A 288,358-nucleotide genomic window follows, 5' to 3' on the forward strand; every position below is an offset into this window, starting at 1 on the left:
ATGATGCAGCAAATTATTGCGTCCCATGTTTATTCTCGTCAGCTATCTATTAGATTTTTTTTTCACTAAACAGCATGGTTTCCCAAGAGATTTGTCACGTCAAACGCGCGTACTGAAATGAGTGATAGATCTGCACTTTTGCATGGACTGAAAGTTACAAACTGACGGTATCCTGATTTTTCAAAAGCGTTTGACCGCGCAGCTTATAGTTGCCTCTTTGTAGAATTATTCGCAATAAATTGAGATTCACTCACTCTATCCTGCCTTCAAAACTTTCTTTCTAGCAGGCATCAGTTCACTGTCGTTAACAATTTCTATTCGTCCATTTGCAATGGTTCTTCGCGTGTACCACAGGGGAGGGTGCTTGGTCCCCTACTGTTCCTTATATATATGAATGACCAGCCCCATAAGTGATCATCCTGAATGCGCACACACGCTGATGACTGCATTATTTATTGACCAATTGCCTGTCCTACACACCACAAGACTCTTGAAGATTATCTGAACCTAACTACGGATTGCTGTGACAAATGGCGAATGAATTTAAACTCAGCTAATTGAAAAGTACAGTGTTTTAGCAGAAGACATTCAAATTCTAGCTTTTGCTACAGTATAACAAGGAGAAGATTATCTAAGTCTCCTCATTTAAAGTATCTCCGCATCACCCTTACTCCGAACCTCTCCTTGTCTCCCCATATTACGAACCTGCGCGCTAAAGACCCCAGGTCATTGAGGTATTTACGTCGAAACGCCTTCTCTAATTCGTAAGCTTTATTTAGAAGCGTTGGCCCACCCACAACTCAAATTTTTCTCTTTGATTTGCTCCCCTCTCAAAGCTATTGATCTACAATGTTAGAAGCTATTCTAAATAGAGGCGGTCGCTTCATTTCTCAAAATTGTAACCACCACTCAAGCGTAACGCAAATTGCACTCTCTCTCGACCGTAGCTAAATAATCCCCGTGACATAGCGCTCTTGCGCTTATTTCATAAACGCGAGTGTCACTTTAACCGAAATCTCTTAGACATGGAAACGTCACCATACACGTCTCGTAGACTGCACAATAAACTTAGTTTCACGTGCAGTTACGGTGAATTCATTGGTGCTTCCATTTGACAATTCAATCTGCGAAAAGGCAATGAAATACCTTTCTCGATAGTATAGTGGCGAAGCTAAGCAAATTGTAATAACGTCCTCAGGCAGCCAGACCGGGAATGGAATCAGTTTATTCAGTGCCGGCGTACATATATATATAGCTATGTGATGTCACATGGATCATGGTAGTTGGCCCGCCCAGTACACATGCGGCATGACGAGCTGCGCTATCACAACTCCTTCCCGCTCAACTAAATACATGGGTTAGCTAACGCATAGTAAGATTAGGTAACGTGTAATTAACAAGTTAACATTAACACATGACTAATTAGGAGGCAATTACTTAAAGTCCTCAGATCTAAACCTGTCCGGTTGCCGGCGCACACGAGCACCTCGACGTAGTGGTGGTCGTTCCTCCGAGTTGGGTGCAGCTGAAGCCGCTCGCACTGGTGACTCTGCCAAGTCTTGCGGTACAGGCTGCTGTGTGGGTGGCGATGCTGTTTCGTCGTGCTCTAGTGTTGCTCTGCGGTTGGGGCCTGCCGGCATCCCAGGGCAACTGAGATGATCCTGGTCTGTCTGCCGTTGTCTTCGTGTCGGAGTGTGGTGTTCTGCCGGCAGCTCTTCTGGTGGCGTTTGTTTCACACCCACTCCCGCGTACGGGAGCGTCTCGCCGGAGTCAGCATGTACAGGTTGAAGGTGACTGGCGTGTGTGAACCGGAGTTGATCGTGTACTTTCACCATATATGCCACAGTACTGAGAACTTGGATCACAACACATTCTTCCCACGAAACGCGTTCACCACGCACAGTTTTCACCAACACCCGGTCCTCCACCACGAAGATGCGCTCCTGCCCACAAAACCAATCGCGCTGCTCTTTAAGTTTTTCCTGTTTGTCTGCCATGGTTTTTGCAAAACCAGGTGTGAGCAGTGCAAGCTTTATGCGTGGCTGGCTCCTCAAAAATAGTTCAGTTGGTGATTTGCTTGTCACACTGCTCGGTCTGTTCCGGTAAGCTATGAGAAAACTATCTATACTTTCCTATACTGTCGGCTGCTTACCCGTGGCATCACTCTCGAGCACCTGTCTCAGCAAGGCCTTTTTCACGGTTTGTACTGCTCGTTCTACAGCAGCATTGGACACTGCGTGATAAGGAGGAATGCGAACGTGTTTTACACCTTTGGTGCACATAAATTCTGCAAGATCCGCTGAGGTGAACTGTGGCCCGATGTCACTTCGGGCAAGCCATAAGCGGCAAAAGCACTCCGAAGTTTTTCCAATGTTTTTTGTGCAGATGTTGACGACATCGGACATACTTTGGCCCATTTTGAGAATGAGTCGACCAATACCAGAAAGACGTTCGTACCCTTCTGTGCAAAACCTACATGGACGCGTAACCAACACTGCACGGGGTATTGCCAAGGGTGAAGAGGTACCTGCCGAGAAGCTGCCTGAACTGCTTGGCAAATTTTGCACCTTTGAGCGTATTGTTCAATGGCCAAATCGATTGCTGGCTACCATACAAAAGTACTCGCTAGCATTTTCATGCGGGGGGCACCAGGTTGCTCCTCGTGCAGCATGTTTAGCAAGCGGTCCCTCAGCAGCTCCGGAATTGCGACTCTTACGCCCCACGTCACGCAGCCCTGCTCTAGTGACAGCTCATCGCTGTGAACATAGTAAGATTTCAATTCGTCTGCCTGCTGTCAAGGCCACCCCTTTAGCGTGTTTTGTGCCACGCAGCATAGAGTCCAGCTTCGCTTCGAGACCCTTGCAATCTCCTCTGCGGTCAGCAGGATACGCTAAAAGACTGACATGCTATACGATGGCTCGGCTTGCACCAGTCCTGCTTGGGACAGCCTTGGCAAGGCGTCTGCCACTATAGAATTTTTCCCCCTAAATTTTAGCTGGTACCTGTAAGTGGCTAGGGTTAAAGCCCAGCGTTGCATACGCGCGGCAGCGATAGTCGGGATGCGCTGATCGTCGTGCCATAGTATCCCGAGTAGTGGCTGGTGGTTTGTATATATAGTGAATTCTCGGCCGTACAGGTACCGGTGAAATTTCTTTACGCCAAAGGTTAACGCCAGGGCCTCACGTTGGCACTGCGCATACCTTTTTTTTTCTGCTTCCGACAGTGTACGCGAACCAAAATCAATTGGCTTTTCTTCACCCTCAGCCGCCTCGTGAAAGATAACGGCTCAAACCATATGGCGATTCATCGCAAAGCCTTGCGAGCGGTTTCTTGACGTCATAGGATGTGAGCACCTTCCTGCTTGTTAGCAAGTGATTCGTATCTTTAAACGCGATGCTACCCGCCGTGGTTGCTCAGTGACTATGGTGTTGGGCTGCTGCGCACGAGGTCGCGGGATCGAATCCCGGCCACGGCGGCCGCATTTCGATGGGGGCGAAATGCGAAAACACCCGTGTACTTAGATTTAGGTGCACGTTAAAGATCCCCAGGTGGTCGAAATTTCCGGAGTCCTCCACTACGGCGTGCCTCATAATCAGAAAGTGGTTTTGGCACGTTAAACCCCATAATTAATTAAAACGCGATGTTGCACTCCTTTGTCGAGGACGATTCTTTATGTTTTCTAAGTAGCCAATAAAGTGGCTCTGCAACTGTCGAAGCGTTCTTGGGGAACTTTGAGTAAAAATTCCACATTCCCAAATACGCCTTAAGCTCTGTAACTGTAGTGGGCTCGGGGCTTGTAAGATTGCGCTCTTTGTGTCGGTGGAGCAAATGCCTTGCTCAGACTGTGTGACCCAAGTGCGTAACATATTTTTGGAAAAACGGACATTTATCCTGGTTAAGCGTAATGTTGTATTCACTGAGGCGTTGCAAGACACGTTCTAGGGTCTCCTGGCAGTCGCCGATATGTGGTGATAACGTCTTTAATATAACACCTTGCGAGTGAGATGCCGTGAAGTACCTGGTGCATTATTGCCTGAAAGACAGCTGGCGCACTTTCCACCCCGTAAGGAAGGCGCTGAAATTCGAACAACCCAAGACTAGTGTTTACTGTCAAAAATGATCGTGACTGCGGAGTGCGTGGCAGCTGCTGGTATGCCGAAGAAACGTCTAATACAGTAAACACTCCTTTAGTGTACAGGGTCGTCCACATTTAGGGTGAACACGGCTCACCGTGGCCGCGCTCTGCGGGGCGCCAATGCGTCCGGCGCGGCGGCGCATCGAAGCGAAGCGGCGCACGCGCACACGCACCTAGTTGAGGCGCTTCGCGTCGTCTGCTACAGAGCTGGAGCTTGCCGCTCTGGCTTTGGTGGGAGTACATGTCACCAAACGCAGGCGATCGAGGTGGCTACGTGGGGAAGCGCACCTCACTCACTGGCGCATTTTCTGGCTGGTTTTCTCTACAGCTTGCGAACAGCCTGCTTAGGTTTGTGCATGAATAGAAACGAGCTTCTCACCACATAAATCACTTAGCATTTTTTGTAAGTGATGAGGGCAAAATAGTCAATTCTCGGTCTCTTTATTAGACTGGGGCAATTTTATTTTACTCTCACAGCACTTGGTGTAGTGCATACCGAGAAACCTATTAGGCATGCTTTTCTTCGTTAGAGTCATCACGTAATGAACCAAGCGCACCGTGTCGCGCATGTCTTGATCAAGAACGAATTTGCTTAATTGACTTAAGAAAAGGACCGAAACCCGCAATAAATTTCACAGAAAGTTAGAGAGGGATTGTTCACTCATGCATCATCATGTCTGCCACCGATCTAATCATTAAACCTGATTTTCTAACACTAAATTTCAAACCCAAATTGTTGCCTTCCTGCCGACAGATATTAGCCAGACGTGGCAAATCACTTTGCTTGTTAGCTAGCAACACAATGTCGTCCGTATAAAATAAACCTGGGAGCTGCTGCTCTATTACTGTACTAGCTTGTTTGTATGAGAGATTAAACCCGATATTACTTCCGTCTAGCGCCCTCTCCATTCTCACCATGTGTCATCATAAACAGCAGCGGCGATAAAGGGCACCCGTGCCTCAGTCCCTTGTTGACATGAACTTTCTCCTCGCTCCTCATCCCTTCCCGTTCAACGCAAGCAGTATTTTTAGGTAAATCTCTCTGAAAAGCTGTAGACAATCGTTACCTAAACCTTCCCCTTCCAGAATATCCCACGAAATGTTGAGATCTACGTTGTCGTAGGCTCCTGTAATGTAAAAAGGCCACATACAATGGTCTGCTTTCTGCTTTTGATATTTCAATACACTGAGTAAGAACAAACAAGTTATCATCCGAACCCGTACCTATTCTGAAGCCATTCTGAAGCTCTCCCAAAATGCCATTATTCTCTACCCATGCTTGAAGGTTTCATTTGGTTGCCTGCATTGCTAGCCTGTATATTACCGATATAAAGGTGAACGGTCTATACGAGTGAATTCTGTCTTTTTCCCCCTTACCTTTATAAATTAAATTCGTTCTACTTTGTCGCCAACTGTCTGGTAGTCGTCTATCTTTTAAAGTTTTTTCCACTGCTTTCACCCGAGCTTCCTTACTTTTTGGTCCTCGTTCATTAATCAGCCTAACGGGAACTTCGTCTAGCCCTGTGGCTGTGCGCTTAGGAATTTTCTCTTCCGCTTTCTTCCAGTTGAAATTTGTCAGCACCAGCTCCTTTTCCACTTGCGTTTCTTTCATGCTCTTTTTTTCTTCGAATACAACCTCGTTATTGCCATGGAAAGATTCGGCTGTTACTTTTCGGATGTAATTTATTGCCGCTTCTCCTTTCAGCCTGTTTTCATCTTCGTCTAGCGTATATTGTTGTGTTGTTGTTGACTTCCTGCCTAATAATTTTATGTGGTTCCAAAATATTCTAGGTAAAACCTTTTTTTTCTCACGTATTTCTGACAACCAACGTTCACTTTCCCCTTTTAATTTTGCTTGCACCAGTATTTGAACCATAGACTTTTTCTCCCGGAATATTTCTCATTTACTGGTTACTTCATCCTGCGGCAACAGCACCTTCTTTGCCTGCGTGTGCTCTCGAGGTGCTTTCTGTCGTTCGGCAATCGCTTCTCGTATCTGCTTGTTCCACCAGCTTTTCGGTTTCTTTTTTACTTTCTAACGAACATATTGTTTATCTTTCCGTATTTCTGTGGTTATTACACTTAGAAGCTCACCATATTCCCACTCTTTACTTGGCCATTTGCCAAGTTCTTCCTCAACTCTAGTGACTATATTTGCTCTTTGTTCAGCGTTCAAGTTCGAACTGGCCATTTTGCCCTCCTGGCTCTCTTTCCCAACTATATATCCCATTTTCAAAATGATGTGTTTATGGTCACTCCCTATGCTACTAAACCCTTACTCATCGATGACCATTTCTGTCAACTTATCATGAATTCCTTCTGTCATCAGACAGTAAGCAATGGTCGATTGCCGGTTTCCCACTTCCCACGTGATCTTTCCTTGACACTTCGGCCCTGTATTCACGATAACGAGGTTATGTTGCTCACAAAGGTCTAGCATAGACTTCCCGTCATTGTCGGTATAGCCATCTACATACTATTTGTGGGCACTCATGTCACCTAATAGGACAATTTCAGCATCATTCCCAAAACCCTTATTATCAGCGCTTATGCATTCCACTAACTCTTTATTGTTCTCTGTGCAATTTTTTCTGGTCCACAAATACGTAACACCTAGCCAAGTCTTTCCCACTCATTGTACTCGATAACCAAAGATGCTCTTGGCATTGTTAATTTACTCTTTTCCATTTGGCTCCCTGATGGATGAGCATTCCGACACCCCCTTCCTTTCTTTCCGACCGAGTTCTGTTGCACCCTTCCCAAACATAATTCTCAATAACTGGCGGCTCTTCTGAGTCTCTAAGGTGCGTTTGTGTAACCGCATACGCCCGTATTTGTTTTCTGTGTAACTGCTCCTCAATCTCTGCCCACTTTTCTTCTGCCGCCCTGCAATTTTGTGTAGCCTATTGCATGGCGAGCTCTTTTTCTTGCTTTCCTGTTTTTTCTGTTATCTACGGCGATGCTATTCTGATGTTCCCCCAGGGGACCTTCTTCATTACTATCTACTCTGACCTCCTGAGCGCCAGCGGGCCCCTCAAAAAGGCAACAGCGCGACCATTAAGTCGCCAGCCTACTTCTCGTGCCATCCTGTAATTGAAGTGGGTCCCGTCTCGTTTAAAACCACCACAACTTCTCACTTCTCTGTTTGCTTCGACAACTTCGAAGCCTTTCTCTCGGCTCATTTTCCATATTGCCTCATTAGCAGCCACTGCGGCTCTTTGTACGTGACTGTCCCGTACAGGCACCTCCGGCACCGTGCACACCACGATCTGCACCTGAGGCGATAGCTCGCGCAAGTCGTCTACCCCCTTCACCAAGCGCTGGGCTAGTCCTGCCCGTTTCCTGTTTAGGACGTCATTTAGCCCACCTGCTACTATGACAAGGTTGCGCACGTGGGCATTTTCCGCGAGCTTTTCTTTTGCTCGCTCCATGACAGAACCCAGTGTCCGCCCTGGAAATGTCCCTACCGCCACTCTTTTGTCGCCTTTTACCGTCTCCACAGTTGCTTTTGAGCACCCAGCCAGATTTGAGTCGCCAGCGATAATCACCCTTTCACTCTCGCCTACCTCGTCCTGCTACCCTTTGCCCTTTTCCGCGTGATTCGGACTCGACAAGGGGGATTCGGACTCGACGCGTGTGCCACGAAAACGCTAGATGCTCCGCCTTCCCTGTGACGCGGACCGCCAGGCAAGCCGTCAGGTCTGAACGGGCGCGCGCGCTCACCGCCTCGCCGCATTGAATATCCGCTTGGCCGCTTAGACGCTCCGCTTTCGGTGTGAATGTGCGTTTAAGGCACATTGTTCAAGTTTTTTTTTTTTTTTTTTCAAGTTTTTATTGCTTCATTCATTCAAGTCATCTGTACAAGTCCTCTGGTCTGGGAAGGGGGTATTGTTATCTTTTGAGAGAGAGATTTACTGTAGTTTTATAATCCCCACATAACCGGACACTGCCGTTTTCCTTCACAACTGCGACAAGTGGCGTAGCCCAGTCACTTAGCATTACAGGACGCAGCATGCCCTTTTCCACATGTTCTCGCAGCTGCCGCTCCCCTTTTTCCTGGAACGCAAACGGAACTGGTCTAGCATGGCAAAATACAGAAACTGTACACGGTTTCATAAAAATATTTGCTTCACAGTTTTGCATTGTCCCCAGCTTTTCAGAAAACACGAAAGGGTACTTCTGTTTTAGCACCGCAACTCTGTCTTCAACTGCAATCTCCCCAATTTCAAGCCACTCAAGCTTCCAACTTTCCAACCAATTTCACCCCATTAGTACAGGCGACTTCCTCCCGTTGTCTTTTACAACAATCACTGGTAGAGTCATGCAGTGACTGTTGTACTTAACCACGTCACACTGCCCTTTTAGGTATATTTACGTGCCAGTATACGTGCGAACCGCATTAGGAAAGTCAAGACGCCGTGGACAGGGCCCCACATAAGAAGTTCCGGGGGTCTGATAATGACACCAACAGGAACATGCACCGCCCGAAATCACATCGATGATTTCAACATTGTTGCGACTTTCGTCGTTCTCCCCGACTGCTGCAAATACCTTATCTTGGGGATGGATTTTCTACGAGATCAAGGCGCAGTCATAAACATTCCGGAACGTATGGTGACATTTTCTGTGAGACCATATGGCGACACGATGAATGACGGGAAACATGAGCGTTTGCGAACCGCCGACGATGTGACCATACAGCCACGATCCTTGCGCCTTGTCTCTGTATCATGCAAGAAGCCATACTACGGAGATGTGATCGTGGAGCAAATTCTTGCAATCTTGCTCACGCAAGGCATTTCCATCGTTAGGGACATACTCGACATGATCATGGGCATACGGAAGTCCTTCTTACGAAATTCAGCAACGAACGCCGTCACATCCAGAAGGGTACCGCAATTGCGTACTGCGGCGACATCACCGAAGATTGTTTCGCTCGACAAGTAACGACCGTGCCGCCCTCACCAACTTTGTCTGTCGACGTCAGCTCCACCCTGTCGCATTCGAACCGACAGCGCCTATTGGAGCTGATATACCAGTTCGAAGGTTGCTTTTGCACTACTTGAAAGGTGAAACAAACACCAAGGACCAAGGACCCCATCATCACGGATGCCACTACGAGGCCGATTCGACAAAGTGCCAACGCTGTAGGTAAAATGAACGTGAAGAGATTCAAAAACAAATGAAGAAGATGTTCGAGGATGGTTTGATACAGCCTTCGAAAAGTCCCTGGGCATCATCCGTGTTATTAGTCCAAAAGAGAGACAGCACTTTGCGATTGTGAATCCATAACCGTAAATTAAACCAGGTCACGAAGAAAGACGTCTGCCCGCTGCCACCCATCGACGATTCGCTGGATAGGCTGCAGCTTGGACGTTACTTTTCGTCAATGGACCTACGAAGCCGGTATTGGCAGATCGAGGTCGACGAAAGAGATAGTGAAAAAACTGCCTTCGTTACCCCCGACGGTCTTTACGAATTTAGGGTCCTTGCTTGCGGTTTGTGCTCAGCGCCTGCCGCTTTTCAGTGTCGAATGGACACCCTACTGTCAGGTCTGAAGTGGAATACATGCTTGGTCAATCTAGACGACGTCATACTGTTCTCAGATACATTTGAGGAGCAGCTAAGCCGGTTACTCACTGTTCTTCAATCTATACGCTCAGCTGGCCTGACGTTAAAACCAGAGAAATGTCATTTTGGTTTCGGTGAACTGTGCTTGTTCGACCAGGTCGTCAGTCACGAGGGTGTACGACCAGCTTGAGACAAAATAGGCGCTGTGGAAAAGTTCCCCACACCGTCGGACAAGAAGGCAGTGAGGCGCTTCTTGGGACTGTGCGCCTATTACCGACGCGTTATTGCGAACTTTTCATGTATTGCTGCCCCGTTAACACATCTTAAACGAGAAGATGTTCCCTTTCTGTAGGGGGAAAATGAGCAAGTAGAATTTAACGAACTACGCCAACGCCTGCAAACACCTCCTGTTCCTGTGCATTTCGACCAGCATGCTCCTACGGCCCTTCACACTGATGCGAGCAATGTTAGTATGGGTGCCGTACTGGCGCAGTGGCAAGACAGCTCCAAAAAAGTAATCGCCTACGCTAGCCGAACTCTCTCTCGTACGGAGGACAACTGCTCGACTACCGAGAGGGAATGCCTAGCCGTGGTGCGGGCGGTTTCAAATTTCGCCCTTATTTGTACTGCCGTTCATTCAAGGTTGTCAGCGGTCATCATACTCCTTGTTGGCTGACTTAATTGAAAGGTCCATCTGGCCGTCTGGGGCGCTGGAGTCTTAGGCTTCAGGAGTTGGACATGACCATAATTTACTACTCAAGGAAGAGTCACACTGACGGGGAATGCCTCTCGCGTTCACCCGTGGAGTACGCAGGTACCGATGATGTGGACGTGGACGCTACATTCTTCGGCGTCATCGACACCATCACCATTTCACAAGAGCAGCGCCACGGCCCAGAGTTGCTCCCACTGATTAATTTCTTGGAAGGCCGAAGTAAAGACGTTCCGCGACTTTATGCCAGGGGACTGCCGTCGTTTTGTCTCCGGAACGATGTTCTCTATAAGAAGAACTTTTCGGCGAGTGGCAGCACGTACCTCCTTGTCGTACCGGCATCACTTCGAACAGACGTACTAAAAGCATCCCACGATGAAACCACCGCAGGTCATCTAGGCTACACGATAACGTTGTCTCGACTCCCACGCAAGCACTACTGGCCAAAGCTATCCGTTACTGTAAGACATCACGTGCGTGTGCCGCCTGCCGAAAACGCAAAGCACCTCCAACTAAGCCGCTACGTCTCTGACAGGTCGAGGTGCCAGGCCAGCCATTTGCCCAAGTTGGAACGGATTTCATGGGCCAATTTCCAACATCTACAGCTGGCAACAGATGGATCAATGTTGCCACTGATTACCTGACGCGTTACGCGGAGACGAAAGCTACCGGAGCACAGCCACCGAAGCTGCTCATTTTTTCACCGAGCGCATCATCATTAGGCACGGTGCCCCAAAAGTCGTCATCACAGAAAGGGGAACTGCCTTCACTGCAGAACTCCTTGACTCGGTTCTCAGACTCAGTGGTACAAGTAACCGGAAAACAACCGCACATCTTCCCCTGAGGAACGGCCTAACCGAGCGTCTTAATAAGACATGCTCTGCATCTATGTCGACGTAGAAAATAAGAACTTGGATCAGATTTCACCTTACGTTACCAATACCGCACGACAAGAAACTACTGGAATGACACTGTTCAGCTTTGTGCACGATCGCGAAGTGACGACAACGCTGGACGCCATGCTGCCGCACAATTTCGACGACATAACTACCGACGTTAACGAATTTACCTAGCGCGCCGAAGAAGCCAGGCAGCTTGCCCGCGTACGTATCTGAATTCAGCAAGACCAAGATACGAAACGATACGATCTTCAACAGAGGTCCGTTTTCTGCACTCCCGGCAACAAAGTATGGGTCTGGATACCCATACGTCATCGTGCACTTTTCGAAAAACTCTTACAATGGTACTTTCGGCCGTACAAAATGATCCGCCGCCTGAGTGACGTGAATCACGAGGTCGTTCCTTACAATGGCAATAGTTCAAGTTGCCGAAAGCACTTACCTGAAGTGGTACATGTGGTATGGATGAAGCCGTACCTGTCAAACTAACTTTTGATTTATGTCTTTTTTATGTGGTTAACTCTGTGCCGTTATACAACGCCTTCATACGCTTACCATGCGCATCGGGACGATGCTTTCTTCGGAGGGACGCAAATGCCGCACCTGCACTCCGCTGAAGAAGACGAGAAGGCCAGTGTGCATGAGCATAATTGTAAAGGCGCAGTGAAGAAGAAGTCGCGGTTGCGCTCATACTCAAAACGGTGACCTGCTGCTGTGCCTCCTGCTCTACAACCTCTGTTTTGACATTGCGACAATATTATAACCGATCACTGATGTTTCCTAATACACTCTTGTCATACTGTGCCAATGTGGGTGCCTACAAAGACGAAGGCGTCGGTTTCATGACCCACATGACACGCATCTGATGCCATTCATGTGACAATTTGCCATTTAACTTCTTCCTACACTCTTGTCCTGCTTATGCCAATTGTGCCGCGTGCCATATTAGCCCTCTGTCAGGCGCGAGAAATCTACTCATGGTTTCTGCTATATCTATTCTGAAATAAACTGTGCCATTTGTAAAAACTTCAAAAATTATTGCTTGTAGAGAATATTGTTCGAAAAATCAGCGCGACAAACATGGCCCACAGATGACTTGAGGCCATCAGCAAACATGCAACAGACGTTGTCCCTCTATATACCTTGGGCTTTATCCTCTCAGGCTCTGAGCTGAATATGGCTTCATATGAAAGGGTTCAAAGCACCCAATGCAAACAGGCACTTCGCTCTACACACGCTTTGGGTGTTCTTCCTGCAAAGTCTTTGAGCACCATCGGCACTGTTGCGCGGAATCTTGGTGCACGAGTAGTGCCCTTGCCGATTGAGCCGAATATCTGTCGCACCGCTGTCCCGATTGAGCAGTTCTTGCTTCCTCTCTTTTGATATACTAGTGAAAGCTCCTCCCATTCATGAGGTGCTTGCTTAGTGTAAGGAACATAACGAACGAACGCACTGGGTCAGCAGCATCGGCAGCATAAAGTGCGCAGCAGAAGCTCGAGCTCGGGAACTGCTCGGTGCATCGTAGAAACGGCGGTCGCTACGAACCATAATAAATCTCCTTTACAAGTGGTGGAGCCGTGCAGGGTAACGTTCCACTCTACCATCCTGGAGCTCCGTTTTCGGACGCTACTCTCTGCCATGCCGGACGCCGATCAGCGGACTCTTCCACCGCCACCCGTCCCTTGCCCTGGCACAGTTCGCCAACGGGAGCCTCCCATCTTCAGCGGAACCGACGACAACGATGTTGAAGAGTGGCTGTCGTCCTGCGAACGGGTGAGCGTTCACAACAAATGGAATGACTCGGATAAACTGGCTTACGTATCATTCTATCTCGCGGGCGTGGCCAGTCTCTGGTTCAGAAATCATGAGAGGGATATCCGAACATGGTCGGCGTTCAAGACTTCGATTACAGAAGTATTTGACCGACCCGTCGTTAGGAAACTCCGAGCCGAGCAGCGTTTGCGTACATGCGCACAGTACATGGGTGAGACATTCACCAGCTATATAGAAGACATTCTAGATTTGTGCAGGCGCGTGAACGCTGCCATGGCGGAAGCGGAAAAGATCAAGCACATCATGAAGGGAATCGATGATGACGCGTTCCAGATGCTTCTGGCCAAGGACCCACGCACTGTTGGCGACGTCATCAGCTTGTGCCAGAGCTATGATGTGTTGCGTAAGCATCGAGCTCTGACAAGGCGATATCCCACACCAAATGCGACGTCACTCTGCAGCCTGACCACCGGCCCAGAACAAGCCGCCCTGATAACCCAAATCAAGGATTTCGTCCGCGAAGAACTTGCACGACAGCTATCTCTGGTGTCCGTTACTCAGGAGTCTGCCAGCACTTTGACGTCTCATCTCCGTAACGTGATCCATGAAGAGGTCGCAGAAGCGCTGCCGGCTGTTCACCAGCAAGATGTCCTGACTACACCGCTCACTTATGCTACGGTTGCTGCAATGGCCCCTAGCACTGTGCCCGTGCGTCGCTTCCAGCAGCCTGTGCACCGCCCTCCCCCTCCCGTCCCGTGGACCACCACTGCCGTCACTAACCCGTGGCGTACGCCGGACAATCGCCCTATATGCTTCGCCTGTAGGTATCCCGGTCATGTCGCAAGGTTCTGCCGCCGCCGATCGCAGGCTTTCAATGGCGATCGCCGCGCGCCCAATGGGCCACCTGATCCAACTGCGCCTTACGGATCCTTCGACCCATCACCAGCTCACTCCCAGACTGGTCGCCGTCCTCGCTTCGAACGCCTCCGGTCACCTTCCCCACGTCGCCGATCGCTTTCCCCTATTTGTCGACGACCCGTCTCTAACGAAGAGGGAAACTAGACGACGCAGTTCCTGAGGCAACAACTGCGCAAGTGTCGACATGCCGAAGTCCTCCTCCTTGACCTGCCAATGTCATTGATGTGTCTATCGAAGATGTCGCTACAGTCGCCCTCGTCGATACCGGTGCCGCTATTTCAGTTATGGGTGCAAGATCTTGCCGTTCGCTTCGTAAAGTGACGAAGTCTCTGTCTGGATTGTCGCTCTGAACGGCGAGTGCTCAACCCATTCGCCCTACCGCTGCTTGTTCTGCCCGTGTGACCATACAGGACGTTTTGTACACGATTGAATTAATAATTCTTTCATCGTGCTCCCACGCCGTTATTCTAGGATGCGATTTTCTCTCATGCCACAATGCCATCATCAATTGCACTCGGAGTGAGATTGAACTTTTCCACCTTGGTGACCTGGCCTCCATCGATGCTCATCCTGCCGCTAAAATTGCCGTCAAATAAGACACCTGCATTCCTCCGCGCTCTTCAGCATTCGTACCAGTCTTCTGTAGTATCATATCTGACGGGACGGTATTTTTCATGCCCTCTCATCACTTTGTTACCCGAAAAGCGATTCCTTTGCCCTTTACAGCTCTTGACCTTGCCGCCAGTGTCAGCACGATGCCCATTTACAATCATCTTTCATCGCCGCTATCACTGCTCCGCCGCGAATGCCTTGGTTACGTCGAGTCGGTCGATTTAACACGAATTGTCTCCGTCCTCGACGAAGTGCCTTCTACTGCCGCCCATGAACTGAGTGCCCTCTCCGTACCCCACTCAACATGGACTGGTGTGTTCAGCCCATTCATTGCCGAAGATCTGACGCATTCGCAGCGATCTCAACTTCTCGCACTCCTTCAACACTTCCGCCGTTCTTTCGACGTCGCGCAACCATCTCTTGGTCGTGCATCGACTGTCGAGCATTACGTCGACACTGGCTCTCACTTACCGCTGCGGCAAAGACCATATCGCGTGTCCGCTACGGAACGTGGCGTCATTGCAGACCAGGTCGATGACATGCTCCGTCGAGGCGTCATTCAACCTTCCCAAAGCCCATGGGCCTCTCCCGTGGTCCTCGTTACAAAAAAAAAAACGGTTTCATCCGCTTCTGTGTTGATTTTCGACGATCGAACAAGATAACGCTGAAGGACGTCTACCGATTACCACGCATCGATGATGCTCTGGACTGTTTACAGGGAGCCGAGTTCTTTTCTTCGCTGGATTTGCGGTCAGGCTACTGGCAGGTTCCGATGGCAGAGGCCGATCGCCCGAAAACTGCCTTTGTTAGACCAGACGGCTTGTAAGAATTCACCGTCATGCCTTTCGGACTTTGCAACGCTCCTGCTACGTTCGAAAGAAAGGTGGATAATGTTCGACGTGGCCTCAAATGGAAAATTTGTCTTTGCTATCTTGACGACATTGTGGTGTTCGCCCCTGATTTCGCAACGCACCTGCTCCCCCTCCGGCCCCGTACTCACTTGTTTGACCAAAGCCGGGTTGCAACTTAACCTGAAGAAGTGTAGAATTGCTGTTTGTCTGCTCACAATTTTAGGCCATGTCGTGTCAAAGGAGGGCATTCGTCCGAATCCCGAGAAGGTATGTGCTGTTACTGCGTTCCCAAAACCTACCACTATGAAAGAGCTACGCAGTTTTATCGGCCTCTGCTTTTACTTCCGATGATTCGTTCGAAACTTTACGTCAATTATAGCGCCTCTCACGCAAATCCTTGGTGGCGCTAGAGATCTCTCATCCTGGTGTCCAAAGTGTGACGACGCCTTCGCAACCTTGCGCCGTCTTCTCACGACGCCACCCATTATTCGCCGTTTTGACCCTCAAGCGCCAACCGAAATCCATACCGATACAAGCGGTGTAGGCCTTGGAGCTGTGTTGGCACAGCGTCAACATGGCCACACAGAATACGTCGTCGCATACGCGAGTGGCACGTTAACCAAGGCGGAAACCAATTACAGCGTTAAAGAAAAGGGGTGTTTGGCCATTGTGTGGGCGCTTGGAAAGTTTCGCCCATATTAATACGGCCGATCGTTTGACGTAGTGACCGACCGCCACGCACTGAGCTGGCTGTCGACGCTCAAAGATCCATCCAGCCGCCTTGCCCGCTGGGCATTGCTAATCCAAGAATATGATATCCGCGTGGTTTACCGTTCCGGGAGAAAGCACCCCGACGCTGACGCGCTATCCCGATAACCGCTTCCCCCGAAGGCCAGTCACGACTGTTCCTGCGAGAGCACATTATCCTCTCTGGACGTTGACACTATCGCTGCTGCACAGCGTAATGATCCCTGGACTGCATCTCTGCTCGACCTTCTCTCGGATACGTCGAAAGTTCCAGCGTCACGTAGGCTTCGGCGCCAAGTTCCTCATTCTGAGATTCGAGACCAGCTACTATATCGACGCAACTATGCCCCAGAGGGACGCACCTGGTTACTCGTCATTCCGAGAATCTTGCGATCAGAGCTCTGCTCCTCGCTCCACGTCGACCCTCAGTGTGACCACGCGGGAGTCTTCAAAACCTACGAAAGACTTCGACACCGCTATTACTGGCGGGGAATGTACAATTCCGTTCGAACGTTCGTCCGCTCTTGTCGTGAGTACCAACGCCGTAAAGCGCCACCGCACAACTCCGCCGGTGAACTCCAGCCTTTGCAATGCCCATCCCGACCATTTGATCGTGTGGGCATAGATCTCTACGGGCCACTTCCGTTGACTCCTACCGGCAACAGGTGGATAATCGTTGCGGCAGACAACTTAAGCTGTTATGCGGATACCGCTGCTCTACCAAATGCTACAGCGCAGGAGGTCGCCAATTTCGTACTTCAGCGTTTTCTCCTTCGTCATGGAGGTGCACGCGAACTTTTAAGTGACAGAGGCCGCGCCTTCTTATCTGAAGTCACCGAACAACTGCTTGCTGAATGCGCTATTGTTCATCGTAAATGCACTGCTTATCACCCACAGACTAACGGTACCACGGAACACTTTAATCGAACTCTTGGTGACATGCTCGCCATGTATGTTTCACCTGATCACTCCGATTGGGACCTCGTTCTTCCGTTTGTCACCTATGCCTACAACACCGCGACTCAGTGCACTACCGGATTCTCACCCTTTTTATCTTCTTTATGGCCGTCATCCTTCGCACACAATCGACACCATTCTGCCCTACCGGCCAGACCCATCCGAATGCCTGCCGATCTCGGCAGCCGCCAGACACGCCGAGGAATGTCGCCAGCTGGCCCGCCGATTCACCTTGGACGACCAGAACCGTCAAAAAGCCGTTCACGATGCCCATAACTCGACTCCCACTTTTGTCCCGGGCGCTCTCGTCTGGTTGTTAGTGCCACACCACACGCCTGGGCTCGCTTCAAAACTCCTTCCGAAGTACGACGGGCTATACCGCGTTCTGGAGACAACATCACCTGTGAATTACCTGATTGAGCCGCTAACGCCGCCGTCTGACATGCGACGTCGTAACCGCGAAGTCGTTCATGTTCAGCGTCTCAAGCCGTATCACCACTCTACCGTCCTTATAGAAAACTAAGTAGCCAGGATGGCTCCTTTATTTCCGCGGGGCCATTGTAAGGAAGATAACGAACGTGCGCACTGGGTCAGCGGCATCGGCAGCATCAAGCGCGCAGCAAAAGCTCGAGCTCGGGAACTGCTCGGTGCATCGTAGAACCGGTGGTCGCTGCGAACCCTAATAAATCTCCTTTATACTAGTATGACCCGAAAGAACACATATCATGCTATTTCTGTAGCATTGCTGCACGTCTTCAACCACTGCGTTAATCGCATTCGCAGGTAGCTGAAAACAATACCTCACTCTCAGGTAAAAGCTGTCTACAATTAATCTAACTGCATTTTTGAGTGGAAGAAGTATTTTTTGCACTTACCGCACAACTCTATCGTTGCGAAAGAGCAACCAAATCACGCGCCTGAACAGGGAAAGCAGCTAAAATACAAAACAGCAAGGAAAACAACTTCAACTACCAGCGAAACCACCACGATGTAGGCAGCTGTTTCTGGACATACATGACACGCATATCATGATATTGACGTGATGACCAATTCATTATATTCGCAATACAGACTTGTCATACTATGCCAGTTTAGGTACATACCAAGTTATCTAAACGACCGTGAGGGCGCCAAAACTTAAGCACCTAGATGGATAAATGGATGCTGTCGAAGTGGAAGAATGTTTGCCAAAAAATGCTTCGCATTTGAAAGCAACAATGACGGAAGATAAAGAGGCTATTTTGTTTGCATATTATAGACCTTATATGAACATATTGCATACGTGGGAAATGTCACTCAATGTTCAAAAATCAGGTGATATTTTCAAGGAAGCGCGTATTTCAGTAATGCACTCATACCTTGAGTAATATGGCATTAAAGAAGCTTGACGAATACAAATATTTAGGAATGTTAATGACGTCTGACTTAAGATGGAACAGGCACTTTACGTATATTAAGAATAAGGCAATAGGTTCATTGGGGCTCCTGCTGCGCAACTTCAGTAAGTTACCGCATAAATTAAAATAACAATTGTATTTCACTTCTGTTCGTAGTTTACTTGATTACTATTGTATGTGTTGGTATTGTTAAGAACGGCCCGCTGACGTGCAAGTTTTGCCAACCAGTTGCGACCGCGGGCGTCATCTCTTCCTGGAGCATCGCCGCAAACCTCTAGCCACGGCGTGCCTAAGCCAACTGTGTGTCGAGAACAATACGCGCGTCCTCACCTCTCCGAGGCTGGAGCCGAGTTCGACAAAGCAGGCTTTGTGCCTGCACTCGCCGCTGCCGCCCTGGTCTGCCGCGAGTGGGGAAGCGCCGCGGGAACGTCGACGGATACCCCTTACCACGCACCGTTCTTGCAGTAAGCCCCGAGTTCTACGAAGTCCGTGTGACGTCAGTTCCGGAGCATGAACCTGTGTTTGTGTGTTTGCGTGTGTGTGTGTGTAAGTCGTCCCGCGGAAAGGCGGCCTGTTTACGATGACTGGACGAACGTTTCCGTCACCTTGCAATCGAGGGGGGGACCGAGTGTTTATAAACCGCTGTTGTGCGGATGCCCGAGACTCTCTCAAGCAGTCATGTTAGACTGACGTACTTTCTCTCGCAGTCATGCTAGACTGCTGAACTGCATGTAAATACTGTAAATAAACCCATATTCTTCGTTCTCGATGAGAAGCAGTCCTTCCCTTCATGAACGCCCTCAGCGTGGATAAGTTGGACGACGGCATGGGCCAGCTACCTTCTAATTCATGCCGGACCCAAATCTTGACAACGGGTTGCGATCGATGGGATTGAGCCCCCAATCCTGACAGTATCCGTACATGGCTGATCTCATGAAACAGCTTGGAGGAATGCCGAATAGAACCTCTAGGTTTGTTCTTAATAACTATAGTAGAAAATTAAGTATGACAGAAAGTAAAATTAGGTTTTCGTGGCACGCATTAGAAGACTGGCTAAAAAATCTCAGGCTGAAATTTTTTACGCTGTTTATTATTCAAAAACAGGGATTGAGAGAGAAACATATATTAAGTCGCCTACTTATACGTTGTTGAGACGCAACCATTCACTGAAAGTCCGCGAGTTTCCTTTCAGGGGTGACATCTGTAGGTATTCTTTTTTTGTTCAATCTATAAGGAAATGGAATGCTCTTTCACCTGACATTGTTTATATTGAAAACAATGATGCATTTTGTCGCGCTTTATGTGGTGCATTTGGTGCAGCGTTTGATGATTCGCGTGGGGCAGACGTCCACACGGTGGCCCACTGTAAGGCATATGCTGCACGCCAGGGCCCTCGGAGTGTTTATGTAGCATCGGTATTCGGCCCCATAATACCTCAAGTAGCGCGGTACCTTGAGGCCGGCAAATGTAATGATGGCCGTGGTTGTTCGCCCCATCATGCGAGCATGAATGATTTCCACCCCAGGTGACAACAGATGGTGTAAAAGATCGGTTGGTGTAGTCCCTGTGTCGGGACCCGCGATGATTCCTTTGCAGGGATTATCAGGGGAGGCGAAGTATGTTGATATGGGGTAGCAATGCGGGCAAAATGTAAGGCTGGTTAGCGCTGGTTAGGATTCTTTCGCTTGGCGTGCTGATGAGGGTGATGTTTTGAGCACGTTGAACACGTAGGCGAAGTTCGTCGACCTCTGGTTCCTTGAGGCTTGCCTCGATGCTGATGGCGCTAGTAAGAGAGTGGTGAGGCAACTCACTGAACGCGAGACCGTTTCTCGGGCACAGAATGACTTTAAAATCATCAATGGGCAGATGTGGGGGCCTCTGGGGTCGTCGTGGTACAGTTTGGCTCGAACGCTGCGTCTCTTGGCGGCCGGCTGCGGGGTCAGACTTGGCGACGGCGCGACATCCCTGCTGGCCGCGAGCGGCGAGCCATGATCGAATCGTCTGGTCTTCTGGACATCCTTCTGGTGCTGGATCGTCGCCGTTGGTAGCTTCCACCTCCATGATCGTGGTTAATGGGTGTTCAGGGCGTTCGACAAGGTTGGCAGTCCCTGCGCACCGATCCTGACCACGCTGACGCTTAGCTCGAGCACGGCCTGCACGGTAGCTCAAAGACGCCGTCCCTGCTGCATCGATGGTGATCTTTACTTCGCCGTGGAAGGTCACTGAAAGCGTCCGTCGTGGTCATCGGAATAGGGCGAGGAAGAGCGCGCGAGACGCTGTAGCATCTGCTGCTGACGCGAGAGTGTCAAACCTCACCTCCACACACGGTGGTAGCTGCGAGTCTTTCCTCGAGAGACATCAAAGATCATCTTTGTCTTAGTGTCACCGCAGCCTTAAGAGGAAGCTTTAGCTCGGGTGCTCCTATCTAAATACATGTAAAAGGAGAATTCGTTTTTCTCGGCAACCACTGCACCAAATTTAACGGGGTTTGTGGCATTTAAAAGAAAAACTTAAAATCTAGTGACTGTTGGTTTCGAATTTTCGATTTAGGTCGTCAATTTCTTATTAAAAATTGGCAAAAATCGCAAATTCTGAGAAAACGAAACTATCAAGTTTACAACTCTGTAACTCAGCAAGAAAAAATGATATCGCAATTCTGTGAATTGTACCTAATAGCACATCTAAAGCGGACAAATTTGACATCTTACACATGAATCTCAAAAAATTTATTATTATGTAGTTACAACTTTTGCAGAACCCTCGTAAACAACGTAACAAATTCACGTAAGATGTAAAATAACATAGGAAATTTGTCCGCTTTGAATGATCTAATGGATGCCGTTTATAGAACCGCGATATCTGTTCTTGATGCAAAGCTATTAGTTTGCAAACTTCGTGCTTCTATTTTTTTCAAACTTCTGAATTTTTGAAAATCTTTTTAACAAAATTCAAGCCCTAAATCAAAATTCCGCTTCCAACAGTCACTAGAATTTAACTCTATCTTTCAAATGCAACAAATTTCATTAAAATCGGTCCAGGGGTTATCTCAGAAAAACGTTATTGCATTTTTACATGTATTTGAATAGGCCGCGTAGGAGTTGGGCCCGAGCTAAAGCTTCCTCTTAAGCTCTTACGCGTTGAATTCGCATGAACAGCTGCCTGTATTATGTGAAACATAGAAATGACATGACCTTAACATCGTAACTTCACCGCTGCATAGAAACAAAGAAAATTCCTATTGTAACAAAGAAGAACCACCGATTAGCCACGCGCATCACCAGCATATTATATACGGCGAAATAAAAAGGTTCTGGTCAGTCAGACGCAAAACCTGCGCTTTACAATTTCGCTTCCAGTCTTCGTTTCGTTTGGTATTCTACGGACGCGCTCCCCAGGCCTCGTGTTGCGGCTTATTGGTCAAGTATCAGGCGGTTTATTTCTGCTAAGCTTTGTTTAGCAGTTTCCTCTCATAATGTAGTTGATATCATTATTAGTGGTAATTTCCAACGCCATTTTTTTCTCCCGGCCACCGACTTTCTTCTGGACTGCTTCCCTTCCCGCTAATGATACCACTATAGAGGCTTTTTTGAGCAGTTTCATTCGCAGTGCTCAACTAGGCCTCGTGCCGAGCAATGGGGGATTTATCTGCGTGTTAAATTCAAAAGCAATTCAAGAAGGGCTGCTGAAAGCTAACCTTCACTTGAAGAGCGTAACCAATGTCCGAGTATTTGGTAGAAGGGGCATTCTATGTTGCTCGGCGGGCCAGACCTGTGTCTCCGACCTGCTAAAGTGTGGGCTGTTGTCGATAACCTTCGATGTGGTTGCACATCATGCAGGCATGTCTTGCGCTGAGTGATAACCTTAAGGTCTGAGCGGGTGAAAAAGGATAAATATATAGAAGTGTCAAGATTGAAGTCCTACACTCGTGCTAAAGCACGAAAGTACAGTTAATCGCACTGGATACGTACTGATAAATATGTGTGCCAATAGATAACATTGATCCCATAGTATGTTTCACAGCTAGGCAATGACCAATTTTTGGTCACTGCCTCAAAGTGGGTGAGTACGTGAATATCAATCAGAATAATGGGCAAACGCGATAATGTCGGAAACACAAGCACCTCACTGCAAAATGCAAATAAACTAAGCCGACTAGCATTTGACAGCCAATTGAACGAGGTTGGTTCTTCCCTCTTCTCCTGTTTGTCCTAATTGATCGTGCACTGAACCACAACCGTCGAGCTACATAGGTATGATGAATTCAACAACAGTGTTCGAAATTCGGCTTCATAGAATCGCGCCAAGTACCTTACATATACAGCATTTCCAAGAAGTACGTTTATGATTACGAGTTCATTTTGTCTAACATATAGATTTAAAATTCGCACAAGCAGAGAAAAGCCACAGAAATTCTGCGCATTCTTTTTTATTGTGAAAGTATTTGCCTCGGCTGCGACTTCGTTTTTGCTTAGTTTTTCATACATGCTTTTGTTAGCTTATGCGCGTCGACCCGTTACCTTTCTGATGACAAGGAATGCTTAGTGGATAATTATCAGAGCTTCTTGCCGCATCCGGCCGCTTAATGGAATCGAAACAAATGAACCGGTACGTCGGGGAGGAGCGCACCTCGACAGCGCAGTGGACAAAATGGGACACTTGCTGTCGCAGTAGTGCGTGAGGCGCTCTCTGAGGCGAGAGTGCATCGCAGGGATGCCCTGAAAATATCGCTGTCGCTCTCGCAAGCCTTGATTATGCGCACATTTCTTGTCCACTCAAGCTCTCGCCTGCGTTCTGACTGCGTCTCAGCAAGGCCCAATAAAAATGTGCCAACCATCTCACAACACTCGCTTTGCCGCGAGGTGTTCACAATTCTGAGGACACTGAGCGGCATTCTGTTGGATATTGGGCAACCCCAAAAACCTCAAGTGGGTCCAAACCAAAACTTGGAGTAGGCTCAGGAAAATTTGTTAAAGCCAATCTTGAAATTTCAAGTTTGCCCAACCACACATTTAGGTTGCGCCGAACACAAATTTCAATACCTAGACCCACCGCGAAATTGAAGTTGCTCAACCCCCAAATTTTGGTTGGCCCACCCACATATTTCAACTTGGCCCATCTCCAAATTAATTTTGGCTCGCCTCAAATTTGAAGTTGGTGCAGCCCCTAATTGGCCTACCTCCTCATTTTAGTTGGCCTGCCCGGAAGCTTGAAGGTAGCTCATCACCAAATTTGATGCAAAAGTCAGTATACGATGCTTAGTACAGATTCATTTGTTTTAATGTCGCATGTTGGTGTGCTGTAGATTGGTAACGTTTTCTCCTTTTGGATCCTCTTGGGAGTTGTATTTTGGTCAAGATCTGACACATATTATTAAGGGCCGACTATTCATAGATTGTTTTGGTTTAGTGGGTATCAGAACATACCGAAATACCACAGTACTGGTTAGCTTTTAATGCGTAGTCATTCTCTGCCGAGCTCCTCAGCCGGCTTATACGACAAGTGTACTGCTTTGTATCTGCACAAAATTACGTATTTTCAAACATATTTGATCTTTTCGATAGTGCAAATGTACATGATTGGTAGCTTTAAACGACAAAAAACAATTTAAAACAAAACTAAAATGATAAGATAATGCGCATAGAGATACTTAAGACTTCTTTAAAACTGTATGGGGGAACTGAGAGCGGGGGGGAGCAGCTGAAGTTTGAGGGTGGATCAACTTGAAATCTGGGGATGGGTAAACTTGAAATCTGAAGATTGGGCAAACTGATACTTGGGTAGGGCCAACATGAAACTTAGTGGTGCGCGAACTTATAAATTCAAACATGGGCGAAAGTAAATTTGAGGGCGGGGGGGGGGCGACTTGAAGTTTGAACGGGACCAAACCGAAATTGGGGATGGGCCAAGTTGACATCTGGGTTTCGGCCACCTGAAATTCGGGGTGGCTTGAAATTTGTGGGTGGGCCAAGTACAGTTTGGGAGTGGGACCACTTAAATCTGAGGGTGGGCCAACTGGAATTTGGAGGTGGGCAAATTTAAGTTAGGCAGTGGGCCAAAATACAGTTTGGGAGTGGGACCACTTAAATCTGAGGGTGGGCCAACTGGAATTTGGAGGTGGGCCAACCTAAATTTGGAGATGTGCCTAGTTGAAATCTTTGTGTGCGCCAACCTAGATTCGGGGTCGGGCGAACTTTATTCTGGGGATAAGCCGGCTGTATTTTGGTGGCGGGCCAAATGAATTTGGGGGTGGACCAACATCAGTTTCGAGGTGGGCCTACGTTAAATTTGGGTCTGGGACAAGTGAAATATTGAATTGGTCGAAGTTGAAAATTGGGGGTGGACCTAGTGGGATTTGTGGGTGGGCCAACTTAAAGTTCAGATGTGGGCCAAGTTGTCAATTTGTGTCGGTCCAATAACCGACTGAATGCTGCTGAGCAACTTTCGAGTTATGGGCACCTTGCGGGCAAGCGATCGTGTTCAATCGCTTGGCGTATTTTTGTTGTGCCTTACCGAGGCCCCATAAGAACACAGGTGAGAGCTTGCGTGGACAAGGAAGGCGCGCGTAACACAGGCTTGCGAATGCGTCAGTGAGGGTGACATAGCATCGAGGCGATGCACTCTCCCCCTCCCCTCCACGCACCGCCTCACGCACTACTGCGGCAGCTGGTGTTCCTTTTGCACTGCTTTGCTCCCACGAGACGTGCTCCTGCCCAGCGTTCCGGCTCAATGTGTATGACTGCGTTGAAGGGGCCGGATGCGGCTGGAAAATCAGACAGTTATCTACTAAAGCCTGCGCGCTCTTAGCCACCATAAATCCCACGGGAAGACGCGCATAGGCTAGGAAAAGAGAGTGGACAAAACTAATCAGAAACGAAGTCGCAGCCAAGCCAAACAGTGCAAACGCATCAAAAGACAATTCTCAGAATTTCTGTAGCCTTTTGCGCTGTTTGACGTCAACCTCGGGAGGGAGGTCTGTGGCTGCCATCTTCGTCATCTTCTAACTCGGACGTAAAGTGTCAGCCAAACATTTAGAAACAACAAAACGGAAAAGGCCTCTAACTGGCTTTTCATATCTATCACTGTGTGTCACTTTAATGCGAAAGAAACTGTCTCTCGGTTGGGTGAAATGCCAGAAAGGTCATCGTCTCCTCTTTAGAGAGTGACAATGAAGAATAGGTCGATGGGCAAGGGTTTCCAAAGTAATGTATTTGTTTCTGCAGCAGACTCCCAACGACTAGGGAGTTTGACCAGAGTGTCCTGTAGAATTTAACATGTAGAGCTGCATACACCAGCCATATATTGTTGCTTTAGGCCAATAAATAAATATGAGAAACTGGGTACAAAGTCACACAAATGAGAGATGTGGCGAGAAGACAGAAGAGCACACAAGGAAGAATGAAAGCAAAAATAACCACTCGGTGGGGGGGGGGGGATGCAGCTTGCGTTTAGCCGAAACCAAAGTGGTGGGTTGCTTCCACAGAGAAGTGCCAATGGTCCGACTGCAAGATCGGCTCAACACCCCGGATCCCTTTTTTCCGAAAATGGCTAAGCCGCTCGTGGCACGCACAAGAGATTTGAAGCACTCCGCTTTGGCGGCGACAATAAGTGCAAGACAACCAATTTAACTGTTTTAAATGCCAAGAATAAGACGAAAAATAATAACTTTGAATAAATGCCAGTGCGGAGGTGTGTGTAGTATATTTTCTGTAGCTCTGCAGCTTTTCTACGAAAGCGGCATTGCAGCGGGAGTTTGTCCCCAGTCGATTGTGCCTACACAGGAGCACGAGTAATGTGGCCTTTATACGAGTAGGTATTCGGCGTAATGGAGCTTCAGGGGAGCGCAAGCGCGACAGCTGTGGCCCAGCCATGTTCATTGGTCCTAGATAATGTGCGACGTGTTACTGGCATAGCTTATAGCTAATCATAGCAGGGCTTATGGGCGATATAAATGTTTTCGGGGACTCTCATATTCGCGCGGACGTCCGAGTCTAGGAAATAATACCCAGAGGTCCGGCAAACTGTTGTAATGCAGCGCAGAACTGTGCACCGTTAGCTCAAAGGACGTCGTCTCTTTTCTATTGATTCCATGTGTCGGATGTGAGGCGCTTTCTTTATATTTCTAATTTTACAGTTGAGCCAATTAGGACCTCTCTGTGTTTGTCTTTGCGTCCGCAACCTTCGTCGAGCTTGCGGAGAGCGAGCTCCCAGAGAGTGAAAGCAGAGTTAAAAATAGTACCGCGCAGCATAGTGACGCAGCGCGGGTAGGTGGAGCCTAGCGGTGGAGAAGGGGTGCCGCACATGCGAGCTAGGAACACGCCCCGGATTCGTGCTCTCCTGTGGCGCGTGAGGCACGGGGTCAGGCGAAGGCAGGGGCATTATTATCCGCAGGCTGCTAGGGTGCCTCGATGTCCTCCTGACCCTCTGCTCCATAAAATGTGGAGACAACTCTGGCATCTTTTATGGGCGTTGGCCACGCGAATGGCTGACGCCTTTGCTGGAGCTCGTATATTGTGTGGCCGCTTTAACACTACTTTGCGTGTCTAGCATTATAGCAGAGTTACGCCTAATTCTTTTCGCACAAGAAAAGAAACATTCACACTCTTAATAAACAATAGCATGGCCACTACGCGCATGGCTTATGCGTAATTTACTTGAACTGCTTGTTGCATTCGTCGGTCAGCGCAAACATGAGATGCTCCTAACGTCGTAACCTGTGCGCTGTAAAAAAACGTGAATATCTTTACGTTAGCAAGTTCCACAGGATGAAAGTAAAGGTGATTGATTTCATCGTCCATTCCGTCTTGTAGTACTTAAATATTTTCTGGCAAAGACCACCCTGCATCTAAACTCGCGCCTGTGTGTCCGAACTGCCATTTGCTTTATGCCATTCAAAATTTTCTTTTATTAAATTTGATTTATTACAATACAGAGCATTTCCAGCAAGACAGGTCAATCGAGGTGAAGAGCCTAATTTGCCGCTTAGTAGCAGCCACATATATTTTAACAATATTACTTTGTGTGGTGCAGTTGTGGTAAAATAATGGTTAATTCAATTGTACAATAATTTCAAGTTAAACTTTACCTACAGCCACAGTTTGTGCCTTTAGAATGATAGTTGCTGTGTAATAAACAGATAACCTTACTACAAAGCGAGGCAAAAGAATGAAAACATTCCCGTGCAGCTCAGGTAACAAAAGACAATTGTTTATTTATAAATGTATCACACGTTCAAATTGCAGCATTGAATGATGGAGGAGGATCATGAACAAAATTACATAGATCATAAAACGGAAAACGAACGGTATTACTGACTGCGAAAACATGTTATGCAATACTGAACACAGAACTTTACAAGAATTTTACTCAGTTCTTCGCGCGCAACTCCCCTTGCGGTCTTTGCGAAGTTGTTGAAGGCTAGTGCTTGTAGTTCACACTTCCACTTAAGCGCTTAAGCACTTCGCTGTCGTATAGACCAAATTGACCGTACAGCATTTTCTCGTTGGCCATTGCTTCCTATAATGATTCCTTGATGATCTGGGGTGCAGAGTGAGTTAATCATTTGAAGCAATTTTGTTTAACACAGGGTGTTAGAAAGCAAATTTCTCTGGGACATGTCGGTGTCTGTCCGCGTGTCAAAAGGGGCAAATTATCTTCTCCGTTACCTTGATGTTCTCATTTGGCAGTAGCCCCGTGCTTCTAGATGGGCTTCGGTGCCTACTGGAGTTCTACGAAACATGTTCAGCGTTGTTGGGCTAGGCTCTCAGTTATGAACCCTTGTTTCTGCGGCATTATCCAAAAATATATGCACATGCCCCAGCCAGTCCTCGGCGTTCCTGTAGCTGAACGTAGTAAACCTCGCATATGTTTTCATTCAGCCTTCAGGTTCAACGACGCCTGAATTGTTCTAGCACGAGAGCAAAGCTCGGGCGCTTTTTGTTCTTGGTTTTCTCTGGCAGTATTAAATACTTCTGCACCATTCCTTGCACTCGGTTCTTAGCTGGTTTATCTTAAGTGATAATGTTTGCCGGTCGTTGTCTTGGACAAAGAACGAAGCACCTCCATCAGATATGACGATGGGGGATGGTGTAGAGCAAGTCAGTGCCGACAATTTGACTCATTAGTCTAACTTGAGAAAAGCCTAGTAACACTTAAAGCACAACGATAGTCGCGAGGAATATCGTGAGTCGTCAGAAACTCATCTACGGATGAAGTGCGTCGGCCATTCGTACATGACACTTCATGCCTTCCAGCTCAATAGCTGGTGCTGGCATACCTTCCCGAAATGCATCTATTATACTGATCACGTCACGCGCGTAATCAGATTCGACAAGATTCTTTGTCTTTCGAGGGAGCAACCACATTCGTGAAGGTTCCTATGCATAAAGTTGCACCTTGAACCCAGTGCTAGCCCTTCTGCTAAATTTGTAAGCCGGTAAAAAGCCGTCACCGGTAAAACATAATCTTTATACTACGCACGTCTAACTTTACCTTTCATTATCAGTAATGGCTAGTTTTTGTACACAGAACATCTTTTTATTCTAGAATTCTCTGGTTCCCAGTGAGATTGTTACTTTGTGTAAAGGAGACCTGCGTAGATTAGTACACTCCATAAATTATTATTTTCGAAATTACGAACAAATTACAGATTTAAAAATGCATTGGACGCGCTCACAGCTGACCTACGTTAAGGTCAACGCATCTCTTTGTTTGCTTTTGTATTCAAGTAACGATGAATTTTCAACACAAACACATACCAAGCAGTTCACTGTACCCTGCTTCTTAGAATACATATGAGGTCACATCTACACTTCACATATGTACAAAATAAGGCAGAGCTCATGTGTAGAGGCTACAGGGTAAATAATGAATCATGGAATGTGTACTGAACACAACTTAGCAACAGTGCTAATTCTTTGCACTGTAGTAGATAACGTCACCGCGTGATTGCCACAACTAATATCCGTTCCTGTGTAGAGCTGATAGCAACTGTGAGGAAAAAAATACGAGAACAGTTTCTTCACGAGGAATGTTATGGATTAAATAAAAAAAATTTGTTTGTTGAGTAGAAAGTGCGATACTTCCCTAAGGCTGGTTATTACACAAGAGGGCAGAGGAACCATATTCTTATTTTTTCTTACTGTTCTTTTTACCCTTGCTGCTGGCAGCCCTCATAAGATCACCAAAAGGGCTACTGAGTACCGGATACCTAATTGGAAGGACTTATTGGAGGTCAAATGCGTATTTAAACTGAAGATGACTTTCAGCTCTTCGAACGCCAAGTCCACAACTTTCCTCCCGTTTTTCTGAGTGAAATACATGGAAAGGAGGGAATCCTTTCCATGTATTTCACTCAGAAAAACGAGACAAGCGAGTGCGAATCATTTCACCGTTCTTTGTTTCGAAGTCCTTTACTGAAGTTTTTGGTACATGATATAAGGCGTCGGGGATGGCAAGCGGTGATCTCATGTTGGAACTCCACGATCAGAAGCAAAATGAGAAACTGCCGAAATTTGTGTCATTTGGGAACACCCAAGTAATAATAAACCCGCACCCTACTAAGAACGCCAGCCACGGCGTCGTCTCGGACGATGACCTGCTGGAGCTCCCTGAGGCTCAACTTTTAGGAGGGCTTTAGTGAACAGTATGTCGTAAATGTTAAACAAATTAGGATGAGGCGGGGTGGTAAAGAGATGCAAACGAAGCACCTGGTACTCACCATCAGCTTAAGTGTCGTTCCCGAGTCCATCGAGGCTGTTTATATCAAACTTCGTGTTAGGCTATTCGTGCCCAATCCTCTCAGATGCTTTAAGTGCCAAAGGTTTGGCCACAGTTCACAGAACTGTCGAGGCTGGCTGACATGTGCCAAATACAGTTTCCCGCCACATACTCAGGGTCCTGCCCATCTTGGAAAAAAGAAAAAGAAATTGTGAAAATCAAAGTGAAAGCAAATATATATTTCATGTATGCTCGTAGCGGGTGTCATACTTGGCTAAAAGCTGCTTTGCCAATGTGGCGCGTGAGGGGCAGCCCCACAATGGCCTCCGGCAGCTACCCGGCCCACACAGAGTAAACCGGCAGTGACGTCACCTGTGCCCAGGGCGGCTGCAGCTAGCGCTGTTCTGCAACTCCAGAAGAAGGGACCGTCGACCTCCGGGCCGGTGGCCTCAAAGATCTCGTCCAACGTGCCAAGGCCTTCACGTCAACTGCAGCGCTCGGAAAAGCACGTGTCCAGCGCCTCGCTACAGGCGATGGACACATAAACCAGCCAGACGGTGCCACCAGTGCCTAAGGAACGGCGAGGCTCTCTCGATCACTTCGAAAAAAAAAACACAACTCGCGTCACGGCGCCTCGAAAGGGCCCGTGAGCTAATCCTCATCTCTTAAACACACAACACCTAACAGATTTGCCATAATGGACACACAATTACTACAATGGAATGTTAGAGGTCTTCTTTAAAACGTTGACGATATTATAGAACTCATTCGGAAACATAAGTCACAGCTGCTGTGTGTTCAAGAGACACATCTCAAAGCCACACACACAAACTTTCTTCGTCAGTACATAATCTATCGTAAAGACCGCAATGAGGCTAAGGCCTCCGGCCGCCTTGAAATAGTTGCGGAGTAGTCTGTAGCTTGTGAACAGATCACCCTCTAGACGCCCCTTGAGGCAGTGTCAGTTCGGGCAGTCCTTTTTCACAAATTGGTGAGTGTGTGTTCTATATGCATACCTCCTAACTGTCATCTAAAAAAAAACGATTTTTATACCCTGAATAATCAGCTTCCTGACCCCTACATACTCGTGGGTGATTTGAATGCCCACAACAATATGTGGCGAGATTCGCGATGCGACGCGAGAGGTCGATTGATTAAAGATTTTCTTCTGACTTCTAGTGCCTGCCTGTTTAATAAGAAGGAACCGACCGTATTACAGTGTCCAACAGAACACATATTCAACGATAGATCTAAGAATCGGTTCTTCATCTCTTCTGCTCACCTAGAATGGTCCGTGATCAATAAATTTCATGGAAGTGACTACATTGCTCTAACTTCAAACGTGATAACTCTACATGAGAACCCTCCGCATATTTCTCGATGGACTATAATATCGATGGCTTCGGAGCATTTTAAATAATCATCTTATTTACCTCGAGATTTTATGAATGATTTTACTATAGACGATGCTGTCGCATATTTTACCGCTTTCATTATTGACAAAGCCGAAAAGTTTATCCCGCAGACGAATAGTCGTTCGCTTACAAGACGTGTTCCCTGGTGGAATGACGACTGTAGAAAGGCGCAATAGAGACAGAACAAGGCATGGGGCGTATTGTGCAGATCGCCTAATGCGGCAAATCTAATTCAGTTTAAACAAGTTAAGTCACAGGGAAGGCGGACACGATGTTAGGCAAAGAGAGAAAGCTGGATGAGGTTCCTCTCCGGCATTAATTCATACACGCTGGAGGCAAAAGTTTGGAATGGATTAAGAAAGCTTAAAGGGGAACAAATCCATCCGTTGCCTCTGGTGAACGACCGAGGAAATACATTACAAGACAAGGCAGGCTCTGGCGAGCACTTTGAGCGTGTGTCGAGCTCAGTCTGCTATTCCCAATCTTTCCTTAAATACAAAGAAATAGAAGAACTTTAGTAATTCGTACGTAAATGCAGATACGACGAAGCGTATAACCGGCCATTCAGTATTGCCGCGTTGAGAGCTGCCTTGATCTCATGCAAGAGCACTGCACCCGGACCTAACCGAGTCATATATGACATGATCAAAAACTTACATACTGACACACAAGTTACACTGCTCCCACTTTTCAACACTCTTGGGCTTCCGGATTTGTAGTAATTCCAGGTAATATTCGCGGAAAGAAATATGCCCAGACATTAGAAATTGTGAAATATTGCAATAGTGTGAGTACTCAGGACTATGTCTTCATTAGGTGGCATAATATATTTTTTGGTCGGAATATAACAGCTTTTGTTTTATTTCCGTTTACACGCATATCATTTGCTACTGACCATCTCTCTAGCGTGTTCATTGTGTGATTACAAGTTCTTATAAGCTCGTGAATATGATGCCCTGAAAGAAGTATGCTTGTATCATCAGCAGATATGTATTTGGCCTCGCAAATAATATTTACGATGTCATTAAGATAGATGTGAAATAATAGTGGGCCTAGGATACTGCCCTGTGGCACTCCACACAGCAAAGGCTTCACTCCGGAAACGGAGCCGCTTATCTGAACGACCTGCTGTCTGTTTGATAAATAAGAGTCAATAAGCGTTAAGGCTTATCCACGAATACCAGATCAATGCAATTTATTTAACAATATTCACGGTGTACTAAATCAAAGGCCTTTGAAAAATCAGTAAACATACCAAGAACGAGTGCCTCATTTTCAAATTGTTTAAGAATATACTCATTTTGCTCCAGCAGTGCCAGTTCAATTGATTTAGTTTTCCGAACAGAAAATCGATGAGGTGTAAATAAATTATATTTATCAATGAAACTTGAAAATCATGTGTGCAGAATTCTCTCGAAGGCCTTTGAGAACACAGGCAAGATAGACACCGGTGTACAATTAACAAGGTATTTTGGTCATCTTTTTTGTAAAGCACAGTCACTTCTGCTATTCGCATATTTAAAGGAAAGACAGAGCTAGTTAAACCCATGTTAAAGATATCTGCTAAAATTGGCGCAATAACATCAGACACGTCTTTGACAGGACGTATTTGAATTCCGTCGATATTACAGCTGGCGCTACTTTTTATACTTTTTATTTTTGATAAGACTTACTGGGCGGTGAGAGGACGCAATTACAATGATTGAGCATTGTGAGCACCCACGTATTGGCACGCATCAGCCGGGGTTCCGGTCGTTATCATGTCAGTGAAAAAAAATATTAAATGCGTCAGCCAAACCTGATCAATCCATATCTATACCGTTTACTTCTTGTTTTGAAACAGCGGTGGTAAAGTCGCCGCGATGAAGGAGTGTGTTTAATCTAGATTACAATACGTCAGAAGAATTGCTAGGAACTTCAAGATATGTAGATTGATAGTGAGTTCTCGTGGATCGCAAGCGTTTTGTATGTTTGTTGCGTTTACATTTGAAGGCCAGCCGGTCCTCCGGTAAACGAGTATGTAGGAATGTTTGCTAAAGTTTATCTCTTGTTTTCATCAACATTTTATCATCTGGATACGCGCTCTCACAGACAAAAAGAAGAAGAAAAAAAGGGCATTCCATTCGGTGCCCCTCGGCGCGCTACTATGACTACGTGTGCTTCTCGCAAGTAGAAGAATGATGCAATTACACTTCGATACCGATCTATTTAGGAGATCGGTGCAAAAACTCGGTGTTGCACTAAGTAGCAATTATTTAGATGTGGAAGTCAAAACTGCGGTGCGCAAATTATCAAAACTACTCATTAGGAGAAACACAGAAGCGCATTTTTTCTCATAACAATTATCTTCATTTTTCAACTCGCGTTCAGTTTTTAGATATCGTCTTTATTCGGACATTTCAAGAAATTATTAAGAAAAGAGGCAAAAGGCGACAATCTGTCTTCTGGCTGGGCCTACTCTTTGCGCTGCACTTCGGACATGGACTCAGCAAAGCGGAACACAATAACAAACAACACTCTATGTATACAGAAGATTAGGTAATCATCATCAAGAAAATAAATGAACAAGCACACAAATTATCAGTAATACACAATGCATGTGTCCGTTACACAACTATGTGTGTCTAACATGTGGTAAATTTACATAAAAACAAGCAATTAGCAAAATACAACGACATATTCACAAATGTGGCAATAAGGGATTCGTACTTAATTTGATACATATATAGTATGAGACAACGCATTGCAGTTTGGGGTCTAGGTACATGCAGTTAGTTTATTCTTTAACATGCGGGCAATTTTTTTTCTTGAATGGCAGTATATTAGTGCTTTCTTTGGTATATTCTACCTTTTCAGGATGTTTAATAAATAGTGCAATAACTTGGTTATTTATTGACTGCATTGCATATTTGGTGCGACATGTTGGCCCGACATGTGCTACAACACGAAGATTATCTGACATATTTCTATTCAGGAACGTATGATTCGAGAACGTATAATGATTCGAGAACAGGCGTGAGTCAATTTTGTCGTAGAACTTCCTTTGTATAGCAATTCTTCTTTAGCCGCCTTGCTTGCCTAATGGCTATGGTGTTGGGCTGCTAAGCATGAGGTCGCGGGATAGAATCACGGCCAGGTCGGCGGAATTTCCAAGGGGGCTTAACATGAAACCACGCGTGTACTTAGATTTAAGTGCAGCTTAAAGAACCCCAGGTGGTCAAAATTTCCGGAGTCCCCCACTATCATAATGCCGGAGTCCCTCACTATCAAATTTACGGAGTCCCCCACTATCATAATCACATCGTGGTTCTGGCACGTAAAAAACTATAATTTAATTTTTAGCAGTTCTTTCTTGGTGCAAGTTCGGAAAGCCGCTTTATTCGTAGAGCCAAGCAGAGCATTACCAAAGACTTCAACCGTGATAACGTGATTTATGTGGTTCTATGAGACATCGTTGTTCAGCATGCCTTAAAATTTTCGACCGCGTCAATATATACACACTTCTGTACTTTCATTATGCTTTATGGACCCAGAGTACTCAACAATGAATATATGTTATTGAGCGCAAAGCTACCGAGTACATAAGTGCAGTAACTCACTTCCATGTTAAGCAATGCGAACGTGGTCGAGTGCTTCCTTTCTAGAAAACAAAAGGTGCTTTGGGCCTTTGTGTTCAATGAAGTATTAAAAAAAAGGTTAGAGAGGAACGTACGAAAAGCGCCCAAGAATTGAATTTAATAAATGCCGAAATCAACAAAAGGCACGAGGCAGAAACCTTAGCGATTTGCAGTCAGTGGTCAGCATTAGATGTTAAGAAACAATCTCAAGTCGGCCGTTTTGCAGCATTGCGGTAAAATCTAATTCCTGCGCCACGTAGCTCAGCTCAGTAATATTCAATGTGTACTCAGTTTTTTGTGTGCATCAGTTTACCTTCCATTGGGAAAACACATTGATGCGAAAGCGCCAAGTGCGAAAGCGTCAAGATGCGAAAGCGTCAAGAGAGCCGGCAGCGTCTGTAGCAGCAGCGAAGTAGCACCGCATTTTTCTATTGACTGTGACGCCACGTCAGCCCAGCCTGTGTTATCGGTGCGTTCTTTCACCGCGCAAGTTCTTGCCGGCGTTTTAACAGCGCCTTGGTAAGGCCAAATCGAAACGCGCCTTGCTTGCCCGCGAGGAGCTCATAACTTGAAGGACCGCTCAGAGGTGTTCAATTGTACATTATTGCTTTCACATTTGCAACTCCTCAGAAGTGCTTCGGTGTGCTGAGAATTTCTTGGCGGGCCCACTAACATCTTGACCGCCAGATAACAGGATGCGCGTCTACACTACTACCGGACAGTCATGCATGTTCGAGAAGTGTTTAAGGGTCAAGTGCCTAAGTAGATTATTTGTGCCATTTTTACACGAGATAGAAACCAAACTCAAGAAGATGGAGACAAAGGTAGCGCAGAAGCAGCTCAATAAATGAATTTATGCGCATGGCCCGAGGATTCAATGAGTTGGGTTGTCGAGCGGCAGTGAAGACGCGCTGCTCGCTGTCACTATTCATTATGATATCCAAGTGGTGGAAAGCTTCTGTCACACCAAAAAAAGACTGGGCCAAAAAACAAGTGATTACTCGAGAGAAAAGGTTTAAGAGGTAATCGATCCCGAGTTCACAACGTGGTTATCAGACACGCAATTGCAGTGCTCCACAACCTTTGCAAAATCTCTGCAAGAACAATCTTGACAATATTGATAGACTCCGTCTTAAGTAAATCCTGGGAAAGCTATGGAAGCTTCCATCCAAGTTAGGAGCAAAAGCTGGCTTCAGAGCTTGGCATCACTGCGGCCACATCGCCACTGCTGTAGGTAGCCTGCATTTTTCAGCAGTCGTAATTTTAAGCACAGGCTGTAAACTTTTGGTGGGGTCTTTCAAGCTATATTTTTGTAGGTTCCGGTCTTTCGAAGGCCCATTCTTGTGAACTTTGCGTATATTCTGCTCTAACATTTTGTCTGTACCGTAATCAATGCGTAGACCTACTTCTAAATGCCTCTTTTGCCTGAGCAGCGGAAATGCCGCCATGGTAGCTCTGATTGCAGTCAACGTCTCGTTACAGCAACTACATTCTGCTGCTTGTTTGCGCAGGACTACACCTAGCTTCTTTGAGGGCCGGTAGGGATCCGCGCATAATAAGCAGCTCTGCATGTATTCTAGCCCCTGCATTCCGATGGTCACGTGATCCTTCGCGGATTGCGATTGCAGGAGTGGTTTCTCCTGACGGATCCGTCATATCTTTAGGACGACAAACTCGATTGTGCGCGTACGTCCGGCCTAGCTGTGTACGCTACGTTTGTACTAATTATTGCCATACCTTCCTAACCTGCCATTGCTGGCTGGTAGCCTTGCTTTTTTACTCATTCTTGCCCCAGGCATTAGATTATGAATATGATTGGGGCGAAATGTAGAAATGCTCGTGTCTGGTGGATTGAGGTCACGTTAAAGATACCCTAGTGGTCAAAATTATTTCGGTGTCAATCACTACGGCGTGCCTTATGCTCAAATCGCGGTCCTGGTGTGTAAAACTGAACAATTTATTTAATTCTAGTCTTATTGTGAATCACGGGGTGCGCACGGACTATACATATATATATATATATATATATATATATATATATATATATATATATATATATATATATATATATATATATAGAGAGAGAGAGAGAGAGAGAGAGAGGGAGAGTGAGACGTATTATTAAGAACGTTCCCAATTATCGGGTCTTCCAAACAGTACACTAACAAATGTCAATACAGATTGAACCTTGGTTTCATTTTAGCCATACCGAATGCGGTCAAACTACAAAGTGATATAACATGCTCAAAAACCTGCCCATCTATTCTGTGCAAGCTGGGTTCTATAAAATTTCGGTTAAAATTAGAAAATTCCCTAGGAAAGAATTACGGATAAAAAGCAGAATCAAGCGCTTCGCCAGTCTTTTAATCAACTACAAAGCAGAGATTGATGACACAGGAATCATCCGAACTGCAATGCAGTGATATTATAGGAACAGGGAGAGAGAAACACAGAAAGGGGACACATTCGGCAGCCCACATTGAAAGGCCCCTGAGCAAGAAATGCCTACAAGAAATTGACACGTGCGCATTTTTTTAAATATCAGAACGTTGACATATATAAAGTCAATGTTCATATTCGTGTGCTCAAAATTTGCGAAACGTCTCGCTTCAGCAAAGGTTATTGTCGCCTCATGTGGTAATATGCACATCTAAAAATCTCTGACGCACGGAATGCCTAAACGGGCATGGACCGTGCAGACGACTTCTAAATTGTTTAACACGCACTACACGCCGAAAGGGGCACTGACACTAAGAATTAAGAGTGTGTCTGCTTAATCTACTAAAGTATTTCAACGCTTCGTCCTTTCTCGATTGCAGAGATGAGCAAAAGAAAAATTGAAGATTTGCCTTCCGAAACAAGCTAGGCTACCTTGAAAGCTGCGGCAGCTTTCGCTACTTCCTGAATTTACAGCGACTGTTGTGAGAAATAAGTAAAATCATGCATGTCTCTTAAATACAGGTTGTTTCAGCGAACACTTCCAAAATTTTGAAAGGTTGCCTGTAGCAGATAGCTCAATTTTATTTCATGATCTGGTCTACTCAAAGTAGCGGATGATACGTGCACAAAATATTGATATGCAAAATGTGCTGATTAACAAGAAATAACTAATAACTTTCCAACTAATTATCTTGTGACCCATATTGCAATTTACAAATTCTAGCCGTGGAGTTCGCTGGGCACATTCACTTGGAACGAATTCTCAGGAAGACACCAGTTTCGAGATACAAATTCCCCACCTTGCGGAAGAATACAGTGGCAGTCCAGTTACTTGTGTGGTTCAGTGCATTAAACGACGTTTTGTTAACAAATTAAGTGGGACGCCAATGCATTTCTCCGCAAAGTTCGGGAATTGATATCTCAAAACTGGTGTCATCTTGAACATTCGTTCCAAGTGGATCCGGCTTGTGAATTCCACGGCTAGAATTTGTAAATTGCAATATGAGCCATAATGTAATTACTTAGGAACTTAATTAGTGGTTTTTTATTAATCAGTCGATTTTGCATCTGAATTTTTTGTGCAAGCATTGTCCGCTGCTTTGTGTAGATGAGTCCAGGAACTAGAATTGTGATACCTACACACAGGGCAACTTTTAAATATTTTTGAAAGTGTTCGCTGAAATACCTGTGTATATTTTTTCACAGAAGGATATTTCGTTCTCAAATCATGCGCGAGAAAAAATATTCGTAGATACCTAAGCAATTCTTATGAACTGTGATTGCAAAAGCAGTGGTTTCCAACTCAATAACGCCGAGCGCGCTACGAATAATGATGTACCTTAGCGGTACGCGCTGCTAGAGCGGACAAGCAGCAGGAGCCTTGGGTGCCAGCGCCGCATGCCACCGACGCCCTGCGCGACAAGGCACCTAGGAACCAGCAGCAGCGTAACTTTCAGGCGGTAGGTGCTGGGTATACTGTGCCATATTGCGATTTAGTAGCAGAGTGCTTGTGAAATAAATTTTCACCGGGAAGGAAATTTCGCGGCGGGAGAGCAATGCGGTTGTTCTAAAAAAAATGTGATAACGTTAGCGGTTTTTCTTGTAGCGAATGCGATCTCTTCGATGTGGACGTCCCCGTATTGTCGACGCATCAAGATTGCCTATAAAATGGCCTTGAAGTTTTTGTTTACTGGCTACGTTATGTTTTCGTGGTGATGGTACGGCGATCATTTCGTTTGCTCGATGTCAATGAACAGGGATCTCAAAAACCCATGCTGCTTGAATATCAGGCATTAGAGCTAAGGACGCGAGCTGGAAAGTCGAACGAGCCTAACGCTTCTAGCAGTCTATTCCTATGTCCCAGAATCTATCTACTTTTATAAAAAGGAAAAGATCAGTCCATTTAGCGCTATGACAACGAGGAGGTAGTGCTGGCCGGTCAGCGATCTACAGTATGATCTCGCGACGTCAAGCGCAGTGATCTACCAAAGATACACACCATAGACCGGTTGCAGTAGAACCGATTGCTCACCTCCACGAGGTTTCGCAAATCAGCCTACTATGCAAGTGCGACCGTACCGCATGATGTATTGCCGTATCCGTGGTCCAGAGGTAATGCGTCACAGCTTATGGTGTGTTCTGATTTTGTGTCTTTGACCCGCTGAGGTGGAGACACGGAAGTTATTCAAGAAGGCGCATTCAAGAGGCTTTGGCATGACCGCGCGGATGGTGGCTTACCGATATCTTTGATCGCAACGGGGATGTAGCGCGTCAGCAGAGCAGCTCCGCTCTGTAGAGACAAGTTGTAACTATCGGAAAACGCAATGAAAGCTTTTCGCTCCCTGTTGTTGCTGCACCACCAGCAAAAGTTCACGGGTGAAAAGGACGCCCCAGGATTTCCCTGGTTGGGTCACCACGAGGATCTATCTCTTGGACAAGTTGGCCGTTTCTCGCAGTAGTGCACGAGAGAGGGCGTCTACAACCTCGTTGGGGATTCTTGTCCGATAAGCTGCTTTACAAACATATTTCCGAAGAGTCAATGCCAAGTGAGCAAGAAGGCCAGTGGTGTATCCAATGTAGAAAGCCAGGACCGAGCCTGGCGATGTGTTTGAATTGTAAATTGTGCGCCGCTAAGATAAATGCCAATTCGTGGGGCTTGACAAGGCATTCTTTTACCTCGGACAGCATACTTGCGTCACCCTGGCCGATAGTGTCTCGTTAGCCAAGGCAACTGAGCGCAGCTTGTTGTAATGACATTTCTGTAGACGGCGCCAATACCATACTGACTTGTGCCTGTTTGAACGACAAGACGCCGCTCGTGGTATCGAAGCCGCAAGTTAGTTATGTGCGCGAAGGCATGCGATAGAGACAGGAAATCCGTGCTTTCTTGATCTCTCCGGGACTTCTGTGCGCCTTTTAACAGCACCGGGCGCAGCGGCGGCCTACGGCCGGGCAGTACTGGTTGAAATAGCGCTAAAGCATGATCATATTCCGAAATCACCGCAAAATACGACATTCGCGGGAGCCGGACAGCGAAACATGGCTTTTAGTTTCGTCTTCGCTTTGCTCTACCGCGTCGTTTGTTTCTGGCGATTAGTTTGAATTTCTGAAGATTTATTGTGATGCCCGCGTTGTGCATTTGTTATGAAATTGACTACAGGTGCTGAAAATTATAGTTCTTAACGTAGCATCCGTTCTTCTCCTAAACTTCCGTTTGATACAACAGGGCGGAATTTGTCGAGAGAAAGCTAACAAAGGGCACAGCTGCGATGACACGATCAGAAGTCTACAGCACACTTGTTTACTTAGAATTTAAAGGAGCGAAACTCGATGTTTATGCATTACTTACGACGGACGTTGAGTTTGCATTTATACTGTTACGACCGCACATGAGGCGCCTGAGAGTTGACATCTCTTGGAAGGAGGAACTAACTATTGATAGTACAGCTCGTGAAGAGTCTAATGGAAAGGGCACGTTTCTTAGTGTAATTAAAAGGAAGACAAATGTTGCGAGCACATAACCTCATTTAATTTGGGTAGGGAAAGGGTAAAGGGAAATACGCACCTGTGATGTCGGCTATCTAGGTTCTCTTTAAGCTATAGGGCAGGGCAGTCGTTCGGTAAAAGCCTTACAGCCTCTACTTGAAGCAAAAAATGGGCTGAAAAATGAACTCCAGCAAAATCTGAGCGCTGGATTCATCGGGCCGTCAGCATCACCATTTGGCACTTCAATTACACTAATGTTGATGGAAGATGGCATACTTAAACTATGTACTGACTGTCGGCTTGTGAAGGAGCAGACCGATTCCTTCCCATTTCCAAAGCCGAGAATCGTCGACATTATTAGCCTAACAAGAGGCTGCCATTTCTTTAAGAATTTGTCTGTGCAAAGGGTAATGAGAGACACTTCTTCATGAAGAATACCAAAAATATGCAATAACATTATTAACCTAACAAGAGGCTGCCATTTGTTTAAGAATTTGTCTGTGCAAAGGGTAATGAGAGACACTTCTTCATGAAGAATACCAAAAATATGCAATACTTGGAACCCCTTCAGACGTGTACGTATAAAATAGACTACCATTTGGTTGGGAAAACACTGGAGCTTGGTTCAAGAAAATTTTTAGGAGTCCTAGAACATTTGACTGCTTATTCTTGAATTGTGTACATTGGCGATATAATTTTGTATTTTCGCCCTTAACAAGAGCATGAGCTTCACCTATCGAGAATTCTGTATGCAACAGGTAAGACGAAGCTTAAGATAGACCTAAAGAAGGATGAGTGCTTCCAGGTATGTATCGTTTATTGAGAAAGTACTTTTGACAGTTACACTAAAAGCACTAAGGAGAAATCAGTGAAGTGAATATAAAGTCAAGCAAATGCTCTCGACTTGGATTATTTGACAGTGTTTCAAGGTCTTGCTGGACATTTCAGAGTATTTATGAGATATTTTACATGTAAGATATGATCACATGCCGCTTTCACGAAGAAGGACGTTCTTTGTGTCGGGAATGATCAATGCGAGCGAGCCTAACCAGAACATGTCAAAGGAATTTCAAATCACGTGGTCTTACTGACCTGGCCAAATAAAATACGCACCGTCAGTGAAGGGCCCACACAATAATGTTTTTATAAATGAACAGGTAACAGTACTGAAGCGTTCAGCACAGTATATCCTTGATGATTAAAACAGAAGTACCAGCGTTATGCAAGAAAAAGTTATGTTAAATTTACAACAACTGTTAACGCCAGAAAATTGTCAGCACATGCTTCTATCAGAAAATATTTTGCCATTCCACCCTCTCCCCTTTCTGTATCCCGTGTATCCCGCCAGCAGTTTATTTATTCACCTCGAAATCATCTCCTCATGGTCACTATAGCTCGTAGCAACACCAAACTTCTGGAAACTCATTGTTTATAAAAACCGGCAATGACTGGAACAGCCATAGTTTATTTTGCACCGGTATTTCTGACCCACCCCTTTTCAGAAACGCGTTAACATACTTTTGTCGTAGATTTTCACATTATGAGTTGCTGTTGTGATGTTCTTTATTCGCACTGTACTGTTTTATTTGCCTGTGTATTTATTGCGTTGTCCGTCCCCTCTAAAATGCGCACATATGTGTACCCTGAGGTTACGAAAAATAAATAAATGAATAAATTATAGTCCTCGCGGACTACGGTAAACAATTCCAACTCGGCCGAAGCATCACTAACAGGCACCAGAGCAGTTTTCTATCAGCGCAACTCATCTTATGTACCAAGTCGTCAACTAAACGTAATATGATATTCCTCCTAAACTACCAGTAGATTGGGAGATAAATAAAACACCAAGAAAGGACAGGCCCTGCAATTGTAATGACATCGAGATGTTTTCAAAGCTGCCTTCAGGGTCAACAATTTAAGCTGTTAACTGATAACGGGACACTTACAAACCTCGCAAGGCTTGCTTTGCTGAGAGGCGGCATTGCAAGGTGCGTCAGTGAAATACAGCAGTTTTTAGTTGAATAGCGCATCTGGCACGAGACAAGCGTTCTAAGGCCTATGCCACGTCAAGATTGCACATAAAAACACCAGCAAAAATTAGGGATTGCATGTGGCGACCATTTGGGAGGGTAAGAAAGAAAGTTTAGTGATTGATGGAAGGTTGCCGGCATCAAAGACAAGTCGTAGAAATATTTTGTATGACAGCCCTGAGTCTCGGGGACACGACCGGTATCTTAAGACTGACATGAAGATTGAACAGCGATACATGTGGGAAATTCTGAACCAAGTAGTGCACAAAGACGTAAAGACGCGCAATCGAGGTCAAATGATGAAGCCTAGATACCGTCGAAGTCGAGAACAGATCGCTATTCCTTCGTACACCGACTTTCCTGTTGAAGTAACCCATCTAGAGATTACGGAATTCAAAAAGAAGTAAGTGGGCGCATGAAAAACACTATCTTTTCGGGTTGCAGACGATGTGTGCACTAGAATGAGAACTCAGAAAAAAATATGCCCATGAGGCTATGCACTCTTTGCAGAGAGCTACTTTCAAGCAAACAAATGGTATAGTCTCCGACAATCGACTAGGGTTCTGGAGCGAGAAATTGAGACCTTTGGCGAAACGTAAAGGGAACGCGCTAAGGTTTGTCATTGCATACCATTCTAGAAGGAAGATTTTAGCATAGTGGTTGATCAGAGACGTGAATATGTTTATAGGGCTGTACTCGAGCCTTCAAGGCGGTTTAAAATGTCCTCTAGAAGCAGCTGCGGACCACCACCAAGGCACATGCACTGCCGGTAGACTTAGGTGCCCTCCTCATTTTGCATCTTACGGAAATATGACTTGCTTACGACCTTCTGCGCCTATTACTAAGCAAAGTCTTGATTCACAAACTCCAAGAACTAGGAAGCAGCAAGACGAGTACAATCACACGATAAAAAAAAAGAGATTTCGATGGCAGACACTGTTTAAAAGTTGCAGAAGTGAGACTGAAAACTTTCGAAAGCTCAACATTTTCATTGGCTATATTATGGTCACCAAGACGATAAATCCACGAGGAGCCCTTATAAGAATATATTACGAAGACCATAGTGAGCAAGCCTGGCGCCAGCACCACCGTCAGCGTCACTTCATGCAACCTCAAGTGGGGTGTAGACAAAAGCCGCAGTAAATATGTAGTGTCAACGATAAAAAGAAAAGAATCATTGCGCGGCCTGTGACGAACTTGCGAACGGGGGAAAAGAAGAGAAGCGGAGTAGGAAGAAGAACAGTGAGGTAAAATAAATTGGCGGGATAGCCATTCACTCATGTTCGTCTTTTACAGGTAGGTTTGTATCTAACCGTTTCTCCGCCTACCAAGAATTTTCTGTAGACCCTGGTCGAATGGGCAGCGCACCGGGCTGCCGTACTGAGGGAACAGGGCTCGAAGCCAACCATCAGATGGGCTTTGGTCGCTGACTATGTGGTCCTATGTACATATGTGCCGCTGTTCAGCGAAGCTCGCTCGTGCTGACATTGGTCAATGTTAGACCTGGGGAACGAGTAGATAACGCCGTTCGAAGAAACAGCGCCGACTTCGAGCATTGGTTATGTGCTGCTTGGTCGGAGCTGGTCTTCAATGAACATCTTTGATGCCACGTTGGGTCGAAATCCCACAGGTAACGCCGGAATAAGTAAAGAAAGCCTTGGGAGCTATGCGAAGCGGGAAAGCAGCTGGGGAGGATCAGGTAACAGCAGATTTGTTGAAGGATGGTGGGAAGATTGTTCTAGAGAAAGCGGCCACCCTGTATAGGCAATGCCTCATGACTTCGAGCGTACCGGAATCTTGGAATCCTAATCCATAAGAAAGGGGACGCCAAAGACTTGAAAAATTATAGACCGATCAGCTTACTGTCCGTTGCCTACAAAGTATTTACTAAGGTAATTGCAAATAGAATCAGGAACACCTTGGACTTCCGTCAACCAAAGAACGAGGCAGCATTCCGTAAAGGCTACTCAACAATAGACCATATTCACACTATCAATCAGGTGATAGAAAAATGTGCGGATTATAACCAACCCTTATATATAGCTTGCATTGGTTACGAGAAAGCGTTTGATTCAGTCGAAACCTCAGCAGTCATGGAGGCATTTCGGAATCAGGGTGTAGACGAGCCGTATGTAAAGATACTGAACGATATCTATAGCGGCTCCACAGCCACCGTAGTCCTCCATAAAGAAAGCAACAAAATCCCAATAAAGAAAGGCGTCAGGCAGGGAGATACGATCTCTCCAATGCTATTTACAGCGTGTTTATAGGAGGTATTCAGACACCTGGATTGGGAAGAATTGGGGATAAGAGTGAATGGAGAATACCTAAGTAACTTGCGATTCGCTGATGATATTGGCTTGCTTAGTAACTCAGGGGACCAACTGCAATGCATGCTCACTGACCTGGAGAGGCAAAGCCGAATGGTGGGTCTAAAAATTAATCTGCAGGAAACTAAAGTAATGTTTAACAGTCTCGGAAGAAAACAGCAGTTTCCGATAGGTAGTGAGGCACTGGAAGTGGTAAGGGAATACATCTACTTAGGAAAGGTAGTGACTGCGGATCCGGACCAAGAGGCTGAAATAATCAGAAAAATAGGAATGGGCTGGGGTGCATTTGGCAGGCATTCTCAGATGATGAACAGCAGATTGCCATTATCCCTCAAGAGAAAAGTTTATAACAGCTGTGTCTTACCAGTACTCACGTATGGGGCAGAAACCTGGAGGCTTACGAAAAGGGTTCTACATAAATGGAGGACGACGCAACGAGCTATGGAAAGAAGAATGATAGATGTAACGTTAACGGATAAGAAAAGGGCAGATTGGGTTAGGGAACAAACGCGAGTTAATGATATCTTAGTTGAAATCAAGAAAAAGAAATGGGCATGGGCAGGACACGTAATGAGGAGGGAAGATAACCGATGGTCATTAAGAGTTACGGAATGGATTCCAAGGGAAGGAAAGCGTAGCAGAGGGCGGCAGAAAGTTAGGTGGGCGGATCATATTAAAAAGTTTGCAGGGACAACATGGCCACAATTAGTACATGACCGGGGTAGTTGGATGAGCATGGGAGAAGCCTTTGCCCTGCAGTGGGCGTAACCAGGCTGATGATGATGATGATGATGATGGGTCGCGAAAAAGATGGCTCAAATTTCTGCGAAACCAATGCACAGGGTGCGTGCTGCTCATCAGTGAGCCCACCACCAAATTGAGGGATCGAGCATACACTACTGGGTGCGCGAAGAGCGAGGGAACAATTCTCAGCATTCGCAGGCACCGGTGGGTGACGTTTTTCGTCCCGTGAGCCAAGCGATTGGTTGTGGACAATACTACTAGGTGGCGTAGCATGTGCAGAAACAAGGACGAGACAGGAGCCCGGTTACCGCTTGACGCTTACTTAAGCATTCTCACGTACCACCGTGCCGTGGATTCCGGAGGCTGCGAGCCGGCAGTTCTTAGGGAAGCGTGAAAGAATTCTGGTGCAGTAGGCTCCTTATACTAGCTCAATTGGACGGTTAAATGCATGGTGTTGCTACACTGACTGAAAGCTAAAGTTCCTATCGTCCATAGTCATCGTGAGATGGGCTCTTGTGATTTTTTTTTTCAAGGACAGTACATCAGTACATTTGGGAATTGGCTAGTGGTTTTGGAGATATGGGGGGGGGGGGTGCCCTGGCCATACAAAACTAGGATCCCTCAGATACCGGAGTTCTTTGTACATTAGTATATTTTCTCAAACTAGGTGGTAATATTTAGGACTTCCCTAGAATTAAAAAAAGTAAAACGAAAAACACGCAGTGGTTGTGGATGTGCTTTCGTGACAACGTGTTCTTTTATTTGTATTAGTTACTAAGCCATTCAAAATATTAGGCTTGAAATATGTCAACTAGCTCAGGTTAACCTACTCCTTAATATAGAACCTCGCTAATACAGTATACTCAGGTTCAAACTGAGGCAGAGGCTGTGTGTATTGGTTAGAGGATGAACAATGACCTCTGAAAAGAGTGACAAATGTCACGCTTAAGCAACAGCGCTCATTTCTTGCCCTATGCTGCGCAGTAATTTACGTCACTGGAATTATCATTTAATGCGTTGTGCTGTCCGCAGCTGCATGGATATAAGTAACGGCAGACAACTGCCATATAACGGTAAGTTCAGGAATGTATATATATGCGAAACTTGTCCAGTGGAAGGCGTGATCTTTCTCCCTGTGGCTTATAACACGATAGAACAGGGAAACCATGTTCTTATGCTATCTAACCTTTGTTTTTAACCTCGCTGCTGCCAGTCAACACAGTGCCTCTGAGCCTTTTAATTACGACAAGCCCAATTTCACTGATTTAATACAGGTAATTACATTTTACCAGTCGATATTATTTCGCGGCAAAATGTTGTGCTGTATGCCATAGGGTTACTGTAATATGACCCTTTCTTGGTTGTGCTTACATTATCTTTACTGTTTTTATCCATTTGACGTAAGTTACTGTCACTGAATAAAGTACTGCTTTGCACTAGAGCTTATATTATAATAATCTCTGCATATAAATAAACTGTACATTTGTTAGCTACCGTTCGCAGTTTTATTAGCTGCTCGTAAGACAACACGCTCGCAACGCTTCTGATAGCTCATTTCTGCTACTGCTATGCTTTGTATCGCGGCCACAAAGTAATTATTCGTGTCTAGCGTAATTTGTAGGCATACATATTACTGAGCAGCCCAGTTCACTTGCATTGTCTCTAGAGCTTTATCGATCTTCAATGCGATGCCGAAAAGGCTTGACTACTTTGGGACTTTTGGTGCATGCATGCGTAGCATATTTCTTTTACAAAAACTTGGAATTTTTTCCAAGTGGCACCTTTTGCCTTCAGGTTGTGTCCGGATGACTTGATTGCCTGTGGTACTGTTTCAAGTCCCGTCAGGTGAATGTCAAAACGTACGGACCGCAGGACATCATCCTAAATGTGAGAGGTCTGCCACTTCAGGTTTCTGAGTGCCACGTCAATCACGCGCTCGAATGTGGCAGGTGCCTAGAAAAAAAAAAAAAACACTGTACACTTGAATTCGAAGACTATGTCCGGCCAAATATCCCTAGTACTTTGCTGGTTCGTTTCAACATCTTTTAAGTTAGCCATAATTCAGATTCATCGACCGAGAATATTTTGCAATAAAGAGTCTAATCAGGAAGACTCGATCCACTTCCTTCTTGTGACTGTTTATTTGGCAACATTGGACACCTTGTAAAGGGGTATGGAGGCGAAATGCGAAAAAAACCCGTCTACTTAGATTTAGGTGCACGTTAATGATCGCCAGGGGGTCGAAATTTCCGTGTCCTCCACTACGGCGTGCCTCATTACCAGAAAGTGGTTTGACACGTAAAACCCGAGAAATTTTTCGTAAAGAAGTGTGTTCAACATTTCAGCGTGTAGTGTCAATCCTAACCGACAAGTCAGGCTATTTAGAACAAGTACACAGCTGGATGTCCGAGTGGCTTACACTTGCGCCAAGCAGTGGCCATCTGCCAGGCTGAGTGGTAGCGCTGCAGACATTGAATAGACGCGTTGACCGGCCTTGTCCGCCCTCTCTTCTCCTTTAATCCAATCACCCCCGTGAAAAAGCTAGGCCACCCTCGCGTATAACGAAGTGGAGACGAGCGGGTCATAACTTTCTCCGGCAGTCAACATGAACAACAACCCGTCCATGGGCGTGCATGTCGGTTGTGGGCATAAGCGGCTCTGTGAGATAGCTCGCATGTGAAGTCCGTTTGACGATGCGGTATGATCCGTCAAACTTTGTGAGAAGGTGTGTCGAAAGTTCAGACGTGATAGACCGCACGGACGACAAGTCAAGTGGGCCGGGAGTAAAGTTGGAATTGGTACTGCCACAACCACGATTGTATTTTTGTCATGGTCGGTCATCGGAGGTGAATGCTTGGTCTAATTGACGACCACCTCACGATATTATCTGGTAACGACCCAAACAGACGCACAACGTTGTGCGTCTTATTGATACGGTAAAGCCCTATCTATGGAATGTGAAGTATTTGGACCGTAGAGGGGAAAGTATACGGAAAATCCTGAAGTGCTTTGGGTAGCCGTATTATGCGCGCAAGTGACAAACGGGATACTGATGTGTGAGTATGTATGATCCAATAAAATGGATGTGGGAAGCCTGTAACCAAGGGTTCGATTGAAACTCTCCGTAAACCAATTAGTATGAGGATGGTACGCCGAGTCGGATCACTCAAAAACGCGGCTTTGAGCAAGGAAGTCTTCAACTGCCTACGACAGAAACACACGACCTCTACTGCTCAGCAGTTCCTAAGCTGGGTCATGACGAAGAATGAAATCGTTTGGCAGAAAGGACGCAACGACACTAGCGGTGTCTGCAAGTAGAGCAATGATTTCAGCACATGATGTAAGGTTATGGACTGCAACAGTAACATCCTTTGCCAGCGGGTGTTAGTGGTAGCACGCCGTAAAGGTCAATTCCCACAGGGTCGAAGGCACAAGCAAAGCACAGAATGGGCTGTAGTTAACCACGGAGATTTGCGGCGTTGCCATTGTCGGCGCAAGCGTTCAAATGTTTGGACAAAAGTAAAGATTTCTTGCCAAGAACAATGTTGTTGGGGGACCATACGACTTCCAGGTGGCTCTGTGCGCACATTTTCGGTCGGTGTGGAAAGATGAATTTATATCAGAACGCAAAGCCATCGCTCTAACACGGAAACCATCAACTACCATCAGTATGGTAGTTGCATGGATACAGGTCATCCCGGACGGCAAAATTGGCAGCTTGGTGACGCTGGTAACAGCAGATGAGAGATGCAGGCGATCTGGAAAGGGCATACAAAAAATGGGCACCCTTGCGCCATTTCGATGCGACGGTGTGGATGTTGGCCGAAGACACTGCCGCAGCGGTGGTGAGGGAGGCAATGTCAGCAGGTGATGGAGAGCGCGACATAGCATCTTCGTCATTATGCTGACTGCCGGAGCGTTAGACTACCCATTTGTCACAATCTTGAATGCGAAGATGCGACAGGACAAAACGTCCAGAAGGGTCTTTTAAAGAGGGTTACCAACAACTGAACAAAGGTGCGAAGTTACTACGTTGAAAGCGCGGCCATATATATAGGGAGAAACCTTCCGAGGGGCCAAACGATGGCCAGACATCCTTTTTCTGTGGCGCTGTAGTGGCCTTCCAATTTGGTCAGTGCACGACTTGTGTAAGCAACGATGTACTTACAGTTGCCAGGTTTCCGCTGCGCAAGGACAGCGCCAGGCAAATACAGCTGAACTCGGTGTACACTTTAGTTGGAGCGCCGGGGTAATAGTGCTGAAATATAGGCGCAGACGCGAAAAGACGGCTTCAGGCCACGAATGCAGTTTGGAATGCTGGAGACCAGGAGGATAGGTCGTAGGCACCGCTTGTTATATAATTTAGGCAAAGTTGCGATCAAGCCGTCTAAACTAAGGTTGGAGGGCAAAGAAGGCACGGTGTACATTGAGTTTCTTAGGTTTTTCAAAACTCTGCTACATCCAGAGGTTTTGAAGGGTGCGGAAAGATTCCGTCTTGGATTAGGCCGAGACCTGGAGTTGCAAGCTTGCGTGCGACAAACTTGCACTTTCTCAGGCTCCGATGTATGCCTGTGCTGGTCAAGTACGTCAAGATTTGCCTAAGGTAAAAAAAAAAAAAGATGTTTAGGGTTCACGTTTAAGATAGCATTCCCACAGAGGGAAAGTGGTCACTCCAGCCCTTTTCCCCCTGTTGAGTTTTTCTTTATCTCTCCCGCTAGGTGACGTGGCCCCTTTTTAGTGCAGTCCCACAGCAACTACACAGGATCCGCATAAGCAGCTTCACCCTCAAAAGAGAATCTATTTAGAAAAGCCAAACGCCTTGAGTGGGGTGAAGAATGCTTTGCAATAAATATCAGCGGCTGATACGTGCAAATTTTTGTCAGTAGCTGCGTAGCTGTTCTAGGAAAGTTAGCCGGCAGCTGGTTTGTGTCTCCAAGGAATTGCGCAGCTGTAAGCGCTCGAAGAATGTGCCCTTTATACGATGGACATGTGGTGCTACGCAGCTACGGGGCAGACGTAGCTCCGCAGATGAGTAGCAGCTGCGTGGCTGTGTTGCTTTGTCCGCAAAATTCTGCGACGTGCTGCCGTCAAATAATAATAATAATTAATGCTTTATTTGTCGTAAAAGCAGCAGATACAAAACGGGTCAGCCGATGCAAATGAGGTTTCTCCAGCTGTGCCCGGCAGTCAGTTGCAGGGACGCAATAAACTACAGGAGTGACGAAAAAAAGGAAAACGAACCAAAAGGAGAAAGAAGAAATTTAAGAAAAATAAAAGTGTATGCAGTAAATTGGGGTCCAATGCTACATGAAGAAATAATGAAAACAAACAGACATCAAACACCGTTAGATGAGTTTTCCCTTAATTTCAGAGCATGTTTCAACGAAGTGGAAAAAATTTCCGTGGGCACGGAATTAAATGTATCGGGTACATAGTAACTTCGCACAAAACGTCCAAATCGCGTATAACATCAGGGTGTACAAAACATGGGGTGACGCCTAAGTGGTCTTGTGGGCACAAGAGGATACAGAAAATCACTATTCCAGAGATGACAGCAAATAAAAGCCTGAAAAAAATATTGCATCAAAGGAAGGCAACTGTAATAGAGAAAACATGCTTGTATCACCACGAATATTACATTATAGGCAACATTTCATAGCAATGATTTTAATATACAGTTTATTTTTGAACGGAATGTGAAAGAAGAAAGGTAAAATACTGTTATACCGTATCTCAGCATACTGTAACGAAGGGCATGAACAAATATGTTGTGCACAGAAAAAGGGAGGACGAAGCCGATGTTGTATATAGTACATGATAACGCCGGCATTGTATTACAGAGAAGAGCTAGTTGACTGTTCCATGTCATAGCAGCGTGGAAGCTACTTGTACATTACATTCGGCTATGGAAGGAGAGGAGAGGATTGAGAATTGGTTTATCGTGAACCAGGAAGGAAGATTGGGAAAGCGGGATAAATTCGTCTATATGATGGTAGAAACAAAGCAGGTTTGTTTTTTGTTTGTTAATAGAGAGAGCTTCTGGAAAACCAGTTCATGACAGGCACAATTTCACTGTAGCATTGCAAGTGATGAAATGAAAACAGAGTGCGGGACAAGAAGAACAGTGTCATTGGCGTATTGAAATGTTTGACATTGACATGTAGCTATACACAGACCATTTCCATAAAAGTTAACTAGTAGTGAAGATAACACGGATCCCTACGGGACACCAGACTTCAAGAAAACTTTCTAACAATCGGGATCACCTACCTTGGCAACCTGTGAATGATTAAATAATAGTTAGTTTAGAATTGGTTCAAAGGCTGCCGAAATTCCAAGAGATGTAGTCTGCGCAAAAGTAATGTGTGCACTACGGAGTCAAAAGCTTTGCTTACACCCAGCAAAAGAGCCGTCACTACCTCCTTGTTATCGAAAGCCGAGAAGAATAAATCATGTAATTGTTGCAAGAGTACTTCAGCTTCCCATGAATGATGTCAAATTGAGAAGTTGATAATAAATTGTTTTGTTTTGAGAAAGCCAGTCATCACTGTAGATAAGTGTTTTTCCAGAACTTCAGTAATTGCAGGTAAAATTAAAATCGGCCTGTAATTGTCAACCTGATTGAACAAGCCGTTTTTCTGCAATGGTGTAACAACTGCAGTTTTTAGCTCATCTAAAAGAAAACCGAGTTCAACATAAGCGTTCAGCATAAAGAATTGTATACCATGAGTGTGAGCTGGCTGAGTAATCCACGATACTTTATTGAAGTGAACATTGAGATCTGTAACGGGAGATTCCAAATTATCGAAATGTTTCCTGAAAACGTCGACTGATTGGCCTAGATGGCGAACGAATATTTGTTTAATCATCGACCACATTTTTGAGCGTTGTGCCTATTTTCCTAAAATGATTTACTGTAATATAAGCGCCTTCCAGAACAAAGTAACGCAGTCACCCTGTTTCTATCAACTTTGCATAGATTCCTCAGAGCGTTGTTGCTAGGCGAGTTCTTACATTTTCGCCAAAGTTTATGTTTCTATTTTACAGCCTTAGGAATCCTCGGTGTAACCAAGGCCATTTAGCAATGCGTTTCTTTAATTTTTATTGCTTTCCGTGCCCTGTATTTAAATTTTTTAAGAACAATTACAAAACTAGTGTGAACACTTTGTGTTATGTACTGGGAATTACTTTATTCCGCACGTAGTGCACATAATGAACGTAGCCTTGTCGGGGAGATGACAACCACACAACATCACTTGGCGCGAACACACTGCCCACATGACTGTCCCGCAACAGGGCTTACCAGGGTTGTGGCGCCACCCATCGACACAGTAGTGAACGTTCACGTGTAGTCCGGACACTCCCACTATGCGGCTGCACCCGTCCGCATCCGAGGACCCTAAACCCGAACTCATCACGGACACAATACTTTTTCCCCCTTAGAAGTATGCCTTGTACCAGGTAGGCTGCCGTCTGATCCGTGCTGGTTGTTTTCGTATGCTCGATTCAGATTCGAGTGGACATGCCGGACAGGCCGCCATTGCAATATGAACCTTGCAACGTTTAACGCTAGAACGTTATCTAGTGAGGCGAGTCTAGCAGTGCTATTGGAGGAATTAGAGGGCAGTAAATGGGATATAACAGGGCTCAGTGAAGTTAGGAAGCCAAAAGAAGCATATACAGTGCTAAAAAGCGGGCACGTCCTGTGCTACCGGGGCTTAGCGGAGAGACGAGAACTAGGAGTCGCATTCCTGATTAATAAGAATATAGCATGTAACATACAGGAATTCTATAGCATTAACGAGAGGGTGACAGGTCTTGTTGTGAAACTTGATAAGAGGTACAAAATAAAGGTTGTACAGGTCTACGCCCCTACATCCAGTCATGATGACCAGGAGGTCGAAAGCTTCTATGAAGACGTGGACTCGGCAATGGGTAGAGTGGAAACAAAATACACGATACTGATGGGCGACTTCAATGCCAAGGTAGGCAAGAAGCAGGCTGGAGACAAGGAAGTATGGGAATATGGCATAGGCACTAGGAATAGCAGGGGAGAGTTATTAGTAGAGTTTGCGGAACAGAATAATATGCGGATAATGAATACCTTCTTCCGCAAGCGGGATAGCCGAAAGTGGACGTGGAGGAGCCCGAACGGCGAGACTAGAAATGAAATAGACTTCATACTCTGCGCTAACCCTGGCATCATACAATATGTGGACGTGCTCAGCAAGGTGCGCTGCAGTGACCATAGGATGGTAAGAACTGGAATTAGCCTAGACCTGAGGAGGGAACGGAAGAAACTGGTACATACGAAGCCGATCAATGAGTTAGCGGTAAGAAGGAAAATAGAGGAATTCCAGATCAAGCTACAGAACAGGTATTCGGCTTTAACTCAGGAAGAGGACCTTAGTGTTGAAGCAATGAACGACAATCTTGTGGGAATCATTAAGGAGTGTGCAATAGAAGTCGGTGGTAACTCCGTTAGACAGGATACCAGTAAGCTATCGCAGGAGACGAAAGATCTGATCAAGAAACGCCAATGTATGAAAGCCTCTAGCCCTACAGCTAGAATAGAACTGACAGAACTTTCGAAGTTAATCAACAAGCGTAAGACAGCTCACGTAAGGAAGTATAATATGGATAGAATTGAACATGCTCTCAGGAACGGAGGAAGCCTAAAAGCAGTGAAGAAACTAGGAATAGGCAAGAATCAGATGTATGCGTTAAGATACAAAGCTGGCAATATCATTACTAATATGAATGGGATGGTTCAAGTGGCTGAAGAGTTCTTTAGAGATTTGTACAGCTCGAGTGGCACCAACGACGATAACGGAAGAGAGAATAGTCTAGAGGAATTTGAAATCCCACAAGTAACGCCGGAAGACGTAAAGAAAGCCTTGGGAGCTATGCAAAGGGGGAAGGCAGCTGGGGAGGATCAGGTAACAGCAGATTTGTTGAAGAATGGTGGGCAGATTCTTCTAGAGGAACTGGCCACACTGTATATGCAATGCCTCATGTCTTCGAGCGTACCGGAATCATGGAAAAACGCTAACATAATTCTAATCCATAAGAAAGGAGACGTCAATAACGTGAAAAATTCTAGACCGATCAGCTTACTGTCCGTTGCCTACAAAGTATTTACTAAGGTAATTGCAAATAGAATCAGGAACACCTTAGACTTCAGTCAACCAAAGGACCAGGCGGGATTCCGTAAAGGCTACTCAACAATAGACCATATTCACACTATCAATCAGGTGATAGAGAAATGTGCGGAATATAACCAACCCTTATATATAGCTTTCATTGATTACGAGAAAGCGTTTGATTCAGTCGAAACCTCAGCAGTCATGGAGCCATTGCGGAATCAGGGTATAGACGAGCCGTATGTAAAAATACTGAACGATATCTATAGCGGCTTTAAAGCCACCGTAGTCCTCCATAAAGAAAGCAACGAAATCGCAATAAAGAAAGGCTTCAGGCAGGGAGATACGATCTCTCTAATGCTATTCACAGCGTGTTTACAGGAGGTATTCAGAGACCTTGATTGGGAAGAATTCGGGATAAGAATTAATGGACAATACCTTAGTAACTTGCGATTCGCTGATGATATTGGCTTGCTTAGCAACTCAGGGGACCAACTGCAATGGATGCTTACTGACCTGTAGAGGCAAAGCCAAAGGGCGGGTCTAAAAATTTATCTGCAGAAAACTAAAGTAATGTTTAACAGTCTCGGAAGAGAAGAGCAGTTTACGACAGGTGGTGAGGCACTGGTAGTGGTAAGGGAATACATCTACTTAGGACAGGTAGTTACTGCGGATCCGGATCATGAGACTGAAATAATCAAAAGAATAAGAATGTGCTGGGGTGTGTTTGGCAGGCATTCTCAGATCATGAACAGCAGGTTTCCATTATCCCTCAAGAGAAAAGTATATAACAGCTGTGTCTTACCAGTACTCACGTACGGAGCAGAAACCTGGAGGCCTACGAAAGGGTTCTACTTAAATTGAGGACGATGCAACGAGCTATGGAAAGAAGAATGATAGGTGTAACGTTAATGGATAAGAAAAGAGCTGATTGGGTGAGGGAACAAACGCGAGTTTCTGATATCTTAGTTGAAATCAAGAAAAAAAAAATGGGCATGGGCTGGACATGTAATGAGGAGGGAAGATAACTGATGGTCATTAAGGGTTACGGAGTGGATTCCAAGAGAAGCGTTGCAGAGGGCGGCAGAAAGTTAGGTGGGCGGATAAGATTAAGTTTGCAGGGACAACATGGCCACAATTAGTACATGACCGGGGTAGTTGGAGAAGTATGGGAGAGGCCTTTGCCCTGCACTGGGCGTAATCAGACTGATGATGATGATGATGATGATGATGGTGGTGGCATAGCTGGTGTGTTTTCCGCTGGATGACGGTCCATGCCCCCCGTGAGCGTTGCTGAGGCTTGTCTGTCCAGCTTAACTTCGCCGGTGCGCTTCCTGAGCTGGTTTTAATGGCGTCTCACAATTCTTCCTGCGCATTTCACAAGCCAAGATCTGTGGCCCATCCTGTTAACTAGAGTTCCTTCTGTCCAGTGTGGCGCCTTGCTGAATTGTTTTGCCCATATGGCTTCTCCTTGCATGAGTTGATGACTCTTGGGTAGGTCAGGTTGTGCAGCCTCCTGTCCTTCCGATGCAATGATGAGGTCCAACTGGTTTGGCTGCTCCCGTCCGTACATGGTACTTTAGCCGCTGTTAGCCCGCTTGACTGATGCACAGTGGTATGCCGCTGAAACAGAAAAATATGGACGACGCTTAAGCTTCGCTTTCAAGAGTGGAACGCGACAGCGTTAACGTCGACCCGCCAAGGGGTGTAAGACATTGCGCTATGGCGCAGCGATCATTTATGAGGCGCCCTGTATCGGGTAGACTGCCATCGTCTAGTCAGCGCATCTGCTTTCTGATAACGACTACCGGCACGGTACTGGAGGTCGTAGTTGCATGCTTCAAGAGTGGAACGCGATAGGGTTCCCGTCGACCCGCCAAGGGCTGTAAGACATTGCGCTATGGCGCAGCTATCACTTTTGAGGCGCCCTGCATCGGACTTTGCGGCCACCAATCACGCGGTGAGCGCCGAGCAATGCAGCGTTCGGCGCGGCAACGACACGTGCGCCTGAGCAAGCGGAACGAAGCAAAGAACTCGGTGGACGCTTAAGCTTCGCCTTCAAGAGTGGAACGCGATAGCGTTCCCGTCGACCCGCCAAGGGGTGTAACACATTGCGCTTTGGCGCAGCAATCACTTATGCGGCGCCCTGCATCGGGTAGACTGCCATAGTCTACTCAGCGCATCTGCATTCTGATAACGACTACCGGCATGGTACTGGAGGTCGTAGTTGCATGCTTCAAGAGTGGAACGCGAAAGCGTTCCCGTCGACCCGCCAAGGGGTGTAAGACATTGCGCTATGGCGCAGCGATCACTTATGAGACGCCCTGCATCGGACTTCGCACCCACCAATCACGCGGTGAGCGCCGAGCAATGCAGCGTTCGCCGCGGCAACGATACGTGCGCCTGAGCAAGCGGAACGAACCAAAGAACTCGGTGTCTCGTAGGGAGAAATTATCTACGTGAGCCAAACGTCTTGATCAGCACGGAAAGCCGGGCCGCGACATGAAGGCCGACGCGATCATGGGGCTGACGCCATGATGGGATCGTCCTCTATCTCACTTGGGAGATAGAGTACGATAGAGGCATTCCTCGGAAAAAGAAGGAAGAGGGTCCTGTGTAGCTCAGGTGACAAAAGGCAATTTTTATTTATTCGTAAATGTATCACAGATTCCAATTGGAGCATTTAATGATGGCGGAGGAACAACAAGAAAATTATATAGACCATAAAACGGGAAAAAATGGCATTAAAGACTGCAAAAACATAATATACAATACCGAACACATAACGTTACAAGAATTTTACTGAGTTCTTCGCGCACAACAACCGTGATGGTTTTGGCGAAGTCGTTGGAGCCTAGTTTTTGTAGTTCACATTTCCGCTTAAACGCTTAAGCACTTCGCTGTCGTATGGCCCAAGTTGCACATACATCGTTTTCTCGTTGGCCATGGCTTCTTATAATGCTTCCTTGATGGTCTGGAGCAGGGTGTGAGCATTTCATGCTGAGAAGTCTTGTTTCACATGTCGGGAGAACGAAAACTTCTCTACGACATGTCGGTGTATGTCGGCGTGTCAAAAGGGGCAAATCATCATCTCCGTGAACCCCGTGGCGTTCTCATTTCGTAGCTGCCCCGTGCTTCTAGATGTGATTCGGTGTCTAGGAGAGTGCTATGAATTATGCCCAGTGTAGTTAGGCTTGGCTCTCAGTTCTCAAATCTAGTTTCTACGGCATCATTCAAAGATAAATACATATGCGCAACCCTGTCCTCGGAGTTCCAGTTGCTGAACGAGGTAAACCTCGCGTATGTATCCATTCAGCCTTCCGGCTTTTTAAACGATGACCCCTGGATTGTTCTAGCACGACAGGCGAAGCCGCGGCTATCACTGTGTTAGTTGACTTGACCATGGCTTTCTTGATTTTCTTTGACAGTATTCCGTACTTCTGCAGGAATCCTTGCAGTCGGCTCTTAGCTGGCTGATCGTAGGTGATTTTTGCCGGTCGTGGTCTTGGACACACAACGAAGCACCTCCATCAGATATGGCGCTGTGGTGATGGTAAAGAACGAGTCAGTGCCAAAAATTTGACTCATGAGTCTAACTTGAAAAAAACCTAGTAACACTAAAAGGACAACGATAGTCGCGAGCAATATCGTGAGCCGTCAAAAACTCATCTACGGAAGTAGTGCGTCGGCTATTTATACATGACACTTCACACTTTCCAGTGCAATTGCTGGTGCTGGCATACGTTCCCGAAATGTATCTACTCCACTTTTCTTGTCACGCACGCAATCGGATCAGACAAGATTATTCGGCTATCGAAGGAGCCACCACATTCGCGAATGTTCCTTTGCATAAAGGTGCACCATGCACCGAGCGCTAGCTCTGCTACATTGGTAAGCCGGCAAAAACTCGTCAGCGGTAAAGCATAACATTTCTACTTCGCGCGTCTAACCTTAACTTTCATCATCGCAAATGGCTAGCTTTTGTAGGCAGTGTATCTTCTTACTCTAGAATTTCCTGGTACCCAGTGAGATTGCCGCTTCGTCTAAAGGAGACCTGTGTACATCAGTATAGTGTCAAATTATTATTTTCCAAACTACCATCAAATTAGAGATAAATCCATTCGACGCATTGACAGCCGACCTAAGTTAAGGTCAACGTTTCCCTTTGTAAAGTGTCGTATTGTATCAACGCTGAATTTTCAACATAAACGCTTACCAAGCAGATCGGTATACCCTACTTCTTGGAATACATATGAGCTCACATATACACTGCACGTATGCACAAAATAAGCCAGACCTTATGTGTATAGGTTAGACAATAAATAATGACCTCTGAAATGCGCGCTTAACACAACAACTTAGTAACAATTTTCACTGTACTAGATAATGTCACCGCGTGAATGTCAGAATTAATATCTATTCCTGCGTGAAGCTGATAGCAGCTCTGAGGAAAAAAGAATACGAGAACAGTTTTGTCGTGTTTGACGGAAGGACAGCGCAACGCTCGAGCGAAAACAATACGGCTTTATTTAGCCATCGACTTAACGGCGGCTGGCGAAGTGCCCGGTTCTATGTTATAGGAATGAAAGCGCGCGCCAGCTTGAATGCCGGTGCTTTAAAGCGCAACCAAAGAGTGATAACGCTTGAGCCATTACCACGGCGCATGCCTAGCTGTGACGACTTGCTGCCTAGGCACGCTACATACCAAGTTTCACTACGAGGAACGTTTTGGGTTTTTAATACAACATTCACAGTTTCTTGCGTATTATTTCGCTAAAGCTGCTGGTCCCTAAAGAGGGCAAAGGAATGACGTTCTTATATTTTTTTACTCTTCTTTGTACCCTTACTGCTGGCAGCCCTCACAAAACCGCCAAGAGTGCTACTTAGTACCAGATACCTAGGTGGGAATATTTATTGGAGGTAAATGCGCATTTAAACTATAACACATTGCATTTGTTTTTTGTTGCAAAGCCTCATTATGGTTGCCGTAGGTGCGCTCAAGAATTATCCCTTTCTTTATTGTTCATATTCGTTTTAATATATTTACAATAATTATAAGTAAATATTGCCACGGCGTGAAATCTGCGATGTACGAGAGCCTACAATAGAATCACCGATGTATTAAGCGAAATTTGACCATGTTAGCAGTGTTAGTAGAAGCTGTTCGTACCTTTCGTAAGGCGGGTTTGCCACGTGCGGTTAGCACAACTTTACGGTGATAATATCGGCCACATGTTAACACCAGCCCTAATGTACTCAGCGCTAACCTAATGTGTAGGCACACATATCACTCTGCTCTTCAGGCAAACATGTGGGGCTTTTCTCGGGATGTCAAGGGTTCCACTGAAGCTATTTGCTTTTCTTCAGTGTTTCGGCCATCTCATTTGCGTAGCCTAAGTTGATTCTCTTAGCAAGTGAACGGTCATCATAAGGGGCGCCTGAATAACTGAATTGCTTTTTCTTTGGACACGCACATAGCCCACTTCATACACCAAGCGAGAAACATGACAGAATATCAAGAATATAATCACTGTCGAGTCGTTGCGCCCTTTCACCTTTGCGCCGTTGCCATCAACCACGTCATGAAGCATATCTGTCTTGAGAACGCCTCCATAAAGCGGACACTGCGTGCACTTGTTCTGACATGGCAAGTTTCGCCTGATGAGGTACTCCGACAAAAAATTCTCATGAACAAATTTAAACGCTTGCTATTAGGTGTCTGTGGGCTCCCAAGAACAGTACGAACTATCATATACGAAGATTTTTCAGCATTGTGTGGCCCCCTATGACACAGGTGCGGTGGCCTCCAGCTGATTCATTTATTGCAGTATCGTGCCTTTAAGTAAATACATCCGTTAATATATCCTAATAGGTTCTTGTGATTGCTGTGTTTTTTTTTCGTTGTAAAACATCATACACATCAAACGCACACGTTTGAATCCGTGTGAAGTCAAGCTTTCTTGGCGTGGTAACTGTCCTAAAGCTCTGTGTGCTCTGGAGCGCGTATTTCACTATAGCGATTATGTGCTTGCCTGCCCAATCACCAAAATGCGTCAACAGCATCCGCACCGCCCAAATGGTCCCCGCTACCACGGAGAACAGTTTATGCCGGATCACCACTGGATTCATCACGCAGCCTCTAGCAGCAACCTACTTTACTCGCCCCTCCCCACCCGCCTACTCGGCAAGAAGCCGACTGAGCTGAATCGCTACAGTCAACTAATGGAACCCTAGTTACTTTTGTTGTAATTATGGAAGTACGTGCTTGAAGGTACATGACCATTTTACTGAGGATGTGAGGATATTTTTCGCTGTATGACTGCCTAAATCAGTTCAGAACATAGTAAGCGACTAGCTATGTCATCTATAGCGGTAGTGAATATGGGGCCACGCACATGGTGTTTTGTTATGTGAGTGCTCTCCTGTATGTGATTGCTTATGGGCAGCACTCACAGTCGGCAAGGAGTGGAAGGGCTCACTTAGAATGATTCTGTGTTAAAGCATACAAATATATTTCAGGCAACATAAGCGCCAACAAGCTTGAATCACCTGAACAAATGAACGGTTACCAGTGTTTGAACGAAAGGTGTCGCGTATGAAACGGGGTAAACAATGATAGCATTATTTAGTTTCTTATTATATCGTCTATCCCTTGAATTTTAGAAGAGCTACAAGAACTTTCAGCCCGTTAAGAAATTGTACAGAAAGAGAGACAGAGAGAGAGACAAACTAAAAAGCAAGCAGAAAAAAGGCAGAGACGTCAACCAGACGAGCCTTCTGTTTTCGGCCCTGAACTGGGAGTCGTTGAACGGGCGAGTAGAAAGAGAAAAAAGAAAAGACACAGCTAACATGGTCTGTGTACATTGCACTGGGTACCGCGAAGTGCCGTGCCACCTTAGTCAAGTAACTAATATCCTTTTTCACTTTAACTCCAATAGAAGAAAGTGGGTGAGCCATGGTGCTTACGTGAAACATGCAAGCACTGCATTAAGAGCATGCACCAGTTGCATTGCGCTTCGCGCTGACAAAGTATGCAGCTCATTCAAGAGTATGCGAAGACTGTTCATGAGGAACCGAAGCATCACAATCACTTGGCGGTCTTAGTCCGGCAATTTATCTGCAGTCGGCGCGAGGAACTCTACGATGGTGCGTGGTATCCCTTGAAACCGAAGTTGCTTCGGCTACGGTACCGGCTGTGGCTTCAGTTGCAGCTGAGGCTGTAGCTTTGGGAGCGCTCCTGTACTACTACGGTGCAGAGGAGGAGATGGAGTCGGAGACAACGTACTCTTCATGGAAGCATCTGCGTTCTTTGAAGTCTGACGGCGTCGGAACGTCGCTTCCTAATGGCCGTAGTTGCTTCCCGACACGACGAACGGTCTCTCGCCATCTGCTTCAATACCAACGCTTCCTGCTTCGTTTTACGGAAGTCGGAAAATTCATGGGTAGCAAGACGATTGGGGCATTTGACAGGTGTAGCCGCACATGAGCCCGCAACGTGGATGTCTGCAGCGCGCGCGAACTCTGGTGTTCCGCTTTGTCGCGCACCTTACTTAGAGTGATATTACATAGATGTACTTAAGAGCGCCCAGCGACAGATGGTTTGTCGAGTTGTCAAAAACGTTTTTCTTTATATTAAATTAGGCAATCTTTTCTGTCAAACATTGTTGATAAAAAATGGCTGTTTAGTGCCGTGGGCAACTGGCTGTCATTTGTGTGCGCGTGGAAACGATTCATCATTGTTTTACACGTAGTAGGGAAGGCGTGTTCTTTGTAACATTGTTGAAAGAACAGTAAAAAAAAGTTCGAGATGTCCACACAATGCATTTTCTTCTTCAGGAAATTTTTGCTGACCCACTATATCGCATATTTAGCCTACATACCCTTTGCTGCCGTAGAGGGTGCTACAAGCACGCTAATCACCGCGAGACATTGATGGCTTTCTTTTTTAATCTGTTACTTACATTCGTAGTGTGCGTACCGCTCAAAAATGAATGCCATACTAGACATGTTTGTTGGACGCTTGCGTTTGCTTGCCTTTCAAGTCGCGTTCAATATCAGTAGTGCTTCAAATTCTATAGGTTTTTTTTTTTACTCTCATGTGGTAATGAAGAGACATGCCTTACGGGCCTGAAGTTTAGAGAACAGGGCTGCTCTGATCCACGGTTGAGGTTTTGTTCCGCCATCGGTCGCACTCTATAGTCTTCTTACAGTGACGGAAGACAAGAACATGTCCACCCTGCTACCCACCTGCCCCCTTACTTACCGCAAATTTCCTAGAATGACCGAAGAAACCCTTCGCATTAAACGACTGGCACGTTCAACAGAGCGTAGTCTCCAATTACCAAACTCGTGAAGATCAACAGCTTTTATTGTGGCATAGGCACGTGGCGAGACTATATAATAAAGAATTATTGCTTTTTATGCCCTAAATAATTAGACTGCTAGAGAAAAGAACTCAGTTCATAACGCCAAGCAAATTTCATTCACACTCGCAACGCATCCTCGTTATTCAGACTCCAGAGAACGCGCTCGCGATACCAATTAACACATTATTCTTGAACGCTGTATGGTCTTCCAGAAAATACGCCATGACATTTTGTGGCTGAACTCGTTTTCGCTGGTTTGATCTTACCATGGCAGCCGTATTTCAACGCGAGTGAAATGCAAAACGCTTGCCTACTCAGGCTTAGGTTTACGTCAGTGAACCCCGGACAAAGTTAATTCGGCATTTCCGTCTGTGGCGTGTCTAACAATGAGAGCGTGGTTTTCGCAAGTAAAACTCCCAAGCTCATTTTATTTATTTTTAATTTAAAGCAAGACAGGCACATGACGTATAAGTTTGCAGGCGCGCGGTTAGATTATTAGCGCTTGTGGTAGAGAGAGAGAGGTGCTTGCATGCTTGCATAAGACCGCTGACACGCTACTCTGCATAGAGATGGGGAATGGTATTAAGATATTCTAGAGGCGAGTGAAAAAAATCGAAAGACATATAAGACGCGTAAATCGACCAGACACTACAATTTACAGATAAGATGGGGAGGGGGGGTTAATTTAGACTTTTCTATATGAAATGTCGGATGTTTAAGGTTTTCCGATTAGACCAATTTCTGACCGGTATTTGAACATTAAAACCGAAACCTGTTGCTTTTTGTAAGTGCGGGGCATTACGCCTAAGCTGCTAAGTAACGTTAACGGACCGTGGCAATGATTTCAATTTGTCGCTCAAAAAATTCTCTCTCGGCACGGTACGCAGTGCATTCAATTCGTATGTGCTCCACTGTCTCTAAGCTGCCACAGTTATCACAGTAGGGATTCGTGGTACACCCTATGCTACACACATAATTGTTTGTGTAGGTCCCGTTCAGTCGAATACGATGCTACAATCTTACCAAGTGTCGGGGAAATAAGCACGGAATTTTCGTTGTCACTTATGGGTCAATGTAACACAGAAATATATCTTAGTGAAGTGGCTTATTGCTTAGGGTGTCTTTTTTTTATTGGCATATTTTTTGCCTTGTTCGAAGCATCGGCATTGGTAAAAAATATTCTTCTGAAATTTCGGTAATATAATCCATTTCGGGCAGCTTCATCCACTCTTTCCTTTCCCGAAATATTGACATGGCCAGGTATCCACTGGAACGTGGTTCAATGCCCAGCAATTCTAGCCTTGGGGTGAAGATAATCAATTTCATCTGCTGTAGTTTGGGTATTGCATTGGTTGTGCCTGTTCCACATAATTTGTTGGACTGTTTTCGAATCCTTGAATATAACCCACTTGTTTCGCGACTGCTGTCGACGTACATACACAGACGCCTTCGTGAATACATATAGCTCAGCTGACGTAGGTGATGTGGCGCGCTCAAGGAGAAACAGAAATCTTTGCCTTATGAAGACTAAAAAATTCTGCACCATGAGCGGGGTTGAGTAGTAGAGCCACCTCTGAAGATGTGCATTGCGACTGCGTATTCTTCGTGGAATAGAAATAGTTCTTGAGCACGTGCGCATCTGGAAGATTATGTGACGCGTGTATGAAAGCAGCCAGATGCAGGGGGAAGCCATTTTATTCGGGGGTGTCCCTCGCACTTGCTATTGTGGCTGCCGAGCAGTATCGAATTTCCGGGTCAAAATTTGACCTAATGCGCTGTTGTTTACAGTTTATCTGTTCGTTCCTTACCTGGCTGGCCGCATGCCTGTTTCTTTTCACCAGACTCACGTCACCGGCTGCAGAATTCAACCATGACAGAAGCTTCTACGTGTAAGAAGCCAACACATAAAAAAGACTCTTTCCATTGCCGGAAAAGGTGTCCTTGTCTTTTCCAACCTGCTGTGAAGCGGTACTTTAGAAATCAGTGCATTCGTGGGAGGAATACATTGTGGAATTTCTTCACTCGCCGAATCATCTTGCACTGTGCTTCCCTTCCCGATGAGTTATAACATTGGCTAGTAGTATGTGAACACCACTTTTAAGGAACATCTTCCACTATCGTGCTCTGGCATTGTTCACCGACCTCCGTTCGTGAAATCATAATAACCATGTAGCCATGCTTTTTCACTTAACTGAATATCCGGTTAGTGTCACAAAACCAAACTCCCCCTTTGTCTTCATTTTATAGGCTTTGAACACAACCCAATTTGTTTGGCTCACAAAATCCAAGCAACCTGGTGGTGGACGTGATTGCATTCGCTGGGAAAAAACGAGCCTTACAGGGACTGACTATTCTTTCTTTTATTGGTATCGAAGTGGATCCAAAACGTAAGTGTGTGGAAAAATTTGTTCGACTACGTCAAAAAAGGACCAAGCTTATGTATGTAACGTTACCAGGACAAACAACAGTAATATTAATATATAACTGAGGTTTGCTTTGCTTACGCCTAGTTTTCGGATAGCTGTGGTCCTCAAGTAAGATTTCTCGTAGGTCGAGAAGCATTTTGAACACTTCTGTTCAACTGAAAAGCCAATGTTATATGCAAATCAAACGATCGCCGGTTGTTATTTTACCTCTCTTTACGTTGGGTTAACTTGCATATTGAACATTGTGAAGCAACACCACTGCGAAATGCCATTCTTTTGTATGCGTTTTAAGGTTTTGTTAGGCATTGCGATCACCTCAAATAATTTAACAGATTGCCCATTGGAGACGCCATGGTCATTTTACTTCACAAGCCTAATGGGCTCCTCAGTAGCTAATATCGATCATCATCATCATCAACCTTTTTTATGTCCATTGAAGGTCAAAGGCCTCACCCAGCGACCCCTAACTACAAAACGCGTAGCCGCATTAGAAGAATACGAAGGAGAATGAGTAAAGAGAAAGAGCAATAATTACGTTTTTGCCCCATCTGAAGCTTGCCTTGAAGCCGACTAAATAAACCCCGTTTCTTTCGTATCCTAACAGTGTTGGTGGAGGTACTGGATAAGTGAAGCAACGACTGACCGCGAAACATTCATTTTTCAGTGGAGTCGTCGCCTTGTCGTTCTACCACCTTCACTTACTGACATGTCTAACGACGGAGACACTGAAGAACCAATGCCTGCTGCTCCGGCAACAACGCCTGCTGGTGCCTGGTGCTACTAGCGATAACTACGGGTTTTCGCTGATTTTCGCCGGCATAGCAGGTGAAGATGCCGACGAGTGCCTTAGGCATTAGCAACGAGCAAGCAAGTCCAGCGACTGGGACACTACCCACGAACTAACCAATGTTGTCTTCGCTCTCAGTGTAACTGCCCTTATGTGGTTTTATGTTCATGAAGAATTGTTAACGACGTGGGAACGTATAGTCATCCGTATAGTCCTCCGACGTGGGAACGTATAGTCCTCCGTATAGCCCGCCGAGCATACCTTGCCACAGAGCGCACAGCTACCAGGTTACACTTGCGTTACCTACATCGAGGAGATTTTAAAAGTGTGCAAGTAGTCCAGTTGAAGAATGTCCCAGGAAGACAAAATGGGGCATCTGCTCAAGGGCATAGGACGTGTACAATTTCCTGATCGGCAAAGACCGTTTCACTGCCGTACATTCGAGGCACTCAAGATACGCCGAATAACGCCAAAGTTCGATCGATTGGCCAATGTTTCCACTGTAGCGAGTGTTGATGAGAGCTCTTCACTTGGCCTGGCATCGACCATAAGGCAGATTATCCACGAGGAGCTATACAAACACAAGAAGACAGCATGTCGCCTTCCTGGTGGCTCTGACGCCGTCTTTTCGGAAGCCCCGCTATTTTCTCCATTGTTGAATGCATGACAACAACCACAAGACATCGCGGATTTATCGAGAGGCAACTACTCTTCGGATACCCGATTTTAATCTCGCTCTTTTTTCGCCCCTTCCTCTGGACGCCCAACGAGTGGCAGTGCTCCGCGTTACGATCCAGTCATTCGTCCTAGCCGTGCTAAGGTGTCTGACTGCTGTGCAGACTACCGCAGAGGCCATGTGCTTCCTATATGCTACATCTGCGGCGTTCTTGGCCATGTCTCGCGTTTTCGTCCTCATCGCGAATGGCCTAGCTACAATCGAATTTCTGCCCCTGCGCCCAACACCCGACAACTTTCAATGGCGCGATCGCCTTCAAGCAGCAACTTTTGGCAGGGAAACTTCCGGAATCGCTCATGTGGATTTGATTGTAGTGTAGCGCCACCTGCTGTTCCTCGACTGCATCGCTCTCATTCACCATGGGGTCATTCAAGGTCAATACCGTCGGAACACTAGAAAGCGCGGCCAATGTAGTTGAGGTCGCTGAGATTGGCTGCTGAAAGATATGCCTCCGCATGTGATCATGGCCAAGATGAGGAAGTCCTTGTGAATGTTTTGTCTACATTGGCGTTAATGAACAGTAGTGATGTGGTTTCTGTGATAAGCCTCGCTTTTCAAAGGTTATTGAGATGAAAATTGGCATTTCAATGGAAGGAATTGGAAACATGTGGCGTGGTCAGGGATTCATAGCGGCCAGTTCGTCACTGCACTGGGCAAGTGTAACTGTTTGGTCAAGTTTTAACCACTGAATTCAGAAGTCGGTGGCGATCCTCACATCATGTTATATTAGGGATTGACTTCTTACAGATGGACGGTGCCACGGTTTATAGCCGAACAAGGAAAATGTTTGTGCTTGGCGACGTACTTTGCGAGCTCATGCAGGATGCTACAAGCTGGTACGGTGCTCTCATGCCTGTGAGGGCACTGTCGTGCCTGCTGTGTAAGCTGTGTCTGTTCCGGTGGGTTGCAGTAGTACCAATCATCAGGACTTCGACACCGTAGTAGAGTTCGCGAATTTACCGAGCACAAAGAAGAATATTTTTCTACCACGTTGTCTTGCGTCTGTGGTTCAGCAACACTCGAAATTATGAACTGTCAACCCTTCAGCCGAAAACGCAATGGTACCAGTTGCTATGAAGTTTGCTTCTTTTAAAGAGCCCAAGTCGAGGTCATTCGCCATGCTCGCCCACGGTCCACATAAATGAGTTGTCATTTCTTCAGACGACTGCATTTGCCTTATGATAATCAAGTCAATCAGCACGGGCGAGCTCCGTATATAAGCATAGGTTCTATCTAAGCCGTTATGAATCTTCGACTTTACCCAGGGGCACAACTCGCTGTCCATTCCTGCGTCTCGAATCAAGCAAAGAAATAAGACGGGGTTCGCGCAGCCTGTTAAACAGACACCATATTGAGTATAACCATCAGAGCGCAAGATTATGAACAAACGAATTCGCGAAATGCTACAGAATGGAGGAACAATCCATTCTGTTAGCTTCTACACTTATATTTTTGAAAAAAAGACGGCACTTGCAGATTTTATGTGAACTACCGCCGTCACGATTCCATTATCAAGGAAGACGCTTTCTCTCTTCCGATGATACATGACAAATAGGGCTGCGTTCATTTGGCGTCCTACTTTTCTTCTGTTGATCTCGGTCGGGATAATGGCCAATCCCAATGCGCCCGACGGACAAGGAAAAAAAGCGGCATTTATTTCTCCTGTCCGCCTTTTTTAGCTGATAGCCATGCTTTTTTGCCTCAGAATCAGACCTGTGACTCTCGAAACATTCATAAACACGATTAATCGAAGCCTCAAATAGGATATTTGCATGCGCTACCTAGACGACATTGTCACCGTTGGAAGGACTTTTGAAGATCTCAACTGCCAACCTGGAAATTGTGTTAGGCTGCAACGAACTCGCCGGCGTGGTACCGAATTCGAAGAAATATCCCTTCGGGGAGCAGAGACATTGGTACTTGAGCATCTTGTAGACAAGGATGCTGCCAGGACTGAAGCAGAAAAGACAGCAGCTGTTGAAGCGTTTAAGCCTCTTCGGTCCATTTAAGAGCTTCATAGTTTCCTAAGCATCTGCTCTTATTTTCGCTCACTAATAGATGCTTTTGCGGTTTTGGCGTATCTCCTGACTTATCTTCTGCACAACGACGCCACTTTTGATTGGCATCATAAGTGCGACGCTTCCCAGCATCAGCTAAGGTTCTAACTGACGCTGGGCCCCACATTTTGGCAGTTGGGCCCAGCCACACCGAAGGAGACCCACACCAATTCGAGTCGCCTGGGCGCCGGTGGAGTCCTGGTTCAACGATGCGACGGGAAAGACACGCTATTGCTTATGCGAGTCGTACGTTAAGTAAGCCTAAATGTTATTGCACCATTACGGAACAAGAATGCCTAGCAGTTATCGTTGCTCTGCAACATTTCCTCTTGTATGTATAAGAGCGTCAATTCGCAATCGTCACAGATTATCCTTTGTTGTGGTGGCCTGTTAACATTCGTGATCCCTCTGGTCGTCTCACACACTGTGCTTTACGTCTCGGGGAGTACAACTTCAAAGTTTCATACAGGAGTAGTCGCCGGCATGATGATAATGAGTGCCTTTCACGAATGCCACTAAACACACTTCCTGATGCGGATAATTGTGACCATTTGATTTTTTTATTTCAGAGCAGCATTTCCTGATAAGTAGCTTTTTAGAAGGGGAAGCGAGAACACTTCAGCGTAGAGCCGCTTTCCGGCGCTGCGCATGACCGTAGAAGAACTAGAGAATTTTCTGTCCGGGATGGCCTACTCTACAAAAGGAATTTCGCAACCACTGGTGCCCGTTTCATTCATATAGTTCCAGGAAAGCTACGCCATCCTTTTATGATAGCTATGCACCAAAAGCGCACCTCCTGATATCGTGCCCAAGAACGGTTTTACTCAGCCTTAAGGCGTCGGTTGACTGAAATGCTAGGGACAGGATGCGGTGAGTGTTACGCCCAGAAGCACTTAACTACGGACTCCTACCGCTATTGACGCCTCCAAGCTCTCCTTTAGAGCAAATTGGAATTGATCTCAAGGGTCTCTTTCGATGATAGGTGAAAGGGACCCATTAGATGGATTATCAATGGATTATCGTATGTGGAGACCCACTGAGTCATTACTGTGAGACAGCTGCTTTACAATCTGCCACCGCCCACCAGGTTTGCCTTTTTCAACTGCACTGGATCACACCCTCTCATGGCGCCCTCGAGTAATCATCAGCGACCGCGGCCACTAGTTTACTGCAGATGTTGTAGAACACTTTATGAAATAGCGCGCTTCCAGCTTTTGCCACTAGAAACCGTATCGCCCGTAAACAAATTGGCTGACTGAGCGTATCATCAAGGTGTGTACGGTAGCGTGAATAAAAGACGGGATGCGCTACCGTACACCCGTTGAAGATGCATTACCAACAAGCCCAGAGCGCCAGCCTCGTGAGCGTACCAATCGCACACTGGTGAACATGTACATGTACTTTGCATTGCCAAATAGAAACCGGATCAATATTTTGCCCTTCATTACATAAGCGTTTAACATTGCAAAATAGGAAACTCCTGTCTGTAGCCCGTTGTTCACCCACTACGCTCGGCTGCCACGTCACACAATGGACATCGTAGTTTCTTTCACCGCCCACGACGATTTATCCATCGCCGAGGCTCTTTGCCTCGCTCAAGAAGCTCGATGCTTGCTCTGCATCTGTACTATGGCTTGGCAAGGTCGGTCAAGAGCATGGTACGACAGGCACCATCGGGATGCGAGCTATTCTGCAGGAGATCTAGTCTGGCTATGGTGTTCGGTGCGCAAACGTGGCCTGTGTCAGAAACTTCTCACTAACTATACTAGCCCGTACGTTATTGTTGAGCAAATCAGTTAAGAAAATTATCCCTGGTGCGTCTCAACGTAACTGGAAGACGCACCACCGCGACTAAGGTTGAACACGTGCTTCGTCTAAAGCTATGCTTCGGTAAATTTCCCAGTTCCGCATTCAACTATGTCCGTGGTAGGAATGTGCTTAAGTTTTCAAAAAGACGATGGTAATGACAGCAAAACCTTGCACCCAAGGTAATGCAAATATTTACGGTTTGCACCGGTGGAGTGTCAAATGCCCGGTCACACAAATGTGATAAGCGCGGAATCTCATTAGCATCAAATAAATGGCTGTAGCTTAGCTAAGGTTAAGCCCAGAATGCGAAGCATACTAGCCTTTATTTTAGTTGTTGAACCACTGTTTAGCCTGGTGAACTGCTGTTGCTTGGCTATATTTGGTTCGGCTAGACGAAGAAAGAACTCATGCAGGCGAGCGCACGAGCTGAGACCCGGCTATGTAGCTACGAGGCCGCAAGCGAGCGCACGAGTTGAGCCTCCGCTTTTGCAGCTGTTATGACGTCATATGGTAGCTACGCGGCCGCGCGCGGCGCAGCAAGGAAGAGCGTGGTTGTGCGGCTAGTATGCTTCATATAAAACGCATCGCTACACTATACCGGCCCAGGGGCGCCACGCTGGATGCAGTGAGTATAACGAAACTGGGGATCTCACGAGCTCTGGCGATGCCACAACATGAAAGAGCTAACAATGCCACGAGAAAGGTTGCTCCTCGGCGCGCCTCCAGTTCCATTCGCTTGTCTAATTCACTATGTATGGCTATCATCCCATGGCGTTGCCTTATGGGTGGTCGGCAATAGGGCTCACGTGGTCGTACCATCACTGCATGGCCGGTGCCTCTTTTTTACTTATTTATTGTTTTACCGAGTGCAATACATGCACAAGCAAGTTATGTAACAAGTGCATTTGTACAATGTTATGAGTCACTTCAATAGGGTTCACGAGGATTTTAAAGTTTGCAAGATGTACAATGAACGTGCTTTAGACTAATTTGTGATTTCTTAATTTCCGAATTGTACCACGAGGGAACCTCTTCTTTCCTCTGGATTGGATAGGCCCGGATTGCATTTACAAGCACAGATTGGTGTGCGCCTGGCTTTCACACTGGGCTTTTCAAATATAGCTCGTTGCTGGCACTAGGTACGGCTGCAAGACACCGTGAATGTCCGCTAGGGCAGAAGTGGTTTGCCGCGCGCTTAACGTGAACTCACCCAGGAATGCCTGAAAACACTCATACAACCAAGGGGTAGACAAGTACGCTTTAAGAAGGCGAATATTTCATTGCCTCTTCTACTTACTTGCCGGGCTCTGCTGCTGCTTTCGTCATGGTTTCTTGCAAGACCATAAGGTGGCGCTCGCCTCCGCCCTTCCCGGCCAGCCCCACCGCGGCAGCGGTTCACAGTTTCTGCCTATGACACATGCTGTGCTTGCTTTGCTTTCTTATGCGACAAAATTTATAGTTCTGGGTGGTGGCGATCTCCTGCTGGGTGGTGATAGCATAAATATAACAATCGTTCAAAGCATGAATGGAGCGCTTGGAGCTGGCCTCAACAACAGCGTGCTGGTAACGCATACAGAAGAAGCACGTAAAGATGCGCCAGCAAAATGACTCCAGAGCGTGCACTCAGTGTCGATGGCAGTAAGGCCAGAAAGAAGCATCGCGCGGAACAGCAGCGTGTTCGCTACGCAGCGAAACGTGACGGAGACCGCGAATGTATGCTTGCTTTATACACGCTATGCATGTATGCATGCATGCATGTATGCATGCATACACGCAATGGCAAAGTGATGGAATTATGCAAAACCCCAAATTCAAATAAATTTTGCCGCTTCTGGTACGTCACTCAAAACTAACAGCATACAAAGCTTCACTTGCATCGATTCCCGCAGTGTGTCGGGTTCCCCAATTTTATATATCAAATGCTTTTAGCTCCGGTTGTCAGCGACCTTCAGGTGACCTTAGGCCGAACTGCCAGAGCCGTTATCCAGGCACCTAAACTAGAACATCCGGGCAAGTGACGAAAACAAAACGAGATCAACCGGACAACCAGTCAAGACTGCATTACCTACGCTAGTTACTTCCCAAAGCAGTTACAAAAATATATAGTTACGTTGCAAAAGTCACATATAGAGATGTATTTACAATATTTACAAGAGAGACGATGCATAAAAAAGAGACCGATTGCACCTCTACACGTCAAGTTGTCTTCTGACTGCGGGACTCTTAGTTGCGCCGTTACATAACCCCCGCCTGTAATGGCGCCATCTCGGCGCTAAATATATGGGAGGTGAACTCGCGGCAAAGCAGGATGCCAGCTGGGACACATGCACCACGTCCGTGGGGATACACGAGTCCAGCAAAGCGATCTCGTAGTTCACAGCGACAAGCTGACGCAATATGGTATAGGGCCCTGTGTAGAGTGGCAGCAGTATTTCAGACAAGCCGGTAAGGTAAGACGGTGTCAATAGGAAGACAAAGTAGCCAGAATAAATCGAACTTCCCAATGTCGGCTGTTGTATCATATCTTCTGCGCTGCTTATACTCACTAAGCCGGGAGCCAGCAAGCTGGCGTGCCGTGTGAGCCCGGGCGAAGACGTCTGAGCATATTCAGTGGAAGTGTTCGTCGAGTAAGGAAGCATTACATCAAAGGGCAAGGAATGGTGGTGGTCGAAGAGAAAGTGAAAGGGTGACGGACCAGTGGTCTCGTGACGGGACAAATTATAGACGAAGGTCACGAAGGGTAACTTGCTGTCCGATTGACTGTGCTCGTCAGAAACATACATAGCATTTCTGTCAACGTGCGATTGAGCCACTTGGCCAGTCCGTTAGTCTGCTGGTGTTAGGCGGTGGAAAGCTTGTGCTCGGCAGAACACGAGTGACGTAGGTCTTCATCTAGTCGGAGGAAGAACGTGCGGCTGCGATCAGTGAGGATCTGCCGGGGTGCGCAGTTATGGAGTTCTTCATGCAAAAGAAAATCTGCCACCTCAGTTGCACAGATTGTGCTCATCGCTTGCGTGATCGTGTACCAGGTCGCGTAATCAATCGTGGCAGAGACATTGAACTGGCTAGAGGTGCGGGGTGCCCACGAGAACTAACAACGGAGCTCCACAGTGGTTACCTCAGACTGGACAACGTGACAGAAGAAACAGTGCGCGACATGGCGTGGCCCACATCAACGCCTACCACCCCATGGTTGTGCTGGCCGAGCCGAGTAATCCGGGAACATTATGCGGGACCCACCACTTCGACGTGGAAAACTGTATCGCCCCGTATGAGGGCGTAAGCGCCCACAACAAATGGGATCCGACGATTATGTTGGCTAACTTGGTCTTCTACCTAAACGGCCCACGAAGGGATGGTGTGATAAACACGAGGAAGAGCTTAATCACTAGAACCCGTAGAAACAGAAGCTGAGGAACTTGTTCGGACCTCCCGCCGGAGCGAAGAGCACCGCTAACGAATACCTAGCGTCCCGCGCCCAGACGTCCCCAGAATCATGCGTCTCTCACATCTAAGGCATGCTGGCTGTGTGCCGTAAGGCCAACAGCGATATGGCTGAATCAGAGAAGGTTGGGCATGTACTGAAGGGGATCGCTGCAACTGCTTTCACCCTGATCATTTACAAAATTTTGAAGCAGTACAGGACATCCTAAAGCAGTGTCAACGTTTTGAGCAGGTCAAGAGCCACCACACTGCAACGCCGTTCGCACGTCTTTCAAACACAGCTGCGAAATGCTCTGGTGACGACAACATAGGAGTGCAGCAACCGTCACCTTCAGATGACCTGACGCTGATAGTGCGGCGAGAACTTGAAGCAATGACTCTTGCAGCCTTCTTTTATCGCCCAGTGACTCGAAGAACTAGCTTACAGCATAAGTTGTGCAGGCAACAGTCCAAGAAGAAGTAGCTAATCTTGGAGTTCATTATGTATGTGTCGTTCCTGCTTCACAGCTGTATCATGCTCCAGGTCCATCGACTGGACCACGGCATTTTGCACCCTACCAAAATCTAGCCGAGTGGCAAACCACAGATGATCGGCCAATCAGTTTTACCTGCTGGCGTATCGGTCACGTTGCTTGCCATAGTAACAACCATACTGTCTCCTGCCCGCTGCTACGACATTTGGCAAATTATTACCGCCCCGAACAAAGTGAGCGTCATTAGTAGCCTCCACTGGCACCGCAACAGCCAAACGATGACGCTCGTGCTTCTAGGAACAGTTCCTTGTCATTCGGACGTTACGATTCCCGTTCACCAGCACCTGTTCGACCAGCATTCCTATCATTGCAGGTTGTTCACGCATCGTTCCCGAAGCATCCCGAGCGCTCGTGTTCCGAAAACTAAGCGATGGAGCTCCCGGAGATGCTGCTGCATTGATGAATCAACTGCGAAACTCTCTCATCACTTTGCCGTCCAAAGAGAACTTGATGGATGTTTTAGTCGATGGCGTCAGTGTTCCTGCACTTATTTACACTGGCGCGAATGTATGCATGATGAGTGCGCCATTGCGCGGACGCCTGAACAAAGTTCTCACACCCGCTGCATCACGCACTCCTATCGTGTTTCTTATGTGTACAGCTCGCATTGGCATCTCGGGGCGCCTAACGACTGTTTTGTTTTTCTTTTTAGAACAATCCCATTGAAACGGTACACTCGGATTGTACTTTTTATCGTCCCATTCAGCCCTCTTTCATTGCGCGTCTAGTGCCCTTCGGCTTGAACTGCCCTAAGGCTGCTATAGTCCACCAGTCCCACAACCACGGTTATGCTTTCCCGAAGACGTCCTCCTGTCGCCTCAAGTCACCACGTACGTCATTGTACTGTCCTTCCTCTCTGTTCCTGATGGCGTCTATTTACCGTGTACCACGACTGACATAATGCTTGAAAGAATTTTTGTTCCGAATACCGTGCATACTGTTCCAGGCAATCAGACTTTGCTCCCTCTCCTTAATTTTAACTCATCGGCTCAATTTCTTCCCAGACGCATGTCCTTGGGCGAAAGCTCACCTGTGAACTCCTGACGCCGAAATTCCGTCACCCTCTGCAGGAACTTCCAATTCACCGACACTCACAGATGAACTTAGCAAGATGATTGCGCCTGATCTTCTTCCGGCACAGCTGCTAACCTTCGCCATCTCTTGGAAACACATCCCGCACCTCGACCATTTTGTTACGTTTGACAAGTCACATATAAAGGTGTATTAACAATATTTACGAAAAAGATAATTATGCACAAACAAGATGGCTGTCGAGATGTATTCCATCTTTACGCGCCAAATTGTCTTCTCCTGAGTGGTGTCACTTTTGCTTGCGCCGTAACAATATGGTTTACGAGTTCTTAATGTTTGTTCACAGTACCACGCAAGCTGTAACTTCTAGTACACTAAAGTTCAATTTGTCATTTCAATAGCGGCGTTCAAAAAGCACATACAGGGCACTATAAACCTGTTTGTCATCTTGCCTTTTTTAACGCCGGCAGTCCACCAATTCCATGGTGCATCCGGCGCGCCGCGATTGGCCGTTTCGTCAAGACGATACTTGCAATGAGGTTCTGTGTGTCACAGCAAACTACTGCGTCCATATGAACCAGTGCACAGTATGGCGCGATGTGATGTGCTTGGATGTGCCGTTACGCACATGAACTACACCCATTTTAATATTGTGGGTTGTATCATCTCAATGCAATCTGCTTTGCCAATAGCGATTTCATGCTTACATCTACTCTCGATCATAGGAGAGCCAGCATTTTTTTTATTTTACTTTGCGATGCGCTTTCATACTGCGAAGGCTTCTAACAAGCTTCTAAGATACGCCAGAAAGGGTCTTTGTAGCGCACGTGGACGTTTATTGATTGCTACCACATCCATGTCTAGTGGGACTCCAGTAGCGGCGTAGTTACCCTGTACCCGTCCCTGACAAGGAGCCGCTTCACTTTTCGACAATAATGTCCTGTTTTTATTTTGCATGCAAGCATCCCTGATCGCGTCCACAAAGCTTTATGCTGAGGTTGAGTATCTCCTGTGCAGCATGAAGATCGCCCTATTAGCATCCACTAAATTTGGGATGCAGTTGTATGCGGCTCATTCGTCATTGTTTATAATGACCCCCAGTTGAACATTGGCTGCAATAATGGTACTTAGCGTCTCCGAGTTGTGTCGGTCGAACTTCAAAACACGCAGCTCCGCTGTGGTCGCGCCGACTAAGCCGAAATCACCTGGTCAACGAGCGCCAACACCGCCGCGATTTTGGCCGCTCAGCGAAGCGTTGTCGCGCGTCTTAAGGCAGCCTCGATTGTACATTTGCTTGCCGCGAAGAAGGTACACGTCAATTTGCACTATGTTCCCGGAGCCACTGAGGGGAGCTCGCGCCAGCGGCTCATCACTCATGACAGCGCGTGTGTACTTTCTCCAGTCGGAAATGACGTGTTCCGACAGAGGGAATATGTGGCCGGCCATCTTCAACAGCCACAGGCCTATGCTGTTGCTCGCGTAATACGTGTGCAAAATTTTTTACCACCTGGAGAAGTGGACGTTGGGACGATCAAGATGGTCCGTGTAGGTGAAGTAACTTCCTTCGCCTTTGTGCCCGTGCAGTGCAGCGGTACCGTGTAACGAAGCCAACTGCTTTCGGCACTTGTTGGACCGGAAGGAAGCCCGGCGTCCATTCTGAGTCTTCCTGTATAATGTGACCAATTCGCCTTCCCAGGTTGGTTCGTCCGGGTTGAATCCGAGGTCCTTGCAGGTGCCCCTGTACAGGACGCCGCTCAATCTGGCCTGCCCCTGGGGCGCGGTGGACCCACAGCGCTCGAAGCCGGAGCACGCCCGAAGCGATCGCATAAACTCTTCATCCGCAGTTCAGTGACATCTGGGCTTGGAATCGGAGTCACAGAATATGGGCTTGGAAATAGAAATTTGCACGCCCCGCTGTATCCGCAAACGAACGTCACGCCTGACTCATCACACAGCCAGCGCACTGACGTTTTGCAAAAGTGAAAATGACACTGGAACTCTGCGTCGGTCATTTCGGTGAACCAGCGCAGGCATACTGACACTTGCTGCCGCTCGATGCGATGACATAAGCTGATGCTGCCGCTGCCATGTTTCCGAGTTGAACTCGGGGGGGGGGGGGGGGGGGGTTCGCGATGTACCTGTTTGGCATGAGTTCGCCTGTCAATCAGAACAAAAGGTGACGCCCTGCACTAAGCTGCTAACTCCCATGCCGGCACCAAACACGGCGGGGCCAAGCCCAACTTATTTTTCGACAAAAGCGGCGTGGTGCTAAGCTGAGAGGCATAGCTCAACTGCCGAACTAAAACACTCACAACACGCTGTCATCAGCGATGTATCGAGCCCCACTATCAAAAACAAAGCGTCGACTGGCTCACGCATATATCTTCACGGGCTGTGATGGTCCAACAATATGATTTGATTTCCTGCATTGTGGTGACGTAGTGCACAACAGATTATCATCGGTACGTCACTATAGCTGTTCTCAAAGCGTCGATGCGCCGTGGTGGACGACGACGCTGAGGAATGCGTGGTTTTACTATCGGGTTTTACGTGCCAAAACCATTTCCTGATTATGAGGCACGCCGTAATGGAGGACTCCGGAAATTTTGACCACCTTGGGTTGTTTAACCTGAACCTAAATCAAAGTACACGCGTGCTTTCGCATTTCGTCTGCCTCGTAATGCAACTGCCGTGGGAGGGATTCGATCTGGCGACCTCGCGCTCTGCAGCCCGACACCATAGCTACTGTGCAACCGCGGAGGTATAATGCGTGGTGTTGTCCAACTACAACGTAGTGCAGCTGTCGTTTCAGACAGCTGCTTTGTCATCGGTGATGTACAGGAGCCGCAGTGTCGCAAACAGGGTCAACGTCGAGAATAACTCGCTTTTCTAGACCCAATGCCATGGCATTTCTTCATCACAAGCGCCGCGCATCCAACAGTTGCATCACCTACCTAAGCTCGAATGCCCATTTTTAACTGCACACAAAAGCCCTCACCTGCCAAAATGCGATTGTTGTGATGTCATTACGAGATTCATCTACAATTACTGTCAGCTTGGTACTTTTTTACCTTGAAACTTTGTTACCTTGTTGCCTTGGCACCTTGGTAGCACGTTGGAGTGCATAACACATTCAAATACTGCGTACATGCACACAGAGGCACCTTCTATTTGCAAGCGATGACAAGCGATGAATTGTGTCTGGGCAGCACGCTCTTCTTCGCAATGCATCGCGGAGCTTTCGCGCACACAAATAAACGGATACAACTTCACTGCGGTGCGTCACAACAGACGCTAGAATATCGTACCACAATTTTGTAGCAACAGCCGTTGCTCCTGCCTCTATGGCTAGAGTGTAGTTTTTAGTCAATAGAGCGGCTGCCTTGTAGGCTCAGTGAAGCGTCTGCGGTTAACAACCAAGTCACGGCGCTGAATTCCATTTCTCCTAATGGGCAGGGAAGGGTCAGATCATTGTCCTGACTGACTTTGTCAAGAATTGCACTGCAGCACCCCTGGCCAGTGCTCGTATGGTCGCCCTCGTGCGTGCGACCCGATGCATCCACGTGTAAAATTTCACCTCACTGTCGTCACTCGTGGTAAAAAAAAAAAAAAATTTAGTAATTCGCTCTATATACGTTTCTCACCAGGAATTTATATCATTCAAAACTAAAAACAGATACTTTAGGAAAGAAAACGCTTGTTATTCTATTTGTCGTAATAAACGTATTCGATTGACGGAAGGTGCAGTTGCAGAATGCACAGCAGAACGATAATGCCCGAAAGAGGAGGCACTTCCTTGACTGGCCTGAGAAAGGTGAGGCAAGCAGGTCATGACAAGTGTGCGGATAACAGACGGACAGTAACGGTATTGCTAAATTGCGATAATATATTGATAACAATACGAGGCGCTAGCGTGTTTCGTTGCGCAGCCTTTGGAACTTGAAACCCGGAAGCACTATGCCGCGCAGGGCGCGCTTATCTTGGCATACGCGGCTTTTTATCTAAATTTTTTCGCCTGCTGTTTTTACGCGTTCCATGCTATCTCAATTCACTGGCTCCCATTGAGCAAACGCGTGCAAAACTCGCGAAAACTAGAAACTTGTATCCTGCATAGCACCCCAGGTGGTCATCTGTACTGCTCTTTGGTGAATGATGCAATCATAATTTGCTGAAATGGGTCAGGTCGTGCAACAATCCACGTTTATTATAATAATACTGAGCTACGCCTCATGTCCTTCCACGAAATGAAGAAGTTACATTGATATAGGGTGTCTTATATCTAAGCATGTTATTCTTGCTGATTAAGGAGCGCTCTACTTGTCTCTTTAAGGGGGAAAATGCCATTTGCTGCCAGTCTCAAAAATGGAACCAAAGTTCCTGAAATGAGAATTCGTCACCAGCAGGAGGGAGGTAAGAAACTAAACGTTATTTTTTTTGGTTCAGGAATCGCTTGAAGCAATATGCCTCACACAGGAAGGAATGTAATTGAGCATTTCCTTTTATATTATGGGAAGTTGTCGAGCGAGCCACGTGTTTTGAAATGCTGCACAGCATAGAATTAGGCCATGAGACAGCGCAAAGAATTGCTACATTTGAACTAGCGCACACTTCAATGTAGATAACACAAATCCTATATACACTCCAAATATCAACCCCCTATGCAGCCTCGTTCTTGGGTATCTAATGGTTGATGTACTTAGCGGCCTGTCATGGCAAAAAAATAAATGCCCATAGATACATTCGCTTACAAATGCCATGGTGTAAGCGGTGTCCTGGCGCATGGTGATGCACCACATCTGGACTGCAGTTTAATATCAGTTTAATACAGAATCATTTGTTTGTCGGCGTAATGTGGCAACGAAAACCAACTTCAGAGCTACAGTAAGCCCAATCCCAAATTTGTGCTTTTCATACACAGACACTTTCGCATTTACGCACTTCGCCAAATGTTCGCTGCCACTAATCAACACTCTCTATGCCATACCGCTGAGGAAATGGCGGTCTCAGCTTTTCTCACCAGCCACAGTGCAATATTATCGAAGTATCGGAATGAATTAACACAATGTAATTGAGCTTAGGCGAACGTTTCAAAAAAGATTATGAATAATGTTAGGGATCCCGTCTTCACGGCATCTTTGTTAGACTATGGGTCGATGTGGCGAAATGAGCGTGTTGGCAGATATTTGAAAAGGCGGCGGTTTATAAATGAAGGACATAGACAACAAGAAAAAGCGCTGAACTTCCAACAACATTGTGGACGGTTCACGAATATATACGTGCAGTCAGAGCCAGGGATTATCATCTGCGCATGCCTAAACCTTCCACCTCTTTGTCTGAAAGCGTGATGAAGGCTGTGCTCACACGTCCTTCCTAAGTCTAGAAATGCGTTCAGATTCTGCGATTTGCAGTTTCATACGCGTTTTTCTTTTCTTGATAACGGATGAGATTTTAAGGTCTGGCGAACAGTATTTGCAAGTCAGAAAAGGGCTTACCAGAAAACCATCAAAATACGTTCCTTCCCACGCTGCTGGTACTAAGAGCGGCGCGCCAACAAACCACTTTTGCCTTTTAAGTCCGCCAACACTAAGATCGTTGAACGAACTATTTCCCCGTTGTGCCTAAAGAACGCTCTCTGCAAATCTTGGTCGCACCGTATCTCAGATGCGTTCAATAATCCAGCCAAAAGACTGTTGAGCGTCGGGTATCCTGAGCACCTCCCCATTTCGCCGCAGAGGGCCTTCTCAACAGAATGTGCACAATGCAGGAAACGTGCAAAGCTCACGCACGGTGTGGGTAGACGGTGACTGTAGAGCTTTACATTCATACACTAGCACACAATCTGAAAAAATGTAGTCCAGTTACAGCGTGAATATCGCTTTCTCGGCCCCCTACAAGCTGTCAAAGCTGTGGAAGTTTACCAACCCGGCGGCAACCCAGCAAAGTGAGTACGGCACGCCGCACAACCGGTCTTTCGTTGAATGTGCAGAATGTGTAGTCTATGAAATTGGCTTTAAATTGCGGAAACGTGCACGTTGGCCAAACTGGGGGAGGGGGAAAAGCGCCTCCTAGCGCTCTTTCTATCTCATTTGTAGAAAAACTGCGCTGGAAAATATAAAAACTAGTACAGGTGCAACAAATATGAAGAACGAACAGGTAGGCAATAGTCAAACTACGCCTAATGCTGAAGGACGTGCTATAATACTGATCAAGTACTTAATTTAAAAAAATCAGACATCCAGCCAATCGAAGTAATTGCTACAAGGATGAGGCACGTTCTTCTCGTGGACAAAAACTGTTGCGTGAAGTTATTTTGGGAAGCACAGACATACCGAGGGACGGGGGGTGATGAGTATTGATAATTTTGTAGAAAACGTTGAGGTAGGAGACTTACTGCCATACCGTTCTGCGCTTCCCTTCAGGACCTTTCCAAATAAGACACTTGCACGGCAGCTTCTTAAGTGCCTACAAAAAATGTACATTCCCTTTCATGTTGTAATCCCTAATTTGCAGCATTAGTTGTGTCCAGATCAATCCCAAATCGATATTGGATTAGATGTTTTCTCTATGTTGAGGAAAACGCGGTCGCATAGATGCCACTCTTCCGCGCTCCCTCATATTCAGAGGTCGTCCATGAACATGACATGGGTGGGATTAACATTTACTGTCACAAAGAATGAAGTAGGCCTTCAAGTAGATTTCACAATTTCAGGTGTAAGATGCCAAGTTCGAAATTGACAACGCAGTGTTTAACAATGGGGCATGAAGGGCAACTGTCACGCAAACTTTGTTATATTTGATCACAGATCAGCTTTGCCTGCTTCTCATGGTGAAACGCAAACTTGAGTGTAGTGCTAAGCTCTTCTACAGTGAATTTTTGTATAGGTACTTGCATGTTATCTTAAATTTTGTAAATTCATGATTAGCTGAAAACATAGTATATAATTGTCTTATTGTGGAATAAAGAATACTTGAACAATACACCATCAAATATGTATATACCTACTTAAAAATTATGTGTAAGGCTCGATAGGTGATAGGGCTCCCTCGTACAACCATCTTAATCGTAAGTTGTGAATGTGTTCTTTTTCCTTCTTCTACTATTAAGCCCTAGTTTGAGAGGTTGCAACAGAGGTACTATATCAAGTCACGGCATATTCTTAAGATAGAATGATAATGTAAAGAATAAAAATTTGCTTTTACGTTTGACCATCACGAACGTTATACTCAACGAGGGCTGTAGCACTGCAATGAAAAATGTTCGAGATCAGTTAAAAGCATTCGAAAGTAAGGCCTATGTAAGGCCTATTCCTATTTTGCTTGTTTTGACATTGCATTTAAGTTCTTCTAAGTTGAGTACTTGTTCGCATTATTAAGACAAAATTATGGGGAAACTTCACTAGAATTGTGGAAGTATGTAGAAGAATTGTACCATTTGGCCATCTTCACACACACCACGCACTATCACACTATCCAGAGTTGAAGAGAAATTGTTTCTCTTATGATTCTATCTGGACCATGGGGCTTACGTACAGCTGACTCAAAATCCTATATATACCATATTGGCGAAAAAAAAAGAACGTAATACTTTGAGCCCCTCATTTTATAGGCCATGACAAGTGTGAAGTATTTATTTCTTGTTTAGGAGGATGCAAGTACAAAGCAAAATTTGCAAGTTACATTTGAAGTAAGGTACATTTGAAGAATATTATATATGGAATAGTGCTGCCAATTTAAATAATTATCACGCCATCATTTTCAGAGATTAGCTATAATGAAATATAAAATTACTCTTTCGTACATATGTAAATGCACAAACCGTTCGAATTGTGGTGGCTAAAAAGTTACTGAGGATTACACGGAAGAGCATCCCAACTTAACACCTAAAATTTTGGATTAATATAAGCAGCTATTTTCACACTAGAACGCTTCAACCAAAGTAGCCATCTTTCCTTTCACCAAGCCAGATTTAAACTAATATGCAACCTTCGCATTAGAAATGTCTGAGTTACAGTCGAATTGGAAGTCATTGACAAATGATGCAGGGGTTAAAATGGGTTCATATCAACACAGTAAAGAATATGAGGGGTGCAAAAAATAAACAGTGTTGGCTCTTATCGAAAAGAAAAATTCACACATGAGATTAGCAACTCCCCACGCGTTCGCATTTAATTCGGCACAAGTTCCACGTTATTTTTTAAGTCCAATGACCCCGTTTTCTTTTCAAAGCTAATAGCACGAGGGGTATATTTTCCTGCTCTGTCTGCCTGATATGTGAGCCTGCTGCTCCTAGAAAACCTCCACCTGTGCGGGCACCGAGTAGCATAACCGCGCCTACTGCAAATTCAGGGTGGCTGAGAGCACAGGGCGGACAATCGTCGGCCCTACCGGGCACATACCCTTAACGGCATATGCTGCCCCGTAGACCCACGGACATGACGCGGTGCCGTAATCTTCCACCATGTGAAAGAGCTTATGCTAGGGCGTGTAAAGAAAGCGACCTTACGGGGAGCAAGGTGCCGAAAAGAATGACAAGGAAATCGTTTAAAAAATGCTTAGACAACTACTACAATCAATGTGCGTGATTCTCTATGGTCTCCAGTCTCCCACCACTAAGAGCAACCTGCTCTTTGCACAATTTAAAGATCTTTCTCGGCACCTGTGCTGTTCGGGAGGAGAAACCTACACACAAGATTTTTCGTGGAGTGTTTTCTGTGAGGTTTCAGTTAGATTTGTGACTCAAGCAAAACTCTGGAAGGCAGTTGCCGCTTCCGAATGAAAAAAACTCTGGAAGGCAGATGACACTTACGAATGACTTTTTGTGACTATGAAAATGCAGTACTTGTCTTCACTGTTGTGCATCCATCTTTTATGCCATAATCACTCCTCCTCCTGCCTCTACGCCCCTGTTACCCCTTCCTCTGTGCATAGAATCAGGCTAGAGCACGGTAGATTAGCCCAACCTCTCGACATTTCTTCAAGTGAATTTTCTCTCTCTCTCTCTCTCTCCTTGAAACCAGCGTGGTTTAAAGAACTGTGGTAGTGAGCATCCTGAATAGTAGAGCATGCATGACCTTAGTCTTTATATTCGCCTTTATTGTGAGGGCTAAAATAACGTGTATTGTGGATACTTCTCATCATGTTTCTCCAGCACTGCTGCTGACTCCAAGTAATTTCCAAATAATTCAATACATTTTTTTCTTGTTTCCTGTGTGAAATTGTACAATTGTCTCGATGAATGGTCTTTTTCTAGACTCACGAGCGACACCATACACATTCGAGTATTGGAACTCGAATGAGACGTGCTTCATTTTAAAATCACGAGAAGGTATGAGCCATTAAAGTTTTTTCTTCTTGCTTCGGAAGGCAAGTATTTTTCTCTAACGCTTTTCAAATATGCGCAATTTTGAACAAGTACCTGCAGCTCAAGATAGTGCTCTAATGATGACTATTTATTATTTGTATTTTTATTTACTCAGAAGTATACCATCGTCTTCAAGAGGACCAAGCCACTGCGAATGACATACAGTAGTGGTATACGTAAACGTACAGAACACATATTTTTCACCATGTAAACATAAAAAAATATGTCACTGGCCTGCGCGGCAGATCCGGCATAGTGACAGCGTAAGCTGGAAGAGCTGCTCCATTTTGACAGCACGCACTAGACGGTCCTCGCGACAAATTCTCAGCGTGTCGTTTTCACGATAACGACGTCAACTATCCGCCCGGCGTTGATCGCGAGTTACGACTCGTGCGGATGTATGCACAGTGGTTGGCCGACTTCGACTTGCCTGGTTGTAGCCGCGCGCGTAGCTCCGTGAGTCATGTCTTCAGCAGCGGTTCGTACATTGTGAGGAGGCCCAATAAAATGTACCGAAGAGCAACCGGTGGTAACCGCAGGTATCGATACAACGCGGAACGCATGTCACATCCCTTCACCCATGCCACCGTTCGATGCTGTTTGCGATGATGATGACGATTCACTGGCATCGCCTTTGATACGGGGCAGTCACAAATAGTCAGCTAGGCTGCTTGAATTAGGCAGGTCCAGCTACATGCAACATGCAAGTGCTACATGCAACTGCTGCATGCCGGAACACCTGGTGGAGCACAACGCAACTGCAATGCAATGTTGGCATACATTGACGCTGCGCGGAGCGCATGCCACATCGCGCGACAATTGCACAATTCTATGATGATGATGACAATTGTCATGATGCTTTATTGGCTATCCCTTTCAATACAGGGCGGTGGCAAATAGTCACCGAGCCTGTATTATTTAACCAGCTATGTCATACATGGGCCTGTAGATAACTGCGACGCACACGGGCGGCGGTGGACAACATCGCCAACAAAAACGGCTATTGAAAGGAGCCCTAAGAGCTTGCGCTGTAAAAGTCGCGGTTTCGCCCGAAAACGAAGCATCTATTGTGATAAAAATTAATGGACAGCTATACGAAGCAATAAAAGTAGCTTTATCGGCCGCATTAACACGTGAACATTCCCTATTAACTACATTACCCCGCATGGCGTCACGCGTGGACCGGCAAGCAGAAACGCATCTCACTCGACGAGCCCGGACACTGGCTGTCGAAACGCAAGCGTGAGGTAGAGCGATAGCAGCACAGTAGTAGCACCACTCACCTCAACGCGAAGTAAGCGTCGAGAACATAGCGCATACGTAGCCATCAGCCTTCGAGGCACCTAGACTCTGTGCTCATCGGAAATACCTTTCAAGATAGGGTCCGTATGAACGTCACTGGTTGAATGCAGTGCACTTCCTCCCGGCCTCCCTCCGCTAAGCGCGGGAGATAAAGCAACGGTCCTCGGCTCAGCCTCGCACGCTTTCACTCGCACCTACAGCTAGCACGTGGCACGTGGGCGCGGTGCTATCGTACAAGGACAGTGTATGGGATATCATAGTGATGCAAACGCCGACGCGAATAATCCTTACGTGAGTTTGTCTGGAGTGACCATATACTTGCTATCGGAATAAAGCAAAACGACACCCGTCTATAACTGAAATAAATGAACACAATATGAAAGAAAGATAGAACAGACGCGATATCGTATTAGAAAGCGGATACAGCACGCTCAAATGCGGTGAACATATTCATTGACAGGTCTGCGGTCTCGAGTAAAGTCCAAGTGCGACATCAATCAGTGGGGGATGTACACATTTGCGTTCGTGTTTACCTAATCTGCAGCCAAGGTAAAGCCGAGCACGCTGGTGGATTTATGTAGAGTCTGTATACAGCACTGCGGAGGTGAAATTGAGACACAACGTAAGCACGAAAGCAAACGAGGAAGCACGGGATGAGCGCTTGAGTTAATGGAACATTTCAAATTAGACCTGTGGTCGGGAGTTCAGCAGCGTCTGGTATGTCCCACTTAAGTTGCCATGATCGCAACGTGGGGTGGGAATCACCTGAGGGATCGAACGAGCTTTGAAACTCGTCTGACGCATGCTGCTTGAAAAGATTACTTGAAAACTTTCATAGGGGTTTAATAAACAAGTTTTTTGAGAATTGGTAGATCTATACGAAAGAAATCTATTGAACAAACCGGGTGCATCATCGACACAACCACTTAGGTGATCGACGGGACAGGCGCATTATCCGAAACTAATAGCTTTCGCAACGCAAAGCACTGGAAACTGAATGGCAAAATACAACAGCGTTTACCAGTGAGTTTCTTTACAGTGAACCTCAGAGTCGACAAAAAGCTCTCAAAATTGTTATGCGCCCAGGGTTGCCAAGCGTACCCAACTTACTCACTCATTGCCGACCTTTGAGTACATGTCCCCAGTAGTGATTTCATCCAGTCGGGACGGCCAAAGGACCTGACTTTCACAATATTTCGGTTGGGTAATCGTCAAAAAAACCGTATTTCACTTTTATAAGGCCTGACAGCTCGGTCGGCAATTTTTAAATCTTCTCTCGTCTGTTGCTTTCTTATAAACATAAAGGCGGTTTCGTTATTGTAAACTTGCGTTTATTTTTTCTTGTCGAGCCTAACAATTAACTGTACATCTACCTGTATGACAAACGTGTTAGCCAGACAGCCACTGTGCGTGGACAACCACAAAGCGAGGCTTGATAGGACTGAAAAACGTTTCGGAAACTATGTTGCCCGTACACAGAGGTGACATACAAGGTCATCGCCAGTCACATCGTGTACCCCTCCCCCCCTCGATCCACCCCCCAATCCCAACTTTATCCACTTGAGGGTTGGCATCCACATAACGCCAGTTTTTCAGTTTTCCGTCAAACTAAAACAACTCATTATTACTATATTGAGATGAAATGCAGGAACTGTCAGCAGTAATTATGTGTAAGAATACGTCGAAATACGGGATTTACAGAGGGGTTAAAAAAATCAAAGTCCTTTTCTTAAAGAAACATGGGTAAATGCGAAGCTTTCCCCCAATGGAAGCTGAATTACAGTCAAAGTCCAAAGGCAACGTCCACCTAACGAACCCAAGAAACGCTGAGCGACCCGATGCTATGCATATGTAATTCGATTGCTTGTTCAGGAGTGTATTTTTTAACGTTGTAGTTGAATAAAGCACATTTCATTAATTTGCATAGCCTTTATTATAGATCATGTAGCCATTGATTACACACGCACACTCACACTTTCACGGACGACTCTACACTTGTGTACGTGTACGGCAGCCTCTTCTTCTGCTGTGGACTGCACCTGCGGCCTACCGATGGTAATGGCCGGGAATGCATAGCGTGACGCGTGTAATACAATGCAGATATATACAGTTCGTAAGGGTAGCGTGGCATTCAATCATGCTTCCTTAATAAAGGCGAGGATCAGGAAATTACTTTATGTTTGCGTACATTCCGCTCTAACATTTTGACCGACAACGAATATGTCGCCTGGAGCTACTGCTAAGCGTCACTTCCCTCCCTAGGCCGAACACTCATTACCATCAAACTCTGATTGCTCGTAGTTACTTGTGCATGTTTGAACAGGATTCTACCGGGAACATTTGATGACGCGGTGGCATGGTGTAGGATAAGCTGCTTTGTACGTATTCTAACCACTGTACTCTGAAAGCAGCGCGAGGCTCCTCGGAATGCTTGTGCGGAATAGCTTTCTCCCTATCGATCCCCCGTATCTTTAAGACTACAAAGAGGAGTGTTCGCGCGTAGATCCAACGGCCGTTTAGACACCTAGTTCGCAGAACAGTGTTGGTAGGTCGGTTATCTTCCTATGCGTACAAAAGGTCCGAAATTGTCGGGCACGTGATCTAGCCCGTGGGCAGCAATGCATCACGGCTTTGTTAGCCGCGCAGAATGCGCGTCTCCTTCTCTACCCCAACCGTTGTCGGGCACGGATACTCGCACGGCTGAGTATACGTTCCCGTGCATCGTCTGTGTATGGTTATCTTCTGCGGTTGTTAGGTCCAAGGTAGAGCATGCAAGGCGAACCCCAAGGAGCTGGTGGCTTCAATGAGCCCGCCTTCATGGATTATACAAAGCTCTTGCAAGAACCCGAAAGAAGTGGCTGCGGTCGGGCTGAGCAGGGTAGTTGGGTAGGGCTGAGTAGGGTTGAGTGAAGCCTACTTCACGGCGTTGGTTCATTGAGTCGGAGCCGTGCGGAATCACGGAGACATAGCGATTTACGGGCCGGTAGACCGAATTACATCACGACGAGGAAAGCAAGTGCTGTGTAGTACAACCCCATTGTCACCATAACACCATGAAATAGATCTGCTGCAGACAAGCTGGCTTACCGGAAGCCAGGCTCAAACGCCCGTTGGTGCCTCACCTCCACTTTGCGTGCCGCCGTTGGCCAGTCTCATCAGAAGCGAGTTTTGAGCGGTCATGCCGATACCTGTCTCGACAAGCTCAAGTTGCGTTCATGTAAATTTGGCCATACATTTGCCGACCGCAAACACCACATATTTACGAATAGTTTACCTCACTTCCCGGAATACGAGGTCTTGCAGTAAATAGATGCATAGCAGTGCATGAAAGGTTCCCATAATTGACAAATATTGGCGTCTCTCGGCAACTACATGTTTTGCAGGGCAGGAGAACACGAGCAAACTGAAAATTCTGGGGTTTAACATACCAGAATTAACTTGTAATTATGAGCAAAGCTAAAGCGAGGAAACGCGATTTAATTTCAATCTCCTGGGATTCTTTACCGTGCACCCAATACATAGCATATGGCTTTAATTTATTGCATTTCGCCCCCACAGGAATGCGGCTTGTCGCGGTCGGGATATTACTCCGCGAACTTGTGCTTAATAGCGGAACACCACAGCCGCTAAGCCACCGCGGCTGGTAATTCTTATTTTCCTGCTTGTAACTATTAAAAAGCGGTCTCGCATTTATCGTTTTTGACTACATGATACCTCCTTTTGTAATACGGGGTACCTAAATGTTCCTATATTATATGCAATAAATTTAGTAGTGATATTGATTTTAAGGCAGCCGGCGCTATTCCAGTGCTTCTATTTAGGTAGTTTAATGGAGGACTATGTAACGATGGGGAAAAGAATCTGGGGTTTTACATGCCAAAACCATGATATGATAAAACTAAAAAATACAGCATCATTTCTCCTCGCAGGTGACCGATGTGAGCAGCACACCTGGAACTCCAAGGCTGAGCATAGCCGCCCTTTATGTGAAAAGGCGTACAGTGCCCTGTGTGGCCACCACACACACCCCATTTTCAAACCAAGCTGCATTAGAGAGGTGCCTATTTGTATTGGTCTACCGAGCAATTGTTGACTGCAAGGGTGGCAAGAAAATAAATTACAGCAATCGCAGCACGAATCAGTTACTGAGTACTAACAACACAAAAAAGAGAAGCAAAAATTATCCCCCATTATCACCGACAGCACTTTCACTGCTTGATTCATATTCATCACTGCTTAACCATTTGATGGCTAAAACAGCCCGTCTGACCATTTTGTGTATGAATCATTGAGAAGGTCCTTGAACGGGTTTTGCCCTTCGAAAAATGCATCTTAAATCACCTTGCATGGAAAAATATAAGAGTGGGACGTATTTGTTCTGGGATCCACACATGCTATTTAGTTATGGAAAACACTGCACGTTGTAGTTTTCTGCTTTCGCATCATCATGACAGCGTGCAAAATTGTTGCAAGCGGCCTGTGTACAGCAGTATACTTGTAGAGGTGTTTATTAGTCACAGATTCAATGGAGAGATTATCCCACTAGAAAGTGCTGGAGAGGATGGCCAACTATGGCATTCCTCTTCTTCGCTATAATTACAACTGGGAACGAAACGGGACCCGTCCGGCGACCTAACAGCTCCTCACTAGAAGTGGACGATATTACGGCTTAAGCCGCTCGCCGTTTAGGAAATCTACTCCACAGTGGCGCATGTCAGAAGACGGTTCAACGGGTTCGATCGCGTAGTCGATGAGGGATGCGCGTTCGACGATACGGTAGGACCCTTCATACTTAGGCAGTAGTTTTCAAGAGAGACCAGGGGCAGCGGAAGGAACCAAGAGCCACATATGAGCTCGAGGGAGTAAGGCGGGCGCCGAAGTGGTGTCACCACTAGTGTTATTCTGGCTTTTCTGGTCGTTGGAGGTAAAGGCCCATGTGAGATCACGGCCCTGTTCAGCATGTCTTCATGTGCTAGAAATGGGCGCACATTCAGATGTATCCGGCCGGTATGGTAGAATTGTGTCAATGGCACGCGACGGGCGCAAACCGCACAGTAAGAGAATGATTGTGGTGCCTGACTGCTGCTTCCAAGGCACACTTCCATCCTCCACGGAAATCATGGTAAATTGTGATGAATGTTTTGAAATCCCGAATGAGCCGCTCAGCTGGGCATTTTCCTTCTGGATGGTAGATTGTGGCAAATCTCAGGGCAATTCCTCTATCACGGGCCCATTCTTGAAGCTTCTTACTGCGGAAAGCTGCGTGTGCATTCATCTATTGCGACAAGGAATGCTTGAGTCTTAGTGACTCCCTCTCCTCTCTTTTTTACATCGGCAAAATCTAGGTGAATTACTTCCGATGGTACTTGGGAATGATTAGCGATGAGCATTTGTTTCCCTCTTGGACGATACTTGGCCTTGGTAATTTGGCACTGGTGACAGGTTTGCACGTAGTTCTTGATATCTTCCTTCATATTTTTCCAGATGAATGGATATTTTATCTTCCAATAAGTTTTCCGGAATCCAACGTGCCCTCCTGACTTTGAGCTATCACGCTACAGCTTGAAAACCTTTTTCACCAAAGTTCCTGGCACGCAAAATTTGCCATTATTGCAAGTCCGGTCTTTCATGCCTTCCCACAAGCTGTAAACGTGTTCATAATCAGATGTTCTCACTTATGTGATGTGAAGCCTGGAAAGAGCATCTGCGTCAGGAAGCTTATCACCAGGTCGATGGCTTACATCGAAAGTGAACTGTTGTATTTCACTGATCCAACGCGCCACCCTGCCCTTAGGCTGGGTTAATCCGAACAGGTAGGTTAACACTCGGTTGTCAGTTAAAAGCCGGGAATGACGACCCTCTAAGTAGCTTCTGACATATCAGAGTGCCATCACAACAGCCAGGCCCTCTTTTTCTGTGGTCGTAGTCTTTTTCTGGTCGTGTGGTCGTGGTCTTGAGCTTTTGAGAACGTAGAAGAATAATAGCCAATCAATCACCTTGAGTTGGCCTCCTTGTTGTTCCTTTGTGTCTCGTTGATATAGAACGGCCCCTGTACCATATTGTGAAGCGTCCGTGCACAGCTCAAAAGGCTTGTTGAAGTCAAGTAGCACAAGCACAGGATCCGAAGATATAGCTTCAACAAGGTACTCGTACGATTTCTCGCACTTTTCACTCCACATAAATGGCACATCCTTTTGCGTCAGCTTGGTGAGGCATCATGTCTTTGCACCGTAATCCTTAATGAACGCACGAAAATGACGCACGAAAAGCTCTTTCAGCACCTATACGACATCAATCTGCCAACACTTCTTTGCTTAGGTTTTAGCGGCATTTTGAACCCTACGTTGCGCGCCTCCGTGATTTTCGGCCAGCCACCTAAACTATGTAAGCGGAAGCCAACCAATCGCAGACGCCGGCACCACCCTCGTTATTCGGTTATCTATTTTCACTGTGCCGGATCGGCACCACCGAATCCTTGACCGTGCTCCTGGCTAGAAGACTAATTCCCATAGGTTAGAAAACTTCCCAAAGAGCCACCCTACCCATTCCACATCAAAACGTGGCAGCACTGTACAAAGAAAAATATATTCCCTAAAGACAGACAGTGAAGGCGATGCCAGCTCTTCAACAGCATCAAGCAGATTTGCAAACAATATTAGAGAATTATTTACATTCAATATACTCTAGGAACACTGCGAAAATCAACTGTGACACAAAATAATCAAGACCGACATCGAAGTTGAAGCACTAGTGGTACATACAAGGTTCCTTGCTCGGAGTCCTCGCCAATCCTCGCCTTTCTACCTGAGGGCAGACCACATACGTCATTCTGCCGATTGGTATGTGCACATTCTGAGCCGTTACATTGTGCTTCACACCTGCCGCGAGACTTTCAACTCCTCCTTGGAGCAGCTCAAGATCAACATGAGGATACGTAAAGTGAAAAAAACCAGATCTGTCATTCTTGTCGCCTCAAACAGCTTACGCTACCCCTAACATGAGAAGAGCCGATACTGCCCCTACATGAATCCCGTAGCGCCGTACTGCCAAACAGCTGCGCCGCAGCTTATTTACCACCATAAACAAAAACTTCTGATTTCCTAATCTTGACGGAAGCATAACTCGCAGGGTTTAGCGTCGCTCTGCACTTTATTAATCACGAACGAACACAGAAATACTGAATTTCCTGCCACCTCAAGCCGACAATTCAAAATTTACTGTCAGTGTTCAACACCCCTGAACATGAATAAATGTGATTCGAAAAATAATGACCCTAGGTGGTTTCAACAAGTTGTTTTCGAGAGACGAATGAGCACATAAAGGTAGACCGTCTGTAGCATACTGACACGTGTAGGTGTTTATATTTATCGGGTGACCCCGTTTCGCCACGCGACAAATTTTATCGCACAGCTCAGGACGCGCCTGCATGTATCGGAAGTTCCTCAAAAGATATCGGTGGTTCTATCTGTTGTCTGTCGTCATCGAATCTTGTGTAATCTGATTTCATCGTTCCGTGCCAATGGTGTGGAGTTTTGGAAGACACGCCGGCACCAGCGATTACTCTGGAACCTTCGATGACTGATATATGACGATGACGGAGTATAGCCTGTTTTTGTGCGGACAGGTCTGCCCAATAGCAGTTCGTTTCGTCTTTTCCAGTATTGCTACTGGGTTCTTTACCTTCACTACTACGTGGCATCTGCTGCAGGTGCTTTGCGTTCATGTACCGGACGCCCCCACAAAGCCGTGACCCAAGCCCGAACGCGGAGACCACACCAACGACGCCAAGAACCAGCGAGATAACCGCAGGCTGCAAGGACTGCCCCCGTAGCACGGACTATTGCCTGAAACGACCAGGAAGATCGTCGCCATGCCAAACCCAATGGCAGTCCCAACGTCCCCCATCGTCCTACAGCGGCCTAGGGAGCCTCAGATGTTCCGTGGTTCGACATTCGCGGGCCCAGAAAGCTGGCTTGAGACGTATGAGAGGGTCGCGGCATTTAACAGCCGGAACAGTGACGACAAATTGGAAATCACCGCCTGGACGTGGTTCAAACACCGAGAAGCCATCTTAGCAAAGTAAGACATGTTCTGAAGCGGCTTCCTGCAGACACTTCCAAGCGTCGTATGCCGAGAACAAGCCCAAACCCTACTAGAAACCCGAGTACAGCTGTCTAATGAGACCACCGCAATCTTCACGGAGCAAGTCAGCTGTGTATTCGGCCGCACCGACCCGGAAATGTCTGCAGAGAAGAAAGTCTGCCTACTCATGCGTGGTGTGAAGGAGGAACTTTTCGCTGGGATGATACGAAGCCCACCGAAGACCATCGACGAGTTTCTTCGCGAGGCCGCCAGCACGGAGGAGACACTCTAAATGCGGCACCGGCAATTGAACCGCCACACGAACTCTACAAACTACACCGGTGTTCAATCACTGGCAACCGTCGATCTGCGCGGGACTATCAGAGCGGTTATACGGGAATAGCTACAGAAGTCGTACCCAAAGTCGCAGCTACGAGTATCCTCAGTCGCCGAAATCGTTAAACAAGAGGTTGAGCGATCGCTAGGAGTCCCTGAGGTGCAACCACAATCGCCGCAGCCCCAGCTGGAAGCGATTACCTACGCCGGTACCACCCGCCTTCAAGGTCCCCTTGTGCGAGGGCGCCAGGGCCGTGTAACGCCGCCGTGTAACAGTGTGGGCTCTGTATGGACCATGTAACCCCGCCCACCCAGCGCCCAGCGCAGCTGCGCGAGGAAGACTGACATTTGGCATGCCCCCAATGACTACCCGCTCTGCTACTATTGTGGGGAAGCAGGCCACATCTACCACCAACGTCCTTACCGAAAGATTGGACTGCAAAGGTTCGCCGTCAACACACCGAGGCCTCAGCAAAATGAAAGGCCATGTGGCATCGCCAATTACCTGGCAACCACTCAGTGGAATCCTCGATGACCATCCGGTTCGCCATGTTCGGGCCGCTACCTGTCGCCGCAGCGCCGACCGTACACTGGCCAAGACCCTGGCCGGTCCGTGAGCCCATATCAGAACTAAAAGCAGCAACCGGTGTAGGTACGGTTGCTCTTCGTCGAAATGACGAAGATGCTATCTAGACGACATAACGACACGACGCCGTCCCGAAGAAGCCTCGACTCATAGAATGCACCGGCCAAGGACCTGACGACGCGACTTACCAGCCACACCTCAACGCGACGCAGCCGTGATCCTGCGCTAAGAGTTAACTGTAATGCAAAACAAAAAGCCACCGACCTCGACGCGTTGCTCGACGGCCACGCAGTGAGCGCATTAGTAGAAACAGGAGCTGACTACTCCGTCGTGAGTGGACCCTTCAGCGCCAAGACGAAGAAACTTAAGACTGTGTGCGAAAGCCGCCAAATTCGGACTTCTGGAGGACACCTAATAACGCCAACTGGAATCTGAGCCGCAAGAATTCTAGTTAATGACCGGACCTACCCTGCCACCTTCGTTATTCTCCAACAGTGCTCAGGAGACGTCATTCTCGGCTTGGACTTCCTGAATCCACAAGGTACAATCATCGACCTGAAGTCAAAGTCGAACAGCAGATGTTCATTAATGGATGCTACATACTCATCCCAAATCAAACGCCCGTACAATCTCGAGATAGCCAATTCATCATTTACGAGAATCTGCACTAACCCTGTCCGAGATAACAATCGTCAAGCAGAATGTTCTATTATTCTATGGAGCAAGGAAATATTTTAAATCCACGCTAAAGTACACAAAAAATTTATCTTTAGATTTGGCCCTAATTGTATATGAAATAATGTCATTACTGAAATTTCTGTCATTAACTCAATTTCAAATGATAAGCCAGCAGCCGCCTATTGTCTGAGGAGTACACCGTTTGGCCTCATAATCAGCGTTTACCTACTGAACTGTTTTACTGGTGTTATTCAGTGCTCATGCAGTCTTTAGCTTACCGCATGTTTTCATGTTAATTTTTGTGATGTGTAGCAACCATGCAACCCATTCGTCTACTGCCGCAACAATGCCTTTCCTGGCCATCTCCACGACACTCATCTTGAACCCTCATACGCAAGAAAACAATTTTTTGTGTTTGCAGATATTTATACCTCATGCACCTTACACCTAGTACACGCTGTCAGAAAGACTGGCTATTGTCTTCATGATCGAGTGAGAAAACTACGCAATCAAATAGGCAGATTGTTAGCACATTGCAGCATGTGCGTGCATGTGTGGTAAATCAATGCATTATTCAGAGCGAAAAGGGGGATCTCCTAATGTGAGGATTCAGAATAACAAAAAGATGTCACGTTTATGACATGTCCCTATCTGCACAGCGCCAGTTGCTTTATTAGAAGAATTATCATTTCATAGGCATCAGCATAATAGTTTGCTGACGGGATCTCTCTAGTATGTTTCACCAAACAAATTTATATTTGTGCTGCATCTCATCACTTCTGCCTGTTCACCTCGGTGTCTTCATGCTGCGCAGTGGCCTTATCACTAGGCATGCCAATACATACCTCGTGATAGAAAGACTACCCAGCAGTGTTACTAACAAGTTATAATCTTTGTAGTATACAGCGGCTTTGCATAATGCACCACCAAAAATGCAACATTAAAGCAGCACACTTTTCTCAGCTTTCGTTTTTCTAGCAGCTAGTAACGAATATCCAAGCAACAGACCATCGAACCATGGACCATGGATAGAGTTTCACGACTGTCTATAGTCTTATATCTTACAGAGCAACAGACCAATCCAGAAAATAATCATTTAAATCTTACTGCTCAAATTGTGTACATTGCTCTTTAGTGTGCTAATCTACAGCTATGTTGGCACAATCTTCAAGTTCCTCAGCTACCAGGTAACTGAAGAATTGGCATTTTCTAGCTGTAGATTTGATTGCTATGCAATGCCTGAGAACGAAACCAAATGTTCAAAACTATGCCAGCAGTCTCGTAGAGTTCATTATGCAAAATCAGTTTTACTTGAGTTTTCAGCTTTATCCATACAGGAAGGAATATAATGCAGATTCCATGCAATGTTGGAATCAATGTAAGCGAAGCTTTCTGTGCAGTTTAATTTGACCGACGATAATTAGCAGGGATGTTGAAGGCAAGTTGATGTTAAACATTAGCTTGCGTGTACCACTACTGTTTGCCTGCGTAGTACACAAAACACTCAGGGGGAGGCATTTGCTTGAGATAGTGTTTAGCGCCATACTTCATGATCTCTGAGAGAGAATTGAACATATTCATTGCCTCACATGGCACATTACATCGTGGCACAACTATTAAACTTTTATTAAATTATGGGAATGTACATGCCAAAATTGCAATCAGATTTTGAGGTACGCCATGTGTTGGACTCTGGATTAATGTTAACACTGTGGTGTTTCTTTAACATGTCCATAAATATAAGTGTACGAGCATATTTTATTTCACCCTCGTCGAAATGTAGCTGGCGCGATCAGGATCAAGCCCATGACCTCAAGCACTGCCATAACCGCAAAGCTACTGGAGCGGGCACTGGAGTGTTCATTTGACGTTTGTCAGCTTCATTAGAGTCGCCTTGACCCTGAAGGTGTGCTTTAATGCGACTCTGCTTCAGCACACCTCGAGTAAGTTGTCGGTTTGAGAAATTTGCTTGCTGTTTATTTTTCAGAAATAGCAGCAGCGTACCGTACCGCACCATGAACTCAAATTCATTCCATTTGCCTGTACCCACTGTCATGTCTACAGCAGCGTTTCCTTGCTTTTCCCTAACCCCATTCCCTTGTATGAAAACCGCAAGTGAAGAATGACAAGGCTCGTTTCGCGACGGTGCCGGTTATTTCTTCTCTACCAGGCTTCCTCCATGTATATACATGCTCTGAACCACCCCCCTGATGTAGTATGCCAGACAGCAGCAGCTGCAGCAGCAGCCGTGGGAAAGTCAAAGGAAGAGGCAAAGAAATCTTCGCTTTAATAAGACAAAAGGCAGATGCAAGTCTCAGCTAATTCTCGGACCAGCACCTTGAACTCCTACAGCAGCTCTTCCTCTCTACCCGCCTTTTCTCATGTCGGAGCTAACCGCTGCTGCACCACACATTGCACTGCACCACGGAGATATCAGAAAGTATGGCTAGCGCCCTTAGCTTCTGCTGCTATTTTCTCCATAAACAAAAAAAATGGACGCCTAAAATGTCACTTGGCTTCCACCACATTTTCCTTTACGCATAGACAAACTTTGAGGGCTCTCCTGTTATTTACTTACTGCATTACCCTAACACAGTGCATATATGTGCATTTGTTTATAATACAGCGAATTTCACAACGTTTTTCAAAACATTGCCTTGGTCAAGCTCTAGCCAGCAGGGGTGTCTAAAAGAGGAAGTCAATGAAAACTGCCGAATAAAGAAGCATTTCACATTTTTCATCGTCATCGTTTATTCTCCCACAAAGGTATCTCTTGCAGTATGCACCAGAGATTATGCAAAAAAGAACACTGGTGCAGACATCAATTCTTACACTCAGCGGCCATTAATTATATATATATATATATATATATATATATATATATATATATATATATATATATATATATATATATATATATATATATATATATATATAAAGCGGCCGTCTCGGTCGCGTCAAAAAGTTCTTTCGGCGACAAGAAATGGAGCTCCTCAGTTGCATCTCGGCGTTCACGTACGCACATCGTAGTGTTTCATGCGCACAACAAGAACAAATTCCGCGCGAGGACGACGACGGAGCGAATCGGGGTCAGAACTGCAAGGGACGACTTCGTAGGTCACGTCACTGAGGCGGCGTGTATGCATGTAGAGACCAAAATACCGCCGGAGCAACTTTTCCGAGATTCCACGGCGACACAGGGGCGTCGAGACCCACACGAAGGCGCTGGTATGGTAATGGACGTTGCGTCGGACCCTGGTTGTAGCGAACGGTCTCGGTATGCTGTTGGCTCTGGATACGATGCCGAGCAAGCTGGCGTGCTTCTACGGCTCCTTGTACGAATTCTTCCGCGTGTTCGCTGGGCGGGCTATTATCAACCAGAGGCAGCATGGCGTGAAGTGTTGAAGTGACGTGGCGCCCGTATACAAGTTCGAACGGCGTAAACTGTGTAGTCTCCTGTACAGCAGTGTTATACGCGAAGGTTACATAGGGTAAAATCTCATCCCACGTCTTGTGCTCTACGTCGATATACATGGAGAGCATATCAGCCAGCGTTCTGTTGAGACGTTCAGTTAATCCATTAGTTTGAGGGTGATACGCAGTGCCCTTGCGTTGAGAGCAATGCGTCAGCTGGAGAACGTCCTCCATAAGTTCGGCTGTAAATGCCGCACCGTGGTTGGTGATGAGGACAGACGGTGCACCATGTCGTAGGACGATGTGGCGTACAAAGAACTTGGTCACTTCATACCAGTTTGCTTCCGGAATAGCTTCGGTTTCGGCGTACCGGGTTGAGTAGTCAGTAGCGACGACCAGCCTTTTGTTGCGCGAAGAGGTCACTGGGAATGGCCCAAGTATATCCATTCCTATTTGTTGAAACGGTGCTTGAGGAGGGTCCACCGGCTGGAGAAAGCTAGCTGGTTTAACTGGTGGTTTTTTGCGGCGCTGACAATCACGGCACGTCTTGACGTACCGTTGCACAGAAGAAAAAAGCCGGGACCAGTAATACTTCTGGTGTATCCTTGCTAATGTGTTAGCTAATCCCAGGTGTCCTGCACATGGCTCATCATGGCAGGCTTGCAAAATGTCTCGGGGCATTGCCGACGGCACGACAAGGAGGTACGTATTTGGACCGCTTCCGCTGTTTTTCTTGTAAAGGACGTTGTTGTGCCAAGAGTACGATGATAAGCCGCGCACGAGCGACCGAGGTAAGTCACCTTCAGCTCCTTGAAGGTGCTCGAACAGCGGCAGCAACTAAGGGTCAGCGCACTGGTGCTCAGCCATCTTTATAGCGTCGATAACGCCGACAAATGGCAAGTCATGGACAGGGTCCTAGGATGTCGCAAGGAATCGTGCGCGTGACAAACAGTCGAAGTCACTGTGCTTCCTTCTAGATCGGTAGACAACTTTAATGTCGTACTCTTGTAAGCGTAGGCTCCAACGGGCTAGTCTGCCTGAAGGATCTTTGAGGTTGGCATGCCAGTACAGGGCATGGTGACCGCTGACAGCCTTAAAGGGTATACCGTACAAGTAAGGTCGCAATTTACCTATTGCCCACACAACCACTAAGCATTCTTTTTCAGTGCTTGAGTAGTTTTTCTCAGCCTCGGTGAGACTGCGGCTTGCATAAGCAATGGGGCGTTCCGCACCAGCTTGCCACTGCACAAGAACTGCGCCGAGACCGGTATTGCTGGTGTCAGTATGAATTTCAGTGTCAGCGTCTTCGTCGAAATGTGCAAGTATAGGGGCCACTTGCAATCGCTTGCGCAATTCGTTGAACGACTGCTGCTGCTCATCCGACCAAATGAAAGGCACATCGTCGCGTGTGGGCCGTACCAGAGGCTGTGCAATCCTCGATGATCCCTCGACGAAGCGCCTACATTATGCGCACAAACCAAGGAAGCGTTGGACAGCCTTTTTTTCTGTAGGTGGCGAAAACTCGACTACGGCAGCTAACTTGTCGGGGTCTGGTCGCACGCCTTTAGGACGAACGACATGGCGAAAAAATTTGAGCTCTTGGAACCCGAAGTAGCATTTTCAGGCTTGATGGTGAGGCTGGCAGTACGGATTGCCGCGAGGACACTCTCGAGTTGTGCGAGATGTTCATCAAACGTGCTCGAGAACACGACGACGTCGTCCAAGTATACGAGGCAGGTTTGCCATTTGAGTTCAGCAAGCACGGCATCCATCATCCGCTGAAAGGTGGCAGGTGCTGAACGCAGACCGAAGGGGAGAACATTGAACTCATAAAGGCCGTCAGGTGTCACAAACGCTGTTTTTTCACGATCCTGTTCATCGACTTCGATTTGCCAACACCCTGATTTAAGATCGTCGTCTTTCATCGCGCCGATCTTGGCGCGAGCCATCCCGCGGCGCGGGAGCCCCACATCATTGTATCAATATATATATATATATTTGTCACGTGGTCGTGACGTCAAAGAACACAGTAGCATTACTGTTAAACACAAAACTAACTTTTATTGGGCGAACCTGTGCCCACAAAAGAGGCTACACTTATAGCACAACGATAGCAGCGAACACGGTCGGCGATCGTCGAAAATTTTGATCAGCGGGTCAAGCGCGTCCACTTTTATAGAGCAGTCGTCGAATGTCACAGACTAATCGTTCGGACCCGCGTGCCTTCCACAAAGTTCTATACCATTCGCGTCAGGTGACGAAATCAGATCACATAAGGTTCGGCGACAACCGACATCGGATAGAACCATCGAAAACTTTCCAGAAACTTCGGATACATGCAGGCGCGTCCCGCGCTGTGCGATTACATTTGTTAGGCGGCGAAACGTGGTTTCCCAATAAAGATAATACACGTGTCAATACCCCCCTCTTAAAAAGCATCGTCCTGATGCTACAAATATAGGAGAGCGAAACACAAAAGGACACTTGGTAAACACAAGTAACAAAACAACGAAAAGAAACAAAGTCCAAAGGTCAGTTACGCGAAGCCCCGAAGTTCATTAACGCTGGTAGTACGGCTTGAGTCGCGCATGGACTATTTCAGGTCGTGAGCGGCGCCGCTGTGATAGCGAAATGCCGTCTGGCACGACCTCATAGTCCAGTGCGCCAATAAGTCGGATGATCTTGTACGGTCCGAAATAGCGACGCAAAAGCTTCACGCTCAGTCCTCGTCGGCGTACAGGAGTCCAAACCCAAACACGGTCAGCGGGTTGGTACTCAACGAAGCGTCGTCGCAGGTTGCAGTGTCGGCTGTCGGTCCTCTGCTGGTTCTTTATTCGCAGGCGGGCCAGCTGTCGGGCTTCTTCGGCACGCTGAAGATAGGTAGTGACGTCAAGGTTCTCCTCGTCAGTGACGTGCGGCAGGATGGCGTCGAGCGTCGTCGTCGGGTTCCTGCCGTAGACCAGCTTGAACGGCGTGATCTGTGTTGTTTCTTGTACCGCAGTGTTGTAAGCGAATGTTGCGTACGGCAGGACGGCCTCCCAGGTCTTGTGTTGGACGTCGACGTACATCGCTAGCATGTCGGCGAGGGTCTTATTCAGCCGCTCCGTAAGACCATTCGTCTGCGGACGGTAGGCCGTTGTCCTCCTGTGCCTTGTCTGACTGTATTTCAGAATGGCTAGGGTGAGCTTCGCTGTAAAGGCCGTTCCTCTGTCAGTGATGGGGACTTCTGGGACGCCATGTCGCAGCAGGATGTTTTCGACAAAAAATTTCGCCACTTCGGCTGCGCTACCTTTCGGCAGTGCTTTAGTTTCAGCGAAGCGGGTGAGGTAGTCCGTCGCCACGACGATCCACCTATTTCCGGTTGTTGACGTCGGAAAGGGTCCCAGCAAGTCCATCCCGATCTGGTGGAATGGTCGGCAAGGAAGCTCGATTGGCTGTAGTAATCCGGCTGGCCTTGTCGGCGTGTCTTGCGTCGTTGACAGTCTCGGCATGTTCTGACATAACGGGCGATGTCGGTGGTCAGGCGCGGCCAATAATACTTTTCTTGTATCCTCGATAGTGTCCGGGAAAATCCGAGGTGTGCAGCGGTCGGATCGTCATGTAGGGTGTGCAGTACTTCTGGACGAAATCCTGACGGGACAAGAAGAAGTTAGTTGGCGCAGACTGGTGAGAAGTTCTTCTTCACGAGTAGATTGTTTTGAAGATTGTTTCAATTAGTTTTGTGTTTATCAGTATTGCTACTGTGTTCTGTGACGTCACGACTACGTGACATCTGGTGGAGGTGCTTTGCGTTCATGTACCGGATGCCCCCACAAAGCCGTGACCCAAGTCCTCACGCGGAAGACACCAACGTCGCCAAGAACCAGCGAGGTAGCTGCAGGCTGCAAGGACTGCCTCCGGAGCACGGATTTTTGCCTGAGACGACTAGGAAGATCGCCACCAAGTCCACCCAAATGGCAGCCCCAGCGTCCCCCGTTGTGCTGCAGCAGCCCAGGGAGCCTCCGACGTTCCACAGTTCAACTTTCGAGGACCCAGAAAGCTGGTTTGAGACGTATGAGAGAGTCGCTGCGTTTAACAGCTGGAAGAGCGACGACAAACTGCGACATGTCTTCTTCGCATTGGAAGACGCAGCCAGGACGTGGTTCGAGAACCGAGAAGTGACCTTAACGACCTGGGAACTTTTCCGTAGCCACTTCCTGCAGACATTCGCAAGCATCGTGCGCCGAGAACGAGCCCAAGCGCTATTATAAACCCACGTGCAGCTACCTAATGAGACAACCGCGATCTTCACGGAAGAAATGAGCCGTCTCTTCCGCCACGCCGACCCTGAAATGCCCGAGGAGAAGAAAGTCCGCCTACTTATGCGTGGTGCGAAGGAGGAACTTATTGCCGAAATGGTATGAAGCCCACCGAAGACCGTCGACGATTTTCTTCGCGAGGCCACCAGCATCGAGAAGACACTCGAGATGCGAAACCGGCAATTCGACCGCCGCACGAACTCGACAAACTACGCCGGAGTTCAGTCACTGGCCACCGACGACCTACGCGAGATTACCCGAGCTGTCGTGCGGGAGGAGCTACAGAAGCTGTTCCCATCATCACAGCCTCAATGGCTTCGATTGCCGACGCCGTACGTGAGCAGCTCTAACAACAACTCGGAGTAGCCCCTGAATCGCCGCAGCCTCAGCCGCAAGCGATGACCTACGCCGCCGTCGCCCGCCGTCAGGGTTCCCCTCCACGACCGCGCCAGGGCCCCGTAACGCCGCAATTCCGTCGACCACCACCGCCGCCGCCAGCACGCCCACCCATCGCCCAGCCCAGCTACCCGAGGAAGACAGACGTTTGGCGCGCCCCTGACCACCGCCCGCCCTGCTACCACTGCGGAGAAGCGGGTCACGTCTACCGACGATGCCCATACCGGGAGATAGCACTGCGAGGTTTCGCCGTGAACGCTCCGCGCCCGCAGCAAGGTGAACGCCCTCGCGATATCGCCGACTACCTCGCCGCTACTCAGTGGAGCTCTCGACGACCGTCGCGTTCGCCATCACCAGGTCGCTACCTGTCGCCGCAGCGCCGACCATACACTGGCCCAGCCCGGGGCCGGTGAGCGAGCCCGTATCCGGACAACTAAAAGCAGCAACCGATGGAGGTGCGGTTGCTGTTCGTCGAACTGACGAAGATCCTCCGCCGCCGACGAAGACACCGAAGAAACTACCTCGACGACATAACGACACGCCGCCATCCCGACGAAGTCTGGAAGCAAAGAATACGACGACGAAAGACGACCTGACGACGCGACGTTCCAGCTTCAGTTCAACACGACGTAGCCGTGATCTGACGCCGAGACCTAACTGCAACGCCAGACAAAGAACCACCGACCTCAACGTGCTTCTCGACGGCCACGCAGTCACCGCTTTAGTGGACACAGGAGCCGATTACTCCGTCATGAGTGGACCCATCGCCGCGCAGTTGAAGAAAGTTAAAACTGCATGGGAAGGCCCTCAAATTCGAACCGCTGGAGGACACCTCATCACGCCGACTGGAATCTGCACGGCAAGAATAACCATTCATGACAGCTCTCAGGAACGGAGGAAGCCTAAAAGCAGTGAAGAAGAAACTAGGATTTGGCAAGAATCAGATGTATGCATTAAGAGACAAAGCCGGCAATATCATTACTAATATGGATGAGATAGTTCAAGTGGCTGAGGAGTTCTATAGAGATTTATACAGTACGAGTGGCACCCACAATGATAATGGAAGAGAGAATAGTTTAGAGGAATTCGAAATCCCACAAGTAACGCCGGAAGAAGTAAGGAAAGCCTTGGGAGGTACGCAAAGGGGGTAGGCAGCTGGGGAGGATCAGGCCACAGCAGATTTGTTGAAGGACGGTGGGCAGATTGTTCTAGAAAAACTGGCCACCCTGTATACAGAATGCCTCATGACCTCGACCGTACCGGAATCTTGGAAGAACGCTAACATATTCCTAATCCATAAGAAAGGGGACGCCAGAGACTTGAAAAATTATAGACCGATCTGCTTACTGTCCGTTGCCTACAAAGTATTTACTAAGGTAATTGCAAATAGAATCAGGAACACCTTAGACTTCTGTCAACCAAAGGACCAGGCAGGATTCCGTAAAGGCTACTCAACAATAGATCATATTCACACTATCAATCAGGTGATAGAGAAATGTGCGGAATATAACCAACCATTATATATAGCTTTCATTGATTACGAGAAAGCGTTTGATTCAGTCGAAACCTCAGCAGTCATGGAGGCATTGCGGAATCAGGGTGTAGACGAGCCGTATGTAAAAATACTAAAAGATATCTATAGCGGCTCCACAGCCACTGTTGTCCTGCATAAAGAAAGCAACAAAATCCCAATAAAGAAAGGCGTCAGGGAGGGAGATACGATCTCTCCAATGCTAGTCACAGCGTCTTTACAGGAGGTATTCAGATACCTGGATTGGGAAGAATTGGGGATAAGAGTAAATGGAGAATACCTTAGTAACTTGCGCTTCGCTGATGATATTGCCTTGCTTAGTAACTCAGGGGACCAACTGCAATGCATGCTCACTGACCTGGAAAGGCAGAGCAGAAGGTTGGGACTAAAATTTAATCTGCAAAAAACTAAAGTAATGTTTAACAGTCTCGGACGGGAACAGCAGCTTACGATAGGTAGCGAGGCACTGGAAGGGGTAAGGGAATACATCTACTTAGGACAGGTAGTGACTGCTGATCCGGATCATGAGAGTGAAATAATCAGAAGAATAAGAATGCGCTGGAGTGCGTTTGGCAGGCATTCTCAGATCATGAACAGCAGGTTGCCATTATCCCTCAAGAGAAATGTTTGTAACAGCTGTGTCTTACCAGTACTCACGTACGGGGCAGAAACCTGGAGGCTTACGAAAAGAGTTCTCCTTAAATTGAGGACGACGCAACGAGCTATGGAAAGAAGAATGATAGGTGTAACGTTAAGGGATAAGAAAAGAGCAGATTGGGTGAGGGAACAAACGCGCGTTAATGACATCTTAGTTGAAATCAAGAAAAAGAAATGGGCATGTGCAGGACACGTAATGAGGAGGGAAGATAACCGATGGTCATTAAGCGTTACGGACTGGATTCCGAGGGAAGGGAAGCGTAGCAGGGGGCGACCGAAAGTTAGGTGGGCAGATGAGATCAGGGAGTTTGGAGGGTGAACATGGCCACAATTAGTACATGACCGGGGCAGTTGGAGAAGTATGGGAGAGGCCTTTGCCCTGCAGTGGGCGTAACCAGGCTGATGATGATGATGATGACAAGACTTACCCAGCACCTCCACCAGATGTCACGTGGTCGTGACGTCAAAGAACACAGTAGCAATACTGTTAAACGCAAAACTAACTTTTATTGGGCGAACCTGTGCCCACAAAAGAGGCTACACTTATAGCACAACGATAGCGGCGAACACGGTCGGCGATCGTCGAAAATCTGATCAGCGGGTCAAGCGCGTCGGCTTTTATAGAGCAGTCGTCGAATGTTACAGACTAATCGTTCGGACCCGCGTGCCTTCCACAAAGTTCTATGCCATTCGCGTCAGGTGATGAAATCAGATAACATAAGGTTCGGCGACAACAGACATCGGATAGAAGCATCGATAACTTTCCAGAAACTTCGGATACATGCAGGCGCGTCCCGCGCTGTGCGATTACATTCGTTAGGCGGCGAAACGTGGTTGCCCGATAAAGATAAGTACACGTGTCAATATAAATATACAACTCAGGCATCTAAAACTGCCAGCATAACAGCACATGTAGGAATCATACAGGTATACAATAAGCAAAGTCACAGTGAAGTCTATTGCAAAACATCTTCATCCGAGACTAATTCCGAGAATGATCAGAGAAAACAAAAATTACACATGAACAAGCTTCACAGCCCACTTATTAAAGCAGCAATGCTGAGCAATATATTTCTGCAATAATTGCTTATAAAACATAGTAATCAACAATAACTTCGACAATACAATTTCCGAAACCTCTGTTGTCAAGTGCTTGAGGAAAAGTGGCAAATCAGTTCAGCACACATGCAAAAGGGGGAGAACATTCTATAAGAGCAAAAAGTCATGCAGCCAAGAGTACCAGAAACCTTTATGCTACTGTCAGGTGGGTGACTTACCTCTCATTATCCAAAAGACATGATGTCTAACTTGGTCATGTTATAGTATGACAACTGATTTGGTTGGTAATCTATGCTTGCTGAAAAAGTTATAACACTTGTGTGTAGAGTAGAGAAAAATACTAAACACTGATCTCAAAACAGCAAATTTTCCACTACATCAATCTTTGCAGTTCGTGCGAAAGTTCGGTTAACAATATCAGAACTCTAGTGTACAATTCACTCTCAGGAATAGGAATTCTGGAATTCTGGGCTTTTACGTGCCAAAATCGTGATTCGATTATGAGGCATGCCATAGCGGGAGACTGCGCATAATTTTGACCACCAGGAAACCTTTAATGGGCCCCTAATGCACGGGGCGAGGACCACTACATTTCGACCCCATCGAAGTGCAGCTTCCATGGCCAGTATACAAAACATTGTTCACATCTTTGATGCACTTTTATTATACACAGTCCTCCTATACGATCTTTGTATAAATGTCGTTCAAAAGACTTCCTAAATCGCATTTTCTTTACTGCTTCTGGCACACTGCACACATCACACAGCAAAGTGGCACGCACGATTACGTTTCTATTGAAGCCATAAATCCACGACCTTGCCAAGCAACACTGGTTTTACGTAGCCGTTGCGAGTGAGACACGGGCAGGCCTTAGTCACAAGGCCGCCTACATTGCCTTGAGCTTTTAGGTTTTGCTCCGTGTTTCTAGTGGTCCTTCAATTAAATTTTATATGCCCACATACTGCTGCGAGACACTATGCAAGCAGTACACTGCCGCCAACAGATAACACAAACACGGAGGCAAGCGGCCCGTATGATCGTCAGCGTGATGAAATAGAACCAGCTAGGATTGAGGCGACACTAGAGCCAGGCATACGACACCTGTTGACCGTGGAGTAAACTCATCATAATTCAAACTGATATTTCGTGGTCTCAGTTCATTCAAACGAATCTATAATTTTTGGTTGGCCAACTATGTTGTCAATGCATTTAAAAGCCAATTAATTAAAGCTGCACCATTCCGTTAAATTTGTTCGTTCTTACTTCTTGCTTGTTCATACCAGAAGAATGAGCTGCTTTAGTCATTTCTAGCTGACTTTTGCGTTCGTATGAAAATGTTCGTATGAACTACCTGTTCACACTTCTCAAAGCAGTGAAAACCACAAGCAGAAAAGCTGTCGTTGTCGGAATAGAAACAGTTTTGTTTTGAATACTCTTGCTGCAGGAGAGGAGTCATGAATTTGCAATTCATTTTCAATATATGAATTAATGGATATTTTATTACAGTGTAAGCTGATGTGTTGCCCCAAGACATATTTATGGCTGCAACTGTTAAGTGACACAATATTCTGGGGCCCTCTGGAGTTCGAATTTTTGGTAGTCTACTGTATATGTAATCAGTTGTAAGCTACGAACACGGCGTTGTCACTACCAGGCGCCGTTTTTCTGAGAAACTGAGGTGCCTCGAAGACATTGAGGAGACAGACCCGCAAGCAGCGGGCTACATGCCTACAGCCGCGCAGCCACCTTCGGTTCGACCCCCTTCGTTGACAGCAGGCATCTCCCCTCCCCCTCGAGACCCGCGTCTTACAACGCCGCTGGTGGGCAGTAGCCTGAGTCACAGGGAGAATAAAATTGCGTTTCAAAGAGAAGGGTTGTGTGTCTGTTTGCTCCCCCAAGTTCGCAAGGCGCCCTTTATGCGTGGGAGCCGCTTGGGGTGAGTGTACACCTGTGCCTTACTTTGCATCGAGTGTTTCTGCTCCACATTGGCACATTCGCGGGCCGTTCTCGACCAGAGCTAGTTTTTTAACCAAGTGTGCGGCTAGCTAGCTGAGTCAACGGTCAACAATTTTACACAGTTTTCACTCAGTTGACGTAGAGACGGACGGCCAAATTTAAATTCGTCAAGTGTCTCAGCGCGCTTGCTTGCCGAAGAGAAATCCCCAAGGGGGCTGATATAGGGCTCACCGAAGCACATATCAGTGGCATAGTGGTTTAAATATCCTACTACTGTGCTGGATGTCCTCTGATCAAATCTGGCAAGCGGAATCTTTTCTATGTATCTATTAATATTTGTATAATGCAATAAATTACATGAAACACATAGTGACGATAATGTGTAAAGCGAAAAAGAGAATGTTTATGCAAATGTGCATAAGCAATCATTCACCCACTAGATAAAGCGCCTTGCTTGCAACTCAAGTGAGCACTAACATTACACTTCTGTGAATTATAGTCTGTGGTCACAACAGCCGCTACGCACCAAAGCGGACATGCTGATGCAGCATGTTCATAGCACCTCAGCAAGAGACCACACGAGAGTTCCAACATTCGTGACTTCTTCAACAAACTTCATCATGAAGAGGTACGTCGGTGAGTGAGTCCTTGAGAGCCATAGTCCTGAGATGAGCACATTTTGCCACCGCATCAAAACTGGTGCCTCATTTATCATTACTTGAATTGGCCAAATTGTGCTCTTGCTGGAACACAGGTGTCCCATCACAGTTGAATGTCAATGTGATGTCACTCAATGCCATGTTTGCCTGCTTTCATGCACTATGGTGCAAACTTCCATCGGTGATGCCAGAAAAATTGCCTGGCGCTAGATGCTCTGATGACAGCTTCTTTAAGTTAGTGTTTTAAGAGTACACGCAACTGCTGTTTCAAGTTAAAGGCCAAAAGGAACTTCCAGAACTCATTCACTCTTGAAGCCTTTTTTCTGCACCACATGAATCACAGGTGACACTGGGCTCGCTTTTGGCACTGCAAGATAGTCGGAGGTATTCATGGAAGGCTTGAGAATATAAGTACAACCTTACTGCTTCTTTCTTGCCCTTCCACAGCTTTCTCATGGAGTAGGTAGTGCATGGCACAACTTTCTCCCCAAACAGGGCATTGAACAAAGTTAGAAGTCCTCGAACTTGTGGCCATTTTAGTCCTGCAGTGACAATGTATTAAGCACAAGCAGGAAAGCTTGTGCTTTTGTGGTTGCATGGTAAGGTAGGGTTTCCTGTCCGAGTTTTCCAAAATACTTAACGAAATCATCTCGTGCAGCTTCACTCCCACTTCCTTCAGCATCATGCATCTGTGCACTTCCTTCATCATTGCTGCCCATTTCATCTGTTTCTTGAAAAAGATCACTATCAGAGCTCAACTCAAAAGCAAAATTGAGTTCACTGCTGCTTTAGCTTGTTGCACCACCATCACAAAGAACACCTGCTTTACTTGCAGATTGGCTAGTTTCCTCTTCTTGCACAGATCTGGCAGTTGCAGTCGTATTCGCACCAGCACATATTCCTGCAAGGCTTGAGCTGTTTTGCCTTGAATCATCGCTGTAGTCTTGAGTACAAATTCCACAAGTGGCATCCATGGGAGGGCAGTGAAGGTTGGCTGGCGTGTTCTGAAACAACCTGGAGCAAATTAAAATGGAATATTATCACAATGACATCATTTGAAACTCAAGTGTTTTATCTGGAAATGCTGCTTGCAATGAAGCTTTGAGGAATATTGTCACACACTAACTAAATTGTCCAAGGTAAAGCTTACGTATTGCACTATGAATAACATGCGAAGTCGACTGCGTCCGATTTTTTAAGTTCTTTATATTCGATTCCGGAAACGGGCAGTCATTAGCTGCGTATTTAAAGGAATGTCATAAGTCTTCAGCTCCAGGATGTTCCGTGATTAATGTTGAAAACCTTCTGCACCTTCAGCGTACCGGCTCAGCGCGTTCCGGTAACATTAAACAAAATAAATCCTGGGGCTTTACGTGCAAATTCTAAGATATGATTATGACGCGCATCACAGTGGGGGGTAACGTGCATTTTAACTTAGGTACACAATCGTTTCTGCGTTCCGCTTACACCGAAATGTGGCCGCCGTGGCCATGATCCAACCTCGAGCTCAACAGTGCAACGGCATTGCCTACCGTGCCGGTGCCGCGCTCTTGCCAACTTCGCAGGCCAATAAATGTGCTTTAAATAATGGATGGCAGCAGTGGCACAACACCGAAAATGTTACGTGAGCCACACATAATTTTTCCGATAGTCATGCCGGCTGTAAAACGGCGCTTGTTGTGTCGTCTTCGCAAACATATCGCATAGCTATGCTCCTTGTTACCCGCTCTTAATTTGGTGTTTGTACTCCAATGAATTCTAATAAAGTTGATGAAGCTTGCAACGCATACATACGTATCTTATGAGTAGCGGTGGCAAGTGGAGTTCTTTTTTTACGCGTACTTCCGAGTTTTCATTGGGACTTTGCTGCTCGATCCAGCCTGCAGATACTGTCAGTAACGTTTAGGCATTATTTGCGACACTTAATACGCTACCATATTTCGGCTTCGTAGCCGAACGTGCGTTAGTCACGCAGCTTCTCGCTTGACGCGCAGATAGATGACATTGTTTCCTAGGTTCCCTACGCCGAGGAAGGATAAGTGGATGAATGCCTCGAGTGTTCCCTTTAGAACGGGGTAATGCGTTGCGCCACCAAGTCCTTGTACCAAACTAACTGAATCCCTATTGAGCACTTCGTTTTTGTGCACCGCCGTTGCTTGTCGTTTGCCTAATTTTCCTCCCCAATCTTCGAATGGCATCTTACAAATCTCTATTGTGCACATGTTTACTTTCCCCTTGCTCTCGCTGAACGCATGCGCTTTAAGAGGAGGAAGGAAAGAACAGGCAAGCGAACTCGTATGCAGCAGATGAACGAAAGCCTTCAATGAAATGTGGCTTTTATTCTTGATGAAATATGTTTGCTACAAACGGCATTTATATTCTCGTGGCGGGTAAAACATGTTACTGGTATTCTAAAAAAATGGGATAAATCCTCGATGATGCATGGATATGGATACAAAATATGACTAATTGTTTCTGCGTTATCTGGGCGCGCCACACATCGGCAAATTTTCTTTATGTACATCCTGATATGGCTCCTGTCCTTAAGGTTATCGCAACTCCCTCTATCGTATCTTTGGATTCGATGCGTGCGCGTGGGTCAATTAAGTATTCATAACGTTAGCAAGTCATATGCATTATTGAAAAAAAAAAACTTTTCATGACAATTTTGTTCGCAGCTGTACTTTCTCACACAAGCCATAGGTACACGGTTGCTTTTAATCGTTTTCTTAAATACGTATCCGTACAGTTCAATCACACAGAAGCAAAATTATTGCAATAAATGTCACGTTCCTGCGTGACTGCGCAAGCTGCAAGCTTTTGCGCTGAGGTGCTGAACGCCAGACTCCCGATGATCTTACTTTGGGTATGCTGACGCATTTACAGTCGGGATGCTAGCCACGAGTAAAAGAAGTGCCGCCGTTTAATGCCAACTGCATCCCTCGTTTCATGAGGATGTGCTGGCGAACTAGTTGCATAGAGGAAAGGAAAAAGATTTATGACAACGTAGGACAGACATACAAACACGAAAAAATGTCATAAATGGCCAGAAGGATGAAACGGATGAGACTTAAACACCCGCGTCTGTCTAGCCATCTTCGTTACTCATGCCTGTATTTGCACACATTCCTTTCAGTGACATGAATCCATACCAACTCGCTCTAACTTATGTAAGTGGTGAAAAGCTTTTCTCTTAGCTTGTTGAATGGATGGGGAGCGGGGGTCGTGGTCGCAGAACACACTATATAATGTGCTGTGCTTTGTAGTGCGTTTCATTTATTCCAGCTAGTCCAGCATTCTGCCTTACTGCTGAACTCTCTCTGTGTGGCCTCTTCGATGCAAAGAACTAAATCCAGTGTATAAATGTAAAAAATAAATTGTTATATGGCTTGAAGTAGTGTACGATTACTGCTCTTAAAACACTGAGCTTCTTGGTGTTTTAAGTTTCATTTCTACTGATCAACAATCATTAGGAGCCCGATTGTAATGCTTCGGATTTGAGCGCTTGCTTGAAGTCGTATCCATAGCTCGACACTGTGTGTTTGTCTATGGTGGCCTTGCTCGGTATGCATCGCTTGCATTTGTGTTTTGTTTCTCTGCACGAACTTTTACAAAGCACATTCGTCACGACCTTCTAATGTTATTGACCCGACAAAACACTTGTGCGTGCAGTGCGAGGTCGACACCACAACTGAGGTTTATCGACCCGTTGCCATAAGAGACTTTATTCCAAGAAGATTTCGTAAGATTTGAAGGTGTCAAATCTTACGAAGCATGGTGGACCGGTGACGACTGTGTCTCCGGTGCGTGATATAAAGCTAAGGAACTCCACATGGCAGGTGCGCTGTTACCCAAACAGTACTGTGTCGGTGGATAGTGACATTGGGTTGTAGAAAAGCCTAAATAAAAGAAAACATTGAGTGCAATTGTAGGTTTCAATGGCACCATATTTCTCGCAATTGAAGATCACTGCAGGCGTAAGTTTGTACAATTAGACATCATTGAGGTTTAAAATGTCAATTGGACCGAATTTTGGAGGCACGGGATGAGCAGTCCCATGAAACAATGAAATTTGATACTCATAAAGGTATGATTATAATTTGAGCCTTCAAATTCGGAGAGAAGCATTTAGCCTTTTGGGAAGTCAAAATTCTGCCTTGGTACTTTACCCTCACCTTTCGATTACCGGCATCGCTTGGCATTACACATGCGTAATGCTAGTTATGTTAATAGTCTCTTAGGTAGTTCTAGCTGGTAAAAATTGAATCGCCTGCAAATCTAGCCATTGTATATAATTCCAATGCTTGTCAGTAGTTGAATGTCAGGCCTAACGACAATGGGGAAGATTTCAGTGCAACCTCTGTTGCAATTTGCATTTGTGTTGCAAGATACCAAAAAGAGAAAAAGTTGTAAACTACGCTGTCAGTGTTGTGTATGGATTATGCAATACTATTTCATTTGTGTTCTCAAACGTCGCTGTTTTCTGGTGCCGTGCAGAAACATAGGAGGAAATCGAATTGTTCCTAACCAAAAGGCCTAGAAAAGCAACGAACCTCAATGAGGGAAAAGTAAAGAAGAGAACAAAAGGGAAGGTATGATTACCCTACACTTCTGTTTTGCCGCTTAAGTATGGGACCCCACTGGGACACATACTGCTTGGTCTGCTCAATATAAAAGCACATCACGTCTGCCAGTTAAGTCTGTGCATTGAACACATTTGAGCATCATGATGTGCCAACTTTCACTGCACATGTAACGCAATGTGCAATTTGCTGAACAGAAAAGCATCGTTGAGAGAGTGTAGTGTAGAAGCAAAGCTGCAATAACTCTTGCTTTGAGCATAGACATTTTGTTTGCTTATAGCCCACAGAGTGCTTCAATCAAATATTGCCGGCCTGTGTCAATTTTCATTTTGCACTTGCCGCTCCAACGTTCTGGGAACAGTATGAATGCTAGCTTTGAATTATTATTACTATCTTGAATTTGAAACGCGCAATGTGATGTTAGAAGTTAGTCAAGAAAAACAAAAAGCTATTTTACCTGCTTTCAGTCTTGATAAAAGTATCTGAGCTCCAATTACAAAATCACAAAGCGTTTAAGGCCTGTTAAAGGGACTGACTACCAATTTTCATGGTACCTATTTTCTTTAGTACGTCGGAAAGCTTACCGATCATAGCGTCTAATCATGAAAAACACGTGGAAGGTTGGAGATGGAAATTCAAGATGATGAGCGAAGCGAGAACAAGGTAAAAGCGGGTGGCAGCATTTCGACAAGTGGACTTGCCTTTTTCGAGGCGACATGTGCTTTCTTCGGCACAGTATATATAGGTAGGGGTCTTCTAAAGGGGAGAGAGGTTAAGGTGGGTGGGGGAATCGATGACCGAGGGTATGTTAGCGGCGACAGTCCAGAATTGAAAATAAAGGGATGCTATTCAACGTTCGTGAGGAAATGTGTGGCAGCGGCGTGTGTCAGCCGACCGTGTGCTTTTCTGTGGCTGAGGTCTGGACGACATGGCAGGGGGAAGGATTAACGGCTACGCTGGAGGTCAGTGAGCTCTTGTCTCTTTCAGAGAAACGATAGTTCACTTACCTGCTGCAGAGCAGATAATCCCCCCTCCATTGTCGTCACAAGCCATTTCTGTCCTTTCTACATTTTATAATCAAGCACTCCGGGCCCCAGAATTATGCTGTATAGTTCTATGTGCTATGCTTGCAGAAACTTTTCTGTGGTAATCAAGAGAAAGCTATGGAGTTGAAGTACGCACAAGTGAGCACAAGTAAAGTGAGTGTTAAAGTAAGCACAAGTGAAAGCACTCCTGAAAAGAGTCCCGTGTTTTCAGTCACATTGAGTTAGGCTGAGGAAGAGAAAACATAAAGATATTATTATCAACAGCAACATAAGATAAAACACAACCCTACAGTTTAAAGTTTACTTATGTTGCGGGTTTTCTTTTACGCGTTTGGGCAAATGCGAAACAGCCACATGTGAAGCTGCGTCAATTGAGCGTCTGTTCCCAGCAACCAGAAACGCTGTCAAACGCTGGCAGACTATTTGGCACCGTAATCCATCTGCAGCAGCCTCGTGCCCGTAGCTTTCTATTGATTGCCACAGAACGTTCTCCGCGAATTTGTGGTCTACAACATGTCCAGAATTGGAATTAGCTTTATTGCTACTTTTAGAGCCAAAAAATCAATTTATTTGTCATGTTGCTTGCAAGGTATTACATTTAATGTATATTTTCTTGATATCATGTTGAAGGTAGTAGAAACGCTGTTGTTCGCACATTATCATTGCAGACTCAGGCCTGCACTCTCGCAACAGCCCATATTCTCACACGAGCTCTGAGAGGAACCCATAGCTTGTGAGTGAGGAAATATTTTGTGCGCATACGTGGTTTAAAATTTGCTAGCACATTCAAATTAATTTTATATTTTCAACTGTATCAGCGCTGGTATAAATCATCCACACTAGAGTAACTTATTGTTTGTATGGTCTTCAGTAACCACTGTTGCTTTGGCTTCACAAGACGCTGTTATGGAACGTGGGTGAGATAAGCTTGATAAGAGATTTTCTCTATGCCACTGGCTTGCATAGTTCTTTTTATAGACTACTTGTCATTTTCTTTTAGAACGTTTCCATCTGGAGCCGCTTGCGTAGAAATATTTACCAGAGTTTAAATTTATTGCATCATAATAAGGTAAACCTTCAGTAAAACTTCTGTAGGGGTGAGCTGGTACATGTCCAGTAAAAGAGAATAGCGAAAATCAGGACGACACAAAATGAGAGGGACACACACAGAAGCACTACTAACAACTACTTTTATTCACTGCCACAACACCCATATAGAGGGTGTCCCACACAAATTGAACCAAGAATTTAAAAATGAAAGACGCGTCAAAAACGAATTGAACTAAACGTATACTGTTCGCAAAAGCCTAAAGTTGCTCGGACACTTTTTGTTTTCCCGATTACTGACTAATTATTTCAGTTTAATTACCCAACTTCTTAATCATTGGCTGAAAACCCCAAGTATATTGCGCAGATGTTTAGAGCATTTTCACAAACCACCGATCGATTTGTTTCCCTTTCGATACGTCTCACGTAGTCCTTTTTTCTGGTTTGCAAAGAAAGCCCGCAAAATATGAAAAAAAGCCACGTGACGGAGCGTTTGCACGCAGGTATTGCGCTACTCTTAATCGCGCGTTCAGTGAACAAGGTCGGCTGCATCGTGACTGGCGATGAGGAAGCGGCAGGGAGTTCTTTATCTCATCGGCAGCGCTCGGCCAGCAGCATGCATTTTAACCCTCATCCGACGGGAGCCGACGTTGTTCACCGAACGCACTCATGAGAGCAGCACGATACCACTGCGCAAGCGCTCCGTCGCGTGGCCTTTTTTTTCATATTTCGCGGGCTTGCTTTGCAACCCGTAAAATTGGACTACGTGAGATGTATCGCAAAGGAAACAACTCGATCGATGGTTTCTAAAGTGCTCTACAATTTGGCATGTCATACTTGGGGTCATCAGCAAATAATAAAAAAGTTGGGTAAAAAAACTTAATTAGTGAGTTATGGGGAAGGAAAAAATTGTCTGATTCAATGCGCTATTCTGAATAGTATGCGTTCATTTCAGTTCGCTTCGATGCGCCTGTCAATTTTAAGTTCTTGGCTCGTTATGTGGCAATCCTGTATACAGCATTGCCCCACATGCACAAACGTAATCAAAATGAACGCATCACTTATTCCAGGTAGTTAATAGATATGTGAGATTAAAAACTGACACTCTGCAGCGTAGCAAGATAAGGATGGGTCACTGAGACATTCATCTTTTTTCTTTAGTAGTCAGTGCAATTAGCTTTCAGCTTTCAGAAGAGATTCATTTTCTTTTTTCTTTAGCGAGTAAGCGCGATTAGCTTCAGTGCTAATTGCTCTTACTCGCTTTTGCTTCGCCCCAGAATCAAGGTCTCATGAAAACGTGGTGCACAATTAAAGAAGGAAGTGCTTTAAAGGTTTTTAGATATGTCAACGAGTTTTTAGTGTTTTCAGCGTGTGACTCTTCCTACAAGGATACTGCTAATAAGGTTTTAAGTGTTTTAATCAATGTGGGTTAACGACTAAGATTTACCCACGAACTATTCCACGCTAATCATTTTCACTTCCTTGATCTTTAACTTGAGTTCTGTGAACGTCATATTTGCTGGGGTTACCGTCCTCAGGCACTACCACCAGCCATACTACCAGCTGATCCGAGAATAACACCCTATTGCTTCGCAATCACCAGGCTTAACCAAGCTAAGCCACGGCCGCTTTTTTTTTCCGGTTCTCGCACCTTATTAAACACAATGCACGCGCCACCATTACACTTTTTTTTCTACAACAGAGACGCACCACGGCGGACAGATAGTTATGCGTCATGTACTTCTTAAATACTTCTTAAAGGGGTTTCATTTTAGTTTTCATCGCGAAACCGCAAGTGCAGGGAGCACTGCGCGTGCACCACGGCCTAGCCGTGGTGCATGGTGCTCTCTGCACGACAGTATGTTTGCTGTCGTTTCTATGCATGAGGCTATAGGTGTATAGATCGTTGGCTTGGATATGTTTGGCGTGAGGCCCAAGATGGCACCCTGTACTATAACGCACTCTTATGTTTACGTTGACGTCTTTGAGCCACTGGGTACAGCGGGCCAGCGTAGAGGCCACTGCGCATGATGGACCACGCATGCGCACTGGCGTCTACGCTAGCTCAATGGGCACGCTGGCCTGTTGGCGCGCTGAGCTATAACTCTCTTTTGTCTTGAAGGTGGCCCCGTGGGAGCAAGCTGGTCACGTGGGAGTATATATATATATATATATATATATATATATATATATATATATATATATATATATATATATATATATATATATACATATATATATATACTTTTCCAAGCGGTCTCATCTCCTCTCTACCTCTCCCACGTGAGCAGCTTGCCAAAGTTCGCACGCTTCCACTTTTCTTGCACTTTAACAATCCAAATGCTACGTATTAAAATATCAACGCAGATAAGGAAAAATAATGATAGTATGGTGCAGGCCCCACCGTCGGTTACACTTCGCTCCTAGAAGGGTTAGGACGTGTGTCGAGTGAGTGCAGTGTTCTTGGAGTGCAACAACACTGCAATTTAGCAAACGTGGCATAAATCATGGATCCCGGACCTCACAGATGGGCGATGTAATGCTTACCGCATTTCTCTCGCATTTACCGCTCAATTACCATTAATATTTTTCCTTCCCCATGGGCACGGTAGCCAATCGGGCACGTCGATGGTTAAACTCCTTGCCTTTCGCACTTCCATTATCTGCCCTTTTCGTTAGTACGTTGCACTTCCTTTTGTCGGTAGCCTGCCTCATCTCTCACGGGACGAAGTACAAAATGAAAGAAACCTAGCTGCGCTAGTCGAGGGCAACTTTTTTCGGATTCCTGATGCGTCGATTTAAAAGATTCATTTCCTATCTAAGCCTAAATGAGAGCGATACAGGCGAGATGAGTTACGGTAGCGCGTGGCTTTGGACGAACGACGCTACTCACGCGGAAATTTCAACTTTTGCATGGTTGTGAAGCGGAGTGAAAGGCAGGTGGGTAACACGCCTTCCCGAAATAAAAAATTGGGAATGACATTTTGGTCAAAGGTTGGACGTATGTGAAGGGGCCACAATACGAAACACCTTCAAGTGGGTATCAGCTTACAAATTGGGAACTGAGGTGAAACGTTTTGAAGTGGATAGGCTTTTAATTATGCTAAGGATATTTTAATTGAAATATATCCTTCTTGCCATCAGGCGAAAGCAGACTAATAAACATTCAAATTTTCGTTAGTCTTGAGGCCTTCTGTGAGTGTCCAGGTTGCTGCCATTTATGACTTTTTAGATTAAAAAGTCAGTTGTGAATGATAAAGTATTTGTATAAGTGAGTGGACGCACACGCAACAAAAATCCTAGTCCATTTCACGGTATTCACTCAATGAAGATGTAGCAAGTATATGCTGTCAAGTTGTAGCGATGTGAGTGAAGAACAAGGCAGTTATAAAAGAGTGAGTCACGAATATAACTCATTATATGGGGAGCTTGCTCAGGATAAGAAAACAACAATCAAAGCACAACGATGGCTACGCGCAAACTAGCGCTTCCTCTTAATCTGATCTACGAATCAAGGCATCGATTCATGAGGTAGGAATTGTCGTATAATGCACCGCAATCGCAGGCGCCTAAATCTGATCGAGAATGTATACGCCAGTATCTGCTTCACGCGCGCAGTCTGATTAGTCAACTCTCTTTCGCTATTATTGAACCCGTGACGGCAGTATGGATACTTGAAATACATGCAAGGTGCGTCTTTGAAACAGTGATGAGACGCTGAACGAAGCTTACCCCTAAAAAAGTAATGATGTAGTGTTTAATCAAATATTAGTTGAAATATAATGCGCGTGGCAAAGAGGGCCACCGACACTGCCCAGAAGCGCAGAAATACCAAAAGTTCGAGAGCTAAACACTTTCAGATTATTGGTAGGCATTAGGCCAGTATTTCGCGTGTCAATGTAGCCCTGTAGTGCAGGGGCCAGTTAATCCTGTGCACTCTGTCGGAGATGATAATTCACGTGACTTTACATATGTCAGAAATAACTGCCACAAAATCAAGGTATTTACTTTTTTAGGTTCTAACATTAGACCGCCAAAATATGTGCCGCAAACACTCATCCTAATACATTAGTACATTTCATTCTAACCTGCATGTCTGGCGCTGTTCCATCTGTTGCAAAGCACTTAGAATATATACAATGCTTTCCCCCAGGTAGCTGTTTTAACGCGAAAGCGTTAATGGCCCTGTATCTCAGAAAATCTCATGTCAGCGTCGGCGGCATTGTCCGTGGGCAAACATTTTCGCACATTTTTCGGCATATGTTTATGCCATGTCTTGCTAGATCGACAGCCCATACCTTTTATGTTACATCTTCGAAAACTGAGAAAATTGGCTGTGTTCTCTAACTCAAAATTGGCATTACGGTGCACGCAGTCAGTTCTCCGACGCGGTTGTCATGAATAGTTGACATACGAATTCCTAAAACGTCACCATCGCGTCCAACAAAAAAGTCAGGACGTTGTCTTTGAATGAGTACCTGGCCATTGTGCAATCAGTGGCAATTATTCTGCCGTTAACGCTTCACGCACATCACATCAAGAAGATCAGTGCGTTCCAATTCCGCTTTCGAGGACAGACGACGCGAGGCAGCTTCTTCGCCTGACACGCGGTCTCTCACTTACCGAGTGGAACTCGCCAAACTTAAGACTTACACGAATGCATCGATTAAACCCCTGCATCGAGTCTTGGCCAGTGGTACCTATGTAGTGCTCTGTTGAGTGTCCACGTGCAGCCTAAATGGCCATAAGTTATCTTGTTGTGACGTGCTTGTACTGCTCCAGTTCGAAGAGGTGTGGGAACAACTAGAATATAGTTGCATTCGATGGGTGAAAATTTCCTTTTGTAGAGAGCATCGTTGCACAAACAAAACGACGACAGTCCCCTTGAGAAAATTCTTGGAGGCTTGGGAATTCGTCCGTCGGAAATCTTAATAAGGGCAAGAAACTCGGGGTCATCACGTTCTTGGTGTGCAACGGCAGCCATATCAAGAACACCGAGGATTGGCGTTTCGTCATCATGGGTTGAAGCAGTCGACTCTATCAGTGACCGACATAGGCAGTCAGCGTCGGTGTGTCTTTTCCCCGACTTGAAAATGACCGTCATGCCGAACTCTTGCAGCCTGAGGCTCCAGCGCGCTAGTCTCCCGGAAAGATCATTCAGGTTCGTCAGCCAGCCTAGTGAATGATGATCCCTGGTAACATTAAAAGGGCGGCCGTACAAATATGGATGAAATTTCCTAATGGCCCATACCACTGCAAGGTATTCCTTGTCAGCTGTCTAGGAATTGGCTTCTGGGCGCGAGAGCGTTCACTTTGCATAGGCAATCACCCTTTCAGCGTCGTCCTGCAATTGCACGAGTACTGATCCCAGACCAACATTGCCGGAATCAGTGCGATGGGTCGTATGGGTTGCTTCGTCAATGTGGGCAAATATTGGAGGTGTTGCCGTTTTTTCAGCTCATTCAATGCAATTTTCGGTGCGTCGCCCCACACAAATGCTACGTCGTCTGTTATGAGATAAATCAATGGTGATGCAATGCGTGAAAAATCTGCGATAAAGCGATGATAAGACGAGCAGAGGCCCTCAAAGCTCCTGATCGCTTTTTTTGACGGAATAGGGAAAGGTGCCTTGGCAGAAATTTTCTCAGGATCGGGACAAACAGCAGCATGACTGACGGCATGACCAAGAAACTGTAGTTCCTCAAAGCCAAATTGGCATTTCTGTGGCTTCAGCGTGAGGCCCGCCGACCGGATGGCTTGCAGAACCACTTTCAGTCGTTGTAGGTGCTCATCTAGTGTTGCAGAAAACAGAGTGATGTCGTCTAGATATACCAAGCAGGTTTTCCCCTTCAGCTTCCAGAGCACAGTATCCATGAGTGTTTGGAAAGTTGCGGCCGCAGCACAGAAAGCGAAGGCCAAACTTTAAATTTGCACAGTCCGTCTGGCGATACAAAAGGGCTTATCTCACAAGTCTCTCCAATCCACCTGGATTTGCCAATAGGAACATTTCAAATACATTGAGGAAAAATAACGAGCGTGTCGAAGCCGATCGAGTGAGTAATCTATGCGTGGGTGTATGTTGACACCTTTCTTTGAAACCTGATTCAGCTTGCGCTAGCCGATACAAAAACGAAGGCTACCGTCCTTCTTTTAGACTAAAGCTATGGGCGATGCCCATGGGCTCTTTGACGGCTGAATTACGTCGTCGTCAAGCATTCTAGTTACTTGCTCTTGTATCGCTTCGCGCTCTTTTAGAGCCCCACGATAAGGGTTCTGGTGAATTAGTCTGGTCGTGTCTTCATTGAATATTTGGTGCTTGGTTAAGGGCGTGTGACCGACTCCTGATGTCAATGCAAAGCTGTCCTGGAACTCGGTTAGGAATGCGGGCCGCTCTTGTCGTTCTTTTCTTCTTGTGGCAAAGTAGTTGTGACGTCAAGAACAGGAGCCAGATCTTGTGCAGATGCTTCTTCAAGCATTGAAAAGCAGCCGTGAACATCTGCAAAACCATCGAAATAGGCCACAGCCATTCCCCTTGGAAGGTGTGGACGCTCCGGGCCGAAATGTGTCGGCAACAAAGCTGTGTGCCCATTGACGACATTGAGAATATCTCCGGTGACTGAAAAACCTTGAATAAATAACAGCGAAGTTATTTGGTCTGTAACTTCTTGCGCGTCGAGCGGCAGGTCGCATGTCACAAAAATAACGGTGCAGGATCGAGGCAGGATGACAACGTCATCATCACTGAGGCGTAATGCCTTGCATGGTGGCTCGAAGCAATCATCTGGATCAAAGCTATGATGAAATGTTACCGAACGGTTTGAGATGTTGATGACCGCACCACACTCCCTCAGAAAGCCCATTCCAATAATCAAGTATTTACAGCACGCAACTAGAATGACGAAATGGCAACGAAAGAGGTACCTCTTATGTTGAATCTCGCCCTACATCATCCGGCAGGCATCAGTAACTGCCCTTCTTGAGTCCTTATATAGGGCCCCGCTACGGTGTCTACTTTCTTGAGATGAACTGCGAGGCCTTCACTTATTATGGAGAACTCAGCACCAGTGTCGATCAAAGCTGTCACTTGCTCCCCGTGAACAAAAATAATAAGGTGTGCTCTTACAACTTCGTCTCTGTTACGCCTTGTCGGCTTCATAGCGTCCTGAGGCCGAAGCAACGGGGGTTTTTAATCGCCGTGACGGCTTCCAACGTCACCGCCGGAGGTCACAGCTTTTTAAGCTTCCCTGGCGTGTGCTAGGCAACCACCTGTGCCTGAGTTCAGTGAAAGTGTGGCGTATCGGTGCAGACGAATGTGTAGAAGATGGACATTACGACCAATGGCCCATGCAGGCCTGGTGATTCGTCAGCGGCTCCTCGTCATCAATTCGGCGATCATAAAAATGAAAGTGGGTGGCTGGAGGCCATTGAAAAGGAGCTTGGTGGCGTAGCGAGTTGTCGTCGTTGGCACGCCGATCGTGAAACTATGGGCGGAGAGGGCGAAACGGTATGTCGTGATGCCAGCAATGGCAGGAAATGTGGCCAACAATACCGCAGTTGAAACAGTGGGCGTCGATCTGTAGTCCGCCATATGTCTGTGTTCCGAAATTTCGGACGTCTCTGAGGCTCTTCCTGGAATGACCAAGGTGCTGTAGTCGACGGCTGGCGATATGGCTGACAGCGGCAGCGTATTTCATGAAATGCGGCCCACGACTAAGGTTTCAATACAGGAACACTTGCCTGATTTTATCACGTATTACTTCAGTGACAAAGGCCACTGGCGGTGCCGCTATCAGAGTAGTGAGCTTCTGAATTTCTTCGCGAACAATGTCCCTAATCAGATCGTGCAGAGAGCTTGAGGGTCAACAGTTATGGCGATGGCGTTGACGTCGTCACTGCTGGACAAGTGATCATAATGCCTTCATCGTTGATGAATTGCTCGCTCAATAGCAGTAGCTTGCTTGATAAAATCAGCCACGGTATTCGGTGGGTTGCGCACCAGTCCGGCGAACAACTGCTTAGCCACGCCGCGCATGAGGTAGCGTAACTTCTTATCATTGGTCCTGTTTGGGTCGGCTCTACGACACAGATGGGCTATGTCCTCGTAGAACATGGCGGCATTTTCGTTGGGTTTCTGAACCCGTAACTCAATTACCTGCTGAGCACGACCCGTCGTTCCACAGAGACAACGACAACACCAAAGAGTGTTGGGACGCGGCACTCCGTAGGCCCGAACTAGAAGTCAAATCGGGGCGGCAATGCGGCCGAGAGGCTAGGGCCTTCGGTCGCGACATGGGAGTGGCCCGCTTCGTGCTAGGAATCTAGCACGACCTGAAGGACCTGAATAAAATTGTTCATACTATACCACGGGGCCGTCAGTCGACACTCGGAAAGGTGTCAAGGAGTTGCTGGCGGAAGTCACTTCATACCTATTGACTGCCTTTTGTGTTTTCATACCACGTCTGAGCGCTATCACGCCAAGAGCATTATAGACATTTGTGAGATTTTGTTTCAAACTGCACTCATTGAGCACGGCGATGCGCTCAAATTGGTCAAGCCAGTATTCGTCGTCTCCAAAGGCGCCACCGCGAAATTGACACGGAATCCGTGGTTGAAGAAGGGTTATCTGTGGTGGGCTGGATGAACGGATGATATCGCGATCCTGTGGCGGGCTGGTGTCGGCCATGGGCGATGATGGGCAGCGTCTGGTTGAAGGTTCCTGCAGCAGGGGGGTGAGCTCGGGAGCAAGGCCTTGCAACCGACGACTGAAACGATGCACAGGCTTTGCAGTGGGCGACCGAATGTCCGGGCTGGATGAATGGCTTCCAGGAGAGGTCCGGAGCATCGGGTTGTCATACCCCACACCTCCACCAGTGTCGCGCTGCAATGAAGATAGGAAACGAGGACAAGTATAATGAAAACAGCTTGTTTTAGTAGTGGAGCCTAGAGAACTTCGTCTTATAATCTCTGCTAGGCCTATACAAGAGACGAAGCCCACTAAAGCTTCCATCGTTGTCTTTGTCTTCGGCATAGAAGAGACGCGGAAATATATGCGCCATCAAGAGTAACAAACGTGGTCTGTTATTCGTCCTTGTGATTCACAAATATATGGCAATATCCATCTCTGACTTCTACTAGAGAGAACTGATTAACACCATGGAGACAACCACATTATGTATGCGTAGTGAGAGTAGACGTCTTTTTTGATTACTGTTTGATGACGATAACTCCCATGTAGCAAAGAAGGGGTACGCTATATTAGGCCATCCTCTCCAGCGGTTTCTAGTGGGTCAATCTCTGCAGCACTTAGGTTCGGGAAACGCCGCTCATGCTGGGAGTCCGTGCCGTGCTCTAAAGGTTCATTCCCAACAGCGGTGACTAACAAACGCCTTTACGCTAGTTGTAGTGTCCAAGTATGTGTATATATCTTTCGGTTGGATTTTCTAAGGAAATCCAAGAAGGGAGAACTTCCACGATCGTTGGCATCTGCCAGTTAGGAGGGCATGTACCCGTTGATTTTATGGACTACACCTACCCTCGCACACTGCCATACTTTTTATTAAGGGTGGCCAGAGACGCCCAAGGACTCGACGAGGGCACAATTATGCCATTCGCGAGCATGTGGTTCACCGCGTAATGAAAACCTGTCGTTCTGACGCATATACTCTATAATTCATGAGTGGCGTTGAAATGAAGCAGTAGGTAAAAAGAACTGGACTGTAGCGGAATACGCTGCATAGACGGGCAGTGCACACTCCAGCGGTGCCAACCAAGCCAGCATCGACGACATGTACGGCTCGCGTAGTGATAGGCGTGGCAAACTTCCTAAAACTACGACAAACATTACAGGTCATAATTTATTTATTGATTAAATTATGTATTTATTTACCCCAGAATCCTCCCATTGGGGATTTCGGCAAGGCCGGTTACCAAAATAAGTTATTACAAAATTTGCGAAAACGAAGCAAATATATGCACAGATAACAGCATTTGTACGAAACAATAAAAATGGTCTAATAGGAAGGAAAAAAAATACGACTTTTGTATAAAAACAGAAGCTGCGAAATTCGGCTGAAGAACTTCATTCTCCAGGCCTTCCATATCAAATCTCGTAATAAATAGTACTTGAAAAATTGACAGGTCTGCACAAGGGTGTTACTATCACAGTCCGTCTTTGGTTGGTGGCGCATCCAGATAAGAAACGAATTACGTTCGATATATAAGTGTTGCAGTGCCTTCCTAATGCATCGTGGAAAATTGATATTCACCTGGCTGCAGTATCAATGCCGCCATAGGAACCTCGTCGACGTGAACTGAAAATAGATTCGATCCGACAGAATCCACTTTACGATGACTGTCCGCTGTAATGCGTTTAGCATTTAATAAATATAGATGTACAACCTAGGGCAACCGTCGAAATGGGGTATGTATGAAGCATGTACTGCAGCAGGAGTCCTCTTTCGCGCTTCCATAAGAACGCTTGGTGCCGTCTAGTGGCACTGCAGCGAAGCTTGCGCACGACATTCGATATGCATGGCGCGCTGGCAAATACAAACGCTAAGAAACACATTTAGCGGCAGTCGGGCTCTACTTTATAGTTTTGTTCAGTGGCTATGGTGTTGCGCTGCTGAGCACGAGGTCGCGGGATCGAATCCCGGTCATGGCGGCCGCATTTCGATTGAGGCGAAATGCGAAAACACCCGTGTACTTAGATTTAGGTGCACGTTAAAGAACCCCAGGTGGCCAGAATTTCCGGAGTCCTCCTCTACGGCGTGCCTCATAATCAGAAAGTGGTTTTGGCACGTAAAGCCCCATAATTTAATTTTTAATTTTACATTTATGGTTTCTTTCTGGACATGCTGAGCTATCTAGTGCCGCTGTGGAGAAGTCCATGCGGCGCCTCTGAGACAAAAAGCGCGACGCGCCGGTACATTGAAACGCTAAAAGTTTTTCTCTCCTTTTCCGCACACTCAGTAGCACATAAACAATTGCGTATACAGTAGCATATATAGAGTAGCAAACCTAAATTGGCGACTTGTTAATAGAAGAGCGGCATATACGAAGTACATTCATGGCGCAGCCTTTTAATGTGCAGGATTGCTATTCATGAGGATCCCTTGTGACGTGGGTTCGATTCCGCTAAACATATGGTAAATTTAGGGATATTTTTTATTTTTTTAGCGCGACACATTCTATGTGGCACATATGTAGTGAAAAACATGAAATACATTCGTTAATGATGGGCACACACCTACTGGCACATACGCAGAAACTCAAGTTGGACTCCAACAGGTTCAATAAAGTCAAGCACTGACCGAGTGACACACACACAGTGGTCGTCTTATCTATGAAGCAAACAGTGATTGACGCAGTTCTTTCAGACAGTGCTCGTAGTCGATGCGCCGTCTCAATGTCTTCATGTGTTGGTGCCGGCAACTTTAGCTTCGACCGATGTTCGGTCAATGTACGATATGAATTTTCGTTAGGCGCCTCACGACTTCGCAATATTTCTCAAAATTGATATAAATACGAACACAAGCAGACAAAAGTTCGAAGCACTTTCGCTTTAGTCGGCTGGGGAATTTTGTGACCCCATGGACTTTTTTAGGCTACTGGATGCTGCCGTCCCTCGGCATTACGTGGACAAGCATATTGAGCTGAAGGGTCCCGAAGCCACAGTTCTTTGGGTTAGGCGTAAGGCCTGATGCGGCAGGACACCTAACAAGTGCACGCAGATGGGTGACTAGGGGCAAAATTGGGAGACAAATAGACCAAGTCGTCTGATTACTATAGACACGTATTTCATTGGAAGCCTCGTAAATAATTGCCTATCAGTGGTCCAAATGTTGGGGGCGCTTGTCAGAGCCGGAGTAACATAATGGTGAAATCATGCAGGCCATCAAGAGTTACAAAAGCTGTCGTTAAACTTTTGGAGCCAGCAATCGGAACGTTGCTACAACCATATTATAAGTCCAATTATTTCTTTCGTCCAATGAATCTGATTTCTCCCAATAGGCTCCCCACACGGCTGTCAAAGGGTATCAATGTTGGTAAGGAACGCTTCGGAGCCGCCAAGACGAAGGGTGATGACAGAGAATGGCAGCAAGATATAGAGACTCGCGGTGATTAAGGACATCAAGGGGTGGAAAAAGGACCGTCACGTTAGAAATTAGCGCGTCGAAAATAGAAAACAGCAGAGCACTGAGGCCGGGAAAACGAATATTGTAGTAAAGAGGACGCAAGGAGCGCTCGGGGCACTGCCATCGCTCTGGCGAGGCGAGAAATTCTAGCAGAGGAGAACATAATGGGAATAACTTCACGGGACAAAGAATTCAATCGTGTACAAACTATAATAAATCGTAAGCTTTGTTGTGCTCGTAGCCACTGAATGAAGGAGCTGTGCCATTGAAATTTGAGTTTCTAAACCCAAAAAATGTTATCGTAACTACAGGTAGAGCGCGACAAAATTTTTCGCTAGTCACATATACGGCAGCACCTGTGTCGATTCGTGCTACAGTATTTAAGAGGCCAAAGCACACCTCAACATTAGTGGTGGGAAAGTTAAGACTTAGCTGCAACGACGACATAACGCGTGCTTCAACAAGCTCGAATAGCAGTTTTCCGCTTCAGAAGCCCTCACCCGATGATCCCCACCGGGGAGTCTGCGTCTGCAGGCGTTTGGTGTAATGCGACACCACGTACCCGAGCACACGAGGGTTGGATCCTCCCACGTTTAACCGTGCGCGGCGTAGCCGTGTCCGGGGAAAAGGGTATCTTGGGGGTTGAGCCAATGCCGGGTGTTTGGACCTTTACGGCCCCTCGGCGGCGGCAACACACCCCTTTGGCCTCGGCTTCACGTAGACGGCACCCCCGGACTGACCCACCCGGGGGAAATCAGTAGTTGCCTTTTCCTGTCTCTCTCTCCCTCCAGCCATGGTCTTTCTCTCACTTTTCATCTTTCCTGTCTTCTCCTAGCTTCCGCTTACTTCCAATTTTTCCAGGCAGCAAGGGTTGACCCTGTGTGAATAGCCAACCTAGGTTATCTCATATTTGGTTATAGTGATAACGTAGAGCTGGCGTTTACAGCACCTGTTTTTTACAGTCGCTGTAGCGTGCCCATGTAGGACTCCACGGAGGGTGGCTGGCGTTATTGCCGAAAATTAAATTATCCTATGGCAAAGTCCTTCCCACCCCTCCTTGATCGCCCTCAGTAAAGATGGCGCACCGAAGATGTATTTAAGTTCTTTGGTCGTGAAAGACCCAACTTCCCACGATTTCACGTCATTCACTCGGAAAAGTCACATACACAAGTACGCACAATCTCCCCATTTCTAGTATCAAAGTCTTTAACTGAGGCTCTTGGTCCAGGTTAGACGGCAACAAGGATGGCAAGTGGAGATCTCCTCTTGGAGTTCCAGGATCTGAAACAATTCGAAAAGTTACCCAGTCTCGTGTCATTTGGGGACGTTCAACTGACAGTGACTCCTCACCGCACTACGAACACTACCCTCGGCGTTGTCTCAGACGATGATTTGCTTCACCTGACAGACGCAGAGCTCTTGGAGGGCTTTAGTTAGCAGAATGTTGTCAATGCGAAAAGAATAAAGAGGAGGCGGCATGGTAAAGAGATTGCGTCCAAACACCTAATACTCTCCTTCAATTCAAGTGTCCTGCCCGAGTCAAACGAGGCCGGGTACATAAGGCTCCATGTTGGGCCCTCGTGCTCAATCCACTCCGATGTTTCAAATGTCAGAGCTTCGGCCACAGTTCGCAGAGCTGCCGGGGCCGAAAAACATGTGCGAAATGCAGTGCCCACGAACACACCACTGAAGCTTGTGCGAACGCTCTCCGCTCTGTAAACTGTGATGGGGACCACGCCACGTAATCGCGGTCGTGCCCTTCCTGGAAAAAAAGAAAAGGAAATTGTAACAGTTAAAGTAGAGGAAAATATAAGTTTCAAGGAGGCACGCAGGCGAGTATCCTACCTGCCCAAGAAAACCTTTGCCGATGTGGCGCGTCAGGGGGCAGCGTCAAAATGGGCTCCGGTGGCTGTCCGACCCACAAGCAGTGAGTCAGCTGTTACGCCATCTGCCCCCGTGGCGCTTGCAGCTAGCACTGCTCCGTCAACCGAGAAGGGACTATCGACCTCGAAGGTTGGCACAGCTGAGGCCGCCTCAACCTCCCAGGTCCCTTTCAGCGTTGGCAACGGCCGGCGCAGCCAAATCCCTCAGGGAGCCCCATCGACCTCCGGGCTGGTGGGCGCAGGGGTCTTGCCCTCCAAGGCGGGACTCTCTCTGGTAACTTCTCGCTCGCAAAAGCACGTGTCCGGCGCCTCACAAGAGGCAATGTACACTACACCAAGGAGCGGCGAGGCTCCCTCGAACGCTTCAGAAAAGGCAAAACCCCGATTACAGTGCCTCGAAAGAGCTCTGTAATCTAATATCTGAAATCTCTGTAATTAATACTCCTGTTTCTGTACACACAGCACCCATTTACTACCAACATGGATACACAGATAATTCAATGAAACGTCAGAGGTCTCCTTAGAAACCTTGATGATGTGCAAGAACTCATCCACAAACACAACCCAAAAGTGCTGTGTTTACAGGAAACACGCTTAAAATCAAACCACACAAACTTTCTCCGACAGCATATAACTTTTCGCAAAGATCGCGATGATGCTGTTGCATCATTGGGAGGTGTCGCCATTGTTATCCGAAAGAGCATTGCGTGTCAACTTTTACAGCTACAAACGCCTTTTGAAGCAATGGCGGATCGAGCTGTTCTCCTAAGCAAACTCATCACCATTAGCTCTTTTTACATACCCCCACGTTACAAATTAACAAAACATGAATTTCAGTACTTTATAGACCAATTGCCAGAACCTTATGTTGTTCTGGGTGATTTCATTGCGCACAGCTGCCTGCGGGGCGACCCTCGTATAGATGCGCGAGGTCGCCTTGTTGAACAGTTCCTTTTTTCTTCTGGTGCGTGCCTCCTGAGTAAGAAGGAGCCCACATATTACGGTCTTGCAAACAGAACCTTTTCCTCAATTGATCTCAGCATAGTTTCCGCGTCTATAGTGACTGAACTCGAATGGGAACTTATGAACAATCCTTACGGGAGCGACCACTTCCCCATACTGCTGAGAACATATAAAGAAAACGAATATCTACCACATGCTCCTAGGTGGAAGATCGATACAGCCGACTGGGAGAAATTCCGAACTCTCACTAGTGTCTCATGGACTGACATGTCTTCTTTAGGAATTGATGCTGCTGTGCAGTATTTTACGGCCTTCATTATACATGCTGCATCTAAATGCATATCTGAAGAAAGTGGCTCGGCATGCAGACGACGTGTCCCGTGGTGGAACGATGAATGTAGGATCGCTCGTAAAAAGCAGAACAAAGCATGAGGGCTGCTACGCGCTTTTCCCACTGCAGAGAATCCTGTCAACTTTAAAAAAGTAAAGTCCCAAAGCAGGAGAACCCGCCGACAGGCCCGAAAAGAAAGTTGGCAGAAGTTTTTATTGAGTATTAACTTGTTTACAGATTAGGCCAAAGCCTGGAACAGGGTTAATAGGATTAGAGGGCGGCAAAGATACTCACTCCCTCTGGTAAACACACAGGGCGATACTCTGCAAGATCAGGCAGACTCACTTGGGGAGCACTTTAGACGTGTGTCAATTTCAAACCATTATTCGCAATTCTTTCTGAAATATAAACAAATAGAAGAATGTAAGCCACTCATAAGAAAATGGCCACAGAATGAACCGTACAATTGTCCTTTTAGTACTGCCGAGTTGAGAGCTCCTTGAGCTCATGCAAGAGCTCTGCACCGGGATCTGACAGAATCATGTATGAAATGATAAAAAACCTACACAACGACACCAAAGTTACACTACCCACAATTTTCAACGCCATTAGGGCTGCAGGATACCTTCCACCTGCATGGAAAGAAGCCATTGTGGTTCCCGTTTGGAAACAGGACAAAGATCCTTGCTCAGTGGCGAGTTACCGCCCAATCGCCCTCAGAAGTTGCCTTTGTAAGGTATTTGAAAAAAAAAAGATTAATTGGCGACTCATCCATTTCCTTGAAATGAGCAAAATGCTTGATCACTATCCGTGCAGCTTCCGAAAAGGGCGCTCCATAACCGATCATCTCGTACGTGTTGAAGGAAATAACCGGGACGCATTCAAACACAAACAGTTCTTCTTATCAATATTTCTCGATATGGAAAATGCATATGACACAACGTGGCATTACGGCATCTGAAGAAACTTTCAGAAATGGGCATCCATGGTAATATGCTAAACGTAATAGAAAGCTGTCTGTCCAATCGTACCTACCGGGTACAAGTTGCTAATGTAGTTTCACGCCCTTTTACGCAAGACACGGGTGTAGCCCAAGGAGGCGTGCTCAGCTGCACGCTGTTTATTGTGAAGATGAACACGCTTCGTGCTTCATTACCAGCGGCCGTCTTTTATTCTGTCTACGTGGACGACATTCAAATAGCTTTCAAATCCTGTAACCTCGCTGTGTGCAAGAGACAAGCACAGCATGGCCTTAACAAAGTGTCAAAGTGGGCAGACAAAAATGGATTTAAGATCAATCCTAACAAAAGTTCTTGTGTTCTTTTTTACAAGAAAGAGAGGCCTGGTCCCAGATCCTTGCTCAGAACTGTGTGGACAACAGATACCTGTGAACAAAAAACACAGATTTCTGGGTGTTATTCTTGACTATAGACTCACTTTGATCCCCCACATTAAACATATTGCTACGGAATAGTATTTCCAATGACGAAGAAGCGAGCAGTCAGAAGACGACGACGACGATTGGAAGCTAGCGCGGGCTGTTGCCTCTTGGCTAAGCGCGGCGTATTACGTTGTAAATATAGTTGTATATTGCTTTTCATCTGCGTCTTCTTACGTAACATATCTGGTGGAGGTGGACGTTTCCTGTACCTCGTCACGGAGCTTCGCAGTGTACGGTACGTCGAGCCTTCCTTCATGGCTCCCGGCGACGACAACTCGACTCAGCCCCCTCCGACACCTGCTGCCACTTCGACGACCTACATCACTCTCCCTGCTTCTCGTGATCCTGCCGTATTCTCGGGCAGAGATGGGGAAGACGTCGAGGAGTGGATCAGCCCATACGAACACGTCAGCCGCAATAACCGGTGGAACCCTACTATTATGCTCGCCAACGTAGTCTTTTACCTCGGTGGCACACCTCGAGTTTGGTATCGCACGCACGAAGATGAGCTCACCAGTTGGGATTCACTTAAGACACAGCTTCGAGACTTGTTTGGCAACCCCTACGGTCACCAACTTGCCGCGCAGAATGCGCTTTCCGGCCGGGTGCAGACATCAACAGAGCCCTATGTTACGTACATTGAGGATGTCTTGGCTCTGTGCCGCAAAGTTGACGCACACATGACTGAGGCAGACAAGGTATCCTACATCCTAAAAGGCATTGCCGATGATGCCTTCAACTTGCTCGTATTCAACAACGTCGCGACGGTGGATGCAGTTATAAAAGAATGCCGCCGCCTGGAACTCGCTAAAAGCCGACGTATCGACTAGCAGTTTGCCCGGTTGCCCAACACCTCAGCGACATCTTCCTGTGCCGACGCTCCTCGTCCCAACAACACTGGCGATATTACCAGGATTGTCCAGCGTGAGATTGAGGCCGCCTATCCGGCTGCCTTCGACTCCAGCCCCACCAACGCACCTGCAGTCACAGTTTCCCTGATCCAGGCAGTTGTCCGCCAGGAATTCGAAAACATGGGTCTTCACACCATCTGTTCGGCCCATCGCCCTAATACCCACCCGGCTTCTTCGATTCCGCCCCGTCCCGCATCTTCTTGCCCACCACATTTTCGCAACCCATCTGAATGGCGCACTGCTGACGACAAGCCCATTTGTTTTCACTGCCGTTGAATCGGGCACATTTCTCGGCACTGTCGCAGTCGCTGGACTTTCCCGACCCGATCTGCTTATGCTGCCTACTCTCGTCCCTCAGGTGGCCCTTCTCGTCCATATGCCGCACGCTCCGATAATGCCGTCACTGAGTCTCCTGCGCAGAACCGCCCATATTCTCGTTCACCTTCGCCCCAACGACGACAATCTCGCTCTCCCCAGCCCCGTCGCTCCTTTTCGCCGACTCCCTTCGGACACCGCTCCCAGCCGGAAAACTAGATGATGCAGCGCCTCGATGTGACGCTGCATTGCTCCCTACGCCGCCAAATCCTCCACTGACGTTGCCCACTCACCTGAACCTTCTTGACGTGCAAGTCGACGGTGTTTCTGTATCTGCTCTTATAGACACTGGGGCGCATTTGTCGATCGTGAGCGCTGACCATCGTAACTGCCTGAAGAAAATAATCACTCCCGCCACGACGCCTGTTGTCCGTGTCGCCGATGGCGGAACAGCCCTCGTAATTGGTATGTGCGCCGCCCGTGTCTCCTTCGCCGATCGCTCGACAATCGTGCTGTTCACAGTCATCGCCCACTACTGTCCCCACGACATCATCCTCGGCTTGGACTTCCTCTCCGCACATTCTGCTCTCATCGACTGTTCCGCCAGTACTCTCCGCCTTGACTTGCCTGTTCTGGATCCTGCTGAACCACACCCAAGTCGCCTCAGTTCCGTCGACTTCGTTCGCTTGCCACCTTCGGCACTGACTTACGTTGACTTAGTGTCATCCCCACCAGTGCCCGACGGTCACTACATTGCTGCTCCTATGGAAGACGTCCTACTTACCCACGGGATCACAGTACCTCATGCCGTTTTATCTATTACGGCGAATTGCGTCTGCCTGCCAGTGCTCAATTTTGGCTTGATGACACAAGTCCTGCCATGTAGGATGTCTCTAGCCCAGCTTTGCTCATTCGAGGATCACTCAGTAGCGTCTATTGCAGTAGACGATAATTCGGCCGCTCCTCCTCTACTATCGCCGTCGGCAACTTGTACCATCACCGACTTAGAGAAAATGATTGCGCCCGACATGCCGTCCGAGCACGCTCGTGAGCTCTACCGCGTTGTTTTCCTACCACGGTATTTTTGTCTCGAACGATCGTCCTTTGGCCCAAACTACAGCTGTTAAACATCGCATTAATACCGGTGATGCCCCTCCTATTCATCGCCGCCCCTATCGAGTGTCACCGGCTGAGCGTCAAGTTATTCACGCAGAAGTTCGTAAAATGCTTGCCAAGAACATCATAGAACCGTCTGTAGTCCATGGGCGTCACCTGTTGTACTGGTAAAAAAGAAGGATGGCTCATGGCGCTTTTGCGTGGATTATCGGCACCTTAACCGGGGTACCAAGAAGGACGTGTATCCCCTACCTCGGATTGATGACGCCCTTGACTGCCTCCACGGTGCTCGCTACTTCTCATCTATTGACCTTCGCTCCGGCTACTGGCAGATTGCCGTGGCTGATCTCGACCGCGAGAAGACTGCTTTTCTAACACCCGACGGTCTTTATCAATTCAAAGTGATGCCGTTCGGTCTATGTAACGCTCCTGCCACTTTTGAACGCATGATGGACTCCCTCTTTCACAGTTTCAAATGGTCCAAGTGCCTGTTCTACTTGGACGACGTTATAGCATTCTCTCCAACGTTCGCTACGCACCTCGAGCGCCTCTCGGCAGTCCTGGACGTTTTTCGGCGAGCCGGTCTGCAACTCAACGCATCGAAGTGCCAATTCGGCCGCCGCCAGATTACCGTCCTTGGACATCTCGTTGACGCGAACGGAGTGCAACCGGACCCAGGCAAGATCCATGCTGTTACGCACTTCCCTGTTCCGAAGTGTGTCAAGGATGTGCGCAGCTTCATCGGCCTTTGTTCCTACTTCCGCCGTTTCGTGAAAAATTTCGCGGACATAGCACGACCACTAACCGAGCTTTTGAAAAAAGATACCCCTTTCCAGTGGGGCGATAACGAGGCCTCTGCATTCTCGCATTTAATCGACCTTCTCACAACGCCTCCCGTTCTGGCCCATTTCGATCCTTCTGCGCCTACCGAAGTCCGTACTGATGCCAGCGGTCACGGAACTGGCGCAGTCCTGGCACAACGCCAGTGCGGCAACGACCGTGTTATCGCTTACGCCAGCAGGCTCCTGTCACCTTCCGAGCGCAACTATTCCATCACTGAGCGTGAGTGTCTGGCCCTAGTTTGGGCGGTTGCGAAGGTCCGCCCATACTTATATGGCCGACCCTTTTCCGTTGTCACAGACCATCACGCGCTTTGCTGGTTATGCTCACTGAAAGATCCTACAGGAAGACTTGGTCGCGGGGCCTCACGCCTCCAAGAATATTCATATACTGTGACCTACAAATCTGGCCGACTACACAAAGACGCTGACTGCCTGTCTCGTTACCCGGTAGACGAGCCTGACGACGCCGACAGTAGTACCGCCAACGGAATTTTCTCTGTGTCTGCCTTCGCTAACATCGCCGATGAGCAGAACCGAGACCTATCGCTGCGAGTACTCATCGAGCGTCTGCGCTCTACACCTACCGACGCGTCCGTTCGCCAATATGTTCTCCACGGCGGCATTCTGTACCGAAGGATCTTCCTCCCTGACGGATCTGATCTTCTTCTTGTCGTGCCAAAACATCTATGACAAACTGTGCTCTTTGAGATGCATGACGCACCCACTGCAGGACATCTTGGGGTAAGCCGCACGTATGACCGCGTCCGCCGCCGCTTCTATTGGCCTGGTCTCGCTCGCTCCGTCCGACGCTATGTTTCTGCCTGTGATACCTGCCAGCGTCGGAAAACACCTCAGGTGCTACGTGCCGGTCATCTCCAGCCGATCACCGTCCCTGTGGATCCGTTCTTTCGTGTTGGATTAGACCTCCTCGGTCCCTTTCCCACGTCATCCTCTGGGAACAAATGGGTAGCTGTCGCAACTGATTACGCCACCCGATACGCTATCACGCAGGCTCTCCCTACCAGTTGCGCCACTGACGTCGCGGACTTTCTCTTGCGTGACATTATCTTACTTCATGGCGCCCCGCGACAGCTGCTTACTGACCGTGGTCGTAACTTCCTCTCCAATGTTATCGCCGACATTGTGCGTTCCTGCTCCACTCAACACAAGCTGACTACCTCATACCATCCTCAAACCAATGGCCTGACAGAGCGGTTAAACCGTACTCTTACCCATATGCTGGCCAAGTACGTTTCCAAGGACCACCACGACTGGGACATTGCCCTTCCTTACGTCACATTTGCTTATAATTCTTCCCGGCACGACACCGCCGGATTTTCTCCATTTTATCTACTCTACGGTCGCGAACCGACCTTGCCCCTTGACGCGGCCCTTCCTCCTACTGCGATCTCAACAAGCGAGTATGCGCGCACCGCCATCGCCCTCGCCGACCATGCGCGCCAGTTTGCCCGTGCTCGAGTGACGGACTCGCAAACCACTCAGCAGCGTCAGTACAACGCCCGCCACCGTGACGCACAGTTTTCGCCTGGTGCGCTCGTGCTCCTGTGGTCGCCCTCTCGTCACGTCGGACTTTCAGAAAAACTCCTTTAGCGATACACAGGGCCCTACCACGTTCTGCGCCAGGTGACGCCGGTGACGAACGAAATTGCTCCTGTGAGCTCAACCTCGTCATCTACTCCGGCATCTAGTGATGTAGTGCACGTCAGTAGGCTCAAAGCCTACTACACTGCTTCCGAGTCCAGCCTTTAGTCGCTCCGGGACGGCGCTTTTGCGGCCGGGGGTAGCGCTACAGAATAGTATTTCCAATGACGAAGAAGCGAGCAGTCAGAAAACGACGACGACGATTGGAAGCTAGCGCGGGCTGTTGCCTCTTGGCTAAGCGCGGCGTATTACGTTGTAAATATAGTTGTATATAGCTTTTCATCTGCGTCTTCTTACGTAACAATATTAAAGAAAAATGTCTAAAAGCAATGAACATAATGAAACTTCTATCCCAGACTGCATGGGGCCGTGGCAGGAAGTGTTTAATGAATCTCTACAAGAGCCTGATTCGATTTCGATTGGTCTATGGTGCCGTGATTTATCCCTCTGCCGCCCCGAGCGCGGTAAAGATGCTAGACCCAGTCCACCATCTAGGAATCCGACTGGCCGCTTGCGCTTTCAGAACAAGTCCCATTGAAAGTTTATATGTAGAATCAGATGAGTGGTCACTTCATCTGCAGAGGACATACATCAGCCAAACATATTTTCTGAAAGTCCACTCTAATCCTCAACATCCACGTTTTAATAGCGTTAACGATATGACATATGCTACAGTCTTTCCTAATCGCCCCTCCGTAAGACAACCTTTCTCGCTGCGTGTGAGGGAGCTTAGCGCTGAAATGGATGTCCCAATCCTTAAATATCGCTTAATGCCTCCAGTTTAGCTGCTACCTCCTTGGGAGTGGCAGATGATGCAGTGCGATTTAACTTTCATGCAAGTTACAAAGCACGCTCCAGAGATTGAAATCCAAATGTATATCCGGAACTCCAGTACAAACACTCCTGCATGGAGTTCTACACAGACACATCGAAGTCACACGACGGGGTGTCCTATGCAGCCGTCGGTCCATACTTCTCAGAAACCGATGTACTACATCCGGAAACTAGCATCTTTATAGCTGAAGCTTCCGCACTGTTGTCGACTGTAAAGCATATAAAGAAATCAAAAATGCAGAAATCAGTTATTTATGCTGACTCCCTAGGGTTGTGAAGGCCTTGATGTCATTCTGTAACCACAAAAATCCACTAATTAATCAACTCTATTCCGTCCTATGTAAAGCATATATATCTAACCAACATATGCTGGGTGCCTGGACTTAAGGGTATCGAGGGTAACGTTCTAGTGGACGAGATGGCCACATCAATTTCATTGCATGCAGTTAATCCTACTGCTTCGGTCCCTGTCACAGACCTGAAGCTTTTGTTTAGAAATAAACTACGAAACTACTGGCAAACGGTTGTGGGACCTGGAAACAAATAATAAGCTGCATGTAATAAAGCCACAATTAGGTTTATGGCCTCCTGTAACAAAATCACGCCGGACAGATGTCCTATTCTGTCGTCTAAGAATAGCACACACATTTGGCACACATAATTTTTTACTCACCGGAAATAAGCCTCCAACCTGTGGTAGATGCGGGGAGAGGCTGACCGTCCTCCACGTCCTTCTGGAGTGTCGGGAAGCCGAAGCTGAAAGAAAGAAACATTTTCCCTTAGCATACCGGCAGCACATCCCCCTTCATCCAGTTATGTTACTTGGTGCAGAACCGCTCTTTGATAGCAACGTTGTCCTAGGCTTCCTGAAAGAAGTTGTGCTGCATGTTCTTAGCCCCATTAGTTCGCAGCGCCTCCTCTCTTCATAGGATGCCGCTGTGATAGCTATTTTGAATATCACACGCCTCTATGCCCTTGTGTTTCAAAGGCTCAGGTGAGGCAGTAGTGCTCTAAGCAATTTAACATCTCGCATATCTTATAGAATGCATCATTCTTTGTTATTGCATTTTAGTGATCGTAGTACACGTCATTAATCATTGCCATAATTTTATTACGTGTACATTTTATGCAATTTACACCAACTGTTTCAGGCCTCTTTACAGCCACGTCACATTAAATTCACAGAACCCATCAGACCACTACATATTCATTACCACTAGCCTGGCGCTCTTTGGCCATACCTGGCCTTTGCGCCATTAAACCTCAAACATCAATCAGTCGCTCGACGATGCGTAGAGAAAAGATGGTGACCACAAGGGGGACAGCCACGTCACATTAAATTCACAGAACCCATCAGACCACTACATATTCATTACTACTAGCGTGGCGCTCTTTGGTCATACCTGGCCCTTGCGCCATTAAACCTCAAACATCAATCAGTGGCTCGACGATGCGTAGAGGAAAGATGGTGACCACAAGGGGGACGGCCAGCGACGACCACCTAAGGGCTGAGGTATCAAGTTTGGTTGACCTGTAGATTTCTGGTGGCCGGAACTAGTCGGAAGCCGTAGGTAGGCTCAATATGGCTTCGTATTGAACTCGAGGATGACACGAATCGTCGGTGGCACACACGTAACACATGTACCTCGGGACTGCACCGTAAGCATACGGGGCGGTTGTCAGAACTGCGCCATTGATTTGTCTAGCGTTGGAGCCCATCCAATAGGGCAGTCGTTGGCTGTGGAGGAAATGGCAGCTCAAAAAACATGGGTACATCAGGCACACTTGAAGCGCCTGCGGAACACGTAAGTCCTATGGCTACGGTAATTGGCCGAAGCCGAGGCAGAGTAGCTTGAATTACTTGCTCTTGAATTACCTGGCCGATCCCTGGAGCCACATCGTGTGTAGGACTTTCCGTTTCGTCAGTATTGAGAGCTGTCGCGTGACCTCCTCTGACAAAAAATTATTAATTTGCAACGAATGTGCTTTCTGGTAACCGTCAATACAAAGTGCCCCTAGAATATTGTTCCTGGACGCTGAGCACCAAACAAAAGCCCATGGCTTTACGTAGATCGTACAACCTCTGGCACAATAAGATCGAAGCAATCCGCTCGTTCACTAGGAACACTTGAAAATAGTTTTTAGGTGCATCTATAAAGCGCGCTTGCTCTTGTGTTGTTTGGTTATCATTTCACTCACGCACTGGAGCGCGTCAATGACATCGTCTAGATAACAATTGCCATTTTCACCGAGCAGGTGCGCGTGCCCGCGTACGGGGGTTGTTCAACGTGACGCCAGCGCACAGTGAGGCACCCGAATACTTCTGTGACGTCAGCTTTGAAGGCATTCCATGCCATACAGAGGATTCCATGCGGCGAGCACAAATAAAGAGAGAAGTAAAGGAGGCGTTCGCAGGGATGACCTCTTCTCTGCCTTTTCCTTTACAATATATATATATATATATATATATATATATATATATATATATATATGTATATATATGTGTAGCATATACTGTCACCCTGAAGAAACACACTTCCGGTCACTATACAGAAGGGAACACCTGCATTCGCATTCTTGGTCTTGTCGTGAAGCCTGAAGCCTATTTGGCGAGGGCACTTTAACACGTCCTTACGTCAGTGCACTCATATTCCTCACAGTGCCGCCTAGCGAGTAGAGCGATCCAAATAATATACAAGCATACTATTTAGACAGGCTTTCAAAAAATGCAATTGTTTGGTTTGACGTTCATCCTAATGTAACTTCTGCTGCCCATGTTCCTGGATATGGCATTCATATGCGGATGTACTATCTGTGGCGCTGGTGTCTGTTTTATATAGGCGCGTTGTTGTGAAACGCCGTAGGAAAGAGAAAAACTAAAGCTTTGATATTGCCAATTAGCGAATATTATGTAGATATCAGGGCAACGCTCCAATTTTTAGAAGCCTGAGATGCTGCGTATAGACAAGAAATGCTGGAGTACAAAGTGTGTAATCAGGTGTTTAGGATCTTACATTGAGCGTGTGCGATGTGCAAAGAATATTCAAACACATCTGGCAGCGTATTATGAAGGTTTGCCTGTTTTGCCCGAGCGGCAAAGAATTAAAAGTGATAGCAAGGTTTAGTGTTTCGCTGAAAGCCTGTAAAAACGCTGGTGTGATGACGAGTCGTTAAGGCAGCCTTGCAGGCACTGCGTCTTAATAGTCTACTATGTGAGACCGAATGAAAAATGTTGCCGTTTGTAGCTTGAAGTTTAGCGTGCATTCCCCTCAATCCACTCTGCAGACACAGGCAGAAACAGCCTCTCTGCACGACGCTCAAGCCAGCAGCTGAAAATGAAGAACAATCACTTCGATCAACTACAGAGCAAAGAACAGCGTGCGTGTCCTTTGCTGCACACCTCCCCTCTCTTTCTCACTCGTGCCCTTTCTATTCTCTTTCGCGTCCGTTCCTTCTTTCTTTCTCAAGCATATAGTCGGCTTTGGAATGGCCTCAATTCCTCTTTCCTATGTTTGCCTTTCAGGACGTGACGCAACACTGCTGTGTCGGCTGCGGGTAGAAGTGGCATTCACTAAACCCTTCAGTTATTGTATTGAAATGGCGGACTCACCGATGTGCGAAAAGCGCAAGATTGAAGATACCATCAGTCATCTTCTGTGCCACTGTTCTAGCTTTGACGACCAACGTCAGGCTCTCCAGTGGGGCTTGAATAGACTGCTCGATAGATCATTCACAGAATCAAAGATCTTGGGAGCCTGGTCTCAAAGTTCATTAGCCCAGAAAGAAACTGGAGTGCTTCTTCACTACCTGAAGGCAACAGACTTTAGTGCCTGACTGGAGACATTATATATTATATATATATATATATATATATATATTTATATATATATATATATATATATATATATATACTCATGTTTTTTCTCTATCTCTGTCTTTCCCTGACCCCTCCCGTGCTCTACGTGTAGGGCAGAAAACGACTCAGTCTGGTTAACGTCCCTGCCTTTCCTTCCTCCCTTCTCTCTCCCTCGACGTAAATATTTATATTCACCACTTCCTAACATAGGTTCGCTTATCGGTGCCTAGTGAAGAAGTTTTCTTTGGCAGGCAGACAAAATTATATAATACTTAATATTAAATAATCACTGATGCAGGAATACTCAACCGACTGCTTAACTGTGATCCTCAAAAATCCAGTGGCGCAGACGATAATCCAAACGAGTTCGTTAGAAGATATCCCGAATGGTATAGTATATTAGGCTAATTTTCCGCAAATCACTTACTTTGTCTCAACTACCAGACCGCTGGGAAATTGCAAAAATAATACCCATTCACAAACCTGGAGATAAATCTTCAGTACCAAATTACCGTCCGATATCTCTTACTAGCACTTCGTGTAAGTTATTCCAACACATTATCCTAAAACACAGTCGTTTGTATTGAAAAACAAAATTTCTTGTCGCCTAATCAGCATTTATTTCGTAGAGGTTTGTCCATTATTACCCAGCTAATTGAGGTTGTTCATAACCTCGCACTTACCATCAATAATCGCGGCCAAATGGACATCATTTTGCTTGATTTATCCAAGTCCTTTGATTGCGTATGTCACAGTAAATAATCACAAAACTAAGAAGTGTAAACGGGGAGGGATCCGTTCTTTCATGGACAAAACATTTTTTAACAAACCGCTCGCAGTTCGTGCTTTTCGAAGGTATTAAATTAGAAACAGTCCCTGTAATTTCAGGAGTTTCTCAAGGTTCCGTCCAAGGACTACTGTAATTTTTAAACTTTATAAATTATATGTCAGAAAACGTTGACTGTAGTATCGAGCTCGACGAAGACTACTGCATTATTTATAAGGAAATTCACAGCATCAGAGACCACGTTAAACTCAATGCATCCTTTGATAAGTTAGTAGACTAGTGCGCTGAATGACAAATGTTCATTACTGTGAAAAATATCCGTAACCTTTGCAGTCGCACATAAACAGAACCCGTCGCAATTCGCTTACACTATTAAAGGTAAACAATTAAAGAATGTTGATCAACATTAGTGTTTAGGCGTTACGTCGACGTCTGACCTCAGATGGGACACACACGTTGGCAACATTATGGCAGCCGCACTACGCAAGCTGTACTACGTGAAAAGACGTTTAGGAATGGCACTTTGCGTCCCGGAAAGCTGCTAGCATACTCTACATTCGTAAGACCACTGTTAGATAATGCTAACACAGTTTGGTTCCCTCATTCCATAACAAGTATTACAACATTGGAGGCCGTAGAGCGCAAACCGTAACATTTGTGTGTAACAAGCATAAACGCACGGACTCTCCCACTAACCTTCTGACTTCTGGCGTTATGACACTATCCACAAGGGCAAAGCAGGCACGTCTCAAGTTTTTGTGCCAACTGCTGTATGGCATCTATAAGGCAGATGTGTCTATGTTGCATTTCAAAGTCACACCCGACTCGTCATAAGCATAAATACAGATTAACTGAATGTTCTTAGAACAATGACTCGTTGGGGAATAGTTTTTTCCTATTACGATACGCGAGTGGAATCGCTTAAATCCAGATGTCAGGAACGCCGAAACACTGTCCGCTTTCTCTGCAAAGATAGAGCATGCATCTCAGCTCTGGTACCACCGCCATTGCCGCAGAGACTCTCTTATTTGAGCGCTAGTTCCATTTTCTTAGATTCCTGCACTTATACATGTATTTCTGTTCCTAATATTTGCTGGTGATGGACAATAAAAGGTGTACGAGTTGTCTTGGTGAAAGAGATTGCTTATGCTATTGCACATAAATTTGTTCTTCTCCTATCCTTTGCTTGCTTCTTTATTCAACTCCCATGTTTGTAACAGATTGAAATCCTGTACCTGTTGTGCTTCGCTTTTTTTTTATTTTGAATATTATTTCGTGGTGTTTGCACATTGCGCATGATTGCGATACGGCGTTGATTCTCTTTGCTTGGCGAATTGGTTGTAAATCTTCCTTGTGACTGTGCATCATTTCGTGTGCGCAGCATGCATGCTTTCAAAATGCGAATTTAAATTTGCGGGTGATCTTTGCCTAAATGCTGTTTGTAGACGTGTGCTTTCTTTTCTGTTTTGTCGTATATTGTTTCTTATTTAAAATTTTTTTTCACAATGTGCTTCATTGTGCACCGTTAAAATTTATTACAATATTGATGTTCCCTCTTGAAAAACTGCTTAGACCACAATTATTGCTTAATTGCTGCCCTGGCCGACGTGCTTCGGTATTTTCTTGTAGATTATTTTTCCTGTTTTTCATTTTAACACGGTTGTCTTTGTAATGCCCACCAACTATGCTCTGAACTGATAGCGGAAGTATTCAAAATAAATAAATAAATAAGATAGAGAGTGCAATAGAAAAGTTGCAAGTAATATCCAGGGGTTACTGAAATGCCTTAGCGTAATCTCGTTCAGTTGATGTGAAAGTGCTTTTGGCCGTCCGCAAATATTGATCGGTGCAAATTACAACTAAGGTGTGGCAAATATTTGTTCCATTATCCTGGCATACGCAGTTAGTTCTGAACAAGAAAAAAAGCAAGCATTTCAGCTAACTACACGGAGTCACACTTTTGCCGAGCCTGCCTTCTTCAATTATCAATTGCGGCTCTCCTGCATTTATTATTTGAAGGTGTTTTGTCAAGTAAGACAATTTACATAGCACAAGTCTGTTTCCGTGTGGGAAGAATATGTGGGGACGCGATTATAGGCTACTCGCGTATGCATTGTAGCACGCATGATAAACACAGGGGGCCTCCGAGAATTCCAAGGCTCAATCCAACTCCTGCAGCACGTGAACATGAATACATTACTGCTATAGAACTGTGTGACAAAGAAAAAAGCCAAATACGGAAGTATGTTTTTCACGACAGCATGCGAATATGCACAGTGTTTTTATGCACTTGTACAGTTTTCCTGGAACTGCGCATCGTCGACACTCAGTGTTATTCTGCGGTTGTAAAGTCAGAAAGGTCACGCTGCAGTCCCAAACCGAGTCTTTATTCCATGTTACGAACAACAAGCGGCAGCTTTTTTTACATGTTTTTTTGGTTTCACACCATATGCTGATCACGAATATTTCAGACTTCTTTGCTCTGTAGAGTCGTGGAGAGTTAATTTTTTCTCTATTCTAAAAGAGAACAATATACGCGCGATTCTGCCAACAAAATTAAAGAAGTACCAGGTGTGGGCTGTAAACATTGAGTCATATTTTGTTTGTTTGAGCGGCATGGCAACTTTTACACTTCCGACAAAAAAGCTTGTCCGCGGTGTAACCAGCTTCGTTATGCCAATTTTACCAACTTAATCGGCTCGAGGGATGTGGTGTTTGGATGCTGAGCGCTAGTTCCTTGGTGCGATTCGACGCTATACTGGTCATATTTTTGCGTCTGTGAAATAAAAAAAATATACCTTCGCCTTAAGGCAAGGCGCGTTCGCTTCAATCTTTTCGAATTCAGCTTGTAAGTGATTGCGCAAAGTATGCATACCCAGTATGAAGTCAGGCGCCAGCGAAATGCCGCGGAAGAAATTTGGTTATGTCTGTGCTGACAGCTTTTGAGAAAACAGGCACTGAGTAAATCAAAAGAATTTCCAGTGGAAAAGACACTAAGGCAGGAAGGAAATGGAGTCAAATACAACGGTAATATCTACCGACGGCTTCAAGGTGAGCAAATTATGAAAAGCAGATTAACTTATCTTTGGAGAAAGAAGACCATACTGGATAGCACAGGCATGTCATCGCAAAGCCTGACGTAGCAAATGATGACGACTGAGGGGCAGCTGATATATTTACTACCCTCTCCCTTTACAAAGAATGGTTCCCATAATAGCGAACTTGTTCCCTTGTTAGACTTGTCGAGAACACGTTTACCATTGGAAAGTTGGCGCCTCTGGCACCTGGGGCAACGATCTGCCCAATATTCCAGATTAAGTGCCAGTCTATGGAACGAAGCAAGCCTCTTTCTACGATCTTGCCTCCTTCCTTGGGGTTTTATTGCTGGAAATTCTTATATTGTAATTAATGCAGTATCAATGAGTCAAACCTTCAGCTCTGAAAAATATACGCTAATTTGACGGTGGCTATTTTTCGTCAAAGACAATAAAAATATGCATGAAAGGTGCTTCCAACACCACGAAATGACATAAACATCCAATGTGGCGTGGAAATCTTCGCATCTTCATCTCTTTGTTTATGTAGGCAAAAGCAGTCTTAAACATCAGAAATACGTGTGACGGCCAATTTGTCCACGTACATGGATGTCTTGCTTTTGGCATCTATGCGGATAGTCAAACAAACAGACCAACAAACAAACAAACAAACGAAAACAGGGTCTTCTCTAGAGACAGAGAGAGAGAGCAGGGAAGGAGGAAAGACACGGAGGTGAACCAGAATGAGTCCAGTTTGTGACCCTACATCTGGAGAGGGGAATAGGGAGTGAAAGAGACAGAGAGAAAACGTTAGTCTAAAGCGCACATTCACATAAACTAAGTTAGGTGCAGGATGTCTAGAGTCGGGCACTCAAGTCTGTTGCCTTCACGTAGTGAAGAAGCGCTCGAACTGCTTTCTTGGCTAATCAATTGTGACGCCAGGCTCCCAAGATCCTTGCTTCTGTAAATGGCCTGTCGTCCAGTCTATTAAAGGCACACTGGAGAGTCTGACGTTGGATATCAAAGCGAGAACAATTGCACAGAAGGTGACTGATGGTCCTTACACTTGCACTTAGCGCACGTTGATGAGCCTGCCATTCCAATACGATAGCTGTAGGAGCTAGTGAATGCTACTCCTACCCCCAGCCGACACAGCAGTAATGCGCCACATTGTGAAAGGTTTGCTGGTACTTTAAGTTTCAGTGGTGGGTCGAGGCTATAGAAAGGACACTTTGAGGTCTGTGGTGTAAGCCAGTAACTTAACGTGATTGTATGAGTCAGACTGCAAAGCTCTCTTGACACGTCTACTCTCGATAATAGTATAGGGAATGTTGGTGCGCCAGCCTGGGCACGTCGGGCGGCGTCATTGCCGAGGTGATTACGAACGATGCCACAATGTCCCAGAAGCCACTGAACGATGATATCATGGGGCGCTATAACGTAAACGTATTTCATACTTTTCTATTCCAATACTGCCATCAGCCCACCGCGCTTGATCTAACTTTTTTGGACCACCCCCACTTCGCTTGTCTGTCACGGAATGTCACGAAAACCACGATAGGTCCCCATCTGATATGACGTGTACCCAAAGATTAGGCATGATTTGACAGAACGAAAGAAAATTAGTCATTTCTGATTCGACACACTCTCGCGATTAGCCCTCCGCTATTGGTCAAGCGTTTTCGGGCCTCACCCACTTCAGCTGTCTGCCACGCGATGTCACAAAACCGGAAAAACTCATCGCATCAAAGCGACGTGTACGCCTTTAAAGATACATTAATATGCCGAACAAAACTGAACTTCCTTCTTAATAGACGCAGGCTGCCTCGATCCGAATGGAACAAAGGGCGGCGTCCGCCTTCTGTACGTGGCCTACACCAACCTGTACATAACGTTACGTGTAAAGTCTTAAGCTTGGTGACGACCGATTGTGATGGTATAACAATGGTACCCGTCGAATTTTCCGAGACGGAACCGTCCATGTAAACATGGATTTGGTTAGCGTACGAACAATGCAAAAGTTCCAATGTGATCAGCTTGAGACCCACGGTGGTCAGGATAGCTTTCTTCACTATTCCTAGAACAGCGAAGTATACAGGAGGCTTTTTTAAGCCCCACAGAAGAGATGGCGTTCTTGTTGCGGGCGAGTGCCTCAATGACAGAGTGCTGGTTAGCTGTAATTGATCTGGAAAACGCTGCCTTGGGACTTTTCTGAGACAGGCGAGCGAGATGCTGGTTAAGGTCAGATATATGTCTAAAGTGTGCCCGGAGTGCGTCGATAGCTATTTAGGTCATTAGTGGATGGTCTCTCGTGGTGGCCATTGTTGCTACAGTTGAAGCACTTCGAGATAGCCCCAGACATGTTCGAAGGGCTTGGCCTTGAATGCTCTGGAGGACATGGATGCTAGATTTAAAAGCATTGGACAACACTGGTGTGCTATATCGCAAGTATCCTAGGAAGAGCGTCCTGTTTAGTTGAAGCGCAGATGCTACGGATGTGCTCCACGTTTTACCGGCAAGAAACCTTAGTATATGGGCGATAGAGGTAAGCCCCTTCTTCAAGTATGACAAGTGGGCGCTCCGTGAACGGTCTGTGTCGATAATAACGCCTACAAATTGGTGACCTTTTGCGTAAGAAAGTTTTGGTGGTCAATAGAAATGGGGTGCCAGGTCATGGGCTTGTGGCTAAAAGAGACAACGGCGAACTCCTCGGTCCAAACGCTGAGGCTTTGAGCACGCAGCTACGATGACGTTAGGGTCACTGCTTTTTGGAGCCGTGCACACACCTGGAGTCGTGTAACTGCCGATACTTATATTGATACACCGTCAGCATATATGGAAAGGTTGACTGTATGCGGTAGAACGTCGGCAAGTCCAACCATTGCAAGGTTGAACAAAGTGGGGCTAAGAACCCCACACAGCGGGACGCCACGGTAAACGTAATGGTCAGATATTCGGTCATCTGTAGTGTGCACAAAGAAGGATCTTTCGAATAGATAGCTCCGAATCCACCGAAGCATGCGTCCATAAATTATAATATTTTCCAGGGCATCAAGGATGGCTTCATGCGTTACGTTACTATAGGCGCCTTTCAAATTGAGGAAAAGTGCAACTCATATATATTTGTGGTGTTTTTCTTGTTGAACAGACATCACGAGGCCGATGAAGGTGTCAATAGAGGAAGGGTCTCTTCTAAGCCTAGCCATGACCTCGATGTATTCGTCGTGGCCCTCAAGACAACACTCTAGGCGTGTGAGAATAATTCTTCCGATGACCTTCCCAACACAGCAGGACAGCGCAATGGGTCGGTAGGACGGTAGGCCAAGTGGCGACTTTACAGGCTTCAGGAGTGGTATTAAGCGGCTGGACTTCCACCGCTCAGGACCGATGCCATTATTGCATGACTGGTTGTAACATTCTGGAAGTCGACCTCGGCCATTTGTACCTAGGTGGCTTAAACCAGCGTAGGTGATGCCGTCACGTCCTGGCAATGAATAGCGCCTGCATGTGACCAGAGCAGCGTCCAATTCCTTAAGTAAGCACGGCACATTCAATTCTGGGAAGCGTGTCGCAGGAACCTCACCGAGAATTTCGCTATTGATGGTGACCACACGGCCCGCTATCTTCAGATATAAATCTTCGGCTATATTAACCCGCGAGCGGTCTTGATGGAGGGGTAGGGCGCGGAATGGGTTGCTGTGAAGACGAGCCAAGGCCACGCACCGTCCTCCGTATGATAGACAGTGGCTTGCGGGGGTCAAGTGATTCGCAGTACATCTTGCACTGTTGTTCATCCAGCCCATTCATAAGACGTTGGGTTTTCTTCTGTATACGTCGAGCGATTCTAAGGTCATGAATAGACTTGGTGCGCCTGTATCGCCTGTCGGCCCTTCTGCGAATCGTTCGATGTCGCTGAAGTTCCATGTCGAAATCTGCACATTTTTTGTTTATGCAGATATGTACTTAGATGCCTCGATCACAGTTGGAATAAGGCCCTCAATGGTGCAGGTAAATCCTTTGCAGGCGTCAATCACCTTTGCCTTATATGTGCGCCACCTTGCTTGTAGGGAAGAAGGAGAAGCTTCCAAATCCAGTAATTCTTAAGTAGGTGGGAATATGGTCACTGCCATGAGTCTCGATGTCAGAGAACCATCGACCATTTTGACGAAGATGCCATGACACCAAATTCAAATGTAAGCAACTGCTTTAAGTCGAACCACCCAAGTACGTTGCACTGCCATCGTTCATAATGCTGAGTTCGTGGTCCGAACCAAATTGCACAACTTTCTGGCCCATGCAATCTGTTCTATAGCTTCCCCGAACCAAGTGATGGGCATTAAAGTCACCAGTGATAATCCAGGGTCCAGAAGTTGCCGTCAGGATGCCTCGCAGTCGGTTGCCGTCGAACCGACTAGATGGGGAGGTTTAAGTGCCGATAAGGGTAAAAGGCCACTTTATTCTTTGTAATGCGGGAGCACACGTATTCGTTTCCATCATGAGGCTGCACCGAGTGCGGAATGTAAGTTAGTGCTATACGGATGTAAATGATCGCTTTGCTGGATTACCCGCACGTCAACGTCATAAATGCTTCGTACCCAGAGCTTTAGCGCTTTGGCATGTTTGGTGCACATATTACTACCATAGGAAATCGGTTCCTAAAACATATTGGCGGAAACATGAAATCCGTGATTTAGGTCCTCTGGAATTCCACTGGAAAATCGTCGCACAACGCAGTTCATCACGGAGTGAAGGCAGTGGAAGAGCCATTGTGCTTATGCAACATTTGCAAGCACTGGGCTCAGGGCATCCAACACTTGCGCTGCATTCGAGTTGTAGGCGTATTCGAGTTGCCTCCAAGTGTGGGAATCGTATTTATCAAAGACTTGAGTATTGCTACAATTCGGCGGTCATGATCTGTCAGCTGATCTCGGTGAGTGGTGGATCACTGTGCTGTCACTCCTTATTGGGGTTCATCCACAGGGCTTATCCTTGGCACGGGTGACCATGCTTCATCCACGGTATTCTTTTCAGCTGCTCCATTATCAATGCACGGTTTATAGAAATTCTGCAGTGGGGTAGCAGCGGATTCGACAGCAAGAGGCTTTGCAGCACGCGTTTTCTGTGTGCGGAGAGCAGAATTCGTTGATGAGCTCTGTGCGACAAAAATGACGGCGCATGATGTCAGCAGCTGCTTCGAGATAAGTCGGCCGGTCCCTCACCCTTGCGAGGAAACTCTCCGTCCCTCACAACACGGAGAGGTCCCTTTTAACTCTTGGACATTCCTTTGATGAGGCGTCGTGGGGCGCTTGACAGTTTGGACACTTATAGTTCTAGCCTGGCAGTTGTCTGCAGAGTGTTGTACTGCACAAATTTCCACCACGTGGCGTTCTGTAACTTGCACCTAAATCTAATTACATGGGTGCTTTCGCCCCCATCGAAATGCGGCCGCCGTGGCAGCGATTCGATCCCGCGACCTCGTGCTCAGCGGCCCAACACCATATCCACGTAATTCAGGTAGTGGAAGGGAGAGATAGTATTTTGTATCTAATAAGAGCCATGGCGTAAAACACTAAGTATGCTCCTCTGGCCTTGCATCGTCAGGACCAGAGGAGAACGAGAGAAACACGTGAAAAGTAAATGTTTTGTCTAATCTATTACTAGAACGGTGCTTCTTTTGGAACCTGAAAAAATGGAAGCACCGGCATCGGTGTCAGGGATGGCGGGCGGTGTATCCACTGCGCGACGTGATATTTAGTGAAAACTTTATTGAGCTCTAGTAATTGTGTTCTTCTGGGGCTGGGGCGGATTCTTGAGGGGAGTTATCTTCCTTGTATCTTTCGCGGATCTATTCACCCTGTGTTTCCTCCTTCCTCTATCACCATTGTCGGCTGCCCTCAGTGCAGGGCTCCGCTGGCTTCTGCTGTTCGTCGGGCAAGTCGTACTAGACCTAGCTGGTCTTGGCAGCGGTCGCTGGTCAGCAGTTCCTCCGATTGTTCCGCACTTGGGTGTGACATGATTGGGACGACGTCAGTTTGTTGACACGCCAATGTCATATTGTATAATGTGGCTTTCTCGTTACAGCATCGACATTTGTCCGTATATAGTGTGGGGAGCATTTTACTTTGCACGTTAAGATTAGGGTACAACCCTGTTTGTAGTCCTCTCTATGCGACAGCTTCGTCTCTGCTAAGGGGCGTGTGTGGCGGGGGTACCGCTTTCTGCTGCCTCTGTGATTGTCTAAAATAGCCGAGTACACTCGGGCTACAGACGTGGGTTCATCGAGGCTGTCGACGTGGGACGCTCGGTAATTAGTTTACTCTCGAGCTATCTTGTCCACCTCTTGGTTCCCTGCCAGACCCTTGTGTCCCGGTACCCGTACGATCTTGTGTGTGTTCGCTTTACGCGGTCCTGTGCCTGTTGTGTTTCATAGTCTACTGACCAGAGTATGCGGAGTGCTCGGTGACTGATTCTGCACTGCAAGTAGTTGCGGCAGGCTGTTTAAGAGTCCGAGAGTATTATTAGCAACTGTCCGATTCGAAAGCCCTCCGATGCCGCTACAGCAACAGCCACTTCTTCAGGCTTCACTACCGTGCAATCTTGTAGCAAAACGCTGGTTGTCTCTCGTATCGCCGAGTTGACCATGGTTGCTACTGCATTCTTGGTTCCCCGTTGTCTGATGTCCACATACACCGTTGTCTTTTCAGGAGCGGAAGTATTCCAGAGGTATTCAGCCCTTGCCTCCCTGGGACCTTTATGGAAGTTGGGGTCAATGTTCCTTGGGATTGGTGCTATTATAAGCGTGCAACGGTACTCGTCGTCGTCGGGGATAGCTTCGCTCCTCGAGATTTCCCGTATCTGTACAACGTAGCCCAGTCTCTGGTGGAGAACTCGGTCTATGGCCGTCTGTTGTAGTCCGCGCACTTGGGCCATGAGTGAGGTGTTTTGGGGTAGTCGGAGTGCAGTTTTGTACGCCTTTCAGATTATGGAATCCGCCTGTTGCATTTCGCTCAATATGTGGCTGTAGTACGGAAGATTGTATGTCATCCGGCTGACAACTAGACTTCTAACTAGTTTGAGCGTGTCTCCTTCTTGCAAGCCTTGGTGTCTGCTCGAGACTCACGTGATCATGCGTGCGCCTTGGAGTGTTGATGCCTTTATTAGCGTAAGTACGTAGGAAGAGCGTTGGTTTGACTGTAGCGACATCTCTCGTATTATTGTCTTTTCGGGTATCGGAGTTCCTTCGAGGTAGACTTTGGTAGACTACGGTAGACTATTGTTGACTACGGTAGAAAGAATTCACACAGTTGGCAGGAAAAATAGCAAGCAACCTCGACCAGTGATCTTGCGACTTTATGAGTGCAGAGAAAAATCAAAACTGTACCAAAACTGCAAGAAACTTAAAGGAAGCGGCATTTTGATTGGCGATGACTTTTCCAAGGAAACACTGGCAAAACGCAAGCTGTTCTGGAATTCGGCAAAACAGGAACGTGGTGATGGTGAACTAGTCCACCTTAATAACGACAAGTTAATAATAAACAGCGACGTGTTTGCCTGAGATTACTCTAAGAACCGCCGTGTACGAATTCGCCGTAATAATCCTCCGCCGGCCGATGACTCGGAATGAAGCCATGTGAGCCTAAAGTATTCTGATTTTCGATTATTAACTTCAACGCTAGGAGCCTTTCGAAGAAAATTACTGATCTAAAATACTTACTAGCTAGCTACGATCCACATATTGTTACTATTAGTGAAACATGGCTTCGTCCTGAAATAAAAGATCATGAAATTATACCCCCGGCTACAAAATATTTCGCAATGATCGAGAATCCCGAGAAGGAGGTGTAGCCATCATAGTGAAAGAAAATATTCAGTGCCTACAGATGCAAGGCATTCCGAATTACGAGAGTGTTTGGTGTCATATAAACCTTGAAAATTCGACATTTATTGTTGGAGCGTTGTACAGGCCACCAAGCGCGCACGTATTGTATTTAGAAGATTTACAACGCCACTTGAAGGGACTTAAACCTTCGAAATGTAAGCTGATTCTTGCGGGTGATTTTAACCTCAGGGGGTATTGACTGGAATAACTTGACAATTGATGCCAAAGAACGGGCTTCCTGTGAAATTCTTTTTGATATCGCCTTCAATCATGATTTGACGTAGGTTGCTCGTGAAAACACACGTATAGCAGGATCAGCGCAGTCTACGCTTGACTTAGTTTTTCTTGATGCGTGTTTGAATAATTAACAAGTACTCATTCAAAGTGGACAATCTGATCAGAAAGTTATTTCTGTTGAACTTAAAACCGATCTTACTTCTGCCCGAATTAAAGAAAAGACCACATTTGTTCACCAGTATGACAGAGCCAATGACACGGCCATTATCGACTAATTATTTGCGTTGGACACTTTCAAAGCGGAAAGTGACGTCAATGACTTGTGGCTGCGGTTTAAAGATATTGTATCGTGTTGTATCTCAACATTTGTACCGTTGCGAGAACAAAGACAAAAGAAACAAAATCCAAGGGTAACCCGAGAAATAATTCACTTAAAGAGACAGATCGCCCGCCAAAGACGGAACAGAAAAAGGAACCACGAAAAATTAGCTCTGTTATCACGGCAGTTACGAACTAAGCTTAACACAGATAAAGAGAAGTATTACACCAAAGCCTTGTCCGAGTTTATGGTCCCCTCCCCCCACCGTTTTTAGCGTCACTTATCACAGGCCGAAAATAACCCACATAGCATTGTCATCAACGGTTCGGTTCTGCACGATCACGGAACGATAGCGTCACATTATAACACGTTTTTTCAGTCTGTTTTTTCCCCGCGGCCTGGAGGCGATGCGTCGGAATATCAGATGCCTGCTTATCGTTCTTCGGAAATGCCGGACGTAAACGTAACGTACGATGGCGTGGTTTCCCTCCTGGTAAACATTAACATAAAAAAATCTAATGGTCCCGACGATATACCAAGCCAATTTTTATGTAGATATGCAGAATGGGTTGGACACTATCTTACGATCATTTTTAAAGCATCACTTGAACAAAAACGCGTACCAAACGACTGGTTAGTGGCCAAGGTTGTTCCAGCTTTCAAATCTGGAGACCGGCAAATTATTGAAAATTACCGCCCCATTTCCTTATCTCGTGTATGCTGTAAACTTGTTGACCTTGTAATATCAAACTCAATATACACCTACCTGGAAGACAAAAAACTTCTATATTCCAATAAGCATGGTTTTAGGCGAAATCATTCGATGGTGACGCAACTCGTTGAAACAATTGATGATTTTGCGAGGGCTTTGGATTACAAAGGGCAAATTGACTGTATTTGTCTTAACATGTCCAAAGCCTTCGACAGAGTCCCTCAATCCGAGCTAATTGATAAGTTGGTTCATCTTGGCATAAACTACAATATTACACAATGGATTCGTCCGTACCTACCAGGCAGAACTCAGTACGTAGAAATTAATGACTCCAGATCTGAATTATTAGACGTAACAACGGGTGTTCCACAAGGGTCTTTGTTGGGTCCAGTCTTATTTCTTGTTTATGTTAATGATATTACGCAATGTATTAATAAAGAAATAAGGGTGCGACTTTCGCAGATGATTGCCTCCTTTATAAAACAATAAACAACCAGGACGATTCGAAAATTCTTAACGAAGCTTTGCAGGTGGTTGAACAGTGGTGTGAAATTTCAAGAATGAAAATTAACAGAAATAAAACTTTTGTATTTCGAGTCACGAACAAGACAAAGCAAGTTGTTGACTTTAACTACACCCTGGGTCCATTTACACTTGCCGCAGTTGATGTCCTTAAATATTTAGGCGTAACTATTTCCAAGAATCTGAGTTGGAAGCAGCACGTTAAAAACATTTGTTCGACAGCAGAAATGAAACTGAATTTTGCGTAGGAAGCTGAAGCTTGCTTCGAAAGACGCTAAGTTAACTGCCCACCTATATCTGGTAAGACCGACGCTGGAATACGCCAGTGTTGTATGGGACCCTTATGAAACAGGATTGATAAACATGATTGAAAGCGTCCAACGAGCTCGATTTATTCTGTCTCGTTACTCGCAAACTGATTCCGCTACAGAAATGCTGCAATTACTTAAATTACCCTCCTTAGCCGAACGACGCCATGTAGCCACACTTAAGTTTTTTTTTTTACTTTGGAAAGGGCATTTTAACATAAATATTACTCCCTATTTAGCATCAAAACAAGGCAGAACCTCCAAAGGTACACATGGACATAATTTCCGGATATCTCGACTGCACATTATTGCATACGCCAATTCTTTCTTCCCCAGAACAACACATGAATGGGACAGAATACCAATAACCATTATTCAATGTGGTTCCCTAACACAATTTCAAAACAATCTGAGGCAAATCATGTACTAAACTAAATTATGTACATCATGTTAGATTAACATAGATTGTGTTTATTGTCTCTGCATAGTGCTGTTGTATTTGTGCTGTTACTGGTTTCCCGTTTTTTATGAATGTATGCTCAAAAAGAGTGTTTTATGTATAATTTGTGTGCATTGTGTATAATGTACATTATGTTATTTTTCATTTTCTGTGCTGTACTCCACCCCTGTAACGGCCACCGGGCCAACAGTATGACTAATAAATAAAATAAAAAAAACCGCAGCGTGCGATTTTGTTTTCTTTTCCATACTCGTAGGAGCTCTGATTTATCGGTCGAGTACACTAGTCCTCCTTCTTTAACGTAGTTTTCTACACAGGTGGCCGCTCTCTGTAGCTTCTCTTCTTTGTCGCTGAGTTAGCCCGTGTTGATCCATATGGTGATGTCCTTGGCATAGGTTGCATGTTGTATGCGGGCAACTTCCCCTAGTCTTCGTGCCAGCCCGATCATTGTCACGTTGAATAGCGCGAGCGAGATGACCAGCCCTTGCGGCGTTCCCTTGTTAGGTAATACTTCTCCCACCTATGTTCTGCCATGCCCATAGTTACCATTCTGTTTAACAAGACAGCCTTGACGTAGCCGTGAGTCCTTCCAACGCAGTTAAGGTTGTCCAAACCCGTGATGATTGCTTCGCGGCTTAGATTGTCGAATGCCCCTTTAATGTCTAGGACCATTATTACGTTTTCTTCGTACATGGGAGCGTTCTGCAGTACTTCTTCATATTGTTACGCGAACAAAGGAATACGACCTGGAGACTATATACAAGGTATTGACGTAGTAGTTCTGCTGGAGCCCTCAAGGTGGAGAGAAGTAATTAATAAAGGGAAAATCAGACATCCACCCGTTCGTAGCAATTGCTACAAGGGAAAACCATTCTCTTCATCGAAAGAAAAGCCTCAAAGTTGAAGAAAAATTGGCCCTGGTCTAGGGCTCGAACCCGGGACCACCGCTTTTCTGGGGCAGCCGCTCTATCATCTGAGTAACCAGGCGGCTAGCAGATGGCAGGGAGAAGTCGAATTTGTCGACAATACGAATCAAAGACAAGTGATTGACGTAGTAGTTCAGTGGAAGACCTCAATTTAACTCGAGGTTGGCACGAAGCGTCGGTGGCAGAAGCGTTACACATGTCCCTCGGGACTGCGCCCTAAGCATGTTGGGCGGTTGTCAGAACTGCGCCATAGATTTGTCTAGCGCTGGAGCCCATCCAATGGGGCAGTCGTTGGCTGTGGACGAAATGGCAGCTGAGAAAACGCGGGTACATCGGGCACACTTGAAGCGGCTGCCGAATACGTCAGTCGTATGGCTACGGGAATTGTCAGAAACCGAGGCAGAAAAGCTTCAATGACTTGCTCATGAACTACCCCGATCCCTGGAGCCAAATAGTGTGTAGGACGTTCGATTGTCGTTAGTAATGTGAGGTGTCACGTTACCTCCTAGGAAAAGAAACGCTAATTTGCAACAAAAGTTCTGTATGGTAACGGTCAGTAGTAAGTGGCGCTAGAAAATAGCCCCTGGACGCTGAGCGCCAAACAAAAGCCCGTGGATTTACGTAGATCGTCAAACTTCTTGCACAAATTGATTGAAACAATCCGCTCGTTCTCTAATAACACTCTATAAAGTGTGTTTGCTCTTTTTCGTTGGGTTATCATTTCACTCACGCGCTTGAACACGTCAATGACATTATAACCATATATAACGTCTATATAACGATTACCATTTTCACCCAGCAGGTGCGCGTGCCCGCGTAATGGGGTGGTTCAACGTGACGCCAGCGAACAGTGAGGCACCCGAATACTTCCATGAAGACCGCCTCGAAGGCATTCCGTGAAGTAAAGAGGATTCCATATATATTCCCTGTCGAGAGGACAAATAAAGAGAAAAGTAAAGGAGGCGTTGACAGGAATGACCTCTTGTCTGCCTTTTTCTTTACAATGACTATATATGTGCCATATATTCTCACGCTCTAGAAGTACACTTCAAGTCACTAAACATAAGTGAACCCCTGCATTCGCATTCTTAGTCTTGACGTATAGGGGAGCTGAAGCCTATTGGCCGAGGGCACATTAGGATGTCTTTACGTCAGTCCACTCATACTCTTCACAGTACCGCCTAGAGAGTAGAGTTAACCAATGAATATACAAGCATAATGTTTAGGCAGGCTTTCCAAGAACGCACGTGTTTGGTTTGACGTTCATCTGTAGAGTTTCTGTTAGCCATTTTCTTGGATATGACATTCATATGCGCATCTACTATCTGGGCTTTGTGTGTGCTTCATATAGGCGCGTTCTTATGAAACGCCGTAGCAGACAGAAAAACTAAAGCATGGATATTGCGTTTTAGCGAATATTATGCAGATAACAGGGCAACGTTCAGCTGTTCAAAAGCCTGGCTTGCTGCGTATAGACAAGAAATGCTGCTGTAATAGGTGTGTAATCAGGTGTTCAATCTGTTCCATTGACCGTGTGCGACATGCAAAGGATATTCAAACCCGTCTGGCAGCGCAGTATGAAGGTTTGTCATTTTTGCAAGAGCGGCAAAGCATTAAAATTGAGACCAAGGTTCAGTGTTGCTCTGAGGGCCTGTAAAAACGCTTGTGTGACGGCCCGCACGCACTGCTTCTTAGTAGACTACTATGTGAGACCGAATGAAAAATGTTGTCATTTGTAGCTTGAAGTTTAGCGTGCATTCCTGTCAATCCGCTGCGCAGACACAGCTGCAAGGTAGAAACAGCCGCGCCTCACTCGTCCTAAGCATAAATGCACATTAACTGAATATTCCTTCTACAATGACTCGTTGGGCAATCGTTTTTTCCACTTACGATACGCGAATGGAATCGGTTATATCCAAATGTCACGGACGCCGAAACAGTCTCCGCTTTCACTGCGAAGTTATAACAAACATCTCACCTCTAGTACTAGCGCCATTACCGCGCACACTCTCCCCCCCCCCCCCATTTGAACCCTAGTTCCGTTTTCTTATATTCTTGCACTTATAGAATGTGTTTCCCTTCCTAATATTTGCTGGTGATGGCCGATTAAATGTGTACTGGTTGTCTCGGTGAAAGAGATTGCTGATGCTATTGCAGCACATAACTTTGTTCTTGTTCTATCCCTTGATTGCTACTATATTTCATTCCCATTTTTGTAACGAATTACAATCCTGGGCCTGGTTGTGCTTCGATTTTTTAAATTTTCAATATTATTTCGTGGTGTTTGCACATTGCGCAAGATCGCGGTGCGGCGTTGAATCTCTTTGCTTGGTAAACTAGTTGTAAACCTTACTCGAGATTGTGCTCAGTTTCGTGCGCAGCATGCATGTGTTCGAAATGCTAATTTGAATGTGTGGGTGATCCGTGCCCTAAATGCTCTGTATAGGATCTTGCTTTCTTTCTTTCTTTCTCGAATAATTTTTTTTTTATTTTCTTCACAATGTGCTTGATTGTGCACTGTTAAACTTCTTCAAGCCAGAAAATCACTCTTGTAATAAACTGCTTAGACCACATTTATTGCCTAAATGCTACCCTGGCGGATGTGATTCGGTAGTTTCTTGTCGATACTTTTTTTTTTCTTTTCAAACATGATTGTCTTTCTAATGCCCACCTCCTATGTTCTCAACTGAGAGTGACAGTATTGAATATATACATATATATAAATAAATAGAATAATAGAAATAGTGCAATAGAAAAGTTGCAAGTAATATCCCGGGGTTACTGAAATGCCTGAGCGTAATCTCGTTCAGTTGATGTGAAAGTGCTTTTGGCCGTCTGCAAATATTGATCGGTGCAAATTACAACAAAGGTGTGGCAAATATTTGTTCCATTATCCTGGCATACGCAGTTAGTTCTGAACAACAAAAAAGCAAGCATTTCAGCTGACAACACGGAGTCACACTTTTGCCGAGCCTGCCTTCTTCAATTATCAATTGCGGCTCTCCTGCATTTATTATTTGAGGGTGTTTTGTCAAGTAAGACAGTTTACATAGCGCAAGTCTGCTTCCGTGTGGGAAGAATATGTGGGGACGCTATTATAGGCTACTGGCGTATGCATTGTAGCACGCATGATAAACAAAGGTGGCCTCCGAGAATTCCAAGGCTGAATCCAACTCCTGCAGCACGTGAACATGAATACATTCCTGCTACAGAAATGTGTGACAAAGAAAAAAGCCCAATACGGAAGTATGTTTTTCGCGATAGCATGCGAATATGCACAGTATTTTTATGCACTTGTACAGTTTTCCTGGAACTGCGCATCGTCGACACTCAGTGTTATTCTGCGGTTGTAAAGTCAGAAAGGTCACACTGCAGTCCCAAACCGAGTCTTTATTCCATGTTATGAACAACAAGCGGCAGCTTTTTTTACATGTTTTTTTGGTATCACACCATATGCTGATCACGAATATTTCAGACTTCTTTCCTCTGTAGAGTCGTGGAGAGTTAATTTTTTCTCTATTCTAAAAGAGAACAATATACGCGCGATTCTGCCAACAAAATTAAAGGAGTACCAGGTGTGGGCTGTAAACATTGAGTCATATTTTGTTTGTTTCAGCGGTATGGCAACTTTTACACTTCCGACGAGAAGCTTGTCCACGGTGTAAGCAGTTACGTTATGCCTATTTTTCAAGGTAAATCAGCTCGAGAGATGTGGTGTTTGGGTGCAGAGCGCTAGTTCCTTGGTGCGATTCGACGCTATACTAGTCATATCTTTGCGTCTGTGAAATAAAAAAAAATATACTTTCGCTTTAAGTCAAGGCGCGCTCACTTCAATCTTTTCGAATCCAATTTGTAAGTGATTACGCAAAGTATGCATATCCAGTAGGAAGTCAGGCATCAGCGACATGCCACGGAATAAATTTGGTTATATCTGTGCTGACAGCTATCGACAAAACAGGCACTGAGTAAATTAAAAGAATTTCCAGCGGGAAAGACACTAAGGCAGGAACGAAAGGGACTCAACGACGATGGTAATATCTACCGACGGTTTGAAGGCGAGCAAAGCATGAAAACAGATAAAATTATATTTCGAGAAAGAAGACCATAATGCTAGCACATGCATGTCATCACAATGCCTGACGTAGGAAGTGATGACAACTGAGGGGCCGCTGATATATTTACTTTCCTCTCCCATTATGCAGAAGTCTTCCCATAATAGCGCACTGGCTTCCTTGTTTGACTGCCCGAGAAGATGTTCAGCAGTGGAAAGTTGGCGCCCCTGGCACCTACAGCAACGACCTGCCAAATATTCCAGTTTAAGTACCAGTCTAAGAAACGAAGCAAGCGTCTTTCTACGATCTTGCTTCCTTCCTTGGAGTTTTTTTCGCTGGAAATCCGCATATTGTAATTAATGCAGAACCAATCAGGCAAACCTTCAGCTCTGCGAAATAAACACTAATTTTACGTAGGCAATGTCGCGAAAGCAACAAAATTAGACGTGAAGGGTGCTCATACTGCAGGACTCCGCTGGCTTCTGCTATTCGTCGTGCACGCCGTACTAGACCTAGCTGGTCTTCGCAGTGTTTGCTGGCCAGCAATTCCGCCCATTGCTCCGCATTTGGATGTTACATTATTTGGACGACGTCAGTCTGTTGACATGCCAATGTTATATTCTATAATGTGGCCTTATAATTGCTCCATGGACATTTGTCCTTATGTAGTGTGGGGTGCATCTTACTTAGCATGTTAAGGTTAGGGTACAACTCTCTTTGTAGTTATCTCTATGCGACAGCTTCTTCTCTGATAAGGGACGTTTGCGGCAGGGGGCACCAATTTCTGCTGCCTCTATGATTGTCTGAAATGGCCGAGTACCCTCGGGCTACAGGCGTGTGTTTATCGTGGCTGCCGACGTTGGACGCTCGGTAATTTGTGTACTTTAGAGCTATCCTGGCCACCTCTAGTTTCCCTGCCATGCCCGTGTGTCCTGGTACCCGTACGAGCTTGTGTGTGTTCGCGTTTTGTGGTTGTTTGCGAGTCTGAGAGTATTGTTAGCAATTGTGCGATGCGATTGCCCTCCGCTGACGCTAGAGCAACGGCCACTTCTTCAGCCTCGACTACCGTACAGTGTTCCAGCAAAACGCTTGGTCTCTCTCGTAGCGCCATGTCGACCATCGTTGGTACTGCATTCTCGGTTCCCCGTTGTCTGGTGTATATGGCTGCGTCCAAATACACCGTTGTCTTTTGAGGAGCAGAAGTTTTCTGGAGGCGTTCGGCCCTTGCCTCCCTGGGTCCTTTATGGAGGTTGAGGTTGATGTTACTTGGGATTGGTGTTATTTCAAGCGTGCGGCCCTACTCGTCGGGGATAGTTTCGCTCCTCGAAACTTCCCGTATCTGCTCACCGAAGCCCAGTCTTTGGAAGAGAGCTCGGCTTGTGGCTGTCTGAGGCTGTGGCTGTCGGAGCGCAGTTTTGTACGCCTTGCGTATTATCGAACCCACCTGTTCAATTTCGTTCTTGATCTGGCTGTGGTACGGAAGATTATATGTCATCTGGCTGACCACCTGACTACTAACTAGTTTGAGCGTGTCTCCTTCTCGCATGCCATGGCGTCTGTTCGAGATGAACGTGATCATGCGTGCGGCTTGGAGTGTTGATGCCTTGCGTAGCGTAAGTGTGCGGGAAGAACGCTGGTTTGACTGTAGCGACATCCCTATGATCCGTACGATTGTCTTTTCAGCTATCGGTATTCCTTGCAGGTAGAGTTTAAGCCGCAGGTTGTCACTGGTTGGGGCCACGCGTTTTTGTTTTGCTTTCCATACTCGTAGGAGCACTGATTTTTCGGTCGAGCACGCTAGTCCTCCTTCTTTAACGTAGTTTTCTACAGAGGTGGCCGCTTTCTGTAGCTTCCCTTCTTTTTCGCTGAGGTAGCCCATGTTACTCCATATGGTGATGTAGTTGGCATAAGTTGTATGAGGCCAATTTCGCGTAGTCTTCGTGCCAGTCCGATCATTGCCACGTTGAAAAGCGCGACCGAGATGACCGACCCTTGCGGCGTTCCCTAGTTAGGTGTTTGAAACTTGTCCCACCGAAGTTCTCCCATGCCCATAGTTGCCATTCTGTTATACAGGAAAGCCTTGACGTAGCCGTCAGTCCTTCTTCAGCTGTTCAAGTGGTCCCAACCGGTGATGATTGCTTCTCGGCTTACATTGTCGAATGTCCATTTAATGTCTTAGGCCATTATTACGTTTTCTTCGTACATGGAAATGTTCTGGAGTACGTCTTCATATTGTTACGCGAACGAAAAAATAAGACCTGGAGACTATTTACAAGGTACATTTACAATGAATAACAGAAGCACGGGCCAGTTTAGCCGACAGCTCGAGAGCCAGAGAGCGTTCGTCGTCTTCGTCGCGGCGCACGCATGCATCGTACTCAAGAAACACGCAATATGCATATATCATTATCCCCGCTGGCAGAAGCACCGTCCAGGTGCGTGTAAATGTCGGTGTATGATATAGTGTAGAGTAGTATGGTTTCAAGCATGCGACATGCACAACGTCGGTGGAATTTAGGGAAGATGAGACACTGGCAATGACGGGAGCGATTTCGTGTGTAACTAGATTCACGGCACGCAGTGCTTGATATAGTCCTGTGTCCCGAAACAACAGTTTTTCTGGCAGGCCAACGTGACGAGTCGGGGATCACAGGAGTGCCAATGATCCAGGAGAAATGTGGACGTCTCTGTGTTGGCGATTACAGAGACGCCGTTGCTTCTCCTGGGAGATCAAGAGGCGAACGCGGGCAATTTCGTGGGCTTGGGCTGCCTGGTGATGGCATCAAGTGCATACTCGCTGGCGTCTGCTGCGGTGGATCGAAGGGATGCGTCCAGTAGTAATCTTGATTCTCGGCCGAACAACAGGAAGAACGGGAATAATCGCTAGTGTCCTGATGCGAAGAATTATATGCAAAAGTGACATAGGGTCGGGCAAGGTCCCAATCAGTGTGGTTGGACGAGACCTACTTTGCAAGCATGTCTGTTAGGGTGCGATTCAGACGCTTCGTGAGATCATTAGTCTGTGGATGCTAAGACGTAGTCAGCTTGTGCTTGGATGAGCCGGACTTCATGATGTCGGCGATGACTTCAGAAAGAAATGTCCGACTATGGTCAGTGAGCAGCTGGTGCGGAGCAAGAAGCTGCAGAATCGCGCCGTGTAAGAGAAAATAGATGACATTTGTGGCGTAGCTTGTTGGATGTGCTCTGGCGATGGCGTAAGGCGGTGCGTAATCTGTCGCCACCGCAACCCACTTGTTGCCAGACGTGAGTAGAGGGAAAGGGCCAAGTAAGCCCAAGCCAACGCGAATGAACGGCTCCGAAGGAAAATCGAGCGGATGAAGGCACCCAGTTGGGAGCGTCGATTGTGTTTTTCGGCGCTGGCATTTCTCACACGACGCAACATATTTCCGGACGCAGCGGGCAAGGCCTGGACAAAAGAAGCGCCTGCGAATCCGGTCGTAGCTGCGGGAGATACCAAGATGGCCTGCCGTTGTTAAATTGTGAAGTTCTTGGAGAACAGCTGACCGGAGGCGCTTAGGAATGACGTGGAGTAGGGCAGGACCATCGCGGCATACACTGTGGCCGTATAATACACCATCCCGTAGAACAAACATGTGAAGCAACGAATCAGAAGGCGAAGATTCCAAGCCATCAATGATGCCACGCAAGGTGGCGTCAAGGCGTTGCTCGTAGTCAACGTGTAGGAGCTGAGAGACGGAGAAAACACAAGCGTCGGCATCGGGGTCAGGTTCAGCGGGTGGTTCGTCCACTGGATAGCATGATAAACAATCTGCGTCTTGATGTAATGGGCCCTACTTGTACATCACTGCATATGAATATTCTTGCAGCCACAGAGCCCAGTGACCCAGCCGGCCGGTGCGATCCTTGAGTGGCGAAAGCCAGGAGAGCGCGTGGTGGTCCGTGATTACGTAGAAGTGCGTGCCATACAAATACTGGCGGAATTTGTAAACCGCCCAGACGTGAGCCAGGCATTGACGATGTGTGATCGAATAGCTGCGCTCTGCTGCTATGAGGAGGTGGCTAACGTACGAGATAAGACGAGCTTGACCTTGTTGGCGCTGGGCTAAGATGGCTCCTATACCATGACCACTGGCATCGGTACGCACCTCTGTTGGGGAGGACGGGTCAAAGTGGACAGTAAAGGTGGCGTGGTGATAATGTTGGTGAGGTGGGCGAACGCGGCAGTTTGAGCGGGGCCCCACGTAAACGGCACGTCCTTCTTCAGAAGATCAGTAATTGGTCGCGCAATCGCTGCGAAATTTTGAACGAAGCGTAGGAAGCAGGCGCACAGCCCTACGAAACTTCGGACGTCTTTGGCAGACTGAGGTAGGGGAAAAAACATGACAGCACGAATTTTCTCCGGGTCTGGTTGAATACCGGAAGCGTCGACGAGGTGACCCAGCCCTGTAATCTGCCGATGACCGAAGTGACACTTCAATGCATTTAGTCGGAGCCCAGCCCTGCGGAAGACTCAAAGAACAGCTGATACGCACTCAAGGTGTGTCTCACATGTGTCGAAAATACGAGAACGTCATCTAGCTAGCAGAGGCATGTTGACCATTTGAAGCCTTGAACCAAAGAGCATCATACGTTCGAAGGTTGATGGGGATTGCATAGACCGATCGGCATAACATTTAATTCATATAGACTATCAGGGGTGATGAACGCGGTCTTCTCTCGGTCTTTTTCATCGGCAGAAATTTCACAATAACCACGCCGAAGGTCTATTGATGAAAAGTAGTTGGCACCGTGGAGACATACGGGGGTGTCGTCAATGCAAAGCAAGGGGTACGGGTTTTTCTTGGTAATCCGGTTTAGATGACGATAATCTCCGCAGAAACGCGACGTGCCATATTTCTTTTTAACAAGCCCCGCGGCCGACCCCAAGGCCTCGAGGAAGGTTTAACAATGTCTTGGCAAGCATGTGGTTCCCTTGAGCTTGAATAACTTTACGCTCTGAAGCAGAAACTCGATATGGCCGGCGATGAATCGGACTGGCATTACCAATATTTATGCGATGCTTAACAATTGAAGTCTGGCCAGAATGGCGATTGTTGAGGTCGAAGATGTCGTGGTAGGAAACCAAAAGGCGACACAGAGCTGCTGCTTGTTCACGCAATAGGTCCGCAGCAATGATGGGACGAAATGTTGCGTCAGAGCAAATAGAATCCTGTGTACATGGTGAAGAATCTCATCAGACGTCTACTAAAGACGTCGTGACGTGGTCATCTCCTATAGCACGCAGAGTGGCAACCGATATGCCTTGGGGTAGAACGCCCTTTGTCAGGCCAAAATTGATGACGGGGGACATGTCCGGTTATCGGACACGGTGACGACGGAGTGGGGCCCCGTGATATAGCGCATCAAAAGGATATCAGGAACAGGCGTTGCGATGTTATCACCATAGGGCACACAAAAATTTACAGCACATCGACGAAAGTCAATGCTTTAGGCAGTAGGCCGACGAAGGCGGTCGTACTAATGTTGTTCGGCAGCTCGGCACGAATATGCGCGAGTAGAGAAAGTTCGAGGCAAAGGGTAGCGGCAGAACAGTCGGTTCAAAGCTCAATGCGCCCAAAGAAAGTCGAGTTCGAGGATTAGGTCATGGGGACAATTGGTCAACACTGCAAGACGAATACAAATGTGGCCGTCGGTGATACTTATACGGGAAGTATACATTCCAGTGATGGCAACAGTGTTGCCGTCGGCCATGCGCACGGACCGTGTAGTAGCAGGCGTGATAACCTTCAGACGATGGCAACATTGTTCCGTAGGTTTCTGTTATATGGCGAGCATTGTAGCGGCCTGCGTCATAGTCCAGCTGTTGACAGATGCGTATGCCTGCGAGCTGTCTAGCTTATTCGGCGCGTTGTGTGAACCCATCTGCATCCGTGTGAGCGCCATCGAATTCATGTGGGAAAATTGTATGCAACAACGTCCGTACTGCTTGTCCGTGAACAAGGCTGAACGGAGTCGTGCCTGTTCTTTCTTGCTTAGCAGTATTGTAGGCAAAAGTTATATAAGGCAAGACCTCGTCCCAGGTTTTATTTTACATCCACATACTTGCAAAGCATAACCTCAAGAGCTTTGTTTAAGCGCTCTTTAAGCGCGTTGGTTAGTGGATGGTAGGCGATTGCTGTGCGATGAGTCGCTCCACTAAGTATCAGGACATTTTCTAAAACCGCTGCCGTGACTGCTGTTCCTCTGTCTGTGATTACGATAGTTGGTACACCATGTGTGAACACAACATTCTCTAAGAAAAATCACGCCACCTTTGCTGCTGTGCGTCGTGGGAGAGTCGTTCTTTCAGCGTAGCGAGTCCAATAATCAGTCGCGACAATAACCCAGCGTGTTCCGGAGATAGAAGCAGGAAGTGGGCCCAAAAGATTCATTCCGATCTGGTCAAATGGTGTGTGGGGTACTTGAATGGGATGTAGCCGGCCAGCTGGTTTGGCTTAGGGTCACTTGCGCCTCTGGCTATGGAGGCAAGCCCGTACATGATGTTTCATAGCCATGGCGAACCTTGGCCAGTAGTACATTTGTCGCACTCTGAACAGTGTCCGCGTGTAGCGTTAATTGCCAGACGCTACCTCGGTGTGACATGCATCGAGTGCTCCAATCCGAAGGGACGTGGGAACAACCGGTTAATAGTTGCATCCGATGGGTGAAAAGTTCCTTTTGTAGACCCTATCGTTGCGTAAACAAAACTACCACAGTCCCCTTAGAAAAATTTTAGGAGGCTTGGGAGTTCGTCCGTCTAAAGCCTTAATAAGGGCAATCAAGTCGTGGTTATCACGTTATTGGTGTGAAACGGCTGGCATATCATGAACACCGAGGATTGATTGCCACGCAGTCATACTCGGTGTATCTTTTTCCCGACTTGAAGATGACCGTCATTTCGAACTCTTGCAGCCTAGGCTCCAGCGTGCTAGACACCCGGAAGGATCATATAGGCATGTAAGCCTAGTGAATGATGATCACTGATAACTTTGAAAGTTCGGCGTCGAAATAAGGCTGAAATTTCATAACCGCCCATGCCACGGCAAGGCATTCCTTCGTTGCTCTCGAGTAATTGGCTTTTGTGCTCGAGAGCGTTATGCTTGCATAGACAATCACCCTTTAAGCGTCGTCCTGCAACTGCACGAGCACTGCTCCCCGACCAACATTGCTTCCACCAGTGTGAAACGTCGTAGGGACTGATTCATCAAAGTGGGTAAGTACTGGCGGTGTTTGTCGCCGTTGAATCAGCTCATTAAATGCAGTTTTTGATGCGTCGCCCCGCACAAATGCCACGTCGTTTCTTGTGAGGTGAATCAATGGCGATGAAATGCGTGAAAAATCTGCGATAAACTGACGATAATACGAGCAGAGGGCCAAAAAGCACCTCATCCCTTTCTAGTCGGATGAGACGATGCGTTGGGGGCCGTTCTCAAAGGAACGGGACGAACACCAGCATGACTGACGACATGACCCAAACGCTTCAGTTCCTCAAACCAAAAGTGGCATTTCTCTAGCTTCAGCCTGAGATCCGCTGACCGAGTGGCTTGCAGGACTACTTTCATTTGTTGCAGCTGCTCGCCAATGACGGGTCGAGATAAACCAAGCAGATTTCGCACTTCAGCCGCGATAGAGCAGTATGTATGACACTTTGGAAAATTGCAAGCGCAGTGCTACTAACCGAAGCGCAAAACATTAAATTCGTACCGTCTGTCTCACGTCACAAAAGTGGTTTTCTCACAGGCTCTCGAATCCACCTTAATTTGCCAATACGCACTTTTCCACTCCATTCATAAAAATTAACGACAGTGTCGAAGCCGATCGAATTGGTCATGTATAAGTATGAGTGCGTAGACATCTTTCTTTGTAACCTGATTTAGCGTGCGCTAATCGACACATAAAGACAGGCTACCGTCCTACTTCTTGACTAAAGCTACAGGTGATGCCCTGGGGCTCTTATACGGTTGAATTACGTCGTCTTCGAGCATTCAGGTTACTTGCTGCTGTATCCCGTCAAGCTCTTTTTGAGCCACACAATAAGGGTTCTGGTGAATTGGCCTGGCCGCGTCTTCAGTGCTTAATTGGTGGCTGGTTAAGGGCGTGCGATCCACTCCTGATGTCGATGCAAAGCAGTCTTGGAACTAGGCCATTTGTGCAAGGAGTTCTTCTCGTTCGTTTTGTAAGAAGGTAGTGCTGACGTTAAGAACAGGAGCCGGATCTTGCGCAGATGCTTCTTCGAGCATTGAAAAGTAGCCCTGAACATCTGAAGGATAGAATATGAATAGACTTTATTTTTCCAACTGTTATTGCTTTTGGTGCCCGGGGATAAGCTGCCAGGGGTTCATTGCCCGAGGAAAATCTTTCGAAATCCTCTGCAATGGCCCTGGCCCGCTGGACTGCCCACTCCTGCTCTTCGGGTGCCTCGCTGAGGAGGGCGGCTTGCCAACTCTCGGCGAGGCGCCCCGCTTCAGAGGGTGCTGCTGTTGTCTTCCCCCTTCCTCTTAGTCCTTCTTCCTCATGGCGATGGCATTCACAAAGCAAATGGGCCATGTCGGCCCATTCGTACTGGCGCCACGACAGCCGGGCGACGGGTGCAGCGCGGCCGCGGGTGGTAGCGACTGCTGAAGTGCCCGTCTGCAGCAGCCTGATGTCGACCGCCTGGGACCTCTCCAGCTGCCCGTGTGGTTCTAGATATTCCCTTCAATCCTTCCTGTAGTGACCAAGCACCTCTCGGTATGCGGCCGGAAACTCCTCAACATCGTGGTCGGAGTCCCCGTGGTCCCAAGCTCCGTCCGCCGCGATTTTGTTGTGTTTGTGGCGACAGCGGCGGCACCGTCGGGGTGGCCGCCTCCGTCGCCGTCACTTCTCCCCTGGAGTCCGGCATAACTACGGCGGCGGCTGCCCTGTGGGTGACCGCGTCTCGGCGGGTAAGCTGCCTCGCGACGAGGTGGGCGCGAACGTTGTGGTTGCGCGGTGTGTCGGTGTGTCTTCTGCCGTTAGCAGTGTTGTTTTCGTTGTTGTCGCGGCTTTTCTTGTTGTTGTTAGGGTCAAGCTGCCCGACGTGCGCGGGGAACCACTTGGGGCACTTGTTTGTAATAGTGCCGGACCCGAAGTTCCCGGCCCTAGCGTTGAGCATGCGCGCCACATCCACGGACAGTCGACCTTTGGTGTTGTTCCGAATCGTTGATTTGAAGTCGCTAATGAACAGGCTATCCTCCGCACCTCCGTGGAGTACTGCGAGGGATATGGCCATCTCCTCCGCGGCTTCGGCCGACGGCAGCCTCACTGATGTCGTGACTCGGATCCTTCCCTTCGTATCTACGACTGCAATGGAGACGGCGGGCGCTGCCGCTGTCTCCCGGCTGTGTCGATCTTGCCGCTAGTAATGCTGTCGTTTTTCTCGTAGTAGTAGTAGTACTAATGGTGGTGTTGGTAACTCCGGTTCATCTCGCACATGCCGTTGTAGCGGCGGCGATGGTCATCGCCCCTCGTCGCCATCACGGTCATCAGCTGGCCGCGTGTACCTGGCTGCATCGACGAAGAGGACGCCTTCTCGTCTTCCGTGCTCCTTGATGATTGCTAGCGCCCTACGTTTAGGTTCTTGCACGTCATGTACCAGGTGCATGTTCTTCGGCATGTTTTTCGTCGGTATGGCGTTCCTGACTTCCGGTAGCAGCGTTTGCTTAAGTCCTCGTCCTGAGCATATCGAGGATTCGTCTTCCCGTTCTGGTGCTCGACAGCCTCTCCGGCTGCGCGATTCTCTGCGCCTCGGCGATCTCCTTGAGCGTGTTCTGTACGCCCAGCTAGAGCAGCCTGTGGGTTGGCGTGTACTGGGGTGCTGCCAAGGCGGTCTTGAACGCCCTGCGGATCGCCACGTTCAGCTTGTCGGTTGCGCTCCTGCTAAAGTCGGCGTACGCGGAGACGTACGCTATGTGACTGAGCGCGTACGCCTTATCAGCCTCGTAACGTTGTCTTCCTTCATTCCTTTCGCCTTGTTCCCGATCCGCCACAGGAGGTGTGTGGAAGCGGCCGCTTTCTTCTGCATTCGGGCAACCAGCTCGCAGTTGACACCGTTCTCTTCCAGTCACAGGCCGAGTACTCGCAACTTAGACACCCTCGGTATTCGGGTTCCCTCCCTCGTCGTGACGCAGACGCCCAAACGATGGGCGTCTGCCGCGCCCTGCGGGATGGGTCCTTTCTTGCGTGGTCTGCGGAGTAGGATCTATCTCAGACTTGTCGGGTGAGCAGACGAGTCCCATGCCTTCGATATGCCGCTCCACCTCCCGGACGGCCCGCTGCAGCCAGTCTTGCATTTCGCCGACGCTCGTGTTCTCCGGGGTCCACACCGTCAGGTTATCTGCTCAGATCATGTGATTCGAGATGCTCCAGTAGACCGATCATGACGAGGTTGAAAAACATGGGGGAGAGTACGGAGCCCTGCGGCGTGTACGCACCGCCCATTCGGACCGTTCTCGGCGGGGCACCGTCGATCTCGACCGTCACCTCCCGCACATTCAGGAAGCTGTTGTCATATCGGCCTTTCTGGCCTTTCGGCAGACGTACTCCTCGCTTTCATCCTCTCTCACGGTCGCGCATGGGATCCTGTGGTTACTCCCCAGGTCGTTGAAGGAGTTTGACCAAGTGATCACGCCTGCGCCCGACCAGACGGAGAGGTCGGGGGATGTGTTACGGCTCATTCCCTGTCCGGTCCTGGTGTGCGACGCCGGATTGTTGAGTACAGTCAGGCAGAGCTCATCCATCAGTCCGGCTGTGCCCATTGACGACGTTGACAATACCTCGTGCGACAGAAATACTTTGTGTAAATAAGAGCCGGGTCATTCATTCTGCAAGTCCTCCTTCGAACGGCGGGTCGCATGCCATAGAAACAATGGTGCAGGATCGAGGTGGGAGGACAACGTCGTCATCGCTGAGGCATAATGAGTTGCGTGGTGGTTTTAAGCAATTAACTGTATCAAAGTTATGACAAAATGTTACCGAATAGTCTGGGATGTTGATGACATTCTCCTTCACAAAGTCCATTCCAATAATTAAGCCTTCAGATCACGTGACGAGAATGACGACATGCATCAGATAGTGGCCTTCTGCAGTCCTTATATGGGGCTCTGCCCACGGCGTCTTTACTTCCTTGAGACGAACTTTGAGGTCTTGACATATTGTGGAGAAGTCATCACTAGTGTCGACGAAAGCTGTCAATTGCTAACCGTCAACACAAACATTAAAGTGTGCGCTTACAACTTCGTCATGGTTACGGCTTGTCGGCTTCATAGCGTCCATCGGCGGAAGCAACGGGGGCTTTTTATCGTTGTGACGGCTTGCAACCTTACCCCGGAGATCGCCGTCTTTCGTTTCCCCGGCGTGGGCTAAGTGACCTCGTGTCTCTGAGGTGCGGCGTATTGGTGCAGACGAATGCGGTGGAGACTGAGCAAGTGACCGGCCATGTCAGCCATGTCGGCCCATGTCGGCCCTCGTCAAAGGCGGGCCTTGCCATGGCTCTCGACGCGGCAACCGGGCAAGAATCCCGCCACCTACAACAGGATGGGGTAGCAGGCGACCAAATGAACCAAGCTCAAGACTACTGCAACTCGGTGAGTCGAGACGCTAACAACTCTCACTCCCGTGAAGAAGAGAAGGTGACAGGCCGTGAAATCCGCCAAACAAGGTAATCAAGAGACATTGGAGCAGAGGCCTGGCAACGCAGGACCCCAAACCCAGTTTCAGACAAGCACGTTGACCTATAAGACATTGCCTAAACTACCGCTATCGGCGAAGCACGATGACAAATTCAAGATTTGCCCAAACCAGGGCCTCCCACTAAGGAACATTTTCCCTCTCATGCTTGCACAAGCTATCATAGAGGCATATCAAGGATGGCCAACTCAACCTTAGAATTATTCCGGGATCAAATATAGCGATCCTACCGACCGAACATGAGGAAGTTGCGGACAAAGCACACCTCATAGGCACATTTGTACAGAACGGCAGGGCCTCCGCCATGCGCGCCTACGGTTCAAACTAACAGGGGTCATTCACGGTGTGCTGATGAACACCTCGACCGACCCTCTCATAGCCCACCTACGAGTGGAACGCTAGGGGCACAAATAGTGACTGCCCTAGTGACCGCCACAACAAAAGTGCAGCATCACCTTTTTCGGTCCCCCGCTACTTATAACAGTCTAGGCCAGCTCCGTTGCTACCCATTCAGACCCACAATTCAAGTTTGCGAGGTCGCCCACCGGAGAAAAAGACACCGCATGGACGTCTGCCCGCATCCGGACAACCCTATTTGCTGGCTGCGTGGACTGACAGATCCAACAGATGGACACCCCTGTGCTGTTAGTTGCGCCTTGTTTTGGGAGGCCCACCTCACAGGTGACCCAACTTGCAAAAAGAGACAACAGGAGACCAACCACGTCCATAATATCCCCCGGGACAACAACAAACACTCACACAGGACGAAGAACATCCGCTGGTTCTCCTTTGAAGAGGAAGAATAAGCCAATAAGTCGGGCGACGACAAGGGCCGCTCCCGGTCGCGCTCGCAGTCCCTGCGCCGACGACCCCGAACGCTACCAAGGAACAGGGCACAAACACCAACTCAGCAGAAGAACAACCGCAACAATGCGCCACAGCAGGAGGCGCCAAAGGCATCGGTGGGAACCATTGACACGCCCAGCAGGCGCCATCGGCCAGGGTAAGCTGGGTGGAGGTCATGGCTCACAAAGCTGCATGTACAACATCCGTCAAACAGAATGTAGAATATCACAGAGAAATCACAGAAAACTAATAACTTAAACAACCCCTAAATAGATATGAGAGCAAGATGGCCTGGCTTCAGAAACAGCTGGCCCAACTTAGGGGAGCCACAATGCCCATAGTAGAGGCTGCACAACAACAAATAAGCAGCCAAAATGAAAAGTCAGAAGAGAGCGGGCACACAGAAACCCAACCTACACCACCTCGAGATCCTGTAGCTCATACAGCGGCACAACTACTCGAAGCAATCGTGACGGTACAACAACAGCTGCAACTAATGTAACAACAAATACAGCAGCAAACTAAAATGCAAATGGAACAGTTCTTGGCAGAATGTCAGGAACTAAAGCGATACGTTCATGAAACCCTTAACAGAGAATGGAAGTGCAGACTTAAAAACATCAAAAAGCGATCCCAGGAGTCCGATAACAAAAGCATGCTAACCTCGGGCGCTGCAAGCATAACCACTACCTCGCATCATGGCAAATAAGCGACCGCGAACAAAAGGGAATCTCACGATATGGTCCTGGAACTGTCGCTTCTTGCACCAGAAACATGATGCACTCACACTATACAAACAGGCGGTGCTGATTCCTCCCGACATAATCTGTCTGCAAGAAGTGGGAGCTAGGCCGAAGGCCATTACGGGCTACAAACACCGAGAGCCTAACTACCCGAAGGTGCTGACACTCGCCCGGAAGAAATTGGCAGCGACGCTCACAACGGTACCACACGAACAGGCTGAGCAACACATCGTCGCGATCTGGCCAGACAAGAAGGGACGACTGAAGCATGTAAAATGGAACCTATATTTCCCCACAAGACGGGAAAGCGGAGTTTCGCAATGTGTTCCAACACCTGAACACCAAGCTTCAACCAGGTGACAACCAAGCTTCAAAACCAAGCTTCAAAACAGACCCAAACGTACGAGACTCCTAGAGGCGATAGAGCGATATTACTACATACTTCTCACACTGGGCAGGCCGACCCGTATGGGAAACAGCGTAAACAAGGATACCAAACCCGACCTCACTATCACCAGCAGTGCCCTAGCCATGCCCTGGAATGTGTTAGACGACACCCTAGGAAGCTATCACAATATATTGGAAATAATCTGTGAAACAGCTCGACTACGACGCCAGCTCGGCAAAGCCAAACTCACTAACTGGATCAAGTATCGAGAGCAACCGCAAGTAGAAGATATTTGCTGAATGGACTCACAACATCAATGCCCTCTCATTCATGCATTCAAATGACTTTATTCAGTGCCCTGTGGTTCGGTGGGGTGGGCCTGGACATTGCCTAGGTTTCGGCTAAGGGTTGGTGGCTCTTGGCGGCTTCCTCGGCTCGCTGGACGGCCCTGAATTGCTGCTGCAGGCTTGACCTGAAAGAAGACGCATGAATTTCTCCAGAATCCATCCTAAGGGGACTGTCGAAGTTAATGCGATTAGCATTCGTGCAATTTAGCGGCCTCGTAACGACACACCTTATTGCTTAAAGCATCTTTATTTGGAATCTCTTGTGCTCCTTCTGACAATTCAAGCACTTCGGCTATATGCGAGTGAGACTGTGTCCATAATCGGACCACTTTCCTTTGGCCATCACTCGCCAAGATTATGCACAACCATGACAGGAAGATGGCGATGGCATGCCGACCACACATGTAGCGACGACGATGGCGTTATGATCGAATAGCGTCGGTAGAACATTGAAAACGGTATGACGACAATGGTATGACGATCCTTAAGTGATATTAGTATAACAAAGACAGCATGACGACGTCAGCTTGAGGAATTTGGAATGGCCATGAGCGCACGATGACAGCAGTGTGATGACGGCGCTATGACAAAAATCACATGACGATGCGTTAGCCATCGGCGGTGACATCGGCGGTGTGTCCATGCAAATGTGTGACGACGGCGAGGCAATGACGACGATGCCGTGACGACTGTGGAATAACAAGATCAATGGACGATACTACAATTATGACAGAATAATGAACAGCAAAGGACAATAATGGAATTTTGAATGTGGTAATACGACGATGGCATAACGACAATCGAATAACGTTTGAGAAATGACGCCGATGACACGACAACAATGAGACGACGTTGGCATGCCAAGCGTGGAATGACAACGGCTGTATGAAGAAAATGGCGAGAGGAGGATGGTATGGCTAGAATCGGACAAATAAGGTTGAATGATGACAAAGGTGTGGCCATGACGGCATCACGACAATAGTATGACAGCAAATGGATAAATATCACGGTATGTCGAAGACATATTAACGACAATGGCGTGACAACAGCGACACAATAACGGTTCAATGACGACAAGATAATTACAATGGAATGACGTCAATGTGAACTGCGAGGAGAATATGGCGATGATCGTACGACGTCAATTTATTGGATTTAATAAAATTATAACATTGCGACATGGATACGATAAGGAAGTGACTACAACAGGATGACATGACTGCATGACGGCCGTGGCGGCATCATGAGCCCTAGCACAAACGCCATGGCTCAGTTTAGTTGACAACTTGCGTCGCGTGGCGCAAGGAGATAGATAGATAGATAGATCTATCTATCTATCTATCTATCTATCTATCTATCTATCTATCTATCTATCTATCTATCTATCTATCTATCTATCTATCTATCTATCGATAGATCGATCGATCGATAGATCGATAGATAGATCGATCGATAGATCGATCGATAGATAGATAGATAGATAGATAGATAGATAGATAGATAGATAGATAGATAGATAGATAGATAGATAGATAGATAGATAGATAGATAGATAGATAGATAGATAGAAAGCAAAGCCCTCTTCTTTCCCCCATTGCAAACTGAATCAAACTCTAAAACCAGCGACCACGCAACGAACCCAAGAATTGCTGAGCGACCCGATGTTATGCATATGTGATTTTAATTGCTTCTAAATGTTTGTATTTCTTGAACGTTGAAAGTGAATGAAGACTTATTTTGTTGAGTTGCATAGCCTTTATTTTACATAATATAGTCGTTGATGACATGCACACACTACCACTTTCACGAACGACCCTACACTTGTTAGTATTGCCTTGTGATCACGGTGGTAGACGGTGAGAGATTCTGCCATCGTAATCTGACGCAGCCTGCTTGTAAACGTGAGATCAATGCAGGAAGGGTGTTGCGTCATGGGTCTCTGTAGCGTATTCAGTTTCAACGAGTAGTGATCTAGCATGAAACTCTGAAGCATGGGTCCAGTGATGGCGCAGAGGTAGTAATCCGCCTCGCGTGCAAGGGCCGTGGTTCAAATCCCGGTGCCGCGAAATATTTCACGGAATTAAAAATCAAATCAGCGTGTTGATAAAATTGTGTAAACAGGCCTGGAGTGCGGCCTGACCCCGGTGAGCAGAACCAGTGACGCACTCCCTCACCAGAGCAGGATTGGACACCCTGGTGCAGTAGTTGACTACAACATCCAATATGAATACAAATATTAAACCCGGGCCCTCAGTGTCCAGAAGCTGCCAAGTCATTGTCCAAGGCTGCGGTCAGACCTGTGAAGCAGCAGAGGGTGCTAAGAATCCCTGGACCCGGACAGGCCGCCAATGGAATCTGAACCTCGCAACGTTTAACGCTAGAACCTTATCTAGTGAGGCGAGTCTGGCAGGGCTATTGGAGGAATTACAGGGCAGTACACGGAATATAATAGGGCTCACTGAAGTTAGGAGGACAAATGAAGCATATACAGTGCTAAAAGCTGGCATGTCCTCTGCTACCAGGGCTTAGCGGAGAGACGAGAACTAGGAGTCGGATTCCTGATCAATACGTATATAGCTGGTAACATACAGGAATTCTATACCATTAATGAGAGAGTGGCAGGTCTTGTTGTGAAACTTAATAGGAGGTACAAAATAAAGGTCCTACAGGTCTACGCCCCTACATCCAGTCATGAACACCAGGAAGTTGAAAGCTTCTGTGAAGACGTGGAATCGGTGATGGGTAAAGTAAAAACAAAATATACTATACTGATGGGTGACTTCAATGCCAAGGTAGGCAAGAACCATGCTGGAGACACGTCAGTGGGGAAATATGGGATAGGCACTAGGAAGAGCAGGGGATAGTTGTTAGTAGACTTTGCAGAATAGAATAATATGCGGAAAATGAATACCTTCTTCCGCGAGCGGGATAGCCGAAAGTGGACGTGCAGGAGCCCGAATGGCGAGAAAAGAAACGAAATATACCTCATACTCTGCGCTAACCCTGGCATCATACAAGATGTGGACGTACATACATACATTATGGGGTTTTACGTGCCAAAACCACTTTCTGATTATGAGGCACGCCGTAGTGGAGGACTCCGGAAATTTCGACCGCCTGGGGTTCTTTAACGTGCACCTAAATCTAAGTACACGGGTGTTTTCGCATTTCGCCCCCATCGAAATGCGGCCGCCGTGGCCGGGATTCGATCCCGCGACCTCGTGCTCAGCAGCCCAACGCCATAGCCACTGAGCAACCACGGCGGGTAGATGTGGACGTGCTCGGCAAGGTACGCTGCAGTGACCATAGGATGATAAGAACCCCAATTAGCCTAGACTTGAGGAGGGAACGGAAGAAGCTGGTACATAAGAAGCCGATCAATGAGTTAGCGGTAAGAGGGAAAATAGAGGAATTCGGGATCAAGCTACAGAACAGGTATTTGGCTTTAACACAGGAAGAGGACCTTAGTGCTGAAAAAAATGAACGACAATCTTATGGGCATCATTAAGGAATGCGCAATAGAAGTCGATGGTAACACCGTTAGACAGGATACCAGGAAGCTATCGCAGGAGACGAAAGATCTCATCAAGAAACGCCAATGTATGAAAGCCTCTAACCCTACAACTAGAATAGAACTGGCAGAACTTTCGAAGTTAATCAACAAGCGTAAGACAGCTGACATAAGGAAGTAAAATATGGATAGAATTGAACATGCTCTCAGGAACGGAGTAAGCCTAAAAGCAGTGCAGAAGAAACTAGGAATTGGCAAGAATCAGATTTATGTGTTAAGAGACAAAGCCGGCAATATCATTACTAATATGGATGAGATAGTTCAAGTGGCTGAGGAGATCTATAGACATTTTTACAATACCAGTGGCACCCACGACGATAATGGAAGAGAGAATAGTCTACAGGAATTTGAAATCCCAGAAGTAACGCCGGAAGAAGTAAAGAAAGCCTTTGCTGCTATGCAAAGGGGAAAGGCCGCTGGGCCGGATCAGGTAACAGCAGCTTTCTTGAAGGATGGTGGGCACATTGTTCTAGAGAAACTGGCCACCCTGTATACGCAATGCCCCATGACCTCGAGCGTACGGGAATCTTGGAAGAACGCTAACATAATCCTAATCCATAAGAAAGGGGACGCCAATGAATTGAAAAATTATAGACCGATCAGCTTACTCTCCGTTGCCTGCAATGTGTTTACTAAAGTAATCGCAAATAGAATCAGGAACACCTTAGACTTCTGTCAACCAATGGACCAGGCAGGATTCCATAAAGGGTACTTAACAATAGACCATATTCACAGTATCAATAAGATGACAGAGAAATGTGCGGAATATAACCAACCCTTATATATAGCTTTCATTGATTACGAAAAAGCGTTTGATTCAGTCGAAACCACAGCAGTCATGGACGCATTACAGAATCAGGGTGTAGATGAGCCATATGTAAAAATACTGAAAGATATCTGCAGCGGCTCCACAGCCACCGTAGTCCTCCATAAAGAAAGCAACAAAATCCCATTAAAAAAAGAACTCAGGTAGGGAGATACAATCTCTTAAATGCTATTCACAGCGTGTGTACAGGAGGAATTCAGAGACCTGGATTGGGCGGAATTGGGGATAAGACTTAATAGGGAATACGTTAGTAACTTGCGATTCGCTGATAATATTGCCTTGCTTAGTAACTCAGGAGACCAATTGCAATGCATGCTCACTGATCTGGAGAGGCAAAGCAGAAGGGTGGGTCTGAAAATTTATCTGCAGAAAACTAAAATAATGTTTAACAGCCTCGGTAGACAACAGCAGTTTACAATAGGTAGTCACGCTCTGGAAATGATAAGGGAATACATGTGTATAGGGCAGGTAGTGACTGCGGAACCGGATCATGAGACTGAAATAATCAGAAGAATAAAAATGGGCTGGGGTGCGTTTAGCAGGCATTCTCAGATCATAAACAGCAGTTTGCCATTATCACTCAAGAGAAAAGTGTGTAACAGCTGTGTCTTACCAGTACTCACGTACGGCGCAGAAACCTGGAGGCTTACGGAAAGGGTTCTACTTAAATTGAGGACGACGCAACGAGCTATGGAAGGAGGAATGATGTGTGTCACGTTAAGGGATAAGAAAAGAGCTGATTGGGTGAGGGAACAAACGCGAGTTAATGATATCTTAGTTGAAATCAAGAAAAAGAAATGGACATTGGCAGGACACGTAATGAGGAGGGAAGATAACCGATGGTCATTAAGAGTTACGGAATGGATTCCAAGGGAAGGGAAGCGTAACAGAGGGCGGTAGAAAGTTAGGTGGGCGGATGAGATTAAAAAGTTTGCCGTAATGGCACGGCCACAATTAGTACATGACTGGGGTAATTTGAGAAGTATGGGAGAGGCCTTTGCTCTGCAGTGGGCGTAACCAGGCTGGTGATGGTGATGATGAAACTCTCGATCCATTTGTCGTGCTCGTTTTGCCACATCGATGTAAAAATCACCGCAGACGAGTATCCGTGTCCCATGTGGCTTTAAGGTCGTCATCGTTCCTTCCAGGAAGGTTTAGGCTTCGCAACGAGACGTGTTCCGTCTGATGTGCACACTGACCTGTAGGCACACGACCTGTAGGCACGTCGATTGCTTAAGCGTCGAGGTGCCTAATGCATTGCGTGACGCGCGTATTGTAATTCAGATACATACAGTTCGTCTGGATCGCATGGCGTTCAACCATTTTTGGTTAATAAAGGGGCATTGATTTTTTTATTTGAGATCTTAAGATGAGCCCGTGTTCACGCGCACCATCTCTCTTCGGTAAGGGGGGAAGCTCATTTATTTGCGACAGGGGTGTTATCATGACTAGCAGACGTAATTTCCGCTTCCTGTGACGTTTGTGCGGGTGCGCTGTTGTAGTTCACCTGGTCACTTCGCGCGGTTATCAGGCACTCACCGGCCGGCCAGTCGACGCTACTGCGGTACTGCAAATGTAAACCGTTGTGATCTGCGCAAATGTGTAAGTTGGCTTTCCTGCAGTTAAAATTGCCATGAATGTCAGGAATGCGAACCGCATTGAAAATCGGGGTGCACAGTTGGCACTGATCATGAGTGGTACCATTTTTTCTATTAAGTGGAGAGAGCTAATAATGAAGGCTAATGTGAGCAAGCGTATCGTTCCTTGGTGGGTGCCGGCCTGTCTTAACTTTTCTATAAACCAAGAGAGACCACTGACCTAGACTTTGCATACTGTTGCAGTTTTTATAGTCTTCAGTTTTGTGCCGTTGCAAATAGCATGTCCGGGTCTAATCCGGGCCAAGCTGAGGCCCGGGACTGACCCGAGTGTGAAGCTCCTAGGCGCAAGTCAATAAAAATAGTCGCAGTTTCACCTGAAATGCAAAGCATCGATTGCGATAGCAAAGTAGTTGACAGCTATACAAAATAAGGATAGCACCTTTATCGGCCGTGTAAACTTGGAAATACTCGCGTACTTACTGAATTAAAAAGGATGGTGTCATCACGGACATGAACAAATCACACTCGATGACAGTGAGCACTGACTTTTAAAACGTTGACTTGACCAAACGCGGCAGCAGCAGCGAGTGAAGTGTTCGTGCTGTCTATCGCTTTGATGCAAACTGAGCGACGAGAACACAGCACGCACAAAGGTATGAGCCACCTGCAGATCGCTTTCAGGATACGGCCACTACGGCGCACGTGACCGCGCGCAGCCGCGCAAAGTACGCAGTCGCTGGCGGAGTGGAAGCCGCCCCCGCCTCCCTCCATCCATTTTGCTCTGCCTCCGCGTTTTCCTCCTTCTCGCGCGCCCGAAATGGAGCCGCGATCGTCAGTTTCCCTTGCGCGTGGTCGCGAAATACGCTGATGCTGCGAGAGCACCATTGCGTCTGGCACCACATCACAGTCTGGTCCCGCGCAGTGCTCTAGCCTCAAGCTCAAGACAATGTACATGTACGTCCCGTTCTTTTACAAGAGCGAAGAGGCATTTCCTTTCAGACAAGCACGCACTCGTGCCGCTGACGGCGCCCGTCGTTAGGCCAGCATAGCGACGGCGAGTGTTCGCGGCTGTTGAGTGAACTCTAACCATGTGTGCCTTTAATTAAGTTCGTGACGCTACGCTTCTTTAGTTAGCAAGTATTCAGTGCTGTTTATACTGCCCATGCATTTGCTTTGTGTAATAGTTTAACACATTGCTGCAGCAGTGAATGCTTAACGTTTCGGTTGAAGCAGCAAGCCTTATATGTTGGTGCAAGAACACGGAATGAAATATTTTCTCATGGCAACATGCGCTTGAAATTTGCTCTGTAGATTTTGAAGGGCACGCACAATACATCGAGCAGAACAAGTTGAGTCACCGGTCCGGGTTTGCTCACATGTGTAAGTAAAACACAATGACAAGTAAAAGGAAAGCAAGAAAAAGCGAAATGCATATTAGTAATGTATGCAGAGGTCACCTCTTACCTCGGGACTTACGAAAACCTGATGCAGGACATAATGGATGCAGATTCGCAACACAGTTGCAATGCAAATAGATGTCTTACGTTGAATAACGACCTTTGGGGTTTGAAAAGCTTGTTTTGAAGCCAAGAATGGGCAGAAATGCTAAATGCAGAACATGTGTGGCATATTTCGTTTGCATGCAAAGCACGAGATATTTTTGCATTGCGCTATGAACAGCGTAAAAATCATAGAATAAAAACACATGCCATTTGTCTCGGGATAGCTTCCTTATAAAACCCCCCAGCGTATCCTGTAGAGCTCACGTTGTGTCACTTCCCTGACACAATTTCAGAAGCAGTACGTAATGAGAAGCATGGTCTTTCAGGCGGTTCTTTTCCTGCTCGCCTTTGCTGCCGGCATCACCAGCTCGGGCAGCACCACGCCTTCTTTGCAAGACCTTATAGCGGTATCTATATATTTGTTGCTAATTTCAAAGCGCCAATTTCATTATCACTGTGAGGAAGTCAAAGTTAGTACTATTTACAATAATGCTATACTATGGTATTGTTGCGGGCTCTGTCAATTGATTAATTGTAAATAAGGTGCACCGTAGATATTATTTACTCTACGGTGCTACTTTATACTTTATAATTACGGCCTGGCATTCTGCGCTGTTCTTAAGAACTTTCTTTATAGGGGTGTTCCGGAAGCATAAATTAAGAGTCGGGGATCGAATTCAACGCTACAATGAAAGCAAGCCTGAGAATGATACTCGAATATGATAAAAATAACGTTCATCTGTCCCACCCATAACGGCCTCAATTTTACAGTCTTGTGATCATTGCGTTGAGTATTTTCCAAGGAATCAGGACTCCTTTGGGTTTCTATAATCACCGCATAGCTGCAAGGTATATGCAAAACGACGGAATTGTTGGGCTTAGTATTTCTCATAGGACCCGTCATCTCTGTTTTGCCGATTCTGCCTCACGTTACTGTTGTTAGGTAGATACAATTGTGCTGGTGAAATAAGAGACACACGCCAACTTAGCCATAGATACATCCGATCAATTACTGCGCCTATATATGTTCTGGAAGAAACAGCGGCGCCAAGATTTTGTTTACTTTTTCGCAAGGCTCTGTCAAACCAGTAAAGTTATGCACACGTTTGACAATCTGTCCTACGCCCCATTTGCATGATAAAACTCGGCATATTGTCCACTGTTTTCTATTTGGACGCTGATTTATATACGAAAAAAAATGGCATCTCATTCCGCCTCCTAAGTGTCTAGGTGTTACGGCTTTAATATTTCTGGACGCAGCGGCTTTAGGATTTCTGGCAAGAAATGTGTGTGACGCTGCATGCAGTTTCCGTTAGGCTGCGACATGTTTAGAGTAAACTTTTGTACAGTGATACCTCTTATTGGTTTTCTTCGTAGTCGTTGTTGTCCTTACCTATGTCCACAGCTCGAGCCTCCGAATACAAAGCCGGAGTTTTGAGAAAAATATCAAATAATATGTAGTGCCCCACAGCGATTCAAACCTACATCTACAGATTGCGCGTTGAACCTTCTGCGGCTCAAATACTCGACTTTCTTTTCCGTTGTCGCCACAGCGAATACATCGCCCTGAATATATTTTGTGCCTCATCTTATGAGTGCTTGCTAAAATAGTTGGGACGCGAGAGTCTGCTACTCATCATTTAACAAGCACAGAGGCAAAATATTATACATGAAGGAAATGGCAACATTAAAAACTGAGAGCCACTCTAGTGGTAAATGCTGGAGAACAGCATTAGCATTATATCGCACCTCTTTCAGGTCACGGATGCATGATATAAAGCGAGTTAACCACACTGCAGAGTTTTGTAGAACGGCTCACTCCATCCATCGTCAGTGACTGACGAAGGCTGGCCCACCTGCCGAAACGTTTGAAAGTAAAAAAGGGACGTGTTTCCACGCACGTCATGTTTATTCTTTCATTCTATATACAGGGTGTCCCAGCTAACTTAGACCAAGATTTTGAAAAAAAAAACATATGCGTTCTTCAGAACAGAAATCGCATGGATGTTAGCGTTTATCCAAATTTACAGTACCATTATTTGCTCGTCTTTGAGTAATTAGCCGAGATAAATGAATTAACATTTTAAATATAGCTTGAAACGTTCAGGCGTCAATTGGAAAGTTGTGGAGCTTCACAAATATTGCCCAACGCAGGTACGTCCAACGAGATAGACTTAGCGTAGCCGTTTTTATTCCGGAAAAACGAAAGCCCGCTGAGTTTGAAACATACCACGTGACAGCGCGCTATCTGCGCACGAATGTGCAGCGATTACAGCGCTCTCATGAGCGAATTGTAAAAGCATCGCCAGCGCCGCGCCTTCCCTTCACTTACGAGAAAGAGCTTCAACATTTGCTCGGCTCTGACATTACCGGTAGCGGCTGACCACGGCGCTCCGAAAAAGCGCTTCGTCAGGCGGCGCCCGCGCCTGTCGCCGAAGAACGTGCCGTCATCAGCCGTTTATTCCGATATGACGAGAAGAGCAATATTTTTCCAGCGTTCAAGTCGATGCGGAATAGAAAACAATACACACAAAACATTCAGCCGCATCTGGAACCTGTGCGAGAGAGAGCATCATTTGTTAAAATGCCACGTTTCTTCCAAGCTGTGCCAGCGGCTAGATGCATGTGAGGTCGACTGCCTATTACTGTCGTACAGCGCAACCATTTCGAAGAATTTGTTTGCAGTGCCTAAAGCATGCCGTACTCAAGCGAGCAGAAGGCGAACATGGTGTTAGCCTTGGGAGCGGCACGGAGCGACAAGAGCAAAACTGCTAAGGTATACCGAAATTGGCAATGTGGGGGAAGATCTAGCGCCAACACGATTATGAGGAGTTACTTGACGCTGAAAGGAACAAGCACCTTCAAGAAGACACGGCACCCAAAGGGGACCCTCAGTGAAGAGGCTGAAGGCGACATTTTGGCTTTCATGAGTGTAAACTCTCATTCCAGCATTCTTGATGTGAGTGGTGTGGTCGGCATTTCAAGGTCTTCAGTGTCACGAGTTCTTAGGAAGGCTAAAATTCGCCCGTATCACCTCCAACTGCATCAAAAGCTGCAAGAAAGGCACAGTCAACGGTGGCTTCATTTTTCCAATTGGATTCTTGCGAACAGTGGCGAAATACCGGATTTTGTTGACAAAGTGCTCTGGACAGATGAGGCAACTTTTCCGGAAATTCTCAAGTTAACATCCATAATGCGCATTACTGGAGTGATAGAAATCCGCATTGGATGGCGCAGACCAGATGCCAGTACCAATGGTCATTCAGTTTGTGGCGCGGTATCTTTGACGGAAGAATAACTGGCCCCATATTTTTTTACCACATGCTCACTGCTCAGCGGTAAGTCAACTCCATCTTGGAAGGCCCATCGACGATTTTCGCTGTGATCTTCCTCTTGTGTTTTTAGAGCGAACTTGGTATAAGCACAATGGTGCACCAGCTCATAGCAGCAGCCTTGCCCGAGCCTGGCTTGAAGCCTCCAAACGCTAGGGGGTCGACCGGCATGGACCAGTGGTATGACCTGCAAGGTCACCGGACTTGACACCTCTTGACTTTTTCTTGTGGGGACATGTGAAAGACCGAGTGTACCGCAATTAGACCTGCAATTGCACCAGAAGCGCTAAAGGCAGAGATGGCTGAGGCCTGCAGCGAGATACTGTCTTGAGTCATCAAAAAAGCTACATCGGATGTGCTTAAAAGGTGCTAATACTGCATTATGGTAGAGGGCGACTTGTTTGAAGACATTCTTTAGACAGAAATCACAGCGAATAAATCTCTACAACCCTTATCCACAAAAAGATCCATCTATGTGAAACTTTTGTACGATGCGCAAAAAGCTCGTAAGTAATATGATATCACAAATTATCTGCCAGCAAGGAAAGGACAAGAAGCTAAAAAGTAACCTTCCGTGTGAGTTTACAATTCTTCCTTTTGTGACAACCAGCGTAATTCACACGACGTTATCAAGCTTGTTATATAGCGTGTTTGCTTTTTGGGGTCTTGCTCCCACATTCGAACTCATGAGGCTGTCACTTTTTCCTCCGCATGAATTGTGCTAGCGTGAGAGTGCAATTATCGCCGCAGAAACGGGAGCTCTGCTGCATTTGAACTGCCACCCGAAACCACTGGCATTTATCTCGGAACCAAGCACAACGTGAAGCTCTGTGGTACACTGCACGAAAGGAGCGAATAGAGCGATTTTTTTACAAAGCAGAGTTCAGAGCACTGTAATCGTTGTGCATTGGAGCGCACAGAACGTGCTATAACGTGGTATTTTTTAAACTCCGCAGGCTTTCGTTCTTCCCGAATAAAAATGGCCATGATAAGACTATCTCGTTGGATGTGCCTGGGTTGGGCAATGTTTGTGAAACTCCACAACTTTCCTATTGACGCCTCAACGTTTCAAGCTATATATAACAAGTTAGTTATTTTATCTCGCCTATTTACGCAAATACGACGAACAAAAATGGTACCGTTAGTTTAGATAAACGCAAAAAACCTTCACGCGGTTGCTGTTCTGAAGAACGCACAGGTGTTTTTCAAAATCTTGGTCGACCTTAGCGTGGAGACCCTGTATATATGTATATATATATATATATATATATATATATATATATATATATATATATATATTGTAACGAAGAAGTGTAGCCTGCCTGTGCCACAGCACCATCGCTACCAGTATGAGCACGTGGTTGCTGTCCTTGCCGAACGCTTCTCACTGCTACCCATTCGGATGCCCCCATTGCTAATAAATCTCTTAGCAAGTGGTGTAAGTGCTGGGTTTCGACCAACCTGGAATTTCGCAGTCGCACTGTACCCCCCATGATGCCCGGCGACGCTCACACTCCTCCAACTCCTCCAACGGCACCGGCCACCTTTGTTTGTGCCGGTGTCTTGCGTCAGCGAGATCCCCCTATCTTATCCGGCACAGATGACAAAGACGTTGAAGATTGTATCTTCTCTTATGAGCGAGTAAGTGCTCGAAACCAGTGGGATGACGTTGCCAAGTTAAGAAACGTCACCTTCATTCTTACGGACGTTGCGAAACTATGGTTTCTAAACCATGAAGCCGACCTCACTTCGTTGTTGGTCTTCTAGACCAACTTTACCCAAGTTTTCGGTCGGCCTGCAGTAAGAAAGCTTTGTGCCGAACAGCGTTTGCGTACACAATTCCAAGAGGCCGGAAAAAACTTCACGAGCTGCATTGAGGACGTTGTTGACCTTTGCAAACGGGTGAACGCGTCGATGTCAGAGGAGGAGAAGATCAAACATATAATGAAGGGTATTCAGGACGACGCGTTCCAAACGTTATTATCGAAGAGTACTCACACTGTCGCTGAACTGATAGAATTGTGCCAGAGTAACGACGAGTTGCGCAGACAAAGGCTTAACACCCGATGTCCCAGTCCTCCCGCCGGCTCTGTGTCAAGCCTTGGAGTCGACGACAACCATGCTGATCTGTTCATAAAAAATTCAGGAAGTCGTTCGCGCAGAGGTCGCCCGCCAGTTATCTTTGATATCTTCTGTCCCGGAACCACCACCCGCTTTGCCTCGTACGATCCGCGACTTCATTCAAGAGCAAGTATCTCAAGCCGTTCCTCCAGCCGCTGAGCAGACACCAGCCACTGAACCTCTCACTTACGCTGAAGCAGTTTCCCGATCTCGTCCACAAACGCTCTTGCCGCCTTCTATGCATCGACCGCCAACATTTTTGCCGCCATCTATGCCGCTTCACGACCGACAGCATGTTCCTCCTATGCCGCTACCCGACCGACAGCATTTTCCGACTCCTCAACCACGACTCGGACCTTACCCCCACCAGTGGCGCACCTTCGATGACCGCCCAATATGTTTTGCTTGTGGTGGTGCTGGTCACGTGGCGCGCCATTGCCGTCGTTCCATGCTTCCTCTTCAGAAGATCCGGCGAGCGCCACGTTTCCCAGCTCCGTTTTCCTCTTCGCCTTCCAGTCTTCCTACCTCTTCATTTTCCCCTGACCGCCCAGCCACATCTACTCGCCGATCACCATCTCCCCGTCGTCGCTCGATTTCTCCAATGCGGCACCGTCCCGTGTCCACCGCAGTTCCCGAGGCATGAACTGCGTCCACGTCGCAATGCCCAAGTCCACGTCCCTCTCCAGCCAACGTAATTGAAGTGTCTGGCGAAGGAATCGCCGTCCTGGCACTTGTAGATACGGGAGCCACCGAATCCGTAATTTCCGCCGAACTCTGCCGCACACTACGAAAGGTTTTGACGCCTCTCTCGGATTTCTCGCTTCAAACCGCGAACGCTCAAAATATAACGCCTCTCGCTGCCTGTACTGCTCGCGTCTTCGTTCAAGGGCAACTGTATACTGTCGAATTCGTCGTCCTGCCCTCGTGTTTCCATGACATTATATTAGGCTGGGACTTCCTTGCAAATAACAACGCTGTTATTGACTGTTGTCATGCCCAACTCGAACTTTCTGCACTTCCTGACCTTGAGACAATCGGAAACGGCCCTTCTTGTGCTAAACTGTTTGGGTCCGAAGACAACGCCGTCCCTCCACGCTCTTCACTGCTTGTGCCTGTGTCGTGCGCCGCTATTTCTGATGGCACAGTTCTCTTTACGCCATCTGAGGTGTTCATTCGCCGCCGATGTTCTCCGCTGCCTTTTGCTATCCTTACTCTTCGCAGTGGGGTCACGAAAATGGTCGTCTGCAATCCTACGGCCTGCCTTTTACCTTTAATTCCTGGTGAATGCTTAGGCCTCGTTCTACCAGTCGACACCTTTTGCATCTTTGACGCTCCTGCCCTTTCTACTTCTGCCAACCTTGGAGCACTTGCTTGTGACCCTGCGGTTGATCAGTGCCTCCTAGACGCTTTCCGCTGCTCCATCGATGATGGAACGTCATCTTCAGAACGAAGCCAGCTTATCGCTCTCCTGCAGAAGTTCAGCGCTTCTTTCGACAGCCATGCTTCCAGCTTGGGTCGCACGTCGACCGTTTTTCACCAGATATATACCGGAAGTCATGCACCTATACGGCAGTATCCGCCTCTGAGCGCCGTGTCATCGACCACCAGGTTGCTGACACGCTCAATCGTGGCGTTGTGCAGCTTTCCAACACTTCCTGGGCATCACCGGTCCTTCTCGTTCAGAAAAAGTATGGCTCTATTCGATTCTGCGTCGAATACCGACGTCTGAACAAGATAACGCGCAAGGACGTTTACCCGTTACCGCGCATCGCTGAGGCCCTCGACTGTTTGCAGGGAGCGGAGTTCTTTTCTTCGCTGGATTTACGTTCTGGATACTGGCAAGTCCCTTTGGCACCATCTGATCGACCTAAAACGGCATTTGTAACACCTGACGGATTATACGAATTCATCGTTATGCCTTTCGGCCTGTGTGACGCTCCAGCCACTTTTTAGAGAATGATGTAGATATTTTACGGGGCCTCAAATCGAACACATGTGTATGCTACCTGGATGATGTAGTTGTCTTTTCTTCTGATTTCCGAACACATCTCAGCCGTCTCGAGCACCTTCTGAAATGCCTTACTGACGCGGGACATCAACTCAACTTACAAAAATGTCGTTTCGGTGCCCGACAGCTCACTATTGTTAGCCATGTTGTATCGCGGGACGGTGTCCTTCCAGATCCAGCCAAGCTCCGCGCTGTCACCGACTTTCCCCAACCGAAGAGCTTCAACGTTTCCTTGGTTTATGCTCCTATTTACGACGTTTCATTTGAAATTTCGCTTCCATAAGTGCACCCCTGACAGACCTTTTGTATGGCGACAAAGAGCTTTCCGCTTGGTCGCCCGCCTGTGATGACGCCTTCACGAAATTACGCCGCCTACTAACCTCGCCACCTATCCTCCGCCACTTCGATCCTGCAGCCCCCACAGAGGTCCACACCGATGCTAGCGGCGTTGGCCTCGGCGCCGTACTCGCGCAACGAAAAGTGGGGTTCGATGAATATGTCGTTGCCCAGGCGAGCCGAACTCTAACAAAGGCCGAGGCTAATTACTCTGTTGCAGAGAAAGAGTGTTTAGCCATTATTTGGGCCCTTGGAAAATTTAGTCCTTACTTGTATGGTCACCCTTTCGATGTCGTCACTGACCATCACGCCCTTTGTTGGCTGTCTACCCTTAAGGACCCATCTGGCCGACTTGCTCGCTGGGCCCTTAAGCTACAAGAGTACGACATCCGCGTTCTCTACCGTTCCAGCCGCAAACACACGGACACCCTTTCTCACTCACCTGTCTACATTGACTGCGCTTGCCTATCAGCCCTTCAGCCCAGACTTACATCTGATACACTGCACAACATGCCGACGGAGCAGCGCAAGGATCCCTGGATCAGTTCTCTCATCAGCATCCTTTCTGATCCATCCACTTCTTCACCATCTCGCGCTCTTCGCCCCCAAGCTACCCACTTCTGCATTCGCAACGGCCTTGTCTATTGTCATAATTACCTTTCTGACGGTCGCAAGGGGCTCCTTGTGATGCCCCGCCATCTCCGTGACTTTATCTGCGACGTTTTACACGCAGACCCTCAGTGCGCGCATGCCGGCCTCTTCAAGAACTATGGCCGACTACGCATCCGATTTTATTGGCGCGGCATGTATTGCTACGTGCGAAAGTTCTCAGTGCTCAGCGCGAACGCCAAAAATTACCTCCCAGACAAGTCTACCCGCCAAAACCCCTTCCCTGCCGTAGTAGGTCCTTTGATCGTGTTGTTATACACATATACGGAACGCTACCCTCCACTCCAACAGGCAACCGCTGGAGTATTGTTGCACTAGATCACTCGACCCACTATGCCAACTGCCACGGCCCGCGACGTTGCATCGTTTCTGTTACGACATTTCATTCTTCGCCACGGTGCGCCTCGCGAACTTCTGAGCGATAGAGGCCGCGCCTTTCTTTCCGATGCTTTGAAGGCACTACTCAACGAATACCGAATTGTCCACCGCACCAGTACAGCGTACCAACCGCAAACTAACGGCATGACCGAGCGCTTCAACCGTACTCTTGGCGATATGCTCTCGATGTACCTCGCCTCAGATCATTCAAACTGGGACCAAGTTCTCCCTTTCGTGACGTATGCGTACAATACTGCGGCCCAAGCAACTACTGCATTTTCCCCTTACTTTCTCCTATACGGACGAGAACCTTCTACTACGCTCGATACCATTATTTCATATACACCTGACGCGTCCGAAAGCACTCCGCTATCTGAAGCTGCTCGTCATGCCGAGGAATGTCGCCAGCTTGCCCACTCTTTTTCCACCGAGGACCAGTGGCAGCAGCAATCCGGTCAACCTGCCGACCGTGTTCCTGGTCTTCTGCTTCTCTCGTATGGCTTCGGGTACCCGCTACCACACGCGGCCTTTCCGCAAAACTTGTCGCAAAATACCTAGGACCCTACCACGTCCTGGAGCAAACGTCCTCCGTCAATTACGTCGTAGAGCCCCTCACGCCATCGATGAACCTACGCCATCGCGGTCGCGAACTTGTCCACGTCTCTCGTATTAAGCCGTACTACGGCATAATAGTAGTCTCTCCGCCTTAAGCCGCCAGGATGGCGCCTTTTCCGGTGGAGGGCGATTGTAACGAAGAACAGTAGCCGGCCTGCGCCACAGCACCATCGCTACCGGTATCAGCTCATGGTTGCTGTCCTTGCCGAACGCTTCTGACTGCTACCCATTCGCCTGCCCCCGTTGCTAATAAATCTCTTAGCAATATTTTGACGCAGCAGTTGTCACGACGTTTATTCCCCGTCAAAGCTGCGGCGAACCGACCACGCCCACAGCATGGATCACACACCAGAGCCACCCCCACAAGCGATGATGAAGCAGAACCCCGTATGAACCCCACATGAACCCCATGTGCAGATGACAAAGAATAGCCTATACATTCCCTCACTAATGTCCCCTCGCGCAAGAGCCGCCATGCTGGCCGCAATTGAAAGGGGCGGCAAGCGCCTCGCAAAAGGCTCCATACGGGAAACGTGGACAACCTCAGCGGCGTGGCAGCGGCGGTCATTTAGAACAATAACTGGTAGTACGCGATAATTAACCGTAGAAGTCTACTCCAATACTTTGTAGGGGCCGATCAACCGAAGGTAAAACTTGTCACGCAAACCAGGAGTACGAACTGGTGTCCGGAGTAGCACTTCCTCGCCAGGGCGGAAGCACACGACGCGATGACAGGCGTCGTAATGTTGCTTGCGGTTCTGTTGCCGTGATTCGGTGTTGATGCGGGCGAGCTGGCGACAACGCAGAATGCGGGACGCATATTCTTCACAGGAGCATGGACATTGATGCACAGTTGGCGCCAATAAAGAGACGTAAAGACAGGAAGAGGGCGAACGACCATAGACAAGGTAGAATGGCGAGTAACCTGTCGTGCGTTGAACGGCGGTATTATATGCAAAAATCAGGACTGGCGAAATTGCGTCCCAGTTTCTGTGATCCGGTTCGATGTACATGGCTAGCATGTCCGACAGCGTGCGATGAAATCGCTCTGTGAGGCCGTTGGTTTGCGGATGGTACCTGGAGGTAGTCTTGTGGGTGGTACCGGAGGCTCTGAGTACTTCGTCTAGCAGTTGTGAGAGGAATGCTTTTCCACTTTCGCTCAGGAGAACGCCAGGAGCACCGTGACGCAGTATTAATGATTGAAGTATGACTGCAGCAACTTCAGAGGCTGAGGCAGAACTCACACAAGTTGTTTCGGCGTAGCGTGTCAAGTGATCAACGGCTGTCACAATCCATCATTTACCGGTGAGAGTCACAGGAAGAGGACCATACAGGTCAATGCCAACGATTTCAAATGGTTGAGACGGACAAGGAACCGGTTGCAGTTGTCCGCTTGGAGCTGATGTAGGGAGCTTTCGACGCTGACATAGGGCGCAGGAAGCGACATACCTCGCTACACTGGCGGACAATCCAGGCCAGTAGAAGTGACCTTTGATGCGGTCATAGGTTTTCTGGAAACCAAGATGACCAGCAGTGATGTCGTCGCGAGAAGCCTGCAGGACCTGAGCACGTTGAGAGCGTGGCAGGACAGGAACCCAGCGTTGACCGTCAGGGTGATAGATATGACGGTATAGGACGCGGTTGTCAATCTTAAATTGGGTCAGCTGTCGACGAAGGCGGGCGTTAGGCGGGCGCGAAGCTCATTGAAGGTGGTCTATGATGCGCCGACAGTAAGAGTCGGCAAGTTGATGAGATTGGCAGGATTTGTTGTCGTCTGGAGGCATCTCGTCGACAGTGGCCAACAAGAAAGCATGCGAGGAGGGATCGTGCGAAAGCTTGTCACGGATGATAGTTTGAGGTCAATTGCATGGCTTCGTAGGAAGCGGACAGCGAGAAAGCGCGTCTGCATCCTAGTGTTCTTTTCCGCACTTGTAGGTAATAGTAAAGTCGTATTCTTGCAGACGAAAAATCCACCGACCAAGTCGTCCAGACAAGTTCTTCAGCCATGAAAGCCAGCATAATGCATGATGGTCTGCAACGATCGTAAAATGGTGGCCGTGGAGATAAGGCCGAAACTTCTGCACAGACCAAATGATAGCTAGGCATTCATACTCCGTGATGATGTAATTCTTTTCGGCGTTTGTCAGCATGCGACTTGCGTATGCGACGACCCTCTCACCTAAATTGTCGTCTCGCTGTAGGAGAATGCCACCATTGCCGTGACCACTAGCATACGTATGCAGGAGGGTAGGAGCAGCTTCATCAAAATGGCGTTGTACTCGTTCAGATGTGACAGCGCGCTTCAGATGGGCGAACGCAGATTCACATTCGTGGGACCACAGAAAGGGAACATTAGAACCCAGTAATTTGTGCAGGGGTGACGCTATTGAGGCGAAGCCTGGTATGAATCGGCCAAAATAGGAAGCGAGGCCTAAGAAACTACGCAACTCTTTGGTGTTCTCGGGACGAGGGAAGTGCTGGACTGCCGAGCCTTGTCAAGATTAGGACGAATGCCATCTTTGCTCACAATGTGACCTAGTACCTTGATCGTCTTGCTCACAAAATGGCATTTCTTGGGTGTTTAGCTGCAGTCCAGCGTTGGCAAGGCACGTGAGAACTTCATCTAGACGTTGCAGGTGAAGAGAGAAGGTTGACGAGACAACAACTATATCATCCAGGTACCACAAGCAAGTTTTCCACTTCAGGCCGCGAAGAACGATGTCAATCATGCGCTCGAACGTTGCGGGCGCATTGCAGAGGCCGAAAGGCATGACATTAAGCTCGTAGAGCCCTTGTGGTGTCAAAAACGCTGTTTTCTCTTTATCGTCCTCATGCATAGGTATCTGCCAGTAGCCGCAACGCAGATCGAGACTGGAGAAGTACTCAGCACCCTGCAGGGAATGCAAGGCATCGTCTATTCGCGGCACAGGGTTCACATCCTTACGTGTGATCTTAGTAAGCACTCGAGAGTCGACACAAAATCGAACAGAGCCGTCTTTTTTTCGAACCAAAACAACGGGGGAAGACCAAGGGCTAGCAGAGGGGCGTATTATGTTCCCTTGAAGCATGTCGGTGACGTTCTCGTCAATGACTTTCCTCTCGGCTAGTGATACGCGATATGGTCTACGGCGCACGACTAATGTACCATCTGTGTCTATCCGATGCGTCGTAATCAAAGTCTTTCCCAACGAAGCTGAATGCGCGTCAAACGAAGCTTCACGCTTTTGGAGCAAAGCAAGCGATTGTTGTCACTGCGAAGATGTCAGGTCGGAACTGATGGCAGCTGTAAGAGCTGAAGGAGATGCTGCCCGTCCGGTACAAGGAACTTGAGAGGAAGCTGGTTTAACGGAAATAACAGATATAGACTCCTATTCAGCGGCGCAAGCCAATGCTGTGCCTTTAGGGATGAGAATCTTTTCGGATGTCGGGTTTGTAGCGTAGAGAAGTGCAGCGCCATGGCCAAAGCGAACTAGCCCTGAAGCAAAGGCTATCCCTCTTGCGAGACAGCGTGCAGATGGTAACACGAGCGCGTCGCCGCAGTCAATGACGTCAGACGTGATGGTAACGATGCTTTGATGGTGAGGAGGTAGCGCGGTATCTTCTGCAGCAAGCAAGGGAAGTGGTGCGTCATCTGCATGAAGTGAATAGGTCGTGTCGGTCATGTGGAGAACGCGTTGCCCACAGCAGATGGGGGCGGAGGCCATAGAAAGAAAATCCCATCCCAGTATGAGCTGCTGGGCACAAGAACTTAGCACTGCATATTGTACGTAATGCAGAAGTTCATCGATGGAAATACGAGCAGTGCACATAGCGATAGGTCGAATGGCAGCCCCATGAGCAGCGAGTAGGGTAGGTCCATCATAGGGGGTCGTAACTTTTCGAAGTCGCGAACACAATTCACGGTGAATAACTGAAACACTAGCACCAGTGTTTATCAAAGCTTCCACTTGTACACCTTCTACTACAACCAATATCATATTGGACGGACGCGATGGAGGAATTTTTGTCCTGTCGTTCGATGCAGCTTTCCCTCCAAAAGCTGCGTAATTCAGTTTTCCGGACGACGCTCGGCGAATTGAGAAGCAGGTCTCAGTGGGGACATAGAGCAGCGAAGGGGTGACGGCGAGCGGCGTCTCGCAGGACGGTACGTCTGAGCCGTCTCGGATACTACAGTAGGTGATGGAGAGCGGCCGCGCGGTGGACCATAAGGACGGCGTTGGTCATGGAAGCTCCCTAGACGTTGGAAAGTAGCTCCGGGCAAAAAGTCATTCCGTTCGTATACGTCATATCCGCGATGCTCGTCTTGCTGGCGCTTGCGGCAAAAGCGTGCTATGTGGCCACGATAGCCGCGGTAGTAGCAGATTGGACGAGCAGGACGCCACTGCAGATAGCCGGTTTGGGTAGGTGCGTTGGTAGTCATGGACGTCATGTGGGGCGGTGTTGGTTTTGGAGGCATCGGTGGAACGATGACTGGATTAAGTGCGGCTACTTGTGCGTACGTTGTTGGGACCTTAGGGGTTAGATGGTCTGTGTACGCTGCACCAGCCATGGACGCCAATTCCTCCTTGATAACGTCTCGCAGATTGGCAGCCGAGGCATGAGAAGGCATAGGTCCTGAGGCTAAGCCAAGATACTGTAGCTCTTCTTGAATTATTGCGCGTATCATTGCTCTTAAGGTAGGGTCGCCGACGGTAGTGTTTGCAGTGGTGTGTGGCTGCAACCGTAGTGATTCGAGTTCGTCAAGGCGCTGGCAAGTAGCGACAATATCAGCGACGTTAGCGGGGTTATTGATGGCTAAAGCATTGAAAGCAATAGCTCCGATGCCTTTGAGGATGTGGCAAACCCTGTCAGATACGGTCACGGCCGTGTTCACGCGCCTACAAAGAGGAACCACATCCTCGATGTACGACGTATCAGATTCCCCAAGTTGTTGTTTGCGGGTGTCGAGCGTCTTTCTCGCGACGGCGGAACGAACAGCCGGTGTGCCGAAGATTTGGCGGATCTGCTGTTTGAAAGCGCCCCCGTTCGTGAAATCAACCTCATGGTTGAAAAACCAAGTCTTCTCTACTCCTGTCAGATAAAAGGCGACGTGGCGTAGCTTGGACGCATCGTCCCAACGGTTAGCCGAACTCACTCGATCGTAGTCGTCCAGCCAATCCTCAACGTCTTCTCCGCGAAGTCCAACAAACAGATGGGGATCACGCTGGTGCCCACTGACAACCCAATAGGGAGAGGCTGGGGTAGCCGAGGCCGACATGGTGGAAGTGCATGCTGGCGGACAGCTGGCACAATCGGTGACCCGATCGCAGCTCCAGGAGGTTGAGCGGGGAGTCAGAGGACAGAGGACCAAAGAGCGCACTCCATCACTTGTGAAGCAGCAGTTGTCACGACGTTTATTCCCCGTCAAAGATGCGGCGAACCGATCACACCCGCAGCACGGATTACATGCCAGAGCTCCACAAGCGATGATGAAGAAGATATATATATATATATCTGTTGAATGGGAAGAAAGGAAATGGGGGGTCCTGAGTTTATAAGTCAGATCCTGAGAAGCCAACCCACAGACACCAAGGACGGCATACAGAAATAACTTGTCATTAATAACTTAATCAAAGAAATGATGAATTAGGGCAATGAGAGTGGATGAAAAAACAACTGGCCACAGGCGAGACATGCACGCGCGTCTTCGGATTACACGTGCGATCGTCTTACCAATTAGGCTATCGCGTTGTCATGTTCCCATCTACTTTCTCGGGTATTTATGTATATCTACTAGAAATATTCCCAGGAGTGTTAGCCTGTGCCACTGCTCACAAGACTTGGCGACGGGGATGGAACATACTGTCTGCCACAGGCGTCATGCGTGTGTTAACTTTTCGGTCAATACCTGAAGGCACCAATGCAGCCGGATTCGAGACCTTTGCTATGTGATGTACAAAAAAGGAAATCGAGGGGCCCGATTTTATTAGTCCAATTCTAAGAAGCCATCGTTTAAATAATACGCACACACACACACATACACGCATATATATATATATATATGTGTGTGTGTGTGTGTGTGTGTGTGTGTGTGTGTGTGTGTGTGTGTGTGTGTGTGTGTGTGTGTGTGTGTGTGTGTGTGTGTGTTTGTGTGCAGGACGGTGGCGATGAACCTGTTGGAAGTCTGATATAGGTCGGCAAAAAGGTTCGTTTTCTCTTTCCTGCATATGTTACGTCGGGTCGTGCACGTTGAACTCTGCAGAAACCAACTTTATATATATATATATATATATATATATATATATATATGTATATGTATCACGCTCTTTTAATCTACCCTCTCCATATCTATCATGTGACTGGCTTCCCACACTTAAGACACATGCACTTTGTTCAACTTAGCAGTCCTCATGATCACACGTTAAATCTTGGACAGGACGGAGGAAAATCGAGGATGCGAGCGTAGAGGCATGGTGGAATTGTCGTGCGGATGCAAGCGTGAGCGACCACCGACAGAACTTCAGGGACGGAGAGCCGCCTCTGGCTGTCAATCAGACGACGGCAGCGCAGGGTTGAAATGAGTCAGGAAGTCAGGGCCGATAATAGGCTGATTGACGTGGGCTACGATGAAGACCCAGCAGAACGTGCGCCGCAGGCCTGGTTCCAGAGTGATGGGCCGCAGACCACACGTGGCGAAGCCAAGGGCCAGGTGATTTAGAAGCGCGGTCACGCTTGGAGGACGGCAATATGCTGACCTCGGCACCAGTGTCCACAATAAATGGCAGGCCGGAATCGGAATCCATGACGATGAAAAGGCTGCCGGGTTGTAAGGCGAGGTCACATGCCACCGTCAGTGATCTCTCACTGCATTTTCCGGCTACTGGCATGGAGACTTGCACTGGCGCGTACGGTGCTGCAAAGTGCGGAGGTTCCGCCAAATAGGCGAGCTTCGGGAAGGCGAACGGCGGCTGGGGCATGAGGAGGAGCGGGACGAATGAGAGGACGTCGGAAGGGCGTCGATGGAGAAGGCAAGCTGGTCGATCCGAGACTCTAAACGGGCCATGATTGAAGGCTCTGATGCTTAGAGTAAGCAGCCACAGAAGGGGAAGTCGCGTCTTATACTCATCAGTGAGATGGGTGACGCGGTCGAGGGTCAAGTCTCTTGCAGCGGCGAAGATAAGCCATGTGAACTGTGGCAAGCACTGCAGAAAGAGGTCCTTCAGCGCACCGTTTGCGTCGACATCGCTTGAGCCTAGGTGTCGTCGCCTTCTGTAGAGCTCATGAGAAGGGCGGCAATCTTGCCGCTCGTCGGAGATGGGCAGGTGCTGGAGGCGCACTCTTTCTGACACTATGGTGCAGTCCAAAATACTCCGTTTCAGGTTCTGGTATAGGACATGCCCCATAGGGGCACTAATGACGTCCGCCACCTCGTGAGCAACCTCAGGAGGCAGGTTGACAAGTAAGTAGCCATACCGAGAAATCTCCGAGGTGTTGTGGTATCTATCGAAGGAGTCTTCGACCTGGTCAAACTACACCTGTGGGTCCTCGTGCCAAAACGTTGCCAGGCGACGCTGTAGAGCTGCTACGTCCTGTCGGCGTGAGGTAGCGTGCCCCAGCTCAGTGCCCTTCCACTCTGAAGAAGGCTGACTAGCGGGATGCCGCGCCTCGCCCCGGCATTGCACTATCTTCGGAATCGGCCCACGCATGAGGATTGCTTAACGCCTGCTTGATCTCCGCCACGGGTCGGGGTGGTATTGTAATAGATTTGGGATTGGACCACGCATGGGGAGTACTTACGCCTGCTTCAGCTCCGCCGCCGGTTGGCCAGCATTGTGCTATCTTTGGGATTGTCCCGCGTATGGGGAGTGTTAACGCCTGCACTGGCCGGCACTGGCCTTGAAGCACGCGAACCACGTAGTTACTGACTGCGACACGAAAAACGAACGCTTTTTCCTTGGATCTGTGATTCTGTGGCGCTCAATAAAGGCCTGCAAACTGACCCGCTAAGAGCTTCAGCTACTGGTCATGTCGTAGAACTTGGGTGGCCTGGCTGTCATCCTGCAGCTCACCCCATCCTCGTTGCCACTGAAAACTCGGAACGTACCAGGCGTGTAGTAGCAGATCAAAGAATGAACGCTTATTGCTTGGTGTTAGTGGCTTCATAATGAATCAGAAAAAGGTCACATGACTGGTCATAATAAGCAAGGGTGCCACACGTGTAAACCATCAAACTCATGCTATACATTAGCACGCATGCTTGATAACATTACATAAAGCATGATTGATCACCCTACACAACCTCTGGACCAACTTGGGTGACTAAGTATGTGGCAATGTGTGCCTATGTGCCACTCTTCGAGGAACCTCTTTTACGCCGTCATGGGTCATTAGAGTTGTGGGACTGTGTATGCACTAGTCTTCAATAAATCTGCGTGGCGCTGTCTTGGAGCACTCTGTAAGTCGCAGTGGAAGTGCCACCTTCAATAAACGTATCTGACGCCATTTTTGGTGAGTAATTTCTATTGGATATGCGCCGCTCTGCAATGCTGCTTTATATCCATTTATATCTTTGGTGATCGGTGGCATGAGAACTGCGCTTAGTAGGAACTTCACAGTGGCTCTGCTAGATGGCACCGCTATATGGCGCAGCAGCTGCAAAGAAAAACGCGGTAGTGGAGCACGGCTTCATTTTGACAAGCCGATCTTGCAATGGGTGATTTTGGCGAGCCGAATGCACCATTACAAGATCTTTCAAATTTCTAACCGCCGTGGTTGCTCAGTGGCTATGGTGTTAGGTTGCTGAGCACGAGGTCGCGGGATCGAAACCCGGCCATGGCGGCCGCATTTCGATGGGGGCGAAATGCGAAAACACCCGTGTACTTAGATTTAGGTGCACGTTAAAGAACCCCAGGTGGTTGAAATTTCCAGAGTCCTCCACTACGGCGCGCCTCATAATCAGAAAGTGGTTTTGGCACGTAAAACCCCACAATTTCTTTTTTTTTTCAAATTTCTCCCGTCTGGGCAGAATCGAAGCCACTTCACACAGATTCCTCAAGGAGAGCCGCGCCGTCCTTTAGCAAGCTGCACTACAAATGCACTAGCCATCTGCCTCTTTTCAGTGAACGTCTTTCACGCCATGCTTTAGCGAGGTATATCATGAATGCACTGGCCCCGCTCTTCAATGGAGCTCTCACCAACTTGGGTGTCTTTGACCACTAGGTGTTTTGGCACAGTAGCTTACTACTCTGGCCATTAGAGCATGGACTACCCAGTGAGCCAACTGGCGTGCAGACTAGATACATAAGGGAGCTTAGTGTGCGTCAAAATCGACTGCTTTACGATCGCACTCTGCCCGGCCGGAAAGGTGCTTCAAAATAGATTTCCCGGCTTGAGTTATCCTATAGCCTCCTGTATACTATGGTTAGAGAGCGTGACTAAAGTCAGGCGATTGCAGGGCCTTTCCTACACGTGGAAGGAAAATGAAAGCATAATGTCCGACAAAAAATGAAATGATGGAAACCGGTATATTTTACAGAATGAAAAAGTATACCTGCGAATTTATTATTGTCAATGTGTACACGCTGACGCGTTTTGAGATGTTCGATGTTACATTACGACAGCGCAGAGCAGGTTTTGGGTGGTTTGGGCAGCAACGCAATATTGTAATTTATTTTAGGGGCGTGTGATAAGCAGAACCTAACGATACCACTTGGTTCAGCACCTGTGCTTTGGCAAGACACTAATCCTTACGGGCTAGGTCCTACCTTCGATGGTCCCTATTCTAATACAGCCTATCGGAAGATACTTTTACCAGAGGAAAGAGAACCAAGGGGCCCGGTTTCTGTAAGTCTGAGCCATATAAAGCCAACAAACAAACGGAACCAGAAGGACTTCTTCTTGGGCAAGTTGGTGCTTAGATTTCCTAGGTATACATTGTGGCGCAAAATACATTTCTTGAAAAAGGACAGAAGAAAGGGAGAGAGTGAAGCGCCAAATTTGACGCTTCACTGTCTCTCTTTCTTCTGTCCCTTTTCAGGAAATGTATTTTGCGCCACAAAGTATACCTAGGAAACGGAACCAGGAAACGATAGGTTGACATACTTCTTTACTTAAGTGGAATGGAGAAATTGTAAATAAATGTAAAAATGCATGAAAACCTACTGGCCGTAAGTAGGATACGAAACTAGGGCCACGAATTACGCGTGCAATGCTCTTACTAATTGAGCTACCACGAGCGCCTTTCCGTTTCTGTTTTCGACGGAGGAGAGTGCGCTAGCACACATGCGTTATATGCACATGATATGCACAGCAACACAGAATATTGTTATTGGCTGACGCAGGCTAAAAATTGTACGGTTGATATGTGCGCTATGCGATTCCCTTCTAATTGCGTTGAACGTCTCTATGTCCAGGAAGCAATTGTAAAAGTGAATCATGCCCTTGATTAAACAGTCGACTAACACACTTGTACAATTGGTAGGTTACAGCGACCATTTTCGTTCACGTGTCTCAAAGCACGTGCTGAAAATATCAAGAGTTATCTCAAGCGGAATAAGTCTGTCACGAAAGACAGTGTCGACCGTGCGAGCTATACACTCCCCCACGTAATCTGTGTATTTATTTTTACCATTAACACTTGCAAAGCATTTGCAAACGCTATACGTAGCAGCAACCTACACACCCGTGCATACTTTACATACCAGTATGTGCCTTGGCTCTTTTTATGCTGCCATATTTCTGCGTTTTAACTGTAGCAACATTTGCGTAAAAACAAGCAGTGCCTTTTTTTCTTTCTAGGCTTTGAACACGACCGAACAGTTTTGGTTGAAGCAGCGCACTTATGAACAAGGCGGGCACAAATGTGTCTACTCCTCTAAGATTTCACTCACAAATACCGACTACACATTCGATCAATACTACAAAGATGGCCAGCAACAAAAGTAAGTGCTTTCAAATCGCCATAATACAAAGTGTAAAATTTACACCCTTGATATGGGGTCGCATAAAAGGTTGACGTTGCAGCAACCTTTAGAAAACGCGTGATATATCGAGTGATATGGAGGGTTTTTGCTTTCTACAAGTGGTGGAAGGTTTTTATAATGGCGTCAAAGTTTGTAGAGTTCTTGAACGAAATAGTGGAGGTTCTGCTTGTAGGCTTTTTACGCAGTATTTCAGAACATTCTCTGCACACGCTCTTACTGTAACGAGGATACCAAGCTGCATTAAATTTCCTGCACTACTACCATTACTTTAAAGCAATAAAGCATTGCAGACCCCCTCAGCAGTAGTAGTGACCGTTTTCAACAGCTTCACTAGACATCCACTTTCGCAGGGCCTGAATGGCAAGTCAGTTTCTTTTTTCATAAAGAACTCCATGTATAATCAGTAGAGGCTCAGTTACCATCGTGGAAGAAACCGCCATTTTTTTCCTTGGTGGCGACCTGCTGGGTCGACAAGGCGTAGCTGTTGACTGAAGGCATACGAACTAGTAAACTTGTCCTCATGACTCAGGAGGCAGAGGGAAGGGATTAGGCTGAGGCAGAAGACGACGTTTGTCAAGCATGACTGTTTTATCCCATGGATTATACGTACTGTCTCGTTTTATACACAATAAGGCATTCTCGACCGCAACGCCACCCGGTCTCGCAAATTGTTGAGATCACAAGTAGACTCATTGGTTGCGGTCGCAGAAAAAACTTGTGCAGCATCTTGTGTTCATCTACAGGCATAAGGGTGAACTTGATGTGGCACTCGCTGCTGACCTCCATGTTGCTATGCACCTCGGCTGAAAATGTTACATAGAAGTTTAGCATCTAGGGAACTATGCCACACAACACACAGTTAAAAAGCATTGTCGTCTTCAGTCGGGTGGCAACTAAATTAGTCGGCGAGTGTGGCGAACCAATGTTTTTTGCTCTTGTCTCTTCACACATAAGTATAACCCTTATAGCGTTGTGTTAGGAGTGTTTAAGCAAACAAATTCCGACAAACCATCTCACAATGAATGCCCACAGTAGTGGATTGAGAATTCATGCAATGCCTCAATACACCGTACTACCACCGTCGAAATGCATCATGTATCTTGCAAGTGTACATTCTGCCTCTTCTCTCGCGCCTCTTCTTGGGAGGCGGTGTGACACCTAGCGAGCCCGAGTGTTCAAGATGTGTGAGTATATTCCAGAGAAGATTGAATATACATGATCAATGTATCACTCATACTAACAGCATAGAAGCTTTCAAGCTTTATTTGTCGTTGAGAAATCGCGAATATCCATCGACCGAGCTTGGCGCCGGAAAGGTGCCTTGAAGAATGACACATACCCATTCAAAGAAGTTGTCGTGAGAGATGCTCATAGTATAGCTGCACATACCGAGTTACCCAAGGTGCCGGCAAAGACGTTCATTGAAGAGCGACACATACCTTGTGCAACATACCTAGGGACACATGTTTATGTCGAAGAGGCTTATCCAAGTTCGACACTTACGCAGTTGCACACTCTTTACAATTCAACATTAAGAAGCTTCTTTTAATAATTGCATATGTCGAGTGCCCCATATCCTGTGACCCAAATGTTCTGGTTTCGAACTCGATTCCCTCGGAACAGGGGCCTTATGCACTCACTATTCATTGGGCCAAGGAATATATAGTCAACATTGTTGGAGCAAAAACGGTAACATACATAGATAGGCTGTCCCCTGAAACTGTTTTTACACGAACAGTATTTACATGATGTGCACGCCGAACACGTCTGTGCTCAACCTACTGGGCACTACTGCGACAACCCGTCTACACTAATCTGGTTCGGCCAGGATCAGCCAACCGGTGACTCCGCTCGATTTCTTGTCGAACACTTTACGAAGACGTCGCTACTTGAAAACTGCTAATGTAAAATTTTAAGGTCTATGAGGGAAGATCCAGCTATGATTGTTTTAAAAGATGATTGAATCAATATATATGCTGTCACACACTGTTGCGCGCGCCTAATAGCAGTGCCACTGGGAATACTGTCTCGTTTGATTTTATTGTAGTTGCCCGGACTCTTCCGGTTGTACTTAAGCACGGTAAGCGTGTTTAACCAAGGAGTGCAGTTATATTGGTTACTTAGTTTGATACCGTTAGAGTGAGAACGACGCATAAGGAAACGGACGAGAAGGAAGCCAGAATAAGGCATACCGTATCTTGTCACTCTTTCTCGTCCGCATCGCATAACCGCTATGGTCAGGGCAGCGTGCTCTAATGCGTTCACACTGCCATATGATTGATTGACTCGTTGATAGATTATTCGACTTTGTTTGACTTCTCAAAGCAATATGAGGGATTAATACATAACAGCCGCGTGAGTGCTCCAGAGCTTCCTGAAAGACCTATTCTTGGGACCTTTACCATGCAGAATAAGAGGGCATTGTGCGAGGCGCCTACTGCATAAAGAAGAAATGACAATTTTGTGTTCCAACGGCGGCAATTACTCTGTCAAAAAAAGGAGAGCTTTTCCTGTGCAGCATGATTCCTACTCTGCATCTGCGAAGTATTTGCAAGTGTTTGTAATGCACGAAGTGATAATGGTTTTAATTCACCTTCGCGCAGCAACTGCTGCTTCAATATAATTGTGCGCTAAACCCCACTAAGGCGTGCCTCATAATGAAATCGCGGTTTTGGCACGTAAAACCCCATAATGTTATTTTAATTTTTTGAATTGTGCACTAAAGATTTGGTGAAGATCCGCGTTTCTCCTGTGTAGCTCGCTATGCTCCGCCTATATATTAGGTCGTAATATAATGTAATACAACAGACGGGATATGCGAGATGCTGGAGTGGGCTTAAAGAAATATTTTTCGCAGCTTGAGCTTTTGTATGAAGTATTCAAAACCCAATTCACGAGAGTTTTCCTGAAATGTGAGTGAGACTGCTTTAGAAGACGTTTACACCTGTTGTGTTCCAGACAAGGGCCAACCCGCTTGTATGGGAAATTATCCAGTGGCGAAGAAGGGCCTGTAATGACAGTTAGTCGGCAACAAGGTAAGAAAAACGACTCTTGCATATGGACTTCGGTAAAAGCAAGTAGAATTACTTGAAACCGCGACTTTTTCGAAATACTCTGCAGAAAAGCATAAAAGCGCCGGAAACCACAGTTGGTAACGAGTAACTACGAGCCGCATGTTTCTATCTAAGCCATCCTCGAACGCTTTCCGGATTAAATTTGCGTGTGGGCGCCTTGCAAGAGAGGAAGATCGTAAGACAAACTTTAAGTGGATGCCAGGTCATCGAGGAAATCTCGCCAATGAGCGGACTGGCAGCCACGACAGCGACACATGTCTCAGTTACCGCTCCAAACTGAGGAGCTCGCCCCCGGACATCATATAGTAAGGCCCAGAAGAGGAACAGTGCTCGTTCGAGAAATGCCGTACATAAAATTACCTCAATTTTGCTGCTTATACAGATGACCCTCCTTCCAGAGAGCTGTTCCGTGTGAAACGAGTTCATGTAACCAAGGAAAGAGTAATGTAAGCCATTACAGATGGCATCCTTGCCTCATGCCAATGCTGAAGGGAACGCGACAAACCTTACCGCCCGCAATCTATTCAGAACGTCGTGAGAGAATGCGCAAACGTCAGGACAATCCACGAAAAGTACTGGCCTAGGCAAGTGATACAGTGCGAAGAATGAAACTTCAACAGTGCGACACACGTAATGCTCTTCCTCTTGAACATTTCCTCAAATAGGCCTAAACGATAATCAAATTTTTTCTCTGAAACGTTCAGTTGTCGTAAATGTTCTTCATAACCGATTAAAAATTTATTCAGAGATTTTATGTATATCAATACTTAAAAAAATATAAAGAAAATATTTTAGCTTATTCGCAACTCTATCCGCGAGCATTACTGGTAAGCGCTTTCCATCGCTAGCAGCCTATCCTAATAATGCAGCTGTTGCTTTAGGTCGAGGCGAATGTGCTGACATCAGGTTCTATATACTGAATGCATTCAAAGCCCCGAGTCTGGTTCAGCCTTAGTTCTGTGTCTATTATATATCTTATATACTCCTATATCTTATATTATATATCTTATATATATCTTATATATCTTCAAAGTTATGTAAAATATAATCGCAACGAGCGCGTCACTAGAGAGCTCTCTCGGTGTATTAATAGCCGATTCTCACATACGATGTATATATACATCCAGACCCTGCGTGCAGATTTCCTATTAAACTCCTTTCAGCTGGTACGACTTCGTACCCGAGGGCAGAAATGTGCTTGGCAAAAAGCGTTTTAGATACTTCTCTATGCATAAATAATGTGCCGTTTATGAGCGTGCATACTAAGACGATTAAGACTACTTGGTGATTTATTGTGATGCACTTGATCATAGCGCGACGCTACAAAAGAAACCAATTGGTGTTTTTAGTAATGAGAGAATTGCAGTTGAAGGGGAATACAGCATGGGCTTTGATTGAACCGTTTAGCAATGCCTCTCTGCGACTGTACTCTACCATCCTACACACCAAGGAGACAAACTGATCCCTGGGCGAGGCAGAATGAACGGACAACTAGAAGTAAAGCGAAACTGTATTTTCAGCTGTGCTGATTTCTTTCTGAGGAATTCCTGTGACCTTGCCCCACAGATTTGGATAATTTAGGACTGACAGAACACTGTTGCACTGCTCGACGCTCTTGCCTTTCTACCTCCGGGCAAATCGCACTCAATTTTCCAGGAGTCGAAAAGACAACCTGCACCCCATAACAACCTGCAACATTCTTCAGGCCATGAGATAGGAGATGTGCATAGGGTACAACTACCACGTTCTTATTCCTGCTATTTCCTTCGGCCTCCTTCCTCCTCGTGTTTTTTATCCATTTAATCACTTTCTTGAGACGCCCGTTATTAAGCTAGCAGATCGTAATCCTAACGTAAGGTGCAAAGTGAAACATTTGAAAAAGTATGTAGGCTGCACTACCAATGTGGTATACTCTTCTCCGCTCATGTGTGGGCGAGTGTACATACGGGAACCCGCTCGGTGCATCAATGCGAGACTTAGAGAGCATGAATTGTCCTTGGACAAGAATGATTATGCGCATGTTACTGCCCATTTCTGGCAATGTAAGTGTAAGCCTCTGCTAAAAGAGAAAAACATTTTGTTTTAACATACTGATGCATACACCAGATTAGTCATGGAAGCAGCCCACATTGAGCGACAGGGCACGTGGTGCATTAGCCAGCCTTCAATCGCACTTTCTCAGCAGGAATTACCGTACCTAGACAGCTCGATACGGTAACAGGTGCCCTGTGTACACGTGGCCCGGTTGTGCGTTCCTCGATTGACCATGTGGTCGCCTGTGTCGCTTATATACCAGATGTGTATTTCAGATGTGTATTTCGCGCTGTTCCCATTATAAATGTGTACCAACTCGCCCAACTTTCCACTTAAATATAGAACTTAGACCACATGCTCTGATGGTGTTTCGGGTTACGCTGCGATGAAAGCAACACTTCTTCCCGCTGGGATGCAGTTCTACGTAGACCTAACCTCGAAGAACGGTTATGCGCTGTCCAACGGGCCCGCAACGTGGCGGAGAGGCTCGGCCTCTCTGTCGCGACGTGGCAGTGGCCGACTGTGGGCTAACGCGCGCCTTAAAGGACCACAATAAAGTTCATTCATTCATCCATTCATTAATCCATCATTTATTTTGTTCTTCCTCAAATAGAGTCAACCAAAATCTGGCATTTTCATGAAATAGCATCTACTGTGTATTTTGCTTCGTATATAGTGCACTGTATTTCACATGGTTCAACATTATTCTTCTTGGAAGCAGAACGGTTCTGCCGTCCTTACAAAGGTCGTGAACCAGCTCTCGGGCTTGGTGAAAGAACATAATCCACCGACAGCATGCGCTGCTGTCAACATCTCAGCCGATTTTCGCAGTGCTGTGCGGCACGTGGAGCTCAGTGTTTCTTGAGTGCTTTATATAGTGATATAGAGGGTTCCCATGCGAGGCAGCTATTAGTCCATAACTAACATCGATCAAGAAGGACGTTTCGATCAGTGCGCTTCTTCCTACTGTTAATGTGCAAATTTATAGGCGAAGTTTAATAAACAGGCTGAAGTACGTCAACATATGCTTTCGAATTTCGCTAATATTTACGTATTTCCGGATAAAGCCGAATATTGTCTGCTCACGCTCGCACGCGGTCAACCATGTAGGAATTAAACTTTTATCAGTCTACGTATTGGTGTCGTAGCCGTCCGGACTCGCTAATTTCGACTAGGTTTAAACGCTGAACTAACCTGTAACCATTCAAACCTTAAGGTCAGACCACAAGCATGCTTGTCAACGCGCGCTGATTCCTGGCCCCTCCTGGCTATACGCTTTGGCAGGCTTACCAATAGCGCTTCAAATTCAATATATGCAACTTGGATTACGCTACTATCTGTAGGTCGAGCGGGCGATGGACAAAAGCGGTCCGCACCATGTAGTACAACCTGACCAGCATATGGGAGCGAGCATGCACTCAAGCCCTGTCGTGCACAAAGCAAACGCTTCGCATAGGCACTACAGTCGCATGTAGCTGTGGTTTGCTACGTAGCGAAAATGCCGCAGCCACCGAGGGATGCCGCGAGGAGTGCAATGGCTATGCGCACTGCGGTTCGCTGAAGACCGTTGCGCTTTGCTTACGTTTGGCGCATCGTAGGTGCGAAACTCTTAAGTAGTGGCATCTACGTTAGCACCAAATGTCAAATTTGAACTGTGCGCCGCGTGACATTCAGAAGGCTTCCCACTCCGCGGTACCCTTCGCAATAGAAAGCATTAAAAAAGGAGCGGAAGCACCGCGAAGCGCGCGATTCATTATAACTCCGCTTCTACTCAACTCATTGAAGTACTTTTTGTGGCAAAGTATTTCTGAAATAGGCTATTTTGACTTCAAATGCCTTTCTCCACTTCAATAAAGTTGGCTAAGGGCCCCTTTCAGGCTTTCAGTGGGATCGAATGTGTCCATTACTTTGTGCGATAATGAGAATACTTGTACAGGCTGGCGCTGTTTAGGTGGTGAATGGCTGTTGCTTACTGCATTCTATGTAGCTCCTAACTTGACTTCTGCAGCCTTTGGCGTTAACCTGACCTCATCTACACCGTTAAAATTTCAGAGAATAACCGGAAAGTGTTAACTATTGGATACCGTTTGTACCTGAAATTTTGTGAACTAATCAAACCGTCTGTCAGAATTTCTTCTAAATTTCTCAAAAATCCACTCATTCCTTGACTATCTCCTTTCATTCCCTAGACCAGCATACTTCGCTGATAGTTGCTTTGGCAATGCTTACATCGTTGTCTCTGGAATCCTAATGCTGTTTCCGTCATGTTTAGAAAGGCTTGTCTGGTTGCGCGGACAAGTTCCACCGTACTTGAGTTCAAACGGAGCATCCGCTCCGATTACAACACGAAGTCCAGCTTCGAATTTTCCCTTAAAGACTACGTTGGCTTGTACTGTTATCGTGATAACACTGACTGGTTATTTGTGAATGGGACAGCCGATGTTGTTGAACAGGTTAATTAGGTTACGAGGCTTGTTGAAGATGGCATGAGCCTATTCATACGTACAAAAATTCTAGAAATATCTAAGTTCTTCATTCGTTTTCAAGAACTAAGACTGCAATAAAGCTGAAAAACCCTACTCACAGAAAAGGGGTGCCAATAGGCCTAGATGGGTGGAAACTTGAAGGCACCTTCGTTGTTTTCAAATTTTATTATAACAAGGACCACTACGATCAGAGTGAACGTGTTGCAGCCAGCATGACACTTAATTGAATATATTTCCGTGGCTACATGCACTTTCACTTATCTATAAAGAGGTCCACAGATTTGTCTCGTTCATGAAAATGGTAATGTGGATTCGAACAATGCTGATGCCTTTCTAAAAAGAGTTCTGTTATGTACTTGGTCTAAAAGGTGCTTCTATCTCAAGTAACCTGAATTTTCAGTCCGGAACAGTGTGCATACTACCAGTGAATGAACACCTTGCTTAAAATGTGTTTGATGCACCTGAGGCCCTGTGTCTCTGGTGGCACTGACGTCGTCACTTCAGCAATACTTAAGGCGTGTGGAAGCATACTTGTCCCTGTTTTCACGCGCATCTTCAACATTTCCCTTAGGTAAAGTGTATTTCCTCGAGATCTGAAGATAGTACGGACACTACCCGTACTGTGAGGTGCTAGAACAGCAGCTAATAACTTCTGGCTTATATCTATTCTCTGCGCTGCATCAAAATTGTTTTAATATGCATTGCATTCTGTACTCATTGTGAGTGCTGAGAACATTTTGACAGAAGAACCGCAAGGCTTTCTATCAGGGCGCTCCACAACAACGAACCTGGCCATATTTTTGACCCTGGTTTCCAGGGTGTTACTTAGTAGGGGTCCACTAGACGCTCTTCGCCTTTTGTAAGACATTTGATATAGCTTGCCATGAGCTTATCATTACAATTTCTTTAGCAAATGGACATACTTTTAACCATCACTGTGCTGGTACCTAATTACATTAGCAATAGACCGGGCTTCATTGGCAATATGGGACTGGGCTCTGTTAGCTTTGAGGTCAGTTGTGGAGTTCCTCATGGATTCGTTGTGGTTCTCTTCTGTTCCTGCTTTTCATAAATGACATTTAGCCAGAAAACCAACACCCTTCATTCCTTCTGTATGCTGACTACTAAAGCTACTTAAGGCTTTCAGAAGTGTTCCCGACAGCAATGATATCAAAAACGTCATTGTTTTACTCTCAAACCTCCTCAATTATATGTCAACTCACCCCTCTGAAATCAAGACAACTTAAATTGAATGAACTTGTCACCTGTAAGGTTGTCCAGGTCATTATACATTTCCCAAAGCTTATTGATTACGGACCATTTTCCGTGCCGCAAGAGTGTACCAGACAGACTTCCATGTTGTCTGCGCGGCCTTGTTGCATTAGAGAATATCCTATGACTCAACTACAGAAAAAAAAAACTAAGCATTAAACATAGGCATTCTGGTGGTATGGGCATATTTAGGAGTTCATTGTCTGTTTTTATATATGTAGACAATTCTGGTATAAGATTAACGGTATTTACATACGTCCCCTTGTTTTCTGTATCCCTATTTGTTCTTTCTCGCACTGATTTGTCTGCTGTATTTGTTTTCTGTGTACATTGTGTCTTGCATATTACTATTTAAGTACACCAGTGCCAAGTATCCGTAGCTATTCTTGGTCGGTTTAAGTGAGGTAGGTCGTGGCGCACTGGCCGAGTAAGTGACTCGCTGGGCACTCTAAAGAACAGTGGATTGATTAATCGATTGAACATCACAATGAGCGCGCAGTCAAGCTTTCCTGGCCGATCTCCGATTTCGGTTATGCACCGTAGTATGGAAATCGGACCCATGATTAACACGTGGCAATCATCTCAAAGTACTAGTCAGGCGTGGCACGATATATACCAGCTGCTTCTTGGCCAATGCTCCGCTGTAGGCATGTGTTATAGTATGGAAATCGTCATAGTCAACATGTGGAGACCAGCTGAAAGAGCTATTTCCACCAGAAAGAGGACGTAGTTGGTAACTTCGTGGTGCTGCTCCAGGCGATCTAGGAGAAAACGAAGAGCAAATTGGTCTTAAAAGCACGAAATTTATTGAACCAGTGGAAATTCACTCGCGACTGTAACAAAAATTCTCATTGTCTCCGACGTTGTCCACATTTCATGTTATGAAAACCTGCTGAAAAATGCAAATTACGTTTTCATTTACCTTTCGCCCGCACAGGGGAACATTGTAAAATGCTGTGCACTTGAGCTTGTTCGTATGCCTTCATTACGTTTATTTTTTTGCGAGAACAAATGTATATGGCTACCAAGAATGAGAGAGAGAGGGTGAAACACGCGCATGTGCCCTACCGCATCTAGCTTACCCTATCTGCTCTATCTAGGCACCCGGGACATTTATTTCACATTTGTCATGCATTCTATTGGACTGTAGGTGTTTGTTAACAATGAGTTGCATTAACCAACAAGAAGAATAACTATTTCTGCAGCTGAGCTATTCCTTTTCCTGGATAGGGTAGGACGCGTGCGCGTGCATCATACTACTCTCTCCTGGTATGCGTACGTCTGTGTGCTCACAAAAATAAGCGCTTTTGGAGGTAGTCATGCAGCGCCTGTCCTGTATCAATCTTGATTGTCTCGCCCCCTCGCGCTGTTTTCCCGTAATTGGGCATATCGTGCAACAGATGACCCGTGCTTAACGTGTGCGAACTCATAGTAATACTGTCAGACAATGCAGATATGTTACAGAAACTTGCGAATAATTTTGCCATAAGACGACTTATCTACTGCTTAGTTGATCAGGACAGAAATTAGAAAGGATGAAAATTAAAAAAAAGGCCTACTAACAATGCGTCATCAGTACAACAGCAAGTTGAAGTGCTTACAATATGTGTTTCGGTGCAGAAATATAGCAGGTAGATACCCAAGAACCGCCATATATATCAGGATGAAATGGAACCCAAATGCAGCCATAATGAAAGAGGACACTCTGGGGCTGCTGTAACTTTGAGGTCGGGCCATGAAGTTTGAAAGGAGTAATGGTTCCCGCACTAACATTCGCAAAAGCGATTCTGTGCTTAAGTGCAGCGATTTTATGAAGGTTTGAAGTACATCAAAAGCAGGTAGGAGAATGGGAAACACAGCTGAACTGGAGGGTGATATAAATTTGGCCTGTTATGAAGTCATGGAGAGAAGCCTGCCGCACAATCAAATTAAAAGAAAGCCTGAATAAAATGGATGAAAGATAAGGGGCGCTAAAGTGGGCCAGTATCTCTAACTGAAGAGTTTGGAGAATGAATAAATGAAAATGTCAAGAAAAATGGCAAACCATGTACATCTTAATTCCAAATGCAAATGAACAAACTGGAGTCACCATGAAGGTTGTGAAACTAATAAACAAACGTGAAATTGGGTGCAAAGGATCGAAGGAAATAATTGTACAGGCTGTATCAGGAACGAAGGTCCAATGCGGTACAAGAAACGTGTTCATGCTGCTTATTGTGTAGGGTAGAGAAGTGATGCATCCAAATACACAAACTACATGTATTCACGCTTTAGAAGGCCGAGATGGCTAACTTATATTACAACTATCGCGGTCTTACAATATAATTTTGCGATCGCACTTGCTCATTTCCAATTCCTAATGGGCTCATTTGTCGCACAGTGGGCTTACGGGCACTAGGTTAAAATAAATGACTCCCACATTTACTGCTGGTTCCCGAGAATGCTCTGCACCACTCGCGCCCGTCGCACTCGTAGATAGTTAGGGCTCCTGCACTTGAGCCCTTATACAGACGGACAGCTCCCACCGTGGTCAAAGAGGTTGGGTATGCCTCTGTCTTGCTGAACGACTGTCTGCAATCGATTACTTCGGGACCCCTTCGTGTTGAACGAACGGGCGCCACAACCGAGCCAGGGAGAAACTTTTGCAGAATAGTACATCCTTGTACAACTTGTAACTTCTGATGAGCAATGGTTTGAAATTCTTGGAAGATACCTTTTATGGCTGGGTGAGCTCTCTCAAGTGCGCCCACTACCGCTTAGCGAGACAAACGTAGTGCCGAGCTATCCTTCTCTCAGTGGCCAGTAAAAAGAAAATTTAGCTCCGTTTGTGTCAGGCATGGTGCGACTACAAAGCTATCTGTGTGTGCGCCACACATGTGATAGAATAATAGGTTCTATTGTCCGCACAGCTATACCAAAGCGAGGCACGTAGGTAGTAGGTTTGCGAATACAAAAGCGATCACAAAATAAGATGTTTTGGGGAAATGTGCATTTAGTAAGCATCCCACTCTGACCGATTTTAAAGACATTTAAGATGAAACATTCCTGGAAATTTACTGAGACGGCAGATAATATATTAAGACATGAAACAGTTACATTCCCATATTGCCGTTTAAAGTCAAAGCAGGCTGACTGATTAAAAACACAAAACTATTCACAACAGAAGGAGGCATGTGTCCTCATCTTTTTCAGATACCTTTCGCAGACAATTGTGCACATTTTAATGTGATAATACCATATCATTCAGTCAGACCTGTAGAGAACGTGCGCCTTCCAGAAGCAATGTCATTCAATGCTGATGGGGCGGTTAACTGATCAGCGCTAGGGTAAGAAAAAAATAGGTGGATGAAAAGTGTATATGAATCGGTTAGAAGGGTACGTTTCTATGGCATTCATTTAACTGTCTTCATATCCATTTCGATAATATTTGCTTCGAAGTAGCTTAACGCTCCTCACTCATTGTACGCTGTTGTCTCATTTTTCTCCTTTCACTGCTTTCAACACACTTGGCTGCTTCTGTTCGAATTTTACATACTTTTTGCCGAATTCTGAACTTTTCTTTATTTCAAAGCACCGTGCTCTATATACGCTATTGTCCGTTTTCTTTTCTATTCCTCTCTTCCTACGCACTCGACTGTTTCAGTTGCCGATTGCTTCAGTGCTCTGTAGCCTACTTCACTTTTGTGCTCTGGAGTTCAGTTCTGTCCTCTAGTTATTGCGTATTTGGGGACCTACGCAGTGGCACGTACTGATGCTAAAGAATTCTCAAATTGGGACCTAAGCAACATGGCATGCCTGTTCGGGTGCATACAATGTGGCACATACCATGTGGGACAAGTTGTCTCTTCTAACGTATACCCTGGGGCACATATCTTGTGGAGCATTGCCACTGAGCCTAGTTCGGCAAGGCTCAGCCAGCCCTCGGCCAGTACGTAGAAACGCAGGGTAAATGAAAAAGAAAACTTCGCTTTATAAGGCAGACGATAGGTAAAGCCGGGATTGTGACAAGCATGGGTAACCTTACAATTTAGAGGTAAAGGCTTTAATGAGAAGACCTTTTAGAAAGTAGAGAGACGTAAAAAAATAAGCTAGTCGGAAACAGGTTTAGTGTGCATGATGACCTCAAGCAATCTAGCTGTGCATTTGTCAGCGTCCTGTTTCAAAGCATTTGTAATAAGCCTCGTGATTTTCATTCCGCTCCTCTTTTCAGCGCGCTTAGAACCCTTAAATTGCCTGCCCTAATAAACCTGCGCTTGTTGTCCACCTACAGAAGATATCAGAAAAATATTGGCGCCCTCAGCTCTCTCGCTAATCTCACAAAACGAGAGACCCCTTACACAACTCGAGCACGTGAGACTTGGTGTGTTCATTAACTTCGTACTAATTATGGCCAGCAAATCTTAGGCCAGTGACTGCCCATTTTACTCAATGATCTCACCAGGTACAGTATCGATGTGGTCACTTGTTCTGCGAAAAATCTGCATGAAGTGTTTCTGCAATCTTGACTGTGTACGGTTGTACTTTGTGAATTTTGCCCTCGGTGTTTCTGCGCTTTTTTTTCTTTTTCTCCTCTTTTATTTTTCTTAATACTTTTCCCACCTGCCCTGACGCTGCCATTGTAAAGGGAACCTGGGGCCACTCAAGCTCCTTTCTCTGCAGCTTTTCCCACGTTATTTCTACCACAACTATGTACCTCCTTGCTTGTGGAAACTAATAAATAAAAAATCAATAAATAATCGTGCGCCTTTAGAAATTACGAATCATCTAGTAGCAATCTGAAAAATTTGTGCAAAAGCTGTGCATAATTGCGTTGTTTTATGTAAAGTGAGTTTATTGTTTCTGTACTGGGCACGGTTTGGCAGAAGTGGCATCAGCTCATCAAAGCAAGCTCGAAGCCGGTGAAAAAATTAAGGTACTGAATTAGACGTTCCAATTTAAACGCATTTAAGGGGCGTGCTCAACCATGACTCTCATATGTCATAGACATTACAGCTTCTGTCAGGGCACTCCTCATCTCAGAATGCTTCATTGTCATTATGTATAAGCACTTGGCTCATGAATCATATTAGCTACACGTATCCGCACATTGCCATAGCAGGGGTGGCTTGATCGCGCCCGCATTGACCGAAAGTCACTGTGCTTACGGTAAACGGAAACTATGTGTTAGGATAGGGTAACCGCCACCAAATTTGAAGTAAAACTGTACGGTGAACGTAGAGTAATCCTAACCTGCCACGGGTTCTATTTTTGACCAGGTTAAGTTGAGGTCCTGCTAATCTGATACGCTATATTTCGGAGTAGGTTTTGGTGGAAATAGCTGTAAAAAGTGTTTTGAACAAAACACTGATTGTAAATGCCTTTACTGTTCTCTTAGTCACCAAGACGGTGAAGCATTTTGTTAAATGATTGCTGCCCAACTGGAAACTACATTGCCACGACAGGCGATAGTCACTTGGTGGACCTTAGCGCAAAAGCTAAGCATCATGGGAGAGACTGTGAAGCCGAAACCAGTATTCGTATATGGAAGGGCACTATAAATTATTAAACACATATTTACAACCCAAAGCACAGAAGGCCAGAAATTTCCTGCAAGCGGCTATGCCTTCATTGCTCAAAAGCGGAAGAGCTGAGTGAAAAACTCACGTGAATCCTACGTTGAAGCCATTTCTGGTGGCTTTCCTTTCGCCTGTGCTCGTCCAGTTCCCTGGGTGCGCAAGAAAGATGTACCTGCCCCGTATTTGAATAAGATTGCGCTCAAACGGGCACAATCGAGATATTATTTATAAGTGTGCAATTACACTCTAAGCGCTTCCAAAAGCACCATATGTCTCACCATTCCAAAATCACCCGTTTGGTTTCGATGCTAACGTTTGTTATTAGTCATCTTATATCACAGCTATTTAACAAATATAACTGTGCAACTGTGTTTCTTCTTTTAGAACATCAATTGCTGAATGGTCAAGTCACAAGACTTCAATAAAAAGGGGGAAAGAAAGGAAAAACACTCTACGGTTGAACAAGCGTTTAGACCTACCACCAATGAGTTACCTTTGATTGTATATAGCAGGAGCCTTCAATACTCTTACCACTGACGGCACTAACACTTATTTATTCATTTAGAAAAGAAGGCACTGGGCCATAAACTTCTCTGTTTCACGCATTTTGAAACACCACACGACCCACATTATTTCTTCTAGGTGGCGGGGGGATACCATACACTCTGAAATACTGGAGCCCGACCGAAGAGTGTGCCATTCTTACGCTTACGAAAGAAGGTAAGCGCTGAATCTTCCTTTAGAATTACTTTAATATGCATGTATATCATAAATCTTTGCTGTTCTGCCAAATATCCCTAAAAAGAACATGCCATTGTACGCGTACCAACTATGTATGTGGCCTGTGCATTTCCGGGTGCGGTATCTCACCTGATAAATAGTGGGTGCTGCGTCATTGCTTTGAACGAGGACATGATTTTAACAAGATGATAAAAACAAAACCTTGACATCATTCCGTTATTTTACGCGTAAAGCCACGCATCTCGTCATGATGGTTCACCGGCTATCCAAAAACGCAGAATTATTTTTAGGGCCTAACTGCAAAAAGTTCTGGTGATCAAATAAGGTGGTTCGATATGGCCACTTCGGAATCCTGGAGCTTGTCTCTCTTTCTTTCTATCTCCCCCTTCCACTCTGTTGCTCTTTTTATCCCCCTTAATCCTTCGGTTGGCAGGGTAGTTCCGGTTGGCAGGGTAGTCAACCGGAACTACCTCTGGAACTACCTCCCTGCCTTTCTCTGCATTATTTCTCACTCCCTGGCAGCGTTTCACAGTGAAGCTAATGATGCGACTGGAAGTGTTCCATAACTTCATATTCCAGTTGTCGCGTTGTTCTGAAAGAAATACGCCTAAGTGGTATATGCAAGTGAATTTAACTTTAAGAGCGTGGGTCTACTAAAAAAATGAGGAAAATTGCTAAAGCACCGTTTGTTGCGTAATATGAAACGCTTGTGCGTTCCCCTAAGGCAGTTTGGTAATCAAATTTGTCAGTAGCTTCTTGGTGAGGACTAGCTAGTCCATCTTTAGCCCTATGCTGAAACAGCGCAACTTCAACGACAATACGCAAGAACCTGTTGGCAATCAGCGATTGTTCAGCGGTAGTTGTTTTCTTCTGTGTCCTTGTTTTAGCTGCTCTGTTTCTGAATAGTTCTAAACAAATGTAGCACCAACATTACATTGAATGAGAATGAGGGACATGTTATGAGTCACTTATACCGAAAGTTTTGAGTGTGCCATTTACTTACATTTTTTGTTCAACAATTCTCAGAAAAGCATTTTCAACTTTAAATGTCTGTGTGTCTGTGTGACGACCCTCTCAGAAAGCGTGGGTACTGTCCTGTCTCGAAGGAACTCAAAGTGTCAAGAGCGTCAGTTCATTACTGCATATGCGAACATATTTCTAAGCAATGGCAATAGAGATTGTGTTTGATTTGTATTTTCTTTTAGAGGCTGAATAAAACTTTGCTTTATTTGTTTTTATCTTCTAGTCATATTATTGCACAAGTAAGCGTAAACACAAAGTAGCCATCAAAGCCGTGACGTTTCATCTGGTTGCTCTTTTGATGCGAAAGGATCAAATGCCCAATTCAGAGAAAAAGCCGGCGGCCTCTGTAGCACGGAAACAGCATCTAAATTCTCATTGGCTGCGACGCTACGTCACGAACGTGCCTCGACGCAGCAGTGCGGGCGACTCAGTACATCTGCTGGCTGAATAGCGCGCCAGGTGTTGCTTCCGGGCAGAGGGCATCTCCCGCCTCCCATGGAACCCTCGATGTCGCTCTCGCAAGCCGGTGTTATGCGCGCGTATGTATGTATGTATGTATGTATGTATGTATGTATGTATGTATGTATGTATGTATGTATGTATGTATGTATGTATGTATGTATGTATGTATGTATGCAAGCATGTATGTATGCCGAAGCGGCGTAGTGACAGTGGCCATGGCTTTCCTCATCCTTCATCCTGAGAAGACCGATAAACATACAATGCCGGCCAAGCAACTCAAGAATTTAAATGAAACTAAAAAAATAAGAAATGATTCAGTCGTCCAGACAGAATATCAAAAGTCGCCGTAGGCGTCGAAGAACCTAGTTACAATGAAATTATTTTTCAAGAGCTCTGATAGCATGCACGCAACAATGGTAATTTTTTTCCGTACGGTCAACTGCTCATATGGTGCAGCTTACAGCACGGTGCGAAACGTGCTCGCAGCAAAAGCGAAGCATTGTCCGTGGAAATGCATGCAGATGCGCAGTCGGTCGCGGCGAACCACGCCATCGCTGCATTGATGCTTCATTCTGTTATGCTTCATTCGGTTACACAGACAGCCCACTACAAGAACATATTTCACATAATTTGCTCTCAACGACTGCCCACCTTTCAACCAAGAAGGAAACTTCAACGCGGCGACCGCGAGCAGTGGGTGTTCACTGTACGGTATCGGTAAAGAGATAGCGTCTGTAAACCATTTTGTGCTTTCTGTTTGCCCAATATTATTACTTTGATGATAAAGAGCTATAAAGAGCTTCTGTCGTTTCGAGAATACTTACGGAAATCTGCAGGAGGGCTTCGGCGTGGTGTTTTTATTTATCGCGGGCAGCAAAACCTATGGGGACCCCGTCGCGTTATCCCTCATAATAGACAAGCGATATTCTTCCGACAGATGGTGACTCCTTACCGCCAATACCTCATCGCTCTAATGGAGAGCAAAGATCTACTCCACGAAAAAGAATTCTGTAATAGGTCAGCATGGTGACCACATGAAGCCGTCTGCGATCCAATAACTATATAGATTGAAACACGGCGCCATCGTTTTATTGCTGCGAATGATTAATGTGCATTCCGTGTATTAACGTGCATGCAGTAGCGTACCAGATGCTGTCGTGGCACTATTGCGAGCTTCGCAGACGCTTACTATTTCCCTTACTTACTATTACTTTTAAAATTGCTATTTATTTAGCAGCTGCACTTAAGATGCGTACTTCCTGTAAGTGCAATGTACGGATAAGTCTTATGAAGTTAACGCGGCTTGCCTTACATCGAATCCACACCCTTTAGCAACACACACACATACAAGCGCGCGCATCTTTGTACAAGATGACAATTTTTAGATTTCACGGAATTTGTAAAACTCGCCTGTGGCTCACATCATAATTTTTGCCCTTAGACCCGATTAATCGAAGAGGCGGACATTACTAACACGAGAAATCTTAACACATGTTCAACTAATCAACAAAGTATCACTCATTAACTTTTCAATTACATTACGGCACACATGACAATTTACGAATTGTAGCTTGTGAGCTTGTAAGACTTGAAATGAATTTCCAGGATGACACCAGTTTCGAGGTAGTAGTTCCCAAAGTGGGGAACTAAATTCATGGGCGTTTCAGTTACTTTTGTGCTTCAATACATAAAAGAGCGTTTTTTTAAAGAAGTGCGTGGAACAACAGTTTATTTTTACGGCAAATTGGATAGCGCATATCTCTAAAGTGGCGTCATCCTGGAACCTAATTCCAGGTTGATGCGCCTTGTAAACACACCGGCTACAGTTCGTGTAATTTAATATGGGCCGTAATGAATTATAAAGGTAATTAGTCAATTTTTGTTAATATGTTGAATATACGTTTCGATTTCTCGTGCAAGTGACGTTCGCCTCACGGAATAAGCAAGCTCAAGGACTGGAATAATGCTATCTGAGTCAGCAATTTTCAAAATATTCATAGAGCTTAAAACCGATCATGCTCTACTTATAAGCATAGGGACGCGCATCACTGGGGACTCATTGTTTTAAATGCGTAAGCATTTCTCTGCCTACCCAACGAGGAAACCCGTCTGCTGCGTAATATCAATCGCTATAAAGAAATTTTTATATAAAGCAAAATAAATTTGAAAGGAAAATCAACCATTGCGAGTTCCGATAGTAGGACCCCAAACTCAGATGCGCAGTGTCTGATCCACTGGGCTAAACAACCACGGTCGGAGTAGATGAATATATCTGAACTATATGAATGTGTTGTACCGGTGGTACAAAACAAACGCCAAAAGAGAACACCTTCTTTGAAGGTGTCGTTGAAAGATTTGGTTATCGCGAAACAAAAGCAATCTCTAGGACCGCATTTAGACGTGACTTAGAGCATCGCAGACATCACGAAAATTCTGATTTTCTTTAAATATGTAGTACCATGCACGCCTCATCCCGATGCATTTAGATGGTCAAGGTACGCCCCTCCCGTTCGAGCATTCCTTCGCCGACCGAAATGCCACCGACCTCTGAGGGCTCATGCGCTACATGTCTCGCAACACAGACAGATAAGCAGTCGATGAGTTGATAACGATGATAATGAGTGAGGAACGGCGGGTGAGGCCCTCATCGCCGTTGAAAATGCCTCGACACGGATGGAGAAGGTGGTAAAAAACGATATGAGGTTATAATGACCTGAGCAATTCTGATAAGGTCAAGAAAGAGAGATATGGGTTGATAAGGGTGGGATCAAGTGCAATAATGTTGATAAGGACAGACAAGAGTTTATAAAAGTTGGATCATGTCCGATAAGATTGATAACAACAGATAAGCGTTGATAAGAGTCCGATCATTTGCAATAAGTTTGAAATCTACCGATAAGGGATGATAAGGCTCGAATCGAGTCTCACAACAGTGATGACGACAGTTAAATGTTGATAAGGGTCGCACTTAGTCCGATAAGCTTCATGACAACCGAGAAGGGTTGATAATGGTGTATACTGTTCGGATCAAACTTCATAACATTGATAATAACACCCGGCCACGTGGAGATGAGGAAGTAGCACACTGCTTATGCGTACTTGGACAACCCCCAGATGAGTTTCTGCGTGAATTTTTTCGGTAAAAAAGCCGAGAGCATAACGCTCAGAGAGGTCACTACGCTTTGTTTTACATGCGCGAAGTCAGTCGCGCGCAACAGACAATGGGAAACCCACCCTATAAAGAAAATATATAGTGATCGTCGTCTTATGATTGGCTGTAGATACTTATTTTAAACCATAGATTATCATAGTTCCAAGGGAAAATGACGCGCCACACGTGTGTCAGTCGCTTCGTGCGACGTTCTTTTTGTAGGTTACCCTACCCATTTAAGAAAGCCTTTATGGGCTCTTCTGAATACCAGGCCAGAATTCTCTTCAACTGCAACTGTCTTGGTGCTCTGTGCCTGCTGCATAGTAGTTAAGTCAATATGATGGTGGTAAAAAAGTCAGCCGCAATGACTTTCTATCGCAAAGTGAGCAATGTGAAGCGTGCGAGTTCGTAATAATAGCCACTAAAATATGTTGTATTAGCAAAATCACTATTCCCCTGCTCGAATTACGTTCTTTTCTCTGCTCTCCTAGCTGCGCACTATTTGTGGGTATTTAGCCATGTTAGTGATTATCGCATAAATGGTACTGAAGTACTGAAAGAATTTCACATCAAAACCGTGGTTCTCGCCGCATTCAGCTGACAACTGAAAGAAAGTCGCAGTTTCGCCCGAAAGGCGAAACACCAATTTCGATAGCAAATTAGTAGACAGCTATATGAAGTAAGGATAGTAAATTTACCGGCCGCATAAACTCGTAAAGATTTGCTTACTAAGTTAACAAGCACGGTATCACGCGCGAACAGATAAACATTAACACATCGCTCGATGGCCGCGGAAGCTCGCTGTCAAAACGCTGGAGTGAGGAATCATGGCCGCAACAGCGTGAGGATTGGCCTTACTGCATCTCTCGCTTCGACGTGAGCGAAACGTCGAAAGCACAGCACATACGAAGCTACCGCCACTACGCGCACTCTGCAAACATTGCAGATCGCTTTGAAGATGAGGTCCGCGCGGGCGCGCACTTGGGCCGCATCGCAGATCGCTATCAAGACACGGCGCTCATACGGCCGCGCTGTAAACCGCAGCCGCCGGAGCAGAACGGCTCTCGCCTCAGCCCTGTACCTCGCGCGCGACCGAAGATGGCACGCTTCTGTCCAACCTTCCTCCCTCGCTGACGCGAGATTAAGCTGCGTTCGCCGGCTCACCCTCACACGATATAAAAAAAAAATTATGGGGTTTTACGTGCCAAAACCACTTTCTGATTATGAGGCACGCCGTAGTGGGGGACTCCGGAAATTTCGACCACCTGGGGTTCTTTAACGTGCACCAAAATTTCAGCACACGGGTGTTTTCGCATTTCGCCCCCATCGAAATGCGGCCGCCATGGCTGGGATTCGATCCCACGACCTCGTACTCAGTAGCCCAACACCATAGCCAGAGCTACCACGGCGGGTCGCTCGCACGCTTTCACTCGCACATACAGCCTACGGTGCGCGGCAACAATTTTATCGGCCTTGCACTTTAACGAAACCTCACGTCGACACCAGTAGTTTATAAATTGATATTGCAATAAAATTGTTACCATCAGACAGAGCGCATGCATACGTAACTGATACTCACATCGGTAGATCGGGCTTTACATGTTTCAATTGTGCAAAGAAAAAGTGTGAATACTTATCGAGAGAGGTGTCAGGTAAGGAGACTCAAGATCTCCGATGCTGTTTACTGCACGCTTAGGATTACGAGTGAGGGCCAAAGGCGAATATCTCAAACTTCAGGTTGCAGATGACGCTTTCGTGTTCAGCAACGCTGGAGGAACATTGCAAAATATGATTAAAAACCTTAACCAACAAAGTGTAGGTGTTGCGTTGAAGATTAACTTGCAGACAAATTCAATGTGGTATAGATTTTATTGCAAACAAAAATTCATGGTAATCATTCATTTAGAATTTGCGCAGGAGTACTTTTTGTGTGTAAATTACTCATGAGCCATGCTGATCATGAGAAATGTGTTACACAAGAATGAGAATAAGTTGCATCGCTGAGTTAGTCATTAAGAAATCATGGCTGTGAGCTTATGGCTGTTGTTGAAAAGTGCACAATCATTGCCTTCTACTGGTAATAACGTGTGGGGAAGAAACTCAGAGGTTAACAAAGAATGGTAAGAACAACTTCAGGACCGCGAAATTAGTTATGCAGCAAAAAACGTTAAGGCGGAACGTTAGGAAGCAGGAAGGGAGCGTTGTCGATCATATAGCCCACGGGAGTGGCCAATATTCCTCCTTGCAATAGCACAAAAAGTGGACCTGGACAAGTCACGTAATTCGTACGGCAGGTAATTTGTGGTCTATTAGAGCTACAGAGTTGGTGCTAAAGTAAAGGTAACGCTGTCGAGGATGGAGGAAAACTTCATGGGATTATAAAACTAGGAAATTCGCAGACGCAACTAGGAATCAGCTGGTGCAGATCTGGGGCAAATTGAGATCGCTAAGAGAGGCCTCCGTCGTACAGTGCACATTAAAAAAGGCTCCTGGCGTTTTACAACATGCTGAATTCGTCCAAAATTTCAATGCATTGCAACTCCTGTGGTGGAGTTTGCTTGCTTCTACGAGGCGACATTCCCATGCTACCAGAACGGCAGTCTGCTGCCGCTTGCATACCACAACCACCCCCACCTTGGCGTCGTATAATATGTGCAGTGGCTGCTCCTAAAGAAGTGTGTCAGTGTAGGAAGATTGACGACCTGAACCAATTTGATCTGAAACTAGCTCGTCTAATGTGGAACCGTTTCGCTCTTTGAGTGCGGTCTTAAGCAAAATTCGGACGTGTGCTTGAATGTGTGTTCCTATGCTTCTGATATTTTTTCGCCAACCATTGATTTAGCGCTCTTGGAAAGCTAGTCATGTAGTAGCACGTCTTCCTTCAAAACCTTGTTTGCAACCCGGCTCTGAAAATGTTTGGGAGGTATTCGTGCTACAGTTTAAGGACAATTAGTGATCTTGTGTTTAAACCCGAGCCTCTTCTTCATAATCTCTGTTTTTGGCACAAGTCATCGCAGGCATAGCAACTACTGAATTTTAGCAAAGTTAATATTCTTGCTCTATATACCGGCGTTTATGTTTGACTAATCAATATTCAATACTTACATTTGGCATTAAAAAAAACTTGATATTCGCCCAACTCTCGTAAATAGGTAGCACGCTAAATACATTGCAAAACTAAATTCCTGATACTCAAGGTAATTATATGAAACTTGCGCGAAGCTAATAAACGTATAAACATGGAAGCAAAGAAGACTAGCGCCCCTGAGCACGCTGATAGGGTCAAGTGCAAAAATTCAAAGAACGTTCAAAATTTTATTTGTTGCTTACAGGAACTCATCATTGTGAACAGCATGTGTGGAACAGTCACATTAGCAGTGCCATTGGAAACTGTGATGCCGCATACACGCAAAATTGTCCAAGCAGCACTACCTACCTGGTTTATGATTCCAGCTGCTAAACAACTGGAAACTGAAGTGATGGCGTTGTGACCACATGGGGGGCACCTCAGTCATTACGTTTTCATAAATAAATATTTTGATGTCATATATTGCTTACGGAATGCTTCTTACAAACATGAACTTGTCGTATTATGACTTCTGGCAAGCACGTATGTTTTATTCTGTCTATTCTTGTGCGTTGCTTGCTTGAAGAGCTGCTGCAAAGAAATGCCAGGCCTACGCGATGTATGCAGCAAAGCCCAAGTGTAATCTACGTGGGCTGCCTCCTTATACGCCATCGTAAACTCTTGCGGGATCCTTAAGGGAAGTAGCCATGATAGAATAAAGTTGTGTAAGGTGTACACATAAAGCTTAATCAATCATACTCAGGAATTAGGAACATTTCGTTCAGTTTCCTTGTTTCGCCGTCACGTGACAGACCTACTTTAAAGAGTCGAGAATTACCACTATGACGTATGCCATCACGAACAACTAAAATCACAATAAAAAGAAACCCGCCATGAGATGGTCGCTTCACATCGATGCTTGGAAACTAGCACGCTTATATATCGGCGTCATTTTGAAGATGGCCAGCTACTGGCTCTATTGGCAATGAATGGAAGAGTTTGCAAGATACCTGGTCAGACAGCTCGTCGGCTTTCGGGATAGATGTCTCACCGAGATAACGGCTGTCGCGAAGCTTCGTTGAGTTTTTTTCTTCAGCAGTACTTATTTATCTGGCCACCACTATGGACACGGGCTGCGTCAGCGTTCTCTTTAATAAATGTCCTACCTGCCTGATGCAGTGGTACTTCTAGCGGCGCCACGAGGTCTACCGGAGAAGCTTTTGTATGTTCCCTTGCAGACGCTATCAACGCGCTAACATGTGTGAGAGAGAGAGAGTGAGAGTGAGAGAAAGCATTTCGGACACTCCGGCGCTTCCGCGGAAATGAAAACAATTAGCTTCATTCTTTAACTATGCGCGACCACTCTCGTCTTTCATGGGTGACGGTGTCGCTAACTTCTTAGACACTTCCTCTCTCTACACTCGTGAATTTTTTGGGGCTACAAACGGACAGCAGCGGCACAAACCGATGGCAGTCTCCGCGTCCTGTGTGGCTTCGTTCGACTACCGTGCAGGCTCGGACATTTGGGCGATATTTTGTGCTTACACGCTCATTGCCGCCACGAACGTAAGTCTCGCATTCTTTGAATATCTATTGATGTTTCCGTCATTGATGTGGTGACAGCTGCCTCGGTGAAGCGAGTGCTTTAAAGAAATTTTTGGGTTTTACGTGCGAAAACTACGATCTGATTATGAGACACGCCGGAGTAAATTTGGACCCCCTGGGGTTGTTTAACGCGCACCTAAATCTAAGTACACGGCTGTTTTCGTATTTCGCCCCCATCGAAATTTGGCCGCTGTGGCCGGCATTTGATCCTGTAAGCTCTTGGTTAGCAGCCCAACACGAGCGCTTTTCTAATGCGGCTCCCAATGCACGTGAAAGCCAAGACTTGGTCACGCACCGCGCGCCCTCGTTCCGTGTCTGACGGCGCAGCAGCTTGATTACGTGAGTGGAGGAGGAGGAAGTAGCAGGTAGGAGACACCGAAATGTCCGCTACCCGTACGAAATGGCTACATTTCAATTATATCGCTTCAACTTTCGCCGCATGCGTCAGCTTCTGGCCACTGTGCTGCGGCAAGTGTGATGTTAACGTTATGTCGTCGACGTTAGAAAGAGTGTGCGCTGCACATGCGCGCCCTGCCTCGCACAGGTTACCACAACGCTCCCTCGTGGCTAAAGGAAAACAAAGTACCCCATTATGTCACAAAATTTATGTGAAGGAACAAAACCAAGGCGGTACTCTGTAGGGATGCCTTCCGCTCGATTCTTAGTCGGCTGACGGCCAGATAATTGTTTGATAACGCGGGCGGAGAACAGCCCTGACCACTAATGCAGCCCGGAAGATCATCGCGCTACGCTTGGTAAAGACATCGCTACAAATCAGCACCCCAGTGCTAGCGAAGAAAGAAAACGATTGTTTACCATGTACGTACGTCATACACGCCCTGATACAGTTTTACCTCCTGTCACCTTTGTACTGCTTCCATAAAAATTTCATGGCATATTCACGTATCTTGCCTTATTTTCTGATAGAATGGACAACTGGGCTAGTTGGTTTGCTTGCATCTTGAAATCGAAGAGAGAAGACAGAACAAGTCGCTCAGTCACAACTGAATTTTTTTCGGCGAATATATTCGTTTTCTTTCATTAAATGTTTGAGTTTCGAGTTAGCGCTGGTCCTTTCTTCTCTCTTCCGTCTCGTCTTTTCGCGCTTTTACTGTTTCAAGTTGCTTTATTTTAGGCCAGACGGCGAGTTGTGGTAATCTGTGCGAGGCTGGACACGCATATGCATGGCACGCTTTGTCTAACGTCTTCAAAACAACGATAATATTTATTTACTTATTTATTTATTTATTTATTTATTTATTTATTTATTTATTTATTTATTTATTTATTTATTTATTTATTTAGTTATTTTTACATGCTGCAGCCCATTACAGCATTTTGAAGAAGCGGCGATAGCATTATATGTCAACTGCAGACAAAAAAATCTGTCAGGGGCCATGAACGAGCATTTCCTAGCAATGCATTCCAACGTTCAATTGTTGAAGGGAAAGAAACTGTGTTGATACATGTCAGTTCTAGATTACAAAAGGTTGGGTTGTGAGAGCTACGGGTGCGGGAACGTTCAGCAAACCTAAAGTATTTATCAATGCGGGTACAGCGTGGAGAGTTAAGGTGTGCAAGAACTTTATGCTTTCGTTGTGATGACGTGATGCCAATATTGTAGAATACGAGACGAGTACTTTTCACTTTTGGAAAAGCGACATACGTCCTTTCACTTCGAGCGCATCAAGAATACTCATTTATTCTGACTAAGGTGACGAGATAGGGGCGAGAATAGAGAGAAAAGGGAAGGTAAGGATACACTGTCCCAAAGAGGCTTTCTTGCTTTCTTCTGCCACCTCGCACGTGCAAGCAACTCGCTCAAAACCTGAAGGGCACCACCGCACCGCCTGTCGCGGTTCGTGGAATTCGCCTGGCACGCATTCGAACGCCGTTCGAGGGGTGATAATTTTCCGGCGCTTCTGCCACAGCGAACTAAGCAGTGCCATTTTAGGCGGCGGAGTCCTCCTCGCCACACCGTCGGCGGCCCCCAGCGAGGTGATGCTTTGACTCCAGAATGGATGATAGACCAAAACCTCCCCCGGGTGAGCGAACTATTATTGAGCTCATTGCTCCACAATATCTTAAGGATACAGCAGCGGTATCGGTCGCTTCACCTCTGTTTCCCCCCCTAATACCAATTTGCAGGACCGAACCCTGCCGTCCCTACCCTTCAATGTTTCCTTAACTCTGGCGATCTGCCATATCTGGCGTTTCCAGCGGTCTTCTCTCAACAGCACCAAGCCGTCTTTCTGCAGGTCACTCGATGTGATTGGTCTGCACATATGTGCCGATCTGAGCTCCAATAAGTACTCTTTCCGCCGCCATCGCCAGAAACCATCGGCCATGGCAGTCCGGCATTTTCAGCGTTGTCAGAGAAGCCTTCCACCGGCAGGAATTTCGTCCGGCAGCTGGTGTGGCGGAAGGGTCGTCAACTTTTTTCCGACAAGGAAGTGCACCAGCAACGGAGGCCCTGGCTCTTAAGCATCATCATATGTGAAAGTCATATGGCGTGAGTTGATCACGGCCTAACTCTCATAAAGAATGGTGTCAGATCTTCGAAACTCAAGCTGCTCCTACTTAACACCTTTCTGAATATTACTTTCACAGATAGTACCATGCACTCCCAGAATCCGCCCCACCAAGCTGCCCATTCAACAATAAACTTCCATCTCATCTAGTTTCCCGCGAAATAGTACTGCAATTCGCTGACTTGAAACAGCACGAAGAGAGCATTTAGATCCCCGCCTGCACGTTTAAATGGGAGCGCGTTGTCCCAATAGACCGTCGAGAAGATTCCACGGCGAGCCACAAAGCGTTTTAAGGCCACGAGGAAGGCTGTAGTCCAAAGGTCGCTGACGAGCTCAAGGTGGACGGCAGGTGTCACAGCACAAGTAAAAATAGCCATGCAGCATTTTTTGCTGCCGCGTGACTGTTCACAAATCAAGGGCCCTGCAAAATCTATGCGAACGATGTCGAACGGGTTTCATTTTCTCACTCTGTCCGCTGGAAGTGGTGCTACTGGTTCCATAGCTGGAGGGCAGCTTTGTTTGTGACAGACGAGGCACTGCTTCATTACTTTCTTTACGGCCTTATGTCTTCTGATATTCCAGTATGATTCTCGCAGCTGTGCTAGCGTATCGCGTAGGCCCGTGTGCATCATTCTCAAGTGTTCCCTCCGTGTGAGCAGTGACGTGGGGGGGGGGGGGGGGGGGTCATTGCCAGCGAGAACGATGGGATGCATGGTCTCTTCGTTTTCGTCACGGAATTGCAAGCGTCCACCAACTCGCATGAGGCCCTCTTTGTCACAATACGGGTTGAAGGGCAAAACAGAAGGCCCTTTGTGCAGCGGTCTTCGATTTTTGAGGTTGTGAATGTCGTCGCTGAACGCATTTCCTTAAGCTGTAGTCAACCAGTATCTTTAGGCACCGATTACGTCTTCACCTCGTAATGGGCGGATCGTCCTTCCTTTTATGTTGTGGCCGTTTCTCGCATGACTCGGCTGAATGAACTATAATTCTCAGCATTGAGAATTACCATGGATGGCGATGCTACTATGGGCATCACCGTCACCTTTCACTCTTTTATTTGGCATTCCACAACCTTAAAGCGTGGCTCACTTATTGTTGGCCAATGTATGTTATCCTCCTGAAGCCAACTGGGTCCTCTCCACCACAATTCGCTTTCCCACAGGGCTGATGGGAGAATGCCGCACGTTATTAGGTCAGCGGGGTTGTCGGAACCTGGACAGAGTTTCCAATCCTGGGATCAGTCAGCGCATGTAACTCTGAGACTCGATTTGCTACGAAGGGCGTCCATCTGGCAGCGTTTCCTTTGATTAAGTACATAGCTACAGTAGAGTCAGTCCAGAGGATAGTAGCAACGCTCTTCAGATCCAAGGCCTTGGTAACGTGGTGGCATAGTCGCGCGCCAAGAAGGGTTCCCATCAGCTTCAATAGGGGTAGCGAGAGGCGTTACAAAGGTGTCACTGTTGATTTGGCCATGTCCAAGCTTACACTTATTAGTCCGAGCGGAGACTTGCTCACCATATATGTGACAACACCATAGACCTTCGAGCTAGCGTCACAGAAGATATGCTCTACTTTCTCAGTAACCTGGTGCTTAATGTCTGCCACTATCAGTCTTGGAATAGACACTCCTTCTATGCGTGGAAGTTCTTTACACCAGCAGTCCCACTCAGGCTGCATTGTTTCAGGCAAGGGGTCGTCCAAACGAATTCCCAACTCCCACAACTTCTGGAACATTACCTTTACGCATAATGTTGTGGGAGCAATAAATTCAAAAGGGTCGAAAATTCTTTCCGAGACGTGTAGCACAAATCTCTTGTCGGCTCTTGCAGAGAGGAAGTCGATGAGTAAGGTTAGATTGCATTCAAAGTGGTCAGTATGAGCTTTCCAACCAACTCCCAATACCTTTGTGGCGGCAGCATGTGCAGCATCAGCGTTCGTTCTTTCCACATTGCCTTCCTCTAAAATGTTGACGAGATTCCTGTTGTTCAACATCCACTGGTGTAGCCGTATCCCTGCTTGAGACAATATATCTTTTGATTCTTGGCAGAGACTTTACCCCTGTCAAGGCTGTGAACTCCAGGTTCAAGGTCGTCCAGGTAAAGATGTTTGAGCAGGATACCCGCAGTCTCAGCATGTTTTTCCGGCAGGCCTTCAAAATGATGTCACAGCCAAGAGAATTGGGCTCGACGTGACTCCGAGCAGCACGCGAATCGTACGATAGGTCACCACAGCTGAAAGTTCTTCTCCTCTCTTGGGCGTCATAGCATACCAGAAGAACTGCACATCGTTCCGATCGCCCTCTGACAGGAATATTTGTAGAAAGGCCTCTTCAATATCAGTTGTGGTGGTAATGTTGTAAGTACGGAAATTGATCAGCAGATCAATGAGCTGTGGGTTCATGTTTGGCCCACTTTCCAAAACATTGTTCAGTGAGAGGCGATTTTTGGCACTTCATGATGCATCGAACACTACCCTTAGTTTTGTTGAAAGGCTTTCGTGACGAACAACTGCTTGATGTGGCATATAGTACACCTGAACTTCCGACGTGCCGCAATTCTTGCTGGCTGGCTCTGCATTGCCCTTTTCGATGTAGTCTCTTAGGCAGGCGTCATGTTCCCCTATCAAGAAATCTGCTTTCACGAAGCGCGTTGTCTGTGCTTTAGGTTGCCTTGCGGTGCACCCGTAGTTGTCGCCGAGCTCATAAACCATCGAAGTCCAAGAGAATGGCACTTCATAGCAGCGATTCTCAAAGTTGAGGGTTTCTTTATAGGGCTGAAGCGTTGCGTCTTGGTGAGGAACTTGCTCATGTTCATTGATACCGATGTGCTCAAGCTCCCAGAAAGACTCTAGCTGTGCTGATATTGCCTTGTCACTTTGTTCACTCACTCCTATCAGCATCACACGAGCAGCCGAGGAGCAGACTCCTGTTGCCTTCCTTGTGCCGACCTGTCCCTGGACTGTCCACTCGAATGCAGTCTCTAGTGCCATAAATTTGGAACTGAGACGCTCGGTGTATCCCGTGACAATTTCCCAGTAATGATCAGCGCCTATCGAAAGGTCGATATTGTCACTTTCGCCGCCGTGCGAAGCGTCTGTGACTTGGAAGTGAAATCTTGAAAGTTGAAGCCAAATAGAATTTGATGGAGAAGCCATGATATATGCACAGATGCAAGGAACCTCCAGCGCTTCCACTCGCACCCCATTTCCGTCGTAATGGCTTCTGAGCCACAGCTCCACATGAAGCGTTTTTGTGCGTGTTATAGCTGACTGTTCACCAAAGCCAATGATTTTATTGTCCTCTTACCTAAGCACCTTTAGCGGCAGCCTTTCGAATAGGTTGCGATAGATGAAGATTCGCTGACTGCCACCGTCGAGGAGAAGCCTGACAGTGTACGTTCATGTGGACGCTCTGGCCAAACTCGCGCTGTCTGCAGGAGAAACTGTTGTGTTCTAGTGCACATGAAGTTATCTCCAGTGTCTAATGAGGACTTTAACACCGTGGCTTGCTCACTCACCGGTGAAGAAGATGCGTCCCCTTCATCACTGTTGTGGTGTCTTCTTAAGTCAGGGTTGCACATTGTCGTCAAGTGTCTGTCGTTGAGATGCGCACACCTGAACCACTTAGCTTTACGAGGTTAACTTGTCGCGTGCTCTTTATTGCGCACCGAAAGCACCGATTTGAACGCTTCAGCACCTCTCTCTTATCCGCCAGAGACATCATGGCGTTAAAGTTGCCGGTCTCATGGCCGTTCGAATTACAAAATAGACATCGTGTGCTGTCCTCGGTTGTGGTGTGAAGTGCTGCAGCAGTAGGCATGTTCTATGGAGGAGACATAATGGTAGGAAAACTGGCGGCTCTGTATACGAAGTGTCTATCGACTGCAAGGGTCCCAGAAAGCTGGAAGAATGCAAACATTATACTAATCCACAAAAAGGGAGGCGTTAAAGAACTGAAATATTATAGGTCCATTAGCTCACTCCCTGTATTATACAAAATATTTATCAAAGTAATCTCAAATAGAATAAGAGCAACACTGCATTTTACTCAACCAAGGGAACAGGCTCGTTTCAGGAAGGGATACTCTAGAATGGATCACATCGATGTCATTTATCACGTTATCGAGAAATCCGCAGACTACACTAAGCCTCGCTATATGGCTTTCATAAATTACGGAAAAGCATTTAATTTAGTAGCGATACCAGCAGTCATAGAGGCATTGAGTAATCAAGGAGTGCAAACCACTTAAGTAAATACTCTGGAAAATAGCTGCAGAGATTCCACAGCCACCTTAATTCTACACAAGAAAAGTACGAAGATATTTGTAAACAAAGGGTTCAGACGAGGACACACAATCTCTCCGATGCTATTCACTGCGTGCTTGGAAGGGGTATTCAGGCTATTAAATTGAGAATGTATAGCAGTAAGGATCGACTGCGAATACTTCAGCAACCTTCGGCTTGCCGATTGCGTGGTTCTATTTATTAACACTGCCGACGAGTCAGAACATATTGTTACGTGTAGCTGACGTACGAGTCTATTTACAATATATTTACACGTAGACAAACGGTGGCAATGATGGCGACGCTATATCAAGCGGTGGCCACGTCGTCTTCCTTCTCCTCAGTGCAGCCACACTGTGGCGGCTGTTGCGTAGCATCACCCCCGGCAGTAGAAGCGCCGTCCCGGTGCTTAATCTACACATCCGCGGCGAAAGGTGTGTGATATGGCTTTAGTCTCGCCACGTGAACGATGTCACTTGCAGCCGACGATGACGCTGAGAGGCTCGCGCGGATGACTTCATACGTGACATCGGTCACTTGTCGCACCACACGATATGGGCCAGTGTAGCGCAACAGCAGCTTTTCGGAAAGACCCACACGTCGAATGGGGGAGCAGAGAAGCACCAGAGAACACGGAGTAACTTGTACGTCGCGATGGTGGCAATCATAGAGGCGTCTCTGATGCTCCTGCGAGGCCTCGAGACGGGTGCGGGCGAGCTGGCGCGCGTGGTCGGCGTGTGCGATCGCGTCGCGGGCGTATTCAGTGGTTGAACGTGTGGCCGTGGGCAACAAAGTGTCCAAGGGCAACGCGGCTTCTCGGCCATATAGCAGATAGAATGGTGAATAGCCGGCGGTGTCGTGACGCGATGAATTATACGCGAACGTCACATATGGTAAGTGAAGATCCCAGTCGTGGTGCTCGGTCGCGACGTACTTGGATAGCATGTCGGTGATGGTCCGGTTGAGGCGCTCCGTGAGTCCGTTGGTCTGTGGGTGGTAGGACGTGCTGAACTTGTGCTTAGTCGAGCAGGAGCGGAGGATGTCCTCGACGACTGCCGACAGAAAGCTGCGGCCACGGTCAGTGAGTAATTGGCGCGGGGCACCGTGCACTAAAATGATGTCATAGAGCAGAAAGTCAGCAACGTCAGTAGCACACCTTGTCGGGAGGGCTCTGGTGATTGCGTACCGCGTAGCATAATCAGTAGCGACGGCGACCCATTTATTTCCGGAGCCCGAGAGAGGAAACGGTCCAAGAAGGTCTAGACCAACACGGAAAAAGGGTTCCTGTGGGATGTCGATCGGCTGAAGACATCCAGCTGGAGGTGTGGAGGGCTTCTTGCGGCGCTGACAGAGCTCACAAGCGGCAACGTAGCGCCGCACGGAGCGGGCGAGACCCGGCCAAAAGAATCGACGGCGCACACCGTCGTATGTGCGCGAGACGCCCAAGTGTCCAGCCACGGGAGCGTGGTGAAGTTGTTGGAGGACAGTCGAACGCAGGTGTGATGGAATTACGAGCAGAAGGTCATGGCCGTGTGGATCGAGATTGCGGTGGTATAGTGTCCCTTCCTTAAGGAGAAACATCCGGAGAGAGGCGTCGCCAGGCGTTGACTCCAGATGGTCGATGAGGGCTCGTAAGGAAGGATCGCGGCGTTGCTCATTGCCGATTTCGAGCAACTGGGACACAGAGAAAACGCAAGTGATGGTGTCCGCATCACCCGGGTCGTCGACGGGGTAGCGGGACAAACAATCGGCATCCTGGTGCAAGCGTCCCGTCTTGTATACCACGGAGAAGGTATATTCTTCAAGGCGTAACGCCCAGCGAGCGAGTCGTCCCATGGGGTCCTTGAGCGAGAATAGCCAGCAGAGAGCTTGGTGATCAGTGATGACACAGAAGAGGCTTCCGTACAAGTATGCACGAAACTTGGCAACAGCCCACACAAGAGCGAGGCACTCGCGCTCTGTGATTGAATAATTGCGCTCGACGGGTGATAGAAGTCGGCTGGCATAGGCAATAACGCGATCATGTCCACGCTGGTGTTGTGCTTAAACTGCTCCTATGCCGTGACCACTGGCATCAGTTCGAACTTCCGTTGAAGCAGACGGGTCAAAATGGGCCAGAATTGGAGGCGTGGTAAGGAGAGTAGTGAGCTGCGAAAAAGATGCCGCATGGTCAGGTCCCCAAGAAAATAGGGCGTCTTTCTTCAAGAGGTCGGTAAGGGGACGGTCGATGGTCACAAAATCCTTCACAAAGCATCGGAAATATGAGCACGGCCCTACGAAACTACGAACGTCCTTGGTAGACTTCGTAACAGGAAAGTTCGTAACGGCGCGAATTTTGTCCGGGTCAGGTCGCACGCCTCTGGCGTCCACGGGGTGTCCAAGGACGGTGATTTGGCGGCGAGCGAAGTGACATTTTGACTAGTTCAACTGGAAACCGGCGCGGCGGAACACGTCAAGAATCGCTGAAAGGCTCTCTAGATGCGTGTCAAATGTGGGTGAATAAACGATGACGTCGTCCAGATAGCACAAACAGGTGGACCACTTGAACCCCTGAAGCAAAGAGTCCGTCATTCGTTCGAAGGTGGCGGGCGCGTTACAGAGGCCGAAAGGCATGACCTTGAACTGATAACGGACGTCAGGGGTAACAAATGCAGTCTTCTCTCTGTCCATGTCGTCGACGGATATCTGCCAGTATCCGGACCGTAAGTCGATCGAAGAAAAATAAGTGGCACCGTACAGGCAGTCTAGAGCGTCATCAATACGTGGCAAAGGGTACACGTCCTTTTTTGTGATTTTGTTCAGGTGGCGATAATCTACACAAAAACGCCACGTTCCATCCTTTTTTTTGACAAGTACGATGGGAGAAGCCCAGGGACTACAGGAAGGCTCGATAATGTCCTTTGCAAGCATCTTTTTGACTTCCCGTTGGATAACAGCTCGTTCTGACGCAGAAACACGATATGGACGTCGGTGAATGGGGTTCGCATCGCCAGTGTTTATGCGATGGGTCACAACGGACGTTTGACTTAAGGGTCGATTGTCAAAGTCAAAAATGTCGCGATAGCCTTCAAGAACGCGGCAAAGGGCTGCAGCTTGAGCAGGTGGAAGGTTAGAGGAGACCATCTTCTTAATGTCGACGTCAGTACTGTGCGATGACGTCACGGTATGGGCTGAGCTGTAACGATCTTCCACTGGGAATGGCTCGACCTCATCATCCTGCAAAGCGAGAATTATAGCCAAGGAGATCCCCTGAGGCAGAACTCGCGCGGTTAGCGCGAAATTGACGAGTGGAAGGCAGGTGTGGTTGCCAGTAATATTCAGCACAGTGTGCGGCACGATAACACCATGTGTAAGCATAACGGCCGGAATCGGTGCGGCCCCGTAATTGCCGTCAGGTACAGCTGGTGAGGACAACAAGTCTACGTGTGTCATAGAGTGAGGTGGTAGGCGAATAAAATCTATGCAGCTCAGATGGCTGGGAGGCGGGTCCACAGGGTCGGCGAGAAGAGGCAAGTCAAGGCGAAGTGAGCCGGCCGAACAGTCAATGAGGGCAGAATAATGGGCAAGAAAATCCAGACCGAGAATGAGTTCGTGAGGGCAATGCTCGATGACGGTGAAGTAAACGACGGTGTGTCTCTCAGCAATGGTGAGTCGGGCAGAGCACATGCCAACAATAGCGACAGTCCCTCCGTCGGCGACTTGTACAAATCGGTTCGGGGCAGGCGTCAGAACTTTCTTGAGCCGACGGCGAAGAGCAGCACTCATAATGGACACATGCGCCCCGGTGTCAATCAACGCGCACACAGGCACATTGTCGACGAGAACGTCCAAAAGATTTTTGTTCGTCGTTAAGGTGAAGCGAGGATTTTGAGCCAATGTCTTCTTTGCAGCTTCACCTCTAGAAGCTGCGCTGTCTAGTTTTCCGGTCGGGGGTGCGGCGAGTAGGTCGGAGACGGTTGCGTAGATGAAGTGCACCTCCACCCGCACCTCCACCAAATTAATGTTACGTGTAGCTGACGTACGAGTCTATTTACAATATATTTACACGTAGACAAACGGTGGCAATGATGGCGACGCTATATCAAGCGGTGGCCACGTCGTCTTCCTTCTCCTCAGTGCAGCCACACTGTGGCGGCTGTTGCGTAGCAATATGATGGGGGACCTAAACAAGTAGAGTGTAAAGTGGCGCTGAAGATTAATATGCAGGAGACAAAGACAATGATAAATAAACGGACAAGGAATCATGTGTTCAAGATCGCAAGTCAGCCTCTAGAGTCTGTGAAGGAATACGTTTGCCTAGGTCAACTAATCACAGGGAACCCTGCCCATGCGAAGGAAATTCACAGAAGAATTAAAATAGGCTGGATCTCATACGGCAGACATCGTGAGCTCCTTACTGGAAGTTTACCGTTATCATTGAAACGGAAGGTATACAATCGCTGCATTTTACCGGTGCTGACATATGTGGCAGAGACTTGGAGACTGACAAAAAAGCTTGAGAACAAGTTAACGACCGCGTAAAGAGGGATGGAACGAAAAATGTTAGGCATAACTTTAAGAGACAGAAAGAGAGAGGTTTGGATCAGAGAGCACACGGGTATGGACGATATTCTGATAGACATTAGGAGGAAGAAATGGCGCGGGGCAGGTAATGTAATGCTCTGATTAGATAACCGTTGGAGCATTAAGGTGACAGAATGGGTATAAAGAGAAGGAAAGCGTAGTAGTGGACGGCAAGAAGGTGGTGCGACAAAATTAGGAAATTTGCGGGTGCTAGTTGGAATCGGTTGGCGCAGAACAGGGGTAATTGGAGATCACAACGAGATGCCTTCGTCCTGCTGTGGACATAAAATAGGATGCTGCTGGTGCTGCTGCTACAGCTGCTGCTGCTGATCCTGATGATGATGATGGATTGACCGGCGCTTCTGCCGCAACGACATTCAGCAGTGCCATTTTAGGTGTTCGTAGGCGGTCCCCAGTGCGGGGATGCTTTCGCTCCAGAATGGAGGATACACAACAACGAGAGCGGTTGGATTGAGGTTAGCGAGGTTAGAAGAAGGTGAAAAATTGCTGCCGTAGTGACGGCAGATAAAAAGAACCGCTTTTCTTATGGACTCAATCTTGTTAATGCTGTTTGTATTAAAAGAGTTCCAGGCTGTAGAGGAGTATGCAATGATTGTGGGGATTAGTGTTCGGTATGTTAGCACTTTAGTTCCTTGAGGAGTCAGACGAATGTTGCGTTGAAGAACGTCGAGTGTTTTTAATGATTTATTGCATATTACTTCAATATGCTTGCTCCAAGATACCTTTTGACTGAATAAGAGTCGGATGTACTTCTACTGGGGTATATTCAGTAAAAATGAATAATTGAAGCATACGAGAAAACGGAAACAGTTAAATGCTTTGAGAATGTCATTGAAGCAATTTTGGGGAAGTTTATACTCATTTGACGGCTGTTACACCCCGAGTAGAAGTGGGAAACTGCGTACTTAATCACACTATGATCTTCAGAAAGTTTTTATTGTGGTAGACGATGCAATGATTAGCATAGACACATACATAGCAATGATATTTTGTTGCTAGTAATTATTAGAAAGTGGAGAAGTGAGCCGAGGGCTGTGGCCTGCGGCAGGCCAGAGGAAACATTAGTAATAGGGGAGTCAGAAGTATTATACCCCACATATTGGGAACGGTCAGACTAAAAACTGGCAATCCAGTCTACATGTTTATGACTATTTAGGATTAGGATAAGTTTAAATAATAGTTCATGGGGTACCACTGTATCGAACGCTTTGCACAGGTCTATGAAAATTGTGTCAACCTGTGTACCAAGACCTAGTGCTTTATAAATGTCATGCACGAATTCAACTACGTCTGTTACGATGATAGCATGACGAAAACCGTACTGAAAATCACTTATAAAATTTGTGGATTCTAGGTAATTGATGATATGTTTTCCGGTTATATGTTTGTGCAGTTTGCAAGATTGATATGTTAGGAAAATCGTTTTGTAGTTACCATCTGCTTATTATCGCTTATTACCATATTTTTGTAAGGCAGAATTTTAGCACGTAATTGTGAAGGACAACCCGCAGTGGACAGATCTTCTTAATATAGTTTTAACGCTAAAATTAAGAACACTGTCAAACGATACAGAGAGGTCACTAATTGTTGAACCTATACCATATAAAAAAGGAAGTTCGAGGTTATACCGAGTAAGAACGAATAAACATGGCAATCATTGTCTACAACTCGCTTCACTCAAACATTTCCTCAGTAATATTTAAGAGAGAACGATTTCTTCATCAGAAGACAACCTAATTTGCATCAGCCAATAATTTCTTATTACCTAAAAGCAAAGCAGGTAATGAAATATTCACTTCTTTATTGGCGGTACTACACTCCTGGAACTCTGTTCCAAGTAAAATTAGGTGATCCCGAGTATAGGCAGTTCCAAAGGGATCTACTTCCATTTTTGTATACTTGTGAATATTCCCCTGCAGTGTCATTTACCGCACTTTGCCTGTTTTGTTGAATATTCAGTCATTATTTCTGTATAAGGTGGTATTATTTTATATTAGATTAGGTCTCACCGGTTCGCATTCTATTGCGATAGCAATTACATGGACACTCCATGCGCATTTCTCCCGTCGCCGTCGCCGGGACATTTCTTATGAAGCAAAAGGGCGATAAAATCGTTAACGCACACCGTACGCTGTATGTGCGAGTGAAAGCTTGCGAGGGTGACCAGGCGAATGCGCCCTCTCCTGTCGCGCGCGATTCACGGGTGTGAGACGAGGGAGGAGGGGGAGTTCGCCAGCGGCTGCTGCTTACGGCGCGACCGTGCAGGCGCCGTATGTTGAAAGCAAGCTGCAACGTGCCCAAGTTCGCCGGCGCCGGCCTCATCGTCATAGTGATCTGCGATGTTTGCGGAGTGCGCGTAGTGCCGGTAGCTTCGTATGTTCTGCGCTTTCGACGTTTCGTTCGTGTTGAAGCGAGAGATGCGCCAAGATCATTTCGCTCGCAGCTTCTGCCGCGATTCCATATATCAGCATTTTGACTGCGAGTTTCCGCGCTCATCGAGAGAGATGTGTTCATGTTTACCTGTGCGCGTGTGACACTGTGCTTGTCAATTTAGTGACAGCATGTTGGTGGGCTAGTGAGCATGAATCCATAATAGAATGCGTAAGCACGACTGAACGATGGCGTAGAAAGAAGCAGACACAAAAGGATAGCGATGTCTCTGTGTGTGTGTTTCTTTCTACGTCATCGTTCAGTCACGCTTATACATTCTATCATTGTTAATTCAATTAGTAAGCGAATGCTTACAAGTTTATACGGCCGATAAAAGTACTATCCTTAATATGTATAGAGATGTTGTAATTTGCTATAGCAATCGTTGCCTTGCCTTGGCTTTCAGGCAGAACTACGACTTTTTATGTCAGTACTTGTTTGTTTGTTTAGTAACAGCCCTATTTCTTTGCTGTATTTAGGTTACCCTGGTTTATATTTAAAATATACAATGTTGTTGAACTTGCATCAAACCGACTTGAATTTGAAATTTTGTACAGCAGGCCCCCTATATTGGAGAGCTTTGGGACCTCCTCTTTTATATTTTGCTGCTATACATATCTCCACCAGGGAATAAATGAATCTTTCTTCTGCAACACGATAACTAGGGCAAAACTATAGCTTACACAAAATATTCGTTCGTTCAAACTGCAATTAAACACTCCTAAATACTGATTGTTGTGTTCAGTACCGGAATCTTGGAAGAACGCTAACGTAATCCTAATCCATAAGAAAGGGGACGCCACAGACTTGAAAAATTATAGACCGATCAGCTTACTGTCCGTTGCCTACAAAGTATTTACTAAGGTACTCGCAAATAGAATCAGGAATACCTTAGACTTCTGTCAACCAAAGGACCAGGCAGGATTCCGTAAAGGCTACTCAACAATAGATCATATTCACACTATCAATCAGGTGATAGAGAAATGTGCGGAATATAACCAACCCTTATATATAGCCTTCATTGATTACGAAAAAGCATTTGATTCAGTCGAAACCTCAGCAGTCATGAAGGCACTACGGAATCAGGGTGTAGATGAGCCATATGTAAAGATACTGGAAGCTATCTATAGCGGTTCCACAGCCACCCTAATCCTCCACAAAGAAAGCAACAAAATCCCAATAAAGAAAGGCGTCAGACAGGGAGATACGATATCTCCAATGCTATTCACAGCATGTTTACAGGAGGTATTCAGAGACCTGGAGTGGGAAGAATTGGGGATAAAAGTTGATGGAGAATACCTTAGCAACTTGCGATTCGCTGATGATATTGCCTTGCTTAGTAACTCAGGAGACCAATTGCAAGGCATGCTCACTGACCTGGAGAGGCAAAGCAAAAGGGTGGGTCTGAAAATTAGTCTACAGAAAACTAAAGTAATGTTTAACAGTCTCGGAAGAGAACAGCAGTTTACGATAGGCAGCGAGGCACTGGAAGTGGTAAGGGAATACATCTACTTAGGGCAGGTAGTGACCACGGATCCGGATCATGAGTCTGAAATAAGCAGAAGAATAAGAATGGGCTGGGGTGCGTTTGGCAGGCATTCTCAAATCATGAACAGCAGGTTGCCACTATCCCCCAAGAGGAAAGTGTATACCAGCTGTGTCTTACCAGTACTCACCTACGGGGCAGAAACCTGGAGGCTTACGAAAAGGGTTCTGCTGAAATTGAGGACGACGCAGCAAGCCATGGAAAGAAGAATGATAGGTGTAACGTTAAGGGATAAGAAAAGAGCAGATTGGGTGAGGGAACAAACGTGGGTAAATGACATCTTGGTTGAAATCAAGAAAAAGAAATGGGCATGGGCCGGACATGTAATGAGGACGGAAGATAACCGATGGTCATTAAGGGTTACGGACTGGATTCCAAGGGAAGGAAAGCGTAGTAGGGGGCGGCAGAAAGTTAGGTGGGCGGATGACATTAAGACGTTTGCAGGGACAACATGGCCACAATTAGTACATGACCGGGGTAGTTGGAGAAGTATGAGAGAGGCTTTTGCCCTGCAGTGGGCGTAACTAGGCTGATGATGATGATGATGATGATGATGAAATACTGCACACCTATGTCCGAACACGCAAGAGACATTCAATCAAGCTCATGCGATCTAATTAAGATAATCTGAACACTAAAGAGCTCTCAATACAACGGTCCGGGTGAAGCATAATAGCATATTAGCAAAATATATTGTCATAAACAGTGCTGGTTTGCGACACGCTGACGCTTCTGTGCAATCGGTGCTTGGACGGCGACGATAATAACGGCATGGCTATCAGGTGTGCGCCCACTAGCTAGCCCATTACGGCAGCGTTGTGCGTCTTATATTGTACATGTATCTTTTCAATATAGTTTCTCCCTGGAACATTGCTTCTCCCTGAAGGATTGCTTTATGCCATGAAAATTGAACAGGAGGAGGAGTTCTTGTATTTGTCAAAGATAACTGGGTTTTGAATAGGCTCGAAGCAGCTTTTGATTATGCAGAAATTCTTGTTGTTTCCCTAAGTAAAGTAGGTGTGACCTACACCGTATGTGCAATATACAGACAACCCAACATGAACACAGATTTGTTCCTAGAGGAGCTAAACTCTCTGTTGAAGAAGTATATGAATGAGCAGCAGCTTATACTGGTAAGGGATTTGAATATTGACATAATGCAAGTGTCGAGGAAAACGGTGACAGATTATCTTAATTTACTAGCAGAATATGGACTGGTAAATGTATATAATGAATGCACCAGAGAGGAATGTTTCGGTTCAAGAATAGGGAAAACCTGCGTTGATCTCGTTATCATTCGGCTCAGACAGCAGCACTATGCAAGCGGCGTAATTAAAGTCAAACTAGCAGATCATTCCTTTATATCACTTGTAGTCATGTCTGATAATGACGCAGAGGATTGCGATGTAAGAACAAAGAAACAAATTATAGACAACGCGAAATTTGACATGTACCTAAAGAACAAAGATTGGATTTCACTTTTACATTTAGACCAACCCAGCTTATATGCCAAATTTGTTGAAACTTTCAAGATGATATATGTAAAGACTTCTAAAATCATAACAATTAAGCAAAGAGATCCTAATACGAAATGGATTACGAGCGATATTATTGAGTTGTGCTTTCACAAAGACAAAGCATGGTAAAGGTGTAGAAAAGATCTAGGCAAGGAGAAACACAGAGCTTAATTTCGAACTTTATGAAATGCGGTGACAGCTAATTTACGCTTGGAAAACAGAAAATGTTTGATGCGCCGATTTTCGGAATGCAAGAAGGATGTGAAAAAGGCTTGGACTACGGCAAACGAATTAATCGGCAGATCCAAACTGGTAAATATTGTTTAAAGCTATTCGTCTCCTCCTTGTCTGCCTCAAGCGTCCCTCTCTCGTCTTCCACCCCAAGTCGCAATAGTGGACGGAATCTCCGGTACTTGTGAACCAGTGGAACAGCTGTGAGATATGAGGCCTGTAGGCGCCTGCTACACCCATCGAAGGCAGCTGCGAGACCGACCGGCGTCTACCATTTTGGTTACGTTAGTGCCTGATGTTTGCTTTCATGCCACCAGATCTCTCTAGCACAGGCCGACCTTAGGAGAGCATTTTGATGTGTGTTTTGCTAGACTGTGAATTCGGAATGTAGCTTTTTCAAAAATATCATAAGAAGCCAACAAACACTGACACCAAGGACAACCCAGAGGAAATTATTTGTTTTTAATAAATGAAATAAAGAAACGATACATTAGTGGAAATGATTTCCATTAATTTTATGTTTCTTTATTTCATTTATTTCTATTAATTCACCGTTTTTTATTTCATTTATTACACAAGTAATTCCCCCTATGTAGTCCTTGGCGTAAGTGTTTGTCGACTTCTTATGATATAGTTTCTTCTTATGATACCCTTCTTCTTCAAACAGTCATTTAATTGTAAAGTAAGGATACATTTAGTGGACCAGCAACACACGGAACGAGATAGCTATGAGGGAATTCCATGTTTAGAACCTCACTCAAATTTGCGAGGAGTTGCGTATTTGCGCCACTTCCGCCAAAACAGTGAAAGCGATTCTCGACGTGATGCAAGCAGAGGATGTGAGGGTCGAGGAAATTAACGGGGCTTGGGAGATGATTGTTGAGCGAAAACTAGAGGCAGAGGAACGCGAGAGATGTGAGAGGCGTGAGCTACAAGAAAAGAAGCATGAAAGTCCTGAGAAAAAGGCATGGTGAGACAGCAGTCAAGAAATTAAGGGATGGGTATGGCGGAAGGCGCGATACCATCTCCACAACTTCAAGGCAGGCGAGAATGTGCTTACTTTGGGAGTTCGAAAACGTTTGCGAGGAAGAAGGTTTCAATCGGGAACTCTGGTGCGAGCGGTTGATCCTGTTACTCTTTTGTAATCTCGCACGTATTTGGAACACTGCTTGACGAGGAGAATCGCGACTACGACGAGGTAAAGATGGCTTTGTTGAGTCATTTTGATGCTGTAAGTCTGGCCCAATGCAAAGACCGAGATGATGTCGACAAGGCCGAGCCTGTCGACGAGAGACCTCAGGGCTAGCCGGCTAGCTCAGATGGCGTCATATGCACTCATGTTCTTTCACACGTACAGACATCTAGCAACGACCCAAGCATAGCAAGGTTTTGAAGCCCGGAGTGGTATAGTAGCGACGCGAAGGCAGCGCACTTGGGAGTACAAGCGCTGAGACTACAAGCTTTGTTAGCCGCGCCGAGGGTAAATTACGGAGGCACAAACTGAGAAAGTCAAACACGGGTGGCGATACGAGCCGGGTCAAGGGCGCCAACCGCCAAGGCGTCAGCAAAAACCCGAGCGGGCTAAATCCAAAGCTTACGCGCTTCGAGAAATCTACAATAGGCGTGACGCGCGGCGGGAAAGAAACAAATTTACAGAAATTCAGTTGCCGCCCGTGCCGCCTGTTTTCGGCGGTGTCAAGGCATTGTAGGCAGAAGAGCGCAGGCAAGCGTCGGGTGTTCTCAAATGCCTGCTACAATGGCCGCTCCCTTCCAAGGGGAAAGAAAGGCGACTGCCTAACTGACAAAGCGACCGTGTGTACGCAGGTCTATTAATGCGTCGCTCTCCCAGAATTCGGAGGCCGCGGGTCGAACGTCGCTGGTGCTTGGGGCAACTCAGTTGTGTTCTTCTATCACGATTGGACAGTGCTTAGACTGGCGAAGTGTCAACCCACTTAAACGCGCCTGAAAGAGTGTCCTTGCGCACATGGAGCAATACACGGTACTTTGAAAGCCGCTTGTGGTATTGTAATTTCAATATTGATTTCTTTCTTAGGTCTTTGCAATAAAGCTGAGTCGCGCGTCGAGCGTACTCGTATGAAAGTTCTGAGATGTCAAGAAGATAACAGTGTTTTATGGTCTGGGTCTTTCCGTTCGCAAATCACAAATATTTCTAGTTTGTTGATGATTTTCTGCTAAAACTTGATTGCTGAAGGCTTGATCGAAGAAAGCTTCAGTCTTTCCGTTTGTATTTTCTATTCACGCATATGTAGGCTAGGAAGAGGCTAAATGCTCAATTTTGATAGTGACTTGATTTATGTATCATATCCTTTAGGTCTAAGTGTAAGTGTATACTTCTGATTCGCCTTTGCTTTCGTGTCGTTCGCTCGAGCTTGAGTATTTGTTTCTTATTGGTTAGGAGCTTTTTCGGCTTTAAAAATGTGGTAATCGTGTTGCCGAGTGCATTTAGACAGGACTGAGCGGATGACTATTTGGGTTGGCGGTTACAGTTGAGGGATGTCATTCTGCTTTATCGAAGTGGCGCCCAAGCACCCAGATTAGCAGGGCTCAGCCTTTGCGTCATGGCTTTCGGGGGCAAAATTAAGTCACCTTCGGCAGCGTCGGCATTTACCAGCCTGCCCGCCTTATACTCAACAATCGCTTACGAAACAATTCTTATCTGATTGGCTCTGTCACGCCTTGACAATTATGGACAGGTTCGTATCTCAAATTTTCTCTCAGATACATGTCTCGTGTTATTCGGAAACCTTTTTTTCCTTTAGCGTAGCCAGATTTCATAGAGTGCTTTAAGAGAGAGAGATTTCAGAGAGTGATTTACGTCTGGCGCTTTGAAGCACATTCGGATGGTGCTTACTTTGGCCACAGTGATTTGGAGTGGCCGATTCTCGATCGTTCCAGTGGCCAATCTCAGGGCCGAGAAGCACGGAAGAGCACCGGTAGAAAAAGCGGGAAAGGCTATCCTCCAATCAATCAACGACTTCGCTCAACTAGAGCATCCAATCGTCCGAGCTGCGTCGGACAGCCAACTTCTGTATGCATTGTCTGGCGGCGAGGGTGCTGTTGTGCCACACTGCATGCCTACATCGAGGCGACGGGCGCTCTCCTCTCTCCACCTCGTTCTTCTGAAGTGGTTGCCCTTGGTGACAACCGAGAAAGTTCTAGGAAACTGCCCCACCATTCCCGTGGGTCGAACTGAGTAGTCTGGGAGCACAGAGCACTACGACGAATTCACTAGCAGCCCTCAGTATTCTAAACAGCTGATACTTGCCGTGGAGACCAGTTTCTGCGGCTTAGCCTTCTCCTGCTAAGGAGAATAATACCCTGTCGTAATACCCTGTCGACGTATTACAAATGAGGGGCACGTCACAGTGAGGAAGCAAAATATCTTCAAACACTAGAGATCTACCTCTAGTGCAAAGCAGCTGGAGCTCGGCGCGAACATTCTGAGCGGTAGCCATGGCCGTGAAGTCGGTGAACGGTCGACCGCGCTGCATTGCATGGATGGCAGCACAAGAAAATGCGTAAGCAACAGCGTTGTATATTCAGCTGACGTGGCGAATGTCACTGGTGAATTCAGAAACGTAGGCGAGCTGTTTGATTTTGCGGGGAGTTTAGGAGTTGCTGCGGGACGCTAGGGTGGAATTCAGTGGTTTATGGTCGGTAAAGAGTTGGAAGGAGCATCCCTCGAAAAAATGTCGAAAGTGATTCACAGCTAAGTAGATGGGGAGTAGCTTTCGGCCGAAGGTGCTGTAGCGGCGCTGAGGGAGGGCAAGTTTCTTAAATAAAGGCCACGGGCTGCCAAGCAGCAGCAACGAACTGCTGTAAGACTGCAACGACAGCGGAGTCCGATGTGTCAACAATGAGAGTTGTAGGGCTATCGCCTTTGGGGTGGATGAAGAGCGTTGCACTACCAATGACTTCATCGATGTTTCTAAACGCGTGGTCAGCGGTGTCGTTACAGGTCATGGGAGTGTTCGGTGTCTTGAAATCTGAGAAAAGGTCGTGTAGAGGCTGCATTATATTAGTGCAGCAAGGATTGCAGCTGTAATAGTTGGCGCGGCCAATGAATTTGCGCAGTTGCCTGGTGGTGGATGGCTGAGCAAACTCACAGATGGCTGTGGCGTGGGTCGGGAGTGGTCGAATGCAATGTGTCTTTACGCGAATGTCGAGAAAATCCAACTCCGTAATGCCGAAATCGCTCGTTGGGACCGTTAACCACGAGACAAAACATGCGGATTCTTGCGAGCACTTGACGCAGATAGAACTCGTGAACTTAGATGATAGTGCTGTAGACGAGGATGGGTCGTCGAGATAGGCAAAGCAGCGCGTCAAGCCACGTAATACCCGGTCATCGAAACGCAGAAATGTCTGGGTACATTACGAAGACCGAAAGGTATGCGCAGATATGCGAACAGGCCGGAGTGTGTTATTATGCCCGTCTTGGGAATATTTGATGATTTCACAGGAGTCTGGCGGCAGGCTTCGACCAGGTCAACCTTGTTCAATATGGTACCGCCGTGCAGCGCCGACGTAAAGTCCTGAATGTGAGGTACTAGGTGCCGGTCCGGGACAGTGGCCTTGTTGAAGGCACGGTAATCGCCGTAGGGACCCCAGTCACCGGTCTTCTTCGGCACAATGTGGAGTGGCGAATCCCAAGCACTGGAGGAGGGTCGAATGAAGCCAAGGTCAAGCTTGTGTTCAAACTCCTCTTTGGTGACAGCTCGATGATCCGGCGTAAGACGTCCAGAAACTCGGCAAGGCTGGCTGACCAGGGGTCAGGAACGGCCATGTGTGCCTGGAGAAGCCGAATTCGCGAAGTGCGACTGGAAACTGTTTGTTCCGTTAAGCTCGTCTCGGAGTCAAAGATGCGGCTGTGCCGCAGGGGGACAACGAGCTTGTAGTGCTAAAGAAAGTCGGCTTCTATAATGGGCTGGCGCATGGTTGCGATGAGAAAGATCCAGCGAAATGTACGTCTAAGGAAGATGTCAAGGGTGACCAACCTTTGAGAACAAGAGCCAACGTAGGAGCAAGGACACAAATCTGGGTGCCTGTGCGACGACATAGCGGACTTTGGTAACGCAGTCGGGTACGTGGAAAAGGCGACTGGATCTGTGGCCGGGAACCGTCGTCGCCGTCAATGTTCAGCACAGCCGTTTCCCACGTAGGAGCATGGCTGGAGGCACTGGTTTGCGAGAGAGCTGGACTTCATCTAGTACCAGCAAAGCATAACCGGAGGAAGAGAACGACGTTCAGAGTGACCAGGACTGTCCCATGTCACTCCGTACCCACGTCCGGGCCACCAAATTGCGGGTAATAAAAAATCAGACAGACGGTACTGCCTGCTGTCCACAAATTATATTTCAGAGAAGCCTGCTCAATGAGGCGGAATCCTGATTCCACCGATTTTAATGCTTGCACACCGCAAGCGTTCTGGGCGCGTCGTCCTCGTCTTTTGTAACTAGACCATGGTGGGACGTAGTAGTGCACTACACTAGCTTCTACTGTTGCAGTACATTAACTTTCTCCTTAATTTGTACGATTTCTTTTGGTTTTGCTGACTTCGAGAGAATCATGGGATCAGAACTTTCTGATATCAATGACAATGATGGTGTGCTCATGGGTGTCGACTGCTGACTGGCGTATAGTTCTGCAATGTGCGTGCGACGTTTGTTTTCCTCGTGAAGGTATTTTCGTCTCTGATGGCCTTCAGGTTACCTAGAATTTGCTGTTGAATATGAGTATTGTGTATAGGTAAAGAATTGTAGCAGAGTGAGTGCTGGTGTGTAGGTGGTGTCAGAGGGTGTTTTGAGGGGCTGTGTTAGAGGAGAAGAGTTATGCTGGCAAGCTCACCGTTTGTGGTTCCAGCGCAGCAGGTCCATTACAGTCCAAGGTCGCGCCCTGGTTCCGCGAGCAGGAGCGGAACCTGAAGCGGGAACGCTTCCGTTGCTGGTCTGCGCGTGACAGAGACTTCGACCGTGAGCAGTCTCGGCGCCTGCCCTTTGTGATGTTTGGGATGTCTTCTTCAGTCAATCAGGGCACTCCTTGGAAACCCTAGGATGAGACCCCTGGCATAGGGTACACCGAGGGCTAGAAGGTGGTCCTGAGTGGGGTTCTGTGTACCACACTGGGGGCATACGCTAACTTCTAAAGTGGGGCATACATCGATGTGGTGGCCGACTTCGTGGGAGGGGCGGCAGACATGTGTGGCTGGTCGGTATGGTTGGCCTCGTGCTTCACTGCTGTAATATCGCACATAGAAGTGTTACAGCCTTGCTAGCAAATCATTATCGGGAAATCGGGCCAAGTTATTCGCAGCAAAATGCTGACGCGTACATTTCGATGCGCGCCGTCGACCACCTATCCATACTAACGCGGCAACGGTGCTTTCACCTATAATTAGATAGTGCGGCGAATAGAGCGAACTAACCTGTAATTGTGCGTAACTCCCCTAATATGAGGCGCTCCACACAAATTGTAATGCAGTGTTTCACTATAGCTGTATCATACGAGTCCACAAAATTTGGCCGAAGAGTTTCAGGGACCCTTGAATGTCTCAATAATGGACGCATACCTACAAATGTGATAACAATTGTTCGTGAGAAAAACATTGTTTAAAGCATGCAGAGATTCCACCGAAAATTTCAAGTATGTGTAAGCAGAGCCGCTAAGTTTAAGTTAGCCCACTCGCAAATTTAGTTTGGCACACCCGAAAATTTCCGGTTAATCCACCCCGAAATTTCAAGTTTGCCACCTCTAAATTTACGTTGGCCCACCCCAAATTTCATAATGGTCCATTTCAACTATAAGATTTCCCATGTATTTTCTATGGAGCCCTAGTATGCATAGGGGTACTATCTCTGATAAACTTCTTTTTCAGTTTTACGTGTTCCTTATCGCCATAAGCAATCATCTACAGTTACAATATCGTAAGTATTAAAAGACTTCGGATTTACTCATTTTTGTGCACATACATGGCATACTTTACGCTTGTCGGGCTGGGTTAGCCGACGACAAGAAATGACGACTCCCGACGCTGCAGCGCTCCTGTCGCCATAGGGATGATGCCCGTACTAAGTTGTAGTCATCTCGTTCTGCAGACAGACAGCGCCGCTAAGACACCTTATCTGTTCTTCCACCGTGTGCGTAGGTAGCGCAGAAAAGCTGCCCCGCTATCAGGTCTGAACGACACGCGCCGTGACGAAGCGAACGCGGAAGTTTGAAACCAAACGTTTAGTTTATTTGCCGCAGTTATTAATACAGCCCTGTTTGCCTCGCAAACATGTGCGGCTGTGTAACGGCTCAGGATTTTCTACGACATGCTATCATTGAAACAGCGCCTTCCACTTCTTTCTGGGCTGTTGCTGGCTCACGAGCAGGGGGACACGCTAAGACCTCGTTTGGGTTTTGAAATTTGATGATGACTAACTCGAGTGAGGGTAGATTTTTCATATTTTTAAAGCATGCACGTGCATGCAAATGTCACTGCCTCTAAAGTTGTCATTTACACAACTGCCCCCAAGCCACTAAGAGAGCTGGGCAGAAAACGCTGGTGTCGTACGTGTCGTACATTTGTAGATTTTTAAGAATGGTTCGTTGAGCCGGTTAGCGCTTGAGCACCCGAAGGGACATGGGTTGAAAGAAAGACGCCAGTGGCCTAGTAGCAACACGCCGGAAACTTATTGAAGGCATAAAGATGGTAACATGGAGTCTGTAGAAAAAAAAAAAAAAACAGGGGGCGTTGGGTGTAGAAGACTCGGTGAATGAGAGCGAAGTGCTCCTCCGAGGGACGTTGACATCAGTATACCAGCGTAGACGTCTTTGTGACGGTATACGAAAGAAGTGGCATGACTGTGTGAGAAGAGTCTGGGGCTGTTAAAGAAATGAAAAAATAAAAGGAAACCGGCAGAAAACGCGGGAGGGTGCAGATGTACAGTGATAAAGAGCTGTTACGGATAGCTTTTTTATTTCGAAGAGTCAGATATGTGTAGAAGCGTAGAAAAACGCGAAAATGCCATAGAAATACTATGAAAACGCTAATGCCTCTTCCCTGCTATGATAGGGGGGGGGACAGGAAATATCTAGAAAAAAATATTAGCTTAGCTCAGCAATCGCGGCAACCCGGTGATATTACGTCGTTCTTGCGTCTTTTAAAATGATCTGAAAATCTTGGAGATAAGTAACGGCTTTTGGCCATTTTAGGTCACCGCGGATCAAATTGATTGCCGTTTGCTATAAGCATTTGAACATGTGTACGAGGCACGCATGTTCAAATTTGTTTGCTGTATATAAAGCATTGGTTCGCCGAATGTATGCTCGTGTTCGTTCAACTTGCTGGCTAATGCTTTAGGTAAATTGTGTGTTGCGTGTGGGCCATGGTCGTTATGTCTTGTATAAAGCTGTTTTCCCTTCTTCCTTTGTATTGTTGCTACAAGTGCCGCGATCTATACAGAAGGCTATGTTGCATGACGTGCAGGTGAATCTGGAAGTTACTTTCTGAAAAGGATCTGACGCTGTACGTTTTACTGTACTAGCAGAGAGCCTCATACAGCCTTACACGGAGACAGAATAATCATAGACTGTCACAAACACTTACAACAATCACACAGGCTTTTAAAGCGATTAATCGGCTCTGTCCACAATATCTCGCGCCTGATTACGCAGTCCTGACGATATCCTCGAAGCAGCCAGGGTTTACTTTCATCACAGAAAAGTATTGCCATAAAACAAAATTTAAGATGCATTACCAATCGAACAACGTAAGCGCCCACTTTACTCTCTTTTACCAGGCATTATATACCTTCAGTCAGTATATTCGTATTATGCATAAGGAGCTCATTAGTCCACCAAAAATACAAATGGGACCAGCACGTGTTTCGCAGTGAAGACACAGCTCAGTGCCTTCAGTGCATCTTACCAACTAAGCTCACCTATAGGTGACGTTGTTTGCAAAGTTGTAAAAAGTCCATCACAAAATTTATTTTGAATTTGGATTGCTTTATCCCATGCTTTAAATGCTTGTATATATAATTAGTGAACCCACGTATGTTTCTCTATATGGCCTTTTGCTTATCATATGTCTAAGCATTGGGAAAATATTGCTGATTTTCCTGGGCCGGCCATGGTCGGTTTCTTCGATGCGGCTGGTCTCGACAACACCCATGCGAGAATAGCAGAACGATACAAGATCTCCCTGCCTCGGCGCATTTTCATCAACGGACTGCGTCCTATCAACATCGCTTTTGGTCACTTCGCCTCTCCTTGATGCTTCACCACTTCTGGATGCCGTAATTTTTTTCTTCTGGCAACGTGAGACTGAGTCAGGTGAGCGGGCAGTAGAAAAGTGGGCGCATGTCGATGCCGCCGTATTCCAGGGCACCGGACGGACGGACGGAAAAAAAGCTTTAACGGGAAAAGGACCTGCGAGGTTGTCAGCCCGGGCTCAGGCCACCCGGGCATTATGTGCGGTGAGGCATAGCCTTTCCACCGCTGCCCGGGCCCGCTGGATAGCCCATAGTTGGTCGTATAGTTCCGAGCTAGTCAGAGCGCTTAGCCATAGCTCCTCGAGAAGGTCCGGTCCTATGCTGTCCTCTACATACATTGAGCTGATCTCGGTGCATTTCGATGTGTGCCATGTTTGCGTGTTCGTGCTTGCAGAGTTCGCAGCGCGCGTCTGGGCATTGGGTTGAATTTACTCTATTTAAGTGTACTGGGTTTCGGAACGTTCTGGTTTGCAACCTTCTGCAATCTGTTTCTTGAGACCTGTCGAGTTGTTTGTTGGATTGTGGGTATGCTTCTCGTTTTTTCGTGTAGTGTGCCAGTATGTCGTGGTATGGGACCAGTCTGTCCCTGTCGTCTTTTATCGCTTCTTCATCGTCGTTGCCTCCTCCGTGTTCTCCACCGCCTCCGCCGCAGTCCTACCCCCTTCCCCGGGGGTTGCTGGGTGTTGGGCCGTCACTGTCTGTGCCACGGTTGGTTAGTATTCGCGCGGCTCGGTCGGCCTTCTGTTTGAGGTTGGGAGGGGCATTCGTCGATTTTTTCCCCCATGTGTGCCGGGATGCATTTGAGGTATTTGGGTGTAGTTTTGCCGTTCTTAAAGTCTTCTACTCTGCGGTTCAGGATTATGGCCACCTAGGTGGAGACCCAGCCATTTGTGAAGTTCCTAATAGCCGTATTGGAGCGGCTGATTATTGTTCTGTGTTGTTGCCGACCGTTGATTTCAGCCAATACGATTGCCATTTCTTCCACTGCCTCCGACGATCTGGTCCTTACGGAGCCCAAAGTCACAGTCATTCCTTTCGTGCACACAACCGCCATTGCTAAGAGGGAGTTACCTTTGTCAGCGCCGACATCACCATTGTCGTCCCGGTTTCGGGGGTCCTGTGCGGTGTTTACAAAGCGCACCCCCTCCCGCGCACCATGGTTTTTGAGAATCGTTTTCGTGCTGCATTTTCTTCTCTCGACATTGTGCACGGGGTGCATGTTCTTCGGGATATTTTCCATGTTTATTGCGGCTCGGACGTCTGGGTGAATCTGGGTCTTGGGGCCGTTAATTCCGTTGTATTTTATGCCAATCTTTTCTATGATTTCTCTGCCTGCCTTTGTTCCGGAGAGTCTTTCGAGTTGCGCCATCCTCTGTGCTTCCGCGATTTCCTCCAGCGTGTTATGCACCCCGAGCTGTAGTAACTTTTCGTTTCTTGTGTATTGGGGTAGACCCAGTGTTGTTCTGTACGCTTTTCTAATAAGCACGTGGAGTTCATTTTTCTCAGCCTTGTTCCAGTGGATGAAGGCTGCCACGAACGCGACGTGGCTGATCGCGAAGGCGTGAAAGAGCCGTACAACGTTTCTTTTTTTTAATGCCCCTTCTGTTATTGGAGGCTGTCTCTGGGGTCTTTGATGGAAGAAGAAGTGCCAGCGCTGGCGGATGCACTTCGCGACGGCTCTTCCTTTATGAATGTTTTCCGCAGGATTACCGCGTCAAATACCTGCAAACCGACAACCATCGGATAGAGCAAATCGACCCGAACCCAGGGACACCGAGACCCGGGGTGAGCCACGTTTTTCGAAGATTTTTAGAAGTGTGAAGCACAGCTAAGCTTAACGCTGACTAGGCTTACAGCGGACCCCTACCGGTGCCCCACAGGGCGGAAAACGGTGTCGCTATGTAGACCAGAGTATTGCAAGCACTTCCGAAATGAAGTAGGCGAGGCAGAAGTGAGCGAGACCCTGAAAACCAAGTGCAGAGACGAAAGAAATTATCCTGCGAGCCGAGCCGACGACGGCGACGCGGATGGATGGATCGAAGTTACGCACAACAGAGAGGGCCGCGCAAACGCTACCCAAGAGGCAGACAAGCAAGGCACCCGCTGGAGAAACCCGACGCTAAAAGGCGGGAAGACAACATTTTACGATCAACCAAGATGCCCAAGCTGCCTAGAGACGACATCAGAATAATGGTCAGACCGAGAGACGGGCTAAACATCAGAAACGCGTGCAGTGCCAGCCTAGACGAGGCGATACGCGAGGAAGCAGGAGTGAGCAGCGACGACATTATCACGATCTGCCCCACCCACACGCAAAACATCCTGGTGATAAGCACACCGGACGAGACGACGGTGACGAAAGTCGCCAAAACTAAGGAATTAACATTCAACGGGAGGAAGCACACGACCAGCGCGTACGTCTCGGCACCAAAAGAGATGGCCAAGGCGATAATCCGCAACATTACCCTGAATTACACACAAGACCAGCTCGTGCACGCACTGGTAAACGTGGTGGACGTGAGGAACCCTTCTCTTGTGTATGCCAAGAGACTGGGCCGCGCGACAACCGTGATACTACCGTACGAGAGCAACAGGGTTCCCCCGTGGGCACATTTCAACAGCATCATGATGAGAGTATCCCTCTAGCGGAAACAAATATACTTTTGCAAAGAGTTTACAAATATACTTTTGCAAACAGGCTCGGGTATATACCCGATGTGTGCCCCAGACCGGATGACCAGCTGTGCCCAGCGTGCGGTGGCGAAAACCCGGGCAAAGACCACGGCACCACCACGGCAATCCTAAGCTCACCGCAGATGTTTATAGAGGTTAGCTACCATGACAGTTATTCTTATCGTGACGATGATGTCTGTCCTTTAGCGGTTTCGTGGCCACCTCATGTTTTTAAAAGTTTTCACGCTTGTGTTTCACGCTTGTTCTGGGTGGGGATGTCGAGGTTAATGCGGGACCCATGACCAATGCTCAACAGGAAAAGCTAAACCTTGTGGCTGGCTCTATCTTGCGTGTTGAATTTAGCAATTCAGCTTTCAGTAATTATAGGCATAACCTTATATTTACTGTTTGGTCAATTGCTGGGTTTGGTCAAGTGAAGATATGATTCAGAGCTTACTTCGTGCCCACATTTCGTAGATCGATGCGGGGTAACGGTCATCGGAATATACCCAAAGGCGACAAGACTCGTTCGCTTTCAGTACTGTCGTTAGTCGGAAAACTAAAGCGGGAGGTCTGCAGTGGCCATTTTCGTAATCTTATAATCCGGGCCTAGATATGCCATTTGGCAAATATTTGGCAACAAAAAAGACAAAAAAAGGCTTCAGCTGGATTTAACGTTTTTGCAATGTGTATCCCTTAAATGAGAAAGAAACTGTCCCTCTTTTGAGTGAAACATTGGGCAGGTGATTGGTACATCACCTGTTTAGACAGTGACTATAAGGGACTGGTGGGTACGATGGGATTTCTAAGGTAATGTATTTCTGTAGGCAGTAGTGACAGCTGGCCACTACGTAGTCTGATTAAGGCGCGCATTAGAATTTAACATTTAAGGATGCATACGGCAGCCGAAGATTGCAACTATAACCAATAGTGTGTGCCGATATCTGGGTACAAAATAACAGGAGTAACAGGAATGAGGAGAAGACCACATAAAGAAAGAAAGCAAAAGTGGGATCAGTCTCGACGTGCTATATACGTGAAGCTGCAGACGAAATGATGGGCTGTTTCCACCGAGGAGCCTTAAAAATCTAACTACCCGACTTGGACTGAACACCCCGGATCCCTTTTATCAGGACATGGCTAAGGCGTGCACCGCAAGCACAAGATATTTAAAATACATCCTGGTACAACCTACCCGATTTCTTTTGAATGACGACAGAAGCAATTCAAAAACAAAAGTCTATTTACAATAGCCAAAAACTTTCAATGGGACGAACAATGCTTCGCGATAAATATCCTTGGCTGAAATTTATGTATTTTGTCGGTAGCACCACAGCTGTTCTAGGGAAAGCGAGCCTGCAGCTTGTTTCTGTCTCCGATGAATTCTGCCTCCTCAACCGCTCGAAGAATGTGCCCTTTGTAGTGGAGATGAAGCTGAGCAGATGTGGCCCAGCTGCCTGGTTGTGTTTCTTGTTCCGCCAAGCTATGCGGCGTGTTGTCGGCACAGCTTGTTGCAGTCAGCGAAAAAGAAGCCCAGACGCTAGGCAAGCTATTCTAATGCAGTGCAGTATTATATACCATGAATCCAATTGCCTTCATGTCTGTCGCATCGATTCCATCAAGTCTAGCGGGGGGTGCTTTCCTCACATTTTAATTTAGTTTTGCACACAAAAAAATCTTTACACTTTTATAAGAGCATGGGATGGCCAGTAGGCTCATGGCCGATGCGGAAGCGTTAACATTTTTCACGAATAACAGTGGATCCTCTTGCTTCGTCTGTGGCACAGCAGAAAGCACTATGGCATATTCGCACGCATATTTAATTGGTGGCAACGCCAAGAAGCTCTTTCAGGACACAAAAATTTAGCACAAATACACACGTGAGCGCATTTGTTTCTACAGACGCAAGAATGAAGCAGGTCCATGCTAGCCAGCACTGGCGCTGCCTTTCTCGCTGCACTTTGCGTGGCGCGCATGTTGCCTCTTCATTCTTTCCTCGAGAAGCATCAAAGATCACATTTGTCCTCGTGTCATTGGTGCCTTAATCTTTTGCGGGGTGAATTCGCATGAGCAGCTGCCTGTATTAGTCGGAAAACAGAAACCTTACATGACGTTAAAGTCGTAACATGACAGCTGTATAAACTAAAAAAAAAATCATAATGGAACGAAGAAGAATGAACGGTTAGTCAGGTGCATATCCAGCATGTTAGATACGAGGAAGAACAAGTGATGGTCAGCGCTTAGATGAACAATTACCAGCGCTTTGAGCAGGGAGCCCATTCCGACTACTCCCAGGATGCTGATTGCCGTACCGTGTTCTACATGGAGTTCCTTGCGTGACCGGTCAATAAGCACGTTGAGAATTGGTCGAGGTGCAGCGTACGACTGCATCAACGCTGGAACTTTGAAGCTGGACCTTTCATCCATCTCGGCCCATACCGGACGAGCTAGCCCAGTGTTTTCGAACCATGCCTGAATAATAATATTTGGGGTTTTACGTGCCAAAACCACTTTCTGATTATGAGGCACGCCGTAGTGGAGGGCTCCGGAAATTTTGACCACCTGGGGTTCTTTAACGTGCACCTAAATCTAAGCACACGGGTGTTTTCGCATTTCGCCCCCATCGAAATGCGGCCGCCGTGGCCGGGATTCGATCCCGCGACCTCGTGCTCAGCAGCCCAACAGCATAGCCACTGAGCAACCACGGCGGGTGACCATGCCTGACGATCCAGGTGAACAAGCTGCAGCCACAGTACCACTTGTCATGTGTCGTGGCCTACAACGTCAGAAGGAATCCTGTAATTTTTGAGGGTACCGGAGATCACGGCATCGAGGACTTGCTCGCCTCGAACGGAAGACTTAGCGTGCACAATCATTGGGACTATACGGACAAGCTCAAAAGGTGATTTGCTACTTGAGCACCGCTGCACATTTGTGGTATCGTAATCATGAATCCCACATGTGGAAATGGCTGGTGTTCAAGACCAGCTTCACGGAAATCTTTGGTCGTCCTGAGGTCCCTAAACGTCAGGCCGAACAACGCCTGTGTGGACACGCCCAGCAACCAGGTGATAACTTCACCAGCTACATTGAACATATCGTTAATATGTGCAACAGAGTCGACACAACGATGCCAGAAGCCGACAAGATCAGGGATATCCTCAAGGGCACTGAGGAAGACGCCTTCCAAATTTTGGTTTCCCGAAATTCAATCTTGCTGTCTATTGTCATTGTGCTGTGCCCGATTTACGACTAACTTCCAAAACACCGATAGTCACATGACATCCGCACTCAGAAATCACCTCTGCCTCAGGTCTGACGCTAGGTGTTGAGTTGCCTCTAATGCACCAGATTAAGGAGTTCGCGCGAGATGTTGCTCGGTAGCTTTCTTTGGTGCCCTATACGAACGCGCATTCATAGTTCCCATTCACCGCGGGGTTACAGTCTAACATCAAGGAGCAAGTCGCGGAGTGCCTGCCAGCTGCTATTCGACACGCTACCGTTCATGCGCCCTTGGTATACGCTAACGTCTGTGCAAGGCCACACTTCGGTCTGCGTCCACCCCCGGCGCCTTTCTCGCTTCCCGCAACAAAGTTGCGACGCAGCCAAATGCATGCAGCGGAAGACCGGCCAATTTCTAACAATTCTGGTATTTTCGGCCAGGTTGTCCGCATTTGTCGACGCCGTACCCCACCAGCTTATGATTACCACCGACTCATGAGCGCTTACGCTCCTCAGCTATTGTCTCCTGTGCCGCCAGATGCAACCGCTGTTCTAAACACGACTCAGCCGTTCGCCATGACAACGCCACCGCTCCATCTGACCGATTAGACGCGGGCCGGGCCCTCCATTTCTGGGACAGTATTTAACACGTTTAAGCATCGTTACGATGAAGTTTTTCACTGTCACCGCTACTAATGCCGCTCAAGTAGGGATAATAGGATCTCCTTGGTGGAAGCTTTCATAAGCAACGAACGATGTCAATACGTACACACTTCCTTCCAATTTGAGCCGAAGCGACAGCTGTGGACTGTAGAGGAACAATAACTTGAACGCTTGCTCTACAGCAACTTCATTCTGCAATGAGCACAAATGCGTTTTTGGGACGGTGTGTTGATCCGTGTCACCAGTGCTGCTGCCGCCCAATAAGCGACAAAATACTGAGATATTATCGATAAATTAGTTTTCTTCTCTTTTATTTCCTTAAAGCTCATTCCTCTATTGTTCGGCAATATCTCTTGCCCGTTTTCACCAATCGGCATTAAACCATCGCTGCGAAGCTCCGGATGCGATCATTACTCCTGCTCTCATACAAAAATAAAACAGGCGAATGTACATTTTTTCTTAGGTAGCGTTGTTTAGGCTCGTGTTGTCGCCTTCGGTGATAAACATGGGACTTTAAAATTGTAAGACCTTTTCTACAACAAACATGGCTAGTTAAGAAATCCTTTGTAAATATGGGCCCAAAATCGCAAACAAGCAGCACTACTAATCCTATTGCAATGGCTGAAAATGTACAATTGGAATGAAAGCGAAAGCAGCCAAGGAAGCAATGCAAGCAAGCTATGACGCGTTCTTAGCAACCCTTGACTTCCTGCTGCCTTTTGTATTTTAGGAATTCGCTGTTTGCGACATCCCTCGCCTCGAGACAATAGGATGACCTATCGGCTCACAGCCTTCTCTTCTTGGCTGTGAAAAACTGTTGCTTCCCCTCAAAATAGCAAGATGTTTCTGCTGGCGCTAAAAATACCTTAGTCTGCTATGTACATACAGGCCAATAAACGATGGTGCAGCAGCGTGATGTCTGTAGTCTGCAGACATGCCAGTGATTACCAAATTTTTGCTGGATTTTCTAGCTTTAGAGTCAAACGTCACTGCCGGCCACGCACAATCCGCTGCAAGATGCTTTCTACGTGAAGAAGAAGAAGAAACTTTAGTAAAGAATAGTCCGGCAGTTCTTGATGTGGTGGCCTCAGGTGACGGCTCGAAGTTCTTGGACTCGAGCGGCATCTTTGGCTTGCCGGACGGCCCAGAGCTGGTCTCTCAGCTCTGAACTTCTGATAGCCGCCTCCCAGCGGCGGCGACGCCTACGGAGAAGGTCCCCCGCGGCTCCCGCATCCGGGGCGGCGTCGGGAAGAACGCAGCTCGAGCCTTCTCCTACTCTGGCAACAGCCGCGATTCTGGACGCGTCGCCAACGGAGCTGCTTTGATTACCGTTATTGCCGGCACACTCCCAGAGCATGTGTCGCAGCGCTGCTCTGTGTCCGCATGTTTTACACGCGTCTGTTGGGTACAAACTCGGATAGCAGTGGTGTAAGATAGCGGGGCTAGGGTAGGTGTGTGTCTGGAGCAAGCGTAATGTTACGGCCTCGTTCCTGTTCAATTTATCGTGCGGTGGCGGGAATGTGCGTCTTTCAAGTCTGTAGTGTTGGGTGAGGTCTCTGAACGTGGTTAGGCGATCGCCCCACGCCCAGTGTGTTTCTTGTTGATGTGTTTCTGTTGTAGTGTCCCGATCCGGCAGATCCGATGCCCCGCTCTCGGGGGCGGAGGCGGCCACATAATCAGCGGCGGCTCGGCGTGTGAGACCTCGAGCCGTGGCGTGGGCCGCCTCGTTTCCCGCGAGCGGAGCATCGGTGTGTGCCGGGGTCCAGAGGAGGAAGACCGTAGAATTTTGGGGTTGCGAGGGCGAGTCGCCGTCGTCACAAATTTGGAGTATGCGGGCCGCTTCCCGCGAGACACGACCACGCGCGAAGCCGCGGATTGCCGCCTGCGAGTCGCTGATCACGATCGCAGCGTTCGGCACCGCAACGAGTGCTAGGGCTATCGCGGCTTCCTCGGCCGCCTCCGTGTGTCCCGTGGTCACCGTGGCGCTCGCGAGGCACCTACCCGAGCGGTCTACTACCGCTATCGCGTGCGCGCTTCTCCCTCCTCCATATCGCGCCCCGTCTACGTACACCGCCTCGCTGCTATTACCAAACTTCTTCTGAAGGTCGCTTGTTTTTCGTGTAACAGGTCCAGGTGGTGGTCCGAAACCATAGCTCTCAATGTTTCTACGTGAAACATTGAGAGCTATGGTTTCGGACCACCACCTGGACCTGTTACACGAATAACGAAGAACTGCGAATGACGCTGCATCCGCCGCTAGTGCAGCTAATGCGAAATGGCTTCACCATAGCCCGACCTTGTGCGTAGACCTTGCATAAGTAAGCCTGTATTTTTTTTTTCATTGTGACGGCTGTTATATTGTCCAGTTGATATGACGGCGAAGAGCACAACAGAAAACCTCATGAATCCCAAAACTAACTGTTATTGGGTGACCTGTGCCCACAAGAGCAAGTGACACTCTAAGCACAGCGATAACAGCGAGCACAGTCCACGATAGTCGGAGACCTGAGCAGCAGGTCAAGTGTGGTGGCTCTCGAGAAAATACTGTATATTTTGCGCCACGCCCGCAATAAGATAACGCAATGACTCTGACAACAGGCATATCAGATGGAATCAACGATAACCTTCGAGTAACTGCCGAATGATGCTGGTGGGTCTTGCGCTGGGCGACAACCTTAAGGTGTTAGCTGTGAAATCGAGGAAAAGGTTCCTATATACAGGCGCCGTATAACGTAAAACTATTCCAATATGTTTTTATTCCAATCTCCTGAAATCAAATTTGCGTAACCGCCGATGCAAGCATCGGGCGATTACCCGCAGGGTTTTCTGAACGAACCAACCAAATGCTGGCCACGTTGATAGGCGGTCATTTTTGTTTGCTTGAAAAACGAATAACATTGCCTGCACTGAGTGGCTTGTCTTATCTAATTGGTTGACAAAAGGCGAGGAGCATGCTCCAGTAGAGAGGGATTCGATGGGCCGAGCCACTGCACTGAATATTGACAACCGAATGAAGAGGGTGGTGCCGGCCTCTGCGATTGGTCCACTTTCTCTTACTTAGCTTGCGCTGGCTCGTCGACAATCGCGGCGGCATGCGACGGAAGCTTAAGAATGACGCTAAAATGGATCATCAGCAAAGAACAGTTGGCAGAACGAGGTTGTAAACGTGCCGAAAGTTCTCGGAAAGGTTACATGGCGAAGCAAAAAGTTTTATTACGTGCAAATAAACCCATGCTCTCCGGCGGGAGCGAGTAGCCAGTGCAAGAGCGATCGGCGGCAGCCATCTTTTATTACTTTCGGAACGGAGCAGCCGGCGGCTATTCAGAAGAAAATTCAGTTTTGTTCGGCATATTATTGTATCTCTAAGGCGTACGTGCCACTTTGACACGGTAAGTGTTTGCGGTTTAGTGAGGTCGCGTGAGAGGCAGGGGAAGTGGGAGCAGCCAGAAACATTTTGACTAATAGCCGAGGGCTAATGGGAAAAAGGCGTCGCATCAGAAACAACTATTTCGTTTTGTTCGGTCAAATTATGCAACATCTGTGTGTACACGTTATGTCAGATGGGGAGCTATTGCTGTTTTCGTGACGTCACGTGACAGACAGGTGAAGCGGGGGTGGTCCAAAAACGTTTTTGACCAATGGCGGTGGGCTGATTTCAGAATTGGAATAGAAAAGTTTGGAATAGTTTTACGTTATAGCATCCCTGGCAGGTGTTAGTACCGAAGTCTGACACTTGTGCAAAAGCATGAAAAGAGCAGCGAGTGGCATTGTACATGTACTCATATGTATGTGGTCGAATGAACAACATGGATTCCATAGCATGTGTCACAGGGTATGTGCCCATGTTTGTTGAATGCCACAGAGAGAGTGAGTACCTCAAGATACAATCAAAGCAATGAGCAAAAGCCACAATGTCGCCAACAGAAGCAACTCATTGTGAAAAGAGAAATAGAGCAAACTTGTATTTGAGAGTTCATTGAAGCAGGTTCTTTCTTCTTTCCTCTTCTCCTTGTTGTCATATTTGACCGTGTAATGTATGAGAAGCTTCGAGGTATATTGATGGGATGGATCGAACAGAAAATTCAAAGCATTCGCTGCATGGAAGCGTGCGAAAGTGCATGCGATTTACATAATTTCAAGAAAGATGTTAATTATTAGGAGTTGGCTTTGTATAGCACGTACACTTAAAATTTGCAAACGCAAGACGAACCCTACAGAAATTCTTTAAATTGTCTACGAAGGCGCACGCATTCTTTCCCCTGTTCTGACTTTGTTTTGCTTGGTATTGCCTACTTCATTTACCTAGCTAATGCTCATCTACCGATGACATTTATCATGGCCAAAATGCTCATTCTTATGAAGAAAAGTGCCACGTTTCCTGGCCGCACCCGGTCCCTTCAATGCCATCGTATCAAATGAGTTAAAACGCTCAGCATGCACCTCTACGGAGCAGCGTGGTCGAAATAGAACACCAGCTGCCGCATTAACTAATGAGGGGCGAGTGCATCGTAGCCTTTGTTATGCACCCATGCCTTGTCCTGAATATGAAATGAAAATGTGCCAAACGTCTTACAATACTCGCTTGCCCGCGAGGTGTTCATACATCGAGGAACACTCAGAAGCGTTCATTCGGACATTGCGCCGCCACTAAAAAACCAAGTTGGCCCACACCCAAACTTCAACAAAACGCTCCCCCAAATTTAAGGAGGTCTACCCCTAGATTTCAGGTTGGGGCTAACCGGCATTCCAGTTGTGTCAAACCCAGATTTCAAGTAAATCCAAAATTTAAGTTAGTCCACCCTCAAATTGAAGTCGGCACAAACTTCAACTTCGCTAGGCCAACTAACAAATTCTAAGTTGGTCCACCCCAAAATTTAGGTTGATAGACCTAGAAATTTCAGGTCAGCTCGCCCCCTAATTTATGTTGACTCACCACTAAATTCAGTTGGCCCACCCCCGATTTACTTTGGCCCACCCTCAAATTTTACTTGGCTTACTAACCTGCGAATTCAATTGGGCCGCTATCAAAATTTGAAGTTGGCCGACTTGCAAATTTCAAGGTCGGCACGGCCACCTTTGAGAGGACCAACCCACAAATTTCAAGTCGGCCCGCAGCCAAATTTTAGTCGCACCACTTTCACTATCAACTCCATCATACATATTAAAAGAAGCCCTAGGTACATCTAAGGGCTTTTCATTCATTTTTGTGCATCAAAGAGTTCCTTATTGCTTAAAAGCTATCAGTCGTCTAAATTTACTCTCTCATTACTGTAAGGTGTTCCTATGTAACGTATTTTTGTGCAGATATTAGGGATTACATTTTCCGCGTGACAGGAACTCAGTAAATGCTGATTACGCAATAAACACTTTCTTTTGTACGTATTCCCGTTTAAGTGTCGGTTATGTTCAACTCGTAAGAACCCGAATGTATGAGAATTAGAATGACCCCAACAAATTGTAGTTAAAGGCACCTTCAGCTGTATGGTGCATCTACATTGTTACAGAACAAATCGCAACAACGTCTACAGGAATCTCAGCTTTCTTCTACAAGCATCGCCAAGTGTAGCATTAATCGCCTACTTCCCTGGGTCTATAGTGGCTGCCTGGGTGCTGCTGGATTGGTAGTTACCTTGGCGGATATGTTTGCGGATATGAATACGAATGTTACATCCGAGCAGATAGAGCCTACTAGCGAACTTGCATACAAAAACTCTGTATGCTTAACATGTACGCGCACCACTGTTCTGCCTAATTAAGAAGAGAAACTCCTCTAAACCTTGAAGAAATAATGTCAGCTCACAGTGACCTAAATAGTACGCCCACCTGGTATCGGAATGATGAATTTAACGAAGTCATTGATTTAACCATTCAGTATGTGTCACTGGATGAGTGCATATTCTTGGAACATCGTCTAGAATGGTCATGTGCTCCAACATTTTGTGCATAAATTTGCGGATCTAATGCCAGCTCACAGGCATATGTGAAGCTCACAGATCTGCTACTTTAATGCTGAAAAACGTTTCAGATTTTTAAATGCATAAGCATATCTATGTTACCCAACGAGGTTGTCAGCCCCTCTCTTTACCACGTAGGAGGTTATCGCTTTCAAGATAGGGCCCGCTGCAGCAAGCGAATTGACCTTCGGGCTGCCTTTCAAGTCAGTGCAAATTAAGCGGCGAGAAAACAATGCACACGAATCCATCAGCACTTGGGGAACTCTGTCCCCAAGGCAGGTCGCTTTTCAAGTAGGGCCCGCGTGGCTGTGGCATACGCAACTGCCGCCGGGTGCGGTTGATCACGGCTAATAATGGTTCGGATCGAGAGGAGGCGTCGTCATCCACCACGTCTACGTAGGAGGTCTACCAAATGTAACATGGTTCCATTACATAACGCACTACTGCACGCATTTGTCAGTGCTCTCCTCTACGCAGCAGTCACGTCTTCGAAAAGCACCACGGTGTAACACGAGTGAAGGTTGCTACGACTCCCCTCTTCTTCGTCGTCCTACGCTGCTCTCAATTAACGTTTCGGTGTTGCAGCCGCGATTCTTAGTTTCATAATTATTTCTCGTCGTTTATAGCACTTAACCCAAACACGGCAGCATACGACGAGAAAAACACTGGTGATTAGTAGTAAATGCATACACATCATTTACATAACCCTCACACAAATCTTTATTTACAATATTTTTCATTAATTTATCAATTTGGTATATTGCACTGCAGGTGTGAAATATATTAGTCAATTCTCCAGAATGGCTCGGTCCAACTGTGACACAACAGTAATAGAATGCGTAAATATTGCTTTGTACGCGTCGTACTTATCCATGCATATGACTGCTATCACCATAATTATCTCGACAGGTATCATACAATGCCTTCGTGCTTGCTGCTGCCTATGCTTCCCCCCCCCCCCCCCCTCGTCCGGGTGATTCGGAGCAAGCATTTTAGCATAGTTTCTGAACGGCGCCATGCAGAAACATTAAAAATGCATGAATATATATTTATGACATTTTCCGTGAACAGACCGAAGAGAGACTTCTGTTGACGTTTATCAATGAGCGGTATGAAGGAGAGTGCAAGCGTCGCTGCCTATTTGTGAAATTTTTAGCACTTTCCAAAGGACAATATACATCCTATAAGAAATACGGGTAAGCTCTGTCTAGTGAACTTTCGCTGACCGTATTTCTGAAGTTATAATTTTGGGAGTTAGACAAACACACCTACGCTTGGCATGGCTTTGTGTTAAATATTATGCTCTGCTTAGACACGAAAACAGGGGAGGCATTGATGTCTACGCAGGTCTCCTATGAGTGCCTCTCTTCCTATTTTAAACATGACTCACTATACAGAACACTGACCTTTTTCTTAAGTGACCTTTCTAGGACCAACGTCCTCCAGGAGAATGCCAGGTATTTTATCTGCAAAGGAAATTCATGGGGTTAGGATGTTGAAGGTATCTAAGTGGCCGAAGTAAAACAACTACAAGAGGAAAAAAAATAACATGTCGGCGTCGCGTGAACTTGCTCCAGAAGCTTCCACATTAGGGACAATATTAAACATCAGTTAAAAAAAAAGACCTATAAGGGTGGCGTGCTTGCTATTGTTATCCAAAGCAGCACTAGAAAATCAGGCACTACTGTTGGTTTATTCGTAGTATGTGCTAGGAGTTGACGAAACCGACTAGCAACCTTAGCTTCTGAAATAAGGCCAAGGAAATGAAAATGCTCGTGTTCCTTGTTCTGTGTTACTGTCAGAGCGAAGCTGTTAACCATTGTGCCGTATGTAAACCATAATGGTTCACCCACTACTGAAAGATTTCGTACACAAGAATCACAATTCTAAACTGCTGCTAGTGGTTTCTTCCGCACTTCCAGTTTAGGAATGCTATGTGCTCTGCTATCACCCACAACTCGAGGAATTCAACTAGAGCGTGTCATCATTTCGCAAACACCAAGCGTTTAACTGGCAGCGGGATGGTGACTTCAAACAACCACATCAATAAATTGTCCTGTGGTGCAAAAATGGTTCACTCTCAAAAAGGTAATGTTGGGTTCCTAAATGACTTATGCTCCTAAGCTAACTAAAACAATATATCGGCATTTCCATCAGGTATGTGTTTCGAATTCAATCCGGTGGTACGTTACACTTTGCGAAACATCGGTACACTGTCACCTGCAATAACCAGGCAGAACAAAGACAACGTTATGCACAAATTCATTACACGAGAACAAGCCGTAGCAAACAAACCAGCCCCAACTTTTTAGCTATGATCCATGCTCTAAACTGTGAAGGTACACTGTACTTGGTGTGTAGTTATTGCCAGTTCTCATGTGCAATAGCAGGTTGCTGAATCGACGAAAGCTCACAGTGGCAGCGTTGTCGAGCTACACTGCAGTATATTGCTTTGCTGATTGCTAAGCCACACAATTTTACGAAATGTCTTATCTGTCTTATTATTTGCCCTTTTTCTAACAACATTTACATGCAGTCTCAATATCGGATACCTACACACTAGTAGAGGAGGCCTTTTCAAAGCGTTCCTCGGCTGAGAAAATATCGAATAGTGTTTATGCAAGAAAAAGACTGAGTGACGTACGGCCCGTCGCATCGACCCTAGTGAGTCTAGAAGAAGTGCCAAGTGCAGGGGGGTTTAAGAATACGAGGGTTAGTATATCATTTTTAATTACCTTTGGCCGAACGTTAGGTGCAAAAGTGAATATAAGATGCTTATTATGGATTATTTTGCTGTCATGTCGGATGTTGATGCGTCGTACATTATTTACGTTTTCTCCTTGAGAAGCCTTCTGGGAGTTTGATTTTCTTCAAGTCGAAATATGATTAAGTTCTTACTCCGGCCCCACTAATCATACGTGCGTTCCAATGGCGATCAGAACATCCCGAGGTACCACAAGACTCGTTAGCTTTCAGTACGGTTGTTTGTTCTGAATCTCAAGCGGGAGTTATCCCGAGGGTATTCTTATATTATAATCTGAACCAAGCGTGTCAGCCAAACATTCGGCAACAACAAAAGCGAAATGAGCTTAACGTGCCTTTCAAGTTTTCTTTTCATTGTGTATCACCTAAAAATGAAGGAAGTTGTCTCTTAGTCGGGTGAAATGCTAGACAGGTCATCGGTTCATCCCCCTTTGGACAGTGACAATGAAGTGTTGGATAGGATGGACTTTCCATATGAACGAATTTGTTTCAGCAGCTATGACAGCCGCCCACTAGAGAGTCTGATTAGGGTGGGCTGTAGGATTTGTCATGTAAGGATACATACGCCAGGCACATTGGAAATATAACCCAATAGGGTATGCCGAAAGCTTACTTCAAAGCCACAGAAGTGGCAGAAGTGAGGATAAAACAAAAAGCACAGATAGAAGGAAAGCAAAAGTGGGGCAGTTCGGGAGTGCCCTATACATGAAGTGGAAGTCAAACGCGGGGCTGTTTCCACCGAGGCGCTTTCAAGTTTTACTTATCGGGCATCGTCTCAACACGCAGGATCTCTTTAATCAGGACATGGCGCGGCCGCTCACCACACGTACAAGACGTTAGAATTGTCTCACTTTGGCAAAGGGCCTGATATAGCCTACCCGATTTCTTTCTGATGATCTACGAAACAACAACAAATTAATGTCCCTTCCATTTTGTGAAAATGGTCGAACAGCGAAGCTGTGTTAGTTACACCGAGTGTTACACCATGCAAGTCAAAGTTCGCAAGCAGTTTGTATTATAATTTTTTTCTTTCACCATTCTTTCACCTCATTTTCGCTTTTGCATAAACTACCTAAGCATGCTTTAGGAGTTTTTTTAGCGGTTCCCCCAGTGCTGTTTTTTTTGGTGCGTGAGGTTTCATTGTGGGCGCTGTTTTACACGGCGCAGCTCCGTATTCAAGGCTCCGTATACTGGGTGCAAGTACCACCACTGGAGATCTAGGCACCGCAATCGTTCTGACGATTGGTTGGATTGGTTTGAGGATTACCGTGGCTGCCGCCACTTCTTTCTAGCGCAAGAAGGGCCGACATCCGCGCGCTGTTAGTATCGCATCTCAATCACTGGGCATTGCTTGTTGGCCTCAAACCACCAGCATAACATTTGTTTCTTTTGTGGCAGGTTGGAATCAATCGCCGATATATTCGATGTCGATCTGGCTCAATCGCCAAAATGCACTGTGTGACAACCATATAAGATTGGCGTATAAGATAGCATTCTCACATAGGGAAAGGGGTCACTGCAGCTCCTTTCCTCCTATTGAGTTCTTTACATCTGCCGCTAGATGACGTTGCCTAGCGGCAGTACAACAGCGAGTGCACAGGGTCCGCATAAGCAGCTTCACTGTAAAACAAGAATCTATTTAGAAGAGCCAAATGCCTTGAATGGGGCGAAGAATACTTTGCCGTAAATGTCAGCGGCCGAGATGCGTACGTTTTCGTTCGTGGCTACGCAGCTGTTCTAGGAAAGCGAGCGTGCACCTGGTTCGTGTCTCCAATGAGTTGTGCCGCCACAAGCTCTCAAGAATGTGCCCTTTGTACAATAGGTCCACGGTGTTATGCAGCTACAGGAAGCACGAAGCTCAGCAGATGACTCCCAGCTGCATGGCTGTGTTCGTTGGTCCGCAAGATTCTGCGACGTCCTGCCGTCAAAGCTTATAGCTATGTATAGCCAAACATATGGGTGGTGTTTTTGTAGATTCTCATGTTAGGGTGAACGTTGTAGTCTGCGAAAAAGAATACCACACTACCACACGCCAGGGAAGCAGTTCTATGGAAGAATTGGACGGTACACCGTTAACATTATCGACGTCTTGTCTGTTCCATCGATTCCACCACGTCTAGCCTGAGGTCCTTTTCACACATTTATATTTTGTTTTACGCAGAAAAAGCAATCTGTACACTTTTGCGGAGTATAAAATGGCCAATAGGCTCAAGGTCGGTGCTGAAGTGTTAAAAGTTTTCAGGAATAACAGTAGATCCTGCTGCTTTCTCTGCAACACAGCAGAAAGCATCAGGCGACAATGACATGCATATCGCATTGGCGCAAACGCCTGCAGCTCTTTCAGGAGATTGGAACTCGGCATAAAAGCACATCTGACCACGCTAGTTTCCAGAGACACTTGAATGTAGCAGGCCATTGATAGCCAGCGCTGGTGCTCCCTTTTCCGCGGCACATCGAGTGACTCGCATGTGCGCTCTTCATTCTTTCCTCGAGTTACATCAAAGGTAATCTTTGTCTTCGTGTCATCGCTGTCTTAAGCTCTTACCGGGTGAATTTACATGAACGGTTGCCTGTATTAGTGGTGAAACAGGAAAATTACATGACCTTAACTTTGTAATTGACCGCTGCATACACACACAAAAATTCATATTGTAACATAGAAGAACCACCTATTAGCCCGGCGCCTCTACAGCATATTATATAGGGCGAAACACAGGCTCCCGTCAGGCCCATCGCCAGCGCTTTACTAATTCGCTTCCGCCTTCGTTTCTTTTGGTGTTCTACGGACCCTCTCCCCAGGCCTCATGCTGCGGGTAATTGGTCAAGTATCGGCCGGTTTATTTGTGCTCGGTTGTGTTTTGAGTTAACCTCTCACAATCTGGTTGATCTTGTTAATAAGTTACTTATGTCATTTTCTTCTCCCGGCCAATGCTCTTTTTTGGATGGCTTCCCTTCCCACTAAGGTTACTCAGATACAGGCTTTTTTGCGCAGTGACATTCCCAGCGCCCCAGTTGGCCTGGTGCCAACCAATGGGGAAGTTATTCGTGTGTCAAAGCTAAAAGCGATTCAAGAAGAGCTGCGGAAACCTGACCTTCACTTCCAGGGCATAACCGATGTTCGCCAATTTGGCAAAGGGGGCATTCTATGTTGCTCGCGGGACCCGACCTCTGTCTCCGACCTTCCAAAGTGTGGAATGCTTGCGCATCACCCGGCGAGACCTTTTATTCCTGCTCATCTAGTTCGGGGAGTCTATGAGAATCTGTGTGCTTCCGAGGTTCGTCAGATGTTTTGCTCAGTAGGTGTCACTGCCATCTACCAAGGTTTACAACTTTCTGAGAATTAGACAGTCCCCGCAGAGCGGGTCATTGTCACTTTTGCAAGCACAACTAGGCGACTAGAGATCAAGGCATGACCTTTATTATACAGGGTTGAAGCTATACTCCCCGACCCCTGTAATGAGTTCACTGCTCGCGATAAGGTCATATTATTAGGGAATTTATATGAGATCTTTGTTGTCGCATTTGCAGAGAATTCCGTGATGCAAAGGCGCGTTCCTCTCAGAGCGAGTGATGTTCTTTGTGCAAAGGTTCCCAGCCTGCGCGCTGTTCAAAATGTCCTGCGAGAGACCATGGCCTTCAAATTTTGCAAGTTATAGAATGGAAGCGATGTTCGTCTCCTGAGGCTCAGGCTTTTGTATTAGAGCACTAATGTGGGTACGCTAAAACTGCATTACGTCACTCAAAAGCTATGGTTGCATCTTTTGGTGGTGTGTCAAAGGTGTGTCAAAATCCCTTCACACTCCTTTTTTCGAACCTCTCAGAGGCCATTGAGGAGCTTTTTAAAGCTCAGGTGGTGCAACTATTGCAGGTTGCTGCGCGACGAACTGTTGGTTCTGAGAGTGCAGCTTTTCATGAAAATATAGACAAATTCCTTATTTTTCTTTCTTTGTAATTATATTTTATTTCAACATACTTGCAGTTAGAAGAAACCTATGAATTAAATTTGTACAAGCAGTTATTTTATGTTCTTCGAAGTGCTTTAGGTCGGCCACGGAAAAGAATGTACTGGTATCTTCAGTATAAAATCAAAGAGCAGCCGTTCAAAATGCACTAAAAATTTCAGGGGGCCTACTTGATAACCAAAAATGCGCCATGTCTGATTCCACTATTTTCAGATTGAACACCACGAAGCCAATCATTTTAGAATTCACTTATTGGCACTCACTGTCGCTATGGCGCATTGCTTTTAAGATACGGGCCACGCACCAAGCTCATCAACTTTATAACAGTTCCAAGTTCATGAATAAGGCACTAAAACCGGTTAAGCTTATACTGATGGGGACGTTATAAGACCACCAGGCACCGTAACCTGGAATAACTTGCTTGCCTCATGTTTTCACCTTGCGTCGCGTCCAGCTGCAATCCTTATTGCCGCAGGGCTGTTCCAGTGACTGTACTGGCACCAAGGCAAGCGCAGTAAGTAAATGTAGCCACTTTTTCCTAGCTGCCTACCCTGATACCAATAGAAAAGACAATGCCGACGATTGCTGCGGGACACTTTAACGTCGACATCTCGAAAGCCAATGAAATTTGGCTTCGTGATTACCTTGACAAATCCTTAGAACTATGACTCGTCACTGACGTCATGATTCCCACATCGAGATGAAGCAGCGTCATAGACCACGTCTACGTACGAGGCCCACCAAGCGTGACACTCTTCACTTGCGTCACGTACAACAGCATCCATCTGCCAGTGCTCATATTCCAGGAATCAGCGGTAGCATGCAAAGGGTCTGTCATGCAATTTCAAAGTCAACAACAGACGCAACAAGAACAAAACCAAGAGCCAAACGAAAAACCACACGAAGAACAACAGGAGCCAGTGTACACAATATATGTTGCACACAATTTCGTGAGTTGCTACACATCCTCCACCCCTTCAGCTCACTCCCATATCCGCTGCCGGCTATCTATACCATTGGTAAACACTGTTTCTGCTCGCCTATTATAAGTCGTCTCGTGCAGCTCTGAATTAGCATTGCGGTGTTCAAACCGTGCTTCTGCCTGTCTCGACTGTTTCGCCGTCATTCTCGCAACAATAACAAACACGAAGCACCTAAGCACTACGAAATGCTTACGCGTCTTTAGATAACTTCCAGAGGATATTCTGCATGGTATTTTTTATATTCGTTCGTTAATTCTCATTAGTGCCATTCTTCATAAGTTGCCATTTGAAAAGTGCATCGGCAATCTACGATGACACTGCTTCCCCATAGGATTTAGTAAATCGTATTTACTAGGCACTTTCAGGGAAACTATAGCAAATGGTCGAACAGACCTCAATCTGATCAACTCATGGTGCTTTCAGCCTATACGAAGTAAAATCCCACAATACATGTTGACCCATCAGATCAATCACAGTGCTATAGCATTTATTTATGATATTAGTTTGAAGATTTACAATGTACTGCTCCACAGCACTAATCGGCAAATGCTTATTTACATCTTCTCCGTCAGTTGATTTGTTCCCAAGATAGCTCAATGTACACAATAGCGTTTTTAGGATGTAGGGGTTAAAATATAACGTTATTTGCCACACGCTGCATGCACATACACGGGAGGTACTTTGCACCTCGGGAGGTAACCGGTCAGCAGCACGAAGGCACGTATCCATTTCCTGCTGACTGAGAAGATTTAAAGTTCGGCTCGTCACTTGCGTCCGAACTATGATGAAGAATGTGTTCGATCCTCTGTGCTGTATCCGAGTTTTATTTTTCATTTAAAAATACAACAACGGTAAATCCAGATTTTTGCCGTCTATATCTAAAAGTTCATCTAGGAAAACGTTTGTGTCATCTCTGCAAAGAGGCTTTTTTTCCGTTTTGCGTTTTTATTCTTCCATTCTCCGCAAAACTGATAAATAATGCCACAGGCTGTTGCCCACATGAGAAATTAGCCAACATATTGAATGCTTCACAAAAGAAGTTTTTATTAAGCACTTTGTGACTGTAGGAAAACGTATCGAGAATGGGTATGGCAAAAGCGTTTCTACCAGCAGAACCGATAGGTCACAGATATTCGCTTCAGGACAAGAAGCGTCTATACAATGGGGTTCATGTTAGGGGTGTAATGTCTGGCTAGCAATAAAATACCGTTTCTCAGAGCTGGAATGGGTACGTGATACCTTTAGGAATCGATGCAATGATGTATGTCACTGTAAGCGCTACTACTGCCGTTCAAGAAGGGATAATAGTTTCTCCTTGGTTAACGCTTTTATCAGCAAGCAACGATGCCGATACTTGAAGGCTGCCTTCAAGTTTGGGTCGAAGTGACAGCTGTAGACACTGGAGGAGCAACGCCTGCTTTATCCGGCTGCTTATCCAGCTATGGCTGCTTTATCCTGCTATGCGCTGATGCGTTTTGGTCATGGTGCGTTGATCCGTGTCACAGGCACAGCTGCCGCTAAACAAATGACAAAATAATGAAATATTAGCGTTAAAATTATATTTTCGGCTGTTCTATTTGCACAAACCTTTTGTATATTGTTCGGCAATGTGTCTTGCCCGTCCTTACAAATCGGCATCGAACCATGGCTGCAATAAAATTCAGTCTTTAAAATTGGGGGAAATTTTCTATTTCAACCAGCGTTACGTCAGAAAATTTTTATGAATGTAGGCTCACAATCACAACTAAGTTGCACTTCTCATCCAATCGCGTTTCCGCCAGTAAGGTTGCTGATGAATAATTCAAACGACAGAAATTATTTATTCACTTTGCTGGCGAACGTCCTTTTCAGGTGTGTAACAACGGCTCAAGATATCGAATTGCAATGAAAACAAAATCAGGCTAGAAAACAGAACAAGTAGGTCATGACGCTCTCTTGGCAGCCATTTCGCCTGCGTTTTGCATTTTTGGGGGGAATTCGCTGTTGACGCCACCCCTCGTTTCGCGATAATGTGATGAGCTATCATCTCAGAGCCTTTCCGTGCTGGCTGTAACAAACTGTTGCTTCCCCTCAAAGTAGCAAGATGTTTCTTCTGGCGAGAGAATAAAGCGGAGCGCCAGGGCCAGAGGAAACGTGCAGCACATTCTTAGAACAGTCTAGCACATGCCGTACTTGCGCTATGATCACGGGTCGTCCAACTCTTTTTTTGCCATGTCAACCGAGGGCGCTCAGCTTGCGCGTCCACACGTAGCGACATCGGTCGTCGGGGAACCTGATGCAGATGTCGGAGCGGAGGTATCGGGGTATAACTACTTGCGGGCGCACCAGTTGTGGACCTATATATATATATATATATATATATATACATATCTAATCAACAAGCGTAAGACAGCTGGCATATGGAAGTATAATATGGATAGAATTCAACATGCTCTCAGGAACGGAGGAAGCCTACAATCAGTGAAGAAGAAACTAGGAATAGGAAAAAATCAGATGTATGTGTTGAAAGACAAAGCCGGCAATATCAGTACTAATGTGGATGCGATAGTTCATATGGCTGAGGAGTTTTGTAAAGATTTCTAAAATACCAGTGACACCCACGACGATAAAGGAAGAGAGAATAGTCGAGAAGAATTTGAAATCCCACAAGTAACGCCGAAAGGACTATAGAAAGCCTTGGGAGCTACACAAAGGAGGAAGACAGCTGGAAAGGATCAGGTAATCGCAGATTTGTTGAAAGAGGGTGGGCAGATTGCTCTAGAAAAACTGGCCACCCTCTATACGCAATGGCTCATGGTCTCGAGCGTACTGGAGTCTTGGAAGAACGCTAGATAATCCTAATTCATAAGAAAGGGGACGCCAAAGACTTGAAAAATTATAGACCGATCAGCTTACTATCCGTTGCCTACAAGGTATCGCACAAAGTAATCGCACATAGAATCAGGAGCACCTTACACTTCTGTCAACCAAAGGACCAGGCAGGGTTCCGTAAAGGCTAGTCAACAATAGACCATATTCACACTATCAATCAGATGATAGAAAAATTGACAGAATATAACCAACCGTTATATATAGCTTTCATTGATTACGAGAAAGCGTTTGGTTCAGTCGAAACATCAGCAGTCATGGAGGCATTACGGAATCAGGGTGTAGGCGAGCCTTATGTTAAAATGGTGAAAGATATCTATAGCGGCACCACAGCCACCGTAGTCCTCCATAAAGAAAGCAACAAAATCCGAATAGAGAAAGGCGTCAGGCAGGAAGATACGATCTCTCCAATGCTATTCACACCGTGTTTACAGGAAGTATTCAGAGACCTAGATTGGGAATAATTGGAGATAAGAGGTAATGGAGAATACCTTAGTAACTTGCGATTCGCTGATTATATTGACTTCCTTAGTAACTCAGGGGACCAAGTGCAATGCATGGTCACTGACCTGGGGCGCTATAACGTAAAACTATTCCAAGCTTTTCTATTCCAATTCTGCTATCAGCCCTCCACGATTGGTCAAAAACTTTTTTCGACGACCCCCACTTCACCTGTCTGTCACGCGACGTCACGAAAACCGCGATACCTCCCCATCTGATATGATGTGTACAAATGGATTATGCATGACTTGACAGAAAAAAGAAAAACAGTTATTTCTCATTCGACCCCTTTTCGCCATTAGCCCTTGGCTATTCGTAAAAAGTTTTCGGGCTGCACCCACTTCACCTGCCTGTCACGCGACGTCACAAAACCGCAAAAACTCACCGCGTCAATGTGACGTGTATGCGATCAAGATGCATTAATATGCCGAACAAAACTGAATTTTCTTCGGAATAGCCGCAGGCTGCCCGGTTCCGAAAGGAATTAAAGATGGCTGCCGCCGATCGCTCAGAGGCTGGCTACTCGTACCTGCCGGAGAGCATGGGTGTATTTGCGTATAATAAAACTTCTTGCGTGGCCGTGTAACGTTTTCGAGTGTTTCCGGCACGTTTACACCCTCATTCTGCCAACTCTTCTTTGCTGAGGGTCCGTTTTAGCGTCATTCTTGAGTTTCTGTTGCATGCCGCGGCGATTTTCGACCAGCCACCGCAAGCTAAGTAAGGGAAAGCCGACCAATCGTAGACGCCGGCACCACCCCCTTCATCCGGTTATCGATTTTCAGTGCAGTGGCTCGGCCCCATCGAATTCCTCTCCACTTGAGCGTTCTCCCCGCCTCTTGTCAGCCAACTAGGTACGACAAGCCGCTCAGCGTAGGCAATGTTATTCGTTTTTCAAGCAAGCAAAAGCGACCTCCTATGAACGAGGAGAGCGTTTGATTGGTCTGTTCAGACAACCCTGCGGGTGACCGCCCGGTGCTTGCGTTGGTGGTTAAACAAATTTGACGTCAAGAGATTGGAATAGAAGCATATTGGAATAGTGTTACGTTATAGGGATCTGGAGAGGCAAAGCAGAAGGATTGGTCTAAAAATTAATCTGCAGAAAAGTAAAGTAACCTCTAACAGTCTCGGCAAATAGCAGCAGCTTATGATAGGTAGAGAGGCACTGGAATTGGTAAGGGAATACAATCTACTTAGGGCAGGTAGTGACCGCGGATCCGGATCATGAGACTAAAATAAGCAGAAGAATTAGAATGGGCTGGGTTGCGTTTGGCAGGCATTCTCAGATCATGAACAGCAGGTTGCCATTATCCCTGAAGAGAAAAGTATGTAACAGCTGTGTCTTACCAGTACTCACGTACGGGGCAGAAACCTGGAGGCTAACAAAAAGGGTTCTACTTAAATTGGGGACGACGCAACGAGCTATGGAAAGAAGAATTATGGGTGTGACGTTAAGGGATAAGAAAAGAGCTGATTGGGGGAGGGAATAAACGCGAGGTAATTACGTCTTAGTTGAAATGAAGAAAAAGAAATGGGCATGGACAGGACATACAATGAGGAGGGAAGATAACCGATGGTCATTAAGGGTTACGGACTGGATTCCAAGGGAAGGGAAGCATAGCAGGGGACGGCAGAAAGTTAGGTGGGCGGATGAGATTGAGAAGTCTGCCGGGACAATATGGCCACAATTAGTACATGACCGGAGTAGTTCGAGATGTATGGGAGAGCCGTTTGCCCTGAAGTGGGCGTAACCAGGCCGATGATGATGATGATAAATATGAGGAGTAGTGCCTTTGACTAGCAACACGGTGAAAGTGAGTAAGCGCATCTTCACGCTCAGCTCAGTCGAACTTGCAATGACGCCAGCACATCTTGCTGCGTTTTACTGCTGGCATAAGCACTGTGCTCACAAGCAAAAGCATCTCAGAGGAGCTGGTGAGTGCGTGCAACATCGTCGTGGCGGAGCGGTCTCAACCGAACGGAGAGTGAACTACCAGCTGCGAACGCCAAATCTTTTGCAGTAGTCTAGTCTGGTGAACCGCGGAGATTGCACTCCTGCGAGACCACGTGGTTTCTCTGAATATGCCGTTAAGGGTAAAATTTCCTTGTTATGATGCGTCGTTCACTTGCGATGACCAATAGGCATCTTCGGATAGTCCTCCCTGGCTGTTAACGAATGCCCGAGGTGCTGCTTAGCTCAGTCCGTTTAGCTGAAATCCCGCCTCGAACAGTCCTCAACTATCGCAGCGGGATAGTAGAAGAGACCGAATACATCACGATCACCGTAGAGTAATCTCAGTCAGCTTAACGTTCCGCAGAATGTGGCCCGACGTAGATGACCACGCATGTAAGCTGCATTTCGGCTTACTGTACGGCAGAGGAGGAACGCAAGGTACGCCCGGCAAGGAAAGTTTTCGGACAACAGTGTTTCCAAAAACGTTCAATTCCAGAGCAGCCTGTAGCAGTCGCCAGTAAAACTGCCTACGACAATGTCGTTAGTGTAATGGAGCAGACGCGCCTCGTGTTTCGATAGCAGCTTGGAGACGACGACGACGACCCGTGCAGTGATTATCAAGAGAGCTCGGGCTGTTCGCTGCTGCTAGGCTGGTGTTTGTCTGGTGCTCCTCGTGTTTAATTAAACATCTTTACATTGAGTGGAGATTGCTGGAATCCCTTAAGTCACCCCGCAGCTTCAGAATCGTACATTGCCCACCGTAACCATGACTGGCGCGACCTACCCACCGACTGTACCATTGGCGGCCTCTGTCACATGCGCAGGCGTTCCCCGTCAGCTCGACCCGGCCATTTTTGCGGGACCGGAGAACATGACGTGGAAGTGTGGCTGTCCGCCTATGAACGTGTAAGCGCTCACAATAAGCGGGACGACCAGTCTAAACTGAATAACGTCATTTTTTACCTTCCTTACCTCGCCAATCTATGGTTTAGGAATCACGAATCTGACATATCGACTTGGTCCCCATTCAAGACACATCTCGTCGAAGTGTTTGGCCGCCCCGCCGTCCGCAAGCTACACGCCCAACAGCTTCTACGCCAGCGAGCACAGCAACCGAGCGAGACTTTCCCCAGCTATGTTGAGGATGTCTTGAATCTCTGCAGTCGTGTTAATCCAGTGATGGAGGCGGACGAGAAGATTAACCATATCCTGAACTGTACTGAGGACGACGCGTTTCAAATGCTGCTGGCAAGGAGTCCAACCAGCATTACCGTACTATTTAACCTGTGTCACAGTTTCGACGAATTGTGCCTCCACCTAACATCGTCTGCCAAAACGTCCCACAGGCTGACTCGGTCTGGACCATTGCAGGTGCCACTGGCCATACCAATCCTTCTGCTCTCGTCCTTCAGCTGAAGGATTTCATTCGTGAGAAAGTGGCCCGTCCGCTGTCGCTGCTCCCTCACAGCAAGGAATCTGCCCTAACACTGCCTCTGGCCACACGACAAGCCATCTGTGGCCAAATATCTGACGCACTTACCCCCGCTTGCCGTGCAGCTCCTGTGACGCCACCGCTCTCCTATGTTTACTACCCGCGCCTCTTCACATCTCCGACGGCACCGCTCTCTTATGCCGACTACCCGTCACGGGTCCCACATCCGCCGCTCAACTATGCTGCCACTGTCGCACGGCCACCCCCACCGTCATACTCCGTCCCACCACCGACGCACCTGGTTCCCCCTGCTCCCATTCCACGGTAGTCACCCCAGCTTCTTCGTCGAGCTGATATGTGGCGCACGCCAGACAACAGGCCAATTGGCCTTGCCTGTGGCATTGCTGGCCACGTTGCACACTTCTGTCGTCGTAACATGCCCTCGCACCGTGACGCCTTCGACCAGTTTTCGTGAAGCCTTCGACCAGCCTTCGAAGATGTTTTGTTGATCAAGTTATTTGTGTTGCCCTCCTATTCTCATGGTCTCATCCTCGGGTGGGACTTCCAATCACCTCATAGTGCCATCATCGACTGTTCTCGGGCGCAAGTATCCCTTTCCAAGCTATGTGACCCTCCATCTGTCGGCGCCAACCTCAGTGTTAACAAATTCTTCGTTCATGATGATATTGATCTACCTCCGGAGATGTCGGTGCTTGTGACCTTGTCGTGTACTGTCGTGCCAGACTCAACTGTGGCGTTTACGCCATCGGACATGCTTGCTCACCGCTAAGAATTATTTCTCCCGTTCGCCATCTTCAGTGTTAGATCTGAATCCGCTTTGGTACCGATCTGTAATCCACACCTGCATCGAGTGACCGTACTGCGCGGTGAGACCTTAGGATTTGTGCAAGCTAGCTGCCCCTTGTATTGAAGACCTTGACGTTCAGGATGGTGCCCACTTTCACATCTGGACGCCATAACTTCTATCTCATCATCACCGCCTTCAGCAGTTTCCGACAACGCCATCGCCGTCTCATCCCACTCAACTCCCTAATCTATGGAATGTGTTCGCTTCTTCATTCAACTGCAACGAACCACCCTTGGGTCGCACGACAAGTGTCTCTCACCGGTCCCCAGGCCCCCTTGCGACAGCTTGCGTATCGCGTTTCTGCAGAAGAGCGCCAAATTATCACGGAACCAGTGGACGACATGCTGCAGCGCGGCGTCATTAAGCCTTCTCAAAGCCCTTAGGCGTCTCTTCTCGCTCTAGTGCGAAAAAACGGTGCCACCATTTGGTTTCGTATCGATTATCGCCGCCTAAACAGGATTACAAGACATCTGCCCTCTCTCTGCCTTGGATCAACGATGCTCTTGACAATCTGCAAAGTGCCGAATACTTTCGTCTTTAGATCTCCGCTCTGGCTATTGGCAGGTTCATATGGCTGAGGCTTACCTGCCCAAAGACAGCTTTCATCACTCCCGATGGCCTCTATGAGTTTAACGGTATGCCCTTCGGGCTGTGCAATGCTCCCGACACCTTAGAGCGCATGATTGATACCATCCTCCAGGGACACAAGTGTACGACTTCTTTATGTTACCTGGGTGACATAGTTGTTTTGTCACAGGATTTTCCGACACATTTGCCCGTCTGCATGAAATCCTGACCTGTGTAACTTCAGCTGGCCTACAGCTCAACCTCAAGAAGTGCTGTTCGCTGCCCGAACATTAACTGTCTTGAGTCACGTTGTCTCGAAAGACGGTATCCTTCCTGATCCCGACAAGCTTCGCGCAGTCGCCGAGTTCCCGAAGCCCACGTCTATCAAGGCCCTGTGAAGTTCATAGGCCTGTGCTCTTATTTTCAACGCTTCCTGCGGAACTTCGCCTTTATTAACGCATCCTTCACGAAGATGCTTACAGCAAGGAAAGGCATTTCCGCGTGATCATTAGCTTGCGATGAAGCCTTTGACAAGTTACGCCAGTTGCTGACTTCACCGTCGATTCTTCGCCGTTATGACCCAACTGCGCCGACAGAGGTTCACACCGACGCAAGTGGTGTAGGCCTCGGTGCGGTCTTGGCCTAACGGAAAGCCATAAATGAAGAATACGTCGTGGCCTAAACCAGCGGTACCCTTAATATAGCTGATATGAATTTCACCGTTACAAAGAAGGAATGCTTAGCCATCATTAGGGCATTGGGCAAGTCTCGTGCTTATGTTCACGGCCGTTCTTTCAGCATCATCACTGACCACCACGCGCTTTGTTGGCTCTCCTCTGTGAAAGACCCGCCGGGCCGCTTCGGTCGTTGGGCGCTTCACATGCAGGAATATGACATTCGTGTCGTATACCAATCTGGTCGAAAGCATTCCGACGTTGACGCGCTCTCTCGCTAGCGGATGACGCCTGATGTGGATTCTTTTTCTGTTCCTTCTCTCACCTCAGACCCTTCACTACTGACCGCTATTGACATGCCCCCCGAGCAACGCAAGGACCCATCGCTTGCCTTGCTGCTCGACTATCTCGCCGCTTCATCGGTCGTTCCTTCAACACGAATGCCATGCCGTCAAGCAGCCCACTTTGTCGGGCGAGACATCACCCTCAACCTCCGCAACTGTATGCCTGACAGTCGGAAATGCCTTCTGGCTATACCTCGTCACATGCGCTCTGATATGTTCGCGTACTTCCATGCTGACCCTCAAAGCACCAACGCTGGCGTCCTAAAAACCTTCACCATGCTGCGTGAACGATATTACTGGCATGTAATGTATTGGCTTGTGCAGCAGTACATTCGATCACGCACCGCCTGCCAAACAACGCGAAATTCCCCCACGGCGCCCTACTGGCCCGCTACAGCCGCTCCCGTGCCCTGCTCGACCATTCGACCACGTAGGCATTGACCTCTATGGCCTACTCCCATACAGCAAATGTGGAAACCGCTGGATTATTGTTGGCGTCGATCCCGTGAAGCGCTAGGCCGAGACCACGGTTCTTCGCGCCACGACCGTGCACGACTTTCCGATGTTCCTTCACCGCAACTTCCTCCTTCGCCACAGTGCTTCTCGTGAACTACTCAGCGATAGAGGTCGTGTCTTCTTGTCAAAAGCAGTACAATCCCTTCTTCACGAGTGCCCGATCATTCGCCGGAAGTCAACCGCGTATCAACCCAAACGAACGGTCTCACAGAGCACTTCAACCTAACACTGGGCGGCATGTTGAGGATGTCCGTCTCGTCCGACCACACTAACTGGGACACAGTACTCCCGTTCGTTACTTTCGCTTATAACACCGCGACACGAGCTACCAGCGGTTTTTCGCCATTCTTTTCTCTTGTATGGGCGTGAGCCTTCGTGTCCTCTGGATACTTTCCTGCCCTACTGACCTGACGCTTCCGAGTGCACAACTATTTCAGAAGTCGCTCGATATGCTGAAGATTGCCGCCATCTGGCTTGTTCGTTGACCAGTGAAGATCAGGGTCGTCAGAAGACAAGACGCGACAGTCATCAGGCCACGCCCACCTTCCCTGCTGTTTCCCTTGTGCGGCTATTGATACCGCCTCACAAGCCTGGTCTTTCTTCGACACTACTTGCGCGGTATCACGGCCCGTACCGAATTATCGACGCCTGATCCCCTGTGAACTATATCGTTGAGCCCATTACACCATCGCCGGTCCTTCGTTGACGAGGTCGGGAGACAGTGCATGTTAGCCGGCTGAAGCCTTATTTCGACCCCCTCATCTTCTCTGCTCCCTGAGTGGCCAGGATGGCTCCGTTTCACACCCGGGGAGAATGTAATGAAGCGCCTCCTGCTTGCGATAGCAGCTCGGAGACGATGACGACGACCTGTGCTGTGATTAGCAAGCGAGCTTGGGCTGTTTGCTGCTGCTAGGCTGCCTTTGATCTGCTGCTCCTCGCCTTTAATTGAAGATCCTTAAATTAGCATATTCTAGTCGAGGCTCGAAAGCCAAATATACCAGACTGTGTTGTGAGGTTGAGGAGATATACGGATTTTTCTCAAATCACGTACCCCGCAAGATTTTGTCGCCTGGTGTACGCACTCGCCGTAGGCGCAAGGCACCCTATAGGGTTCCTTGCGCCTACGTCAAGTGGTGCCTACGGCAGGCCCCCATTGTCATCGCTTTGATATGTGCTCGTCGATAGACGAGCTCATGTCCAAGCGACGCCAATAATGGCCTAAGACGATAGGACCGAATGTCACATTGTGGATTCGAGTGTAGAACCTGTAGTGCATGTTTAGCAGTTAGCGGTGGTGCGGACGTTACATCTGTGCACCTTAGGCACTTTCGCATGTAAGACATACACGAAGGCGAGGGTACAAAGGCCTCTATGACTGCAAAAAGGCCAAAAGAGTCTTTACTAAAAACTTCCGTGTTCTCCAGGCTCACGTCAGCATCTCGAGAATATTTAAACACACATTATACAGAAAAAACTCGAATAAATTTACAACAGCCGTAGAAAGACATTGCAAGAGGTCAGTGCACGTAAAAGGAGATAAAAAAACAAGCCGCGTCAGAAGGAGAGTGACTTTTAAAGCAAAGCTATTTCATTTTCAGCTTTCAGATTTTCATGACCGTAGTTTTTAGGGGCTGCTGTGTTCGGGTGCCGTCTGGCAGAGCAGCCTGTAGTTAAAAAAATGATCCAAATAAGATGGTAGGATTGAGCCTCGGTCCCGCAGCATATCTGCCCGGTGACTTTACCAATGGACAGCAACCCCGCGTACATTTGTGTTGCGTCAATAAGCTTCCAGAGATGGGCGACACGTCAATCGTATTACGTAGCACGAGCGCTGAACTTGCTCGCGTGGAAATTTCGAGTACGCAAACGACGTATCAATGATACACGCTAATTTATAGCATTTAATTAACAACTTTAGGAAACTTTTGCTTCACATAGATTCGAGGATTTGCGTTAGATCGTCTTTATGTTATATTGGTTTTGATTACTCGTTAAAATTAATTATATTTATTGATTCGCGCGTGGGTAAGTGACCAAGTGGAAAATGACATTACAAACAGAGAAGTCCTAGAGCATGCACACTTTATGGAAACAGTTCATTCTGGGGCATTAAAAGAGTCAAGAGGGTGCTAAAAATTATCGTCACCCTGGCAACTGACAAAATAAATGCGGCGCAAATAGAGGAAATATGTAACCTTATTCCTACGTTCTCAATCCCATTGTCAAATTTATCCCACCATCGTGTGCATTTTTTACGGAGAATACTACAGCACGATTCCTATGTGGAATAGTGAAATATGTGAATATCAGTGCTTGAAAAAAACGAACCAAATTAGTGGCCGATATTGATGTACCAGAAAGGCTCGGCCTTTCTGTACTGA

This window comes from Dermacentor andersoni, chromosome 11 (genome assembly GCF_023375885.2).
Source record: "Dermacentor andersoni chromosome 11, qqDerAnde1_hic_scaffold, whole genome shotgun sequence".
Taxonomy (NCBI): domain Eukaryota; kingdom Metazoa; phylum Arthropoda; class Arachnida; order Ixodida; family Ixodidae; genus Dermacentor; species Dermacentor andersoni.